The sequence below is a fragment of the Mustela nivalis genome, assembly GCF_964662115.1.
Source record: "Mustela nivalis genome assembly, chromosome: X".
NCBI lineage: Eukaryota > Metazoa > Chordata > Mammalia > Carnivora > Mustelidae > Mustela > Mustela nivalis.
The window spans coordinates 45,965,869-46,254,226 of NC_139040.1; the positions used below are offsets into that span (position 1 = coordinate 45,965,869).

A 288,358-nucleotide genomic window follows, 5' to 3' on the forward strand; every position below is an offset into this window, starting at 1 on the left:
TGGGATTGAGCTGTGCTTCCCAGGGCTCCTGGGGCTCCCTGCTCCATGAGGAGAGCCTGTTTCTCCCTCTCCCTGCCGCCCACCACCCCCCTCCCTGCAGCCCTGGCTTGTTGTCCTCTCTCTCACTATTTCTCTCTCAAATAAATCAAACCTTAAAAAATGCCAAAACAACCATTAACAACTCTGGGAATTATTAAGATATTGTAGCAATGTTTTGTTTTTGCTTAGTGAGTTGTATAAATTATTTATCAGTGTGAATAAACATTGCTGGTTCCTTCTGTTTAAAATATGTCCTGACTCTACCCTTTCTTCCTGCCTCCACTGTCTTGACCCTAAACCAATCCACTCTGGTCACACCACCCTCTCTCAAAATTTGTCCTTTGCATCAGTACCAGAGTGTACTTATTAAATAATGGAAAACAGATCCTAACACTTCCCTGCTCAAAATCGCTTTCTATCACATTTAAAATAAAATTCAGGGGCGCCTGGGTGGCTCAGTGGGTTAAGCCGCTGCCTTCGGCTCAGGTCATGATCTCAGGGTCCTGGGATCGAGTCCCGCATCGGGCTCTCTGCTCAGCAGGGGGCCTGCTTCCCTTCCTCTCTCTCTGCCTGCCTCTCTGCCTACTGTGATCTCTCTCTGTCAAATAAATAAATAAAAAATCTTAAAAAAAATAAAAAATAAAATAAAATAAAATTCAGGGGCGCCTGGGTGGCTGAGTGGGTTAAGCCGCTGCCTTGGCTCAGGTCCTGAATCCCAAGGTCTTGGAATCGTCCCACATCAGGCTCAGCGGGGAGCCTGCTTCTCCCTCTGCCTGCCGCTTTCCCTGCTTGTGCTCTCTCTGACAAATAAAATCTTTAAAAAAGATAAAAGACCCTACTCAGGTATCCTTAACCCAATGGCAGCTACACCCAGATGTTCATCTTTTCCTATCTGAATTTTTGGTAAAGCAGGAGTATTTAAACTTCCTTTGTGCCATGGGCCTTTGGCCAACTGGTGAACCCTTTCCAGAGACATCTTTTTATTTTATTTTTACTTTTTAAATTTAAATTCAACTAATTAACATGTAATGTATTATTGGTTTCAGAGGTACAGGCCTGTGATTCATCAGTCTTATACAATACCCAGTGCTCATTACATCACATGCCTTCCTTAATGTCCATCAGTCAGTTACCCCATTCCCCCGACTCCCTCCCCTCCAGCAACCCTCACTTTGTTTCCTATGATTAAGAGTCTCTCTAATGGTTTGTCTCCTTCTCTGGTTTCATCTTTCTCAGGCCTCTCTTCCCCTGCGATCCTGTTATCTCAAATTCCACATATGAATGAAATCATATGATAATTATCTTTTTCTGATTGACTTATTTCACTTAGCATAATACCCTCTACTTCCATCCATGTCATTGCAAATGGCAAGATTTCATTCTTTATTTATTTATTTATTATTTAAAAAAAAATTTTTTTTTTAAGATTTTATTTATTTATTTGACAGAGAGAAATCCCAGGTAGATGGAGAGGCAGGCAGAGAGAGAGAGAGGGAAGCAGACTCCCCACTGAGCAGAGATCCTGACGTGGGACTCGATCCCAGGACCCCGAGATCATGACCTGAGCCGAAGGCAGCGGCTTAACCCACTGAGCCACCCAGGCGCCCCAAGATTCCATTCTTTTTGATGGCTGCATAATATTCCATCGTGTGTGTCTGTGTGTGTGTGTGTGTGTGTGTGTGTACATACATATATATATATATATATACTACATCTTCTTTATCCATTCATCTGTTGATGGAAACCTGGGATCTTCCCATAGTTTAACTATTGTGGACATTGCTGCTATAAACACTGGGGTGCAGGTGCCCCTTGAGATCACTACATTTGTATCTTTGGGGTAAATACCTAGTAGTGCAGTTGCGGGGTTGAAGGGTAGCTCTATTTTTAATGTCCTGAGGAACCTCTATACTGTTTTCCAGAGAGGCTGTACCAGCTTGCATTCCCACCAACAGTGTAGGAGGGTTCCCTTTCTCTACATCCTTGCCAACATCTGTCATTTCCGGACTTGTTAATTGTAGCCATTTGGACTGGTACAAGGTGGTATCTCATTGTGGTTTTGATTTGTATTTCCCTGATGCCAAGTGATGTTGAGCATTTTTTCATGCGTCTGTTGGCCATTTGTATGTCTTCTTTGGAGAAATGAGAGACATGTTTGTAATGCACAAGATAAAACGCATAAGATTATAAATAAGACCAATTGTGTTGTAAAGCAATTGTCAAAATATTAAAGATATAATTTTGACATATTAATACATATGCTTGTTTGCTAAACCAGCAAATAACAAGAGCTAGCTGTAGCTCTAATAATTACCATAGTTTTGAAATAGTGATGAACATAAATGAACTTCTGAGATATGTGCAACAACTGTAATGCGATGTGAAAACATTTTTGATATGTATTGATGACAAAGTCTCAGATATTGCTAATAAGACTGTGGTTTGTTGACTATATTCAGTTAGAAATCGATAAAAATAAAGGCATAGGGGTGCCTGGGTGGCTCAGTGGGTTAAGCCTCTGCCTTTGGCCCAGGTCATGATCTCAGGGTCCTGGGGTAGAGTCCCACATTGGACTCTTTGCTCAGCAGGGAGCCTGCTTCCCCCTCCCTCTCTGCCTACTTGTGATCTCTCTCTGTCAAATAAATTTTTTAAAAAAGGCATAATTTTTCCCATCAAAGTCCACAGTCCCCCTGAATTCTATCCACAGGACCCGAGGAAATCTTGCACCATAGACTCCATTAATAAGTGTAAGAGATATAAAAATTGGTGAAATGAATTGTGTTCAAAATATATGGAGTGTCTAGATATAATGTCTAGGTCCTACCACCCTTGTATGAAGAGAGTCTAACAATCTGGCAAGTCTGCCCAACAGCTCCACACTCTTCAGAGTGGAGGTCTTTGCCTTAGACTCTGTGGAGTTCTCTATCCTGCTATGTAGTAGCTGGCTGGCCAGATGGTCCACAGTGCTTCCTTCCTTGAGTAGTTCCTTCACACACAGAGTAGAGACAACTGTGTAACCACTAAAATATTATGGAAATGCCAGAGTGTGACTTCTAAGGCTAGGTTAGAAAAGATATTGCAGCTTCTGTCTTACCCTATCTTGGATCATTGCCCTGAACTTTCATGTTCTTATAACATGTGGTAAGGAACTGAGATCTGCCAATGCTAACACTAACTTTTTAGGCATATGAGTGAACCACCTTAGAAGGATATACCCTAGCCCATTAAAGCCTTCAGATGACTACCATCTTGACTCCAAACCTTATGAGAGACTGTCAGTCAGAATCACCCAACTAAGATGCTTCCAGATTCATGATACCTAGAAACTATGTGGAATAATAAATGTTTGTTGATTTAAGGCACTAAATTTTGGGGGGTAAGTTTGTAGCACAGCAATAGATAACTAATATATACCACTCAAGAGAAGATTTTCCTGCTTCACCCAGAAGATAGGCAGATCCTGTTACCTACCATTTGATGAAGCTATTTGTTTCAGTAACTCCTTCATGGAAGGAACTTGCTGGAGTTCCTAAAGGTCAGAAACAAAGTACTGACTGTTTCAGTCCCTAATTGCTAGTAACGGTATATGTCATAGAATTCCACCTGACAGTTACCTTCCTTATAATATACAGGAGTAAGGAGGTTGTATGGGAGGTTATCTACAGCCCTCACCTACCTCAAATCTTCAGAGGTTACCTCAATATATTCAAAACACTAGGTTTAGGTCCATTCGCAACACATTTGCAAAGGCCTGCAAGGCTCTAGATAATCGGACTTTTATTTACCTCTTGGACCTCCACTCTTAATACCTATTCCCGATTTTTCTCAGCAGCTCTGGCTGTATCAGTTTGCTAGGGCTGCCAAAACCAAGTGTGATGAGTGGCTTAACCAGCAGAAATGTGTTGTCATACATTTCAGTAGGCTACAAGTTTGAGATCAAGATATTGGCAGGGTTTGCTCCTTCTGAGAGCTATGAAAAAGAATCTGTTCCATTCCTGTGCCCCTAGCTCCTGGGATCTTGGGAGGGAGGGGGCGATCTTGGGTATTCCTTGGCTTCTAGAAGCATTGCCCTGATCTCTGCCTTCATCTTTATATGGTGTTCTCTGTGTGTGCATGTCTGGGTTTGAATTTCTCCTTTTTTATTAGGACAGCAGTCACATGGTATTTAAAGCCCACTGTACTCCAGGACCACTTCATCTTAACTACATTAAATAAGGTCACATGTGGGTTAACTGGGGGTTATGCCTTCAACATATGAATTTTTTGAGACACAACTCAACTCATAATATTGGCCTTCTTTCTGTTCATCTGCATACCAAGTTCGTTTCCATCTCGGGTACTTTATACATATTAGTCCTTCTGTCTAGAACCCCAAAGAAACACGACTGTTCCCTTTTCAGCATACAAGTGTTATCTCATATGTTGTCCCTTCAAAAAAGCTTTCCCTGATCACTTATCTAAAATATCCTCTCCATCACACACACACACACACACACACACACACACACACACATACACACACACACCATTCTCTATTCCCTTACCTCTTTCAGTTTTTGTTGTAGCACCCATCTCTACCTGAAACAGATTTATTAGATTTATTTTTTCTTTTTAAAAAAAATCTCTCCCTCCCACCAGAATATAAGTTCCATGAGGACAAAGAGCTTGTTCATCTTATTTACTGCTATATCATCAACACATAACACTGTTAGAAAGTAAATATATAAGAAATTTTTGTTGCATGAACATTGAATCGGCAAATGCTCACTTTGAGATTGTCTGATGTAGTCTCTGGAAAGCCCAGTAGAATCAAGTTTTCCCTAAGAAAATGGAACTTATCCCAAGATAATCCTCAAGATATTCACATACAACCCCCACTTTGGAATGAACTAATCTTCTGTAAGAAATCAATTATAAAACAATAAAATAATATTACTCACCTGTCCCAGAGTTACCTGTTTTCCCTCTGCTTGGACTACCAGGAAATAACCTGAGGGTAGCAAAAATACAGACTAAAGAAAGGTCAGCTCCAAGGCAGAGGCACCTTTTCAATCTTTCCTCAAAGATTGTCCACTTCCTGCTCTCTCTCCAGCCTAGCTAGTTATTTTCAGGTCCAGCAGGCACACATTTATGGGTGCGGCTGGGCTGCTTATTAGGAAAAAAAGGGGATCCCTTTCATTAGATCAACTTGCTCAGAAAAGACCAAGGAACCAAGCTGACTTCTAATCGAGATACCTAAATGCTAGAGCCTTAAGTCAGAGCAATGGCCGTATTTTGTTCTCCAAAGCTTTTTATAAAAATTGTACATTTTGAGTTCTGACTTGCAAAGGTTGAAACTAATGACCTCCCACCTGCCACCCCACTCTGGGCTGTATGAGCTATGACAGGTGCTAAGATAAAGTGATAGTTAAACGAAGTCTCTTGGGGGCTTTTGTCTATTGTTTGTTTTCATATTTCCTTAACGGTCATAAGAGGACTCTAACCGGAATCTTTGATGTTTATTCACCTAAACTTATACTTCTCCTGTAATAAAAAAGGGGATCGTTTGTGGTTTGTGATCTGGGAAGATTCAAGCAGAGGCAAAGGAGATTTAGTTTCTGAACTATTTCTTAAAAGACAAATTTCTCAAATAAAGGGAGAAGGAATTTAATTAGACAATTTTGTGAGAGCAATTTCCAGCTTTTTCCCATTTCATTTTTTCCCCAAAAACTGCTTAAGTCAATGGTTGTTTGAGCCCTCGTGGGCTGCAGACCCCTTAAAGCAATACTTCTCAAATTTAATGTGCACATGAATCACCTGGTGATCCTATTAAAATGAAAATTCTGGGGGCGCCTGGGTGGCTCAGTGGGTTAAGCCTCTGCCTTCGGCCCAGGTCATGATCCCAGGGTCCTGGGATCGAGCCCCACATCGGGCTCTCTCCTTGGCGGGGAGCCTGCTTCTCCCTCTCTCTATCTGCCTACTTGTGACCTCTCTGTCTCTCTCTGTCAAATAAACAAATAAAATCTTAAAAAAAAAAGAAAATTCTGATTCAGCAGATCTGGAGAGGGCATTATAAAGTAGATCAAGTGAGTCTTCAAGCTTCCCCTGTTAGGCACTTACTTATGGCTCAGCCCACCTCCAAACACCAAAGGTACCCATTTTCTAAAACTCTCTGCTACCATACACTATTTTAACTACCAGCCCCCCTCTTTTTTTTGCCAGAAGCCCCAGTTACAGATCTTTCTGTTCAGACCTTGCCTTCAAATTTACCTGTCTTAGGTGCTTTTCTCTCTGGAACCTGCCCTCTGTGAAAATATAGTGAATAGCTGGTGATAGTGGCTTGATTAGTTACTTTTTTCTCTCTCTCTTGAGCAGAAGACCAACCCCACCCACTCCCCCACCAGCACCAGGTAACAATGCAATTTAAGCAATGGTAAGAATTTCCTGCCCTGTAACAGACTAATTAAAATGCTATTTTTTTTAGTGGGGTGGCGAGGAGCACTATAATTTTGAATTTCTCAAAATATTATACACCATAGGAGACTGCCTACCTGACCTATACTTATATTTTCTATTCTACGTCTCATCTGTGCTGGTCTCATTAAAAACAACATTGTCTTATTTTAGAAGTGGAACCATGAAACTGTCAAATGACGAGCTATTTCCTGTTTATATACAAAGGAGTTGCAATTCCAAAGCAAGAGAAGCAAAAGAGCTAGGTGAAGGTTTCCCTACACATGATAGTATGTTGCTTGATATTTACTGAAACTTAAAGAATCCTGATATTGGCGGCCTGGGGACTGTGGTGGGGATGCAGGCTGACATGTCGGCATCTTTTTTTTTTTTTTTTAAAGATTTTTATTTATTCTTCAGAGAGAGAGGGAGAGAGAGCGAGCACAGGCAGACAGAATGGCATGCAGAGGCTGAGGGAGAAGCAGGCTCCCTGCTGAGCAAGGAGCCTGATGAGGGACTCGATTCCAGGACGCTGGGATCATGACCCGAGCCGAAGGCAGCTGCTTAACCAACTGAGCCACCCAGGCATCCCAACATGTCGGCATCTTTCATTCACTTTGGAGGCCTTTTCTTGAGAGATTGGCTCCATGGCAGCAGAAGGCGGTGGAGTCAGTCTTGCTGACAGTGGTGGGCATATCGAGCCGTGATAGACACAGTTTCCCCTGCTGACCAGACCCCAGGTGACCCCGGTAGAGTTCTTCAGTACAATCATGTGGTTTTGGACTCCCTTGCATTTTGCGGATGACTCGGATCCTGTGCTGGGTCACTTTCCATATTCAGATCCTTCCCAGTGGGCCAATGAATAACTAAGTATCCTTTCTGATGATGAAGACTCAAAGTGTAGCCTGCACTCGTTACAAGAAGCAGGTGAGAATTTCAAGCAATTACAGACTTCATATCATACATGAAAGTTGTAAAGTAATTAAAGCGTTTTGGTTAACAGTGAGGGGGAAAAAAAAAGAATCCTGATACTGTTTATCCAGTATTGCACCCAATAGTTTTTCTTAAATTTCTTCATTTTGGTAGAATTAAAACTATTTAAAAATGATTGATTTAGCCTTCAACTTACAGCACAGAGTATTTTACATGGCTTATTCTCTCTTTTAAAAAAAAATGTAAAAGATTTTATTTATTTATTTATTTGACAGAGAGAGAGAGAGTGCAGAGGGAGAAGCAGACTTCCCACTGAGTAGAAAGTCTAAACTAGGGCTCGATCTCAGGAGTCTGAGATCATGACGTGGGTGGAAGGTAGACACTTAACATATTAAGCTACCCAGGAGCCTCTATTTGGCTTATTCTCATGTCCATTTATAGGAATAAAAATGGGCTCCTCAAGAGATAAATTTGCATATTAAAGAGGTAAGTGATTGTCTGTTCTACTTATGCCATATCTGTAGTGTTTTCATATGCTCCTCCTGCTTTAGTGGCCATGTCCTGCACTAATAGTTACATTTACTGATTGGATGATAACATAACCCAAGGGTAGGCAATCCATCCAACAGAATGCCCAGCAACCACACACATCTGGCATATAGTGTAAGAAAGTCTCAATCAAATTCTATTCTCAAGAACATTGGTGAGAGAACAGAGACAGCATAGAGATGAGAAGGAAAGTAATCCATAAAAATAACAGAGAAAATACACCTGAAAATAGGGGTTCCTGGGTAGCTCCCCTTGGCTCAGATCATGATCCCAATGTCTTGGGAACAAACCCTGCATCGGGCTCCCTGCTCAGTGGGGAGCCTACTTCTCCCCTGTTCCTGCTCATGCTTTCTCTCTATCTCTCTAATAAATAAAATCTTTAAAAAAAAATAAGTAAAAAGTTTTTATTTATTTTAGAGAGAGCGCACAAGAGAGCACATTGAGTGCATGCAGGCGGCGGTAGGGGCAGAGGGTGAGTGAGAACAAGAGACAGAGGAAAAGAAAATCTCAAGCAGACTCTGTGCTCAGGGTGGAGCCCAACACAGAGCTTGATCTCGTGACCCTAAGATCATGACCTGAGCTGAAATCAAGAGTCAGAGGCTTGACCAACTGAGCTACCCAGGCACCTCAATAATAATTTTTTTATAAGGTGGCCACAAACTTCATTAACTTTCACATTGTAACATCCAAAGAATGTTCAGATTAGATATTAAAATTTTGAAAAATTGAGCTAGGTTCTTGTATACAAAATAAATATATCATTTGAATCCTATATAGATGACAAACAGATAAAAGTGAAATCTAAAAGATCAATTTGTCAGGCAATAATAAATAATTTTTTAAGAAGACACAGAAAAATATGCAAGACTTCAATGGTTAAATAGTATTTCATAGAGAGACATTTTAAAATACCAAATGTTGTGTTCCAGCCCTGGGGTTTAAGTTTGCTCTGTTCACATTCCATCCCAGAAGAGATGTGTATGCTCATCCTTACTACTCTAATAGATATCTAAGGCTTATAGGTGTCAAGAATGGAATGGTCGACGGGATGCCTCAGTGGCGTCAGTTAAGCGTCTGCCTTCAGCTCAGGTCATGATCTCTGGGTCCTGGGATCGAGCCCCACATTGGGCTCCCTGCTCAGTTGGGAGTCTGCCTCTCCCTCTGCCTCTGACCCCCACTCATGCTCTATCTCTCTCTCTCAAATAAATAAATCTTTAAAAAAAAGAACTGAAGAGTCCAGGATTTTTCTTTTTTATAGGCTAATAAGTGAGATGGCAGGTATCATGGATGCTGGCAAAGACCCAAGACTCCTGGGTCAGAGACATTAGACTTTATTACCCACAGCACAGCAAGTAGCACAAGCTTCTTGTGGGTTTGTGTGGGTTCCTCATGCCTCTCAAGTCATACAGGGGAGGTGTAAACAGGTTAGGGTAGGGCAGGCAGATGCTATGCATGGAATGGGTTTGCTTTGTGGCCAAGGAACACTCAGCTTGGGGGATTCGCTGCTTTATAGCAAGCAGAAGAAAGCTGACTTTTTAATCTGTGGGGAGATATTACCTCATCTCTCAAGGCTGCTTACTGCAAATAAAATTCTGAGAAATGGCTTGGGCAAAGAGCAGATTGGGACTTTGCATTCTTGCCATAACCAGCAAGATTTGTAGGAACATAAGAGATTCTTGGATGAGGAGCTCCAACAAGTGGTGTTTGTGGGTACTGTGGGGAGATATTCGCCTGGAAAAGTGGTTGGTTGATAGAGAAATCTTTTTTTTTTTTTTCAACTGAGGTATAATTGACATAGATCCCTTTTAGGTGTACACATGATGATGATTTGATACTTGTATACATTGTGAAATGATGGCAGAGACTGGTAATGGTTGTACAATGTTGTGAATGTAATACATGCCACTAAGCTGTACATTTTTAAATGGTTAAAATGGCGAATTTTAGGTTATGTGTATTTCGCCACAATTTAAAAAAATCTTACCGAGTTCCAGGCATTGCTTCCTCCCACAGAATGTTTGGCTGGTAAATCCCTGGGCAGAACGGAATCATGTTCCTACTCACATTCAGACTGGAATACCAGTGGGCACGGGTTCTGGGTACAGGTTTTGCCTTTTGCTATGGCTCTTAGTGCACTTGATTGGCTATAGGTGGGGGGACATCTTTCTAGGACTGAGCCCCAGATCATTTGGGCTACTTTCCCTAACATACCCAGCAGTTCTCCTCCTTATCTGTTTTTTTTTTTTAAAGGTTTTATTTATTTATTTGAGAGAGAGAGAGAGAGCACACGAGAAGGGGGAGGGTCACAGGGAAAATCAGATTCCCTACTGAGCAGGGAGCTTCATGTGGGGCTCAATCCCAGGACTCCGGGATCATGACCTGAGCCGAAGGCAGACACTTAACCAACTGAGTCACCCAGGTGCCCTCTCCCTGGGTTTCAAGATGCCTCCTTTCTATCTCATACTCAGTTCTATTTTTTTTCCTTTTTTAAGATTTTATTTATTTATTTGAGAAATAGCTACAGAGATAGTAAGAGTGGGGAGGAGAGGGAGAAGCAGGCTCATGACCTGAGCTGAAGGCAGACACCCAACCGACTGAGCCACAGGTGCCCCCAGTTCTCTTTTCTTTACCAAGAAAACCAAGGTTTGTTTTCTGATAACCCATGGTGAAGATCCTGTAACCAGAGTCCAACTTTTAACAATCAAAAATCCTTTTCCTGACAGCAAGAAAAGCTCAGTTTTCAAAACTTAGGTAATCTCATCTCGTGCTTTCTGGGAGGGCAAATTTTTGCATCCTGTTTTGGGAGAGTTCCCTTACCCCCAGAATGAGCTAAATGTTTCTAATACAACCAAGGAAAACTTTTTTTGGGGGGGGGGAAACTTTGTTTTAAGCAGTTACCTTTCCTTATTAAAAAGATCTATTATTTGTATCTTGCTTTGCTTCAAAATAGTTCTCATTTCCCCCCATAGCACAGGTTATGTTAATAATAGGAACTATAGACTCTCAACCTTGAGCCCTGAAAACTTGAGGCTTAGGCTGACTAGGAAGTTCAGGGCCACTGAATACAGTCACAGAAAAGTCATTTCTTGCCATCTGCCTTATTTTCCCTCTGCTGCTGAAACAAAGTACTACAAACTTGGTGGCTTACCATGTTGGATATTAGAAATCTGCAGTGGGTCTCACTAAGCAAAAAGCAAGGTATTGTCAGGGTTGCATTCCTTTCTGTAGGCTCTGGGGGAGAACCCATGTCCTTCCTTTTCCAGCTTCTAGAGGCTGCCCACGATCCTTGGCTCTTGGCCCCTTCCATCCATCTTCCAAGCCATCAACAGAGGCTCATGTTCTTATATTATGTAACTCTGACCCATTCTTCCTCCTTGCACTTCTAAGGGTCCTTGAGATCACATCAGGCTCATCTGCATAATCTAGAATAATCTCCCTGTTTTAAGGTGACCTGATTAGCATCCTTAATTCTACCTGCAACCTTCATTCCCCTTTGCTATATAGGGTGACATATTCACAGGTTCCAGGGATCAGGATGTGGACGTCTTTGGGGGGCCATTTATACTGCCTACCATATACCATCCCTTGACAACTATTTTTTGAGCACCTATGAATAGAAAGCTTTCTGCTCTGCCTTAGGGGGCCATCTGGATGAGACAGGACTCATTCAGAGCAAGGTAAAAATCACAATAGAAGGTTTCAGCAGCTGCAGGAAGTTAAGAGGAACTCCTATGAAAATTAGAAGAAGGTGTGGTGTGATTGTTGATGTGGTCAGAGAAGGCTTCCTGCACTAGGCAGAACTTGTTCAGTCAGTCTTAAAGGAAGTTTGACTGTGGTCCCAACAATACTGAAACACTGAACTGAGTTTAAGGAGTTGAACAGGTTTTAAAAAAAATTTTTAAGATTTTATTTGTTTATTCGACAGAGAGAGAGATGGCAAGAGAGGGAACACAAGCAGGGGGAGCGCGAGAAGGAGAAGCAGGCTTCCCTCTGAGCAGGGAGCTGGACACCGCACTGGATTCCAGGACCCTGGGATCATGACCTGAGCCGAAGGCAGACACTTAACGACTGAGCCACCCAGGCGCCCCAGTTGAACAGGTCTTACGTACTATTTAATTAAATGAAGAGGCCATTAGACTGAGAAGGCTGTAACGCTTTGGTGGCCTATATGAACAAACTCAAACCTCTGCCTGTAAATGCCTCAAGGTTAAGAAATAGAAACGCGAGGACAACCAATCACAAATAGACAACTAGGCTTTAAACTATAGTCCATCCAATAATTTCCTTTCTTTGCTTCTGTACCTTCTCTACGGGAGTTATTCCCCTAGCTCCTGCCAGAGGAGGGCTCCTAACCACTTCTGGTTTGGTACTGCCTGATGAGAATTGATCTTTGCTCACATAAATTGTCAATATTTTTAACATGCCTCAGTTTATCTTTTAACAACACAGTTTTGAGGTCAGCTTTCCAATGCAATAGTTGTAAAATGAACGTAGTCACTGCAATTTAACATGATGTCTCTGTAACACTTATCCGCTTAAAAGGCACTGTCAGAAGCTCATTTGATGCTTACCACAGTCCCAATGAGGGATGAAGGGAGGGCAGGGAAGCACATGAACCTTGCCATCACTGAGTCCCCAAGCCCCTTTCCAGGTCTAGGTCTGTTCCCTGTGTTCCTTCTTCCTTGGAGCCACAGGGACACCCCTGTTTTCTCTCCTTTTGGTAGCAGTCTCTCTAAGCCTAAATGCAGAATGAGACACAGTCTCTCTACCTCCCCCACTTCCTTGCTGCATGTGAAGCCAAGCATACAGGCTCATTTAATTTTTTTAAAGATTCTATTTATTTATTAGAGAGAGAGACCTCGGAAGAGGGATCATGAGCAGGGGGAGGGGGAGAGGGAGAAGCAGACTCCGACTGAGTAGGGAGTCCAATGTGGAGCTCCATCCCAGGACCCGACCTGAGCCGCAGGCAGATGCTTAACCAATTGAGCCAACCAGGTGCCCCCAGGCTCATTTTATTTTAAGATTTATCTGCTAACCACTCTGGAGAAACAAGAGATAAAGCTAATAGACACACGGGAGTGGCAAATGTTCCATATTCTTACAAAGTTTATATAATGTTGGCTTCTAATGATTTCTGCTTTCTTTTCCAGTGGGAAAAGAAAATACCATTGGGTTCAGGCCCTCTGCTTCTATTTTCTTAGGGATCATCATCATCACAGCAGCAAGCAACTATAGAGTCCCTTGTTCTAATTGCTTTACATATTTTAATTCATTTAACTCTTACACCAACCCATTTTATGGATAAATCAAATGAGGCAGACTTTAAATCCCGGTAGACTGGCTCTGAAATCTGTTTCTAACAACTATACCACGCTGGTGCATCACTGCCTCTTCCCTAACATCACCTCACCTTCTGCCTATTAATATAAGACTACTACTTGGACACTTTTGCTATGAAGAACCAACACACTAAGTTACAGAGGAAGGAACTGAAGCTGAGAAAAGTAAGGCTTTTCCAAGGCAACATTGTTGGTGAGTAGGAGCTGGTAGTTAAATCCAGCTTCATCACACCATATTGTCTTTAATAGAGGCCACTTTGTGAGGTCTGGTTCTGATCCATCATAGGGAAAAGAATTTAGGAGAATAATAAATAAAAACAATTTATTTCAAACAATAACATGTTATCAGTATGGGGTGTTTTATTTTTAGACACTGTGATCAAGGCCAGATTAATACCTTTAGAGGCTCTAAGTTCTAAAAAAGAGAAGGCTGTTTTCCCCAAACCATCCTCTGTGGATTTAAATGAGAAACAGTTAATAACAGTTATAGTTATAAATGGTAAAATAAATATAAATATCTTTTTTTTTCATCGTAACCATTTAAATTTTTCTTTTTGGAAACCAACAATCAAATTCTTTTTTTTAAAGATATTTATATTTTTAAGTCCTCTCTACAACCAACGTAATGATAATTATTAATGGTAATATGGCACCATATTATGGTAATATTACCACCTGAGCCAGCCAGGTATCCCTCCCCCCAACAATCAAAGTCTTAAAAGAATTCTCAAAAGCATTTTTCTGGATGTCCAAGGTACATGTTTCAACTGTTAAGCAATTTAATACTGACTGTTACTGTTAGGTATTAATTCCTGGAAAGACTGTATAAAAGTTACAATTGTAAAAGTAAGTTTGGAACATACAGTGACAGAGGCAAGGGATCAGGGAAGAAGATGGAGCAATCAAGTCAGGGAGGGGCTCTGTTTGCAATTTACAAACATCTACCTACCATGGGTGGGATCAACTGTCTACAGGAAGTCTTTCCAAAAGACTGCAGCCTATAGTGTAACCGCGGATAAGTTACTGAAGACACTTAAGTACTCCTTAGAGGTTTCCAGGAAGCAGCCAACATCAAACTTGAAAATCTATAAACCTGGGAAATGCAAACATTAAGACAGTCTGGTAAAAGAGAAGGGAGGTGAGGTATTATAAGGTCTACAGCCAGAAAAAGGAAAGCAATTCTTAGGTAATTCACCAAAAAAAGGAGGTTGACAGTAAGAATCTTTTTAGTGTGTCCAGGATTGCCCAAGAAAGAGGAGCCTCAGATTCAGGGCATGAATATTTTATTTGGATTAATATAGTCTGATTCTGAAAGAGCCCAACTGATCCTGCTGTTGTGGTTTAATAATATTCCATTAAGATCATCAGACTCTCTTTGCCCAGATTTTATGCCTGCCAATATATTAAATGACTTCTTAATACTCTTATATTGGGAATAGGGGCCCCTCACCACAGACACAAGGCTCCATTCAGTGTTGTATGTATAATCGTTTAGATAATACATCAATTGTCACCTAGATTATAAATCATTCTCTTATGAATCACAGGATCTCAACATTGGAGGATACTTCAAAGACATTTAATTAACCACCCATCTGGTGCTGAAATTCCCCCTATAAAATAGTTGGCAAGGAGTCATTCATTTTTCCTTAAGCATCTCAAATAACAGGAAACTCATTACCTCTTCACTTCTCTGAACACCTTTGTTAGAAAATTCTGCTTTATATTGAACAAAAATGTGTTACTACCTTAGAGCCCTCAGTCTTAGGTTGACCTCTTGGGACCACATATAAGACAAACTAAATCTCAGTAAAAATAAAAATAAAAATAACCCCCCCCCAAAAAAAAACACCCCAACACCCAAACGTTGATAAGCTCATGCTCTGGACAAACCTCTTTTCCAAGCCAAATTCCCTAAATCCTTTAACGCCTCTTAATATAAAATGGTTTCAAATCATTACATCATTCTGGTTACCTTCCCAAGGACAGGTTTTCATTTCTCTTTTAAGGTGTGGACTTGGGCATGGTCAAGTGCTTTTGTAAAATTTGCAAAATCAAGATATTTTTATCACACATGGTTAAGATGATGGTCACTTTCTGTTCCTTCTTCCCCTCTGTCATAGTTCCCCTCATATCGAGCCATACTGGAGAGGCCATGAGCATTTCTGGGTAAAGCTAAGGGGAAGTTGTGTTGGTGGTATATTTAGTTTGGTTTGGAGAATATATATCATGTGGTATATATATATAGACTGATTGCTAGCTATCTTAGTGTAGGAATGGCTTCCAGGAATACCCTTAAGACCTACTGTGCTAATTTCATGGAGCATTAGGACACTAAGTTGCAGGTGTGTTAGAAAGCTAATGAAAGTGTTATTTTTAAAATCTTTTTATTTTTTAAAGATTTTATTTATTTATTCGACAGAGAGAAAGAGAAAAGGCAGTTGGAGGGACAGAAGGAGAGGGAGAAGCAGACCCCCAGCTGATAGCAGTTACATCTGATGTGGGAGGGAATTGTAATCAAGGAGGGTCACACAGAGGGTTTTAAGAAATAAATATTTTATTTTTTTAAACCTGGGTAGTGAGTACATACATAGTCATTCCTTAAAATTATTCTTTAAAGTATATATAAATGTTTTATGCTGCTTTTATATATGATATATTTCACCATTTTAGAAAAGGAAAAAAAAAAACTGCCCAGAACTGAACACACAATTCTAGTTAATCCATACTAGAAAACTATCACCTCTCTCATTTTGAGTATTCCGTCTGTTTTTAAAAAAAATGTATGTATTTATTTTGAGAGAGAGAGGGGGAGAGAGAGCACGCCCATGGGCATGCAGGCACAGGGGGAGGGGCAGAGGGAGAGAGAATCCTCAAGCAGATGCCCTGCTGAGTGTGGAGCCTGAAGCAGGCTGGATCCCAGAACCCTGAGATCACCACCTGAGCCGAAATAAAGAGTTGGACGCTTGCCTGATTGAGCCACCCAGGTGCTCCTCTGTCTCTGTTTCTTTTGAACCGAGGTGTGCCTTTATATCTTTGAAATTTTCTCTTATTTATTTAGCCATTTTCCCCCTTGTCCTCCCAGTCAGTCAAGCTCTCCCCAGAGCCAGATCATCCTTCAGGAGAACGTATATAGCAGCATTTCTGAGCTAGCCCGGCTGAGATCCAAATTGCAGTGGGCAGCTGTGGCAGCTGTTCTGAAAGCCCACCTTAAAGCTTAACGAGCTTGCTTCCTGCCCTGTTTCTCCTGAGGCCATCTGCTTATAGCCCCAGCCTTTAGTGAGAAACCTTTGCAAATAGCTTATCAAGGCAAGCAATGCCTCACATTAGGTCATATTGATAAGACAGAGAATATTCTCACTCAAGAAGATTGCTATTTCCTGAAGGGATAAAACCCCACCAGGGAAAACCCCTGCAGTTGTCATAGGTAGGGCTGGTCTCCTCAAGCTGATAACAGAGTTCCGTCCAGAGGAGGAAGGCAAAATGCACTTATTTCACTCCTTCAAGCTTTCTGGGTAATTTTTTATCTTTCATTTCTTAAAGACTCACATACTCTGAGCTAGACAGAGGTCCCAACCCTGAAGAACTTCACCAGAATCCAGGTTGCTGAATTTTCCCTGCTGCTTAGAGAGACTCCAAACCAGCTCTTGACAATGGGCAACTGGGTGGTTAACCATTGGTTCTCAGTTTTGTTTCTGGTAAGTAATGTTTCCTATCTATGAATTATTCTTAAGAGAGTAATTTGAGTAATTTGTAAACAGTAATTTGTTGATATTTCTTTTTTTAAAGACTTCATTTAGTTATTTGAGAGAGAGAGCACGAGTCGGGTGAAGGGCAGAGGGAGAAGCAGACTTCCTGGTGAGTGGGAAGCCAACACGGGGCTCAATGCTGGGTCTCCAGGATCCTGACCTGAGCTGAAGGCAGATGCTTAACCAACTGAGCCAGCCAAACGCGCCTGTTTGTTAATATTTCTAAAGTTATTTGAAATGGAAATATTCTATGACAATATGGGGCCCATTGAGGCCAGTTATCCATTAAAAGCCCAACTCTGAGAGTACACATGTTTTATAAAATCTTGTGTATATGATGTATTTCACCATTTTAGAAAAGGGAAAAAAAATCCAACTCCAGAAATTGGTTGGTAAAGAGACAAATGATATAAACCTCAAGTATTTGGAATCTCAGTGTTTTCATTTTCCATCTTTTTTCTCCTCCATGTCACTTCTAACTACTGCCATGTAGCCTTTGTTTCTCTTCATCCTTTCTGTACTACCAACAGCAAGATTTCATAAAATCATTGAATGTTTGAGATAGAAATATTCTTGGTCATAATGGCCCAGTGCTCTCCATTTTAGAAATGGACTGTAAGCTACATATGTAGTTAAAAATTTTTCTAGTACTTAGGTTGAAAAAGGTAAGAAGAAGTAGGTGATATTAATGTCCAGTAGTTTATTTAGTCTAACCCAATATATCAAAAATGTTATCCATTTAGGGTGCCTGGGTGGCTCAGTTGGTTAAGCATCTGCCTTCAGCTCAGGTCAGGATCCCAGGGTCCTGGGATCGCGTCCAGTGTCGGGATCCCTGTTCAGAGGGGATCTTTCTTCTCCTTCTGCCTCCTTCTCCCTCTGCTTGTGCTCTTTCTCTCTTGACAAATGAATAGATTAGAAATCTTTTAAAAATGTTATCCTTTCAACATGTAATCAATATTGAAAATATTAACAAGATGGGGGTGGGCAGTGCTCTTTTTCTAAAACTAATATGTCTTACATGTTTGGGTTACGAATTTTGCAGTAATTCACAGCAATATTTGGGTGTGCTGTGGTTTACTTTTCTACCACATTTGTAATTTTATTCATTCCATCTCCTTTGTGTGAATTCATGTATGATACCAAAATACAAGGGAAATGGGACTATTTGAAATGTCATATGGGAAATCTTTTAACAAATATATATAAATGAAATACAAAATATTTGTCCTCATCTTCTCCCCCAGAGCAATGGGAAGACATTTTGTTAGATATTTGTTTTCAATAATTAAAAAATGTATAGCTTCTCATAAATATTATTTTCTTAACCATGATACTATAACTTTCCTAGTTTTATCTTTAAATACCGAAATGTCCTGAACTTTTATAGATGTTTTTAATTTGTTTTAAGTAATTTTCATCTTTTTTTAATGTTCAGTTAGCTTGACACATAATTTCCAATAAACTTTCTACTCAAAAAAATATTTAAAAAAAGACAAAAGAAAATAATAATGAGATCATTTAATGTCTTTTATTTTTCCTAAGTTTTTGAAACCTGATATGTATTTTGCACTTACAGTGTATCTGCATTAGGACTAGCCACATTTCCAGTGATCACATGTGGGTAGTGGCTATGGCATTGCCTAGTGCAGCTATAAAGCAGCTCCTTTATTTTTCACAAGGAAAGTAAGACCCATATGTCACACTGTGAATGGGTTGCAGAACGATCACTCAAACCCACCTTCCCAGTGTTCAGGCCAGAAATTCTTTACCCTGCATGCCACATATGCACAACCTCCTTCTCCTTACACACTCACACACACACACACACACACACACACACACACACCTCTCCCCACTCTTTCTTCCATTTCTGAGCCACCCCCGAGCTTGAAACTCCCTTTGTCCTTTCTCATTTTCCTAGATCTTCGTGTCATCCCCTTCTGGGGTAATCTCTTTTCTTCCATCTTTTTCCTTTGGGTCCCCTATGATGGCCCAGGTGCTTGAGGGAAAAAAGGTGTGAAGAGCAATCATATTCCCTTGGAAGATTGGTTGTTTTGCATTCAACAAAAGGCCCAGTGCTTATTTTGGCAGGTTACCCTATGCTTTATATTTTCAACACTCGATCCTGTATATTTAATTCCGTTTGCACTAGTTGAAGAGACAGGGAACCTGGTAATGAGTTTCATTTCTGGTGTTGAGGGATTTTGATCAAATTATTTATTCTCTCTAGGCTTTGGGTCATCTGTGTGTGTGCGTGCGATAAATTAAATAACTAGATTAGATACAAATATAAGTTTGCTTCTAGTTCTAAAATCCTCTGCATTTTGTATCTCTCAGTTTTTGCTCGGAGAGTTCATCACCCATTATTAGTGACTCACATTTAACTATGTAGCTTTGAATTTCCACCCCCTACTGATCTTGCTGGCAGGCTCAGACTTCCTGCTATCTCTGACATATACACTTATGCATTATTTTTTAGAGATTTTATTTATTTATTTGAGAGAGAGAGAGAGAGAGAGCAAGAGTGAGAGCGAGAAAGCATGATCAGGGGAGGTGAAGGGGCAGAGGGAGAGGGAGAAGCAGACTTTCCACTAAGTGGAGAGCCCAACTTGGGACTCAATCCCAGGAACCTGGAATCATGACCTGAGCCAAAGGCAGATGCTCAACCAGCTGAGCCACCCAGATGCCCCACACTATTAAAAAAAATTATTCATTTAATTTGAGAGAGAGGGAGCATTCAGGGGGGCAGGGCAGAGAGAGAGAGGGAGAGAAAGAGAGAGAGAGAGATTGATTGATTGATTCTAGCAGACTCCAAGCTGAGCAGGAAGCTGGTCTCGGGTTTGATCTCAAGACTCCAAGATCATGACCTGAGCTAAAACCAAGAGTCAAGCACTTAACAGACTGCATCACCTAGGCACCCCTGGCACTATTTTTAAAAATAAAAAAAATAAATTATTAAAAAACCATTCTTACCTCTCTCTACCCTTTTGGCCAAGTCTTCTACCTCACTTTCCACCCATAATGGAGGAAATGATAGTGAAGGTGGGAAATAGAATGCCTTACTCCCAGATGTCACTGTATTCACCTTGCCTACAGTTGGTGATGGTCTGACACAGAGGCAAAGAACTCTCAGATCCTGAAATTGTTCTGCTCTCTCTGTCTTTGGAACTCTTGAGGTGTCTGTGGCTGTCACTGCTCTTTTTCTATTAGGATCAAGAATCTCTGAAAGACACTCAGTACTGGAAATGTAGTCTGAGCAAAGGATGAAGGAAGAAATGGATTAGTGAAGACTGGTAATAACCTAGATCTGGAGTTAGCATTTATTGAGCTCCTACTATGCACCGACTGTTGTATTAATCACTCTGCATAATTATTTCATGTAAGACTCACAGCATTGCTCTGAGGGTAGATATCATTATTCTCTCTAAGATTTAGAGGAGTTAAATAACGTATCTGTCTAAAATTACAGAGCTAGAAAGTGGTGAAGCTAGAATTTGAGCCCAAGGAGTTTGACTCCACTATCACTTTATTTAAGATTTTATTTATTTATTTATTTATTTGAGGGAGAGAGAGAAAAAGCAGAGGATAAGGGCAAGCATCATGAGTTGGGGGGGTGGTAGGGAAGTGGGAGAAGCAGTTTTCCTGCTGAGCAAGGAGCTCAATGTGGGACTGCATCCCAGGACTCCAGGATCTCGACCTGAGCCAAAGGCAGATGCCTAATGACTGAAACACCCGGCGCCCTCCAATATCACTTTAAATCACTATGCTTATGCTGATGGAGGTGTGTGAGTGAGAGGTCCAGATCTAGGGAATCTGAAAAAGTTATGCCCTAAGCTAAAGGCTCTCTACTTGTCAGACTGAGATCGTTCTGATCCATCCTGGGGCCAACAATATATATTAAGGGCCTCCCAGTGCCCTAGAGTTCTGCTTAGTTACAAAGTAGCACTTCAAATCTTGGTCCAGAGCTGCCTTGGTTGGTCTCCAAGGTAATGGGGCAGTGGGTTCCAAATTCCCCTTTGCCAGTGCAGCGACAGAGCCTGGAATAGACAAAAGCAGTCTTAGGAGCTCAGATGAGTCCAGAGCAATGATAGGTTAATTTGAAGAGACTCACAATCTAAAAACAGGAAAATGTGTGTCAGGGAGTAATTAAAGAGGCAGGCCCATCAGGAATCATTTTTTCCTTCCATATTGGTATTGTTATAGATGTTAAATTTATTCTTTGTTTCTTTAAAAATCCATTTATTCACTTATTGCCATCTTTTAGTTACAATGGTTGGAATGCTTCCAGTCCAGAAGTTGGCAAATGTTTTCTGCAAAGGGCCAGGTAGAATGTATTTTAGGCTTTGCTAGGCCCTATGGTCTCTTTCACAGCTACTCACTGCTTCCACTGAATGATGAAAGCAGCTATAAACAATATAAGAGTAAGTAGGTGTTGCTAGGTTCCAGTACCACTTTATTTATGGACACTGAAATTAGAATTTCATGTAATTGTCACATCATGAAATGTTATTCTTCTTTTGATTTTTCCAACCATTTAAATGTGGGGAAACAGGGACACCTGGGTGGCTTAGTTGGTTAGCCGTCTGCCTTCAGCTTGGGTCATGATCCTGGGGTCCTGAGATCAAGCCCCGCATTGGGCTCCCTGCTTGGTGGGGAGCCTGCTTCTCCCTCTCCCTCTTCCTGCTGCTCCCCCTGCTTGTGCACTCTCTCTCTCTCTCTAATAAATAAATAAAATATTTAAAAAATAAATATGTGAAAACAAACAAAAAAAGTAAAAACCATTCTTAATTTGCAGGCTGTACAAGATAAATGGTGAGCTAGATTTGGCCCATGGGACTTGGTTTGCTGATCCTGGTCATTAGCATCTGACAAATGCATATCTTGAAGTGCTAACTCTCTCTGAAAGTAAGCTGGATACTAGAGGGATTGTATTCATTTACAATGAAAAGAGATATGGGCACCTGGGTGGCTCAGTGGGTTAAGCCGCTGCCTTCGGCTCGGGTAATGATCTCGGGTCCTGGGATCGAGTCCCACGTTGGGCTCTCTGCTCGGCAGGGAGCCTGCTTCCTCCTTTCTCTCTCTCTGCCTGCCTCTCTGCCTACTTGTGATCTCTCTGTCAAATAAATAAATAAAAAATCTTTAAAAAAAAAGAGATAAACATAAAAGAGCCAAAATGGTGACACTATTTTCTATCCCTTATCTATTCCTTCCCATATCCAAATTTTACTTGGTTCTTTGCTTGTTTTTTTCTTCCTCCAGGCTACTTGGTTGGGGCTGAATATTTTCCTCTTTGTGCATGCCTTCCAGTCATACGAAAAAGCCGATAAGTACTACTATACAAGAGAAATCTTGGGGGTGAGTATCACACTTTTGATATGGAGAATCTCTAGGGATGTTTTTGTTTGTTTGTTTTTATTTTTGTTTTTCTTTTTCTTTTCTTTTCTTTTTTTTTGTTATTTGTCACCTTGGCTCCTTTGAGACCCAAATGCCCCAATTTCTGCTAGGGTTAGGGCACCCAGAAAAAAAAATACAGGATACCCAGAGAGAGAGCATGATCTGGGTGAAGAGCAGAGGAAGAGGGAGCCCGAGGGGGTGTGGGGAGGTTGGATCCCGGGACTTCAGGATCATGACCTGACCTGAAGGCAGGTGCTTAAACGACTGAGCCACCTAGGTGCCCCCGTCTCCCAGTTAAATTTGAATTCCAGAAAAATAAATCATTTTTTGGTATAACTATATTTTGAGTATTGCTTGGGACATAGGTATGCTAAAAAAAATTACTCACTTTTTAAAATCTAAAGTTCAGATTTAGCTGGGCATCTGGTACTTTTGTTCACTAAATCTGACAGCTCTATGTAAGGCACACTCCCCAGACCTCATGATAAAAACACACAGTAAAGAAAACTATTAAGCAGTCATTTAAAAATGACTCAAGTACTACCATGGGGTATGAGGGGAAAGCTGAGTAGACCTCCTGCCCCTGCCCCTACTTCATTCAAAGCAGCCTTTACCTGCCTTTTTTTTTTAAGATTTGTTTATTCATTTTTATGTGTGTGTGTGAGAGAGAGAGAGCACACACCACATGAGTGGGAGGAAAGGGATGGGAGAAGTAGGCTCCCCACTGAGCAGGGAGCCCCACTTGGGACTCGATCCCAGGACCCCAGGATCACAACCTGAGCCAAAGGCAGAGGCTTCACCAACTGAACCACCCAGGCGCCCCTCAGCCTTTATTTGTCTTATGGACTCCTGCTTATGATTTCCAGAAAGAGTTTGGTTTAAAACAAGTAAATAAACAGCTTGAAAGCCACTGCTGTGGACTGATCTCATGGAAAAACACCTCTCCATTTAAAAAGAGGGATACATAGGGCATCTGTGGGGTGAGTAGCATGGCAGAACTCAAGACCTGAAGAAAGGCAGGGGTCGGGTGAGAATAACAGGATGGAGAAGGCTGTGGAAGTGGTAGGTGAGGACTAGAAGAGGGAGGGTGTGGAGTGGATAGGGCACGTGGATGTGGAGGTGACCAGAGAGAAGCATGGAGGTGAGACTAATTGTCTCATAGGCTTATCAGTCTTAGAAAAGCAAATTTGACTGCTAACTCTAGTGAGTTTTTCAGTAGCAGGTAAGGGATTTGGTTAAATCACTTTCATCTTGATTAGATCATTGGCTTTCCACAAAGACCTGTCCAAGGTACATGTTTAAAGAGTTTGTCCTAAAAAATACTTCTTTTCTCTCTATGATCAAAGGATCCATGTTGCGATCACAACCAATTTGAATGTTCTGTTCATGGCTTATTTCACCCTGCTGTTTTCTATTTTAAATGTTGTTCCTTGATCCTTCCTTGGAAACCATAACTCTAAAGGAAGTGTTAATTTATTTTAAAAATAGCTTTTTAGTAAGAGAGTGATGCAATAGATGTGACTAGTTATTAAGAGCTTAATTAGCTTATGACCAAAAAGTCTGCAGCAGAAAAATGAATCATGCTGATATCCTGTGGACATTTCATTCACTTCATTTATTAAAATCTTCTCTATTAAAAACATTTAATTATAAATAATGCTACTTTCTGTGACAGCAAATGATACAGAAATGTGTAAGTAAAAATGTGAAAATTGCCCTCCCATTCCATTCCCCAGAGATAACCACTGTTAATAGTTTCTGTGTGTGTCTATACAGATACACTGATGTAAGTTCACAGATGCATCAGACACACAAGTTTTATTTTTGAGGTGGGTACTATCCTTATTCACTTTTTAATTTCCTGCCTAGAGTGAAATTTGCCTTTTTTTTGGGTGTATGTACCATTCTATGAATTTAGAAAAACACACACTATAGCAAAGAGGTCTTTTTGTTTGTTTGTTTTTTTGGTGTGTTTGAGGGTTTTTTGTTTTGTTTTCACCAAGAAAGGGATTGTATTGTTGATATTGGCTGGAAATTGCTTCTTTTTTTTTTAATTTTTAATTTTTAATTTTTTATAAACATATATTTTTATCCCCAGGGGTACAGGTCTGTGTATCACCAGGTTTACACACTTCACAGCACTCACCAAAGCACACACCCTCCCCAATGTCCATAATCCCACCCCCTTCTCCCAAACCCCCTCCCCCCTGGAAATTGCTTCTTATACTTAATGTAGTTCAGATAGCTTTCCATGTGGGTATGTATCTAGTGGTATGCTGGAACTAGCTCCTACCAGCTTGCAATAGCCTCTGCGTACATCTCTTCCCAGCCCTGTATTCATGGTGTTCAGTTACAGCAAATTGGTATCTTGAAATCTGCCATGACAGGGGTATTGACATCACGTAAATTGGCAAATCAAGATCTCCGCTCTTCCCTGGAAAACTGGTTCTTAAACATTTACCACTCCAACTCCCCTGCATATAGCTCTCATCCTTTGAAGGCCCTAACCATCCATGGCATTGATGTGCCATAATTTATTTAATCATTCTGTAGTTATTTCTTGAATTTGTGCTTTCTCTAGGAAAATCCAGAGAGTTATTTGATTCATTATGAAGCAGAGCAAATAGGTAACAGGAGAAGCAGTTTAAATTCATAGTCAGTAAGACATTAATGACAGCAGTAGCTGAACTGGAACATCAGGTGGTGTTGATATTGAGAAGTGCACATAAATCAGGATATTTTGGTGCACTGCAATGGGGAAAGAAGATTTCCTCTAAAAAGAATTCATCCCATACAGATCGCCCCTCCAGAATATGGAACTGTGAAAGTGTAGTCCTGTATTTTCCACTCACTTGCTGATTTTAGCTTTAAGAAACCTCTGTGTCTCAAATAAGCAAGCTGCGCAAACCAATGTGGAAAGGCAGGATCTTTAAGATGAGCAGAGAAAATTTACTCAGAAACGGAACAGAATGTCTTGCTGAAAAACAGTCGGAGTGTGACTCAGCAGAGGGAGAAAACACAGGTCATATGGAAGAGCCAGAAATGGAAAATAGTAGGGCAGCTCCTGTTCACTGCGCTGCCGAATGTGGTAAGCCATTATGGACGTCAGGCAGATCTTGGCTTGGCTTGATGTCACCTTGCTCTGGGTTTAGGTGTCTCATGGAAAACGAGCTTTTGTGCTAAAAATATTAGAAAAATTTAGGGGGGAAAAGAGAGGAAAAAAAGAAGAAATTGTTCACTCTGACCCATATTCTTCCTTTTGGTGAGTCGCTGATTGGCACACGTGTAAGGCTGGCCGTTATGACATTGGTACAGTCTATAGCTTGCAGCCCCAAGTACAGGGAGCTGACTCAGAGACCAGTTGCACAGAGTCAAGGAGGGAAGTTGGACTTGACCATCATGGAGTTGAGCATGTTCTGTCTAACTGATACCTAATCAAGCCTGTTTGGGGCCTAAGTACTTGGCTTGAAGCATGGCTTCCTCGTCTCTTTTTCTGGCAACTTGTATTGCTGCAGCAGACTGATCTTGATGTATGCTGCGTGGCCACCCAAGGAAATCAGTTTGAAATTCTGTTTTCAGAAGCTCTCCTTTCTCAAATCTTGGCCTGAGTTTAAAATGTTTGCTCTGAGGGGTTCACTAGTTTTGCCTAAGCTGTATTCAATCATTAAAGGTGACTTAAATATAAATGGTTAATTTTTTTGTTGTTTACATGATGAGTACATGCTTATAATGGCAACATTAGAAAGTACAGAAAAGAGAAAAACTAGTCACCGTCTGTAATTATACTTCTAAATATATAAGCTTTATTTAAAATGCAAATAAAAATATATACAATCTTCAAGATTGTTTTGCAAATGACAGTAAAATAATAATTGAGTGTATTTTTTCAAAGATTTTATTTATTTGACAGAGAGAGAGAGAGCACAAGTAGGCAGAGCAACAGGCAGATGGTGAGGGAGAAGCAGGCTCTCCGCTGAGCAGGGAGCCTGATGCAGGGCTCAATCCCAGGACCCTGGGATCATGATCCAAGCTGAAGGCAGCCGCTTAACTGACTGAGCCACCCGGGCACCCTAGTGTGTGTTTTTTTTTTCAATATTTTATTTATTTATTTGAGAGAGAGATAATGAGAGAGAGCCTGAGCAGGGGTGAGGGGCAGAGGCAGAGGGAGAAGCAGACTCCCTGATGAGCAGGAAGCCCGATGACACAGGGGCTCCATCCCAGGACCCTGAGATCATGACCCAAACCAAAGGCAGAAGGCAGACGCTTAACCAACTGAGCCACCCAGGCACACCAATAATTGAGTGTATTAAGCAAAGATACTCATTACAAAGTATTACATCAATGGGATGTATATGTTAATGTGGAATTATTGAATCTTATTCTCTTTTGTATTGTTAGATGTATAGTCAAATATCTCCAAGCAACTTGTCATGAGAATTTCTCAATTTACTGTTAAGTTAAGCAAATGTTCTGTCATTTTGCAAACAGAGAGCCTAGACCTAGTGTGCTGGCTACTGAGAAAGGGGTGAAGAAGATGTTGCCCTTTTCCAGGTCTCAGACAGGTGGACTGGGCTGTTCTCACTTCCTAGATGACGGGATGAAGCAGCTGATGATCTCTTCTCTCCTCTGCTCTAGTCGGCATTGGCCTGGGCCCGAGCCTCTGCTCGCTGCCTGAATTTTAACAGCATGTTGATCCTGCTTCCTGTGTGTCGAAATCTGCTGTCCTTCCTGAGGGGCACCTGCTCAGTGAGTCCCAACCATTCCTAGGTCAACTTTCACATTAAAGACAAGAGACCCTGAACTCCTCAGTGGGGCAACCCAATACCTTCAATCTCCTAGGAAGGGAAACCAGGGGTCTCCTTTGGTAGCCAAGTGGGTAGGCAAGGGTGGGTGGGTATTGGTATGCTTTAAGACATGTTGGTTATGGGTTACTGAATTTTATAAACTGCTTGGAGACACCTGACCTTGATCACTTTCCATTTGTAGTTTTGCGGGCGTACCCTGAGAAAGCAATTGGGTCATAGCCTCACCTTCCACAAGCTGGTAGCATATATGATCTGCCTACTCACAGGTAACTGATGCAAACCACAAATCTGCAAGCTCGTGAGCATTCAGAGTATAGTTTCATTCATCTCCACATTTAGACATTCGGAAAGTATTTCTCAAACACCTGGCACTATTTACCAGGCACTGCTGTAGGCAGTCCGTCTTTCCTTCCTTCCTTCCCTCCTTCCTCCACCCCTCCCTTCCTCTTTCTTTCTTTCCTTCCTTCTCTCTCTCTTCCTTCCTTTCTTCCTTTCTCTCTTTCTTTCGGGATTTTATTTATTTATTGGACAGAGAAAACAAGAGAACAAGCAGAGGGAGTAGTGGAGGGAGAAGCAGGCTTCCCACTGAGCAGTTTGATCAAGGAGCCTGATGCAGAGCTGGATCCTAGGACCCTGGGATCATGACCTGAGTGGAGGCAGACACTTAACAGAGTCACCCAGGTGCCCCTGTATGCCTATTTTCATGGAACTTATATTTGATTCTTTGGGGGAACAGAATGAGAATACAAAGATCTTCGTTCTCGCTGCAGTCAAGATTTATCTGGCACTTCCCATGGACTCAGCATTCTGCTAGACACTATCTATAGGATTCTCCTTTGCTAGTGGGGCATGCCTGCAGTGATGTTTCTGAGACAATTTTCAATTCACCGTCATCTTTCCATTTAGCCATTCACATCATTGCACACCTGTTCAACTTTGAACACTACAGCAGAAGCCGACAGGCCAGAGATGGGTCCCTTGCCTTTGTTCTCTCCACCCTATCTCATAAAGAGAAAGGGGAAGATTCTTGGCTAAATCCTCTCCAGTCTCCAAACATGGTGAGTTGACTCGATGGCAAAGCATCTGCGATCTGGTCACGCGTATGGAAGGGCATGGTATGATTGGCACCTGTTGTGTCAGGCTGAAATTTCTCCTTTTGTAGACAGTGGAGTATGTGACATTTACCAGCATTGCTGGTCTCACTGGCCTGATCATCACAGTAGCTCTGGTTCTCATGGTGACATCAGCTATGGAGTTTATCCGGAGGAGTTATTTTGAGGTCTTCTGGTACACACACCATATTTTTATCATCTATATAATTGGTTTAGGGATTCACGGCATTGGGTAAGGTCCTCAAATCCTCATTCTCATGCCCCAGCCCCTGGCCTTGCATAATTCTTTGCCCCAAACTGTCCTTCTTTTTCTGTCTCAGTGGACTTGTCCGGAGTCAAACAGAAGAGAGCCTGAATGAGAGTCATCCTCACAGGTGTGCAGAATCTTTCAAGCACTGGGATGATCAGGAGTCCCACTGCAAGCATCCCCAATTTGAAGGGCTCCCTGCTGAGGTAAGAGCCCCATAGGCAAGGGTAGACTCTTGCTGGAAGTTGTTTTTGTTGTGGTTATTATTACTCTTACTATTGTTACTGTTATTAGTTCAGCACTGTGCTGAGTCCTATGGAGGATATATTCACAAGGTTCCTACCATCAAGGAACTCCAGTATCACTGACAACAGCCTGGGGAATTACCATCAACAGGGGATCCTGAAGAGGAAGGACTAATGGTTATTGCATGTTGTGAGACCCTCTCCAAAATGATACATCACATTATTTTTTAAAAGATTTTATTTATTTGTTTGTCAGAGAGAGTGAGCACAGGCAGACAGAGTGGCAGGCAGAGGCAGAGGGAGAAGCAGGCTCCCTGCTGAGCAAGGAGCCGGATGTGGGACTCAGTGATCCCAGGATGCTGGGATCATGACTTGAGCTGAAGGCAGCTGCTTAACCAACTGAGCCACCCAGGCATGCTGATACCTCACATTATTAGTAGTGTTTACCACGGGACAGGTTTACTGTGTAATATGGATTATCTCATTTATGCAAAACAATAATCAATGAGGTAGGTATTTTTTTGGTCTCCATTGTGAGACAATAGGACGAGGATTCAAGAAGATTCAACTGTCAAGTTCTCACAGTAAGTAACTAGTGGAATTGGAATTCAAGCCCAGGCTTTCCAGATTCCAAAGATTGTGCTCTTGACCACTGAAATCCAATCAGTTTTCTTGGGGGAAGTGATACATGCATACGGTGAAATGATCACTGTAATGAGATTAATAAACACATCCATCACCTCACATAGTTTCTATTTTGTGCGTGTGTGGTGAGAACGCTTAAGATCTACTCTTTCAACAAATTTCAAGTATGCTATAGAGTATTATCAACTGTAGTCACCATGCTTTACATTAGATTCCCAGAGCTTATTCATCTTATGACTGAAGTCACATTCCTTTTGACCAGCATTTTCCATCACTCTCCCACCTCCTGTCTCAGGCCTTGGTTACCTACCTTCCTAGTCTCTGTTTCTAGGAGTTCAACTTTTTTAAAAAAGCACTCTCAAAGTCAGCTTTCTTTGGTGATATAAGAACATGCTTGGAAATTATTAAATAGTGGACAATCAAGAAATTGGTTTCCAGGGAACTCAAGGTATGCCTTGGGAAAATTATTGTGGATATCATGGTTTACCTTTGCATGCTCATAAAATATGTGAGATGGAGGAATAAATGGAAGGAAAAGGTTGATTTGTGGTGTCTCAAAGTGCTCTGAGGGTGATTAAAGTCTTTAAATCAGTTGTAGAATTAAGAGCAATATCTTGGTCTTCATCAAAAATGAGAATAATATCTTTTAAAAATCCCCTAAAGTTGGCATTTAAAATCAGTTGGGAAAAATATATATCATTCAACAATTTTTTAGGACAATAGGTTATCCATCCAGGAAGAAAAGCTGAATCTTGATTTTACACTTTATACTAAAATATGAATCAAGAATGCATGGATCAAGGATTTAAATGTTAAAGAAAGGAAAGAAATTATAAAAGAATCCTAAGACCACCTGGGAATTTTTTTTTCTAATACTGGAGGATTGCAAAAAGTGTTCCCTTAATAAGCTTTAAAAAGACCTTGAAGGGGTGCCTGAGTGGCTCAGTGGGTTAAGCCTCTGCCTTCGGCTTGGGTCATGATCTCAGGGTCCTGGGATTGATCCCCGCATCAGGCTCTCTGCTAGGCAGGGAGCCTGCTTTCCCCTCTCTCTCTGCCTGCTTCTCTGTCTACTTGTGATCTCTTGTCTGTCAAATAATTAAAATTATTAAAAAAATTAAAAAAGAAAGATCTTGAAGTCAGAAAATAAAATAGAATAAATTTAAATAAATATATATTAAAATGTATTATACATAAATTTTAAGTTTTAATTTAAATTCCAGTTAGTTAACATACAGTGTGATATTAGTTTCAGGTGTACAATTTAGTAATATAGCACTTCCATACAACACTCAGTGCTCATCACAAGTGCACTCCTTAATCCCCATCACCTATTTCACCTATCCCCCCACACACTTTCCCTCTGGTAACCATCAGTCTGTTGCTATGTTTAAGAGTCTGCTTCTTGGTTTGCCTCTCTCTCTTCCTTTCCCTATACTCATTTGCTTTGTTTCTTATATTCTACGTATGAGTGAAATAATATGGCATTTGTCTTTCTCTGACTGACTTATTTCTCTTAGCATAATGCTCTCTAGGTCCATCCATGTCATTGCAAATGGCAAGATTTCATTCTTTTTTTATATTTCATTCTTTTTATGGTTGAGTAATATTCCATTACACACACACACACACACACACACACACACACACTTACCACCTGTTCTTTATCCATTCATCAGTCGATGAACATTTGGGCTCTTCCCATAACTTGACTATTGTGGATGATGCTGTTATTAACATCTCAGTGCACATATCCCTTTGAATTATTATTTCTATATCCTTTGGGTAAATAGCTAATAGTGTAACTACTGGGTCATAGGGTAGTTTTATTTTTAACTTTTTGAGGAACCTCTGTACTGTTTTCCAGAGTGACCTCACCAGTTTGCATTCCCACCAACAGTGCAAGAAGGTTCTCTGTTCTTTGCATCTTTGCCAACATCTATTGTTTCCTGTGTTGTTCATTTCAGCCATTCTAACTTGTCTAAGGTGATATCTTATTATAGTTTTGATTTACATTTCCCTGTTGATGAGTGATGTTGAGCAACTTTTCATGTGTCTGTTGGCACTCTGTATGTCTTCTTTGGAAAAATGTCAACTCGTGTCTTCTGCTCATTTTTTTAACTGCATTATTTAAAAAATGGTTTATGGGTGCTGAGTTTGATCAGTTCTTAATATACTTTGGATACTAATCCTTCATCAGGTATGTCATTGGAAAATATCTTCTCCCATTCTGGAAGTTGCCTTTCAGTTTTGATGATTGCTTCCTTTGCTGTGCAGAAACTTTTTATTTTGATGTGGTCCCAATAGTTTATTTTTGCCTTTATTTTCCTTACCTCAGAAGACATAACTAGAGAAATGTTGCTATAGCTGATGTCAGAGAAATTACTGCCTGTGCTCTATTTTAGGATTTGTGTGGTTTCATTTTGGTCTTTAATCCATTTTTGAGTTTATTTCTGTGGATGATATAAGAAAGTGGTCCAGTTTCATTCTTTGGCATGTTGTTGACCAATTTTCCCAACACCATTTGTTGAAGAGACTTTTTCCCATTAGATATTCTTTCCTCCTTTGTTGAAGATTAATTGATGATACAGTTGTGGGCTCATTTCTGAGTTTTCTATTCTGTTCCCTTGTCATATGTGTCTTTTTTGTTCCAGTACCATACTGTTTTGATTACTACAGCTTTGTAATTTAACTTGAAGTCTGGGATTGTGATGCCTCCAGTTTTGTTTTTCTTTATCAAAATTGCTTTGGCTATTTGGGGTCTTCTGTAGTTCCACATAAATTGTAGGATTGTTTGTTCTAGTTCTGTGAAAAATGCTGTTGATATTTTGATAAGGATCACATTAAATCTGCAGATTTCTATGGGTAGTACACACATTTATTTTAAATATTTTATTTATTTATTTGACAGAGACACTGTGAGAGAGGGAACACAAGCAGGGGCAGAGGCAGAGGGAGAAGCAGCCTACCCATTGAGCAGGGAGCCTGATGCAGGCTTGATCCCAGGACCCTGGGACCACGACCCTAGCTGAAGGCAGATGCTTAATGACTGAGCCATCCAGGTGCCCCAGGACACACTTTTTAAAACAGTATTTATCTTCCAATCCATGACCATGGAATATCTTTCCATTTCTTTGTATCATCTTCAATTTCTTTCATCAGTGTTTTATGGTTTTCAGAGTATAGGTCTTTCACCTCTTTGGTTAAATTTATTCTTAGGTATTTTATTATTTTTGGTGTAATGGTAAATGGTGTTGCTTTCTTAATTTCTCTTTCTGCTGTTTCACTGAAATATTTGTTTTTAAAAAGCTCTATGTGTATACCATTTTGTCATTTTTATGTGATTTTTTAAAAAAAGATTTTATTTATTTATTTGACAGAGAGAGAGATCACAAGTAGCCAGAGAGGCAGGCAGAGAGAGAGGGGGAAGCAGGATTCCCGCTGAGCAGAGAGCCTGATGTGGGGCTCAATCCCAGGACCCTGGAACCATGACCTGGGCCGTAGGCAGAGGCTCAACCCACTAAGTCACCCAGGAATCCTTATGTGACCATTTTTAATGACCTTGAGGGCATTATGCAAAGTGAAATAAGTCAGATGGAAAAATGCCAAATACTGTATGATCTCACTGTATGTGGAATCTTACTTTAATGAACCTAACTCACAGGTACAGGGAACGGATTGGTGGTTTCCAGACATAGGGGGTGTGGGAGTGAGCAAAATGAGTGAAGGTGGCCAAAGATACAGAATTACAGTTATAAAATAATAAGTCATGGGTATGTCATGTACAGCATGGCGACTCTATTGTTAATAATACTGTATTGCATATTTGAAATTCGCTAAGAGAGTAGATATTAAAAGTTCTCAGCACAAGAAAAAAATTTTTGCAATGATGTATAGTGATGGATATTAACTATACTTATTGTGATCATTTTGTAATATATACAAATATTGTATCATTATGGTGTACACCTGAAACTAATGTAATGGTATATGTTGGTTATATCTCAATACAAAAAAATGAAATAAAAATAAAAATGGAAAAAGACAGTTGGGTATTAGCAAAAAAAAAAAATCTGTGTGGTATACCATTTTTGTCATTTTTTTTTCTTAGTAAATAATAGAGCCATTCCTATACTCGTATACTTTGTGCACACCTTAATTATATCTTTATGCTCCATTTCCTAGAAGTGATATTTCTGGGTCAAATAGAAGGAATGCTTTTAAGACTTTTGGGATGTATCGCCAAATTGTTCTCTGGGAAGATGTTACTAATTTGTCCCTGCACTGATTGCACATGTGAATGTGTCCATGTCCCTGCATCCCAGTTAATAGTGGGCATTATTGTTTGATGTTGTTTTCCAACCTGAGAGACTAAAGTGCTATTTTGGTTTAAAATTCACTTCTATGAATATTTCTGAGGTCAAATTTTTTTTTTTTTTGCCATGTTGTTATTAGCCACTTCCTAAGTGTATTTTTTGTGTGTTTTCTCTGAAGACATGGAGAATGGTTTTTTTTTCCAAATAAGGAGTAGCATCAAAATTATATAATACCCACTCTCAAGTTCACCTGCCACATCTCTGCCTCTTTCCTCCCTGGAGATACCCAAGGAAATTGTTTGCCTGAAACAGCATAAGAAACCTCATTCCAGGTGCACCTGGGTGGCTCAGTGGGTTAAGCCCCTGCCTTTGGCTCAGGTCACAATCTCAGGGCCCTGGGATCAAGCCCTGCATCAGGCTCTGTGCTCAGCAGGGAGCCTGCTTCCCCCTCTCTCTCTGCCTGTCTGCCTACTTGTGCTGTTTCTCTTTCAAATAAATAAATAAAATCTTAAAAAAAAAACCTCATTCCACACAGTTCTGATGTTTCATGCTGAAGCAGTTGTGTGAGAAAGAACATGACTTAGCATTGCTAGGAAATACATTTTTAGTAGTTCCTGTGCATAGGAAGCAACCTACTACCATTGGGAGAATCTCAGGGGGGTAGAAAGGTTGCTTTTAAAAAATATGTAGAGAAGATTAAAAGTATGTTACTATGTTAGGTGTTTTGAGCACCTGAGAAAAGAGGTGACAGGTAAATACCAAGTTTTATGTAGTGGTACAAATGGTGTCAGCCACATGCTTTCCCTTGTTAGTTTGTTTTGTTTTTAATCATCTGCTTCTCTGTTGGTTTTTCAGGTTGGACAAATTGTATTGGAAGACTGTCTTGGAGTCTTAAAATTAACATTTATATGTAATTTAAGAATATATATAGGAGCGCCTGAGTGGCTCAGTGGGTTAAAGCCTCTGCCTTCGGCTCAGGTCATAATCCCAGGGTCCTGGGATAGAGCCCTGCATCAGGCTCTGCTCAGCAGGGAGCCTGCTTCCTCCTCTCTCTCTGCCTGCCTCTCTGCCTACTTGTGATCTCTGAATGTCAAATAAATAAAATCTTAAAAAAAACAATATATATAATATATATTATATGTATAATTACCACATATTTTATTTCTGTGCTTTTCTTTTGCTTCCTAGTGAGACTTGTAAAACTTCAGGAAATGATCCTGCATTATGAGTCACATATTAGCAAACAAAACTGTTATAATTTTTTCATTTCCATTTCCATCTGTAAGATTTGATGAAATTAGTGGCTTGATAATGATACACATCAGAGAACTTGATAAATATTATTGAATGAAGAAATGAACTGCTACCCATATAAATCCTCAACAGAAGATTAATATGTAACCCATTCTTTATTCTCTCTCTCTTTCTGCAGTCTTGGAAGTGGATCCTTGCACCAGGAGTTCTTTATATCTTTGAAAGGATTCTTCGATTTTACCGCTCACAGCAGAAGGTTGTGATTACCAAGGTAAAGAATATGTAGGCGCCTGGGTGGCTCAGTGGATTAAGCCTCTGCCTTCGTCTCAGGTCATGGTCCTAGGGATAGAGCCCCGCATCAGGCTCTCTGCTCGGTGGGGAGCCTGCTTCCGACCACCCCCCGCCACCCCCACCTGCCTCTCCGCCTACTTGTGATCTCTCTCTGTCAAATAAATAAAAATCTTTAAAAAAATTATGTCTTTTCCGGGGCACCTGGCTGACTCAGTGGGAGGAGAGTGTGACTCTTGCTGTCAGGGTCATGAGTTCAAATCCCACATGGGGTGTAGAGAGTATTTAAAAAAAAACTTTAAAAAAAGAATATGTACTTGGGGCACATGAATGACATAGTCAGTTAAGCGTCCCACTCCTGGTTTCAGCACAGGTCCTGATCTGAGTCAGAGCTGTGGGATGGAGCCCTATGCCGGGCTTCAAATTCAGTGCAGAGTCTGCTTGGGAGTCTCTCTCCCTCTCCTTTTACCCCTCCTCTCCTAAAATAAATGAATATATCTTTAAAAAAGTTTTTTAAAAAAGAATATGCACTTTCCCCTAGCTGTGATAAGAGTTCTTTTCTTCCTGATTATAGGAATAGATTGCCATGTTTTCACCCTGGAGGGAATAAGAAGGAACTGGGGCAACACACTTTAGTTCCCCCAGTGCTGGACAGAACTTTGGGGAAAAGGGTTTGGCCAAGATCATCAGCATGGGTCTTCGTCAGAGGCCACAAACAGGTAGCCTGGACCAGCCCACAGACATCCTCCAGTTGGCCTGCACACTGAATGGAAAGTTGAATTGGTTGCTGACATTTAAACATCCAGAGGGAGGCTTTCACAATAAAAGAAAAATGGCCCTTCTGTCTTCTACTGAAGAATCAGACGACCGAATAATGCTGAGTTCCATGTGGAACAGTGGGTTCTACAGTGCCCCCACTGTCTGGACAGTCACCACTGCCCTCTTTCGAAAGGACTGCTCGCAGTTCACCACCATTACTAGCCCTCTTGCTTTACTGACTTATTTCATCTGCCTGCTCCCGTCACCATTTGAGTTTGCCTCCTTTGGCCTCTATGCTTCATTCATAGGTTGTCATGCATCCATCCAAAGTCCTGGAATTGCAGATGAACAAGCGTGGCTTCAGTATGGAAGTGGGACAGTATATTTTTGTTAATTGTCCCTCCATCTCTTACTTGGAGTGGCATCCCTTTACTCTGACCTCTGCTCCAGAGGAAGACTTCTTCTCCATTCATATCAGAGCAGCAGGTGACTGGACAGAAAATCTCATCAGGGCTTTTGAGCAGCAGCCGTCACCAATTCCCAGGTAGGTCCTGGAGAGCAGCCGAGACCCACAGCAGATGCAGACAGGCAGAAAAGAGAAAGCAATTCCTTGTTGTACTTTAAGGCTGGTGCAATCGAAATATGATTAAAATAAATATGCACTGCATGAACCATGGGAGCAGCTATGTCCTGGGAGGGATGTTTGAGGTGGGGAGTGGAGGCAAGACTTCACTTGCCCATTGTCTTCTGTCTGCCACCAGGATTGAAGTGGATGGTCCCTTTGGCACTGTCAGTGAAGATGTCTTCCAGTATGAAGTGGCTGTGTTGGTCGGTGCAGGAATTGGGGTCACCCCCTTTGCTTCCATCTTAAAATCTATCTGGTACAAATTTCGGCATGCAGATCACAACCTTAAAACACAAATGGTAACTCCCTCATACTTCTTTTCATCTGGTCTAGGCCTGACTGGCCCATTGCTTTCATGGCTTAACTTCTTTACAACTGGTCCCTGGAGCTATGAGAATGAGTGATCTCTTCTCTCTGCCAAGGCATCCATTTCCATAGATTTATCATAGGACCGGGGTCCTCCTTTTTAATTTGGAGTTTAAAATCACCTAGAACCAAAGATGATGTTGGAAGTCTTTTTCCTTAAGGGATGTCATAAGAACTCTGGACCTTTATGCTGCTTTTGTACAACTGATTTTTCAGATCACTCACAGATGTGACCAACAAATAGAGAGTATATATAATAGTCATGTCACCAAATGGACATCTTAAAGACACTTGAATAAGGTTATGTTCTCTCTTGCTGATTCCAGATCTATTTCTACTGGATCTGCAGGGAGACAGGTGCCTTTGCCTGGTTCAATAACCTGTTGGCATCTCTGGAGCGTGAGATGGAGGAATTAGGCAAAGCGGATTTTCTAAACTACCGTCTCTTCCTTACCGGATGGGACAGCAACATTGTGAGTTCAGAGAACACACTAATTCTCATGTTAGATGCAAGATCAATGTCAGACAAGGTCGTGCATGCTCATTGGAAATAATTATTTCTTAGGATTTCTTACCTTCCCTCACCCCCACCCCCAAGTTTAAAAGTGGCTGAAGGAAGAGACATCTGTCAGGACCTGCTTTTTCTAACTTTTATTTCTTTGCCTTCAGGCCGGTCATGCCGCATTAAACTTTGACAAGGCCACTGACATCCTGACAGGTCTGAAACAGAAAACCTCTTTTGGGAGACCCATGTGGGACAATGAGTTTTCTACAATAGCTAATGCCCACCCCAGGTAAGTATATTCTTCTCTAGTTAGCTGAGTCTGCAGAGTTAAGGTTTAGGAAAAATATAGCATGTTGAACACTCTTTGGGAAAAGGTCTCTAGGGCAGAAACTGTTTGCACCACTCTCAGATTCTCACTTCAAGCTGAACAAAATTTCATCTGGGGTTTTAGCCAAATAAGGGTATGACCTTGTAATGAATGAGAAGATGTTTTCTGCCCCTACAAGTCCTCCATTCAAACAGTGAGGCAAGGGGATTCAGTTCCGATCAGTATTACCAAATAAAATGGAAAACTGGAAAAATTCAAATGCATTGTTTTGGGCCTTAATAATCCCTGGTTAAAGTAAGAAAGGTTTGGAGTATATTATCTAATTAAATGATGACCTGACCTCTGTATTTCTGGAAGAGTCTTGAGATATATTAGAGCATATAGGAAAATCTTGTGCCATGAAATCAGTCATTTCAAGGGGAAGGAGATTGAGCTGATCATTAGATAAGTTCCTAGAACAATCTGGCAGCCGAAGATCAATTCAATTCCACAGACATTATTGGTTACCTTCTATAAGCTCAACACTCACTACTCTAGAGGTTGAAAGAGAAATGGAATATAGTTCTCACCTTTAAGAAGCACACATTTTAATAAGAGGTGCATACAATCCACTCAAAACAGAATGATGCACTCCATGAAACAAGTACATGGACATGGAGGGAAGGAAAGTCTATGCCCACATGGGGTGACCAGGACAGGCTTCACGAGGCAATGGTCAGAACACTTAGTCACTCGGATTCAGATGATCTTTGGTCCTAACACTAGTTCTGACACTTTCCATTTCTGGGAACTCGAGCTAGAAAGTCCTCTGATCTTCTGATTTCTTATCTATGAAACGGGGGTTATGTTAGTAAACACCCTCTCGACTCACTTGCAGACTTGTAAACATTAAACAACATGCTATGTAAACAGTAAAGCAGCATTTAAACGTAAGTGATTATGAAAATTATTGAGCTGACCATAGCTGAAGCTGTGAGAATGGATGAGATTGCCAGGAGAGTGGGTGGCTGAGGACAGAGTAAGGAATGCTCACATCATGTGGGAAGGGTGAAAGATGAGCCAGGGAAGAAGTAGGAGAATGTGGAGAAATGGTGTCTCAGAAGCCAAGGAAGGAAATATTAGAGAAGTGTGGTCAACAGTGTTGGAGGTGTGGCAGGGTTCAGGAAATGCTTATTTAACTTAATGATGATCTAAGCATACTTACAGACAGAACAGGAGCCACTAGAGAAGAATAAAGTAAATATGCCAAAATGGAGAGAGGGCTAGGGTGGCCATAATAAAAGGTGAGGAATAAGGGGCCCATCCTTGGTGGCTCTGTCAGTTCAGCATCCGACTTCGGCTCAGGTCATGGTCTCAGGGTCCTGGGATTGAGCCCTGCATTGGGCTCCCTGTTCAGCGGGGAGTCTGCTTCTCCCTCTACCCCTCACCCCGCTTGTGCTCTCTCACTCGCTCTCTCTCTCTCAAATAAACAAACCTAAAAAAAAAAAAAGATGGGCAATAAGAGTAGGTGAAGAGGTGGAGAAAGTATAGGAGAGTTCCTCCCACATTGATTGTGGGAATGTGAAATGGAGAGGCACTTTGGGAAAACTCTGGCATTTCCACAAAATGATAAACATAGTAGCAACATGACCCAGCAATCAATTTTGCTCCTAAGTATATACCCAGGAGAATTGAAAACAGCCTTTGTTAGCCACACAACAACTTATACATGAATGCATGTAGAATAGCCAAAAAGTGAAAATAAGTCAAGTTATCTATCAACAGAATAAGGGATAAACAACATATGGTATGTCCACACGGTGGGATCTTATTAAGCTGTAAAAAAAGGAACAAAGTACTGACATATGGTATAACATGGACGAACCTTGAAAATAGCATGTTAAGCGTAAGAACCAGACCTCAAAGGCCACATAGTGTATGGTTCCACTTATTTTATTTCATTTTTTAAAGATTTAATTTATTTGACAGAGAGCACAAGAGTGCACAAGCAGGGGGAGCAGCAGAGGAAGAGGGAAAAGCAGACTCCTCACTGAGCAGGGACACCCCCCCAACCATGCAGCACTTGATCCCAGGACCCTGGGATCATGACTCAAGCCCAAGGCAGATGCTTAACTGATCGAACCACCCAGGTGCCCCGCCAGCACTTTAAATATGTCATTTCACTTCTTGCCTGCAATGTTTCCAATGAGAAATTAGCTAAAAATCTTACCGAAGATTCTTTTTATGTGTTGTATCACTTCTTTCTTGCGGCTTTTAAGAGTCTCTCTTTGTCTTTGGTTTTTAACAGTTTGACACATGGGACTCATTATACCTCAGGGTAGATCTCTTTGAGTATCATATTTGGAGCTCATTGGGATTCTTGAATATGTAGATTCATGTATTTTCATCAAATCTGGGAAATTTTCATCCATTATTTCCTAAAATATTCTTTCTGCACCTTTCTCTTCTTCTCTTTCTGAGACTTTCATATGTGTATGTTGTCCACTTGATGTTGTCCCACAGATCTCTTAGGCTCTGTTCATCATTCTTCATTCTTTTTTCTTTCTACTCCTCAGCCTTCACTTCCTGCTAGCACTGAATCTAGAGATCAGCCAGGGGAGGGAGACTAGTTTCTTCTCAGGTCTTTCCTGAGCACACATCTTGCCCTGGATATGTATGTAGCTTTCCATTTTCAAAAAAGATTGATTGATTGATTAATTGATTTATCTGACAGAGAGAAGCACAGCAAGAGAGGGAACACAAGCAGGGGGAGTGGGAGAGGGAGAAGCAGCCTTCCCGCCTAGCAAGGAGCCTGCTGCCGGAGCACGGTACCAGGACCCTGGAATCATGACCTGAGCCGAAGGCAGATGTTTAACCAACTGAGCCACCCAGGCACCTTTGTATGATTACATTTATGTGAAATGTTCAGACCAGGCAAATCTAGAGATATAAAGTAGATTTGATTGTCTGGGGCTGGGTGAAGGTGGTTGGGAGGAAATGGGGGCTGACTGACTCCTAATGTGAATGAGGTTTCTTTTGGGGATGATGAAAATGTTCTTGGATTAGATAGTGGTGATGGGTACACAACTTTGTGGCTATATGAAAAAGCACTAACTGTAGGGGTGCCCAGGTCACTCTGTAGGTTTACGGTCTGACTTGATTTTGGCTCAGGTCATGATCTCAGGGTTCTGAGATCGAGCCCCGTGCTGGGCTCCATGCTAAATGTGGAGCCTACTTAGGTTTCTTTCTCTCCTTCTCCCCCTCCCTGTTCTCTCTAAAAAGGCACTAACTGTACACTTTAAAAAGTTGAATGTTATGACATGTGAATTATATCTGAATTAAGTGAAAAAGAAGGGAGAGGAAGGCATGAGAGAGGGAAGGTGAGGGTGAGACCCAGAGCACAGTTAGGAAGATTATCCTTGGCAGGAAGGCACATCACCTCTGCAGTGTGAGAAGTTGTGGTGTGGGGACAGATGCACAGTGGATGGCTCTACTGGTAGCAAACACATATCCACTTGCTGTGTGCCAGGCATTTTTTAAATTGCTTTACATAGATTTTTCATTTAAACCTCAAAACAACCCTGTGAGGTGGGACTATTTCGATCCCCATCTTATAGGGGGGATACCTGCAACAGAGAGGTTAAAGAGACTTGCCTGAAGTCAACCAGCGGGGCTAAGTGTTGGAGCTGCAATTCCAACCCAGATAGCCGGCTCCAAGGGCTCCAGGGTCTAGCACTTTGCCTCTACCCTGCACTATCTCCTGAGTTTCTGTTCTCTCGACAGTCTAGGCAAGGCTGTATGCTGAGAGTGTGACAAGGGCTGAGAGCACATTTGGGGCTTGCAGGCAGAAAAGGTGAGAAAACTACCATGAATAATGTGAGGGAGTCAACAGCTGAATAGGCAGGATGTTGGCAGTAGTAGAGGCTTGGCAGAGGCAGTTTCTCCATCTGCACTGACGTTAGCCCCTTCTGCTGGATTCAAGTCCTTTCGATTGTTTGATTCCTGCAGGTCTGTGGTGGGAGTCTTCCTATGTGGTCCTCAGACTCTGGCAAAGAGTCTGAGCAAACGCTGTCACCAATACTCCAGCCTGGATCCCAGGAAGGTTCAATTCTACTTCAACAAAGAAAACTTCTGAACTATAGGAACAAGGGTGCTAATCTGCATTTAGTCTCTCCCCTGAATCTCCAACAAGTTACTTGGTCTGATCAGGTTGGTAACATGCCTCTCAGGCTGACTCCCTGGCATCTCTTTTTTGATTGGATTCAACTTGGATGTCACTGATTTTTATGAGGTCATACTAATGGAAAAGGCCATGGATCCTTTCTTGGGGAAAGAACTATATAAATCTTTCTGGAACGCCATGAGTAGAACAAGGCCTGAGAGCAGTGGTTGTTGACAGCTACACAACTTGATCCCAGGTGATACCGTTGATTCCAGGTGTTGCCTTTGGTCATATTTTCCCCTCCCTCTCACCTCCAAAGAAGATTTGTAATTAGGGTGATTTTTTTTAAAATAAAAAATTTATTGAATAATTAATGACAAAACATAATAATAAGCATAAATAATAAAACAACATAAAATCACCAAGAACCCCATCCCTATATAACACTATGTATATTCTTACTGTTATTTTAAACATGGTCTTATCCAGTGTGAATAGCAATTTCTGCTTTACTTATTTTTACTTGTCAAGAAATGAAGGATTTTTTTCTTTGCTTAATGAGTGAAAATTTTATTACTTAATCTAGGCTCTCCATTTGGGAAAGAAAATCCTGGAACTCTGCTAATTTTAGGTAAAATTATATTATAATTAAAAGTCAGATAATTGTCATTAGCTTACATTGTTCTGTTGGAAATAATTGCAAAAACTTGAACTCCGTCTTAAGATGACTTAGTCAACAGAGGCTCTTTATCATCGTTTTTACTAAGGGGGTTTATGAATGTTTCATTTCTCAAAAAGATAAATTTAAAACTTTGATGCCATTTTTCGGGCTCTTCCCTATTTATTAAGGAATCATTCACTTAATGACATAAGCAAGATGTCTTTTTCTCCTATCAAAATGCTTTTTTTCCTCCATCCACCTGGCTCTGGGATGTTAGCAGTCACAGTGATCAGTAGAAGTAAAGACTGGGGGGCCCTGAAGAGAGAGGAAAAAACCCATACTTCACTGTGCCCCAAAACAAGTCAACTCATTAGATTTGTAAGAATGTTTTTACTAAGTAAGCATTATAGCACCTATTTCTCTACCATTAAGTGACCAAAAATGAATAGACAGTTGTTTCTAATGACCCAAAAACCTATATGACTTGAAGGATTAGTAAGATCCATTTTCAGTAACTGGTCTGAACCAAACAAAGGTGTCAGGAACTCATGGTAGCTAGTCGTTTCATTTATTAATTGGACATTAGGAAAAAATAGTAATGGATTATTTCTGTAGGAACAGATTGGAATATCCCAGCTGTTGTCGATTTCCTGGATTTCAATGATCTAAACAAAATTTAATAAGGCTTTAGGAAAATGCACAATGGAACCTGGATGACGTGGTTCCTCTTAGATAATTGCTGACCATAGAATTTGATCTTCACTGTTTTGATTTGGAATCTTAGTGTTCCCTGAAACTTACATAATGAGTTCCTAATGAGAAAGGCTTCACTCTGTTTCATTGTCTACCTATATTGATACTTCAAGAGAAGACTGCTGCTAAAAATCAACTATTAAGGCCTAGAATATTCATGGAAGTAGGTAGAAAAGGTATTGATAATAAATCCTAGGTATAATGAACATCCAAGCCTCAACTGGGGATGATTAGAATACCCAGAAAGCTCCTCAGCGATTTTGAGCACGTTTGTCTTCCTAGGTTATAACATAAAGTAGCTTCTTTAGTAAATTTTTGTCATAGTAAATGTTTATATATCAGAATAGAAAATCCCTCAATTTCAATGTCTCTCATAAAGTCGATTATCATTGCATTCTTTTGCTTGACATGTAAGCAATATGCTATTACATTCTCTAAGCCTATGGAAGGCTTTTAATTCACTTGACCGTAATCCTCACCCAGAGGGTAGGATTCTGAGAATATAAATAGGCTCAAATAATAGTTCCAGTGGAACTTTACTAATTATTAAGGCATCTCTTAACCTCTTGAGGTTGGCCTGATGGGAGAGAAATCATGTTCCTCCTAAATGCCACTATGAGAGAGAGAATACTAGGCAGGAGGAGCCACAGGTTAGAGTGAGTGGCACTAATTACTGTCACATGTATCTGCAAGGAAGCAGGCAGGGGCAGGCCTAATGGGCAATCTGACTGCTTGTGATCTACATTTGGTCCTCTTAAAATAAATGAGAAGACTGTAGAAGTTTTAGGGTTTTCTATGTTTTAATTTCCCAGAATAAGTTTGGTTATGGGGGAAGGCTGTAAGTTCATGATTATCTAGAAGGCAGAGTGAAATGTATATTGTTGTTTGATTTTTATTTAGTTTTCACTTCATCTTGAACATGTGAAAAATTAGTGGCTTCTTTAACTTTTAAGGTTGACTACTGAGACCGAAAAATTTTAGGATAGACAGGTAAATGTTAACAGTCTCCTGTGTTGCTGACACCCTCCAACCAGTGCCAATTCAACATTCTTGTCTTAGCTCTTAACAGTGCATGTGAATAAACCTGTTATTGATAAAAAAAAATGCATTTTGATCATTGCATTTTTCTAAACTAAATACACTGCTCTGCTAGGCTCTTTACTTTGTTGGCCTTTTGACCATTTTATAGCTCTAAGCAGGGCCCATTTTTCTCCCAGTAAACTCAGAAGTTCTAGCAAGTTCTCAAAGGGCAAATCTTATTATTCCTGCTGGAAGCAAACAAAGCAAAAACTAAGTTCCAGAAAACACTGCTTCTGAGAAATTCTCAAATATCACCAAGAAGAATAAGTGGTTAACTCAAAGGAAAAACAGAACTATGGCAATATAACATTAAAGTACAATACTGCGGTAAGGGTTGAAAACACATCTAAGGTTTCAACCTTGGTGTTCAGCTTTTTAAAAGCAAAAAGGTTGTGTATATCAATTTGCAGTATACTAAAATTGTGTTCAAAGTTTATTTCAAGTCACAGAAAATATACAAACTAAGACAACAGAATAAACTGATTTTGTTCTGAGAGAAGGTGATGGGAATCCTCCACCTGGCACCAATTTGGGTCATTCACGGGTTAGGATGCAGAAGTCATCTTTTTGCAACATTTCAACAAAGTTATGGAATTGATTTCCCGATTTGTTGCCAGGTATTTTTGAAAACCTGTAAGGAAAAGTTGGGAGAAAGCCATTAGAAATGGAGACAAAGTTCTCTTTCCCAAACATCAGGGAAAAAACAATTTAAAATTGGGAGGGAGGCTATGCAAACGAACCAATCACCAGGGAGAGATTCCTAAGGTGTCTGCCTCCAGGATCCCCAAAGGGATCACCTGTTACAGCAGAGTTTCTCAACCTCAGCACTACTGACATTTGGAGACAAGTAACTTTATTATGCGCACAGGGGTGGGGGGAGATATCCTATGATTATAGGATGTTTAAAAGCATCTCTGGTCTCTCTACCTGCTGAATGCCAATAGTATACCATACCACCTAAAGTTGTGACAATGAAAAATATCTCCAGACATTTCCAAATGTCCTACAGGGAGCAAAACTGCCTCTGGTTGAGAACCATTGATCTGACAGAATAGAAGCCTGTCAGAAGTGACAGCAGAAATGAATCACAACTAGCAAGGTATAGCATGGACAGAGAACCAACATTTTGGCCATATTATGCACAAGTAACAACAAATACACATTAAAACCTTGGCCACATAAAACGGTATAGACCTACAAGCACACAGCTCATCTTTCTCTCTCTCTCTAACACATGCACACACATGAATGTAGGTTTAAAGAATGGTGAAAACAGAAAAAGGTCTGTAATCTAGTTAACAGTAATGTATCAATGTCAGTTTCTTGGTTTTGTACTACAGATCAAAAAGGTATTACGTAACAGCTTCTCAAGATGTTATCTCTGGGGGAAGTTGGGGGAAGGGTACCTGAGGCTCTTTGTACTATTTTCCCAACCTTCTGTGAATTTAGAATTATTTCAAAATAAAATATAAAACAAACAAAAACCTTTGCCCTGTGGTTTATGTGAAAGGCTTTGAATTATCTTACAAGCTAGAATATACAAAAAAAGAACTTTCAGAAACATCTCTCTCTTCACTATCTAGAAATAGTAATTTCCTCATATTGTAGGGAATGTCTTCTCTGACATAAACAAATTAGAAAAAGTAAAAGAGGGGAGTAGTTTTTCATCTATTGCTCTGACTATAACAGTCTATACTTCTACTAAAAAAAACGTCTTTGGGTAACTGGACTAAAAAGATAAAGTATTGGTCATACCAAAAGTCTGGCTAGCTATCCATCTATGACAGCTTCTCATTATAGTCCAATCATTTAAAGTCTAAATACAGGGATGTCTTGGTGGCTCAGTTGGTTAATCTATCTTTGGCTCAGATCATGATCTCAGGGTCCTAGGATTGAGCCCTGTGTCGGGCTCTGTGCTCGGCAGGAGCCTGCTTCTCCCCCTCCCTCTGCCTGCAGCTCCACCTGCTTGTGCGCGCTCGCTCTCTCTCTAATAAATAAAATTAAACAATTATTAAAAAAACAAAGTCTATGAGGAATTTGAGAGGCAGTGTGGGGGACTTGGGGGTAGGGAAGGAAAAAATGAAATGAGATGGGATTGGGAGGGAGACAAACCATGAGATTCTTAATCTCACAAAACAAACTGAGGGTTGCCGGGGGGAGGGAGGTATGGAGAGGGTGGTTGCATTATGGACACTGGGGAGGGTATGTGCTATGGTGAGTGCTGTGAAGTGTGTAAACCTGGCGATTCACAGACCTGTACCCCTCGGGCTAATAATACATTATATGTTAATAAAATAAATAAATAAACCCGAGCAACTACCAAAAAAAAAAGTCTAAATACAGAAATGAAGCATGTTTCCAGTTTGGATGTTTTAATGACTTTGCAAATATGGATTAAAACACAATATATTTTGTAAAGACTTCTAATTAGTACAAATGAGCTCACTATTATCTGATATTAGATGGATGGGAATTATAACACAGATGGGGTAACAAGTAAAAATTCAAAAGGTAATATTCCAGCTGATATTGGGACAATGTAAATTTTAAGTTGTTTTTAGAAAACAGTATTATTGGGGTGCCTGGCTGGCTCAGTTGGTAGTGTATATGACTCTTGATCTCACCATTGTAAATTTGAGCCCCAAGCTGGGTGATTACTTGAAACTAAAGAAATCTTTAAGGAAAAATGAAAACACTTATTTATTTATTTATTTATTTGAAAAAAGATTTTATTTATTTATTTGACAGACGGAGATCACAAGTAGGTAGAGAAACAGGCAGAGAGAGAGAGAGGAGGAAGCAGGCTTCCTGCTGAGCAGAGAGCCCGATGCGGGGCTTGATCCCGGGACCCTGGGATCATGACCTGAGCTGAAGGCAGAGGCTTTAACCCAATGAGCCACCCAGGCGCCCCAATTATTTATTTTTTAAAGATTATTTGAGAGAGAGAGAGAGAAAGAGAGAGCGAGCACGCACGCGCATGCCAGAGAGTGCACACAAGCAGCAGGAGTGGCAGAGGCCGAGGGAGAAGCAGACTCCCTGTGGAGCAGGGAGCCCAATGCAGGGCTTGATCCCAGGACCCTGAGATCATGACCTGAGCTGAAGGTGGACACTTAACCCACTGAGCCACCCAGATGCCCCAAGAAACAATTATTTATGAAATACAAGATGTTGGGGAAAATGGTTTTTATTTATTTAATTTTAAAGATTTTATTTATTTATTTAACAGACAGAGATCACAAGTAGGCAGAGAAGCAGACAGAGAGAGAGGGGGAAGCAGGCTCCCTGCTGAGCAGAAAGCTGGACGCGGGGCTCGATCCCAGGACCCCGGGATCAGGACCTGAGCCGAAGGCAAAGGCTTTAACCCACTGAGCCACCCAGGTGCCCCAGGAAAATGGTTTTTAAAAGAAAGGCCAATATACGGAATCAGATGGTTCCATGATTACGATCCATTTTATCTGACAGGTAAGAAAGAAAAAGAAAGGGCAGCAGTGTATAGCAACCTCTAAAATGTAAAGGGACTGGTGGTGATAATGGATGGTCACAACCCTGAAATATGTGCTCTAACAATTTAACATCAAAAGAGTCAATATTAAATAAATACTGGAAACCAAAATATTTATATATTTTATTGAAATGCTTTGTATTTTCACCATTTTGATGGGACAGTTGGAATAAAATAACACCACTGATCCTAACACACCAAACCACATTTAGAGGTTGTCCTGGGAAGAAGATTAAGGAAGCAGAGCTTTCTACTCCGACCTTTCTCCATTTCTGTATTTGATTAAATTTGTAAAAATGATGTTACTTTTGCCATTAGGAAAGAAAGGTTAAAAAAGTTTACAACCAACTCAACAACTGAACAGATACCCTGTTGTCTTTCCCATCCTGACAGAAGCTGACCTAATGAAGGGTGAAGAGTTTAGCCAAGAGGAGTGTGGGCCTCGGACAGTCTTCACAGATCAGCTGAGAGGGTCATGGGTTAAGGCTGAAAGTCTCTAATACCCCAAATGCACAAGGAAATCATCCAACTTAGGCGGGTTAAGTCTGCTCACCTTTCAAGGTGCTCCAGTGGATTTCTGTATTTGTTCCTTTAAGATCAGGATACTCTGCCTCTGCTCCGGAGGCAGCATGGCAATCTGGTCCGCAGTCAGCTGAAGGACCTGCATGATCAAAGCAGCCTGTGAAGAGAAGAAAAAAAAGGGGAATGAGTTTTAATGATGGCACCTAAGAAACCACCACCAGCTTCCGTCCAAAAAGAAAGGATACTTCAAAGAGAGTATACTATAGGCAAAAAAAACCCCACCCCAAATCAAATCAAACTCAAACCAGCTGGCAAGAAAAGGCACAATGAAAAGCTCAAGTACAATAATACTGAAGATTAGGAGACTCAAATCAGTCAGACGCCTGCACAAACCCAAAGTTCTTACAGACTAACATGCTATCTGTGAACCTTGGAAGTCTTCAGTTTTTAATCCTGTTTTAAAGATTTTTAAAATTTTATTTATTTGAGAGAGACAGAGCATGCGCAAGAGCGTGAGTGGGTGGAGGAGGGCAGAGGCAGAGGGTGAAGCAGACTCTACGCTGAGCAGGGAGCCCGAAGCTGATGCGGGGCTAGATCCCAGCAGGACCTTGCAATCATGATCTGAGCTGAAGAAAGATACTTAACCACTTAACGGATGGAGCCACCCAGGCACCCCTTTTAAAAATCTCTTTTTCAAAAGTTTTAGTCCTCCCATCAGATATGAGCTCCCCACGATGGTCAAATATAGAAACAGATGTACTCATGGGGAATCTGCTATGTTTTTAGGTATAAAGCAGAAAGGGGAGAGGGAAAAAGGGAAATCAGATTTTCAGGTCAATCTGGTCTGCAAAAAACAACCGTTATCACCTGATGAGTCTGAAATGTAACATAAGCTGCCATTTATATACATCCATTCAAGAATTTTAAGACCAGGCCCACAGATTTTCAGATAACAAGATCATAAAAAGTTGTAAGAGTAAACATCAGTTCCAAAGGAACTCCAAAGACACAGGACCTCCACATCGTAACTGAAAAGAGGAATCCAGAAGATGTGTGTCTATGGAGACAGACAGCTTACCTTCTCATGGTCCTGTGGGGTAACTTGGTTCTGGCCAGGACTAAAGCCCCCAGGCTGACCTCCACCCTGAATGCTTGCTCCTTGCATGCCTGCTCCCTGCATGACTGGGACCTATGTGCACAAAAAGAGAGGAGAGAGTTTTCAGAACTTCTCATATAGTATTCAGAATCTAATAGCAGCAATGTGAAAGATATGGTTTGATTATGGATAGGAGTTTTTTTAAAAAAAGCAAATTAATGACTCTGAAGATCACTTTCTACCATCAGCAATGGCAGAAGACAGGGTTTAGCAAGAGATCAACTAGGGAGTTAGACACATTTGCTTATAGTAGCTCTAGCATCATCAACAAATATCATATAGCTCAATCAGGTACCATCAAATCAAAGAAAATCCAGCTGCATGAGCAGAGAGAAAACTGAGAGCATCCTAGAAACTAGTGCTCAGTGGAAATAGCAATGAAAGCCAGCAGATTCTAGAGATAATGTATGCTGGTCTACTGGGGAAGCGACATTCACAGAGATACTGCCTACCTCTAGTTCAATCAGACATAGGCAGTTCATCCCAAAGAGCCCTATCCCCCAAGTAAGGCAGAGATGATCATAATGGCAGTGGCAGAAGAAGAGGGGAAGGCCTCTGGGGAAAAGAATGCTATTAGCCCAACATTTGCTTTTTATACCTTCCCAGAGAAAATATGCAGCAGATGCTTTCTGCTAAATACAGAGCAAGAAATAGGACTGACCCAAGTTAAAAGAACAAAATGCAGTTATATCATATTTATATGATATAAATATAACTCTTTGGTGAGTTTGATCTTTGGGAAGACTATCATAACCCAAAGAAAAGGCCTCAGAGCACCGAGAATAACTGTTAAAGGTCCTTGTATTGTTATGTTCACACTCAGGCATTCACCCAGAGTTTAGGTACTATTATGAAACACAAATTGTGAACAAGCTTAGTTACCTGCTTCCCCAGCTGATCAGAAGCAGCTAAGCACAAAAAGAAATGTGGATACATTGTTAAGAGCAGATGCCATGACAGCAATGTGAATAGCTAGGCGACAGCCTGATAGTGAAGGAGATTGGAAACCACACAGGAGATAACTACACTTTCTATTATACCACATATAATAGGCACATTCAATGATGACCCTGAGTAATCAAAAATGGTAAAAATCATTTTTCATTATCTTGTTTAAAAAGGGAAGAAAGCACAGTACACTTTATTATCACTTTCTGTTCTTTATCAGTACTGAAACCAGAGACCAGTCTGAACCTTAATGTTGTGTTACAGATCTGGAACATTAGGAAAATAGTAAGTTTGAAGCTTCACAGTTAATACTAATTTAAAGTATTATATTATGAGCTAAACATTCAATAATGGCCATTTAAAATTTCCAGGAATGCCTGCTCTGGGCAGACAAGTCACAATATAGGTGACCACACAGCCACGGTTTGCCCAAGATAGTCCCAGTTTATGCTTTTGCCCCAGAGTAACTATTTAATAGCACTCTCACTTGCAAACATGTCCCTGTTTGGATAAGTCACATAATCACCCTAGTAATGATAAGCCTTTTATTTATTTATTTTTATTTTAAAGACTTTATTTATTTATTTGACAGGGAGAGACACAGCAAAAGAGGGAACATGAACAGGGGGTATGGGAGAGGGAAAGCAGGCTTCCTGCTGAGCAGGGAGCCTAATGCAGGGCTCGATCCTAGGATCCTGGGATCATGATGTGAGCCAAAGGCGGACGCTTAACGACTAAGCCACCCAGGTGCCCCATAATAAGCCTTTTAACTAACAAGTTTCCAACTAGGTATACTGGGATTAATTTTTAAAAATCTGATTTAAAATTATAAATTAGGGATATACTATAAAGTTAAAAACAAACACGGCACAGAACAGTGAAAGAAAGGAAATATAGATGCATTTTTTTCTTATATTCTTCTTTGTTAGAAAGATCCATCAAAAATTGAATAAAAGCTATGATCTATAGGGGATGGGATCAGAAGGGAGACAGATACAGGGGAAGAAGCAGGGTTCCCACTGTCTATCTCCTACATATGAGTGAACATATTAATCTAAACAATATAAAAAAGATTTGAAGATAAAATTTTATTTTTTTCACTCAAATCTAATACGCTTTATACAATCTATGAAGGAAAACTATATAAACCTAATATTACAGAGTAACGAGTTCAAGCACTAGCAGAGACAAAAAAGCAAGACATTATCCAGAAATGGTCTTCCAACCTTTATTTTCAAAGTCTTTCTCCACAAAACTATTGATAGAATTATATAACGATATCATGTAGTTATTTGTTGTCAGTCTCTCCAGTTAGAATGCAAGCTCCATGGGGGCAGGGACATTGTTTTTTTCACACTGCTATATCTTTAGTACCTAGAGCTCTCTTTGGTACACAGTAGGTGCTCAATAAATATTTGCTGACTGACTAAATAAATGAATAAAAACTGTTTCTATTTTAAGGCTACTGATCCTAGAGGGCAGAATAAACATCAAGGCCCCCAGACACATTTTTAAAAAAGCATAATTTGAAAAAAAAGAGAATAGTTTTCCTTTACACAGCAGAAAACAACATATTTGTATTTCCTATTAAAGAAGGGGAAGCAGATACACATATACACATACATGATGTGCAGATAACAGGACTGAGTGGTAAACTGAAAAAAACAGTGGGTTCTATTCCTTGCTCTGCCACTTTTCAGTTGTATGAATTTGGACAAGTCACCTGAATTCTTGGATCTCAGTTTCCGAACCTATAAAATGAGAGAACTGGATGACTAATGTGTTCCATTCCAGTGACACTCTCCCTCTCACGCATACACACACACACACAAATGAGAGCAAGACACATAAACATATGGAAGAGGGAAGAGAGATAGAAGTAGTACATAGAGGAAGGAGGAGCAAGAGGGAGATGAAGGTGCCAGCACATACAAATTCAGGGAAGAGACACACATACCATCTCCCCACAAACATTTGTGTGTGAAGAGGGAGGAGATGACAACACAGAGATGATTACAGATTGACATATACACGTAGCTGGAGAGAGCCAAATAAGGAGAAAGAAAAGATAAGAATTCAGTTGCACAGGTTTTAAGGTGAACGTTAGTAAAAACTGCCTTTCATGTTCCTTTCATGTTCCACCGTTAACTTAGGCTACATGATGAAAGTAAATTAAAATAGGTTTCTGCAAATCTAAGATTATTGAAATGACTGCTAATAGTTCTTCATATGCTGTAAAGCAGTTCCTACGGTTGTACATTAGAATCACTTGGGGGAGGTTTTCAAATTATCCATGCCTAGATTCTAGTGATACACATTGCCTCCTAAATCTGCAGGGGCTCTGCTCTGAATGGAACAACTCCTTAAATTGTGGGATAAGATTGCTACAATCCTGGCGGCCAGAAAATAACCATCTTAAGGGACAAACAAGAAAAAGGGAGATCTTCCTGTTCTAACAAGCTGAGATATAGCCCAAATCAGAAAGCACTCACAGTCAGGCTCAATGGCCAATTCCTGAATAGATCAAGATTTCAAGTAGAAGCAAGAAGTGAGTATTGCACATACCTGTCTGGATCCCTGGGGGCCAACTGCCCCCATGTTAATTGGACTGGGACCCTGGATTCCAGTAGGCATAGGGCCTCTAGGGCCAGGGACCGGGCCCCTTGCATCCATACTTCTGGCCTCTATCCCTCTGACTTCCATCGCGCGGGCCTCCATCGCGCGGGCCTCCATCGCACGGGCCTCCATTGCGCGGGCCTCCATTGCACGGGCTTCCATTGCTCGGGCCTCCAATCCTCTGGCATCTAATCCTCTAGCCTCCATGGCTCGTGCCTCCATTCCTCGTGTGTCTATGCCTCGGGGATCTCTTCCGCCTATAAAGAAAGTTGTAAGAAAACCATTGTGTAGCTGCTCATCTTCACAGCGAAAAGAACCAAAGATCGAAGAAAGAAATCTATTCCCTCAGTCACATCTCCCCCCAACTACAGGTGACCCTTGAACAAGATGAGGATTGGAGTACTCCCCCAAAACCTAACTACTCACAGCCTACTGCTGATTGGAAGCCTCACCAATAATAAAACAGTTGATGGACACCTGTTTTGTATGTTGTATGTATTATGTTCTGCATTCTAATAACAAAGTAAGCTAGAAAAAAGAGAATGTTAAGGAAGAGAAAATACATTTAGTACTGCACTATGTTTATAACAAATAATCAATGTCTAAGTGAACCTATGCAGTTCAAACGTATTGTTCAAGGATCAACTGTAAACAAGACTGCTTTTGCTTTCTCCTTCCCAGTCTTACAGGTTTGCAGATAAACCTTAAAAATGTTTGCCAACCCCACTGCCCCAGCCTTCTTTATCCCAGATTAGAACCTAAGACAGCTGGGTTTATTATCAGCCCACAACTACCAGGCGGCCTTGTGACATGGTCTCCCCTTACCTCTGCCATCCAAGGGTGGACCCCTCTGATCTAGCATGGGTCCTCTTGGCTCTGCCATTAGAGGTCTGGGCTCAGCTAATGGCCCTCCCCTCATCTCATGTGGGGGTGGGCCACGGCTGTCATGGCCAGGGACATGGTGCATGGGTGGACCCTGGTGAGGTGGTCCCAGGTAACCTCTAGAGATGGAGAAAAATGTAATATTTTAAAACAGACCAAAACAATAAAAGAAATGCCAAGCAGAAGATCAGTAAGTTAAAAAAAAAAAAAAAAAAAAAAAAGAACCGATGCAAACATCAGTCTATAAATGCTAAGAGAATGAACTGAGTAGGCAAAAAAAAAAGCTATGGAGATACAAATCCATGTATTCAAGAATTTCATATTTGCTCAGGGCACTCATAATTAAGGAGAAGATAACAAATATTCCATTGTATAGAACGAGTATGTAGTACAGCGCTTAAGAATGTGGGTTACTGCATGGGTTCAAATCTAGGCTTTATCATTTATTAGCTGTGTGATCTTGGGCACATTTACTTCTCTATGCCTCGGTTTCTTCATCTGTAAAACAGGACCGATATTAGTGTCACTCTCACAGGGCTGTTGTGTGGATTTAATGAGATGAGCTAAGTAAAGTACTCACAGCAGAGTCAGAGGCATAATCCCCATTCCTATCAGTCATCATCATCTTATTACTGCTACTGTTGATACTGCCACTACCGGTAAGCAATATAAGTTTTTCCTGTTTAGATATGTGCTAGAATTTCCAGTTTCTAAAGATGACTTGGGTAACCATGGTTCGTTCATTCAAAATGACAAACTCAACAGATACAGTTCTGTCCAAGGAGAAGTGCTTCCTTAGTCTTAGATAGTGGCCATGAATATTTATTTATCTGCTGAAGTAGGCAAAGAGGTACAGAAAGATGGTGTTCTCAGACCAAGGGAAAATTTGGATTCCCCCAGTCTTTTCCTTCTTTGTTAATGCTCACCTAGGCTCTACCTCTCCAGTTACAGAAAGTAAAGTGCCTCCACGTGGGTCATTTGGGGCGTCTCCTAATAGACCTCGAGGAGTTGGGACGTTGGCAGGCAAGGGCCCACGCTGCATAGCGGCTCTGGGGTCCTGCATCGGCACTGACAGGGAAACAAACAGGAAGTTACTGTTGTGAAGGACACATCAGGAAACAAGAAATGACTCTATATACCACTGACAACATAATTCAGACACCTGAGAGTGGGTGAAACCTCACCACAGCAGACTCCTCTTGCAGCTCAAGAACAGAAGCAGGGTGTAGGCAGCATCTGTGCCATGTCAGAGGTATGGATGGAATTATATAACGAACAAAGTGGGGAGCAACCTGCCGAGGACTAGCACTGCAACCTGAAGAACCTTATGTTCCTGATTTTCCTTAAAATCAATCTTAGTTCAAGGACCAGAGTCACAAAAGAGAGGTAGGGTCTTGGCATATGGGAACACTGCCATGGCTCTGCAAGAACCTGCTGTCTCCTTACAGACTGCTATTCCATCCAAGCCTCCTGACACCAGTAGGGAGGGAGTACAGCCTCGGACAGATGCCCATATCATCCATGTTCTCTGCCCTGTGTGAAGAGGTCAATCTTAGGCTTGTGGCCCCAACAGGAAAAAAATTTAAAAACAAAAGCCCAAAACACTACCCTTCTGGGTTCCGAACGTGAGGATGACTGCCAAGCAGCCCTTGTCCTCTCAACGTCCCACCCTGAACACCACAAGCAAAAGGAAACCCGTAGATACAATGGGTACCTTGAACTCGCTCAATTGATGTAGGCCCGGCGGGTCCCACGGGCGAGTGCTGTAGGGTTCCTAGGTGAGCAGTAAGTTCAAAAGGAGAAAGAGCAGACACTTAAATAGCTTGCACGCATACAAGCATGCACACACCCACACCCACACACAGAATCATACACATATAGACGTTCGAGATTTACACACGTAAGTTAAAAAGCCAAGAGCGCTACAAAGTCTTCCTAAACCATAGTAGCTTCTTTGGATCTGAAACTGTTCTGCTATAATGAGACTGCCTCCTAAAGTGAAACAGGTGGGCCACTGATTTTATTCAGCCACTTTGAATTTCCACCTCTGCTACTACGAGTCCATCTAAATCTCCTTATACTGTTATAAGAAAGAAGGCAGTTCTGAATCTCTAGTTAGGCAAAGAACACAGACATATTTTCATAAGCAAAACATGAAAGACACTGTACTGAATCTGGAAGGCAAGATTTATTCTGAAAAGGTCCCTCACAGAAGCAGACTGTTTTTGCTGTAGTTTATTGCACAAAAATCTCTGCGGGAAATGCAGTGAATGATCTTTAGACAAAGAAAGAGAACATCACTCCTCAAAAAATATTCTGCCACTGTGAGTCTCTGATGATAAGCAAACACCATGACAACAGCAGACAAAGACTAATGAGATGAAAAGACAGCTAACACTACAGAGAGGTGGCAGAAGGAAAGAAGTCTTCTTAAACTAATCTCCCCGTCTCCTTTTACCATTACAAATGTGCATAAGAAGCATGGATTCCAGGAAAAGAAAGAAAACTGGGTACAAGTGGGAAGATTTTTGCTTCCTCTGCTGAGTACTGAACAAAAACTATAAAAGAACACTCATCTCCTTTATCTCTTTGAGAAGACACAGCTGATATACCTTCAAAACTCTAGTTATTTCCCTTTGCTAACTTTGGACCCAGAGAGGTGATAAGAACTACAGCAGGAGAGAAGAGGTCTTTTGGAAATATATATTAAACAGCTCAAGTTTGATTGACCGATGGCTTGGGAAGAAGAAAAATATGACTGGAACCCCAATGCCTTCTCCCTAATGCAGCAATACTCTGGGTACACGTACAATCTACTGAGAGTGGTCAAGGGCATTGGGGCACAATAGCATAAAACCACAGGCTACTTAGATGAGGCATTTGGTCAAGAGTTTGTTCCACTGTCAAACATCTGATCAGATGATCCATTCTGTCACTTTAGCACTCAACCTTAGTGAACAAACTGTAGACAAGAAAATATAGTACAGAGGCCTTTATCTTAATATTTTGTTTTTAAAAAATGGGTTTCATTTATAGGCCATGTGCTAAGAAGTAACTTAAGCTTCTCTATGCTGCCCAAAGCTGTTCTTTCTCATCATGATGACAACATGACTGAGAACAGAAGACACTGAAGAGTGTTTGTGGAAGTTAATAGAGGTGGTGAGGATTTTCAGAAAGAGTAAGATTTTAGTCAGAGACTTCAGCACCTTGCTCTGCCACTTACTAGCTGGGAGAGATGAGTGCTCCAAGTCCTGTCCACATTACTCAGCAGTATTTACTTACCATGTGCCCAGGAAGAAATAACTTAAAACTCTGAGCTTCCATCTCTTTACCTGAATACTGAGGTGCTGCCCCCTAACTCACACTGTTGTTGATGAAAATTAAAGTGCCTGGCCTATAGCATGTGCTCAATTTTACTGTTAATTCCTTCTGTTTTCTCATTCTCTCCTCCTAATGTTTTCAACCAGACCACTGCATTTTTCTGTTTCTTCAAACTCTAGCAAAAGAGGAAATAATTTGGAGATTCTGGAGTGGCCATTGTTGTGGCAGCCAGTGTTACAGCCACAGTGTAACATACCCTTACCAAGTAGGCTTCACAGACCTCTGATCCCCTCCCAGTCTTCTCTGTGGTTTAGATTAGGCTTCTACATGTTATATGCTCATTATTAAAATTCCTTAATTAGTCAACAGATATCCACAGAGTGAGAGAGGACATGTCAGCAGTGTCATTAGATTATTATGAAAAGGTGACATAAATAGAAACAAAAGATCCATCTGCTTTATTGATTCTTGTAGAGCTGGGCTCTGAGCCACTACATGGAAAGTCTAGACTAACACTGTGCAACAAAATACTCTGCAATGAGGGAAATATTATCTATCTGCCATATCCAGTATGTGGTGCCATAACCACATGTGCCACTGAGCACTTGCAATGTGGCTAGTGGGAACGAGGAACTGAATTTTAAGTTCTACCTAATTTCAATGAATTTAATATTCAAACAGCCACATATGGTTAGTGGCTGCCATATTAAAACGGTGCAGATATACAACATTTCCAGGTCTAGTCCACATTAACCAGATACTAGTACTTATTTACCTTGGCCTCGATCAATGGACACTGGTCCACTTCCTGGCATTCCAACCTGGGCTTGCATTCCTCCTAGAAGATAAAGAGAAGGAAAGAAAAACACAAATTAGGACACTGGAGAAAAAATTAGGACAGTGGCTGAGTTAACAAATTCCCTTCTGCCTCACAGGCAGAAAACTACAAAAAAAGATCATAACTCGCACTAAACAATGCAGTTATACAGAAGGTAAAGTTTGTTAGTAAACTCTAGGGTTCAGTGATAGAAAAGTGAGTTAAATGAGAATATTTAATCACCCTGGTTACTAAAACCTTGGCAGAAATTCTGTGATATAGAACAATGGCACTTGCCAACGTAACTCCTCTCAGAAGAGGCAATATTGTTCCCAAGGTATTTTGTAAATTTGTGGGTTTTTGTTGTGAAAAGATTTATGGGGCATGGCTGGCATTTCATGAGAAGCCAACAGGGATACTAGATGCAATCCAATGTCTGAGATAGTCCTCCATAATCCAGAATTATCTTATCTTGCAAAATTTTCAGATGTCTTGGTGAACATTAGCACAAATGAAAATCTGTTTACATTCATCTGAACTTAGAACCTAAGTCTGCTGTACTTGTAAACAAAAAAGCTCTTTTTCCCTATTTACATCTGTACACATATAAACTGAATTTTCCAGAAATACAATTACTGAGTCAATTACAGGTATTGCATTTTGTTTCATTAAGAACTTTACCAAAAGTTTCCACCACTTGAGAAAATCATAACACTAATGTCAACAGTCCCTCTGGTATATGAGTTGCGAAAACACCATACCTGTATCTGTCTGCATCTGTAGCTTTTACACTGATGGCATAGGAGCAAACATCTGACTGCTACCTTTTGGTTTCTTGTCTAGTTGTGCCTGAACACATGCATATTAAAAATATTCTTTATTATAGGTTAATTTCCTTTTATTTCTCCTTTATATTATAGTAAGGGCATTATATTTTTGGGGGGACTCATGTTAAGTAGGTTATATCTGTGTATTTCATTCCAGGATAGTAAAAAGTCATTATGAAATATGTTATGAAAATGTTATGAAAAGAGCCTGCAGGGTCTAACAGGGTTGAGAACCACTGCTCTACCCTAACCAGTTGGGATAGTATTCTTTGCTATACAAAGAATAATTACGTACCACAAGTCCTTGTCTCATCCTTTCTATATAGCAATAATTCTCTTTTCCTCAAAGGAACTATATATGTTGTATGTAACAAGAAAAGACGAGCTGCTGTTTGCAGTTCATTAATACTTAACTAAAAGCTCAAGTACACATCATATTCTCTCTCTTTAAGATTTTATTTATTTATTTGGGAGACAGTGAGCATGTGTGAATGGTGGGGAGGGGCAGAGGGAGAGAGAGAGAAGCAGACTCCCTGCTGAGCAGGGAACCCCATGCAGGGCTCATGGGGCTCAATCCCAGGACCCTGAAATCATGACCTGAGCTGAAGGCTGATGCTTAACTGACTGAGCCACCTAGGCGCCCCCACATTATATTCTCTTAGTCCATTTAATATGCCAGGTACCGAAGAGCCATGGATTAAGAACCTGAACCTGTGCTAGCCCCATCCCTACTAAGTAACTGTGATTTTGAACAAGTGATTTGATAAAGTTAACATTTGCCCATGCTTACTCATCTGTAAAGTGAATGAGCTGGTTTAAACCAGTGGTTCTCAGAATGTGCTGCTCAGACCAGAAGTGTCAGTGTCACCAAAAATTGTTAGAACTGCAAATTCCAGGGCCTGACCTCAGACCTGCTGCATTACAAAGTCTGGCGGTGGGGACCAGCATCTGCACTTTAATAAGCTCCTCAGGTGGTCATTCAAGTTTGAGACCTGCTGGTCTACAGAATTTCAAAGGTCTCTTCTAATCACAAAGGATTCTATGATTTATTCAGACAATTCGCCAAAACAATGTAAAGATTTAGGATCTGAGGAAAGTGGTGGGAGGACATATGGGCATAATTTCTCATATTATACACTATCACACAATGGCACTTTCACTTTCAGCTTCCCAGAAGTGGAACTGGTGGGTAAAAGTGTACATGGATTTTTTTTTTTTTTGTACATGGATTTTAAATGTGAGACTACTTTCTTAAAAGGCTAAAACATTTCACATTTCCAGTAACAAGTTATGATACCACATCCCCAACTAATAGCTCTCTTTGAAACTTTTGCCAGATTGATGGGTTTAAGTAAAGTGAAATCCTGTAATTTAATTTGTAATTCCATGACTACAAATGCATTTGTCTTTGTTGCCATTTGGATTTGCTCTTCTACGAAGCGCCTACTCATTTTCTTTGCCTTCTTTGCTACTAGGCTGTTTCTCTTTCTCACCAATTGTCAATGAGTTTTGTACAGGGTATTTCAAACATCTGACTGATGTTCTAATAACTTCAGAAATAGAAATGCTACAGACTTATAAAAATATCACTTTAAGTTCCTTTCACACCTACTTTCAACTTCTATATTTATTAATTTCCTGTTTTTGGTATCTTGTTTCTTTATAAAAAGTATTTTCCTAGTTCTTTTAAAACTAGTACTTAGAATTCCTTTATTCTTTAATAACGCAGGCATCTGAAGGTATTCATTTTAAGTACTGTTTCCCATACTTTTTGTATACTTTTTGTTGCCTTCTGGATAATTTATAAATCTCTCCTTTATTTCCACTTTAATTCAAGGATTACCTAGTGTTATGTCCCTTATTTTTCCAAGTAAATGTTATTTTCAGTTACATTGTAATTACTTCTAATTTTACTGATTTATAATAAGAAAACATGGCCTGTAAAATCCCTACATTTTAAACTTGTTTTTATTTTATGCCCAAGTATGTGTTTTTTAACTGTTCCAAGGTTTTTGGGGGCAAAAGTGTATTCTTTAGTCAAAAGACCTAAATCTCCCATAATAAGTCATGCTTACTGGTTCCACTACTTTATTCACTATCTTTTACTTATTTTTTATCTATTAGTACAAAGGTATTCAAAGTGTGGTCCACAGAAATGTTGATCCACACACTGTATGTTAACAATTCATGACACTGTAAGTACAGAAATGGAGAGCACTTAGAAACTTTTACAGCAGTTTGATGTTTCTGTGACATCTAATTGCATGATCAGGGCACCTGTGTCATTGACCAGAATACATAGGACTTGGGTGTTTTTCAACTCACATTATGAGCTGCCTATGTCATGGGTTGCATATTTGTCATGTGTAGTAGGGCCACATTTCGACTTGTGGTATTTTAAGGTTTTTTTTTTTTTAAAGATTTAATTTATTGGGGCACCTGGGTGGCTCAGTGGGTTAAGCCTCTGCCTTCAGCTCAGGTCATGATTTAAGGGTCCTGGGATCAAGCCCCACATCAGGCTCTGCTCAGCAGGGAGCCTGCTTCCCCCCCCCCCCGCCCCCCACCTGCCTCTCTGCCTACTTGTGACCTCTGTCATATACATAAATAAAATCCTTAAAAAAAGAATTTATTTATTTGAGAGAGAGAGCGAGTAAGAGAGAGCATGAGAGGGTAGAAGGTCAGAGGGAGAAGCAGACTCCCCACGGAGCTGGGAGACCGATGCAGGACTCGATCCTGGAACTTGATCCTGGAACTTCAGGATCATGATCTGAGCCAAAGGCAGTCGCTTAACCAACTGAGCCACCAAGGCACCCTTATCTTAAGGTTTTTAAGTTAGGCACCCTTAACTCAAAAATGTATAAAATACAGAATCCATTTCTTTCATTGAAAGATATTTACTCTATAGGTAAATAAAAATCATGAATTTGCTGAAATTTCTTTTAAAATCCCTTCCTCTATTCCTTGTCAACTTAGCTCTGTAGACCAGTTTCTCTACAAAACATAACAATTGAGATTCAACACTGTGTAGTGTTGTAGTCAATCTAACCAAGATTAGATAAATTAACAAGAGGCAAGTATGTTGCATAAAAACTTAAAATATTGATATCTATCATGTGTTCATATAGGAGTTTCATATAGGGAACCACTATTTCACTCAGTAACTCTTAGTTATGATTGCTGAATGACAAAGACCAAAAGCATAATAGCAATACTCATTATTAATTTCTACATACTTAATTGTAATAAAAATGTACAGTTTCAAAAATTCTTTTTTCCTTTTGTGTTGTTTGGTCTGATTATATTTAATGAAATGCAATTTCATATACATTAAATATAATAAAACAAATGTCACTATGTAATTTGTGTCTTTTTTTTTAAATGTGCCTTTCAACCTAATCTAAGTCTCTGGCTTTTGGTGGGAAAATTCACTCCATTCACATTTAGCAGAATAACGACTACATGAAACTTTATTCCTTTCTCCTTACTCTACGTTTATTATCACTTACTTCACAATGTTGTTTTCTTTTCCCTCTATTTTCTGGCTTTGTTGGCTAGTTTCCATTCATTCCATTTCCCCCTTGCTAATTTGGAAGTTTTACCTCACTTTTCCATTTTGTGGTCCTTTTCCCTTCTCTCTGTGTATAAGAGACCAACTATTCCATCCATCTAGGATATGTGCTTTCTAGCTATGTAATTTTATATCAAGATCTCATTACCACATAATAATAATTTGGTGACATTATACCATTTGCTACAACAAAACTTTAGCAAAATACCACAGTGGTGGAGACTGTAAAGGAAACATACCTCCAGGAGCTAAGGAACCAGGACCAGGCCCTGTTACAGCCGCTGGTATCTGTCCTGGTGCTGGAACTCCAGCCTGCATAGAAGCTTGCATCAGAGGAGGTGCACCATTGACATGCATTCCACCCTGAACAAAAATAAAAACAAAAATAAGAAAAATTAAAAAATAAAAAAAATAAAAACGGTATGTATATGCCTTTGGACAATACACATGAGCCTGGTTATATAGAACACAATTAAGATGGACCATGTTCTCTAAAAGCAGACACTGACACGTCTGACCTGTGTTGTGAGGCCATATGTGGCACCTATGGTTGACTTCAAGTTGTTTACCTCTACCAATCTGAATGGTAAAAATGGTAGATTATTGTTCTTTCTGTTTACGTTTACCCTGAGGTTGAACACTTTTATTATGAAAAGCTCCAGATATATAAATTGTATAGAAAGGAAAATAATCATACAGTTTAGGAAATAAATATACTATATGTACTTGAAATCTGCCCTCTGGTCTTCCCTAACTGCATCCTGTTTTCCCTTCTTAAGACAACCACTTAAGAATTTTTACAGACATTTAAAAGTTGTATGTAAATCATTACGTATTAAATATATTTGCAACTCATTCAACATTTTTGGGGGATATGTGCAAATACAAATATGCCATATTTTGGAAAGTCTTCTACATTCACTCATTTTCACTTCTGTAACTTTTGAGTTATATGTGTTACACCATGTATCCTAGTTCCTCTTTACTACTATATGGAATTAGGTTTTTGAAAGTCATTCATGGCGACAGGTGTAATTTATTTAACTGCTATAGAGTCTTTCACTGGATAAATATACAACATTTTCCCTATTATTCCACTGATGTACATTTAGGATGTTTTAACCTTTCACAATTACAATGTGGCAATAAACATTCTTGAACGTGACCAAGGACTCGTAATCGGCCAGTTGTCTGTCATGTGTGTGGCATATACTTTTTCCCAATTTGAATTTGTCTTTGGGGTTTATTTCTATTTCTCTATACAGAAATTTTTCAGTTTTCAAATGTACTGATTTTCTATGGCTTCAGTTTTGTGTCATGCTTGGCAAGCAAGCTTTACTTTTTTCCATTGGTAAGGAGACGTAAGAATGCCAACCTCATACAATTACTCTAAGTCCTAGATGAGATAATGGATGTAGAATAACAAAGTGCCAACCATAGTACCACACATGCACATAAATACCAAAATTAGCCTATATATAAAAGGACAGGGGCGCCTGGGTGGTTCAGTGGGTTAAAGCTTCTGTTTTCGGCTCAGGTCATGATTCCAGGGTCCTGGGATCGAGCCCTGCATTGGGCTCTCTGCTCAGCAGGGAGCCTGCTCCCCCTGCCACCGGCCCCCGCCTGCCTCTCTGCCTACTTGTGATCTCTGTCTATCAAATAAGTAAGTAAAATCTTAAAAAAAAATAAAAGGACACACATGAAGGATCGCTTTGTTTCACAAACTTGGCACCAAATCTACATTCATTCAGATGCCATGTAGTCTGCAAAAATGAAAACTGCTTTTATGCCTGGGAACTGAAATTATCATTTTCAGCTCCTGACTGTTCTTTCAATATATCTTCCTAACATGAAAATGGCATTCAAAACATGTAAAAGAAACGTTATAGGAGATAAAGCCCTACCAAAGCCTGGGCTTGAGGGGCCTGAGGATTCTGCTGGTTCATTGACACAGTGGATCCTGAGCCAGGCCCAGCACTGTGGACTGGCTGAGGGTTGCCTGCAATCAGTGTTGGGATATTTGTCTGGCGATGCAGAATTTTCTAAAAAATGAAAAGACAAATCTATGAGTTGTCTGTTTAACAAGGCAATCAGGCAGTTCCTACCCCACTCAAGGTGTGCTGTGGTGTTTCCATAAACAAATAAGCACTCACCAGAGCAATCTCTGGATCCACAATTCTCATCACTACCTGTGCTTGTAGCAAAGCATAAGCCAGCTGAGGGTTCTGAAGCAACATGTTCCGTGCTTCCTGGGGACTATTCTGGACACAAAGCTGGGAAGATAAAGAGATTCATCATCAGGTTCAATACTTAGTACTTAGAAATTAATAGTGATTTAGAGCCATTCTCATCTGAGAAATATAATACTCAAGAAGCTTTTTAAGCTATCATCAGTTTTTGTATAGCACACAAAATTTCGGTCATGATAGGCAAGAGAAGGAAGAGGCATTTCAAATACCATAATACCACCATTTAGGAGAAAAGCCACGTTTGAAGATCTACATCTGATATCTATGGGCCACAAAAAGCCAGATTGTATAGTTGTGTTTGTGTATAAAAAATGGAAAGCTCTTTGCACAAAATGTAAAATATGCTGTGCACATATGGCATATCGAAGGTGCAAGAGATGGTGGTAAACAGGCACACCTTATATTTGAGTTCAGGGAATCATTTCCATTCACTTGAATAACTCCTCAAAAATTTGATGTGATTTGATTTGTTCTTAACCTAATGCCTCCTCCCACCTTCATTTGTTTCATCAGCTCAAACATCTGCTCTGGTGGAAGACTGGCAACTGCTTTGCTAATGGACTCAGGGGCATCCTCAGGACTGATGGTCTCTCCATAAGGTGACTCAATGACAGGGGCACCAGTGCCAAGGCCTGATTGGGAAGAAAGTACAAAAAGTTAAGGAGGCAAAATTATGAGCTAAATCATTTCAAATATCTAATTTCCAGGGCTGCTTCCTTTCCAGGACCTGTTATAACTTTAAATTATCTGGAACTGAGAAGTAAGTGAACTGCAAGTCTCTTATTTCTGTAGAGGAAAGTGACAGAAAGTATTTTCTGTTCTCAGAAGAAAGCTGGGACTAGGATCACATAGGTAGACAATGTTAACCTAAATTAGGGATGAGGCATAATGATTTCCTTTTGACAAGTCATTAGAATCGAAACAAGAGATAAAGATGCTAATCTTAAAAACAAAATAACAGAAAAAGATGCTAATTAAGAATGGAATTCCTGATCTGGTACCTCATGAAAAAAGCCAGGATGCCTTAGTAATCCCACCAATTACAGATCTGACAAACAGTTATAGCAGCGGTTACATAATGACATAGTTCGTGCAAGTAATGGCTTGGTGAGCCTGAATTCATCTTCAACTGTAAATCAACTCCTTTGTAACTAAAGGACTTCTAAAGTCAACTTTACCTTGTTTCTCAAAGATATATACTTCCCTAATGCAGGAGCCTCAAGGGGGTCAAGAAGCTAAGTGGCTAACCATTTTAACAGGTGCTAAAACATATCACAAATGGAAAAATCTTCATTGTTACATCTTTACTAATTCATGTTGCATACAAATCAGGTTTATACTCACTCTTCAGCTCTTCTTTGTTCTTTTCACTGGCAGCATTGTCCACTCGAAGTGCTCTCCCACTGAATTCACGCCCATTCAGGTTTCGCATGGCACTAAGTGCTGTCTCCTGGTCTTGGTATTCACAGAAGCCATAACCCTTTGGCTTTCCCGTCTCCCTATCATATACCAACCTGGAGGAGCAGAACCAAGTATTGGGCACAAATGTTACATATACATAGGGCTCTTGCTAACATGGGCAAGTTCTAATTTGGTCCACTCTAAGACAAATAACTTTATCACTTTGACTATTTCACTGAAATATGATTTAAACATTTTTAAATGAAAAAAATGTATCTTTTAGTAAGGGCGCCTGGGTGGCTCAGTTGGTTAAGCGACTGCCTTTGGCTCAGGTCATGATTCTGGAGTCCCGGGATCAAGTCCCACTTCAGGCGACCTGCTCAGCAGAGAGTCTGGTCTCCTTCTCCCTCTGACCCACCGACTCTTATGTTCTCTCTCTTTCATTCTCTCTCTCAAATAAATAAATAAAGTTTAAAAAAATGTACCTTTTAGTAAAAATAAATGTGAATTGTATGGTATGTGAATTTTACTGGAATAAAGCTGTTACAAACAGAAGGATGCATGTGAAAAGTCACCAGTAAAAACCTTGCTATTATTGCTAAAGGCCAAATTTGTGATTTTAAAGAAAACCCCAAGTAATCAAAGGAGAATCTCACCTGAAACTAACAACGGGTCCAACCTCAGAAAAGATGTCCTTTAATTGCTCTTCAGTAGCCTCATATGGAATGTTCCCCACTATGGAAGAAAATAGACAACAGATTAAAACTCTGAGTTTGTAACCTATTTCCCCTGTGAGAAAGTAAAATGAATCAGTACTTATATCACTGAAAATGTAACAACTACCTCAAAATAGTGTTCCCACACTGCTAGTTCCATGGTATTTCAGACAACATTTCAATGTTGTCTGCTGACTTTAATTACAAAACAAACTACTAAGATTGAAACATAAAAGGCACAGGCACTTCGAAATATCAGTTCTCAGACTTATCTTACAAGTATTATGATTTTCCTTACCTTCGGTGAAAATAAATACTTTGGCATTGGTATTTACTTGAAGATCTGCAAGTCTTATCGACAACTGCTAAAAATACCAATGTATTTGATATTTTAAAAACTGGCATATTATTTCTGTATTTCCACACATACATACAAACTCAAAGAATAACCATGAATGTAGTGGAGGATGTTTCAAAATTATTCTGAACTGTTTTGTTATGGCCATTCCAAAAGGTGCTTTAAAATCACCACACTGATTTAAAACAAACAAACAACTTATTTCCAGGCACCTGGGTGGCTAAGTGGGTTAAGCCTCTGCCTTCGGATCAGGTCATCTCAGGGTTCCGGGATCAGGTCCCCCATCGGGTTCTCTGCTCAGCAGGGAGCCTGCTTTTCCCCCCTCCACCCTCCCTCTCTGCCTACTTGTGATTTGTCAAATAAATAAATAAAATCTTAAAAAAAAATAAAAAAACCTTATTTCATCTGAAAAGATTACTCAGAATGGACCTGATCCTCTTTAAAATTTCTTCGACGAGATCTATTCGTTCATTCATTCATTTACAATCCACTTTAAGACTCCAGGTGGCCACTACCAGTATCGAACCAAAATGTTACAAATAAAAAACAGAGGCTGAAAGTCCTTACGAGAGGGCGGGAAGTGGACACAGGGTTCTATACACTCATCATATAATCTGTATTCTGGGACAGGGAGTGAGCAGTACGGGACAGTTGCCAGGTGCCCTCGATTCTAGATAATAATAGAAGCTCATGAAAGGAGAAACGCGTAGAAACTGAACGCTAGTTTAACTTCCTCAGCCACATCATGAAAAGGCTGTGAGACCTCAGGGGAAGGGAGCATCACTTTGCTCGCGAGTCCAGTAGAGCGGCCGTTCCACAAGACGGGCAGGTAGAGCTGCAAGTCCGACCCATCACCAGCTCCTGCAGGAATTCATTAGGTGCAGGGGGTATTCCTTGCTGCTCCTTGTCTCTTTCTATCCCTCCCTCACGCTTGGCTCCACGAATTCCTCTTACCGAACACCGAACGCAGAGAACGATCCACCGCAGGGTCTCTCACAGTCAAACCCGCCATCGCTCTCTTCCGGCAGCTTCCGGTGCGCCAGAGCACACTTCCTTACGGTGCCTGAGCTCTGCGCTAAACACGCTTCAGTACGGGCGCGTTACCCGGAAGCACCTGGGCAGGGCGCGCACATGGCCCCTCCCCTGGCGTCATTGCGTCAGCAGCTGGCGCGCCCTCCATCCCCAAGAGCTAACGACTCCGGGCTGGGTTGCGACCGGAATATAACTCGGTTCCGATTTAGGCTTGTGCGGTCCTAGACTAACCTGCAGGATTTTAGTCTGTAGAGTTCCTTATTATTCATTTTTTCTTAGACCAACACGAAGAATCATCGGCCACACTAAAGATGGCGGTAGCCGCTTTACCGTGGTAACGGGGAAGTCATTTGCTAAAAACCTTGACTCTTATATTTTAGTTCCTCCCTATGAGGGAAGGGAAGTGCTTGGTCCCGCCCCAGCAGCGTGCCGGTGAGTTTGTAAAAGCTGGAGTGTACCGGGTCCCTGGGTGGCTCAGTGGGTTAAGCCTCTGCCTTCACTCAGGTCATGATCTCAGGGTCCTGGGATCAAGCCCCACGTCAGGCTCTCTGCTCAGCAGGGAGCCTGTTTCCCCGTTCTCTCTATGCCTGTCTCTCTGCCTATCTATGATCTCTGTCTGTCAAATAAATAAATAAAATTATTAAAAAAAAAAAAAAGCTGGAGTGTACCAAGCAATATGAGGAAAGAGTCGCGGCAGTCTAGTGAATGAGAGAATGAGGAGCGCTCAAATTCAAGGCGTGACCATAGCCAAGGAGATGGTGTGGTAAAGGGAGAACAGACTTCTGTCTGCTCTTGTGTAGCCCCCCCCCCTCGGCTCCATATGTTTGGTGGTGGTGAAGGAGCGAGCTGGCGGAGGGCATAGGCTAGCGGGGTATCAGAAAAGATCATTGATTGGGGTACGCAGCAAGCGGCTAAAGTAGGATTTGAACTCAGATTGCTTTGTTTCGGGGACTGAATGTTTAACCCCTGTAGCTGTTGTCTCCCAGTATAACTGCGGGAATATGAGCGACTCAGCATATTTTATTACCATTTTTGGAAGAGAACTTAGAACATTTGACTTGGTAATACTGGGTCGGTGGCTCATAACAACGAACCATTCAAGAATAGGTTGAGGCACCTATAACCAGGGACTTGAGCTGTCATCAGTCATTTGTAGAGAATGGATTGTTGGTCTCTCTTCATCAACCTTAATCCACTGGTTATAAAGGAGGAGGTGTGTGCAGGGGATGGTTCCTAAGCTTTTGCTTTTGTATATTTGGGTTTAATTTATAGGCCCTGTGCTAGTGATTCTTGCCTCAGTGCCTGTTGTCCCTCAGAGTTGTTTTCCTTGACTGCAACACTCTCAGAGCGCTACATATCTTTAGCCTATAGGTTATAACAAAATGAAGGCAGAAGGTAGGGGGTCTCATGGTGCTTTTGTAGGTGTCATGACTGAACCTCAGTTAACAATATCGATGCAGTATGAAGAGGTGTGTGAGGGGGAACTAGGAAAAATGCATTTCTACAAAAGTGGGACTATACTTAGAATAAGTGTTATTTGGGGGATTTGAATTTGGAAAACCAAATTCAAGATTTGTGGGGCATTGGCAGAAAGTTTCATGGAAAAGTCCCAAGTTCATATTTAGTCTTGTTGACGATACCAAGAATCTTGGCCAACGTAAAAGTGAAGCAAGTGAAGACATTCAAGATTGTGAGGGCACACTTGGCCATAGAAGTAAAACTTAAAAGGCTGTGATAAGTACTACTTCGTGTTTGACTGACATTTAAGTTCCTCGGAGCCATGGAATAAAATCCCTCTTTGGTCTCCAGGGAATATCTGCAAAGGCAGGAACTCCTGGATAAACATCATTACATGAAAAAGATTCCAGATGGCACTGTAGCATTACTTATGTTAGGAGAAATTCTCAAGGACCAGCACCTATAATAGCTAAGGAAACTTGGGGCGCTCAGAGAGCACCTGAAGGGTCACACAGATTCTGGTCAGTATCTGGGTGTAGGTTCCAATTGGCTTGCTTTCTAGAAAGAAACATTATTCCTACGTTTTGCACTACTGTATTATCACACCTGTTCTGCAGTAATATTTATACTTTCTGTGAGTTTTTGAGGGTTCAGCTCTGAGGCTACAGTATAGAGAATTGTGCAGCCCATCAAAGGTGGTTGTTCCGGTCTTTTGATTTTAGCATTTTCATTTTTAATTTCTTTTAAAAAAAGATTTTATTTATTTGAGAGAAAGTGAGCGAGAGAGAGAGCAGGGGCAGATGAAGAGGGACAAGCAGAATCCCCTCTGAGCAAGGAGACTGACAAGGGGCTCCATCCCAGGATCCTGGAATCATGACCTGAGCCAAAGGCAGACACTAACCAACTAAGCCACCCAGGCAAACTTATTTTTTTATTTCTTATCTAACTACTTTCATTCTTAGTTCAAACTCAATGAATACATTTCCTATATTCGTTTCCTAGAACCCTGAAGTGTCCTGATTGTTCACCTGCTCAAGGGCTGCCTTATGAGATACATTGTTTGGTAGTAGGCCAGGGAGTTAGCTGGTTAGCTGAATTGGAGGAAGATTTTCCTTGTTCTTAGCAATGGCATGGTGACCTCTTGCTGCTAAATGAGGACTGCTTCCAAACCAAGTATTGGGGAGAACTGGGTAAGAGGAGGAAGTCTCTGAGTTTTTTTCCCCCCTAGAATCTGATCAGGCTTGTCTAAAACTTATATCTTTTGGGGGGCCTTGTTCTGTTTCAGAACCAGAACTCTGGGAGACTATTGCAGTGATGTGTGGAATGCAGGGTTTAGCAAAACAAGGGTGGATATCACTTGTACCACACTAAAACTCCAACAGTGTGCTGCTGGGTGAACAGGGCTGGACAGATCATGCGGGTAATGGTATCAGGTTGGAGTAAACAGGGTGATAATGATCAAAAAGAGCTGGTATTTGTGAAGGGCTATATAGATTACAAAACTTTTCTACATAGATCTTCAGTCTCACAAAACCTGGGGGATTGTTTTAGTGTGCTGTATGTATTCTTTTATTATAGCAAAGTATGCATGACAAAATTTACCATTTATTTAAAAGATTTTATTTATTTATTTATTTGACAGAGATCTCAAATAGGCAGAGAGGCAGGCAGAGAGAGAGAGGAGGAAGCAGGCTCCCCCTGAGCAGAGAGCCCAATGTGTAGCTCCATCCCAGGACCCTGGGATCATGACCTGAGCTGAAGGTAGAGGCTTTAACCCACTGAGCCACCCAGATGCCCCCAAATTTACCATTTTAACCATTTTCAAGTGTATAGTTCAGTGGCATTAAGTGTATTCACATTGTGCAACCATCATCACTATCCATCTGCAGAACTTCTTTATTTCCCCAAACGGAAACTCCATATCCATTAAATATTAATCCCCCATTATCCCCTCCCACCAGCCCCTGGCAACCACCATGCTACTCTCTCTGTCTATGAATTTGACTACTTTAGGTATCTCATATAAGTGGAATCTTAACATGTTTTTACTTTGTAACTGGTGTATTTCGCTTAGTGTAGTGCCTTCAAGGCTCATCTGTGTTGTAGCATGTGTTAGAATTTCCTGCTTTTCTAAGGTTGAATAATATTCCATTGTAGGTACACATGAAAATTTGTTTAGCCACTCATCCATTAAAGGACAATTACGTTACTTCTACCTTTTGGCTATTGTGAATAATGCAATGAACATAGGAGTACAAATACCTGTTTGAGTTCCTGCTTTGAATTCTTTTGTGTATGTATCCAAAAGTGTAATTGCTAGATCATGTGGTAATTCTGTGTATAATTTTTTGAGAAACTGCCATACCATTTTCCACAGTGGCTGCATCATTTTACATTCCCATCAGTAGTGCTTGGGAATTCCCATTTCATCCTTACCAGCATTTGTTATTTACATTTTTATTTTTGGAGTAATAGCCACGTTAATGGGTGTGAAGTGGTATTCCATTGCGTTTTTTTAAAAAAAGATGTTATTTACTTATTTGAGAGGGCCAGAGAACACTGAGCAGGGAGCCTGACATGGGGCTCTATCACAGGACCCTGGGATCATGACCTGAGCCAAACGCAGATGCTTAACTGACCGAGCCACCCAAGTGCCCCTGAAAAGGATAGTGATTAATTCTCCTGTAAATGTTTGGTAGAATTCACCTGTGAAGCATGTGGTTGTAGACTTTTTTTGCTGGGATTTGATTATTGATTGAATATTGTTATTAGTAATTGGTTTGTTCACATTTTCTACCATTTCTTGATTCAGTTTTGGAAGATTGTATATTTCTAAGAACTTTTCTATTTCTTGTGGGTTGTCCAGTTATTGGCATATAATTTTTTGTAGTAGCCTCTTAAAATCATTTGTATTTCTTTGGTGTTGTAACTTTAATTTCTGATTTTATTTGAGTTTTCTTTATCTTTTTCTTGATGAGTCTGGCTAAAGGTTTATCACTTTTATCTCTTCAGAAAACCAGAGCTGAGATTATGCTGAGTGAAGTAAGTCAAGCAGAGAAAGTCAAGTATCATATGGTTTCACTTATTTGTGGAGCAAAAGGAGTAACACGGAGGACATTGAGAGATGGAGAGGAGAAGTGAGTTGGGGGAAATCAGAGGAGGGAGACAAACCATGAAAGATTGTGGACTCTGAGAAACAAACTTGGAGGGGATGGGGGTAGGGGTCTGGGTGAACCTGGTGGTGGGTATTAAGGAGGGCACATATTGCATGGAGCACTGGGTGTGGTGCATAAACAATGAATTTTGGAACACTGAAAAAAAATAAAATTAAATTGGGGCACCTGGGCTCTCTGCTCAGTGGGGAGCCTGCTTCCCCCTCTCTCTCTGCCTGCCTCTCTGCCTACTTGTGACTTCTCTCTCTCTCTCTCTCTGTCAAATAAATAAAAAATATCTTAAAAATAAAAATAAAAATATTAAAAAAAAATTAAATTAAAAAAATGCAAAAACCAGCATTGGGTTTCATTATATTTTTTATTGTTTTGGGGGCTCTATTTCATTTACAGTTGATTATTTTTAAAAAAATTTTCAAATTTTATTTATTTTTTCAAAGATTTTATTTATTTAATGCAGAGAGAGAGATCACAAGTAGGCAGAGCAGCAGGCAGAGAGGGGGAAGCAGGCTCCCTGCTGAGCGGGGGTGGGGGGGACCCGGGGCTCCATCCCAGGAGCCTGGGATCACGACCTGAGCCAAAGGCAAAGGCATTAACCCACTGGGCCACCCAGGCACCCTATCATTTACAGTTGAGTCTTGACCATTGTGGGGGCTAGGAGCCCCAACTCCTGCAGAGTCGAAAATCTGCATACAACTTTTACTCCTGCATAGCTTTACTGATAGCCTATTCTTGACTGGAAGCCTTACTGAGAATATAAACAATTGATTGACGCATATTTAATATGTATGTATTCTAGTCTTATAATTAGGTGTGCTAAAGAGAAAATGTTATTAAGAAAATTGTAAGGAAGGGGCGCCTGGGTGGCTCAGATGGTTAGTCATCTGACTTCGGCTGAGGTCATGATCTCCATGTCCTGGGTTTGAGCCCCACAGCAGGCTGCCCGCTCAGCGGGGAGCCTGCTTCTCCCTCTGCCTCTGCCTTTCCCTCTGCTTGTGCTCTCTCTGTCTCTGTCCCTTTCAAATGAATAAATAAAATCTTAAAAAAAAAGATGATTGTGAGGAAGAGAAAAGACATTTACAGTACTATACTTTATAAAACAAAATCTGGGGGCACCTGGGTGACTTAGTCTGTCAATTGTCTGCCTTCAGCTCAGGTCATGATCTCAGGGTCCTGGTGTCAAACCCCACATTGAGCTCCCTGCTCAGTGTGGAGCCTGCTTCTCTCTCTCCCTCTGCCTGCTGCTCCCCCAGCTTGTTCTCTCTCTCTCTTTCCCTGTTAAATAAATAAAAAATCTTAAAAAACACACACACACATACAAAACACAGTGTGTAGGTGGCCCTGCATAGTTCAAATCCATGCTGTTGAAGGATCAACTCTATTTTTTGCTCTGATCTTTTTTCCCCCTCCTTTCTACTAACTTTGGACTTTTTTTGTTCTTTTTATAGTTCTGTTAGGTGTAAAGTTAGATTGTTGGAGATTTTTCATACTGAGGTAATCCTGAATTGCTGTAAACGTCTCTCCCTCTCTCTTTTTTAAAAAAGATTTTATTTATTTATTTGACAGAGAGACAGTGACAGAGGGAACACAAGCAGGGGCACAGGGAGAGGGAGAAGCAGGCTCCCTGCTGAGCAGGGAGCTGGATGCAGGGCTCAATCCTAGGACCCTGGGATCAGGACCTGAGCCAAAGCCAGACACTTAATGACTGAGCCACCAAGGTACCCTGTAAACGTCCCTTTTAAAGCTGCTTAGGCTGTGTACCAAAGATTTTGAACAGCTGTGTTTCCATTTTCATTTGTCTCCATGTATGTTTGATTTCCTCTTTGATTTTGTAGTTGACCTGTTGGTTGGTTAGTAGCATGTGTAGCCTCCACGTGTTTGTGTTTTTCCCATTCTTTTTTTTTTTTTTTTTTTTGGTAATTGTTTTCTAGTTTCATACCACTGTGGTCTGAAAAGATACTTGATATGATTTCAGCCTTCATAAATTTATTGAGACTTTTTTTTGTTGCCTAACATGTTATTTATGCTGGGGAATTTTCCGTGGGCAAATGAATGTGTATTTTGCTATTTTTGGGTGGAATGTTATGTATATATCTGTTAAGTACAGCTGGTCTGGTGGGTTGTTCAAAACCATGGTTTCCTTATTGATTTTCTCTCTGGGTGATCCACTGATGTATGTGGGTGACCCCTGCTCTTACTGAATTACTGTTAATCCTTCCCTTTAGGTCTGTTAATACTTGCTTTATATGTTTAGGTGCCCCTCTATTGGGTACATATATCCTGTACCCAATTGTTATATCCTGCTGTCGGATTGATCCTTTATTGTGTAATGCTCTTTTTTGTCTCTCGTCATGGTCTTTGAAGTCTGTTTTGTCTGATCTCAGTATTGCTACCCTAGCTTTTTTATTTTTTATTTTTTTCGTCTCCGTTTACGTGGAGGATCTTTTTCTATTCTTCACTTTCAGTCTTTATGTATCTTTAGGTTTGAAGTGAGTCTCTTATAGGCAGCATATAGATGGGCTTTTTAAAATCTATTAATTCACCCTGTTTCTTTGGTTGGAGCATTTAGACCATTAACACTCAAAGTAATTATTGACAGGTGTGTACTTATTGCCATTTTTGTTTTCTGGTTGTGTTTATTGTTCTTTTCCTTTCATCTTGTTCTGTTCACTTGTGATTTGATGATTTTAGTATTATGCTTGGATTCCTCTCTCTACTTTTTGTGTATCTATTACAGGTTTTTTTTTTGTGGTTATCATGGGGTTCACATGTAACAGCATATATATATAGATATATATGTATATGTGGCATATATATAGCAATCTGTCTTGTTGATGGTCACTTAAGTTCAAATACATTCTAAAGACACTACATTTTTACTTCCTGCACTCCACATTGTATGTATTATATGTCATATTTTATGTCTATTTTGTGCATCTCTTAGCCAACTTTTGTAGATATAATTGTTTTACTGCTTTTGTCTTTTAACCCTCATATTAGCTTTATAAGTGGCTGATTTACTACCTTTATTTGGTTTGCTTTTACCAGTGAAATTTTTTCCTTTCATAATTTTCTTCTAGTTGTGGCTTTCTCTCTTCCACTTCAGAATTCCCTTTGACACTTCTTGTAAGGCAGTTTTAGTGGTGATGTACTAGTATCTTTTGTTTCTGGGAAACTATCTCTCCCTTAATTCTGAATGATAACCTTGTGGGTTGAATATTCTTGGTGGCAGGTATTTTCCTTTCAGTACTTTGAATATAACATGCCACTCTTTTCTGGCCTACAGATTTTCTACTAATATATCAGCTTATAGGTTATGGTATTTCCTTTGTACTATTTGCTTTTTTCTTGTTTTTAAAAGATTCTCTTTATTTACTTATTTGAGGGAAAGGGAGAGGGAGAATCCTGAGCAGACTCCACCTGAGCACAGAGCCTGACACAGGGCTTGATCTTACAACCTTGAGATCATGACCTGAGCTGAGATAGAGAGGTGGATACCCAACTGACTCAGCCACCCAAGTGCCTCTAAGGATTCTCCTTTTATTTTTAATTTTTTTGGACATTTTAATTAATGTATGTCTTGATGTGGACCTCCTTGGGTTCATCTTGTTCGGGGCTCTCTGAGCTTGCTGGACCTGGATGTCTTTTTCTTTCCCCATGTTAGGGAAATTTTAGCTATTATTTTTTCAAATAAGTTTTCTGCCCCCTTCCCTCTGTCTTCTCTTTCTGGGACCTCTCTAATGTGAATGTTAGTATGCTTGATATTGTCTCAGAGGTCCCTTAACCTATCCCCATTTTTAAAAAGTGTTTTTCCGGGGCGCCTGGGTGGCTCAGTGGGTTAAAGCCTCTGCTTTCGGTTCAGGTCGTGATCCCAGGGTCCTGGGATCGAGCCCCACATCGGGCTCTCTGCTCAGCAGGGAGCCTGCTTCCCCCTCTCTCTCTGTCTGCCTCTCTGCCTACTTGTGTTCTCTGTCAAATAAATAAATAAATCTTTAAAAAAAATAAAATAAAAAGTGTTTTTCCTTTTTGTTCTTCAGCTTGGATGCTTTCCGCTACCCTGTCTTCCAGATTGCTTCATTGTTTTTCTACATTTTTAAAAATCTGCTCCTGATTCTCTCTAGCATATTTTTCACTTCAGTTATTTTATCCTTCAGTTCTATTTGGTTCTTTTTCATATTTTTCTGTCTCTTTGTTGCTGTTTTCACTTAGTTCATCCACTCTTTTGTCAAGTCTGATGAATATCTTTATGACCATTACTCTGAAGTCCTTATCAGATAGATTGCTCATCTCCATTTCATTTAGTTCTTTTTCTTAAGCTTTTTATTGTTCTTTTGTTTAGAATATATTTGTCTCATTTTGTCCGAGTCTCTGTGTTTGTTTCTTTGAATTAGGTAGATCATCTATGTTTTCTTGTCCTGAAAGTAGTGGCCTTATGAAAAGGCACCTTGTGGTGTTCAGTAGTACAGTCTTCATGGTCAACAGAACAAGCCACTGTGGGAGTGTCCACTCTGTGGGACATATGTCTTCTTGTGACTTGGCCATGACTGCTGCTGGTACACTTGTGGGCCTGGCTGGCCTTCAGCCCTGTTGTCAGCAGTGACCCAGGTGTGATTGCTGTGAGCATGTTGGTAGGCTGAGCTGGACCCTGGTGCACCTTGGTGAGTGGTGCAGATATAACTGTTGCTGGCTTTCTGGTGGGTGGGGTAGCTCCTAACACAGCTGGTTGAGAGTCCCATCTATAGCTGCTGTTTGGTGTGCTGGTAGGTGGAATTAGTTCCCATTGTAGCTGGCTGAGAAGCAGGGCTATAGATGCTGGTGGCTTGCTAGTGGGTGCAACCATCTCTTGGTACAGCTGGTTGAGTTGGCTGGCCACAATGGCTGTGGGTATGCTGTAAAAGGGGCAGGAATCTTACCTCCCTCCCCAGGGCAGGAGTCATTTTATAGGGGTGCCTGTCCTGGGCTGGGCTGCCTGCCAGGCATGATGAGGCAGTAGTTGCTTTGGAGGGGCTCCCACGGGGGTGGGTTTGCAGGGGAACACTGAGGCAGGGCAGAGAGTGCTAGCAAGGTAGATGGAGAGTATCAGAACTGGTGTCCGCCAGTGCTGGGCCAGCTAGACTAAAGGAGGGCAAGAAAAATGGTGCTGCCCACTAGCATTCCCTTTCCTGGAAAAAGTTCCAGTAAATCCCTCCATGCCTGTGATACACCTTCTGCTTGTGGGTCACTGTGTCAGGCATTTGATTGCTGGCTATGTCTCTGCCCCTTCTACTCTTCTCAATATAGCCTCTCCCCCCTTTTTAAAATGTCATTGGCTTTGAGAGGGTCTTTTCTGCCTGTGTTCAGGTAGTTTTCAGAGTGCACTGCACTACATGAAGTTATTGCCTTAGTGTGTCTGTGGGAGGAGGTGAGCCCAGGATCCTCCAACTCTGTCATCTTCCTTGTCTCCTCTAGTTGTTTATTTTTTAAATGTCAGTGTGGGTGGGGGCTGGAAGGCCTGGACAGACCTTCCTAGTCTGCTAACTTGCAGATGTCCCCTAAAAAGAGTATCTATTTTATAAACAGGGATACCAAAGCTCAGATAATGACTTGAACAGGGTTATGCAGTTAATAAGGATAAAGGCTGGGATTTGACTATATTTCTTTTTCCAGGCTTTTTGATTTTTTTGAAAAATAAACTTTGTATTTTAGAATAATTTTAGATTTTCCAGAAAGTTGCAAAGATAGTACAGAGTTCCCATATCCACCCACCCTCTGACCTCCACAGTTGTTCCTTTTATCAACATGTTTGTTTAGTATGCTCTGTTTGTTACAATTAATCAACCAATACTGGTATGTTATTGTTAAAGTCCATACTTTATTCAGATTTTCTTACTTTTAATCTATTTTTTTTTCCATTATAGGACCCAGTCTAGAATACCATGTTACGTTCTTGTCATGGATCCTTTGGCTTCTGTTGACTGTGGCAGTTTCACAGAATTTCTTTGTTTTGATGACCTTGACAGTATTGAGGAATACTGCTCAGGTATTTTGTAGATTATGCTTCATTTGAATTTGTCTGATGGCTTTTCTCATGATTAGACTGCATTATGGGTGTTTGGGAGGAAGACCATTCTTATTGTGTCATGTCAAGGCCTTGATCAGCAGGCCAAGGTAGTGTTGGACAGGTTTCTGCTCCGTAAAATTACTTTTTCTACTTCATATACCATAATTAAGAAGGATTGGGGAAAATTAAGCTCGACTTCTTGGAGGGGGAGAGACTACATAAATTATTTAGCATTCTTCTGTAGGTTATTTATTTTGTTTCTCCAATTGTTTCAGCTTTGTCCATTGGAAGCTCTTTCATGTTGGTCCCTATGTTCCTTTGGCATGCCCTCACTGTTGTGTTTTTTGTGCACTTTCCTTACTTTCTTATACTACAGGATGCCTATTTTGTATATTCCTTGCCTCAGCCACTGGAGAATCAGTCATTTCTCCAAAGAGCTGTAGTTCCTTTTAGTAAATCAAGATGTCTTCCAGAATATGTGAAAGGTCTAATAGATTGTAGTAGCCAATGAAAACTCATTTGGAAGGGTATATATGTATAGGAGGTAGTTAACAAGACCAAAGAAGAAGAGAAAGCCAGAAGGGTCATAATCTAATTTTCTCCTGAATGATAGTTTACAATTGGAGGTAATTTAACAGCATAAACTAAGAGTCAGAAGCCTTAGGTTTAAATGCCAACTCTGACATTTTTAATTGTGTGTCTGTGAACCTCAATTTCCTCATCTGTAATTTGATTAAATAATATAAAGCACATGCTTTGCTGTGCCTGGCATGCAGTAAGCATTCATATGTTAGTTATTGTTACTAGTCTCATTTCTTTACTACTCTGAACTAGCTATTTTAATGTCATGAACAACTATGAACCGTCACCATTTTTGTTTGATGCCTCTGTTACTCAGCTCCCTCTTCTTGTATTTCTTTCCCTAGGAATACTTTTGATGTGACCCAGTGTGTGTTTTCCTTTGAGATCACCGCAGAGAAGTTGCAAGTGGCATCACTGCCTCGTACTGGAGAAGCACGTGTGGGTCTGTATGTAGATAACAGTTCTAGGGACCTTTTACTTTAACTAGTTATCTCTTCCTCAGATCCATATTCAGGTTCAGTTCACTCTTGAGTTTTTATCAATGTTTTTCTTCAAGACCGTACAAAATTGTGTTGTTCGGATATAAAATATTCATATTAATGTGAACTGAACATCAGATCTCTTTTTATTATTAAAATTTTTTTTATTGAATGAAGCTGATCAATTCTCTTACAAGGGACAGAAATACACACAGTATATTCTTTAAAAAATTAAATTATAAGTTAAAATGGAAGTGTTTTAGTCTCTAATGATAAAAAAAAATGCATATAAAACCTGATCTTCCAACAAGCTTTTGTTTGTGTAAGTAGATGGGACCACTACAGACCCAGATGAGATGGGGCTCTGTTCAGCTTTGACAGAAGGACCTCAATTGTCAGTAACTGAGGAGATACTTTCCAGTTAAAAATATTTTGTATCATATTATCATTTTATGTCTATTCTACACAGCAAAATCCAGGGGTAAAGCCACCAGTGAAGAGAATACTACTTCTCATAGATTTGCAGCTGACTCTGATAAGCTGTTGGTTATAATTTAAATGTATGCACAGGTTTTTTTTTAAATTAAATTTAATTTTTTTTATTTTTTATAAACATATATTTTTATCCCCAGGGGTACAGGTCTGTGAATCACCAGGTTTACACACTTCACAGCACTCACCAAAGCACATACACTCCCAAATGTCCATATTCCCACTGCACAGGTTTTTTTAAAAAGTAGATAGTTAAAACAGCATTTTACATGCAGGGGTTCTCTATTTGATGTCCACAATTTTAAAGAGCTTCTCTGGTATTTAACTGTAGTCTGCATCTTTACAGAGAAGTCCTTTTCTCTCTGAGCAGAATTCCAAGTTTGTATATAGAGAATACACAGTAAGGTCTAATTTCTTACACATTAAAAAAAAAGTCCTCAACATGAAAACAGTCAACTTGAAAACAAACTATAGATGTTAAAAAATTAACTTTCAGTTTCTGCTTCCCTTTGGTATTAAATGTTGCTTACAAAGGACTACAATCCCCTTTTTGTTTTCAAGGTTAAGTGTTAGGTATTGATGTCTGCTTTCTGCCTTCCAAAGATGAGAAATTGGCTTCTACGACCACAATGAACAGTGAAGTTGACTTTTGTGTTCTTCAGTTACTAAGAAAGGTATTTTTCTGAGCTGACTCTTGTGCGACTTCTAAGTTGTTTCTGGCACTGCTGCTGAGATTCTCAGAGCTGATGGGGAGCAGAGTACTCAGCTCCAGGTCCGTAACCATCTGGCGAGACTCTGCCAGCAAACGCTGAAGCTTGCTTGTGGGCAAAAAGTCATCCTTGTCACTGGACGATGGTGCCTCTTTGTTGAATAAGAAAATCTTAGGTGAGTTCTTTGCATATGAAGAGGGCTCTGTCTCTATCAATTTCTCATCCTCTCTAGGGGCAGATTTTGAAGAACCCGAACAGTGGGAATGCTGGATGGCAATTAGCTCCCTCATGGCGGAGTTGTGGTTCCTCCCACTGGCACTTTCCGAACAAGTACACACAGATTTGTGGCGAACAGTACTTTGCACTTTAGAAGGCTTGAAAATGCTCATCCACTCCATGTCAGACATGGGGCCTGGGGCTTCAATGATGAAATTACTCGTGTGGCAGCACTTGGATTCATACATATCACTCTCCCCTAGACAGGTCTCATTTTTATGGCAACAGCACATACCTTTCTATGTCATCTTGACTTTCAACATCTGGCTTTTCTGGTTGTCTGGAACCAGAACAGCTGGCCAGGCCCAGGTACACGTTGACATCATGCCACTGTCTCTCATCAGATGATGTGGATGTTTCAGAGAGTTGTTTCTCTTCATTCTGAATCCCGATCCCATTACCTTTTGGTGACTTTGCATGGATCTTGCACAATCTACTTTGGTTTTCCGGTTCGATCTGCATTTTCCCTCCCAGAGACCAAGACTTTTGCTTCTCTAGTAAGTCTTTTGTAAACAGAGATGAGATAGCAAATACACCTTTTTCCCCAAATGAAGGATTACCTGTCGCTTCTTCTCTTTGCACACATCACAGGGGCTCCTGTCTAATTTTGTGGGAACATGGTCTCAAATTTTGCATTTTTAACCAATGACCTCTGATTTTTCTCCTTCTTGAGGTCGACTTTCAGGCAGTGATTCTCAAGGTCTGACAAACACATGTCTCTGCTGGACTCCAGAACCTTTGATTCCTCCATCTTTGAGTCATAAATCTGTATTAATTCCTGATAATTTTCCACATTAAAATTAAGAAACTGCAGATCACTCTGTTGTTTTACATAAATCTGTCTCAGATTATGGAGTTCTGCATTTGTGTGCTCTTGCTTTGACTTTGCAATATCGAGTAACTCATCTTTCCTTTTTTCTCTCTCTGCTTTCAGTTTATTGACTTCAACTTCAAGTGTCTTCAGTTTCTTTTTTTTAAATTTTTTAAAATTTTTTATGATTTTTTATTTTTTTATAAACATATAATATATTTTTATCCCCCGGGGTACAGGTATGTGAATCACCAGGTTTACACATTTCACAGCACTCACCATAGCACATACCTTTTCTGCTTGTAATCTTGCTTTTCTTTCACGATACATGTCTCCACCATCTTCGCATCACGCAAGGTATGTTCTAACAGTTTAAATTTTCCCGAGCAGTCTGCAATGTGGTTGACGGCCTCGATAATATCTTTGTCCTTTAGCTTTATCATTGTAGTGAGAGCCTGTTTTCGAGCTTGTAATTGTCCTACCTGGGCAGAAAGTGCCACTAATGTGTTGCTGAGATTTTCATTTTTAGCCTTGAGGTCCTCAGAGAGGAGAGAGGAATGGGTTGCCTTTTGAGCCATTTCCTGAAGCTGTAGCTGAGTCTTCTGAAGAACTGCCTGGCATTCAGTTTGATTAGATTCAAGGGTTTTTACCTTCTTTGTGAGTGACCTGATTATTTCAGTTCTTTTATGTAGTTCACCTGTCGCCCGGTGAGGAAGGTCGCTGAAGGGTTCATGGGTGCCTCCTCCGCCCCCCGGAGAAAGTCGGTGAGCGCAGGTCACCTTACAAATGCCATAGGTGCTCCTGCCTGGAGCGGGGGGCAAGTCCCGAACCCCGGAGCCCCACGCCCTCGGCCAGTCCGAGTAAGCACCCAAACCGCCCGCCCAGAGGAACCTCAGATCTCCTTTTAAAAAAGATTTTATTTATTTATTAGAGAGAGAGAGTGCAAACTTAAGTGGGGAGAGGAGGAAAAGGAGAGGGAGAAGCAGACTCCCTTGCTGAACAGGGAGCCCAATGCAGAACTTGATTCCAGGACCCCGGAAGTGTGACCTGAGCTGAAGGCAGATGCTTAACTGACTGAGCTATGCAGGCACCCCCCCCCAATCTCTTTTTGTTAATAGAATTAATTTTTTTTTATTATCTTCCTAGCAAATTTAGTGTACTCTTGTTAGGGGAGCTCTTTAAGTGAGTCCTTAAAGAAGAAATTATCTTCCTTTTGATCATGTGATTCTTCTCCTAAAGAGCCTTCCTCTTTCACTATCGGCAGTGTTCAAAATCTTCCTCCTGAGTGTTGGCATCCCCATAAGATTGCCATATTTTTTATACCTGTGAACCTTCTCCCATGATTTTCATGCATGACATGTTCTTTTCTCATCATTTTCTTCATTAGACTATGATTCAAATAACTTCAAACACCACCTATAGTAATAAAAGGAGTACTAATACCTCCCTGTTTACTGCCTTTTGAACACTGCTGTTTATCCTCTAGAATGTACTGGCCCTTGATATGTATATGGTATAAATACTCAAAGTGTTGAACATTTGATTATGTTCCTGCATATCTTCTAAATATTTGTATTAACGCTGTCATCTTCCTAAAGAACATGTGCGTAAATACCCCAGTCAAGATAGTACTAAGTATCTGCTTATTGATAATCAGGAGGAAGATAAACATTTTCTAGTAGCTCTCGAATATAGTCATCTACAAATATGAATAAAGGAACTTCTTAAATCTGAGGTAGTCGGTTTCATTATGCCTTCTTTAATCCCTTGGCTGTGATTATAGGAAATTAACTTCCAACTCAGTCCAGAGCTAGGTGTTCCCTCAAGGAGATTGCTATTTGTGTCTTAGAACTTGGAACCTTTTTAATGGTTGGCCACTTGGGGTCCATAATACCAAGCAGTGTCTAATATTTCTGTGGAGATTGACTATTTTACATTGCCATTCCCAGTTCATGCTGTGCTGCCTTTTATGGCTGTGATTGGAATCCTCATAGCTATGCTGAGAAGAAAAATCTAGAGGTAGATGGAGTAGCAGACTGGTGCTAAATATACTTTGAGAATAACAGGTGAGTGCTGGGGAAATACATCTTTTGATAATTAGGAGTGACTTTTTACAGTAAAGTCAGAAAATATCCTTCTCTCCAAAAATAAAACCAGACCACCTCTATTGTTTGCCTTTATCATCTCACTGTACAAAGTACTGCTCTTATATTGAGTGATTTTACTCAGAATTTCAGTGATAACAATGTAGGAAGTTATTTGCATGTAATTGGATGGGGGAAGGGGATGTGGTAGGAAGCCAAGGTCTGGAAGCAATACAGGAAGATAATAAAGTGGTAGAAATAAAAGTATGGGACTTTAGGAATTTAAAACTGTTTAAAGATGTGTATTCCTTACCTTAAATGAGAGAGGAAAATTATGTGGGAAATGTAATAAGTCGAAGTGAAAACTCATGAAAGATGAGTCACCATTGGGGCACCTGGGTGGCTCAGTGGGTTAAGCCTCTGCCTTTGGCTCAGGTCATGATCTTGGGGTCCTGGGATCGAACCCTGCATTGGGCTCTCTGCTCAGCAGGGAGCCTGCTTTCTCCTCTCTCTCTCTCTGCCTACTTGTGATCTCTCTCTCTTGTCAAATAAATAAATAAAATCTTTTAAAAAGGATGAGTCATCATTTCCTACAGAATAAAATGTGGAGGAATTTATTTTTCTTCTTTTCAGTATACACAACTGATAAAGAGAATTGGGAAAATCTAGGTAGTCGTTGTTTTTTTTTGCTTTGCTATGGCTGTTGTCCTACTTGATAGTACAGCTGTTGTTCCTCATTTCATTTCTTTATGCCTCTTGTAGCTGAAACTGTTGCACATCACTGATAGGGTAATTCTGGGGCTGGTCCTTCACTTTGAAGAAGGTTGGTTCATTGCCTGTTAAAGGTTGTATCAGAAGTGGGGGCATTTTGCGTGTCCACCAAATTGTGGGATCTTTCCTGAGGAAGGATCTCCATCTTCATGGAAGCAAGGAAATAGAGATGGAGAAACACTGTCATTATCCTTAGCAAATTGTTAATGACCACTGGAAATACAAGTCTACCAGCGTTTCTGTGAGGAAATCTGGCAGTAGCCAAGCTAGAGTGGCAAAGGTGGGTTTGATCTGAAGAAACTCACTTTGCCATTCTTCATCCGAGTGCACACTAAACTATGGAAGATGCAGATCCTGCATATTCAGGTGGTAAAATCCTGTGCTGTCCATGTAAGATCACATAGTCCTGGATCTGAACTGTATGAGCAGATTATCCCTGTCCATTAGTTGACTAGAGGAGGTAAATCCTGTTCACAAGGGTTCCATGTGTGAATGAGCTTCCGTAGTTGATGCCTTTAACTTGTTATCTCAGTGTAAGTTCTGAGCCCCTTATCTCTTAGTAATCTGCTTCAGTTCTTTTTTTCTCTTTTACAGAAAAACCCGTTTATTATCATATAATTCCCATTTGAAGTATATAATTCAGTTGTTTTTAGTATATTCACAGAACTCTGGAACTATCACCACCATCAGTTTTAAAGTATTTTTATCACATCACAAGGAAACTCTGTAATTTTTAGCTCTAATCACCCCAATTCCCCATTCTGTCATGCCCTGTGTAACCAATAATGTATATTTCATTTTTGTATATTTGACTATTAAGGAATTTTTATATAAATTGAATCATGTAATGTGGTCTTTTGTGACTGGCTTCTTTAACTGAATGAACATAATGATTTCAAGGTTCATTGATGTAGCATATGTCAGTATTTCATTCTGTATTTATGTGTGAGAGTGTGTGTGTGAGTATAGCAGCTATCTTCAGATATTATCCCTGTATAATTCACACAAAATAATTCAGGGGTGCCTAAGTGGCTCTGTCTCTCCAAAAGAAAGAAGTAAATCTTTAAAAAAAAAGTAAACTACTCAATAATATTTACTATAATCACAGACACATGCAATTTTTAGTCATTTTAGATCATTTTAGAACTCCTGTTTTCAGTTCTTTTATGTATATACCTGGAATTGCTGGGTGATATGGTAATTCTGTGTTTCAATTTTTAACAAAGTCTCAAACTTTCAAAAGTGGCTGCACCATTTTACATTCCCACAAACAGTATACAAAGGTTCCATTTTCTCTACATCTTCACCAATACTCATTTCTGGGTTTGTTTTTTTTTTTAATTTTTGGCAGCTTTTAGTGGCTGTAAAGTGGTATCTTGTGATTTTATTTTGCATTTCTCTAATAATGCTGTTGAGCACCTTTTCATGTGCTTACTGGAGATAATGTAATTCTTCACTGAAAAATATGTAAGTCCTTTGTCCATTTGTTAATTGGGTTGTCATTTTTTTTTTTCTGGGAGAGTGTGATCTGGGTGGGAGGGATAGAAGAAGAGGGAGAGAATCTTAAGCAGGCTTGGTGTGGAGCCCGATATGGGGCTTGATCTCACAACCCTGAGGTCATGATCTGAGCTGAAATCAGGAGTCAGACATTTAACTGATAGAGCCACTCAGGTGCCCCTGGGTTGTCATTTTGTTGTTTAATTATAAGAATTCTTTATATATTCTAGATATTAGACTCTTATTTGCTATTATTGTCTTCTATCCTGTGGGTTTTTTGACCCTTATTTGCTATTATTTTCTTCTATCCTGTGGGTTTTTAAAAATATTTTATTTTATTTTATTTATTTATTTGACAGAGGTCACAAGTAGTTAGAAAAGCAGGCTGAGAGAGAGAGAGAAGCAGGCTCCCCGCTGAGTAGAGAGCCTGATGCAGGGCTCGATCCCAGGACCCTAGGATCATGATCTTAGCTGAAGGCAGAGGCTTTAACCCACTGAGCCATCCAGGCACCCCAAGACTTAGATTTTTTAGAGTAGTTGTAGCTTCACAGCAAAATTGAGAGAAAGGTGCAGAGATTTCTTATATATACCTTGCCTCCACACTTAAAAAGCCTCCTGCATTTTCAACATCTCCTGCCGTAGTGGTACTTTGGTTGCAACTGATGTATCTACATTGACACACTATAATCACCCAAACCTCATAGTCTACCTTAGAGGTCATTCTTTTTTTTTAAGGTTTTATGTATTTATTTGATGGGGAGAGAAATCACAAGTAGGCAGAGAGGCAGGCAGAGAGAGGGGGAAGCAGGCTTCCTGCTGAGCAGCGAGCCCCATGCGGGGCTAGATCCCAGGACCCTGAGGTCATGAAGGCAGAGGCTTAACCCACTGAGCCTCCCAGGTGTCCTTAGAGTTCATTCTTGTGTAAATTCTTTGGGTTTGGAAACATATGGAATTATACATGTCCATCATTATAGTATCATACAGAGTATTTCTGCTGCCTTAAAAATAATGTCTGCTCAGTACCCCTGCTTGCAACCCCTAACTGATCTCTTTTTTAATTGTTTTCATAGTTTTGCCTTCTCTAGAATGTCATCTAGTTGGAGTCACACAACATGTAGCCTTTTCAGATTAACTTCTTTTGCTCAGTAATAAGCATTTAAAGTTCCTCCATGTCTCTTCATGGCTTGATAGCCCATTTCTTTTTAGCAATGAATAATACTATGTTATTTAGATGTACCACAGTTTGTTTATCCATTCACTTACTGAAGGACATTTTATTGCTTCCAAAGTTTCGGCAGTTATGAATAAAGCTCCTAGAATATCTGTGTGCGGGTTTTTGCATGAACGTAAGTTTTCATCTTTAGGTAAATACCAAGGAATGTGATTACTAGATTGTATGGTTAAAAACATATATGGTTTTGTAAGAAACCACTAAACTGTTTCTAAGAGGCTAAATACCATTTTACATTCTCATTGGCAGTAAATGAGAGAGTTCTTGCTGCTCCACATTCTCACCACCATTTGGTGTTGTCACTCACTGCTCTAGAATTTGGCCATTCTAATAGTTATGAAGTGGTATATATTTGTTGGTTTAATTTGCAATTCCCTGGCGACATATGATGTGGACCTTCTTTCATATGCTCATGTGCTGTATGTGTGTCTTTGGTGAGGTGTCTGTCTCTTAGGTCTCTGGCCTATCGTTTGATCAGGGTTAAAATCCTTATCAAATGTTTCTTTTGTAAGTATTTTTGGTGGCCTTTGGCTACTTCTACCCATTTCTTTTTTCTTTATTGAGGTGTAACTGACATATTACTAGTTTCAAATGTACAATATAAGCACTTAAATTGTATAAGTTGCAGAATGACCACCGCACTAAATCTAATTAATGTCTATCACCACATATAATTATATTTTTTTCTTGTGAGAATTTTTAAGATCTACTCTCTTAGCAATTCTCAAATATACGGTACAGTATTATTAGCTGTAGTCACCATGCTATACATTATATCCAATGACTTATTTATTTTAAAACTGAAAGTTTGTACCTTTTGACCCCCTTCACCCATTTAGCCCGCTGCCCACCTCCACCTCTGACAACCACCAATCTGTTCTCTGTGAGTTTGTTTCCACCCCTCCCCCCCGGTTTCAACATGTAAGTGAGATCATATGGTATTTTTCATCTTCTGTCTGACTCACTTCATTTAGCATAATGCCCTCAAAGTCTATCCACGGTATCCCAAATGACAAGATTTCCACTTTTTTATGGCTGAATTACATTCCATTGTAATATTTTACCATATTTTCTTTCCCTTGTTTTGAACTGTATTTGATGGGCAATGTTGTATTAGTTTCAGGTCTACAGTGGTGATTCAATAATTCTGTCCATGATAAAGTATAGTTACCATCTCCATCTGTCACCATACAATGTTATTACGATATTATTGACTATATTCCCTATGCTATACTTTTTAGTCCTGTGACATACCAGTTTTCTGACTAGAAGTTTGTAACTCTTAATCCTTTTTGTGTTTTTCACACATCTCTCCAAACCCCTCCCCTCTGGCAAACATGATTTTGTTCTTTGTACTTAACAATTCTGTCTCTGTTTTCTTTGTTCATTTGTTTTTTACATTCCACATATAAGTGAAATTATACAGTTTTTGTCTTCTCTGATATCTCTCACTTAGCATTATACCCTCTAGGTCCATCCATGTTGTTGCATATGACAAGATCTCATTCTTTCTTAGGGCTGTGTTATGTACTGGGGTGTGTGTGTGTGTGTGTGTGTGTGTGTGTGTGTGTATGTGTATGACATCTCCTTTATCCATTTATTTATTGATGGACACATAGGTTGCTTCCATACCTTGAATATTATAAATAATGCTACAAGAAACATAGAGGCATATATGTCTTTTGGAATTAGTGTTCTCATTTTCTTTGGGTAAATACCTAGTAGTGGATTACTGAATCATAAGATATTTCTATTTTTAACATTTTGAGGAACTGCCATACTGTTTTCGACAGTAGTTGCACCAGTTTACTTCCCACCAGTAATGCAAGTGTTCTCTTTTCTCCACATCCTTGCAAACAATTATTATTTCTTGTCTTCATACTAAGAGGTATAAGTGATCTCATTGTGGTTTTGATTGCATTTCCCTGATGATTAGTGATATGGAGCATCATTTTATGTGTCTATTTGGCAAACTATATGTCTTCCTTGGGAAAATGTCCATTCAGGTCCTCTGTCCATTTTTAAATTGGATTGTTTGAGTTTTTTTGGTGATAACTTTTTTTTTGATTTTTTAGATTTACTTTTTCAGTGTTCCAAGATTCATTGTTTATGCACCACACCTAGTTAGTGCTCCATGCAATACGTGCCCTCCATAATACCCACCACTCATGGCTCACCCATTCCCCCACCACTCATACCCACCTCAATGGCTCACCCATTCCCCCACCCCTCCAAAACCCTCAATTTGTTTCTCAGAGTCCAGAGTCTCTCATGGTTCATCTCTCCCTCTGAGTTCCCCCAATTCATTTTCCTTTCTTTCTCCTAAGGTCCTCCATGTTATTCCTTATGGTCCACAAGTAAGTGAAACCATATGATAATTGACTTTCTCTGCTTGACTTATTTCACTCAGCATAATCTCTTCCAGTCCCATCCATGTTGATACAAAAGTTGGGTATTCATCCTTTCTGATGGCTGCATAATACTCCATTGTATATCTGGACCACATCTTCTTTATCCATTCATCTATTGAAGGGCATTTTGGTGATAACTTAAGTTCTCTTTGTATTTTGGATATTAACCCCTTATCAGATCTGTCATTTACAAATATCTTCAGTAGGTATCCTTTTTGTTTATTGATGGGTTTTTTGTTGTTCTTTTTGGTATAGTCCTAATAGTTTATTTTTGCTTTTGTTTTCCTTACTTGAGGAGAACAGTCCAGAAATATGTTGCTACAGCTGATGTCCAGGAGATTACTGCCTGTGTTTTCATTTTGGAGTTTTATGGTGTCAGGTCTTATATTTAGGTCTTTAATCTATTTTGGCTTTATTTTTGTGTATGGTGTAAGAAAGTGGTCTAGTTTTATTCTTACACGTAGCTGTTCACTCTTCCCAGCACCATTTATTGAATAGACTGTCTTTTCTGCCATTATATATTCTTGCCTCATTTGTATAGAGTAATTGACCATATAAGTGTGGGTGTATTTCTGTGGGCTCTCTGTCCTGCCCTACTGATCTATATGTTGGTCTGTTTTGTACCAGTGCCATACTGTTTTGATCATTTTAGCTTTGTAGTATATCTTGAAGTCTGGCATTGTATACTTCCAATCTTCTTGTTCTTTCTCAGGGTTGCTTTGGCTGTTTGGCATCTTTTGTGGTCCATACAAATTTCACCATTATTTTTTCTAGTTCTGTGAAAAGTACTATTTTTTTAATTAGGTTATGTTAGTCACCACATAGTATACCATTGGTTTTTGATGTGGTGTTCTGTGGTTCATTGTTTCTGTTTTGATAGGGATTGTATTGAGTCTGAGGATTACCTTGGGTAGTATGGACATTTTAACAATATTAATTCTTCTGATCCACGAGCATGTATATCTTTCCTTTTTTGTGTTCTTTTCAATTTCTTACATCAGTGTTATATGGTTCTTAGAGTAGTGGTCTTTCACCTCTGGTTAAATTTATTCCTAGGTATTTTATTCTTTTTGGTACAATTATAAACAGGGTTGTTTTCTTAATTCTTTTTCTGCTTCTTCATTATTAGTGTTTAGAAATTAGAAATCTATACATTATTAGTGTGTAGATTTCTGTATATTAATTTTGTGTCAACTTTACTGAATTCATGTATTATTTTTAATAGTTTTTTGGTGGAGTCTTTAGGGTTTTCTCTGTATAGTATTATGTCATCTGTGAAGAGTGACTGTTTAACTGATGCTTTTTATTAATTTATTTTTCTGATTGCTACTGCTAGGATTTCCACTATTATGTTTAAGAAAACTGGTGAGAGTGGGCATTATTGTCTTATTTCTGATTTTATTTTATTTTTTGAAAGATTTTACTTATTCATTTGAGAGAGAGAAAGAGAGCATGAGCAGGCTAGAAGGAGAAACAGGCTCCCCACTGAGCAAGGAAAGCTATGCGGGACTTGATCCCAGGGTTAGGTTTAGGGTTAGCAGGGAGCCCGGCATGGGGCTTGATTCCAGAACCCTGGAATCATGACCTGAGCTGAAGGCAGATGCTTAACTGGCTGAGACACCCAGGCGTCCCTCATCAAGTTTATTTTTAATTTCATTTATTATGTTCTTCATCTTGGACTGGCTGTTTTTTGTGTGTTTGTTAAGGGTCTTACTGATGTCCTCCACTCTTTTCTGAAGTCCAGTAAGTATATGATCATTACTTTAAACTCCCTATCAGGCATATTACTTGTATCTGTTTTGCTTAGGTTCCTTACTGTGTTCTTTTCCTCCTGTTCTTTTATTTGGGACATACTCCTGTGTCTCTTCGTTTTGTGTAACTCTGCATCTGTTTCTTTGTGTTAGACAAGTCACCTATGTCTCCTCCTCTTGAAGGTAATGGCCTTATGAAGTAGAGGTCCTATAGTGCCCACAGTGCAATGTCCCTATTCCCCAGGACCTGGCACTTCAGAGGTGTCTCCTATGTATGTTCTGAGTTCCCTGTTTTGTCCTGGACACGTTTACATTCAGTCCAGTTGTGTGCAGTAGCTGTCTTTTGTGTGAGCTGTGTTTGGTCCCTGGCTTGTGTTGGGTTAATTTTAACAAGTTACCTGCCAGTCTGCTTTTGAAATGAGACCCACTGCTGGGACTGGGATGGCTAAGGGGATCAGCAAAGTCCATGTGGGTCATGTGTGCAACCTTAACAAGGCATACCTCAGGCTTCAGTAGGGCCTGCTACTGCAGTGGCAGTTGCTGTCGTAGCCGTCATCAGAATTGAGGCCCCACAAAATATATGGGATGGGAGACTGACAAGGTTTGTCTTTGACAAGGTTTTCCTGGGGGAGGGGCCCTTTAGCAAGAGATTGAGGCCAGCAGGACCGAAAGGGGCAGACTGTCAATTGAGGGCACAGGGTTTGTGTAAGCAAGTTAGGGAAGAGTGTTGGCACCACACTGACTTCTGTAGGTGGCTGTGTGTTTATGCTGAGGGGTGGGGAATGGACATGGTACCTTCCAGCTCCTTTGTTCTGGAGGGGACTCCTTGTGATTCCTACTTCTCTAGCACAAGCTCTGAGGTGAGTAAATCACTCTCCTTTAAATGTGCCTCATAGGCTATATCTCTGCAGGGTGTTTGTCATGCTGTCTCTTTAAGGGTGGGGCTCAGCTTCTTTTTTTTAAAAAGATTTTATTTATTTATTTGACAGACAGAGATCACAAGTAGGCAGAGAGAGAGAGGAGAAAGCAGGCTCCCTGCTGAGCAGAGAGCCCAATGCGGGGCTTGATCCCAGAACCCTGGGATCATGACCTGAGCCGAAGGCAGAGGCTTTAACCCACTGAGCCACTCAGGCACCCCATGGAGGGGTTCAACTTCTTAACATCTTCTGTGTGCTCCTAGAGCAGAGATCACTTACTTTTAGAATTCCAGTTCTTCAGTCTTGCTCATTGTAACAACTTAGGAGATTTGGCCCCTCTTCCTTTCAAAACCACGTATATACAGTATATTCTTCTCATGTGTATTCTGCAGTGTTATTGTCTGTTTCCTGCCCTTCTCTGGGCCCTCAGCTCCCTTCCAACTGTAGACTTCCATAGTCTTTTTCACTCCCAAACTCTATCTCCTCCCTTTTTCTATGTGGCTTCTTCTCTGTCTTGAGTTGTAGAGTCTGTTTTGTTAATCTTTGTGTTGTTTTCTGGGTTATTTACACTGATATGAGTGTTATCTAGTTGTATCTTGGGAGGAGACAAGCTTAGGGGTCCTCCTACTCTCCCATCTTCCCAGCCTCTTAGTCTTTGTTTTAATCTATTTTGTCTGATCTAAGTATTTCTACCTGCACATTTTTTCCCACTACCATTTGCATGGAATTCTGTTTTTCCATCCTTTCACTTTCAGTCTATATGTGTTGTTCAGTTTGAAGTCTTTCCTAGGCATATTATGGATGGATCTTGCTTTTTTTTTTTTTATTCATTCACCATATATTTTTTTGGTGGAGTATTTAGACCATTTACATTTAAAGTAATTATTAATAGGTATGTAGTTAATGCCATTTAATTCCCTCTTTTCTGGATGTTTTGTTCTCTGTTCCTTCTTTTACTCTTTTCCCTTGTGATTGATGAGTTTTTTTAGTTATATACTTGGGTTTATCTCTATTTTTTTGCATATCTATTACACGTTTTGGTTTGTGGTTATAATGATTTTTATATGTAGTATCCAAAATATATAGTATTCTGTGTTCAGTTGATGGTTCTTTAAATTTGAACACATATTAAAAGAACTTCATTTAAAAAAAATTTATTTCCAGGAGAGTTAACCTACATATTAGTTTCAGGTTACAATATAGTGATTCATAAATTCCATACATCACCTGGTGCTCATCATAACAAGTGCACTCCTTAATCCCCATCACCTATTTCATCCATCCCCCACCCTTGTCTGGAAACCATAACTTTGTTTTCCATAGTTAAGAGTCTGTTTCATTTTTTACTTCGTTTCCATATTTTACGTATATGATGTTATATTTTATGTCCTTTTATTTTGTGAGTCCCTTAACTGATATTTTAGTTATAATTGATTTTACTACTTTTGTCTTTTACCCTTCATACTAGTTTTTTTTAAAGATTTTATTTATTTGACACAGAAAGATCACAGGTAGGCAGAAAGGCAGGAAGAGGCTGGGGGAAGCAGAGAGCCTGATGTGGGGCTCAATCCCAGGACCCTGAGATCATGACCTGAGCCGAAGGCAGAGGCTTAAACCACTGAGCCACCCAGGTACCCTCTCTCTTTTTCAATTCTTAAGGATAACCTTGCTGGGTAGAGTATTCTTTGTTGTAGATTCTTTCTTTTCAGCACTTTGAATATTTTGTGTTACTTTCTTCTCACCAGCAAACTTTCTGTTGAAAAATCAGTTGATAATCTTGTGAGATTTCTCTTGTATGTAAGTATTCTTCTCTTAAGTTTTTCAAGATTTTCTCTTTATGTTTTAGTTTAAATATTTTTCATAGTTACATGTCTTGGTGTGGATCTCTTTGGATTCATCTTACTTGAGCATCTCTGCTTCTGGGATATGGATGTCTGTTTTCTTCCCTGGAATTGGGAAATTTAAGCTATTATTTCTTCAAGTAAGTTTTTTGCCCCTTTCTATCTTCTTCTGGGACCCCTATGATGTGAATGTTAGTATGCTTGATGTTTCCCCAGAACTCCCATAATCTGTCCTTATTTTTTAAAATTCTCTTTTTTTTTTTTGTGGTGTTGCTTGCATGGTTTCCACTACCTAGCCTCCAATCACTAATCTGTTCCTCTTTATCTTTTATTTTTTAAAGATTTTATTTATTGATTTGAGAGAGAGCTAAAGTGAGAGAGATCACAGGGGGAGAGGGAGAAGCAGACTCACTGCTCAGTGGAGAGCCCCATGTGGGGCTTGATCTCAGGGCCGAGCTGAAAACAGATGCTCAACTGACTGAGCCACCCAGGCACCCCTTATTCCTCCTTAAATTAATCTGCTGTTGATTTCCTCTGGTGTATTTTTCATTTCGGTTATATTCTTCAGGTGTGATTGGTTCTTTTTATATTTTCTCTCTCTGTTGAAATTCTCACCGAGTTCATCTACTTTTCTTTCACATCCGGTGAATTTCTTTATGGCTGTTACTGTGAACTTTTTATCGGGTAGATTGCTTGTCTCCACTTTGTTTAGTTCTTTCTCTGAGGTTTTATTTTGTTCTGTCAGAGCATATTCCTCTTTCTCCTCATTTTGTTTGACTTTTTGTGTTTCTTTCTGTGATTTATGCAGACTAGCTACTTCTAGAGTTGAAGAAATGGTCTTGTGTAGGGACAGCCCCTGTATAGACTGTGTGTACCTGGTTGCTTTGGCTGGTTGGCTGGAGTTGTAGTGGGTGCAGCCTGGGGATCCTGGGGTATTCCACTCAGTGGGTGTCCTAACAGGGCATCTGGAGCTGAAGCATGTATGGGCCACAGGGTTCTGGGGTGCTCCACACAGTGGACACTGGCAAGATTGCAAGATCCAAAGTGGGTACAGGCTGACGCTGGCAGAATGGCTGGAGCTGAAGTGGCTTTAGGCTGGGAGGCTTGTGAAGGTCCATGAATAGCGGCCCTGGTGGGTAACTGGAGCTGAGGTGGGTGTGGGCTGGGAGGTTTCATGGTGCTTCATGCAGTGATTGACCTGGCAAGTGGTCTGGAGCTGAATTAAGTGTGGGCCTGGGATGTTCTAGGGTTCTTTGTACTTGTTTCACCTTAGTCAGTTGGCTGGAGCTGTAGTGGTCACTGTCTAGTAGGAGTGTCCCAGGGTGTGTCCCGCTGGGGTTGTCTTGGTGGGATGGCTGGAGCTCAGGATGGTTTGAGGCAGTGGAGCCACCTTGGGGGTAAGCTGGGGCTGGTGTGGGCTAAGGGCCACTACTTGTTGAGGCAGCAGGTGGCTCAGGTGCCTGGACCTTGTTCCCCTCTTTACTGTTAAGGTGGAGGGGGAATATAAACAGTGGTGCCACCAGTCCCTTTGATTTTAGAGAGTTCCTGCAGCTCCCCTGCTCTTTGAGTTTTAGGACTTGTTCCTTGATATTTCAATTGCTCTTTTACTATTTTTAAAGGATTTTATTTACTTAATTGAAAGAGAAAGAAAGAGGGAGAGAGCACAAGCAGGGGAGAGGAGCAGAGGGAGAGGGAAAAGCCAACTTCCTTGATGCGGGGCTTGATTCCAGGACCATGAGACCACGACCTGAGCTGAAGGCAGACACTTAACAGACTGAGCCTCCCAGGTGCCCATCAGTTGCTCTTTTAAACCACAGCTTTTTTCCCCTGTACTCCAAGGTGTCTGGAGCTGGTGTATTCTAGGGGCTTGGGGATTATTGTGGCAGTGAGCCCACTGGGGCACCTGGACCCTGCTCCTGTCTGCACTTAAAATGTGGAGGGGGAATGTAAAAGGTGGTGCTGGCTAGCCCCCGCTGAAGAGAGTTCCAATAGGCTCCCACCATTTAGAGGAGGGTTAGTTCCTTTTCATTGCTGTTGTACTTTTAAATTGCATCTTTTTTCTCTGTTTCAGGGCAACTGAATCTGCTCCTGTTTCTGCAGTACTGACTCTCCCTACCATAGTTTGCAGCATTGGGGGTGGGATTTTATTGTTAACATGTCTGTGCCTCCTTCTCTCCTGCCATTCTCAGTATGGTGCCTTTATCCTTTGTTTTACTGTTCAGTCAGCCCTCAGTTCTTCAGGAGGAATTGCTCTATATTTACTACATTTTCTTTCTTTTACCCATTGGTGGACACTTGGTTGACTTCCATGTCTTGGCTATTGTAAGTAATGCTGCAATAAAGATGGGTAGTGCAGATATCCAAAAGTAGGTTTTTTTCAGTCTCCATAACTATGTGATCCAATTCCTGTAATAAATCTCTCTTCTCTCTCTTCCTTTCTCCCTTCCTCCCTTTCTCACTCTCCCCATGTCATTATCTATATCCGTTTTATTCTGTTTCTGGGAGAACCTTGACCAATGCAGAATTTGGAACCAAGAGTGGTTCCAGAGGAATAGAAATTTAAGGATGTTTTCAGATTTCGTTCTGATGTTTCTGGAATTTGCTCTCTTATCTGACTAGATTTTAAGACACTAAAGGGGGCGCCTGGGTGGCTCAGTGGGTTAAGCCTCTGCCTTTGTCTTAGGTCATGGTCATGATCTCAGGGTCCTGGGATTGAGCTCCACATCAGGCTCTCTGCTCAGCAGGGAGCCTGCTTCCCCCTCTCTCTCTGCCTGCCTCTCTGTCTACTTGTGATCTCTCTCTGTCAGGTAAATAAATAAAATCTTTTTAAAAAAAGATGCTAATGACTCTATTTCTATTAGGACAGAGAACATTGATAGTCCATGGTGGGAACTATTCGTAGAGATAAGCAAAATCTCTGCATCAGATACTCCTAACCAACCACTCTTGAGAAGCAAAGAGCTGAGTGACTCAGAATATAATACTTTTAAACATTTTTTGAAAACCAATTGCTCCTAATGTTGCAGGACAGAGTGGAGAAAGAAAGGAATGAGGTCAGGGATTTGAATTCCCAGCTCAAATGCCCTGTAAATGACTTAGGAGCCTTATGTGTGCCTTGAAGGAGAGTCTTATCTCATAGCTTCAGCGTTGAAATTGCTGACACTCAAATATAGAACCTCACCTTGTAATTGGCTGAGTTACAACACAAGTTTAACTCTCAATCTTGCAGGATATCTTCTGTTAAAGTAGGGGCATTGATTGGGAAAGAATGGGATCCTGTAAATTGTGGTAAGGATGTGTAGGAAGATCTTGATGAAGCTAGGAGCATCGAGCTTCTAAATACTGAAGGATAGTCTTTGTTAGTGGAAGAGGTCTTCCCACTCCCAGTGGAACCAACCTGTCCAGCCCCAGGAAAAGTATTTCCCTCAACTACAGCAGAAGTGTCCTCCCTACCCTCTGTAGCGGCCACCTCCCTACGCACAGTGGTGTGGACCTCTCCACCTCTCTATGGGGATTAACACTGCATTGCTTGAGGAAATGGAAATGGCTTCCCCAGAGGCAGTTTCCATGCAAGACAATACTGAGACTTAGGATCCACTCTCATCACCCCCTCACTGCTTCTATAAATAGACTCAAGTCCCAGCAAGCCTCTGAAGATGTCGTATAAAACGTGATCCATGGGGTGGTGCACTCTACTTCAGATGAATTACTTGAGTTTTTTCAAGTAATTTATACATGCCTAAATCCAAGGAAATTGTGGGAATGTGTACTCAGAGTATGGAATAATGGTGGAAAGAATATAAAGTTGGATCAGTCCAAATTTATTGATACAGGCTTATGTTGGTTCAAACCTTGGGAGTTTCCTGGATGAAATTTGGAACTGGCTCCCATATACAGAGGGCCTGGAGAGACTGAAGTAGCAGACTGCTCTCTCTAGTTTTGGCAGGGGGTTGTTTTAATAAGCAAGGAAACTTACTTATGAGGCTTGTCTTGGATGGCTGCAAGAGGAGTAGGTCTCTGTACCCATCCACTAGAATCTTAAAAGTTTATATAGAGTTCTTAATGGAATTCAGTCACGTACACAGTCCAGATGGTCTTATCTCAAGGCTGCATCCTTAAAGTGGCATCTAGTGTGGGAATGGTGGGCAGAACATATATCCAAAGTACAGGGTAAGAAGCCTCTGATTGTCCAGGTACAGCTCGTGTTAACATCTTTTTTTTTTTTTTTCCTACCAAGAGCAACATAATTCCTTAGGCTAGGGGTTGGATCACTCAGACATTCCCTTGTGTCCTCATGTCATTTAATAAAGATGATACATGAGCAGAGTCATCAGATATGAACATACAACATTCTGTTTTGATAATGGCATAGAGGCCTCCTTGTTAAGCAGTAATAATGTCCCAAGACCATCCTATTTTGGAGGACAGTTTTTCTTATTACAAATATTTCAGGTTCAACAAAGATAGGTTTGCTGTCTATCATTTAAGTCTTATTGGGTGAATTTAATGAGGGCTTCTATGTGTGCTATAAGGTCCTCCAGGCCAATGGAGGGTATATAGACAAATGATTGTATTGGTAGAAAACAGAATGTGCTCATCCACTGACTGGATCCTACAGAAGCAGAAGAAATCTAAGGTTGAAAAGACAGATATTTAGTAGGAACTTGTATGGGAAGGTCTTCCCCTTCTATAAGAATTAACACTTGTGGCATGGACCTCAGATTTTAATGTGAGTGCAGCTTTAGGAATTTGACCTGGTTGTACATACCATACATGTTCGCAGGGGGAGGTAGGACTGGCAGGTGTGAAGAGGTGGACTGGGGGTGGGATCTGCCACAGCAGAATTCCCACCTTTACCACTATTTTAATGGTGCGTGTTCTGTTACAGGTATATTGTGTTTCAGTAGGTCCGGCTTGTACCAGGGCAATGAGATTACAGTGGAGATTGAATAATTCTCTGTGAACCAGGGGTGCAAAGTAATTTACCCATCTTGGTGGGATGTCCTATTGCAAACTCCAGTAGTTAACACCTTTCCCAGGCATGGTGGGGCATGGTATTCTCAGCAGCATAGCACACTGATCCATGGTAAGAATCTGGGCAATGGGTATCTCCTGTGATCCATACCTTTATACACTTTCATGGTGTTGGGTGTCTCAGAGGTCGGTTGATGGGCTATATTCTCAATCCATCCTTTAGTAGGAAGGAAAGTTCTTACCCTGATAATGTGTTCCTTAATGCTGTCTAGTCATATCTGATTCTGTGTACATTTTGGAATATGGCATTCTAGTCAAAGCCCTGGTAACATAACCAGTGTTTCCATTTGTGTCCCATTATAAGGAGAACAGGTTCTCATGGAACTTAGACAAATAACTATTATCATCATGGATGTAAGAATAATCACTAAGAGTTTCTGAATTCTAAAGAGATCAGGTAGGGAGAAAAAGACAAGTGTTTTATCATTATTGAAAAAGTTATATCTTGGTAAATTGCCAATAGTGTAAGAGAAAAGAGGAAAAGTTTATCTTAAATGTGTAAAACACACACAAAGAATGTTTTAAACAGAAAGTCATAAAAATCATAATCATTCTCTAGTCCCATATAATTTTTGATCTTTTGTTAGCAGTTTAGTGAGTTATCTAATTTTTTTTCCATTAGAGTTCTGTAAATTCTTAGTTCAGTGGAATGATCTTAGTTATCAAAAACCTTTACTTGTCAGATCCTTTTCCATGAATTTCCTTAAAGATAAAGTAGGTTTGCAGGAACACTTTTGCAAAGCATCAGAGTGAAACAACAACTGTCTGCAAATGACATAAGACTTACAAGTGGCTGTGCATAAAGATCTGATGAGAGTTCATTATAATGCATTTGACAAGAGAATTTGATTATTTCTGTGACATCATTTTTTTAAATATTTCATTTCTTTAAGTAATCTCTACACTCAACGTGCGGCTTGAACTCATGACCCGGAGATCAAGAGTTACATGCTCTTCTGGCTGAGCCAGCCAGGCACCCCACTGTAACATCACTTCTAAAATAACTAAAATTGTTATAGGAGGAGGTAGTTGAGAGGACGTGACTGCCAGTTGACCCACAAACTGGACCTGGACAATTAGCGGCTCCTAACCTGCTCCCCTATCGTTGGAATGTACATTCTGTTCACCATTCTCACAGTAGGAGCTGTTTTCAAGGATGCAACCTTGAGAGAGAAGTGTGGTAGGAGCTGTTTTCAAGGATGCAGCCTTGAGAGAGCAGTGTGGTAGGAGCTGTTTTCAAGGATGCAGCCTTGAGAGAGCAGTGTGTTGCTGAGTCCATCTGGAAGGAATATGTGAGTGATGCAGTTAACTAAATAAACTTGTAAGGCTCTGATGGTTGGTTGCAGAGATTTACTCATCCTTTGACTGCCCAGGACAAGTCTTACATGTAAGTTCCCTCGCTTATTAAAACTGCTACATACTAGTCTGGAATGGTCTTTTTCTTTGTTCTCTCCTAGTCCTCTGTGTATGGAGCCCATTTGTGAATAAACAGTTGGTCAGCCAGCCAGGAGACTGCAGAAATGGGTCTTGGGAAAGAGGCATCTGTGCGGGTGGGGAGTCCTGAATTGGCCATCAACCTGTGTGCTTGTGTGTGGGAGCAGTTGTATGTTAGATGCTTGATCACTGCTTAAGTACAGAGACTTCTAAAAATGCTTATTATTTTGATGTGCTTGTTTGAGAAACTTTTCACAGTGCATTGCAGCAAAGAAAGGAAACAGATTTCTTTCATGTTGAGCTGGTCTCTATTATAAGCATTTCAGCCCAATTAGAAGCTGAAGCTCCAGTTAGAAAGTTGGCAGAAGGGCCAAGGTAGAGAAGGATGTTATTCAGAGTTATCCACTACTCACCTAACTTTGGGGCTAGCAGACAAGGTAGGAGAGCAGAATACGAAGTTGGAGACCTTTGCATAGCCAGGAGGACACAAACTGCCATGGCTTAAAGTTTGAGTGCTTGTGACAAAGCCTGATTGAGACATTAAGAGGTGGAATCACTGGGAAATTGAGGAGAACAAAGTGGAGAATGTTGTGGTTGAGAATGAAACAGATGAATTTCTAAAATACCAACTGCTATTGAAGCTTCCTTCCCCAAAATGTAGTGTATAGTTTCCGTAAGATTATTCATCAAGGGCAAATACAAATCTTAAAAGTCTTCTCCAATTAATTACAATTTTGTGCATCTGATTTCTTGGGTTTAGTTCATGTGTCAACCAGTGGTCACATCCTCTCAATGACCTCTAACAGCTCACTGAGCAGAGATTCTACACGTAATGTAATTCTGCAGTGTGATGTAGCTTGGGAAATTAGGGCTTTAATTGGTTGGTTGGACCAAAAGATGTGAATTGGAAATGTCCCATCTCCCTTGGTTTAATGTAGAGGAAGGAGTTGAAAGGCTTAGAGATATCGGACTATTAGAGTGGATTTGTCATTTATGTTGTACTCATCCATACTGGGAGGGTCCAGAAGACCTACCTTTTACTAATACTATGGGAAATAATTTTGTGAGTGGAGCCCTAGCATCCTCAAAGAGCTCTGTGATTGCTCTTCTCTGTGGGCCAGACCTTATAGTGGGAACCACAGCCACTCAGTTGGAAAAACGAAATGTAATGGGAATAACTGGATCCTGGCGGCCAAGTTTTGGCACTCAAACACCAAAGGGAAGGTGGGTGTGGTTATTGTAATGGGCAGTATAATTGAAACAGCAGATTTTTCTGATTCATGCAGACTTATGGCACTAGCTAGCTATTGTGTTCTGAAAAGTGAGATAAATAGAAAACCTACTAGATTTTTATTTGATCTGTATAAACAGAAAAGTTTTAGGTCACATGAACGAAAGTCTAACTCAAATCCTAAAGCCAAGAATCACAGTTTTTCAATAAATTCCCACACTCAAGATAGTTTGTAGCCCCAGAACTCTTTTTTTTTTTAAAAGATTTTATTATTTGAAAGAGAGAAGAGAATGGGGGCGGGGTAAGCATGAGAGGAGGAAGGTGAGAGGGAGAAGCAAACCTTCTGCTGAGCAGGGAACCTGATGTGGAACTCAATCCCAGGACTCCAGGATCATGACCTGAGCTGAAGGCAGTCACTCAACCAAATGAGCCACCCAGGTGCCCAGGCCCACAACTCTTGAAGGAAGGAGAGGCCAGTTCCCTTGAGGAAGGACACCCGTACACTATTGAGAATTTATACTGTTAATCTGTTGTACAAAAGAAACTACAACCTTTTACTGAGGTAACTGCACATTGAATACAAGGAAATAATCAGACCTTTCAGGGACTGCTGGACACGGATTTGAACAGACACTAATTCTAGGAGGCCTGAAAGATTTCTGTGGCCCTGCAGTCAGAGTATAGGCTTATGGATATCAGGTGATCAATGGAGTTGTAGCTCAGGTCTATCTCACAGGGAGTCCCATGGGTCCTCAAACCCATTCTGTGATTATTTCCTCAGTTCCTGAATATATAACTGGAATAGAAACACATAACAGCTAGCAGAATCCCAGCTGTTTCCTGATCTATGGAGTGAGGGCTACTATGGTGGGAAAGACCAAGAAGAAGCCATTAGAACTGCTTCTACTTAGGAAAATAATAAATCAAAAATACTTCAGTAATAAATTTTTAAAAACTCCACATTCCTGGAGGGATTGCAGAGATTAGTGCCACCATGGAAGATTGAAAGATGCAGGAGTGGTGATTTCTACCACATCCCCCTTCAGCTCTTCTGTATCTTTGATCTATGCAGAAGACAGGTAGAGAATGACAATGGATTATTTTAAGCCTAACTAGGTAGTGGCTCCATTTGCAGGTGCTGTACCAGATGTGGTATCATTGCTTGAGCAAATTAAGATTATGTGGTACATGGCATGCAGCTATTGATTTGGCAGATGCACTTTTCCCCCCCATACCTGTCCATAAGATCCACCAGAAGCAGTCTGCTTTCAGCTGGCAAGACCAGCAATGTACCTTCACTGTCTTACTTCAGGGGTAAATCAGCTGTCTAGCTCTATGTTGTGATGTAGTTTGCAGGGAATGTGATTGCCTTTCCCTTTCACAAGATGTCACACTGTTTCATTGTACTGATGACATTATGGTAATTGGACCTAGTGAGTGAGAATTCGCAACTGATCTAAACTTATTGGTGATACAGTTGTGCTCAGAGGGTGGGAAATAGATAGAACTAAAATTCAGGGGTCTTCTGTCTGAAATTTCTAGGGCTCCAGTGGTGTGGGGCACCAATGCTGAGACATCCAAGATGAAGTATAAATTGTATTTGGTCCCTTTTACAACCAAGAAGGAGGCACAGTGCCTAGTGGGCCTCTTTGAATTTTGGAAGGAACATATTCATTTGGGTGTGTTACTCTAGCCTATTTACTGAGTGACCTGGAAAGTTGCTAGTTTTGACTGAAATCTAGAACAAGAGAAGGCTTAGCAGCAGTCCAGTCTACTTAGCAAGGTGTACTGCACTTGGGCCATATGATCCAGAAGATCCAATAGGTGCTTGAAGTGTTAGTGACAGAGATGGTGTTTGAAGACTTTGGTAGACTTCTCTAGGTGAATCGCAGTGTAGTCCTTTAGGATTTTGGAGCAAGACCCTGTCATCATCTGGAAATAGCTCCCCTTTTGAGAAACTGCTCCGACCTGCTACTGGGCCTGAGACTGAACACTTGACCATGGGCCACCAAGTTACCACATGACCTTAGTTGCCTTTCATGAACTTGAGTGTTGTCTGACCCAGCAAGCCTTAAAGCTGGGTATGCAAAACAATGCTCCATCATCAAATGGAAGTGGTATATATGTGATCAGGCCCAGATGGGCCCTAAAGACACAAGTTACATGAAAAAGTGGCCCAAATTCCCATGGTCCTCACTCCTGCTATACTGCTTTCTTCCTCCCAGCCTGTATCTGTTGCTTCATGCGGTAGTTCCCTACAATCAATTGGCAGGAAGAAAAGACTTGGACCTGGTTTATAGATAGTTCTGCATGGTATGCAGGTACTGCTCAAAAATGGACAGCTGCAGCACTGTGGCTCCTCTCTGGGACATCCCTGAATGACACTGGTGAAGGGGCAGAACTTCAGGTAGTACCTCTAAAGGTACTTATGTTGGAAAGACAAATGACCAGACATGTGATTATATACCAGTTCCTGGGCTGTGGCCAAGGGCTAGGGATTTGGAAAGAACATGATTAAAGAATTGGTGATAAAGAAATTTAGGAACAAGGCATGTGGATAGACCTGTCTGAATGGGCAAAAGATGTGAAGATATTTATAGCCTGTGTGAATGCTCACCAATGGTTTGGTTACCTCACCAGAGGAATATTTTAATGATCAAGCGGGTAGGATGGCCCATTCTGTAGATACCATTCACCGCTTTTTCCAGCTGCTTCTGTCATTTCCAGTGGACTCATGAGCAAAGTGGCTGTGGTGGCGGGATGGTAGTTATACATAGGCGCAGTGACATGGACTTCCACTAATCAAGTCCAGCGTGGCTATGGCTAACAATGGGTGTGCAGTCTATCAACAGTAGAGACCAGATCTGAGCCCCTGATATGGTATCATTCCCTGGTATAATTAGCCAGTTACTTGGTGGCAGGTTGATTACCTTGGACTGCTCCCATCATGGAAGGGGCAGCATTTGTCCTTACTGGAAAAGACATACTAGATACAGATTGCCTACCCTGCATGCAGTGCTTCCTCCAAAACTACCATCTGTGGACTTAAGGAATGCCTTATCCACCATTGTGGTATTTCACAGAGCATTGCCTGCAGATCAAGGAACTCACTTCGCAGGAAAAGAAGTATGACACTGGGCTCATACTTACGGAATTCACTGGTCTTACTATATTCCCTATCTTTTTTTAAAGATCTTTTTAAAAAATATTTTATTTATTTATTTTTGGGGGGAGGGGCAGAGGGAAGAGGGGGAAGCAGGCTTCCCACCAGCAAGGGGCTTGACATGGGGCTCCATCCCAGGGCCCCGGGATCATGACCTGAGCTGAAGGCAGGTGCTTAATGGACTCAGCCACCCAGGCACCCATATTCCCTATAATCTTGAAGCAGCTTGCTTAATATAACAATGGAATGACCTTTTTAATATTTAGTTATAGTACCAGCTAGGTGGCAATACCTTGCATGCCCAGGGCAGGGTTCTCCAGAAAACTGTAGATGCTCTGAATAAGTGTCTAGTATATGGTGCTGTTTTTCCAATAGCCAGGATTCACAGGTCCAGGAATCAAGGGGTAGAAATGAAAGTTCACCACTCATTATTATCATGATGACTGACTACCAAAATTTTTGCTTCCCGTTCTCATGATACTGTGTTCTGCTGGCCTAGAGATTTTGGTGTTAAGAGGGAGGAAAGCTTTTATTGGGAGACAACAATGATTCCAACGAGCTGAAGGTTAAGACTGCCACCTGGCTACTTTGGGCTCCTCATGCCTCTGAATCAATAGACGAAGAAAGGAGTTATGGCATTGCCTGGGGTGATTGTTTTTGATTATCAAGGGGAAATTGGATTACTACTACACAAGGGAACTTAGGATAAGTATGTCTGGAATACAGTCAGTCTCTTAGGATGTCTCTTAGTATAACCATGCCTTATGATTAAAGTCAGTGGAAGGCAGAGGATCATAGGGGAAGAGAGAAAAAAATGAAACAAGATGAAACCAGAGAGGGAGACAAACCAGAAGAGACTCTTAATCTCAGGAAACAGGGTTGCTGGAAGGGAGTAGGGTGGGAGAGATGGGGGTTCTGGGAAATGGACATTGGGGAGGGTATGTGCTATGGTGAGCATTGTGAATTGTGTAAGACTGATGAATCACAGACCTGTACCCCTGAAACAAATAATACATTTTATGTTAATTTTAAAAACCCCACAAGCTAAAGAAGGTTACCCAAAGCCCAATATTTAGATACACTTTGAAATATGTGAGAAACAACCAGTAAGTCTGGTAAATTTTAATATTTGTTCATAGATATAGTCATTCTATAGTACAAGTATTAAAACATGTATGAAGCTGATAAAAGAATTCAGGATAGAATAGTGGTTACTTCTGGGAAGGAAGGAGAGAGGAAGGGAATGATATCAGAATAAACAGGGCTTCATATATGCAGGGTTTTTTTTGGTTAAAGAATGGATTTGAGACAAACAAGGAAATGTTAAAATTTAATAAGGCTATTTGGTGGATGTGTGAGATTTTTTGTTGTATTCTGAGTTTTCTTTTTTTTTTTTTTAATTTGACAGAGATCACAAGTAGGCAGAGTCAGGCAGAGAGAGCAGGAGGAAGCAGGCACCCGCTGAGCAGAGAGCCCAATGCATGCAGGGCTCTATCCTAGGACCCTGGGATCATGACCTGAGCCAATGGCAGAGGCTTTAACCCACTGAGCCCACCCAGGCACCCCTGTATTCTGAATTTCTGATTGTATTATATTCTGTATGCATATTGTTGTAAACGTTTGTAATAAATATTGTTTCATAAAAACAGGTTAAAAAAAAAAGTGAAGCCAATGGAAAACTACAACAAACCAATCCAGGCAGGACTACTAATGGCCCACACCCTTCAGGAATGAAAGAGTTACCCTGCCTGCTAAAGAACAATGACCAGCTGAGGTAAGTGTTCATTGAAGGCAAAGGGAATACTGAATGGGTATTAGAAGACCTTCTTCTAATATTTATTTATACCACCTATTTATAGGTGGTATAAATACCACCTACAACCACATGACAAGTTACAGAAATGACTCTAATAGTGATGAATATTTCCTCATTTTATCATAAACATATTTGTGTGCATATATACACGTAAAGAAGCAAATATCTTTGTTTCTTATTCCATTATCATGAATTGACTTTATATTAGTTTTTAAGTATTGCTAATTTTACATCATAGTATTTAAGCTACAGGATATCAGAAGGGTAAACACCACTCAAGGACTCTACCTCATCTTCTGGAGAAGGGATTAATACATGTTCAGTTAAATGCAGGAGAGCTGTGTCCTGTTTGGTAGAATTCTGACCTTGTTTATTGTCTTTATTTGGAGATTAAGTATAGTTTAAAGAGATATGTGTTGGTGCCAAATTGACAGGTGGTGAACTTATGTTAGTTTTATGTATCATCATAACAGGGCTACAGGATACTCTGTTGGTAAAACATTATTTCTGGGTGTGTCTATGTGGATGTTTCCAGAGTAATTAACATATGAATTGGTAGACTGAGTAAAGACCACCCTCTCTAATGTGGGTGGGCATCATCCAATCCATTGAAGGCCTAAATAGAACAGTCAGAGGAAGGGCAAATTTAATCTTTGCTTCAGTTTTGCTTGAGTTGGAATATCCTTCTTCCCTTGCCCTTCTAGATTGCCACTCCTGGCTCTTGCGCCTTTAGACTCAGACTGGAATTTACACAGGTGGCCCCTCATTTCTCAGCCCCTTAGATTCAGACTGAATTACAGCTTTCCTAGTTCTCCAGCTTGTAAATGGCAGATCTTGGGATTTTTTGGCCTCAATAATCACATGAGCTAATTTGTATAGTAAGTCCCCTCATCTATATAGCTGTATATATATCTATAGCTCTCTATCAATCCATCCATCCTATTGGTTCTGTTTCTATGGAGAACCCTGAATAATACAATATGGAATCTAAAACAATCAAATTCATAGCAGAGAATAGAATGGTTGTTGCCAGGGGCTGGGGTGAGGGGGAATGGAGATATGGGAAAAGAGTACAAAGTTTCAGTTATGTATGATAAATAAGTCCTAGAGACCTAATGTCTAGCATAATGACTAGTTAGAAATACTATATTACAAACTTGAGATTTGCTAAGAGGTTTTCTTGCCACACACAAAAAAGGTAATTACATTAGGTGATGGATATGGTAATTACCTTGATGGTAGTGATCATTTTACAATGTATACATTTATCAAAACATAAAATTGTAGGGATACCTGGGTGGCTTAGTCGTTGGATGGCTGCCTTTGGCTCAGGTCACCATCCCAGAGTCCTGGGATTGGGCTGCCTGCTCAACAGGAGGCCTGCTTCTCTCACTCTCCCTCCCGCTCCCCCTACTTGTGTTCCCTCTCTAGCTCTGTCTCTCTCTGTCAAATAAATAAAATCTTAAACAACAACAACAACATCAAATTGTATACCTTAAATATATACAATTTCTATTTGTCAGCTATACCTTATTAAACCCGAAACAAACAAGGATAAAAACATCCAGGTCAGAAGGAAAGAAGTAAAACATTATTTACTTTCAGAAGACATAGTTTTCTATATAAGAAGTCCTAAGGAATCTACACAGAAAAAACTATTAGAACTAATAAATGAGTTTAGAAACATTGCGGATACAAGATCAATATGAAAATCAGTTGTATTTCTAAATACTAGTAATTAACAATCCAGAAATGAATTAAAGAAAGTAATTTTATTTATAATAGCATCAAAAAGAAGTATTAGGAACAACCAAGGAAAGGCATGACTTTTACACTGAAAATTACAAAACATTATTGGGTGAAATTAAATTAATGGAAATATATTCTATGTTTATAGATTGGAGGGCTTAATATTGTTAAGATGGTAATACTACCCAAAATGATCTTCTGAAAAAAAAATGATCTGATTCAATGTAATTGCTATCAAAATTTCAGATGCCTGTTTTCCCCTAACATTGGTCTGATTTAAAATTCATATGGAAATTCAAGGAACCTGTTAAGAGCTAAAAGAATCTTGAAAAAGAGCAACAAAGTTGGAGGACTCATTTCCCTGTTTCATAATTTACTACAATGGTACAGTAATCAGAGCAGTGTAATTTTGTCACAAAGATAGTTATATAGATCAGTGGGATATAGTTGAGAGTCCAGAAATAAACCAGTATGTCTTGATTTTCAGTAAAGATGCTAAGACAATCAATGGAAAAAGAACAGTCTTGTTAACAAATCTTTCTGGGAAAACTATACCCGTCCCACACTACATATGTGAATTAACTCAGTGTATCAAAGAACCTGTATGTAAGAACTGGAACTGCAAAATTATTACAAGAAGGCATAGGCGTTTTTGTATTTTTTGGTAAATACCCAGTAGTGCAATAACTAGATTGTAGGATAGTTTTATTTTTGAGGACCCTCTACTTTCTTCCACAGTTGATGCACCAGTTTGCCTTTCTACCAACAGTGCAGGAGGATTCCTTTTTCTCCACATCTCGCTGATACTTCTTTCTTGTGGTTTTGAGTTTAGCCATTCTCACAGGTGTGAGCCGATATTTCACTGTAGTTTTAATTTATATTTCTTTGATGGTGAAATAGGTGGTAGAGTTTAAGGAGTGCACTTGTGAGATGAGCAGTGCGTGTTGTATGGAATTGCTGAATCACTATATTGTACACCTGAAACTAATATAATGCTGTGTGTTAATTATGCTGGAAGTAAAATAAAAACAATTTTAAAAAGTGAGTGTGCATCTTCTTATACTTAGATGAGGTCATGGCTCTTTAGGTATGATATCTAAAGGAAAAACAACAGAAGAAAATATAAACTATGCCTTATCAAAATTAAAAGAAATTCTTTGCTTCAAATGACACTTAATAAAATAAAATTTTATTCATTAAAAATTCATTTTTAATAAAATGAAAAGCAAATCCACAAAAAGAATATATTTGCATCATATATCTGATTAGGATCTAGTATCTAGAATGTGTGAACTCTTTAACATTCATTTAAGAGTTCTTTAAGCTCAAAAAGACATACAACTCAGGGCACCTGGGTAGCTTAGTCAGTTAAGTGTCCGACACTGGATTTTGGCTCAGGTCTTGATCTCAGGGTCATGAGTTCAGGCTCTACATAGGGCTCCATGCCGGGTGTGGAGCCCACAAAAAAAAATGGGGGCCTACAATCCAACTTAAAAATGGACAAAGGGTTTGAGTGGACATTTCTCCAAAGATATATGAATGACCAATAAGCAAAAAGATGGTCACCATCATCAGTTGTTAGAGAATACAAGTCAAAACAACGAGATTCCATTTCACACACAGCAGTATGTCTATATTAAAAAAAGATAGGGAGGGCGCCTGGGTGGCTCAGTGGGTTAAGCCGCTGCCTTCGGCTCAGGTCATGATCTCAGGGTCCTGGGATCGAGTCCCACATGGGGCTCTCTGCTCAGCAGGGAGCCTGCTTCCTCCTCTCTCTCTCTCTGCCTGCCTCTCCAACTACTTGTGATTTCTCTCTGTCAAATAAATAAATAAAATCTTAAAAAAAAAATAAAAAAAGATAGGGACTCATGGGTGATTTAGTCAGTTAAGCATCTGACTCTTGATCTCAGTGCTCAGGTCTTAATCTCAGGGTTGTGAGTTCAAGCCCTGTGTTGGGCTCCATGGGCGGGGGCAGCGTGGAGCCTACTTAAAAAAAAAAAAAAGACAGACAATAACAAATGATGACACAGTTAAATTGGAATCCTCCCACATTGCTAGTAGGAATGGAAAATGGTGCAGCTGCTATGTGAAACAAAACATTAAAAGGTTAAGCACTGAGTTAACATAGAGGAATTCCACTCCTAGGTTATATATCCAAGAGAACTGAAACAATGTTCACACAAAAAATCATGCACAAATATTCATAGCAGCATTCCTGATAATAGCAAAAAATGTCAATTAATGGGTAAATGTGACATATCCATACAGTGGAATATTGTTCAGACATTTAAAGCAGTGAAGTACTGATGTATGATATAACATGAATGAACATTAACATTATGCTACATGAAAGAAGCCAGTCACAAAGGACCATATATCTTATAATTTTATTTCTATGAAGTGCCTATCATAGAGAAAAACATGGAAAGTAGATTATTGGCTGCATAGGAATATAGTGGGGAGCATGGTGGGCAGGAGAATACCCGTTGGTGTAGATTTTCTTTTAAAGGAGATGAATGTATTTTAAAATTAATTGTAATAATAGTTACACAACTCCAAAAACATACTAATTCACAAATGCACACTTTATGAGTTTGGATTTTATAGTATCTAAATTATATCAATAAAATGTTCCTGTAACAGGAACCCCAGGACCATATCACTTGATTGGTGAATTCTACTAATCATTTAAAGAAATTGATTATATCAATTTTATATAAACTCCTCAAAAAATAAAGGAACAGTTTCAGCTTTATTCTATGAGACCAGTATTACCTTGATACCTTGATGCCAAAAATTCCCAAACACTTAACAAAAATATAAAACTACAGAACAATATTCCTTATAAATATATATGTAAAAATACACATCAAAACAGTTCCCTTGTATTCCTAGTTTACTACGACTCTAAAAAATAGCTTTACTGAAATTCACATATAGGTGTTAAGTTTTCACAAGAATTGATACTATTTTTTCCTTTAGCCTGTTAATATAATGAATCACATTGATATTTAAATATTGAACAAACCTTACATAGTTGGAAGAAACTGGTCCTGGTATATAATTATTTTTATACATTTTTGGGTTCAGTTTGTTATTTTTTGGGGTAAATTTTTTGTGAATGTAGTATAACCACACAATGGAATAATATGAATATTAATAATATGAATAATATTCAGCCACAAAAAGTAGTGCTGTATTGATACATGCTACATGGCTGAAGCTTAAAAAAGAGTGTTAAGCAAAACAAGCCAGTCTTAAAAGATCATGCTTTCATACGATTCAATTCATATAAAATATCCAGGATAGAGAAATCTATAGTCACAGAAGATTAGTGGTGGCTTAAGGTTTGGAAAGATGAGGGTAATTAAATTGTACAGGGTTCCTTTTAGAGGTGATGAAAATGTTCTAAAATTGACTGTGGTGCTACTTGCCCATATCTGTAAATACAGTAAAAATACAAAACAAAACCTACTGAGTTGTACACTTTAAATGTGTAAATTGTGGTGGCATGTGAATTATAATTCATAAATCTGTTTTAAAAAAGAAGGAACAACAACAACAACAATAAAGAATGAACAGATTACTGGATAGTGTCATCAGCAAGAGAGCAGAATAGGAAGCCCCAGTACCTCCTTCCTCCACACAAACACCAACTTAACTACAAGACGCGGACCAGTTGCCTTTGTAAGAAATCAAGACACCAGTTAAGAGGTTCCAGCACTCCAGGTGCGCAAGAAGCCCACTGCTTCAAAGCCGGGTAGAAAAATTTGTAGTACTCGCTCACTAGAGACCCTCCCCCCAGCACAGTACGCATGACTGAGAGAAAACTCCCAACCCCCTACTTTTCCCTTTGGAGGGAAAGAGGAGAGTAGAAAACATATGCAGTATTCTGACTTTTGGGGGTGTTCCCTGAGAGACTGCTTTTACCTTGCCTTAACTCTAAAATGGTTTCAGTTTGGAAGTATTTGAGAACAAGGAAAATTAACATGGACCAAAGTCTGCAGACACTAGATGGTGCTCCAGTACTGTGGCTTAGTATAATATTAAAGAGCTCGCCCTATCGCAAACAGACACCAGAGGGAGCTTGCGAATAGACATTGTCAAATCTCTTAAATTAGGAATTTACATACAAGCCCGGAGAGAGTGTATTCCCAGAAAAAGCTTTAGGGGTTTACTGAATCTGTAGCTGAGTGATTGGAGAAAGTCTTCACTATACAAAACCAGACCGCTAGAACTGGGAGAGTTGGCTGATTTTTCAAATACCAAAGACCCAGTAGAACATGACAAGGTATACAAAGAAACAGGGAAACATGGCTCAAAGGAACAAATTAAATATCCTGAAGCCATTCCTAGAATAATAAATATATATGAATTACCGGGCAACGGATTCAAAATACTGCCATAATATGAATTCTCAATGAATTAAAAGACAGTGCAGACAAAATCAGGGAGGAAATTCATGAGTAAATTAGAATATCAAGAAAAAGTTAGAAATTATGAAGAAGAAACATAAAATTCTGGAACTGAAGAATGCAATTACTGAACTGAAAAAGTCACTAGAGAGGTTCAACAGTAGACTTGACCAGTTAGAAGAATCAATGAATTCAAAGACTTCAAAATTACCAAGATAGAGGAGGAAAAAAAGAATGAAAAAACTGAACAGAGTTTAAGAAACACTATCAAGGAGAACAACATATGCATTTGGAAGTTTCAGAAGGAGAAGAAAGAGAAAAAGGGACAGAGAATCTATTTGAAGAACTAATGACTGAAAATTCTCCAAATCTGAGGAGAAATGAACACATGAATTCAAGAACCTCATAAAACTCCAACTAGGATAAGTATAAGGAGATATACACCAAGACACATTTAAGCAAACTGTCAAAGTTCACAGACAAAAAGAATAATTGAAAGCAGCAATGACAACTTGTAATATACAAGTGAACTTCTATTAAAATTATTAGGGGATTTCTCAGCAGAAGCTTTGCAGGCTAGAAGGAAGTGTAGTGGCATATTCAATTCAAAGAAAAAAACCCTGCTATCTTAGAACACTATTTCCAGCAAAACTGACCTTCAGAAAAAATAAAGAAGAAATTGGGATTTTGTTAGATAAAAGCTGAGGGAATTTATTACCACTACATCTGCCCTACAAGAAATACTGAAGGGATTCCTTCAAGTTGAGGTTAAAGAATGATAAACAACAACACAAAACCATAAGAAAATATAAAACTCCCTGGTAAATATAAGGGCGCCTGGGTGGCTCAGTTGTTAAGTGTCTGCTCAGGTCATGATCCTCAGGTCAGGTACTGAGATGGAGCCCCGCATTGCGCTCCCTGCTCAGCGGGAAGCCTGCTTCTCCCTCGCCCACTCCTCCTCCTTGTGTTCCCTCTCTCTCTGTCAAATAAATAAATAACATCTTAAAAAAATAAAGGTAAATATATACAGAAATAATGTTATAATATTCTAAGTACACACATCATTTTAAAAACTAGTAAGCAATTTTTTAAAAAGCATAAAAAGTAGTTATACATCTATGTTAATGGATACATGGTATAAAAGGGTAATTTGTGTAATAAATAACATGAATTTGAGGGGACAGAGATTTAAAGAATTAGTGTTCCTTTGTGTGATTGGATTTAATTTGTTTTTGGTTTAAAATAGATTGTTATTACTTTAAGATGTTTCATGTAATTGTAATAATAATAACAAAATATCTATAGACTATACACAAGATAAATGAGAAGGGACTCAAAACATGTTATGACAAAAATTCAACAAACACATAGACAACAAGAAAAGAGGGACAAAATACTACAAGACATACAGAAAAATGAACAAAGTGGAAATCATTTTTCACTATCAGTAATTACTTTAAATGTAAATTAATTGAACACCTCAGTTAAAGGACATGGATTGGCTGAATGGATGACAACAAAGTCTAACCAGATGCCGTCTACAAGACATTCATGTTAGACTAAAAATGAAAGGATGGGAAAGATATTCCATGGAAACAGGAATATAAAGAGAATAGGGATGGCCATACTTATATTAGATAAAATAAACTTTGAGACAATAATTGTTAAGAGACAAAAAAGGATATTAAATATAAAAGGGTCAGTTATCCAGGAGGATATAATGATTATAAATATGTGCGTCTAATATCAGAGCTTCCAAATATATGAAGGAAACACTGACAAAATCAAAAGGAGAAGCAATAACAATAGGAGATTTATATACCTCAATATCAGTTATTGGTAGAAAAACCAGACAGAAAATCAGTAAAGAAGCAGAGGACGGGACCAACACTGTAGACCACATATACCTAGCAGATGTATATAGAACATTTCATTTAACAGCAGCAGAATATGTATTATTCTCAACATAAACATAAACATAAACATAAACATTCAGATTACATCACAAAACAGTTCTTAACAAATTTAAGAAGATTGGATTCATACAAAGAATCTTTGACCCTAATAGAATGAAATCAGAGATCAAAAGCAAGAAACAAGAAAATCTACAAAAGTGGGAGGGAGGAGTCAAGATGGCGGAGAAGTAGCAGGCTGAAACTACTTCAGCTAACAGGAGATCAGCTAGATAGCTTATCTAAAGATTGCAAACACCTACAAATCCAACGGCAGATTGATGAGAAGAAGAACAGCAATTCTAGAACAGAAAATCAACCACTTTCTGAAAGGTAGGACTGGCGGAGTAGTGAATCCAAAGCGACGGGAAGATAGACCCCGGGGGGAGGGGCCGGCTCCCGGCAAGCGGCGGAGCAGTGGAGCACAAAATCAGGACTTTTAAAAGTCTGTTCCGCTGAGGGACATCGCTCGAGAGGCTAAACCGGAGTGAAGCCCACATAGGGTCAGCGTGGCCTCAGGTCCCGCAGGGTCACAGAAGGATCGGGGGTGTCTGAGTGTCACAGAGCTTACAGGTATTAGAACGGGGAAGTCGGCTACAGGGACAGAGCTGAGTGAGCTCCCAGCTCGGGGTTACCTTGAACAGGGCCGCAGGCTCGGTGAGCTTGGAGTGCGGCCAGAGACCACGGAAACGGGAGTAACTGGGCGCTGTTCTCTGAGGGGGCACTGAAGAGTGGGGCCCCGGGATCTTGGCTCCTCCAGGCCAGAGACCAGGAGGCCACCATTTTTATTCCCGTCCTCCGGAACTCTATGGAAAGCGCTCAGGGAACAAAAGTTCCGGAAAGCAAACCTGAGCTCTATGGAAAGCGCTCAGGGAACAAAAGTTCCGGAAAGCAAACCTGAGCGGCTTACTCAGCCCAGCCCCTGGTAAGGGCGGTGCAATTCGGCCTGGGGCAAACATGCTTGAGAATCACTACACCAGGCCCCTCCCCCAGAAGATCAACAAGAAATCAAGCCAGGACCAAGTTCACCTACCAAGGAGTGCAGTTTCAATACCAAGGAGAGCAGCGGAATTCCAGAGGAGAAAGCAAAGCATGGAACTCACGGCTTTCTCCCCGTGATTCTTTAGTCTTGCAGTTAATTTATTTTTTTTTCTTTTTCAATTTTTATTTCTTCTTCTGCTAATTTGTTTTAGCTTCTACGCTTTTCTTTTTTAAAGTTTTTTTAACTAGTTTATCTACTATATATATATATTTTTCTTTTTTATACTTTTTCTTTATTCATTTTCTTTTTTTAATTGTTTCTTTTCTTTGCTTTTTTTTTCTTTCCTTCTGAACCCCTTTTAATCCCCTTTCTCCCCCCTCGTGATTTGGGATCTCTTCTGATTTGGTTAAAGCATATGTTCCTGGGGTTGTTGCCACCCTTTGAGTATTTTACTTGCTCCTTCATATACTCTTATCTGGACAAAATGACAAGGCGGAAAAATTCACCACAAAAAAAGAACAAGAGGCAGTACCATAGGCTAGGGACCTAATCAATACGGACATTGGTAATATGTCAGATCTAGAGTTCAGAATGACGATTCTCAAGGTTCTAGCCGGGCTCAAAAAAGGCATGGAAGTTATTGGAGAAACCCTCTCAGGAGATATAAAAGACCTTTCTGGAGAAATAAAAGAACTAAAATCTAACCAAGTTGAAATAAAAAAAGCTATTAATGAGGTACAATCAAAAATGGAAGCTCTCGCTGCTAGGATAAATGAGGCAGAAGAAAGAATTAGCGATATAGAAGACCAAGTGACAGAGAATAAAGAAGCTGAGAAAAAGAGGGACAAACAGCTACTGGACCACGAGGGGAGAATTCGAGAGATAAGTGACACCATAAGATGAACCAACATTAGAATAATTGGGATTCCAGAAGAAGAAGAAAGAGAGAGGGGAGCAGAAGGTATACTGGAGAGAATTATTGGGGAGAATTTCCCCAATATGGCAAAGGGAACGAGCATCAAAATTCAGGAGGTTCAGAGAACGCCCCTCAAAATCAATAAGAATAGGCCCACACCCCATCACCTAATAGTAAATTTACAAGTCTCAGTGACAAAGAGAAAATCCTGAAAGCAGCCTGGGAAACGAAGTCTGTAACATACAATGGTAAAAATATTAGATTGGCAGCAGACTTATCCACAGAGACCTGGCAGGCCAGAAAGAGCTGGCATGATATATTCAGAGCACTAAACGAGAAGAACATGCACCAAGAATACTATATCCAGCTAGGCTATCATTGAAAATAGAAGGAGAGATAAAAAGCTTCCAGGACAAACAAAAACTGAAAGAATTTGCAAACACCAAACCAGCTCTACAGAAAATATTGAAAGGGGTCCTCTAAGCAAAGAGAGAGCCTAAAAGTAGTAGATCAGAAAGGAACAGAGACAATATACAGTAACAGTCACCTTAGAGGAAATGTGATGGCACTAAATTCATATCTCTCAATAGTTACCCTGAATGTGAATGGGCTAAATGCCCCAATCAAATGACACCGGGTATCAGAATGGATAAAAAAACAAAACCCATCTATGTGTTGCCTACAAGAAACTCATTTTAAGCCCGAAGACACCTCCAGATTTAAAGTGAGGGGGTGGAAAAGAATTTACCATGCTAATGGACATCAGAAGAAAGCAGGAGTGGCAATCCTTATATCAGATCAATTAGATTTTAAGCCAAAGACTATAATAAGAGACGAGGAAGGACACTATATCATACTCAAAGGATCTGTCCAACAAGAAGATCTAATAATTTTAAATATCTATGCCCCCAAAGTGGGAGCAGCCAACTATATAAACCAATTAATAACAAAATCAAAGAAACACATCAACAATAATACAAAAATAGTAGGGGACTTTAACACTCCCCTCACTGAAATGGACAGATCGTCCAAGCAAAAGATCAACAAGGAAATAAAGGCCTTAAATGACACACTGGATCAGATGGACATCACAGATATATTCAGAACATTTCATCCCAAAGCAACAGAATACACATTCTTCTCTAGTGCACATGGAACATGCTCCAGAATAGGTCACATCTTGGGTCCTAAATCAGGTCTCAACCAGTATCAAAAGATTGGGATCATTCCCTGCATATTTTCAGACCACAGTGCTCTGAAGCTAGAACTCAATCACAAGAGGAAATTTGGAAAGAACCCAAATACATGGAGACTAAACAGCATCCTTCTAAAGAATGAATGGGTCAACCAGGAAATTAAAGAAGAATTGAAAAAATTCATGGAAACAAATGACAATGAAAACACAACGGTTCAAAATCTGTGGGACACAACAAAGGAAGTCCTGAGAGGAAAATACATAGTGGTACAAGCCTTTCTCAAGAAACAAGAAAGGTCTCAGATAAACAACCTAACCCTACACTTAAAGGAGCTGGAGAAAGAACAAGAAAGAAACCCTACACCCAGCAGAAGAAGAGAAATCATAAAGATCAGAGCAGAAATCAATGAAATAGAAACCAAAAAAACAATAGAACAAATCAACGAAACTAGGAGCTGGTTCTTTGAAAGAATTAATAAGATTGATAAACCCCTTGCCAGACTTATCAAAAAGAAAAGAGAAAGGACCCAAATAAATAAAATCATGAATGAAAGAGGAGAGATCACAGCTAACACCAAAGAAATACAAACCATTATAAGAACATACTATGAGCAACTCTATGCCAACAAATTTGACAATCTGGAAGAAATGGATGCATTCCTAGAGACATATAAACTTCCTCAACGGAACCAGGAAGAAATAGAAAGCCTGAACAGGCCCATAACCAGTAAGGAGATTGAAAAAGTCATCAAAAATCTCCAAACAAATAAAAGCCCAGGGCCAGATGGCTTCCCGGGGGAATTCTACCAAACGTTTAAAGAAGAACTAATTCTTATTCTCCTGAAACTGTTCGAAAAAATAGAAATGGAAGGAAAACTTCCAAACTCATTTTATGAGGCCAGCATCACCTCGATCCCAAAACCAGACAAGGGTCCCAACAAAAAAGAACTACAGACCAATATCCTTGATGAACACAGATGCGAAAATACTCACCAAAATACTAGCCAATAGGATTCAACAGTACATTAAAAGGATTATTCACCACGACCAAGTGGGATTTATTCCAGGGCACAAGGTTGGTTCAATATCCACAAATCAATCGATGTGATACAACATATCAATAAAAGAAAGAACAAGAACCATATGATACTCTCAATAGATGCTGAAAAAGCATTTGACAAAGTACAGCATCCCTTCCTGATCAAAACTCTTCAAAGTGTAGGGATAGAGGGCACATACCTCAATATTATCAAAGCCATCTATGAAAAACTCACCGCAAATATCATTCTCAATGGAGAAAAACTGAAAACTTTTCCGCTAAGCTCAGAAACATAGCAGCTATCACCACTGCTATTCAACATAGTACTAGAAGTCCTAGCCTCAGCAATCAGACAACAAAAGGAAATTAAAGGCATCCAAATCAGCAAAGAAGAAGTCAAACTATCACTCTTGGCAGATGATATGATACTATATGTGGAAAACCCAAAAGACTCCACTCCAAATCTGCTAGAACTTATACAGGAATTCAGTAAAGTGTCAGGACATAAAATCAATGCACAGAAATCACCTGCATTTTTCTACACCAACAACAAGACAGAAGAAAGAGAAATTAAGGAGTCAATCCCATTTACAATTGCACCCAAAACCATAAGATACCTAGGAATAAACCTAACCAAAGAGGCAAAGAATCTATACTCAGAAAACTATAAAGAACTCATGAAAGAAATTGAGGAAGACACAAAAAAAATGGAAAAATGTTCCATGGTCCTGGATTGGAAGAATAAATATTGTGAAAATGTCTATGCTACCTAAAGCAATATACCCATTTAATGCAATTCCTATCAAAGTACCATCCATCTTTTTCAAAGAAATGGAACAAATAATTCTAAAATTTATATGGAACCAGAAAAGACCTCGAATAGCCAAAGGGATATTGAAAAAGAAAGCCAACGTTGGTGGCATCACAATTCAGGACTTCAAGCTCTATTACAAAGCTGTCATCATCAAGACAGCATGGTACTGGCACAAAAACAGACACATAGATCAATGGAACAGAATAGAGAGCCCAGAAATAGACCCTCAACTCTATGGTCAACTAAACTTCGACAAAGCAGGAAAGAATGTCCAATGGAAAAAAGACAGTTTCTTCAACAAATGGTGTTGGGAAAATTGGACAGCCACATGCAGAAAAATGAAATTGGACCATTTACTTATACCCCACAAGAAAGTAGACTCAAAATGGATGAAGGACCTCAATGTGAGAAAGGAATCCATCAAAATCCTTGAGGAGAACACAAGCAGCAAGCTCTTCGACCTCAGCTGCAGCAACCTCTTCCTAGGAACATCGCCAAAGGCAAGGGAAGCAAGGGAAAAAATGAACTATTGGGATTTTATGAAGATCAAAAGCTTTTGCACAGCAAAGGAAATAGTCAACAAAACCAAAAGACAACTGACAGAATGGGAGAAGATATTTGCAAACGACATATCAGATAAAGGGCTAGTGTCCAAAATCTATAAAGAGCTTAGCAAACTCAACACCCAAAGAACAAATAATCCAATCAAGAAATGGGCAGAGGACATGAACAGACATTTCTGCAAAGAAGACATCCAGATGGCCAACAGACACATGAAAAAGTACTCCATATCATTCGGTATCAGGGAAATACAAATTAAAACCACAATGAGATATCACCTCACACCAGTCAGAATGGCTAAAATCAACAAGTCAGGAAATGACAGATGCTGGCGAGGATGCAGAGAAAGGGGAACCCTCCTACACTGTTGGTGGGAATGCAAGCTGGTGCAACCACTCTGGAAAACAGCATGGAGGTTCCTCAAAATGTTGAAAATAGAACTGCCCTATGACCCAGCAATTGCACTACTGGGTATTTACCCTAAAGATACAAACGTAGTGATCTGAAGGGGCATGTGCACCCGAATGTTTATAGCAGCAATGTCCACAATAGCCAAACTATGGAAAGAACCTAGATGTCCATCAACAGATGAATGGATAAAGAAGAGGTGGTATATATACACAATGGAATACTATGCAGCAATGAAAAGAAATGAAATCTTGCCATTTGCAACGATGTGGATGAAACTAGAGGGCATCATGCTTAGCGAAATAAGTCAAGCGGAGAAAGACAACTATCACATGATCTCCCTGATATGAGGAAGTGGAGATGCAACAGGGGGTGTTAAGGGGGTAGGAGAAGAATAAATGAAACAAGATGGGATTGGGAGGGAGACAAACCATAAGAGACTCTTAATCTCATAAAACAAACTGAGGGTTGCTGGGGGGAGGGGGTTGGGAGAAGGGGGTGCGGTTATGGACATTGGGGAGGGTATGTGCTTTGGTGAGTGCTGTGAAGTGTGTAAACCTGGTGATTCACATACCTGTACCCCAGGGGATAAAAATATATTACGTGTTTATAAAAAATAAGAGATTATTAGAAAAAAGAAAGTCTACAAAAGTGTAGAAGTTAAGCTATTCACTCTTAAATAACCAAAGAAGAAATTACAATAAAATTTAAAAAGTTATCTGAGACAAATGAAAACAAAATCATGAAATAACAGCACTTACTGGATTCAGAGTGACATCAGCAAAATGGCAGATTAGAAGTTTTATACTATCTTCCCCTTCTTCAGAACATCAATTTTCACAATCTTCTACAGATGAGAGTTCCTACACAGAAGCCCAGGATTCCAGTGGAGTTCTAGCATATCGCTGGAGCAAAAATAATGAGATTGGACATGTTGTAAATGGTAAGAGGAAAAGGTTTTCTACACTTAAGTCACCCTTCCTTTAAGGCTGTATAAGCTCAGTGCTAAGAGAGACCCTCTCCACCTATGGTTTCTTCCATGGGGAAAGTAAGAGTTTCAGTGAGTGACAAGAATTCTCAGCTATGTGATCTAAGTGAAACAGAGAAGAAACATGCCTGATGGAGTATTTAAAGCAATGATCATAAGGATACTCACTGGACTTGAGAAAAAAGAGAGTCAGAACACTCTCCCATGAGTGAGAGCCTTAACATAGAGGTAAGGAATAACATTGCAGAGACAAAGGGCTCAATAAATGAAATGAGAAATATGCTCAATGGAATGAACAGCAAGCTGGCAAAAGCAGAGGGATAAATTAATGACCTAGAGGACAGAGTAATGGAAAGTAATCAAGCTGAACAAAAGAGAGAAAAAGGAATTAGGCAAAATGAGAGCACAGTTAGGAAACTCAGTAACTCCTTCAAACATAGTATTATTCGTATTATAGGAGAGAAAAGGGGGCAGAAAATTTATTTGAAGTACTAATAGCTGAAAACTTCCTAATCTGGGGAAGGAAAAAGACAATCCAGATCCAGGAGGCACAGAGAACCCCTATCAAAATCAACAAAAGCAGAGCTATACCAAGACACATTATACTTAAATTGGCAACATATATTGATAAAGAAAACATTGTAAAAACACCAAGACAAAAGAGGTCCTTAACTGACAAAGGAAAATCTATAAGGCTATCAGGGGATTTATCCACACAATCTTTCTAAGCCGGAAGAGAGTGGCATGATATATTCAAAGTGCTAAATGGAAAAATCTGCCGCCAAGTGTACTCTATCCAGCAAGTCTATCATTCAGAATAGAAGGAGAGATAAAGAGTTTCCCAAACAAAAACTAAAGGAGTTTGTGACCACTATAACCAGCCCTGCAAGAAATATTCAAGGAAATTCTCAAGAGTGACAAAGACAAGAAAGGACCAGAGAAAACCTCCAGAAACAAGGACAAAGTAAATAAAAAAATGGTAATAAATACATATCTATCAATAATTACTTTGAACATAAATGGACTAAATGCTCCAATGAAAGGCCATAGGGTGTCAGAATGGATGAAAAACAAGACCCATCTATATGCTGCCTATAAGAGACTCATTTAAGACCTAGACACCTACAGATTGAGTGAGGGGGTGGAGAACCATTTATAACACAAATGACTGCCAAAATACTCCTGGAGTAGCAATACTTATATTGGACAAACTAGACTTTTAAAACAAAGACTAACAAAAGACAAAGATGGTGCTATATAATCATAAAAGGACAATCGAACAAGAAGATATAAGACTTGTAAATATTTATGGACCCAGGGCACCTGGGTGGCTCAGTGGGTTAAGCTGCTGCCTTTGGCTCAGGTTGTGATCTCAGGGTTCTGGGATTGAGCCCCGCATCAGGCTCTCTGCTCAGCGGGGAGCCTGCTTCCCTCTCTCTCTCTGCCTGCCTCTCTGCCTACTTGTGATCTCTTGTCTGTCAAATAAATACATAAAATCTTTAAACAAAAATATTTATGAACCCAACATGGGAGCACCCAAATATATAAAGCAATTAGTAACAAACATAAAGGAACTCATTGATAATAATGCAATAATAGTAGAAGACTTTAACACCCCATTACATCAATGAACAGATCATCTAAACAAAAAATCAACAAAGAAACAATGGTTTTGAATGACAAACTGGACTAGAGGGACCTAACAGAGATATTCAAAACATCCCATCCTCAAACAGCAGAATACACGTTCTTTTCAAGTACACATGGAGCATTCTGCAAAATAGATCACATATTAGGTCACAAAAGAGGTTTCAAAAAAATAAAAAAGATTGAAGTCATACCATGCACCTTTTCAGACCACAACACTATGAAACAAAGTCAATCACAAGAAAAAAAATCTTCATACATATATGGAGGTTAAACAATGTTCTACTAAACAATGAATGGGTCAACCAGGAAATAAAAGAAGAAATAAAGAAGTACATGGACAAATAAAAATGACAACACGAAACAGTCCAAAACGTTTTGGATGCAGCAAATGTGGTCTTAAGAGGGAAGTATATAGCAATACAGGCCTAACTCAAGAAACAAGAAAAATCTCAAATAAGCAACCTAACTATACACCTAAAGAAGCTTGAAAAAGAAAAACAAATGAAAGCCAGCAGAAGGAAGGAAATAATAAAGATTAGAGCAGAAACAAATGATATAGAAACAAAGAAAACAATGGAACAGATCAAGGAAACCAGAAGCTGGTTCCTTGAAAAAAATGATAAAATTGATAAACCTCTAGCCAGATGTATGAAAAAGAAATGAGAAAGAAATAAAATCACCGATGAGAGAGGAGATAAAACAACCCAAACCAGAGAAACACAACAATTATAAGAGAATATTACAAAAAACTAGAGGCGAAAAATTGGACAACCTAGAAGAAATGGACAAATTCCTAGAAATGTATAAGCTACCAAAACTGAAACAGGAAGAAATAGAAAACTCTAACGGACTGATAACCTACAAAGAAATTGAATCAGTAATTTTAAAAACCCCAACAAACAGAAGTCCAGGACCAGATGGCTTAACAGGTAAATACTACCAAACATTTAAAGAAGAGTTAATACCAAAACTGAATCAGGAAAAAATAGAAAACCTGAACAGACCCATAATCAGCAAGGAAAATGAAGCAATAATAAAAAATCTCCCAATAAGATTCCAGGGCAAGATGGCTTCCCAGGGGGAATTCTACCAAACATTTAAAGAACTAATACCTATTCTTCTGAAGCTGTTTCAAAAAATATAAAGGGAATGAAAACTTCCAAACTTGTGCTATGAGGCTGGTATTACCTTGATCCCAAAACCAGACAAAAGACCCCATCAAAAAGGAGAATTATAGACTAATAACCTTGATGAACATGCATACCAAAATTCTCACCAAGATACTAGCCAATATGGTTGAACAGTACATTAGAAGGATTATTCACCAAGACCAAGTGGTATTTATTTCTGGGCTGCAGTGTTGGTTCAACATTCACAGATCAACCAATGTGATACATCACATTAACAAAAGAAAGGACAAGAATCATATGATTCTTTCACTTGATGCAGAAAAAGCATTTGATAAAATACAGCGTCCTTTCTTGATTAAAACTCTCCATAGTATAGGGATAGAGGGAACATAGCTTAATATCATAAAAGCCATATATGAAAAGGCCACTGTGAATGTCATTTTCAATGGGGGAAAAAAAACAGAGCTTTTCCCCTAAGGTCAGGAACACAACAAGGATGTCCACTCTCACCACTGTTGTTCAATGTAGTATGAGAAGTACCAGCCTCAGCAGTCAGACAACAAAAAGGAATAAAAGACATTCAAATTGGCAAAGAAGAAATCAAACCCTTACTCTTCACAGATTACATGTTACTTTATGTGGAAGACCCAAGAGACTCCACTCCAAACTTGCTAGGACTCATACAGGAGTTCAGCAAAATAGAGGATATAAAATCATTGCACAGAAATCACTTGCATTTCTATACATTAACAATGAGACAGAAGAAAGAGAAAGTAAAGAACTGATTGCATTTACAAGTGGACCAAAAACCATAAGATACCTAGGAATAAACCTAACCAAAGAGATAAAGGATCTGTACTCTAAAAGCTACAGAACACTTATGAAAGAAATTGAAGAAGATACAAAGAAATGGAAAAACATTCCATGCTCATGGATTGGAAGAACAAATATTGTTAAAATGTCTATGCTACCTAGAGCAACCTACATATATAATGCAATTCCTATCAAAATACCATCAACATTTTTCACAGAGCTGGAACAAATAATCCTAAAATTTCTTGGAACCAGAAAAAAAAAACCTGAATAGCCAGAGAAATATTGAAAAAGAAAACCAAAGCCAGTAGAATCACAACGCCAGACTTTAAGCTCTATTCAAAGCTGTAGTCACCAAGACAGTATGGTACTGGCACAAAAACAGACATATAGATCAATGGAACAGAATAGAGAGCCCAGACATGGACCCTCAACTCCATGGTCAATTACTCTTCAACAAAATAGGAAAGACTATCCAATGGAAAAGGACAGTCTCTTCAATAAATGGTGCTGGGAAAACTGAACAACCACATGTAGAAGAGTGAAACTGGACCATTTTTTTTTAATTTTTAAATTTTCCAGTATCATACCTTTTAATTAACTATTTATTTTTTATTATTTTAGTCACCATACAGTACCTCATTAGTTTTTGATGTAGTATTCCATGATTGTTTGCATATAGCACCCAGTGATCCATGCAATATGGGCCCTCCTTAATACCCATGCCCGGGCTCACCCATCCCACTACCCCCTCCCCTCTAAAACCCTCAGTTTGATTCTCAGAGTCTGTAGTCTCATGTGGTTTGTCTCCCCCTCAATTCCCCCCCACCTTCATTATCCCCTTCCTTCTCCTAATGTCCTCCATGCTATTCCTTATGTTCCACAAATAAGTAAAACCATATGATGATTGACTTTCTCTGCTTGACTTATTTCACTTAGCATAATTTTCTCCAGTCCCATCCATATTTATGCAAAAGTTGAGTATTTATCCTTTTTGATGGCTAAGTAATACTCCATTGTATATATGGACCACATCTTCTTTATCCATTCTTCTGTTGAAGGGCATCTTGGTTCTTTCCACAGTTTGGCTATTGTGGACATTGTTGTTATGAATTTTGGGGTGCAAATGGCCCTTCTTTTCACTACATCTGTATCTTTGGAATAAATACTCTGTAGTGCAATTGCTGGGTCATAGGGTAGCTAGCTCAATTTTTAACTTTGAGGAAACTCCACACTGTTTTCTAAAGTGACTGTACCAACTTTCATTCCTACCAACAGTGTAAGAGGGTTCCCCCTTCTCCACATCCTCTCCAACATTTGTTATTTCTTGCCTTGTCAATTTTTGCCATTCTAACCAGTGTAGGGTGGTATCTCAATGTGGTTTTAGTATATGTGCTGCCAAAGAGCACTTTCAATGTGGTTTTGATTTGAATTTCCCTGATGGCTGCTGCTGATGAACATTTTTTTCATGTGTCTGTTAGCCATTTGTATGTCTTCTTTGGAGAAGTGTCTATTCATGTCTTCTGCCCATTTTTAAAATTTGATTATTTATATTTTGGGGGTTGAATTTGAGAAGTTCTTTATAGATCTTGAATATCAGCCTTTGTCTGTAGTGTCATTTGCAAATATGTTCTCCCATCCTGCAGGTTGCTTCTTTGTTTCGTTTATTCTTTCCTTTGCTGTGTAGAAGCTTTTTATCTGGATGAAGTCCCAAAAGTTCATTTTTTTTTTGTTTCCCTTGCTTTTGGAGACATGTCTTGAAAGAAGTTGCTGTGGCCAGTGTTGAAGAGGCTACTGCCTATGTTCTCCGCCAGGATTTTGATCAATTCCTATCTCACCTTGAGGTCTTTCATCCGTGTTTAGTTTATCTTTGTGTATGGTGAAGAGAATAGTTGAGTTTTATTCTTCTGTACATAGCTGTCAAAATTTCCCAGCACCATTTATTGAAGAGACTGTCCTTTTTCCATTGGATATTTTTTCCTGCTTTGTTGAAGATTATTTGACCGTAGAGTTGAGGGTCCATATCTGGGCTCTCTGTTCTTTTCCATTGGTCTATGTGAAACTGGACCAAAATGGCTAGTATCAAAAAGAGAAGAAATAGGGGCACCTGGGTGGCTCAGTTGATTAAGCATTTGCCTTTGGCTCAGGTCATGATCCCAGGGTCCTGACAGTGAGTCCCACATTGGGCTTCTTGCTCAGCAGGGAACCTGCTTCTCCCTCTGGCTGCTGCTTCCCCTGTTGTGCACTCTTTCTTTCTAACAAATAAATAAAATCTTTTAAAAAAGAAGAAAAATGAAGAAATAACAAATATTGGCAAGGATGTTGAAAAATGGAACTCTCATGCACTATAATTGGGAATGTGAATTGGTTCAGTGACTATGGAAAACAGAATGGCGACTCCTCAAAAAATTAAAAATAGGAATACCCTACTACCCATTAATTTCATTTCTGGATATTTACCCAAAGAAAACAAAAACACTAATTCTAAAGGATATATGCACCTCTATATTTATTGCAGTGTTATTTGCAAGAGCCAAGATATTGAAACAACCTGTGTCCATTGGTAAATGAATGGATAAAGAAGATATGGTATACATACACAATAGACTAATAGCCATTTAAAAAAATTAAATCTTACCATTAGTGACAACATGGATGGATCTAGAGGGTATTATGCTAGGTGAAATAAGTAGAGAAAGAAAGACAGGTACCATATGATTTCATGTATATATGGAATTTAAAACAAAACAAATTAGTAAACAAAAGAGAAAGACTCATAAATACAGAGAGTAGACTGGTGGTTTCTGGAGTTAAAGGGGGATGGGTAAAATGAGTGAAGAGAATTAAGCAGTACAATCTTCCAGTTATAAAATTGATAAGTCACAGAGATAAAACTACAGCATAGGGAATAGAGTCAATAATATTAAAATAACTATGTATGGTGACAGATGATAACTAAATTTATCATTGTGAGCATTTTATAATTTACATAATTATTGAATCACTATGTTGTACACCTGAAACTAATATGCTATTATATGTCAACTATACTGAAAAAGAGAAGGCTATTATGGTGCTCAATGAGGTCTTCTGACTTGCAGCAATAGTCTAGATTGATTTTCCAAAGAATATTATATTGGATAGACCACTGTTTCTCTTGAGAGGTAAAATGAGTACCATGGTCAGGGTCAATAATGTTTGATGATCCAAAGGGAACAAGAACAAATTTAGTAAGGAAAATATTACCTGTTTTGAAGAGAAATTCTGGGTTGGGGTCACCAAGAGGAGTCCCATGTAAGTATTGATGATTTTTTATTATTACTTTCAATTAGTCAATATATAATAGTACATCAGTAGTTTTTGATGTAGTGTTCAACAATTCATCAATTGTGTATATGATTTTAATGGCATATCTGGAAATCCCAACAGAAGGGAGCAGTGGGCTGATGAAATCAATACACCAAAACAGAAGTATGGTTGGTTTCCCCTGGAGTATACCCCCCTCTGGATGGTCTACATTGTTTGGTATATGAGCAAACCAACAAACTTGACTGCCACTGAAGACTGAGGGAGTCGCTTCACTTGAGCCCAAGTTATTAAGGCTGAATTCTCCAATCACCTGAGGTTGTGTAGATCCATTTTGTGAGCTAGTGGGAAAAGTTAATACCCTGAGGAGTCTGTACCAGGCAGATTGTGGAGGTCTTAGTGAGAGATTCTAAAATATTGTTGAAAATGTCTTCTAGTGTGCAGTGGTTAGTATAAGCAGAAATGTGAGTAACAATAATAGAAACTGGGGACTCTGTTAATCACTTCCATATCTGAGTGCCCCAGAAGGACTTGCCTTTTATGAGAACATTGTCCCCTTAGCCACTGGCCAGACCAAACCACAAGGCCACTAACAACAACCCAGTAGTCTATGAAAATGTGGAGTTGTGAAAAGCCCTTTTTTGCTTCCTTAAGGGCGAAATGAACAGCTACAAGTTGCATCAACTGGGCTGAACCTGGAGTGTCCTCCTCAACTAGTCAGGTGCTTAAGGCTAGGTAGAATGCTATGGTCTTCCAACAAGCTGCATTGTGTACAGTGTTGTACAAAGGTGTATGTTCTACCATCAGGAAACAATATTGACCCCCATCTGTCTCTGAGAATTGGTCCTAAGGGGTTCCTCAAGCAGCCAGAAGAAGAGGAAGCAGGGTGCTACTATCACTTCCTCAATGCTTTCAGGCAAGGGAAGCCACATCCCCTTGTTATTTGGCAAGGCCTCTGACATCAGGTTTAGCCCTCTCCTAAAGGTACCATTTCCATTTTATCAAGGAGGCATCAGTGGTCATGCAGAGTTTCTACTGGGAGGCATTTCTCAGGACAATAAAGGAGCTCAGGTCTGAGTTATTACCCAGTGGGGGCCAGTTTAGGCCTCAGTTTCTAAAAGAGCCCAATAGGATGACAAAAGCTGGCATTCAAGGGGAGTATAGCAGGTTGCCACTGGAAGTAGGCAGTTAGTTGAAAACCCCATAGGAAGCCAGGTAGATTCTTGTTTGGTCCAGAAACTCCAGGAGGCATAGTCAGTTGTGGTCTCATTTGGAATGCGGAGCTAGGTAGGACCAAAAGTAAGACTTACTGAACTGCCTGCTGGGCAGGTTCCAAAGCACAATGCGGGGCTTAATCCCAATGGAAGGTGGTAGAATTTTATGTGCTTGCATATATAGGGTAAAGCATTAGTGAGGTATGAGGGATGTGTTGCCTTCAGAATGTGAGAATTCCTAGTATGTGTTGTGACTGTTTTTAGGGTAGTGAGTGGTTTAATGGTGAATAAGTGATGTTTGACTGTTGGAGAAATTTCTCAGCCCTCAGAAGACTACATGATGCCCAGAAACTTGACAGATGAGGCTGGACCTTGGGACTTGTTAGGCGCAATTGTTGATGTAGCTAGTCTGTGAGGGTGTGTAAATTTTCCTGTACTTTCTCAGAACTCCTCAGCATAATACAATGCCAAAAAACAGTACCTTTCCAATTGTGAGGGATGTAAATACTGGCATCAGAGGTTATGAACAATTGCAGAGCTATTTAAATTTCCTTTGAGGAGACCCATAAATATATATTGAGCCCCTTCAAAAATGAAAGAAAATTGGTTTTGGAGTTCATTTGCAATGGGAACAGAAAATAACATATTAGCAAGGTCGATGACCCATGGATGCTTCTTGGGCCATTGCATGTTCCCAATCAATTCTACAATAATATGAATTGGAGCCTTAATTGGAGGAGGTTTCAATAGCCAATTATGAGATTTTGTTCATTAGTGCCTGGCTTAAATGCCATCCAAATGGGGCTATCAAAAGGGGAGATTATGGGCTTAATGACTCCAGTCTCAAGCAAAATTTTAATGACAGGATATAGACATTCAATGTCATCTTTAAATCAGTTATTGGGAAGTGTTTGCCATCTTGACCTGAGGAGGGAGAGTCGCTGGCATCCATTTGGCAAGTCCTACCAGGAAAGCCAAGAATTTGGGCTTGTTCCATATAGCATGGAATTATGTCAAATGCCTCCATGCCTATAATAGGGAGAAAAGAACCAGGGTGGGGAGGCACCACCAGAGGAAGCTGGTTAATTAAGGTGAATGGTCTTAATAGTTATACCTGAATGGGTTTGTACACTAACAATGCTCTTTAGGTGCATTTGTGGAATTTGTGGAATTTGGTGGGATTGCCTGGAATGACAGTGACTGGGGCCCCAGGGTCTACCAAGAAGGGCTGCATTTTCTTAGAGAGGTGGGGAGGGTTACAAGGAAAGGGAGAGAGAATCCCAAGCAGGTTCCATGTCTGACTTGGGGCCCGATTGCACAAACCTGAGATCATGACCTGAGCCAAAATCAAGAGTGGGACACTCAACTGACTGAGCCACCCACGTGCCTCAGGACTGTGCATTTTTATCATCTCAATGGATTACTAGAGTGGTATAGAGATGATTGTCCCCAAGAGGTGGGACAAGCCCCAAGGAACCATCAATTTCCTAGGGTAGGGGGTTAGATGTCTTCCAGTCTTGGAGGTCAGGGAAGGGGGAAATAAGAGTAGTGGCACTAGGTTGAGGCCACAGTGATTAGAGGGTGGCTGTGTGGCAAGAGGATGGATGGCAGAATAGGACTGTAGCTGCAAGAATACTAGTTTTAGGGCCCAGGGTTTAGGGACTGGCTGTCCAGAGGTAAAGTGGCCAGGAACATCAAGTTTTTGTCACTCCCAGTAGAGGTTTGCCTGTGTTTTCTCATAAGGGGCAAAATTAGGTAAGGGTTTATTGGAGATGGGTGGGGAGTCCTTTTTGTTGAGGGAAATTTGTCCAAGGGAAATTTCTGGGGCAGCATATATGGAAGGGTATAACTCTGGTGTATCTGGGTATCTCCCCATGTCTAGCAACCATATCAATGTCCTCCAGTACCTTTAATTTTAATTTTATTTTTATAATTTTTAGTTTCAAGTTTTTATTTAAATTCCAGTTAATTAACATATAGTGTAATATTAGTTTCAGGAGTAGAATTTAGTGATTCATTATTTATATACAATACCCAGTGTTCAGCACAAGTGCTTTCCTTAATACCCATTTAACCCATCTCCCCACCCACTTCCCTTACAGCAACCCTCAGTTTGTTCTCTATAGTTGAGTCTGTTTTATGGTTTGACTCACTACCCACCCCCTGCCCGTGTTCATCCGTTTTGTTTCTTAAATTCCATGTATAAAGTGTGCCTTGGTGTTAAGCATCTGACTTTTGATTTTGCTTAGGTCATGATCTCAGAGTTGTGGGACTGAGCCCCACCTCAGGGTCCATATTCAGCAGGGAATCTGCTTGAGATTCTCTCTCTCCATCTCTCTCTGTCACCTCTCCCTGAGCTCTCTCCCTCTCTCTCTCTCAATTAAATAAATCTTTAAAAAATTCCACATATGAGTGAAATCATATAGCATGTCTTTCACTGACTGACTTATTTCACCCAGCATAATATACTCTGGCTCCACCCATGTTGTTGTAAATGGCAAGATTTCAACCCTTTTTTGGCTGAGTAATATTCCATTGTATATATATATATGAACTACATCTTCTTTGTCCGTTCATCAGTGCACATTTGGGCTCTTTCCATTATTTGGCTATTATTGATATTGCAGCTATGAACATTGGGGTATATTATCCCTTTGAATCGGTATTTTTATATCCTTTCTGTAATACCTAGTAGTGCAATTGTTGGATCAGGGGTAGTTCTATTTTTAACTTTTTGAGGAACCTCCATACTGTTTTCCCGAATGGCTGCACCAGTTTGTATTCTCACTAATGGTGTAAGAGGGTTCCCCTTTCTCCAGCCTTGACAACATCTGTTTTTTCCAGTGTTATTAATTTCAGTTGTTCTAGTGTGTGGTGGTATCTCCTCATGGCTTTAATTTGTATTTTCCTGATGATGAGTGATTTTGAGCATCTTTTCATGTCTGTTAGCCCTCTGTCTTCTTTGGGAAAATGTCTATTCTTGTTGTCTGTCCATTTTTTAACTGGATTTGTTTTTTGGATGTTGAGCTTGATAAGTTCTTTATAAATTTTGGATATTAATCCTTCATTAGATATGTCATTTGGAAATATCTTCCCCCAATCTGAAGGTTGCCTTTTAGTTTTGTTGATAGTTTCCTTTGCTGTGCGGAAGCTTTTTATCTTGAGGAGTCCCTACAGTTTATTTTTCCAGTGACTTTTAGATAGTTTTGGGTGACCCAATAAAATCTCATAGTGCCACCCTGTAATTACAGGGAGCACCCTGCAAAAAGAATTCTCTGGACTCAGAATCAAATGGGGGCCTTTTCAGAGTTAGAAATAAAGACGGGGTGATTTTGGTCACTTTGGTCATGGAAATGACAATCAGTTGGACCATGCCAATTTTGTGCAGCAAGAGACCAACCTCATCTAATGTGTTCCATTCATTGTGAATTTTAGCAGTGATTATCATGATGGAAAAACAGGCATGGTGTCAGGCAATATTATCCATGTAAGGAGAGGAAGGGTCATGGTATGAATATCCATAGCTTTAGAGGCCTTTGCATTCCATCCTCCCTCTTCATCCTCAGTAGAGGACTTGATAACCCTGTCAGCTTTTCCCTTGGTAACAGGAAAGCTTCATGAGGCATGTTTCTTGTTTCCGCTCCATTCAGAGGAAAGGCAAGGGGATTCAGGATGTGTGGTCCCAGAGGAAGAGGACATAGAGCCTAGATGTATCTTTGAGAAGGTGTAGATTTTACAGTCTTTTGAGATACTAGTCAGTTCAAGTATTTTGGTAGCTGTGAGTAACAATTCAGCAGCTGTTCAAAAAACCTGTAATTAGTTAATCGGTTCCCTTCTTTCCTTCCTACTGCATGAAATCTTTTTAAAAAGGTTTTTAAATTTAAGTTAAGCTATAGTTTCTGATCCTCAGTTTCTACTTTCTGATTCTTCTTATTACCTTAAACTTATGTGTTACCAGAAAAATCTGTGGATGATGCCCTTGTGAGCCTTCTTCATAGGCAGCCACTTCCCTTTCCAGGGTGTTCCAATCCACCTCTTCAGGACTGGAATCAACCTTTGCTACAACAATATGGAGAGTCTTTGGAAAAAGTCCCTACACCTCTGGAGCACAATACCCAAGCCTTGATATGTTGGTGTGCCAAGGCACTAGGCAATGTTCAGGAATCTTCATAGGGCTTTTGCACTTATCAAGGAGCTAGTATACCTCCTTGGGGTCCTTAGGAGATGCTGGCACCATATTTTCAGGACTTTTATATTTGTCCATTAATTTTTTAGCAACATCACACCAGGGATTGGACCCATAATATCACATCAGGTCAGGAGATGAAGAGCAACAGCATGAATTTGAAGTGCCAAAGCAGAGACATTAGGTCTCTGCTGCATTTCTCTTTTCATGGTGCCACTGGTCTCCTGTTGCAAAGCTTTTTTACTCATCTGGGTTGACACACAGTCCTTGCTGAACCCACCAATTCAGCAGTCACAGGCAGAGATCTCCCTTCCCTTTATGTAGGGTAGTATCTATTCCTCATGCCTTTAGTGGTGAGATTTTCCTTGTGTGGTGACAATAACTTTGTGATCCACTCCCCCACCTCTTAGCTCTTCTTGGCCTTGAGGCATGAAGGAACTTCACACATATTAATAGTCAATTAAGTGGTCTAATTGTCTCATTGGTCCACATGGCTTTGATCACGCTGCTGCTCTCGGAGATTGTTGAGTTATTATGGCAATGGTGACATTTTAGGATGGATACTGCAGGCAACACACAGCTGAGGCAATATGCAAAAGCACATAGCAGTGTGAGAGACCACCAGTAAGCAGTGTTACCCACCTGGGTTAACCAGTTATTAAGTCAGTTGCAGCTAAAGGGCATTTCCTTCAGTTAATAACAAGAGCAATCATTGCAATCCTGCTGCTAGGCAGCTTTCTGTCAGTCTCAGCCTATTAATAGTGATGCTGTCAATTAGGAATCCCTGGGGGCACTCACCTGGGCCCATACAACTTGTGTTGAGCTCTACAAGCACTTCCCCTAACCAGAGTCAGTATTGTGGCTGGACCAGCCCTTGTGGTTCTTATGATTACAGGATGCACTTCAGAACAACCATCAGGGAACTTTGAAAAAAACATTCTTTACTCATTAAGACCTGGAGAGTACATGGCACACCAGAGGCCGCATAGCAATGCTGCAGGTAAGAAAGAGAGAACACGGACCTGGGGCTCCCCAGTTATTGGGGCTGAAGGTGGGGTGCCTAGCATTTCAGGTGTTCACTCTGTATTGGTGATTTAAAACATAAGATTGGGAATTAAAACACGGGAAGGGAAATGGAGGGTCACTCAAGTGGTCAATTACCTAAGTCAATCAGGGCTTTCTAAAATGGGAATTTCATGGGTAGAGCAGCTGGGCTCTTTATCTAGTTGTATAGTTGTCAATATGTTTCCTTGAGACAGATGTCTTTAAAATGGATGCCTTGGCAATCAAAAGCTTAATGTCAGGCACTAACATTACAAATTTACACACTAAAGTGTACACTTACAAGTGGTTAAGATGGTAACATTTATGTTATGTGCTTTTATAATAAATAAATCACATAATTCCTTCAGCTTCATTTTTCTTTTTAAAAATTGTCTTGGCTATGTTATTTCCTTTGCATTTCTTGTATAAATTTTAGAATCAGCTTACCTATAGCTACAAAAAACCCTGCTGGAGTATTTTTTTAATTTAAATTTTGTTAGTTAAGATGCAGTGCAATATTGGTTTCTGGAGTAAAATTCAGTGATTTATCACTTATATACAACACCCAGTGCTCATCATAACAAGTGCCCTCTGTATTGTAACTGCATTAAAACTTACAGATCAATTTTGGAAGACTGACATGGCTGTAATGCTGGGTCTTCAAATTCATGAATATGACATGTCTCTCCATATATGTAGCTTTTCTTTATTTCTTTCATGAGTATTTTATACTGCATATAGTTTGTTAGAATTACACCTACACACTTTATATGCATTTGAAGCTTTTATAAATGGTATTTTTAAAAATTTTAAAAATTTTTAAATTTATTTTTTATTTTCAGCCTAACAGTATTCATTATTTTTGCACCACACCCAGTGCTCCATGCAATCCGTGCCCTCTATAATACCCACCACCTGGTACCCCGACCTCCTACCCCCCCACCCTTTCAATTAGCAATAATCGCGCCTCGGATAAACCTCATTGGCTATGATACTGGCACTGAGCAAAGCTCCCCCACCCCTTCAAAACCCTCAGACTGTTTTTCAGAGTCCATAGTCTCTCATGGTTCACCTCCCCTTCCAATTTACCCCAATGGTAAATGGTATTGTTTTTAATTTCAGTTTCCAAATTGTTCATTAGTAATTTATGAAAATATGATTGATTTTTATGTGTTGAGTTTATATCTTGTCACCTTGCTAAATGAAATTATTTCCTGGAGGGTTTTTTTTGTAGATTCCTTAGGACTAACTATATAGACAACCATGTCAATGAATAGAGTTGGTGTTATCACTTCCTTTATAATCTGTATGCCTGTTTTTTATTGATTTAAAATATCTTAATATAACATCTTGTCTTTTTGTTATAATTTGAGACATTGTAGTAACAATTTGCTAATTTTGTTTCATGAACATTTATCTTTAAATACTGAGGCATTTGTTAACAGACCCAATAAAATTATTCATTTTTTAAAAAAATTTATTTATTTTATTTGACAGAGAGAGATCACAAGTAGGCAGAGAGGCAGGCAGAGACAGAGGGGGAAGCAGGCTCCCTGCTGAGCAGAGAGCCCGATGTGGGGCTCGATCCCAGGACCCTGAGATCATGACCTGAGCCGAAGGCAGCAGCTTAATCCACTGAGCCACCCAGGCGCCCCTAAAATTATTCATTTTTGATAGAGGACTATATTAGATATTTATTGAAAAATGTGTTCACTTTTTCAATGTGTGTTAATAATTTAGTTTCCTTATCAGTTTCAACATATTGTGAATAGTAGTTAGAAACATTTCATCCCTTTTAAAGAAGCTGACATAGACTGCTCATTAATATTACCTGCCTTTCTGGTTACTTTTATATTTAGGTAAAATAGAACTATATTCTGGGATATTAAAAATTAATTAATATATTAATAAACAGTTTCACAATCCTAGAAACAATGTAGAATTAAATAAAGTCAATGTTTTGTTTAATGAACAATTAGAAATAAGATATTTTCTGCCTCCTAGATAACTGGATGTCTGTAATCATATCTATAGAACGTGACTACTAAAAATGTTTTTAGTTACTAAATCCATGGATATGATATATAACTTTACATGGATACAGTTTATAACTTTAAATATTTTTCACTGTAAGTAATTTTAAAATGTCGTTTTTAAAAAGGCCTTTTAAAATAGCCTTTGAGTTCAAGGCTTGCAATATTTGCTAACAAATGATTACTTGGCCTTCAAAGTATCTGAAAAATTTTAACTGAATTTTCTATACATTTTATACCTCTAGTTTATTAAGCATTGTTTACTAGTCAATATAGACATTCCACATTGGTAAATTCATGCATGTTTTTCTTTGGATTTTGAAATCTTGCTGTCTTAGAAGAAAAATTGAAGATGGATTTTAGTTTTTATGATCTTCATTTGTTTCTTTAAATAAGAATTTAGTGGTCCCAAAGGGCTCAGAATTTAGCATTATTGTTAACTTAATATTTTAAAAATAAGCATGATTATAAATTGACAATATTTCAGGTGTATTGGGTTAAATAAAATATATTTTCAGAAATGTTTGTTCATGTCCTCTGCCCATTTCTTGATTGGATTATTTGTTCTTTGGGTGTTGAATTTGGATCACTACGTTTGTATCTTTAGGGTAAATACCCAGTAGTGCAATTGCAGGGTCATAGGGCAGTTCTATTTTCAACATTTTGAGGAACCTCCATGCTGTTTTCCAGAGTGGCTGCACCAGCTTGCATTCCCATCAACGGTGTAGGAGGGTTCCCCTTTCTCCGCATCCTCGCCAGCATCTGTCATTTCCTGACTTGTTGATTTTAGCCATTCTGACTGGTGTGAGGTGATATCTCATTGTGGTTTTGATTTGTATTTCCCTGATGCCGAGTGATATGGAGCATTTTTTCATGTGTCTGTTGGCCATCTGGATATCTTCTTTGCAGAAACGTCTGTTCATGTCCTCTGTCCATTTCTTGATTGGATTATTTGTTCTTTGGGTGTTGAGTTTGCTAAGTTCTTTATAGATTCTGGACACTAGTCCTTTATATGATATGTCATTTGCAAATATCTTCTCCCATTCTGTCAGTTGTCTTTTGATTTTATTAACTGTTTCCTTTGCTGTGCAAAAGCTTTTGATCTTGATGAAATCCCAATAGTTCATTTTTTCCCTTGCTTCCCTTGCCTTTGGCGATGTTCCTAGGAAGATGTTGCTGTGGCTGAGGTCGAAGAGGTTGCTGCCTGTGTTCTCCTCAAGGATTTTGATGGATTCCTTTCTCACATTGAGGTCCTTCATCCATTTTGAGTCTATTTTTGTGTGGGGTGTAAGGAAATGGTCCAATTTCATTCTTCTGCATGTAGCTGTCCAATTTTCCCAATACCATTTGTTGAAAAGGCTGTCTTTTTTTCCATTGGACATTCTTTCCTGCTTTGTCAAAGATTAGTTGACCATAGAATTGAGGGTCTTTTTCTGGGCTCTCTATTCTGTTCCATTGATCTATGTGTCTGTTTTTGTCCAGTGCCATACTGCCTTGATGATGACAGCTTTGTAATAGAGCTTGAAGTCTGGAATTGTGATGCCACCAACTTTGGTTTTCTTTTTCAACATTCCTCTGGCTATTCGAGGTCTCTCCAATATACATTCTGCCCCAACCCTTATTCTTCTGGAATCCCAATTATTATAATATTGTTTCATCTTATGGTATCACTTATCTCTCGAATTCTCCCCTTGTGGTCCAGTAGTTGTTTATCTCTCTTTTGCTCTGCTTCTTTATTCTCCATCATTTGGTCTTCTATATCACTAATTCTCTCTTCTGCCTGTTTTATCCTGCCTCCTTTTTTGATATCACCTCATTAATAGTTTTTTTGATTTCAGCTTTTTTAGATTTTAGTTCTTTTATTTCTCCAGAAAAGGCTTTTATTTCTCAAGACAGTGTTTCTCTAATATCTTCCATACCTTTTTTGAGCCCAGCAGCACCTTGAGAGTCGTCATTCTTAACTCTAGATTTGTCATATTACCAATGTCTGTATTGATTAGGTCCCTAGCCTTCGGTACTGCCTCTTGTTCTTTTTTTTGTGGTGAATTTTTCTGTCTTGTCATTTTGTCCAGATAAGAGTATATGAAGGAGCAAGTAAAATACTAAAAGGGTGGCAAAGACCCCAGAAAAGTGTATGCTAACCAAATCAGAAGAGACTCCAAATTGGGGGGAAATGTGTGGGGGTAAAAAGAAGTTTAAAAAATTTTTTTTTAAATAATTAAAAAGAATATATATATTAGACTGATGAATAGAACAGAGCCATTCTTTTGATTTTGGGTATATTTTGGTCTCTTAGAAGAAATTACCTCCCCAAATTTTAAAGTAAGAAAAACTTATGTATATACAAAAACAGGGGTAAACACAATGAAGGGATGGAATATGACTGTAAAGGTGAAAATTTAAAAAAAATTCTAAAAAAAGAATTGATAAGTTGGTTGGAAAAAGAAAGAAAAAGAAAGTGGAGAAAATTTGCTTAGGCTGGAGACTAGAACAAAACCCTGTGCTAGATTGAGGGTATATTTTGATCTATTAGAAGAAATTGTATCCCAAACATTTTTAGGTGAAAAAACACTATATGTATACAATAAATAAAGTTAGATACAATGAAGGATAAAATATGACTATAATAATGAAGGTTTATAAATTTTTTTTGAAAGTTATTTATAAAATAAACTTTGAGAAAGTGGTTGGTTTTCTGTTTCTGGAATTGCTGCTCTTCTTCTCTTTGATCTCCTGTTGGATTTGTAGGTGTTTGGAATGGTTTGATAACTATCTAGCTGAACTCCTGTGACCTGATGTCATCTCAGTCTGCTACTCCTTTGCCATCTTTCCATAGTTACCTTTTTTATGTATCACTTAAGGTCTACTCTCTTAGCAAATTTCATATACAAATATGGTTTTATAAACTGTAGTCATCATGTACATTATAACATGTACATATTCCTGGGATATTGTCATTTAAAACTGAAGTGTTGTACTCCTTGATAAGCATGACTGCATCTATTCCATCCATAAGGCCCTAGTAACCATACATCTACTATCTGTTTCTATAAGTTTTTTTCCCATTAGATTCCATAAGTAAATGAGACCAAACAGCATTTAATTTCATTTAGCATAGTGTCCTCTAGGTTCATCAGTGTAGTAGCAAATTGCAGTATTTCTTTCCTTTTTAGGGCTAAATAATATTCCATATTGTGTGTGTTTGTGTATGTGTACACACACTTCATCTTCATCCATTCATTCATTGATGGACACTTAAATCATTTCCATCTCTTAACTATTGAGAATACACTGTAGTGAATAGGGAAGAGCAGATATCTCTTCAAGATACTAATTTAGGGGCACCTGGGTGGCTCAGTGGGTTAAGCCTCTGCCTTCGGCTCAGGTCATGATCCCAGGGTCCTGGGATTGAGCCCCACATTGGGCTCTCTGCTCGGCAGGGAGCCTGCTTCTGCCTCTCTCTCTGTCTGTCTGTCAGCCTACTTGTGATCTCTGTCAAATAAATAAATAAAATATTTTTTTTAAAGATTATTTATTTATTTATTTGACAGACAGACCTGAGCCGAAGGAAGAGGCTTAACCCACTGAGCCACCCAGGTGCCCCTAAATAAATAAAATCTTAAAAAAAAAAGGACGAATACCCAACTTTTGTAGCAACATGGACGGGACTGGAAGAGATTATGCTGAGTGAAATAAGTCAAGCAGAGAGAGTCAATTATCATATGGTTTCACTTATTTGTGGAGCATAACAAAAAGCATGGAGGACATAGGGAGTTAGAAGGGGGTTGGGGGAAATTGGAAGGGGAGGTGAATCATGAGAGACTATGGACTCTGAAAAACAATCTGAAGGGTTTGAAGTGGTGGGGGGTTGGGAGGTCGGGGTACCAGGTGGTGGATATTATAGAGGGCACGGATTGCATGGAGCACTGGGTGTGGTGAAAAAAAAAATGATACTGTTATGCTGAAAATAAATAAATTTTAAAAAAAGGTACTAATTTAATTTCTTTTGGATATATACCCAGAAGTGGGATTGCTAGACCATACGGTAGTTCTATTTTTACTTTTCTGAGGAATCTCCATACTGTTTTCCATAATGGCTATACGAATTTACATTTCCACCAACAGCATACAAGGGATCTGATTTCTCCGTATTTCCACCAACAACTGTTATCTCTTATCTTTTTGGTAAAAGCCATCCTAACAGGCATGAGGTCATATTTCATTATGGTTTGATTTGCATTTCCCTGGTGATTAGTAATGTTGAGCATCTTTTCACGTCTTTGTTTACCATTTGTGTGTCTTCTATAGAAAAATGCTTATTTAGATCTATTGGCCTTTAAAAAAGGATTTTATTTATTTATTTGAGAGAGAGAGAGAGCATGAGTGAGAGAGAGCAGGGGTGGGGCAGAAGGAGAAGGAGAGAGACTCTCAAGCAGACTCCCTGCTGAGTGGGTAACACCACACACGTCTTGAACTCAGGACTCTGAGATCATGAACTGAGCCAAAATCAAGAGTCTAACACTTAAATAACTGAGCCACCCAGGTGCCCCTCCATTGCCCTTTTTAAATCAGAGTATTTGTTATTTTGCTATGGGGTTGTATAAGATCCTTATGTTTTGGATATTAACCTCTTGTCAGATATATGGTTTATAAATACTGTCTTCATATGATGTCTTCATATGATGTCTTTTTGTTTTGTTACTTCCTTTGATCTACAAAAGCTTTTTAGACTGATGAAGCCCTACTTATTTATTTTTGCTTTTATTGCCTGTGCTTATTGTGTGATATTAAAAAAAATCATTACCAAGACACTGGTATCAAAAAACATTTTATCTATGTTTTATCTAGGAATTTTATAATTTCAGGTCTTACATGTAAATCTTTAATCCATGTCAGTATAATTAAGTGGTATAAGGTAGGAGTCTAGTTTCATTCTTTTGCCTGTGGATAGCCAGTTTTCCCAGCAAAGTTTCTTTTTTTTTTAAAAGATTTTATTTATTTATTTGACAAAGAAAGACACAGCGAGAGAGGGAACACAAGCAAGGGGAGTGTGAGAGGGAGAAGCATGCTTCCTGCTGAGCAGGAAGCCCAATGTGGGGCTCAATCCCAGGACCCTGGGATCATGACCTGAGCTGAAGGCAGACGCTTAATGGCTGAGCCACCCAGGGCCACCCCCAGCAAAATTTCTTGAGGAAACTATCCTTTTCCCACTGTGTGTCTTGGAGCCCTTGTCAAAGTTTAGTCGACCATATATACATGGGTTTATATTGGAATCTCTATTCTAGTCCATTGATCTATGTATCTATTTTTATGCAAGTATCATACTGTTTTGATTACTATGGCTTTGTTATATACAGGAAGTAAAATGCCTTGAAGTAAAATGCCTCCACCTCTGATTTTTACTTTGGCTGTTAAGGATATTTTGCTCTTCTAAACAAATTTCATGATTATTTTTACTATTTCTGTGAAAAAATGCCGTTGAGATTTTGATAGTGATTGAACTGAAACTGAAGATCACTTTGGGTAGTTATGCATATTTAAATAATACTAGTTTTTCTAATCCATGAACATGGATTTTCTTTACATTTATTTGTGTCTTTCCCAATTATGTCCTATTTTTTAAGTTTTTATTTTCATTCCAGTTAGTTAACATTAAGTGCTAGTTTCAGGTATATGATATAGTGATTCAACAATTCCATACACCACCCAGTACTCATCATGACAAGTGCACTCCTTAATTGCCATAACCTACTTAACCCATGCCATCCCCCCAACTCCCCTTTAGTAGTGATCCCCTTATTCTCTATAATTAAGAGTCCATTTCTTGGTTTGTCTCTCTCTCTCTGTTTTCCCCTTTGCTCATTTGTTTTGTTTCTTAAATTCTACATATGAGTAGAATCATACGGTATTTATCTTTGATCTGTTTCACTTAGCATAATACTCTCTAGCTCCATCCATGTTATTGCAAATGGCAAGATTTCTTTAGTTTTTATGGCTGAATAATATTCCATTGTATATATACACCACATCTTCTTTATCCATTCATCAATTAATGGACACTTGGGAGGCTTCCATAATTTGGTTACTATAAATAATGCTGCTATAAACATTAGGGTACATTAATCACTTTAGTGTTTTTGTATTCTTCAGATAAATACCCAGTGGTATAATTGCTGAATGGTAGGGTACTTCTATTTTTAACTATGAGGAACCTCCATATTGTTTTCCACAGTGGCCACGCCAGTTTGCCTTCCCACCAACAGTGCATGAGTGTTCCTTTTTCTACACATCTTCGCCAATATCTGTTGTTTCTAGTGCTGTTGATGTTAGCCATCAGATGTGAGGTGATACTTCATTGTAGTTTTGGCATATTTCCCTGACTGATGAGTGAGATTGAGCATCTTTTCCTGTGTCTCCTGCCATCTGGGTGTCTTCTCTGGAGAAATGTCTATTTATGTCTTCTGCCCATTTTTTAAACTGGATTATTTTATTTTTCGTATGTTGAGTTTTATAAGTTTTTTATATATTTTGGATACTAACCCTTTAGCAGATATTTCATTTGCAAGTATGTTCTCCCATTCTACAGGTTGTCTTTTAGTTTTATTGATTGTTTCCTTTCCTGTGCAAAAGCTTTTTATTTTAATCCCAATAGATTATTGTTGTTTTTTTAATTTCCCTTGCTTCAGGAGACCTATCTGGAAAGAAGTTGCTGAGGTGAAGTCAAAGAAGTTACTGCCTGGGTTCTCTTCAGGATTTTTATGGTTTATGGTATTACATTTAATCCATTTTGAATTTATTTCTGTGCATGATATAAGAAAGTGGTCCAGGCTCATTCTTTTACATGTTGCTGTCCTGTTTTCCCAACACTATTTGTTAAGAGACTGCCTTTTTCCCATTGGATATTCTTTCCTGCTTTGTTGAAAATTAATGGACCACATAGTTGTGGGGTTATATCTGGGTTTTCTATTTTGTTCTGTTGATCTTTGTGTCTATTTTTGTGCCAGTAACCATACTGTTTTGATTCCTATAGCTTTATAATATACATTGAAGTCCAGAATTATGATGCCTCCAAGCTTTGCTTTTCTTTTTCAAGGTTGCTTTGGGTATTTGAGGGTTTTTTTTTTTTTTGTGCTTCCATACACATTTTAGCATTGTATGTACCAGTTCTGTGAAAAATGCTGTTGGTGTTTTAATAGGGATTGCATTGAATGCATAGATTTCTTGGAAGTAGTACAGACATTTTAACAATATTTGTTCCTCTAGCCCATGAGCTTGGAATGTTTTTCCATTTCTTTTTGTCATTCCCAATTCCTTTCAGCCTTTTAAAAAATAGTTTTCAGAGTATAGGTCTTTCACCTCTTTGGTTAAGTTGAGTCCTAAGTATCTTATCACTTTGGGTGCAGTTAAATGGGATTGATTCCTTAAGTTCTCTTTCTGCTGCTTCATTGTCGGTGTACAGAAATGCAACTGATTTTTATATGTTAATTTTATATTCTGCAACTTTACTGAATTTGTGCATCAATTCTAGCAGTTTTTTGGTGGAGTCTTAGGGCTTTTTTTTTTTATTTTAAATTTATTTTTTTTATATAGAGTATCAGTCGTCTGTAATAGTTTGCAAAAAGTTTGGGTTCCTTACTGATTTGGATGCCTTTTATTTTTGTGTGCTCTCTGATTGCCATGGCTAGGACTTGTAGTACTATGTTAAATAACACTGGTTAGCGTAGACATCCCTGTCTTTTTCCTAACTGTAAAGGAAAAGCCTTTAGTTTTTCCACACGGAGGATGATAGTAGCTGTGGGCTTTACATGTATGGCCTTTATTATGTTGAGGTATGTTCCCTCTAAAACTACTTTGTTGAGGTTTTTTTTTTAAAAATCATGAATGGATGTTGTACTTTATCAAGTGCTTTTTCTGCATCCTTTCTCATCCATTCTGAACCAATCATATGGTTCTTTTCTTTTATTAATGTAGTATATCATGTTGATTGATTTGCAAATATTAAACCACCACTGCAACCCAGGAATAAACCCCACTTGATTGTGGTGAATGATTTTTAAAAATGTATTTTTTGAATCAGTTTGCTAGTATTTTGTTGAGGATTTTTGCATTTGTGTTCCTCAGGGATATTGGCCTGTAGTACTCTTTTTTAGTAGAGTCTTTATCTCTTTTATATCAGGATAATGCTGGCAGCATAGAATGAATTTGGAAATTTTCCTTCCTTTTCTGTTTTTTTTTTTTAATAGTTTGAGAGGAATAGGTATTAACTCTTTTATAAATGTTTAGCAGAATTTGCCTGTGAAGCCATCTGGTCCTGGACTTTTGTTTGTGTTCTTTGATTACTGGTTCAGTTTCTTTGATCTATTGGAGGATTGATTGGAGGATTTAATCCACTTGCATTCTGAGCTTATCTGTCTGTTCAAGTTTTCTATTTCTTCCTGTTTCAGCTTTGGTAGTTTATGTGTTTCTAGGAATTTGTCCATTTCTTCTAGGTTGTCCAATTTGTTGACAACTAGTTTTTCATAATATTCTCTTATAATTGTGTTTCTCTGGTGTTATTTCTCCTCTGTCATGTGTGATTTTACTTATTTGGGTCCCTTCTCATTTCTCTTGGTAAGTCTGGCTAGAGGTTTTTCAATTTTATTAATTTCTTCAGGGAACAAGCTTCTGGTTTCATTGATCTGTTCTATTATTTTCTTTGTTTCTATATCATTTGTTTCTGTTCTCATCTTTGTTATTTCTTTCCTTCTTCTGGCTTTAGGCTTTGTTTGTTGTTCTTTTTCAAGCTTCCTTAGGTGTAAGGTTAGGTTGTTTATTTGAGATTTTTCTTGCTTCTTGAGGTAGGACTGTATTGCTATAAACTACCCTCTTAGGACCACTTTTGCTGTGTCCCAGAAGTTTTGGATTGTGGTATGTTGTCATTTTCATTTGTTTCCATATACTTTTTAACTCCTTCTTTTAAAAAAAATTAATTTTTTAAAAAATTCTAGTATAATTACCATATAGTGTTACATTAATTTCAGGTATACAATATAATGATTCAACAATTACATATATTACACAGTGCTCATCATGACAAATGTACTCTGAATCCTCTTCACCTATTTCTCCCTTTGTCCCATCCACCTCTCCTCTGGTAACCACCAATTTGCTCTCTATATTTAAGGGTCTGATTTTTTTTTCATTTCTCTCTTTTTTCTTTGTTTGGTTTCTTAAATTACACATATGAGTGAAATCACACGCTATTTATCTTTTTCTCCCTGACTTATTTTACTTAGTATTATACTCTCAAGATCAATCCATGTTGTTTCAAGGGCAAGATTTCATTCTTTTTTATGGCTGAGTAATATTCCATTTTATACATAGTACCACAACTTCTTTATCCATTCATGCATGAATGGACACATGTGTTGCTTCCATGTCTTGCTATTGTATAAATGCTGCAATAAACAGGGGTGGACATATCTTTTCAAATTAGTATTTTTGTATTCTTTGGATAAGTATCAGTAGTGGAATTACTGGATGATATGATACTTCTATTTTTAATTTTTTGAGGAATCTCCATACTGTTTTCCACAGTGATTGCACAAGTTTCCATACCCACCAATGGGGCACAAGGGTTCCTTTTTCTCCACATCCTTGCCAGTACTTGTTGTTTCTTGTGTTTTTGGTTTTAGCCATTCTGATAAGGATAAAGGGATATCTGATAAGGATGAAGGGATATCTCATTGTGGTTTTCATTTGCATGTTAAGAGACTCCCAACATTTAACACCTAAGTAATTAATACAAGTCCCTAAACAAAAATAATTATACTATTAATTCCTTCTTTTATTTCCTGGTTGACCTATTTGTTATTTAGTAGCATGTTGATTACCTCCATGTATTTGTGGTCTTCCCAGATTTTTTCTTGTGATTGACTTCTAGTTTCATAGTGTTGTGGTCAGAAAAGATTCATGGTATGACTTCCCTCTTTTTGAATTTGTTGAGTTTTTTTTTTTTTTTAATTTGTGGGCTAGTATTTGATCTTATCTGGGGAATGTTCCATGTGCACTTGAAAGGAACATGTATTCTGCTATTTTAGGGTGGAATCTTCTGAATATATCTGTTAAATCCATTTGGTCCAGTGTATCATTCAAAGCCACTCTCTTTTTTGATTTTCTGTTAGAATGATCTGTCGTTAATGGAAGGAGGGTGTTAAAGTCTCTTTCTATTATTATATTATTATCAATGAGTTCCTTTATGTTTGTTACTAATTGTATTATATATTGGGACCACCCAAGTTGGGTGCATAAATATTTATAGTTATATCTTCTTGTTTGATTGTCCCCTTAATGATTATATAGTGTCATTCCTTGTTTCTTGTTACACTCTTTATTTTAAAGTGTAGTTTTCCAATATAAGTACTGCTACTCTGGCTTTCTTTTAGCATTCATTTATGTCATAAATATTTCTCAATCCCTTCACTTTTAATCTGCAGGTGTCTTTAGGTCTACCATGAGTCCATTGTAGGCAGCATATAGATGGGTCTTGTTTTTTTTTTTTTAATCCATTCTGATACCCTATTTCTTTTGATTGGAGGATTTAATACACTTGCATTCTGAGTAATTATTGATATATATGAATTTAGTGCTATTTTATTACTTGTTTTGTCATTGTTTCTGGAGATTTTCTCTGATCCTTTTTTATCTTTGTTACTTTTTGGGGGGTCTCTCCTTTCTACTCAAAGTGTACCCTTTAATATTTCTTTAAGCACTGATTTAGTGATCAAAAACTCCTTTAGTTTTTGTTTGTCTGGGAAACTATCTTTCTTTCTATTGTGAATGATAGCCTGCCTGGGCAGAGTATTCTTGGCTGCAGATTTTTCCCATTTAGCACATTGAATATATCATGCCACTCTCTTCATGCTTCCCAGATCTGTTGGGTAATCTGCAGCTAGCCTTATGAGTTTTCCATTGTAACCAAGGACTCCTTTTCTTTTGCTGTTTTTAAGATTTTGTCTGTATCACTATAATTTGCAAATTTAATTGCAGTATGTTTTGGTGTTGGTCTGCTTTTGTTGATCTAAAAAAAAGATTTTATTTATTTTAGAGAGAGAGAGTGTGTAAGATAGAGAGTACAGGGGTGGTGGTAGGGACAGGAGTAGGGGGAGAGGCAAACTCCCTTCTGAGCAGGGAACCTGATGTGAGGCTTGATCCCAGGACCCTGAGAATATGACCTGAGCTGTAGGGAGACACTGAACTAAGTCTCCCAGGCATCCCCACTTTTATTTATTTTGATGGGTGTTCTTTTTGCCTCCTAGATCTGGATGTCTGTTTCATTCCCCAGAGCAGCAGTTTTTAGCTATTATTTCTTCAAATACATATTCTTCCCCTTTTTCTCTCTTTTCTTCATGTGGAACTCCTGTAATATGGATGTTACTACATTTGATAGAGTCCATGAGTTCCTGAGTCTACTCTCATGTTGTATAATACTTCTAATTAATTATTCTTTCTCTCTTTTATTCAGCTTCACTAATTTTCATTACCTTATCCTTTAGGTCACTAATTTGTTCTGCTGTTCATTACATCAATCCTGATTCCAATCTTGATTATTGCGTTCTTCATCTCTCATTGATTCTTTTTTAGCTCTTTATTTTTGTGGTAAAGAGCTCACTGATGTCTTCTGTTCTTTTCTAAAGTCCAGTGAGTATACTTAAGATTATTGTTTTAAATTCTTCATCAAGCATATTACTTTTATCTGTTTTGCTTAGATCTCTGGCTGTGGCTGTCTTTGTTACTTCATTTGGGATAAATCCCTCCATCTTGGCATTTTGACTATGTCTATGCTTCTTCTCTGTGTTAATAATGCCAGTTATGTCTCCTGGACCTGAAAATAATGACCTTCTGAAGAAACAGTCATGTACTGTCCAGAGCCGGATGCTTCAGGAAGTGTCTCTGATGTGTGCTGCACATGCTGTGCTGTTGTGTTTTGGCTGGTCTGTCCTTCATGCTAGCCATCTGTGAGGCTCTCCTTGCCTGCTGTGGGCAGTGTTTGGTTCCTGGGCTGAAAGCCACGAGTTTTAAGTCGGTTTTTTCTAATCTGCTTGTGAAATGATTCCTGACACCACCTCTACCAGAACTGAGGCCCTGCAGAACTCTCTGGTTGGGTTATGTGGTGTGGGCCAGGGTTTATGCTGGTTTTCCAGACCAGAGATCTGTCATGCTGGGGCTGAGGCAAACTTGACTGAGAAGGGCAGTCCAGTTAGAGCCAGAGCCCTGGGATTTGGGTTCATTGTATGCAAGATAGTCTATCAGTGTTGGTGCTGTGCTGCTTCCTGCAGATGCATCTGTGTTTATGCTGAGGGGTTAGAGAGGGAGATGGTACCAGCCAGACCTTTTGTTTCTGGAGAGGTATCTCCATGAATGCTGACTCTCAGTGATACACTCCAAGAAGAGGGAATCGTCTCTGCATTGTGTGCCTCAGGTGGTCTTTGGATTGCTGTTTTCGTGCTGTCTGCCCCCAACTATTTGCCTTTCCTGTGTCTAAGAGCAGTGCAGTGCTCTCTAGGCTGTATCCCAGCCAAAAACTCTGATCTTTAAAACTCTAGGCTTTAAGTCCCACTGGTTGCAAGAACTCACAAAATTCAGATTCTCTTGTTTTCTAAGCCAATGGCTTTGGGAAAATGTTCTCCTTGAGTATTCCCTTGTGTGCTCCTCCCTCTTGCCCTTATTTGCAACAAGCCTCCCTCCCTCTATAGCACCTGCAATTGGTTTCTCCCCTAAATCATGTCCCTACACTTCCTACCTTGTTCAATTTGGCTTCTTCTCTCCATTTAGTTGAGAGGTTTGTTCTGTTAGTCTTCAGGCCAATTTCTGGGATATATATATATATGATAGTTATCTAGTTGTGTTCCTGGAGCAAGATGAGCCTAGGGTCCTCCTACTCTACCACCATTTTCCTTCTCCCTCATTTTGAGTTAATTTTTTCTACCTTCATTGTTTTGCACATGTTCTGCACAAAAGATTCACAACAGCTGTGTTTCAGTTTCAAAAGGAAAGTACACTGTGTTATTATTACAAAAACCCAATAGAAACAGGAGAAGAAAGGAATAAATGAAGGTAATAGTAGTCAATAAATGAGAACAAGGCCAAGTTACATCAAATCAGGTACTTACAACATCCAACCTCATCAGCTGGGGAAGCCCTGTGGAAGCAGCCAGGCTGGAGTCCCTGTTGAGAGGCCTGGGAGGAGCATCCTCCCCTTGGGTGAGACTTCCAACTGATCATCCCCATGAAGGCCATATTGATAGGACAAATATCAGGGTTTGAAATTAAACATTTGTTTGCCTATATGCAGTTTGGTGTGAGCTGCATTTCCATGTTATCATATTTCTATATTTTGTTTTCTTTTTTTTTTTAAGATTTTATTTATTTATTTGACAGAGAAAGATCACAGTAGACAGAGAGGCAGGTAGAGAGAGAGGAGGAAGCAGGCTCCCTGCTGAGCAGAGAGCCCAATGTGGGACTCGATCCCAGGACCCTGAGATCATGACCTGAGCCAAAGGCAGCGGCTTACCCCACTGAGCCACCCAGGCACCCCTCATATTTCTGTATTTTCAAGGAGCCTGGGCTATGTATGTCTGCCTCCCCTCCCAGATTCTTTTCTGGAGGCCAGCCCAGCCTGGAGCAGGAGGGGATGTGAGACAAGATTTGTGAGCTCTTGGCATCCAGAACAGAAGGGACAGTTCTGACCTGGAGACCAGATAATATATTTTAAACAGTTAGGCTTCCAAGGCTTTGTTAGCATGAGTCTCACAAACAACATTCTTATCGTGTCTGTGAATATGCAGGTCCAGATGGTCAGTTATGTGGGACAAATCACAAAAAACATTTATCTGTACAAAACAGCATGTGGATATCCAGTTGTACCAGTATTATTGGTTAAAATGTCTATTCTTTTCCCATTACATTTCCTTGACATCCACTGGTCTCTGTATCTCTTTGTGCCAGTACAATAAGTGTCTTGATTCTACAGGTTTGTAATGAGTTTTAAAATCAGAAAATATGAGTCCTTCAATTTTGTTCTTCTTTTCAAAATTAATTTGGCTATTCTGAGTACCTTTGAATTTTTTTTAAGATTTTATTTATTTATTTGATGGAGAGAGAGAGAGATCACAAGTAGGCAGAGAGGCAGGCAGAGAGAGAGGGGAGAAGCAGGCTCCCTGCTGAGCAGAGAGCCTGATGCGGGGCTGGATCCCAGGACCCTGAGATCATGACCTGAGCTGAAGGCAGAGCTTAACCCACTGAGCCACCCAGGTGCCCCCCTTTGAATTTTTATATAAATTTAAAATCAGCTTGTTAATTCTTCCAAAGAAAGCAGCTAGGATTTTGATAGGAATTTTATTGGATTTGGGAATAAATTTGGGATGTGTTGCCATACTAACAATATTGTTTTCTGATCTCATGAACATGGGTTGTTACGTTGGTTTCCTATTGTTGGTGTAACAAATTTCCACAAATCTGTGGCATAAAACAACACAAACATATCTTACAGTTCTGCAATTCATAAGTTTGAAATGGGTTTGTTTCACTGTGTGAAAATCAAAATGTCAGCAAGGGGAAATATATTTCCTTGTCTTTTCCAGCTTCTAGAAGCCACCTCCATTCCTCATGGCTCATGGCCCTTACTCAATCTTCAAACACAGTCGTGTAACATGTTTTAATCCCTCTCTCAAACTCATATTTTTGCCTCCCTCTTATTAAAAAGCCTCTGTTACATTAGGCCCACCCAGAAATGCAAGATAATCTTCCCATTTCAAGATCCTTAATCACATCTGTAAAGTACCTTTCTCTATGTAAGGTTATATATTCACAGGCTTTGGAGATTAAGATGTGGTCATCCTTGTAGGCCATTACTCTACCTAATATAGATATCTTTTCATTTATTTAGATCTTCTTTAATTTCCTTTAATAATGTTTTATAGTTTTCAGAGAGGAGGTTTTATACTAGTTTTGTTAATTTATCCCTTGATATCATATTCTTTTCATTTTTTATACATAGAATTGTTTTCTTATTTTTTTTATTTTTTTTTTAAAGATTTTTATTTATCTATTTGACAGACAGAGAGAGATCACAAGGAGGCAGAGAGGCAGGGGGAAGCAGGCTCCCTGCTGAGCAGAGAGCCCGATGCGGGGCTCGATCCCAGGACCCTGAGATCATGACCTGAGCTGAAGGCAGAGGCTTAAACCACTGAGCCACCCAGGCGCCCCCTTATTTTTATTTTCATATTGTTCATTGTAGAAATACAATTGATTTTGGGATTTATAAAAATCCAATTGTGTTTACATAAATAAAACTAGATTTTTGTGTATTATTTTTGTATCCTTAAGTCTTATTGAACTCATTTATTAGCTCTAATAATTTGTGTGTGAGAGTGTATTATTTAGAGTTTTTTATATATAAGATTATGCCATCTGCAAATAGAATGTTTCTTCATTTCAAACATATGAATTTTATTTCTTTGTCTAGCTTAATAGCCCTGGCTAGACCTCCAGTACAGTGTTGAGTAGAAGTGGCAAGAGCAACATTCTTGGTTTTTTTCTTATCCTAGATGAGAGCATGGGATTTTCATAGATGCTCTTTATCAGGCTGAGGAAATTACCTTCTACTCTTAGTTTGTTGGGTATTTTTATCATGAAAAGCTGATTAAATTTTGTTACATGCTTTTTCTGTATCACTTGTGCTGGTCATGTATGTTTTGTCCTTCATTCTATTGAAATTTTGTGTTATGTGGTTTTCAGGTGTGAAACTAATTTCATTCCTGGGATAAAATTCCACTTGGTCATAGTGTATAATCCTTTTTTATCTAACTGGATTCAGTTTGCTATTATTGTGTTAAGGAGTTTTGCATGTATATTCATTAGGAATATTGGTCTGTAATTTTTTTAATGTGATGTCATTGCCTGGCCTTGTTATCAGAGTAAAACTGGTATCAGTGTGAGTTGGAAAGTGTTCTCTCTTCTTTCATTTTTTGGAACAATTTGTGAATAAGTCATACCAATTCTTCTTAAGTATTTGGTGATTCACCAGGAAAGCTATTTGGACTTAGGCTTTTGTGTGTGTGTCTTGGGGGGATAGTTTTGATTACTGATTCAATGTATTTTTTTGTTATGGGTCTATTAGATTTTCTAGATCTTGAGTCAGTTCTATTTTGCTAGAAAGTTATTCATTTCATCTAGGTTATATAATTGTTTGGACATACAGTTGTTCATAATATTCTCTTATGATTCTTTTTACTTCTGTAAGATGAACATTGATTTCACATCCATAATTCCTGATTTTAGTAATCTGAATCTTTTAGAGGACTTTTTTTTTAAAGATTTTATTTATTTATTTGACAGACAGAGATCACAAGTAGGCAGAGAGGCAGGCAGAGAGAGAGGAGGAAGCAGGCTCCCCGCTGAGCAGAGAGCCTGATGTGGGGCTCAATCCCAGGACCCTGGGATCACGACCCGAGCCGAAGGCAGAATCTTTTCAATTTTTACCTTGGTACTCTAGTTCAATGTGTGTCAGTTTTGTTGATCTTTTAAAAAAATGAACTTGGTTTCATTGATTTTCTATATTGTTTTTCTTTTCTATTTCATTTTTTCCCACTCTAATCTTTATTATTTTGCCTTCTATTTGTTTTTGATTTAGGGTTTTCTTTTTCCAGTATTTTAAGATGGATATTTACATTACTGATTTGAGATTTTTCTTCTTTTTTTAGGGTAGACATTTACACTACAAATTTGTCTCAAAGCCCTGTTCTAAGCTATACCCCCAAATTTTGGTATACTGTGTCTTCATTCATTCAACTCAAAGTATTTTCTAATTTCTCTTATAATTTCTTCTTTCATCCATCATTTATTTAGGGATCTATTATTTAATTTCCACCTATTTTTGGATTTCCCATATTTGTTCTTTTATTGATTCATTATTTCACTTCATTTTTTTAAAAGATTTTATTTATTTATTTGACAGAGATCACAAGGAGGCAGAGAGGCAGGTAGAGAGAGAGGAGGAAGCAGGCTCCCTGCTGAGCAGAGAGCCCAATGCAGGGCTCGATCCCAGGACCCTGGGATCATGAACTGAGCTGAAGGCAGAGCCTTTAACCCACTGAGCCACCCAGGCACCCCTTCACTTCATGTTTATAAGAGAACATGCTTTGTGTAATTTAAGTCCTTTTAAATATATTAAGGTTTGTTTCATGGCCTAGTATATGGTCTGTCCTATAAATGTCCTGTGTGCACATGAGCATAATATGTATTCTACTGTAGTTGGGTGGGATGTTATATAGATATCTGGTAGATCTATTTGATTACATAGTGTTGTTCACAAGTTTCCTTGGATATCTTCTGTCTACTTTCTAGCCATTGTTGAAAGCGGGGTGTTGTAGTCTCCAACTATTATACACTATGTTTAGAAAGTCTAAAGTCCATTATTTGTGGTGGGGTATTGAAGCCTGCAATTCTGTTCTTGAATTGTGTATCTCTTCCTTCATTTCTGTTAGCTTTTGCTTCATTTATTTTAGGACCTATTTTATTAGGCTTATAAGTTTATAATTGTTATAGCTTCTGACAGATTAATCACTTTACCATAATAAAATTGTTACATCTAGTGACTTTTTTATTTTAAACTCATATTTTCTGATATTAGTATTGCCACTCCATCTTCCTTGTTCTTGCTGTTTGCATGATACAGCTTTTCCTTTCCTTTCACTTTCAGGCTATTTGTATCTTTGAATTTAAAGTATGACTCCAGTGCACAACATTTAGTTGGACCTATTTTTTAATCCAGTCTGACAATCTCTGCCTTTTAATTAGATTGTTTAATTCATTCACATTTAATGTTATTGATATAATTGGATTTGTACTGGCATTTGAAATTTTATCTTCTCTAAGTCTTGTGTGTTTTTCGTTACTTTTCATTTTTACTGCTTTCTTTTGCATTATATGTGAATACTTTTAATGTAAAATTGTAATTATTTTAATGATTTTTTTCTTTGTATTTTTTATGTTTATATAACATTTACTTTATATTTATATTATCTTTCTATATTTATTTTTCACAGTGGTTGCTCTAGGAATTACCATATACATCTTAATCTATTAGAATCTATTTCAAGGGGTGCCTGGGTGGCTCAGTGGGTTAAATCCTCTGCCTTTGGCTCAGATCATGATCCCAGGCTTCTGGGATCAAGCCCCACATCAGGCTCTCTGCTCAGCCCAGAGCCTGCTTCCCTTCCTCTCTCTTTCTGCCTGGCTCTCTGCCTCCTTGTGATCTCTATTAAATAAATAAATAAAAATTAAAAAAAAAGAATCTATTTCAAATTTATACTAACAATTCAAATAAGTATGGAAACATTAGCTTATATAGCTCTATTTCCACTTCTCCCCTTTTTATGCCATTATTGCTATAATATTTATATGTTACAAACCAACAACACATTATTATAATTAGTATTTTTTATCATTTTGTATCTATTAAAGAAGCCAAGAAAAGAAAGGAGAGGAAGTATACATTCACAAAATTTGTATTAATCATCTTATGTACCATTTCTCATTGTTTTAACTTGATTCTATGGATTTGAGTTATAGTTGAGTGGCACTTCATAACTCCAATACATACAGCTTTTCTCCCACCCATTCCTGTGTGCTATTGTTATCATATATATTACTGTATGTAATAGACTTAACAAAACAATGATATACAAATTGTTTTTATGTAATTGCTTTTTAAAATAAGTTACAAAAGAAAGGAGAAGAAATAAGCAATTATACAATACTTTATAATTGTATAATTGCCTTTATTAGTAATTTTTTTTGAGTAGTTTTAAATTATTGTCTGAGGTCACTGGCTTTCTGGTTGATGATCTTCCTTAAATATTCTTATAAGGTACATCTACTAGGAATGAATTTTCTGTTTTTTATTATCGTGGACTATTTTACCACCATTTGAAAGAAATTTTTTAAGATACATGAATCTTAGTTGATAGTTTTTTTTTTCATTCAACACTTTGAATATGTCATTCCACAGCCTTCTGACCTTCATTGTTTCACATGGGATTTCCTTGTATGTGATGAATTGGTTTTCTCTTGTTACTTTCAAGATTTTCATGTTGTTTTTGCTTTTGGCATTTTTACCATAATTCACCTTGGTGTGAATTTTCTTTTGCATTTATCCTGTTGGAGTTCAGATTCCCAGGTATGTACAATTACATTTTTGGCAAATTTGGGACATTTTCAGCCTATTTCTTTGAGTTTTCTCTGCTTCTCTCTCTCTCCTCTCCTCCCAGTACTCCGATCATGTGTATGATGGTGTTCTTCATGGAGTCCCACATTTCTCTGAGACTTATTTTGCTCTGTTCCTTCTGTTATTCAGATTATATAGTTGCTATTAACTTGTCTTCAAGTCTGCTGATTCTTTCTTCTTCCAATACGAATCTACTGTTGAATCCTTCTAGCAAATTTTTTGTTTACATTGTTGTACTTTCAACTTCAGAATTTCTATTTGGTTCTTTTTTATAATTTTATCTCTTTAGTGATATTCTCTATTTGATGTGATATTGTCACTAAACCTTCCTTTATTTCTTTAAGCATGATTTCCCTTTACTTATTTGAACATATTTATAATGGTTACTTTGAAGTTGTTTTCTGTTAAATCCAACATCTTCATCACTCTTTCAGGCACTTTCTATTGCTTGTTTTTTCTTATATATGGGTCACTCTTTGCTGGTTTTTTTTGCATGTCTCATAATATTTTGTTGAAAATAAAACATTTTAGGTAATATATGGTAGCAAGTCTGGATATTGATTCCCTTTCCCATCCCTCTAGTTTGTCTTGGTTGTTGTTTGCTTATTTATAGGTTTAATATCTTGACTAGACTATTTTAATAAAGTATATTTTCCATGCAGTGTGAAGCCTTTGATGTTGCTTGTCAGATAGTGCAGACTTGAACATGTGTTGTCTTTAAATGTATCTCTCCCTCTTCCTTCTGTTGAGAGGACTATCTCTGTTGGTATCACACTCAGTTGTTGGACTCCACTATTTTTTTTAAAGATTTTTATTTATTTATTTGACAGACGGAGATCACAAGTAGGCAGAGAGGCAGGCAAAGAGAGGAAGGGAAGCAGGCTCCCTGCTAAGCAGAGAGCCCGACGCAGGGCGTGATCCCAGGACCCTGGGATCATGACCTGAGCTGAAGGCAGAGACTTTAACCCAGTGAGCCACCAAGGCACCCCGGACTCCCCTATTGCCTGCCTGACTGCTCTATTGTTTTAGACAATGCTCTGGGGGCATAAATTGCTCTACAGTTTGATCCAATTAAAATTGAGCTCCTCTGTAGGGATAGTTTTTGAGGCACGTTTGAAGTTTGTTCTGACCTTGGAGGGTTAGTCTTAGCCTTCTATTTCCCTCATTGTTTCTGGTAAATTTGTTGGCCTAGAGTTTACCTTGTTGCTTTCATGGATTTATTAGTCTTCTCTTAATTGCTTACTACCAAAATGTCCATTGTTTCCAAGACCACCCTTAGTCATGAACTGCCCCACATTCTGTTTTAAATTAAGTCAGTTCCTAGGAGGAGAACTTTGGAGCCCTCTGTTATTATAGGCTGCCTTGCCCCATAGGGTGGGAAAACAAAAAACAAAAAAACAAAAAACAAAACCTCTGAGCTATTCTCTGGGGACTGTTTGGATACAGAAGCCTCTGGTCCTATCAGTTTTCTTCTTCTGACATGGAGACTTTACTTTTAGAGTGAGGTGGAGCAAGGGCAATTAGGCCCAGTATTCTGGCCTGCTCTGTGTGGTGCAGAACCTCTGCTCTGAGAAGGAGCTGGATAAAGGCAGGGTGCCCCAACTTCTTCACCATACTCACCAGAAATTAGCTTTTTCAGCTTGGAGTGGAATGGGATGAAAAGTGCTGGCTTGTTTCTCCCAATGAAATATGGTAACCCTTGTTTTGGAGCAAGAGGTTAGAGAGATTTTTCCTTTTGGCCACATCTTCCTGGAGTGGAGCTCCCATTTAATTCAGCTGGGGCTGGGGAGGAGGGGAATGGGTCTTGGCTGAACTGCCACAGATTCTTGGATTTCTTACTGAGTTTTAGTAGGTTTTCTTAAAGAAGTGTTTCTATATTTACTGTTTACCCTATAACAATTTCCAGGGACTTTAAATGGTTGGCTCTTAAAATTATTTTCATCAGTTATACTTGCTTCTGGAGTGATCTACAGTGCTCCCCATATGTCATTCTGGATGTGAAATTCCATCACTTCTATCTTTTAAAAAATGCTACTTTGTGTGAGAAATGTTATAGTTTGGTGGATCAGATAGCACTCAGTTCATGAAGACAAGTGTGATTTATATAGTCACTTTTTGTCTTGTGGTCAGGTGTTCAGTCTCTATCAGGACCCAATAGTAAACCAGTAGCTATTTTTCAAATGAAGAACAGTTATCAATAGAGGAGGGCATGGCCTTACTCATAAGCCATAGTGATTTTTACAGTGATTCCTGCTGTGGCTTGTCATAGTTTTCATATTACTTCTCTGCCTGATATAGACATGAAATTTAGAATAGTATTGGGTCTGCTGGGGGTCCAATAAGACCCAAGGGCCGGATCAACTTCCACTGCAATCAGGACCTGCTTCAAAGCTGTTTCTTGCTCTGAGCTTCATTCAAAAGTGCAGCCTTACAAGGTTCCTGGTAGATGGGTCAGAGCAGCATAATCGAATATGGTAAATATTGCCTTCAAAATTCAAAGAGACTCACCAAGCATTGTCCCTCTTCTTTATGGTAGATGGTACAAGTGCAGGGGGTTATATCCTATTTTATAAGGAATATACAGACATACCCCATACCCACTGGACACTTAGAACTTCAGCAACTAGAAGGTGCTTGAACTTCTCCAAGGTTTATCCCTTATCCTCTAAAATACATGTGTCCCACCAAGACATTTGTTTCTTTGTTATTTCCTACTCACTGGGTTCATATAGCATAATATCATCAATAGAATGGACCATTATATTGGGATATCAAGAAAATCAAGTAATTTCTAGACTGGTCATCATTGGTAGTAATTGATTTGTACTTTTTCTATTACTAACTAATGTTGTTCGCTTTGATCACTTGATTAAGATAGTATCTGCCAGCTTCTTCATTGTGCAGTTCATCCTTTTACCTTTTGTAATTGGTAAGTATTTTTTGAGGAGATACTTAGGAATTATGTAAAAAAAAAGTTTATTTACTTATTTATATCAGTATGAACTCATGGTTTCCTATCTTATCCAATAATTTTTTACTCTCATTAATCTGATGCTCAGATTTTCACTGATTTGGCCAGCAGGAGTCCCTTTAGTCTGGCTTGTTTGTCCTTCTGACATGCCCTGTCATTCTCTGAGCACTTTCTTGCTTCCTTACTGTCTGGAACAAAAAGTTGTTCCAGGCTTATTTTATCATTTTCCTGTCCACCCCTGCAATAAACCACTTGTTCAAGGTGCTCTGATTTCTTTTAGCAGAAACTGGTATTTAGAATATCTGGGTACTATGTGTGATCATTGCTTATATGTCCTCTCAGCAGACAGCTAGGAAGTGTATGTAGAGGGCTGTGTGTATTTATTTCTTTAGCTGTCTACATATCTAAATGTGTGTATACATATGCACATTTATATCTACACTTATTTATTTTTGGTGAAAAGATTTATTTATTTTATAGAGAAAGAGAATGTGTGAGTATGGGAAAAGTCAGAGGAAGAGGAATGAGAATCTTAAGCAGACTCCATGCTGAGTGCAGAGCCTGATGTAGGCCTTAATCTCACGACCCTGAGATCATGTCCTGAGCTGAAACCAAGAATCAGATGCTCAACAGACTGAGCTACCCAGGTACCTCTGTATTTGTATGTATATATATTTGTTGTTTCTACTGATTGATTGATTTTTAAGTTCAATTATCCAACCTGTAGTACATCATTAGTTTTTGATGTAGTGTTTAATGATTCATTAGTTGTGTATAATACCCAGTGCTCATCAGATCATACACCCTCCTTAAGATTTTATTTTTAAGTAATTTCTACACCTAACATGGAGCTCAAACTCACAACTGTCTGAGAACAAGAGCTGCATGCTGTCCTATCTAATCTAGCCAGGTGCCTTTACACTTACTTTTAAACTGAAAACCATGAGTTCTCATCAATACCCCCAATTCCAACCCAATACCACAAGGCTCATTCTAGTCTTTTTCTCTTTCATATTGGTAACTCTCTTCTCTGACAGTGAGAAACCTGGCTTCATTTATCCTTAATAATTTCATTAGGCCATGTGTATGTAATCTGCATTTCTTCCATTACCTCTTCTTCTATGGAGATACCCTCCTAACCACACTCTGTCTTCAGCACCTGATACCAGGCCACCTCTCTGCATGGATACCCTCCTTATCCTTCTTGGCCACTGACACCCTGTACCAGGCTATGTTTTGTGGGCATACCCATTCTATCCCATTAAGTTTCTGATGTTGCATCCTGCCTACCCCACCCCTCTTCCACTGTGTGAATGTGCTCTTAACTCCACATAGGTTTTGACATTACATGCCATACCACCCCTCTGCAGAAATGCTTTTCACACCCTTCCCTACTCAGGTTCTAAACCCTCAATGCCAGGCTGTCTCTTTTCCCACATGAATTTTTTTTTTTTTTTTTACACTGCTTTGGCTCTGATACCCCACATCAGGCAACCTCTTCTGGAGGCATCATCCTAACTCTCTTTGAGCTCAAACACCCCTCTCTAGGCTGCTTCCTTACCTGTATGGAAATTGTCCTCATCTTCTATGGACTATCACATCACACTCCAGGAAGTCTCTCCCTTTCATGGGCATTCTACTCATGCTTCTTGGATATGACACCTCACGCCAGACCTTACCACAGCATGTATGCCTTCCTGGCCCGGCTTGGGCTCTGACACCTTGCTTTAGGTTGCCACCTTACCCTCATGGATGCACTCTTCACCTTGTTCAGGATCTGACATCCTGTATGAGCCTGCCTGCCATCATGGACATCTTTCTTACTCTACTTGGGCTCTTATACTGCATGCCAAGTTGCAACTCTGTAGGCCTTCCTCATCCTGCCCAGTTCTAACTTCGCATGCTGAGTTGTGCTCCAGCGTGGATACCCTCCTAATCCCACCTAGGCTGGGATGGCCCAGCCAGACCACTTCTCCCATTAATACCTTTTTCATTCTACTTGGGCTTTGACACTGTCATCAGGCCACTCCCTCTGCAAGGGGCTTTCATTTCTCATACCACACAGCCCCCTTCACTCCATGTGGACACTTTCCTCACTGTCCTTGGACTCTGATAGCCCATGCCAAGCCACCCCTCCTTGGGGATGCCCTTCTCGCCCTGCCCTGGCTGTGAGTCCCTATACTAGACTGACCTCTAGTATGGATACTCTCCTAACTCTACTTATGTGCCAGCACCCTATGTCTGGTCACCCCTCTACATGAACTCTCTCTTCTCCCTATTTTGGCTTTGACACTACATGCTAGACTGTCTCCATATCTGCACAGGTGCCCTCCGTACCCTACTTGGGCTCCATAAACTTATGCCATACCTCCCTTACCTCACTCAGGATGTAACTGCCTGCCCTCCAGATGCCTCCATTGCTCTCTCCCCAGCAAATGGCTTTCAAAGGGAATTTCTCAGGAATGGGAAGGAAGAGGAAGGACATCAGTGCATGTTTTAAATGCCTTGGTGAGGGGAGTATTGTATGTGTCTTCCCAGGAGGTATTGTTAGGGGTAGATCCATTCCATTGCATCCATTTCTCTGAACTTTTGGATTCTTTCTAAAGGATGTCAGAGAAGTTCAGGCGTTTTGACATCAATGACTGCAGGCCATCTCTGAGTCTAGGCTTTTTTTTTTTTTTTTAGTTTTTAACATTTATTGAGGATTCTTAACCAAATCTGTCCATATCATGATGGTTACAAACTTCCTAACTCTTCTCGACTGAGGCAGCCATCTTGCTCTTGCTGCGTGCTGTTGTTGGAGGATCCTCCCTGCTTCAGATTTACCAACAGCATGAATCAAGAAAAGTTAGCCAAACTTCAGGCTCAGGTCCGGATAGGGGGCAAGGGTACAGCTCGCAGAAAGAAGAAGGTGGACATAGAACAGCTACAGCTGATGACAAAAAACTCCAGAGTTCTCTAAAAAAAAACTGGCTGTGAATAATATAGCTGGTATTGAAGAGGTGAACATGATTAAAGACGATGGGACAGTTATTCATTTCAACAATCCCAAAGTCCAAGCTTCCCTTTCTGCTAATACCTTTGCAATTACTGGTCATGCAGAAGCCAAACCAATCATAGAAATGCTTCCTGGAATATTAAGTCAGCTTGGTGCTGACAGCTTAACAAGTCTTAGGAAGTTAGCTGAACAGTTCCCACGGCAAGTGTTGGATAGCAAAGCACCAAAACCAGAAGACATTGATGAAGAGGATGATGATGCTCCAGATCTCGTAGAAAATTTTGATGAGGCATCAAAGGGTGAAGCTAACTAAAATTTTTTTCTGGAGTTTGGAAACTGGCATGGACTAGATTTAACAAATCAGCTATGTGGTTCCAAAGTTTTACAGACATGGAGAACATCAACTGTTACTAGTTCAGTAATATAAATATTTTGTATATTGATAATGCTGTTTGTTCAGCATTTTTCAGTCATTTGATTTTGCATTTTGCACTTCCTCCCAGGATCTATTCTTTTGGTCAAAATACGAAGTATTGGTGCAGTTTGAGGGTGTTTTGGTGTTTGATTCTCAGTTTTCTATTTTTTTTTTTGTTGGGGTATTTTTGGTGTGTGTGTATATGTATGTATGCGTGTGGGTATGTGTGTATACAGTGGAGAGCAAATTGGAAAACAGTTCTATTTATCCTCCTTCTTCCCCCAGTAGAAAATAAAGCAAATCTTTACATTTGTTACTTTTTATTTTTTTCTAATAATGCACCGAATTAGAAAAGTGAGTACCTTGGATTTCAGATCTGAGGAGATTTTACCCTTGGAAGTTTGGTTTTAATTTGCTTTGTTAACATATTTTTTATACATTTTTCTGGGTTTAAAATGTCTTCAGATATTTTGTCACCAGCTCCATGTTGTGGATATATATATATCCATATAGTGGATAGCATATCTTTGGTACATTGCCTTAGATTCATTTACCTAGTCGGACCCAGAAGATTTTCTTCTGGCTTTCTTCCTAAATCCTTTTTTGCTCTCCTTTTGGTCTCCCAGTGACCTGGTCAGCCTTTGATAATGCTCTTCCCCATCTTCTACCTAGCCTGAGAAGGATGTTCTCCATATAGAGTTAAGTGAGAGCCTAATCCCTCTTTTGGTAAGACATTTTTCTCTCATCCTGAGGAACAACAGCTCCATCTTCAACTTTTTATTTCCTCCCTGATTTTATAGTTTGGTAGACTTCAAACTGGAATAGCTAGCATGTGCTTGCTAAATAATTTTATGCCTGTCTTATCCTCTATACTAGCTATTCTTAATAGCTGGTACAAAAATGCCCGTTACATTCAGCAAGGTCAAAATTAGGAATGTCCTTTTGATTCAGAAAAAGATAGGTCATAGACTCATTCCCCAGCACAAATGGTCATTCTATGAAATGGTACTGGCCCCAGGAGGATTTCGTCAACCACTCTCCTAACTCATGGTCTTGAACCTACCTCTGGATTGAATCTCACTGTTGTAGCTGCTCAAAGCATCCTCCTGCATGCTTAGAGTAATGCTTTTGGGGAACACTGGTAAAATACAGTATTTATTTTTTTCACCTCCTTTCAGAGGACTTGGAGGTAAGTTGCATTTATTAATTCAAGTTTCCCTCTTGCTGTCTGATGATAAAAGCTTACATTTTGCTATATCAGCATTTGTTATAGCCAGCATTTAAGGATAAGATTTAGAAAATCTATCATTTCCTGGCCTACCAGCAAACTACCTATGGCTTAACCTTGCAGCATATCACTTTTGTTTCAAGCTAGATATCTTTATTTGATATCTAAAGTGCAAGACCAACAACATATCAAGAGATCGATAGACAAGAAAGCAAAGCTCTTGTATTTTTTTCATCCAGACACTTCAGTTTATTTTATAAATTTGTTCATTTTTCCTGTTCTGTTTTATATAATATATGGACCTAACTACAAAATAAAGTAACAGTAATAAAATAACAAAAGAAGATTAAAAAAAAAACTTCCTAACTCTACTCATCCTTCCAGTACATTTTGGAATGGGGAAAAATCTTATAATCCAAAAATCCACAATAATTAAAACAATGTTGGAAACTGCCATGAAACACAAGTGAAAAACTCCATCTTTTTAAAGAACCACAAGACGATGAATTCAGGAAGAACACACAAAAAAATTATAACTGAATCAATGAGTCTAGACTTTGATTAGCCAATTTAACAGACCATTACCACTCACTTTAGTGCTTTAGTCAACACTTTAAAGTTTGAATTCTGGGTGAGTACATCAATGAATTTTACCCTATTAAGTCTTATATTTCTTCCCTCTTGGTCAACACCCTTAAAACTCACTTCCATATATGCTTTCTATGCTCTTGCCAATACAGGCTGGGGAGGTCTGATGAGTCTTTTGGGGTATAGGCTTTCTCAATTTGTGCTATGTTGGGATCTAACTGTGCTCATGGACTTGGGGAACATGAGAATTTAGAGGAGGCGAAATACTATCTTGTCTGACAATTGCCCCAGGGTATTTATTGAAAAGACTGTAAAGACTATGCATATTTTATATTAATCAATTATCTCTTTCTCACTTCCTTTTCCTTGCTTCCTTGATGAAGAGTACTGGTGGTGGCTAATGTTATAATTTAGTTTCCAGATAGGAATATAATTGAATCAACATCACCTCATGATGATATATTGTCATAGATTTTGTGTTTCCTCTGTTGGAGATGAGAGAATTCTTCCTTTGCACAAAAGACAGGAATCACTTCTGATGCACAAAAGATAGGAATCATTTCTGAGGAATAAGAAGGGTAGACTTTGCTGATTATTCTTTGCTCTTGTTCCCATCCAATTTCTACTCTTGTGAGCCTCGTTCTGTGACCTAGGAGGTTTATCCCTGCAGACTGTATGTTCTTGACTCTCTTGCATGTTGGCTTGTAGTTGAGTTTGGTAAAGGGGTTGAAATGGTAAAAGATTGGATAGTAGGAAGAGAGGGGAATCAGGGTATTTCTCCCTCACTCCCTCCTTGCTCTGGCTATGTCTCTGGCAATAGTTGCATCCCTGTACAACTGGAGTACCTACTAGGCTTCGCTTCCATGGTTCTGGAACTCCCTGGGCTCTGGTAACTCTGTTACTTCCCTGACCCCTTGGCTCTAGGGATGGTAATGGTTTCCCATTCATACTTTACAATTCACTGTTTCTTCCTAAGACTCTGACCACTCATTGTAAATAGCCTTTTCACAAACTCTATTAATCTGGGCCATCTAAGTGAATTATTTTGTTGTCGGAGCCCTGCTGATAAAGTCTGTTTGTATCTTCATCCTTTGCTTTATCTCCATGATTAAATAACAATAATGCTGGAAGTGGAGAACTCCCCACTTGGGTGTTTTTCTGTACACTTTCTGGGTGTTCTACAGTGCTTAGAGATAGAGCATCAGGGAAATAAAAATGACTCATCTAGGAAAGTTACTTTTCAAAAAAGAAGTTTAGTGAAATCTATACAAGTAATACATGGTCCTGATGGAATATTTAGGAAATCACAAAGAGAAAATAAAATTCCCAGTGATTCTCCTCTACAGAAATAACCACTGATAACATTTTTTTTTACCACTGATAACATTTTAATAAACACCTTTTTAAACTAAGTTTATATTTCCTAAAACATCCACAATTCCTGAAGCAGTGCTAACTTGAATTCTTGGGCTTTTAGAATTTTCACAACTTCCCACATCAGTGGTAGCATGTACAAGGCAGGAGCAATTAAAGAAAAGAGAAACACAGTGGAGGAGGAAGCAGACCTGGAATGATTTCATAATTCAGCCCCTTTCTGGACTGTCATATTTGATGCACTGGATGGACCCCACCCACTCCAAGTGCTGCTGTGCTGGGTTGGGCTTGTGTGCTCTCTGGGAGGGGCTGCCTTTTCCAGTTCTCACACTCAGAGGAATATAAGCCAGAAACATGGGTAAATAAGCTACAGTTGCACAGCTGGCTGCCCTGTACAAAGCTCCTTTGCAATACATGGAAACCTCTAGAGCTTAAGGCAGCTAGCCCAGAGAGAGAGAGAGATGTTAAGAACCAATTAATTCTTCAGCAGCCCTGAAAAGGTTAATCCCAAATTAACTGCAGAACACAAATGTGTTCCCACAGGGTAGAATCTAATCTTATTGTGGGTAATAACTTCAATCTTCAGAACTGGAGCTTATTTTCGAGATGCCAAGGTCATTTTGTTTTCCCTCAGAATCCAAAGAGCCCCAAATCCCTGCTATTTGATTCCTGTGTCTCCTCAAAAAAAATTACACTATTATGTATGTGTAGAACATCTTGTACCTGTCCCCTATATTTGCTTTTCCACTGCTCAGTGTTATGCTGACCCCAGATAATCAACCCTTTTGTCATCAAGTTTATAAATTAGACTGGGTCTATAAAATAGATCACAAATAAGGGGAATCTGCACAGGCAGAGATGTACACACAGTAGAGTTACTCTGAGCTAGCTGATTGGTGTCAAAGTACAACTTTTCTTCCTGGGGAATGTCTTCTCTCTTTGTCTCACTACTTCAGAGCAACTGAAGCATCAGCTTTCTACTAGTTTCCTCCTCTGGAGAGTCAGCAGTAGCAAGAGAAGGATGGAATTTATATATCATCCTTCTTTTTTTTTTAAGATTTTATTTATTTATTTGAGAGAGAGAGATCACAAGTAGGCAGAGAGGCAGGCAGAGAGAGGGGAAGGGAAGCAGGCCCGCTGCTGAGCAGAGAGCCCGATCCGGGACTCGATCCCAGGATCTTGAGATCATGACCTGAGCCGAAGGCAGCGGCTTAATACACTGAGCCACCCAGGCGCCCTATATATCATCCTTCTTGCTTGTCCTTTCTTTCTTATTCTATTATTCTTCAAGCCTCTAGTTTCACTCTAAACAGATCCTGTTGTGAATCTACTTTTTAAAAAAAATGATTTATTTATTTATTTATATGAGAGAGAGAGAGAACACAAGAAGAGGGAGGGGCCGAGAAGGAGGGAGGGAGAACCAGGTTTCCTGCTGAGCAGGGAGCCCAATGCGGGGCGGATTCCAGTTCCCTGGGATCATGATGTGAGCTGAAGGTGGAGGCTGGTGTCATGACCTGAGCCAAAGGTAGAGACTTAGCCAACTGAGCCACTCAGACACCCCATGAATCTGCTTTTTTAAAGGCCTAAAGAAAGAGATATCATGTGAAAAATCTGTCATAGGCCAATTGTAGGACTTAAAGTACAGAGAGAACCAATCTTCCTATTTAAAAACAGAAGACTACCTTCACGTTAACTCTGCTAGTCGAATACGTGCCTTTTAGAAATCTTGTAGCACCTTTTCAGTTAATGTTGAGGTGAGCTAGTCAAACGTTTACTGAGCTTCAAATAGAAAGGTATCTGGGAAGGGTGGACTCTCAGTAAACTTGTTTGCTCAAAATGAGTGCCAGGATTCAACAAATTTGCTGAAGCATCCTAGTAACTGCCTGCACATCTTATTTTTGTCAAGCTTCATTCTCACAGACCTTTGGCTACATATTAAGAAGAATCTCAAGATTGTCAAGCAGGAATGCAAGAAGAACAACAAAGAGAATTTTAGGAGAAGGAAGAGGGGACTAAACCACTATTCCTGTGAAGCATTAGATATGGTCTTAGAATAGTCTTCAGTGGTGCTCTTAGTAATAAATAATAAAATTAATAATTAATTAATAATTAATAATAAAAACAAAGTTGTACAATCCTTGCTTTCTTCTGATTCCCTGTAAGGGAAGGATTAGCTTAGCAATGACATAAAAGACTACATAAAAAGAATTCTTCTGATTGTTTTCTGGAGTACTGAGATTGTTTTCCACTCTACAGAACTGGGGAAAGAGAATATTTATAAAGCTTTTTTTTAAAAGATTATATTTATTTATTTGACAGAGATCACAAGTAAGCAGAGAGGCGGGCGGTGGGGGAGGGGCAGGGAGCGGGTCCCCTGCTGAGCAGGGAGCCCAATGCGGGCTGGATCCCAGGACCTCGAGATCATGACCTGAGCTGAAGGCAGAGGCTTAACCCACTGAGCCACCCAGGCGCCCTGGGGAGAAGGAGAATATTGATGAGAACTATGAGGGGATAGAAAGGATAACAACACTTTCGGAAAGAGGGAAAGACAGACTGAATCCCAGAGGCCTTTGGCTAGGAAGTAGGTCTGGGCCTGAGAAGGGACCCTGAAGTTGCCATTAGAAAGGCCAAATGTGGGATATATCACCTATCATAGTCTATTGTTTATCATAATCAAAATTTGTGGATGAGAAACCAAAGAATAGTGAGATAAATGCCATATTCATTTTTTTCAAGTACATATGATTAATTTTACCAGTTCGTAACTTTTGATTCCCAGCTCAGACATGATCTCATTGGACGACAGTGCCTCCAAATGGAAATACACAAAAGGAAAATGTGTCTTATTCAAGTAGGGAGAATCAAACAAAGAGATAACTGGTTTTAGAGTGGATGCCAAAATATTGTTTTCCTTTTAAAGTTTAACAGAAGCAGTTTAAAGTTTTAAACAGTTTAAAGTTTAACAGAAGCGAACAAAATGTTGTAAGTATTAGAAGATATCATCTGCCTTGAGAACTTGATTTTTATGTGCCGTAAGCACAGGATCATCTTAGCATAGTATAATAGAAGGACATTGGATTTAAGGACTTATTTCTTCACTTAGAATTAATTTTATCTAACTTCTCTGAGCCACAGCTTCCCCATCTGTAGAATGGAGATAATAAAATTGCCCAATTTATAGTGCTATTGTGAGGATTAAAAGAGATGATGCATATAAAGCACTTTATAAAAATAGCTCAACAAATGCTTTCTCTTTCCTTTTCCACTTGTACAGAAGTTTGTCTAGTGTATTTAGCTTGAGTCAAAAATAGTGGCTCTAAACAGTTCTCTGAATTTAGTTAAAGCCCTTTGGGCCATTTGTAGAATGGGCCATCTCACTATATTGTGCATTTTTTCCAAATATGGGTTTTAGCATACATTCAGATGTACTTTTTTGCTCATCCAACAAGATTAAGTGAAACCCCAGCCCACAAGAACTTTATCTTTATTACTTCTTTTTCCTCCTCTTCATTATCTTAGACCCCAGAAGACAGGACTGAATATCACAGGCAGCTCCATAATTCAGTAGAAGAGTAACAAAGCTAGAGAGTACATCTTTGTCGAGAGGCTTTGCTTGTCCTCGGGCAGGGTTTTCTTAGCTTTAGCACTATGAATGTTTTCACCTAGATATTTCTTTGCTGTGAGACACTGTCCTCTGTACTATAAGATGTTTAGCTGCATCTCTGGCCTCTACCCACTAGATGCGAGTAGCATCCCTTCCCTGTGTTGTGACAACCAAGAGTGTCTCCAGACATTACCAAATGTCCCCTGTGGGGGAAGGGGGGGGGGGTTAACATTGTTACCAGTCTTAGGAGAATCAAATCAGCTACCTGTTTGGCATACAAACATCCTATAAGGAAGACAAATGAAATCTTTAGGAGTGATTGAAAATTCAAAGGACAAGGAAGAATGAGGGAAAAAAGAGTTCAGGCAGAGGAACAGTCTAGATTTAGAAAGAGAACCTAGTTTATATGCGAGGCTCATTGATACAAAGAGTCATAAAACATAGTTCCTGCTTTTGAGGAGCTCACATTTTAGTGGGAGAAACAGCCACTTGAACAATGAGAACACCGGAGTGAGCGCTAGAGGAGGGGCACCCATCCTAGAGAGTGCAAGGAAGGCTTTCCAGAAGATTACATTTGAGCTGAAGCATGAGTAAGTATTAGTATGGAAAAGATAAAGGGAGGATGGAAGAGATGTAAAAGAATTTGAGGTTTGGAGGGAATTGCAAATCATTTAGATTGACTGGGAGAAGAGCACCCAAGAACAAGGAGTGGTGGGAAAAGTAGGCCTATTAAGCTAGATAAGAAGCAGATCTTCAAAGTCCTTCTAAGCAGTGTTAAAGAATTAATTCTGAGAACTACCAGGAGTCATTGAGTTTTTCCATGATCCAATTTGGATTTAGGGAAGATTACTTTGGCAGTAGTGTGAAAAATAGATTGGAAGTAGGGGGACTTATTAGGAGGTTATTGTTTTAATCCAGATGATTATGGCCTGAGTAGTGGCAATGACATGGAAATCATGACTTATTTAGGTGGTGAGAGCAACAGGATCTGGGGTCTAAGTAGATAGGAGGACAGTTTTTGGCTAGTGCTACTAGGTAGATTATGTAGCGTTATTCACTGGGATGGAAAACATTGGTGACAGAAGCTTGGAAAGAAGATGAAGTTTCAATTTGGGAAAGTTTAATTTGAGGTGGTTGTGATCATTGAAGTGGGGATATTTGGTAGGCAAATATATGAATATGAAGATCAAGAGAAAATTTAAGGTAGAGTTATAAGATTGAGAGTCATCAGGGGAAATTGGAGCCATGGGAATGAATGACATCATCTAAGGAGAACATCTGAAAAGAGATGAGGGCAAGGATACTCCCATGGCTTGTTTCTTCATTCACCTCCTCTAAGAGTCTTTCTTTGAGTATATAAAATATCACCCTTCTCACTCTCTATTTCTTTACCTTTGTTTTTGTTTTTGTTAATAACACATCACAGTCCTTTGTTATATATGTAACCCATTTGCTTCATGGCTATTCCCAGATATTTACAATGGTTTAATTCACTGGCATTAAAAACAAGTTAAACTGTTCAGAATAAAAATTTCCATCTCACATTCAATTTAAAGCTTCTCCTCCAGCCCCCAACCTCTGGTACAGCTTGATTAGAGAGCCCATGGATCTCTAGGGAAAAAGGGGGGCTGTTCTTTCATTCTCCTTTCTGCACCTCATCCCCTACTTGCTCTGCTGCTTCTTTGGGGTTGAGGATTGGGTAGGGAGAGAGAGTCTTAGAGGGAAAACAAGAGTCTTAATTCACTGAAGCTGGTGTATTCTGGCTATCAATACCCTTTGTGAGGTTGATGTTCAAATAATGGCTTATTTTTTTTAATTTAAAAAAAATTAATTTATTTGACAGAGAGAGAGAAAGAGAGAGCACAAGTAGGGGAAGCATCAGGCAGAGGGAGAGGCAGGCTCCCCACTGAGCAGTGAACCAGACAGGAGGCTTGATTCCAGGACCCTGGGATCATGACGTAACCTGAATGCAGCCACTTAATGACTGAGCTACCCAGGCACCCCCCAATACTGGTTTTTATTGTGCTGTGCTTTTGTGGTTTCTTTAGAGACCCCTTCACTCCACATCCTCCTAGTGGGGACCTCTACCTAAACCATTCCATGATGAGAACAATGTATCTTCTGACTGTTTTCCCACACAACTTCCTTCTCACGTGATGCTCATTCTTCTGCAAGAGTTGCCAGCTACACTTCGAGGAAACTATCTGGCCAATAGAAAATATGGTTCCTTGGAAGTCTAGATACTTTTCTTTGCCTTGCCACTGTCAACAACTTCAACCTGGCTTCTGTCTTTAGATTTCTTCAGGTTAAAGTCAAGCATAAGTTTCTATCTTCTCCAGACACCACAGGACATAGGTGGGGTTCCCTCATGGACTCTTTCTACGCCAGTGGCCACACAGGCAGGCTTAAATGTTTCTGTAGTACAGTAAGCCTTCGGGCTGGAAGTAAGATGCCAGTAAACCTTCTTGAAAGGTTTAATCAGGATGTGTTTACTTGGCTTGAGGAGAGGAACCATAGTGCTTTTTAGTTCCATGAATTCCCTTTAAAAAAATCCTCTTTTCCTTCCTCCAATTAATCTCTAGAATTCTACTATATAAATTGGAGTTGAATGGTGAAGAATGATAATGATAATTGAAATACCAGTTTGGTCACCTCTTAGCAAGTCCTATTTGATATATTTGCTTATCACTGAGAGGCGGTATAGAGAACTAGTTAAGAACATAGACTCTGGAGCTATACTGTATGACTTCAATCTTGACTTAACCATTTGATCTCCCTGTACCTCAGTTTTTTTATTTGTGAAATGGGAGTAATAATAGTATCTACACCGTAGGATTTTTGTGAGGACTTAATGTGCATGTGTATCTTAGATTCATACCTTAAAACGGTATTTAGATTTATGATAAGTGCTGTGTGTGTTTGCTATTAGTGCTATTGTTTATTTTTCTTTGGCTTAAACTGTAAGCTCTAAGTGCGCAACAACTTTTTTGTTTACTGCTGCATTTCCAGCTACTAAAACTGCATATAAGAGGCACTAATAAATGTTGTTGCTCTCAGATTCCTTCTGAATAAATTAATGTGACATTTAAACCTTAAATATTAAGATGTGGACAGAGAAAGTGGGGTTTGAGATGATTAAGAAAAATAGGTAGAGAGATAGGAGAACCAGGAGAGTGTGATGTTCCAGAAACCACAGGAGAGGAAAATTTAACAAGGAAGGAGTGGGCAATAGCATCAAACATTGCTAGAATGTCAAAGGTAAATAAAGCTAAAATACAGTCAGTACATTTTGTTTGTTACAAACAATGCTTTTATTAAAATGAATAACCACTCAGAATAAATCTGTGAATAGGTATTAAAGTTTTTAGCCCTGAATTATTGAACTCCAATGAACAAACCAGTCCTGCACTTACTTAATTTTGTCCATAAACACAAAGGACCCAGACTCAGTACAATTTAGTACATTTTCCCTTCACCTGGACTCACCTCTTGAATCAAACAACAAAACCTGTTGTGAACATCTGCTTCTAGCTCCATGCCACTCCCCCTCCTAAGTATGTTCTTCTCCTTTCCTCCTACCCCTTCTCTCTTTATAAAACTATAAGTGAATGTATAAAAAAATCTTACAACTTAGTAAGTAATAAAAAGATAAATAACCCAATTAAAAATGGCAAAGGATCTGAGTAGACATTTCTTCAGAGAAGATATACTAATGGCTATAAGCACATGGAAAAGATGGTTAACATCATTACCTATTATGGAAATGCAAATCAAAACTATAATCAGATACTACTTCACACCCACTGGGATGTCTATAATAAAATAAACCAGTACTAACAGGTGTCTTTGAGGATGTGGAGAAATTGGAACCCTTATGCTTTGCTCGTAGGAATGTAAAATGGTACAGCCATATTGGAAAACAGTTTGGTGATTCCTTAAAGGTTAAACATAGAGTTACCATATGATATAGCTATTCCACGCCTAGGTATATAGACAAGAGATTTGAAAACATGTGTTCAAAAAATCTCATACATAAATGTTTGTATCAGCATTATTCATAATTTCCCAAATGGGGAAATAACCCAAATGTCCACCAACTGATGACTGGATAAGCAAAGTATGAAGAATTCAATGGATTATTATTCAGCCATAAAAAAGAATGAAGAATGATTTGAGTGATGTCACCAATAACAATGGAGAAGAGAACAATGGAGAAGAGAAGAAGAGAATTGAATGGTTACAATTAACCACTGAATAAAGTCCACATTTCTTTAAAATACAAGATTTTATTTATTTATTTGACAGAAAGACACAGCAAGAGAGGGAATACAAGCAGCAGAGTGGGAGAGGGAGAAACAGGCTTCTCGTGGAGCAGGGAGCCATTGCGGGGCTTGATCCCGGGACCCTGAGATCATGACCTAAGCTGAAGGTATATGCTTAATGACTGAGCCACCCAGGCACCCCTAAAGCCCAAATTCCTTAACATGACTCATAAGGCTAACAGAGTCTAGTCTTTACCCAACTGTCATGGGTTAAATTGTATCCCCTGCCTCCTGCTCTTATGTTGAAGTCCTAAACCCCCCAGTACCTCAGAATATATTATAACCTGGAAATAAGACCATTGTAGATGTAATTGAGTAAGATGAAATCATTTGGGTGGGCCCTAATGTCATATGACTGGTATCTTTATAAAAGGGGGAAATATGAGCACAGGGACACACACACACAGGGAGAATGCCATGTGAAGATGAGGGCAGAGATCAGGGTAATGCTTCTACAAGCCAAGAAATGCCAAAGATTGTCAATAGACCACCAGAAGCTAAGAGAGAGGAGCATGGGACAGATTCTTACAGCCCTCAGAAAGAATTAATTCTTTCTGAATTTAATTAATTAATTAAATTAATTTCTGAAGACTCCTAAACTGTGAGATAAGAAGTTTCTGTTGTTTAAGCCACTCACTTTGTGCTACTTGGTTACAGCAGGCCTAGCAAATTAATATACCATCTTTCTAGCCTCATCTGTTATCATTTTTTCTTTACACTTTCTGCTCCAACAACACCAACTTCCTTGTGCTTACTTTCTTTGCATAGAGCTGGTGTTTCTAGCCTTTTAGTTTTTGCTTATGCTGTTCTTCTGCCTGCAACTCCTTTTTGGTCTAGCTTAGTCCTACTCATCCTTTAAGATTCAGAGAAGCTATTACTTTTTCCAAGAACCCTTCTTCACTGACCACTCACCACAAGGATTGTATTAGTAGCCTTCCTCATTGCTCCCACATATTCTGTGTCTTTCCCCAGCTTTGTACTTTCCATACTGTATTATAATTTTATGGGTTTTCTGCCTCTTTCCACCCCACACGATATACTCTGAACTCCTTGAGGAAAGGGTCACTAAAATCCTACAGCTTACTAGCACAGTATACTTTGCACATAGTAGATGCTCAATGCATTTCTTTGAATGAAGGGACTTCTTTTTTCAGTGTTTATTCATTTTCTTTTTTTCCCATAGCACCTACTAAAGTGCTTCACACATAATGGGTGCTCAGTACCTCTGGCCAGTGGGTGTCAAATAAGGACATTTGGCAGTATCTGGAGACATTTTTGGTTGTCACTACTGGCATCTAGTGGGTAGAGGCCAGAGATGCTATTAAACATCTAGAATGCACAGGATAGCTCCCCAAAACAAAACACTATCTGGTTCAAAATATCAATAGTGGAGGTGGAGAGACCCTAATCTTGACTAATTAAGAGACTGAATCTGCTTTTTATATCATATACTTACTGCAGACCACTAGTATACTAAATTTGCTTTGTCAGGAAGCCTGATTTTTTTTTAACAAAAATAAACTATTTCCTGACAAGAAACGAAGGGGGGAGTGTTCTGGGATCCAGAATTAAGATTTTGGCAATTGAAAAGTACCTGATTAATAAAAAAACAGACATATAAGTTATAATATCTTTAAATCTGAAATGCTCTACAACAGTGAAAACGAATGAATCAGATATATATATATATATATATATATATATATCGAATTTTCACTATATATATGTGTATATATATACACACAGTGTATATATACTATATTTCACTGTGTGTGTGTGTGTGTGTGTGTGTGTGTGTGTTTATCTCAACAGGGATAAATCTCCTAAGCATAATGTTGAGTGAGGAAAGCAAATCGCAGAAGGTACATACAAGAGTGATACTGTTTAGGTAAAGTACTACATGTAGTTTAGGGGTAGACACATATATAGTAATGTATAAAGAGATGCGTGGAAAAGATCAAGATCAAATCTGGTGAATAGTGAAAACCTCAGGGCAGAGGTATATACAGAGGGCTTCAATTGCAATGGTAATGCCTTATTTCTTAAGCTGGGTAATAGGCATATCTTTGTTATATTATTCTCTATGTATTTATGTACTTTTGAAATATTTAACACTTTTATAAAAGAGCAATTGCTCAATACTGAGGCATCCTATCACATAGGGTTGAGGAAAATCTCCATCTTGTTAGTTTGCACTAGCCAGAATTCCCTCAATGTGTCAAAATTGAATGACTCATTGAATCCAATCATTCTCTATGGGACAGGATCTTACATATTATACATAGGGTAATATTCCATAAGTTGCTGTTTGCATTGTCCTGCAATGTCTAAACTTTGTGATAATTACATATCTATTGAAATTTCATGTTATGCAGTCTAAAAATAGAGTTAATTTTAGTATTATTATTTTTCAAAACTATGAAAATATCCTTTGATGTTCATCATTTAAAATAACAAAGTAGGGCGCCTGGGTGGCTCAGTGGGTTAAAGCTTCTGCCTTCGGCTCAGGTCATGATCTCAGGGTCCTGGGATCGAGCCCCACATCAGGCTCTCTGCTCAGCAGGGAGCCTGCTTCCTCCTCTCTCTCTCTGCCTGCCTCTCTGCCTACTTGTCATCTCTGTCTGTCAAATAAATAAATAAAATCTTTAAAAAAAAATAAAATAAAATAACAAAGTAATGGGAAGGGGCACCTGGCTGGCTCAGCTGGTTAAGTGGACGACTCTTGATTTCTGCTTAGGTTATGATCTCAGTGTCCTGGGATCGAGCCCCATGTTGGGGTCTATACTCAATGGGGAGCCTGCTTGAGGAATCTCTCTCTCCCTCTTATTCTGCCCCTCCCCCTGCTCACACATGCTCTCTCTCTCTCTCAAATAAATAAATCTCTAAAAAAATAACAAGATAATGGTAAAAGGATGGTCTTTTCAACAAATGATGGCAGGAAACAGGATATCTACATACAAAAGAGTATGAAATCGAACCCTTACTTTACAACATATACAAAAATGAATTAAAAATAGAACAAAGACCTAAACATAGAGCTAAAACTTTAAAACTATTAGAGGAAAACAAATGGACATTGGATTTGGCAATGATTTTTTTTTTGGATATGAAATCAAAACACAGACAACAACAACATAATAAATAAATTGAACTTCATTAAAATTAAAAAGTTTCGAACATCAAAAGATACTATCAAGAGAATGAAAAGACAACTCACAGAATAGAATAAAATATTAGCAAAGCATATATCTGAAAATGGATTAATACCTAGAATATGTAAAGAACTCCCACAACTCAACAAAAACAAATCCAATTCAAAAATGAACAAAGGACTTGAATAGATATGTCTCTGAAGAAAATATTAAAATATTAAAAAATACTAAAATATTTTTTAAAAGATTTTTATTTATTTGACACAGTGACGAATAAACACAAGAAATGATGATCAACATCAGAAGCCACTAGGGAAAATGTAAATGAAAGCCAAAATGAGATACTACATCACACTTACTAGGGATGGCTATTATATAAAAGACAAAAACAAACAAAACCCCCCAGAAAGTTTCTGTGAGGATATGGAGAAATTGGAATCTTTGTGCATTGCTGCTGGAAACCAGTTTGGCAATTCCTTAGAAAGATAAATATAGAATTACCACATAATAAAGTGATTCCACTTCTAGGTATATACCAAGAGAATTGAAAGCAGAGACTCAGGCACTTGTACATCAATGCTCGTGGCAGCATTTTTCACAATAGCTGAAAGACAGAAGCAGCTCAAACGCCCATCAACTGATTAATAGACAAAATGTAGTGTATTCATAAATGGAGTATTATTCAGCCTTAAAAAGAAATTCTGATGTGTGCTACAACATGGATTTGCTTGCACTGGATCTCTTACAATATATAGTTAATAAGATTTTGAGCACAGAATCCTTGTGGCAAGCCAGGAGGGTCAAACAGAAGTGGACAGCACAAAGTCTGTGCAAACAGGCCATTGCCTGTTTTTGTTCATTGTTTATGTTTCTCTTTGTGTATTTGCAGTTGGTTCAGTGAGACTGTTTTAAGTAAAAGAGTCAGATCCTCACATCCTCTTTAATGAGGTGGACCTTAGAGAGTGAGAAACTGCAGAGGTAGAAATAAAAGCATAAAATAATATCTGGAAGTTTTGCTGAGAAATAAAGGGATTGAACTAAATGTTTTCTGGAGTCCCTTCTGGCTGAGGGTGTTTCCAGTTTCTGCTAAGCACCACCAGCAAAAAAGAGCAGAAAAGTGCTTGGTCTGAATTCCCACAGGCCACATTAGGGAGATGGAACACTTGCAAAGCCTAGGGCTGAGCACAGGGTCCCTGAGTGCTGAGTTGTCAAAGATAGAACAAAAGGATTTCCTTTTTGAAGTGGCTTCTTCACACTTCAGGCTGTGCATGGGGTACTAAAGGGCTAAAATACGGAAGAAAACTTTAGGTAGAACCTGGGAGCTAAATTTTACTGTTTTATCTGCTAGAATTAAAATGATTTTTTTCAGGGCACCTGGATGGCTCAGTCAGTTGTGTCCAACTCTTGGTTTCAGCTAAGGTTGTGATCTCATGGGTCCTGATATGGAGCGCCCAGTCAGGCTCCAGGCTTAGTGGGGAGTCTGCTCCTCCCCAAACTCTCTCAGGTGTGCTTTCTCTCTCAAATAAATAAATCTTTAAAAATGATTTTTTCTAAGATTTTTTATTTTTTATTTTCTAAGATTATTTATTTTAAAAATAAAAAATATTTTATTTCTATAAATATCAATAAAAATATTTATATTTATATAAATATTTTATAAAAATGAGATTTTCTATTTTTTATTTTTATTATAAATAATTAAAAATAAAAATTATATTAAATATTAAATATTTTTATTAAATATATTAAATATTCATTAAATTTTATTAAATATTATTAAATATTCATTAAATATTTTATTATAAATCATGTTAAATTATATTAAATATTTTTATTATAAATAAAAATATTTTATTTATGTAAAATTTTAAAAAGTTTTTAAATTTATTTAATTATATAAAATTATATAAAAATTTTATATATATAAAATATAATATATAAATATATAATATATAAATTATAATTTGTATATGTTACATATAAATTATATATAATTATATATTATGAATTATATATAATATATATAAGTTATAATTTATATATGTTATATATGTATGTATATACATATGTATGTATATATGTTATATATAAATTATATATAATTATATATTATAAATTATATATTATATATAAATTATAATTTATATATAAAATATAATATAAAATTTTATAGAAAATAAAAATTATATTTTAAAAAAGACTTTATTTATTTATTTGACACAGAGAGAGAGCAGAAGCAGGGGTAGCAGCAGGCAGAGAGAGAGGGAGAAGCAGGCTGTCCACTGAGCCAGGATCCCTATGCAAGGCTTGATCCCAGGACCCCAGGATCATGATCTGAGCTGAAGGCAGGTGCTTAACCAACTGAGCCATCCAGGTGCCCCTCTTTCCAATATATATATTTTTATTTTTAAAGTTTTTATTTATTTGAGGCAGAGAGAAAGAGAGAGAGCACAAGTGGGGAAGAGGGTCAGAGGAAGAGGCAGAAGCAGACTCCCTGCTTAGCAAGGAGCCCAACAGGGGGCTCAATCCCAGGACTCTGAGATCATGACTTGAGTGGAAGGCAGATGTTTAACCCACTGAGCTGCCCAGGTTCCTCTCTAAGATTTTTCAAAAACAATTATTTATATTATCAAAGCCATACAGTTCTCATTATATTGAAGTTGATAATAGAGAAAAGTAGGAGGAAAAGAAAAAATTCATTTAGTTCTACCACATACAGACAACCAATACTAGTATTTTGCATATTTTGTTCGTCTTTTTTTTTTTAAAGATTTATTTATTTATTTATTTGACAGAGAGATCACAAGTAGACAGAGAGGCAGGCAGAGAGAGAGAGAAGCAGGCTCCCTGCTGAGCAGAGAGCCCGACATGGGACTGGATCCCAGGACCCCGAGATCATGACCTGATCCGAAGGCAGCGGCTTAACCCACTGAGTCATCCAGGCGCCCTTTTGTTCGTCTTTTTGTCATGCATATCGACCCATTTTCATTAATTGTGATCATATTTTATATTAAATGTTGTATCCTACTTTCTTTTTTTTTTTAAAAGATTTTATTTATTTGACAGAGATCAGGAGTAGGCAGAGAGGTAGGCAGAGAGGCAGGCAGAGAGAGAGGAGGAAGCAGGCTCCCTGCAGAGCAGAGAGCCCAATGCGGGGCTCTATCCCAGGACCCTGGGATCATGACCTGAGCCGAAGGCAGAGGCTTTAACACACTTGAGACACCCAGGTGCCCCTGTATCCTACTTTCAATTAATATTAGAGCATAAGCATTTCCTGTCATAAACTATGTGTAAATGTTAGTTTTATTGGTTATATGACATTCCATTGTATGACTCTATTATAATTTACTTAACCATTAAGTTTTTGGTTAGTATTTTATTATCCTAAGTAATACTAGGATTAACATAGTTGTACAAAAAGTTCGTGTACTTCTGTTTTCCTTAGGATGCATTCATTCACATGTTATGTAAATACGAGTGAGGGTCTTCTATGTGTCATATACTATGCTAGGTGTCAAGTTTCTGCCTTGGGTGGCATGCTATTATTTATTGAGATAGGAAACACTGGAGGAGGAGCAAATTTAAGAGAAAACATGGTATGTTCAGCTTTGGATGTGTTGAATTTGAGGTGCCTGCAAGACATCTGAATGGAGATGTCAAGAACATAGAACTCAGTGAAGAGGTCTGGATAAAGTTATAAAATTACAGTTGTGGCCATACATATTTAAAGCCAGGTGACTGAAAGAGATCATTTAGGGAGAAAATATGCAGTCTAGCTCTGAGAATGTCTGATGTTCAGAGGTTATATAGCAGAAGTGGAGTCTACAAAGTGATTCTGAGGAGAGGGCAAAAGGATAGGAGGAAAAGCAAGAGTATAGCACTATAAATGCGACGGGAAGACTTTCAAGTAGGAGGAAATAGTTAACAGTATTAAATATAGGGAAGATGTCAAGCAAGATAGTGATTAAAAATGTTCCCTTTATTTATTTTATTTATTTACATAGATTTATTGACATGGAGGTCATTCATTGGTTGGGTATTTAATTGAGCACAGTTTCTGTGGAGTGTTGGAGAAGAAAGCCAAATTGGTGAGTGAGAGAAGAGAACAGAGATTGCAAATGTACCTGCAAAGTACATTTTCAATAAATTTGTCCATAAAAAGAGGAGCTGGAGAAGTACCTAGTTTGTAGGGAGGATTTTTTTTTTTAAGATGGTAGACTTGGGTATGTTTAATTGAGCATGGTTAATAGCTGATGAGAAGGGAAAGAGAGAGAGGGAGGAGGGAGAGAGGGGGACAGGAATCCACAATTACTGGATAGATAGAAACATTTTAAAGCCTAATGATATATATTGCTCACATGCCTTCTAAAAGGGTTTTTTAAGCAGCACGCACTCCTAGGGCAATTATGAAAGAGCTCTGTTTTTGGTACCTACTGTTTTCGTCAAATATGATAAAAACAAACAAAAACTTTGCCAAAGAATCTCATTATTGCTCTAATTTGCTCTTACTTCATTACTACTGAGTTGAATGTTTTAAACGTGTGTGTGTGTGTGTGTGAATTAAATCTATGTCCTTTGCCCCAAAACGTTTCTATTTTAGACACTTTTACTTGCCTCAAAGTTAAAGGATCAGAATGGTATCATATTTTATCTTCCCAAATCATATGGTCTAGAGTCTTCATCTTATAAGTACACGACAGTTTGACAACTTTTGGCTCAGCTAAACGGAAGAGGCAGGAGATTATCATCTGAGTGACCACAGATGGAAGTGAAAAGGGGGCCATGTCCAGTCTTGGACCCCTATCCTCAGCCCTTAGGCTCCCTTTCCTAATCCGGAGGGCATCCCTCCAGTGACTTAAGTCTTTGGCTTTCAGACCACCCTTTCGGTGGCGCGGCCCCCTACTAAGGGGCCCAGAGAGCTGTGCGGCCCCTTTAAGAGTCCAGCTCCTCCCCGCTCCAGGGAAAGTTGCAGCTTTTTCCGCCTCCCGGGAGGGTGAGTAGGGCCGGCCGCCTGGGCAGGATTACTGCCTTCTTGGAGCCGGAGACCCTCCCTTGAATCCGGCACTGGGACGTCTCACCCTCTCGCGGCACCTGTTGCAGGTGACAGGTATGTCCGCGGCCAGCGGCCGCCCCTTCGCCCTCGGTCCCGGGCTCCCTCGGGCCCCTAGCCCCTTTTCTCTGCCTAAGCGCCCCCCACCCCTATCTCAGGGACCCGCGCCCTTCTCTACCCCTCTATCCACTCTCCCAGTCTTTCCTTCTTTGTAGCTGAACCGCCCGTCCCTTCTCCCTTGTCTGCTCTCCGGACCGCACCCCCGACGCTTTGACTCCAGTCTGCTTGGGACGGTCCCTCCCGGCCAGTTTGCGTTCTTTCGGGCCTCTTCTGGCCCCTTCCCTGGCCCACCAGTCGCTAACGGGGGCTGTACCCCTTTGGGCTGTGCCTCCTCTGGGTCTCGCTTCACACGGAGTGGGTGGGCTTTTCCCGCCAGCCCCAGCTGGAGCCCCTCCGGAGCTGGCCCTGGGGCGGGTGGGGTCGAGCTCCTAGCGGGAACTGCACCCTCAAAGACGTCGAGTCACCTTTGCGGTGGTTCCTTTCTCAGCGCTTGGCCGTCGCGCCCGGTCTCAGCCTTGCACTGCTTCCGGACCTCGGACCTCGCGGGGTCAGCTTCTCTGGCCTTGTAGGTCCGCCTGAGGTAAAGGCTGGAGGCCGGTTGGCTGTGAATCCTGCCTCAGTGGACTCCCACTGCGCCTGGGCTGAGGACCCACGGGTGTGCTCTGGAGTTGAACTACTTACTCTTAACACCCTTCAAGCAGGCGTCAGAGGTTTGCTCGTGGAAGAGGGTCTCCAGAGCCCTCAGAGGGGGCACAGAATGCTCTAATCCCCAGTGATGGTTTGTAAGGGGCCAGAAAACATGTTCCTCCAGACCCCCAAAGTTGTATGTGATTTTTTTCTGGAGGTGAAAACATTTGGTTATAATTCTGGTGAATGAACAGGTGATCTGTTTTTCATTAACTGAGATTTTCTTCCCCCAGTAAGTATCCTGCTTCTTCAGGACCAGAGGAGCTACCATTCCGGAATATTGTTTTTGGCAGGGTTGACCCTAGACCTTGTGCATTTGAGTCTGCACAGCATCCTGGACCTCCTATTTCTAACTAGCTTCTTCTCTGTTCTTTAAGCTCCCCACCCTGACTCCTCATAAACCTTTTGATATTAAAGTGTTAATAACCTAATGTGTTTACTTCACTGAGCTGTGGAGAGAAAGATGTTTAATGCAACAGATTTGAGGCCCCACCAATGAAGTTTGTTTTTTTCTTTTTTTTTTTGTAGTTGTAGGTTTTGGATTTTTTGTTGTTGTTTTGTTGTTGTTGTTGTTTTTTTAGCACCTGCTGGAAATCCAAGTAGAAAAAGATCACCAATTTGGCTTGTGAGACTTCTCCTAGCAGGGACTGAACATTTCTGGTGCCACAATTTTAGGTCAGAGAGGTGAAATGGAGCTTGGAGGCCTATTCTGGGATAATTGGTCAGTGAGTGTATGTGGCATTCTGGTTGATGCTCTCTGAGCTCTCCCTCTTAAGGCTACTAATAATGGTGGTTAGGATCTGTTGAGCCATGCACAATGCTAAGTCCTTCACGTAGTCAATGCATATAATCCTCATGATAACTCTGTGGTACACACTACAGTTATAACCATATTGTGATGGAAAGGAAACTCAGAGGTTAAGTGCCTTGCCCCAAATCACCCAACTGATGAGGGGCCTAACTGGGCAGAGCTTGTGTTCCCATCCCTTGTCCCACCACTTCTGCTGTCTTAGATTTTAGGAACACTAAATAAATAGCTCACAGGGGAGGATTAAGTGGTTAAAAATTTGCCTTCCAAGCTGAAACGTGAGTTTTGGTCCTTGACTTGATTTCAGATGTGCTGTAGACTTGGGACCACTGACCTCACTGATGTCTTACCCTTTTCACCACTTCACTTCTTAACAGGGGGCCAGTTGGCACATTACTACCATAAGCACACAGCCCTGAGTGTACCTGGCTGAATGAAGCCTCCGGGGCTTTTAGCTTGGTAGTAACTGTCCTGAAGTTAGAGGGTAACCCTGGATTCTAGGGATGTGTGTCTGACTCAACTTACTCCTTTCCTGCAGGCTAGGGAAGAGATGAGGGTGTGGTAAGTGATAAGGATTTCCCAACAGCCCACCCAGAGAGCCTGAGGGTGAGTGTGTGCTTGTTTTATCCTGGGGTGGATGGAGTACCTTCTGCACCCACAGCACCAGAGAGAAAATGTTTTTACTCTATCCCATCTGTAGGCCTTTGATCCAAATGTTTCTTTTTCCTGAAAAGCTAGCTTGCCTCCCAAACCCATTCTCCTGCTGTTCATTCCTATTCACCTCTCAAGAATTAGCTTTCAGGTCCTCTCCTTTGGTACAACCTTACTGAACACACAGTTCCTTCCCTGGAGCCAAATTACTAGTTATCCTGTCCTAAAGCACTTTGTTTACACCTCAGGAACACCCTGAACATCTCTCTTAGTTGTTTTTCTACCTGGAAGGTTGTAACCTCTTTTAAGGGCAAGGTCAGGATCTTGGAGCTCGATTTCTCTTAAGTACAAGAGATTAATAAATATTCATGCTAGGCCGGAGATACCAGGCCTTTAAAGGCCCGAGGGCTGGTGGTGGTAGAATTGAAGTCCACCAAACAGCTTCCTGAGGCACTTGAGATCGGACAGCTAGGAGTTTGTACTTAAATGTCACTTCAGAGAGGCCTCTCCCTAACCACAGTATTTAAACTTGCAACCTCATCCCTGAACATTCTATATGCCACTTCCCTACCTTATTACTGTAATGTAACATATTGTGTGTGTGTGTGTGTGTTTTTTTTTTTTAATTTTTCTTTCTTCTTGCCTGTCCCTTCCATCTCCTTCCATAATATATGTTCCATGTGGGCAGGGATTTATGTTCTATTTACTGGTAACAGAGCCCAGCACCCATAACAGAGCCTGGCACATCATGGGTGCTTAACTAATATTTGTGAAATGAATCAATGAGTGCCATTACTGTTCTAGGAATTGGAACTCTTTTGTGCTCTCCTGGACCTAAAAGGAAGTATCCTAGTCTGTCACCTTACCACAGGCTCAGTTCCCATACAGCTTTCCTTCTGCTGAGTTTTGCTTTGAGACTACGTTCCTGATGACAACTTTGACCTAGTTGGAAGTATTTCCTCTCTCTCTCTCTCTCTTTTTAAGGCATGAGTCTCTGAATGGAAACTTCTAAAGTGAAAATGGAGAGAGGCGGGGCTTCTTGTTGGTAGGAAGGGGGATTTTCACTGAGAGGAGAGGATGTGGATTGTCAGACGTCTTCAGGCTTATCAGGCATTTGGCAGGCTCAGTAAGCTAGAGAAAGTTCCTGTGTCCTGGGGAAATGAACAGCCAAAAAGAATTTAAGGTGGCACAAATTTGTCTTTTGGCCTCATGTTTCCCTTAGGTTTTTAGGCATGAGGTGGTTACTGGATTATAAGCTTTGTGGAAAAGCCACTGTTGAGTGCTGTGTGTCTAGTACTTGACTAGTTTAGTTTTATACTAGGAGAATTCTGCAGTGTGAGGAAACCACTATGGAACAAAAAAGAAAAAAGGTATAATTGTGTTTAAATGTGGTTTGAAATTGTCAGAAAGAAAAAAAAGGGGAGGGGCGTGGCATCTGGGTGGCCTATTTGGTTAACTGTCTGCCTTTTGCTCAGGTCATGATCCCGGAGACCCAGGATCCAGCTGCATTGGGCTCCCTGCCCAGTGGGGAGTTTGCTTCTCCTCTGCCCCTCACCCCACTTGTGCTGTCTCTCAACTAAATAAATAAAATCTTAAAAAGAAAGGGGGAAAAAAGAAAGGAAAAAGGGGCGCCTGGGTAGTTCAGTGGGTTAAAGCCTCTGCCTTCAGCTCAGGTCATGATCCCAGGGTTCTGGGATCAAGCCTGGCACGGGGCTCTCTGCTCAGAAGGGAACCTGCTCCCCCAACGCCCACCCACCTCTTTCTGCCTGTCTCTGCCTACTTGTGATCTCTGTCTGTCAAATAAATAAATAAAATCTTAAAAAAAAAAAGGAAAAAACCCTAGAATTCCTTAAAAGACAAGCTTGGAAGAAGTTGGGCCCTTAAAATGGTGGTATATGTGGGATTTTCTGTCATTTGATGTATGTTAACTTCTTTAAAACTCAAGTTTGTATTAAAAAAACTTCTGCTCAGCCTCCTCTTCTACTAAATTTATCTCCTCAACCTCTGAACATTGGAGTGACCTAGGGGTCAGTCCATGTACTTTTTTCCATCCAGAATCCTAGAAGTACTCTTCCAGTCCCATGGCTTTAAATTTAAATAAATAAATACCATCTATCTATACAGTCATCACTCCCACATTTATGTGTCTGACCCAAGCCTTTCTTCTAAGCTGCAGCCTCATACATCCAATGGCCTATTTGATAGCTCTCCTTGGATGTATGTCCAATAGATAATCAAATGTGACATGGCCAAAACAGGACTCCCAATTCTTCTCAGATTCCCAGCGCTTTCCCTCAGCCTTCTCTATCTCAGGAAAATGGCACCGTCGTCCATTCAGTTGCTCAAGCTGAGAACCTAGGGTCACCCTTGATTCCTCCCCTTCTCTCACCTCCGCATATCCAATTCATCAGCAAGTCCTATTGACCTGATCTTCCAACTGTGTCATATATTATGTTGCACATCTCCATCTCCTCTGCCTGTTACCCTAGTCCAAGCAACACAAGGCTGCAATAAAGATCTTTGCAGAGGGCCCACAATGGATGTAGATATAGATGCACCCACACAAATATTTCTGTAGGATAGCTTTGTAGCAGAATTATTGGGTCAAAGGATATTTACATTAAAAAATGTGGACAGGCTTCACCAGAGTGACCTTCAGGAAGGTTTACAAGGTTTACACTCTCACCACAGAGTGCTTTTCTGCATGCCCTTGCTGAGGGTGGACAGTCTTTCTAATTTTTGCCCATCGGATAGGTGAAAAATAGTGTCTAACTAGTTTAACTTGCGGTCCTTTTATTACCAGTAAGGCTGAATATTTTTTCATGTGTGTTGGCTCTTTGCATTTTTCCTGAGACTTGTTCCATAAGACCCTTTGCACATTTTTCTTTTGGGTTATATATTTAATTTGTTTGTAAGACTACTGTGTTTATTAGGGATATTTATTCATTGCCTGTTACATAGTGCAAGTTTTTTGCTCTTGTCATATGTCATAACTTTGTTCATGCTTCTAATCAGATAAAACACACTATAAAACATTTTGAAAAACATGTTCATTAGATTTGGCAATTAGGAGGTCAATGACGACATCAGTGCAGCAGGAGAGAAGGCAGATTGTAGAGGACTGGGGAGTAAGCATGGAGAAGGCCTGATAAGGAACATGATATATACACTTCGAGGAGGCTGGGCTACAGTGGGAAGGAAAGGGCATTTCCTGTAGACAGTTGGGTACAAGGAACAAGGCCATCTTGTTAATTTTGTTTAGTTTTAAATATAGGACATGAGCCCATTTATATGGAGATGGCATAGAACTTGATGGTACATAGTTGCTGAGGAAGTAGAAGGGTGCAGGCTCCAGAGTGAAAGAGGTAAAAAGACTGGTCTTAGAGTAAGGGAGGTAACTCTTCCACTGAGACGGGAGAGAAAGGGGCAGGACTGATGATGCTGTGGAGAAGGAAGGAACTGTGGAAGGACAAGATTGCGAGGAAGGTCCCACCTGATGTAAGGGCTGAGGAACTGGGATAGCATTTGAGAGGGATAAAAAGAGGAGCTTTTTAGAGACCTGTCATCCAGATTGCCACATCACAGCGAGCCCAGAAAGGCTTGGATAACTTGAATTTGTCTCCACCGCAAGTCACAGAATCCTGTTGCCATTCTCTCCAGCAGCACTCATCAGTCCAGATGTAGAAACAGAGTGTAGATGATCTAGTTCGGGGATTTTTCTGGGTAGCCATGACAGAAATATAAGAGGGCAGGAGATTGGACAGTGCTGGTGGAATAGTTGAAATGGTGGAACCCTGTGGAACCTGTATCTGTGACTAATTCTACTTTGAACTTGAGTAATTCTTAAGAGATGGAAAGTTCTTGTGGCATCTTGTACTGTTTGTTTGTAGCTCTGTTAATTTTCTTGTGGCATCTTGTACTGTTTGTTGTTTGTAGCTCTGTTAATTCAGGCATCAGAATAGCTTTAATATCAGTGTCCTTAAACTATGGTTTACAACTTACCAGAAAACGTGGGATGATTTACTGAGGGGCTATAATGTACCAGTTTCTAGGGGAAGTACTTGAGATATAGTGGAGAGGAAGACCATGGCCTTTTCTTCATGGAGCTTACTTCAGCAGAAGAGGTATGTGTTAATGTATCACATAAGTAGTGATTCCATCACAATTGTGATAAGTTCAATAACTAATTTTTTGGAAACCACATTGTCACACTGCTGTCTCTAACAGGTTTTACCAATTTACATTTACCAACAAAGTAAAATCTTCCCTTTTTAAAATTGAATACTGTCTTTTAAAAATTTTGCTGAATTGATAGGCATGGATGAAAACACTTTCATTACCAGTAAGAGTGAAACTTTTTTCTTTTTTACAGCTATTGGCCATTTGATCTTCTTTCTTCAAGAATTATCTATTCATGCTCATTTTCTGTTAGCTACTTAAGTCTCTGGGTTTTTGGTAGATTTCTTTTCTGTATTTGAACCCATTAACTACCCTTCTCTCTCTCTCCTCCCTTAACTCTGGAAACTCTAAAATGTATTTTACCCAGTCTCTGTCTATTCCGTTTTGATCTTATTTGAATTTATTTCTTATCTACTTTAGAAACTTTGGTGTGAATAGGGATTTGACTACATTTTTATTACTTGACCCAGCAAAAATAATACATATGTCTTCTGTTCTCCTTCCAAATTCCATTCCCCAGAGGTAACAATATTAAATTTTTATATCTTTCTGGACATTTCCATGCCTATATAAAATATTTACTTCCTCTCATCTATCCATCTACCATCCATTAATTCTATCTGTACTTGTATGTTAAAAAATACAAATGGAATCATAATGTTTATGTATTGCAATGGATTTTTACTTAATATTTTTGTCAAGCCTTCAATGTCAGTAAAAGTAGAACTATCTCTTTTTAACAGTGACATAGGTGTTTTCAAATGTGTCTGTGGAAGGAGAAGGTAAGATGGCAGACCCTAAACCTGTCTCATCCCTCAAACATAGCTAGATAATTATCAGATCATTCTGCACACCCAAGAAATCAATCAGAGGTCTGAGAGAACAAAAACTGCAGGTCTACATGTAGAAAAGTGACAGCCTTATGGAAGGTAGGAGATGCAGAGAATTGAACTGGGGGAGAGACAGCTGTGAATACAGTGATGGATTTGGAGCCTGCTTATGGAAGCTACTGCAAAGTATTATAAGCAGAAGAACACAAAATCTGAGCTTTTAGAAGTATGCTACAATGGGGGATGGGCTTGACTTAAAGGTGCTCAGGTGACAAAGTGGGGAGGAATCCCAGGTGTGACACTGTGATCTGAGCATCCCCTGGGGTGCAAGAAGAATGGATAGTGCTTAACTGCTTCATTGTTCCCAGGCGGGGGAGCAGGGACCCCGGCTGAGCGCTGAACCATGGTGCTGGCTTTCTCCTCTGTTGTGCGTAAACTGTGAATTGCTACGCAGTCCTGTAACTGCTTTCCTGTAATAGGCTGGCAAATGGCAAAAACATGGTGAAACCCTCCCCCAGAGGAACAGTGTGCGTCCATGCCATAAGAGTCCCTAATATTTGGAATTTTCAAACTGAGTCGCAGGCCTGAGATGAAAAAAAGTTAAGACACAGGGAGGGTGAACGCAGGGTTCTGATGGAAATCGGGGACACAAGAGTGATTGCTCTTCTGTGAGGGCTCACTAAAGATAGGGGGCATGAACTTTCAGCTCTAGGCCTAGAGAGCTGGGCGCCAAGATATTCATCCCACCAATCAGCGCTGAAAGCCCTCAGGGAGCAAAACAGTGCCACCTAGTGGAGGCTGGAGTTGCTTACACCAAGTCCCACCACCGCTGCACCCTGAAGGTACATTTCCCCTAGTACAGTTCCACCTGAGAATCAGTACAACAAGCCCTTCCCCAGAAGACCAGCAGGAACAACTTGCTTGCACCAAGTTTACCGATGATAGACTGCTGCAAAGCTTAAGCTCTAAGGGAAAACAGAATCTAGTTTCCTTTTTTCCTTTTATTCTTTATTTTATTATTATTTCCATTTATTTTATTATTATTTTCCTTTAAAAATTTTTAAATTAATTTTATTTTTTGTTTGCTTACTTACTTAATTTATTTTGGGATCCAGATTCTTTTTAACAAGCAGGCCAAAACACACCCAGGATATAGTTATTTTCCTATTCCTTATTTTTCTTCTTCTTCTTCTTCTTTTCTTTTCTGGAAAATTGAGGAAACAGAGAAATTCACCCCAAAAGAAAGACTGGGAAGCAGAACTCAGCCAGGGATTTAATTAATACCAATATAAGTAAGATGTCTGAATTAGAATTTTAAACACTGATTATAAGGATACTAGCTGGCCTTGAAAAAAGCATAGAAGACACTAGAGAATCCCTTGCTGCAGAAATAAAAGAACTAAAATCTAGTCAGGCCAAGATTAAAAATACTATACCTAAGATGCAATCCAAAGTGGAGGCCATAAAAATGAGGACGGACTAAGTAGAGGAGCGAATCAGTGATAGAGAAGATAAAATTATGAAAAATAATGAATCTGAAAAGAAGGGGGAAAGGGGGTGCCTGGGTGGCTCAGTCGGTTAAGAATCTGCCTTAATTTCAGGTCATGATCTTGGGATCATGAGATGGAGCCCTATTTTGGGCTCCCTTCTCAGTGGGGAGTTTGCTTCTCCCTCTCCCCCCTGCTCATGCTCTCTCTCACTATCTCTCTCTTTCTCAAATAAATAAATAAAATATTTATTTAAAAAAGAGGGAAAGAAAGGTAATGGATCATGAAAGTAGACTTAGAGAACTCAGCAACTTATTAAAATGTAATAACATTTGTATCATAGGAGTTCCAGAAGATGAAGAGAAAGAAAAGGGACCAGAATGTTCATTCAAAAAGAAATTATAGCTGAAAACTTCCCTAATCTGGGGAAGGACATCATAGACCTCGAAATCCAAGAAGCAGAGAGAATTCCCCTTAAATCCAACAAAAACCAGCCATTGCCAAGGCACATCAAAGTCAAATTCACAAAATACATAGACAAGGAAGGAATCCTAAAAGCTGCAAGGGAAAAAAAAGTCCTTAACCTACAAGGAAAGACAGATCAAGCTCACAGAAGATCTGTCCACAGAAACTTAGCAAACCAGACAGAAGTGCAGAAAATATTCAGTGTGCTAAATGGGAAAAATAGGTAGCCAAGAATTCTTACCCACCAAGGCTGTCATTCAGAATAGAAGGAGAGATAGAGTTTCCCAGACAAACAAAAACTAAAGAAGTTTGTGACCACTAAACCATCCCTGCAAGAAATTTTAAGGGAGACTCTTTGAATGGAGGGAAAAAAAACACCAAAAGCAGCAAAGACTAGAAAGGACCAGAGAACATCATCAGAGAGACCAACTTTACAGGTAACACAATGACACTAAATTTATATGTTTCAGTAATCACTCTGAATGTAAGTGGACAAGATTCTCCAATCAAATGACATAGGGTATCAAAATGGACAAAAAGCAAAATCCATCTGTATGCTGCTTCCAAGAGATTCATTTTAGACCTAAAAACACCTGCAGATTGGAAGTGAGGGGATGGAGAACCATCTGTCATTCTAATGGATGTCAAAAGAAAGCCAGAGTAGCTATACTTATATCAGACAAACTAGATTTCAGAACAAAGACTGTAAAAAGAGATGAAGAAGGGCATTATAATTAAGGGGGTTATCTATCAAGAATATCTAACAATTGCAAATAATTATGCCCCCAACTTGGGAGCACCCAAATATATAAATCAACTAATAAGAAAGAAACTCATTGATCATAATACAGTAATAGTAGGGGGCTTTAACACCTCACTTACAACAATGGGTAGATCATCTAAGCAGAAAATCAACAATGAAACAATGGCTTTGAATGACACAGTGGGCCAAGTGGACTTAACAGTTGTATTTAGGACATTTCATCCTAAAGCAGCAGAATACACATTTTTTTTTGAGTGTTTGTGGAACATTCTCCAGAACAGATAACATACTGGGTCACAAATCAGCCCTCAACAAGTACAAAAAGATCGAGATCATAGCATGCATATTTTCAGACCATAGTGCTATGAAACGTGAAGTCAGCAACAAGAAAAACCTTGGAAAGACTTCAAATACGTGGAAGTTAAAGAACATCCTACTAAAGAATGAATCCATTAACCAGGAAATTAAAGAATAAATTTTAAAAAATGGAAGTGAATGAAAATGAAAACATGATAGTCCAGAACTTTGGGATACAGCAAAGGCAGTCTTAAGAGGGAAGTACATACCACTGGGTATTTACTCTAAAGATACAAACATAGTGATCCAAAGGGGCACGTGCACCCGAATGTTTATAGCAGCAATGTCCACAAGATCCAAGCTATGGAAAGAACCTAGAAGCCCATCAACAGATGAATGGATGAAGAAGATGTGGTATATATATTCAATGGAATACTATGCAGCCATCAAAAGAAATGAAATCTTGCCATTTGCGGCGACCTGGGTGGAACTAGAGGGTATTATGCTTAGTGAAATAAGTCAGTCAGAGAAAGACAAGTATCATAAGATCTCCCTGATATGAGAAAGTGGAGATGCAACATGGGGGGTTTGGGGGGTAGGAAGGGAGGGAGACAAACCATGAGAGACTCTTAATCTCACAAAGCAAACTGAGGGTTGCCAGGCGTAGAGGGGTAGGGAGAGGGTGGTGGGGTTATGGACATTGGGGAGGGTACCTGTACCCCTGGGGCTAATAATACATTATATGTTGATAAAAAAATATAAATAAATAAATAAATAAAGAGGGAAGAACATACCAATACAGGCCTACTTCAAGAAACAAGAAAAGTTTCAAAGACACAACCCAACCTTAAACCTAGAGGAGCTAAAAAATGAAGAGCGAATAAAGCCTAAAGCCAGCAGAAGGGACATAATAAAGATTAGAACAGAATTGAACTATATAGAAACAAACAAACAAACAAAAAACCCTAGTAGGATGGATTAACAAACTAAGAGCTGGTTCTTTGAAATAATTAATAAAATTGATAAACCACTATGAGACTTATCAAAAACAAAAGAGAAAAGATCCAAATAAATAAAACCATGAATGAAAGGGGAGATCACAACCAACATCAGAGAAATGCAATTATAAGAGAAAACTATGAAAAATTATATGCCAACAAATGGTCCACCTGGAAGAAATGGACAAATTCCTAGAAACCAATAGACTACCAAAGCTGAAAAAGGAAGAAATAAAAAAAATTGAAGAGACCTGTAACCAGCAAAGAAATTGAATCAGTAATAAAAATCTCCCAGGGGGTGCCTGGATGGCTCAGTGGGTTAAAGCCTCTGCCTTTGGTTCAGGTCATGATCCCAGGGTCCTGGGGTCGAGCCCCGCGTTGGGCTCTCTGCTCAGCGGGGAGCCTGCTTCCTCTTCTCTCTCTCTCTCTTTCTCTGCCTGCCTCTCTGCCTGTTTGTGATCTCTGTCTGTCAAATAAATAAATCTTTTAAAAAAAGTCTCCCAACACACAAAAGTCCTGGGCCAGATGGATTCCAAGGGGAATTATACCAGCCATTTAAAGAAGAGTTAATACCTCTTCTTCTCAAACTGTTCCAAAAAAGATAGAAATGGAAGGAAAACTTCCAACCTCATTCTGTGAAGCCAGCATTATCTTGATTCCAATACTAGACAAAGACCCCACTAAAAAGGAGAATTATAGGCCAATATCTCTGATGAACATGGATGCAAAAATTTTCATTAATATACTAGCAAATTGAATTCATCTGTACATTAAAATAATTATTTACCATGATCAGATGGGATTTATTCCTGGGCTGCAGGGGTAGCTTAATATTTGCAAATCAATCAGTATGATACACCACATTAATAAAAGAAGAGATAAGAACCTTATGATCCTGTCAATAGATGCAGATGAAGCATTTGACAAAATGTAGCATCCTTTCTTGATAAAAACCCTCAACAAAGTAGGGCTAAGTGGAACATACCTCAGCATCATAAAGGCCATATATGAAAGACCCACAGCTAATATTCTCCATGGGGAAAAACTGAGAGCCTTTACCCTACTGTCAGGAAGAAGACAAGTATGTCCACTCTCACCATTACTATTTAATGTAGTACTGGAAGTCTTAGCCTCAGAACAAAAAGAAATAAAGGGCATCCAGATTGGCAGGGAGAAATCAAACTTTCACTATTTGGAGACAACATGATACTCTATGTAGAGACCCTGAAAGACTACACAAAAATTTGCTAGAAGTAATACATAAATTCAGCAAAGTTGCAGTATATAAAATTAATGAGCAGAAATTGTTGTATTTCCATATACCAATAATGAAGCAGCAGAAAAAGAAATCAAGGAATTGGTCCCATTTGCAATTGCACCAAAACCCATGATATCTAAGAATAAACCTAACTAAAAAGGTGAAATATCTGGGCTCTGAAAATTGTAGAACACTTATGAAAGAAATTGAAGAGGACACAAAGAAATGGAAGAGCATTCCATGCTCATGGGTTGGAAGAGCAAACATTGTTAAAATGTCTGTGATTCCCAAAGCAATCATACATTTACTGCAATCCCTATCAAAATACCAACAGAATTTTTCATAGAGCTAGAACAAATAATCCTAAAATTTGCATAGGACCACAAAAGACCCTGAATAGCCAAAGCAGTTCTGAATAAGAAAAACAAAACTGGAGGCATCACAATTCCAGATTTCTACCTATAATACAAAGCTGTAGTCTTCAAGACGGTACGATACTGGCACAAAAACAGACACATAGATCAATGGAACAGAATATCCATACAGTTGTGTTCTGGACCCACAACTGTATGGATAACTAATCTTTGACAAAGCAGGAAAAAATATCCAATGGAACAAGGACAGTCTCTTCAAAGAATGGTGTTGGGAAAGCTGGACAGAAATGAGCAGAAGAATGAAACTGGACCACTTTCTTATACCATACACAAAAATAAATTCAAAGTGAATGAAAGACCTAAATGTGAGATAGGAAACCATCAAAACCCTAGAGAACATGTGAAGCAACCTCTTTGACCTTAGCCATAGCAACTTATAACTAGACACAGTCTCTGGAGGCAAGGTAAATGAAAACAAAAATGAATTATTAGGACTTTTAAAAAATATTTTAAGAGACTCTTAAGATAGAAAACAAACTGAGGGGTGATGGAGGGACATGGGATGGGGATGGGCTAGGTGGGTGATGAGTGTTAAAGAGGGCACTTGTGATGAGCACTGGGTGTTGTGTGTAGTGATGAATCACTGCATTCTACCCCAGAAACCAATATTTCACTGTATGTTAATTAACTAAAATGAAAAAAAAAAGGCATAAAACCAGTGGCATAGTATTCCATTATATATGTACCATAGTTAACATAATCAGTTTCTTATCGATATATGTTTATATTGTTGTAAAACTTTTTTGTTTATTCAAACACCAAGCACCCTTATATATTTGTATGTGTACTTGAATATCAGTAGGATAAGTTTTTCAAAATGGAATGGCTCCACTGAAAAGTGGTAAGTGGTGTTAAAGATCCAGAGAGGTCTAGGAAGATAAAGACTGGCTACTTACTGTCCACTGGATTTAGGAGGTTCCTGGTGACCTTAGAGCAATTTCAAGGGGTGAGTGGCCTGGATGCTAGACTTTGGTAGGTTGAGAATTGATTGGGGATATGAGGAGGTGGAGGCACTAAATATGGAGAATTCCTTAGAGAAACTTGGCTCTAAATAGCAGTGAGAGTGGTAGTAGGGAAAAGGTTGATATCTAGGGATGTTTTTTTTTTAAGATTTTATTTATTTATTTGTCAGAGAGAGAGAGAGAGAGAGAGAGTGAGCCAGAGCGAACACACAAGCAGGGGGAACAGCAGGGAGAGGGAGAAGCAGGCTCTGTGCTGAGAAGAGAGAGCCCCATGTGGGGCTCAATCCCAGGACTCTGGGATCATGACCTGAGCTGAAGGCAGAGGCTTAACCAACTGAGCCATCCAGGTGTCCCAAGGGATTTTTTTTTTAATTTAGGAGAGACTTAGACATTTAACAGCTGATGGGAAGGAAGGGATAATTGATGGAGCACAGTCCTTACAGGGTGAAGTTTTTATGTTGGATAGAAGAGGATCCAGAATGAAATGGAGGGATTAACCTTAAACAAGAGGAAGTACATTACTAGGTGGGAAGAACAAAAAGTGAATATAGATGAAAATAGATTTATAGATTTGGTGGCAGGAACTTGTCTGAGGGGATTTATATTTTTCTGTGATGTAGGAAGAAATGTCATCTTTAGATGAGGGGTTGAAGTGGGGCAAGGGTTGGGTTGGGGATTTGCAGTTCGTAAGGAAGGTTTAAAATAGTTATTGTGGTGAACAGGAAAGCATAGTCAGGGTGTCAGGCAGTTTTGAGGTCAGCTTGATGACCAAGAATCATACTGATAATAACCTACCAGACTGTGATTTTCTTCCAGTAGACTTCAGTAGGTCCAGTGCAGGCATAAAGCACAACAGTTGGGCTCTTGTAGGGTTATGTTTTTATCAGATATTTGCAATGAAAATGGGTCATTGAGGATATTGGCAGAATGAAGTTGAAACAATAGAATTCAAACTGCCTAGGAGAGGAAGTGAAAACAATTAGGAGCTGACAGAGCAGAAGCAGAAGGGTATTTGAATTAATGATATAAAAAGTGAAGTCCTGGATGATAAGCTCTTAGGTGTGTTTGAATATATTTGGTATTTTTGTTGCCAGCTCATTTAATCAACAAATATTTATTGTATGCATATTATGTGCCAGACAATGCCTTGGGCACTGAAGGTATAGAGATGAACAAAACAAAGTCCCTTCTTTCATACAGCTTGCTGTCTAGTGCGGAAGATTGTTCATTTTTATAAAGGGGCGTCCTCATTGATATGCTGATTACTGTTTGTGTACTTATATTTAGAACTAATAATGAATGATAAAGTGAAATATTTACATATATAGGGTGAGGAAAGTTCAGATAGACATTTTGAGTGCCTCCCTTATTGTACGTTATAGTAACTGAATTATGAAAATTTATAACCCCCTTAAAACTTTTTAAGGTAATTTCATATGCTATGCCAGAAATGAAGATAAAACAAAGATACACACACATAATTTGAACATTTTAGCAGTTTTAATTTTTTTATGCTTTAGGATTTTTTAAAATATCTACATTGCTTCTAGCTATAGACCAGATGTCGATATTGCATGTACCAATCTGGTTCTAGGGATTTAATGTAATGTGTTAAGTAATTATGGTTAAGCAGTTTAGGAGGGAAAGAAAGTATGTTCATATTTTTACCTTTATTTTATATTTTCCAATTTATGCCTCCTCTTTTGTGTATATATACTTACGGATATGTTAATATTTTATTTGAAAGAAATTAGTATTTATGTCTTAGGCCTTATTTATGTCTTTAGGCCTTAAATAAACCTTAAAATTATTCACTACATATACAGTTAAATTTAAGTTCAACCACAGGTTATTTGATTGTGTTTTAAGGTTTCTGTGGCCGTAGCTAGATCACAGTATCCCTAAAATTAAAAAAGAAACCAAATGCATGAAATCACAGTTATGTGTGAACATGGGCTGGATTAGTCATGAACCATCATGATTTCTCATCTAAGGGGACTGTGTGGGTGATTTTTAAGTGACATGGCTTGCAAGAAAGAATTAGATGATTAGCTAGAGTTCAGTTTAGAAATCCCCACCATCTGTGACCCTGGTAGAAGAGGGTCTTCCCTACAAGGGTGATGGTTTATAAAAGCTCATTGACTAAGGAAAGATAATGGTATTGTACACAGTCATGGGACTTACTGAAAAATGACAACGTGTCAGCTCTTACCAGACTTAAAAAAAATTTTGTGCATATAAATGATCTGGATTTTAAAACATTATATTTTTTTAGTGGGGAATTTTTAATCTGCTTAAGCCTCTGGGCTGTTAAGGAAAAACAGTTGGGCAGAGAAGAGGATAAACTGGGCATTCGTCCCCCCTCCGTCAACCTCATGGGGCTCTTGCGAGCCTTCCTGGCTTATGTGACAGGTAGCTTTAAGTGTAGGTCTTGCAAGCTGGAAAGCCAAATGGGATTTGACATATATATGCATTTCTCTTGTTGCCAAGGGTGGTATTTGGACACATGGTCTCATTTTTATGATCTTTTATATACACTTACTTCTATGTACCATGTTTATGGAGATCTGCCTTCCAGGATTGGTAGTAGGTTTAAGACGTCTGGAGTTGCTGAGGAGAAGGACATAGTGTAAAATCATGGAAATTAAGACCACATTTCCATGTATCCAAAAAAAAAAAAAAAAAAAAACCAAAAACCAAAACCCACCCTGCAGGAGAAATATATATATTAAGACACCCAACATCCCTCTGGGGCTTACTTTATTTAGAGAAGTGTGTATTATTTTAAGTGGGAATTTCTTCAGACCATTTATGAGCAGAATTTGGTGGCATTAAAAGGTAACCATGTGGTTTCAATCTGGAGGAAATTGTCCCCAACTGTGATTCTAAGAACTAACAAAAGGGATTATATTTTAGTTACTTCCCCCATATGCTCCTACTGTCCTTTAGAAGGGATATCCTGGATGAGGCAAGATCAGGGGACTGAGAAAGTAAGCCAGACTGAGGGCTTCTCAAACGTTCATTTGTTACTAGCTGAGGATTTAAAAAAAACAAACTCCAGTTACTAAGTGTAAGGTGTCCCTTTTCCAAATTATAAGCAATATTATCAGAAAAAGAAGAGACTGTATAGTATAGTGGTTAAGAGGTCAGACCCTGGAACCACACTGCCTGGGTTCAAAGACCAGATTGTCTCTTATAGGATGTATGACCTTGGGCAAGTTACTTGCCGGACTCGTGCCTCCCTTTCCTTGTTTATAAAACATGATAATATAGTATCTGCCTCACAACGTGATCATGAGGACTAAATGACTGCATCTGTAGGAAGTGCTTAGAAAAGTGCTAGGTACATAGTAAACATTATAAAGTATAAGCTGCTTCTCCTCCTTTTTTTTCATCTTCATCAGTTGGTGGGTATCTTTAAGCTATCTGAAACTGCTAATGCCTCTGTATACAAACTCCACTTTGATAGAACCTGTTTTGAGAAGGATCGTAAGGAGCAAAAGAACCTTAGTGTAAATGCTGAATCAGAATCTTGTAAACTTGAGAGCTAGTTACAAATTTCTCGTTGTTAGGGGAAAAAAACTAACAACTTGGCTAACATAACACTTGAGAATGGACCCCACTGCAGGCATGCCTGGGCACATTGTCTGAGATTGCAGGGGTCTAGATGCCACTTGACTGTTAGGAAACCTCAATTGCCCTTTGGGTTTGGGGCCTTGATTCTGACTCCTCTACTTTATTACCGCTCTTGTTTTTCTTCTTTTGATCCTATTTTTTATTTTATTTTTTTAAAGATTTTATTTATTTATTTGACAGACAGAGATCACAAGTAGGCAGAGAGAGAGGGGGAAGCGGGCTCCCTGCTGAGCAGAGAGCTCGATGCGGGGCTCCATCCCAGGACCCTGAGATCATGACCTGACCTGAAGGCAGAAGCTTTAACCCACTGAGCCACCCAGGCACCCTGATCCTATTTTTTAAATTGTACTATTTTGTTATGTTTTATGTATCTTTTTAAGTCATATTAAATCCCATCTGGAACAATGTATTAGTAAATAGTTTTTCAGCTGGTCATATCAAATTACTAACATTTACTTAATATTGATGCTTGTCAGTCTATCTCTATGCAGAGAGGTATGGTGACTTTCCATCTGGAAAAGACTACTGATTAGACTTCTCAAATATCGCAGTGAGATGTCAAAACAGCTATATGCTCATATCTTTTTCAAAGCATATGGTTAATAATAATTAAAATTAAACAGCTGCCAAATTGGCTGCTTATTCCAGACTGGGCACTTTTATGTGCCTTTTACTATGCCTTTTACTCATGATGTACACTGGAACCATCACAGCCTTAGGCAGGAGCTATTATTAATCACTGCTTTTACAAATGGGGAAACTGAGACTCAGAGAGGTCAAATAACTTACTAAAGGTCACACAGCTAAAAAAGTAGTGAAGCTCTGTTTGAAAGCCAGGCAGCTTGGTCCCAGATCCGTGTTTATAGGCACTATTCTAAGCAATACTTCTCTTAATTAGAAATCTAGCACATTAGAACCTCCAGTTCTAGTAGAAGAGAATGTTCTGTTTTACAGAACATTCACAGGTTCTGCAGGTTTTACCTGAGTGTAATGTCTTCTGTATGCCCCTTTCCATCTCTACTACCACTGCCTTCTACTTTGGGCTGTCATCATCTGCCCCCTGGATTTTTATCACAGCCTTCTCAAATCTATATTCTGCATAACTATCAGAATGTTCTAGCAAGTCTTTGCCTTACCTAAAACTCTTCAATGGTTCCCTTTGTTAGAGGCTAATTATCCATGTTTCTGAGCATAGTATATCAAACTCTTCCCTTTGCATGATATGATTCTCACCCCTTGTCTCTTCCACACCCCCCTTACAATGTACTTTCCAGTACTGCTGTATTGCTTGGTCATACCATGTTGCTTTATGCTTCCATGCTTTTGTAAATGCCATGTGCTCTACTTGGCTTCACCAGCTGGTCCACATTATTTACAACCAGTTCACCTGCTACGGCTGGTATCTCTTTCTAGTTCCCTTCCCCGAAGTTGATGTAGGTGTTCCAAGTTGGTGTTCTCATTATACCTTGTGAATATATTTCTTGGATCACCATGTTATTTTATGATTATCTATTTAAGTATCTCTTTCATTAGGCTGTGAACTGCTTTGGGGCAGGGGCTGTACATGATTTTATCCTTAGCCAGTTAACATTGCCCTTAGCATGTAGTTGGCCCTTCTAACTAGGGAGTATTCTGTAAATAGTGCAGAATACAGAGCTTCAGGTCAGGGAATGAAGTGGGTTTTTGAAGAACTAAAACCACATGAACATTCAAAGTTAACTACCAGGACAGTAGAGGGAGGTCTCACAGAAGAATCTTTGGGCCACATACATTTATGTTATTTAATCCAGGAACCATAAGGGGCTTGGGGGGATGGGAATAGGGGGTCTAAAGAAAAGTTGGAAAAATTACCATATTAAGTGTCTAAAATAGGTATATTTTATTTTATTTATTTTTTAAAAAATATTTATTTATTTATTTGATAGACAGAGAGAGATCACAAGTAGGCAGAGAGGCAGGCAGAGGGGGAGGAGGGAAGCAGGCTCCCTGCTGAACAGAGAGCCCGACTCGGGGCTCAATCCCAGGACCCTGAGATCATGATCCGAGCTGAAGGCAGAGGCCCTAACCCACTGAGCCACCCAGGCACCCCTAAAGCAGGTATATTTTAATAAAATATTTAGAGTTATTTTCTTAGAGGGATATCTACCCTAAAATTTATAGGGACAGTTGATAAAATGTCTAACACTACCCAAAGTAAACATTTTATTAACTGTAAGCAGTGTTGTATGTTCACTCAGCTGTTACCAACCAAAAAAATGTTATCTGTTGGTGCCTTTGTGCATGGGTGGCTGGATCCAAATAAGGAGATTTGGGGAAACCCTGCATCTCTGGAAGCTTTCTTTTCATGTAAACTTTTTTTTTTTTTTAAATAAAGTGTGCAGATTTACCACATAATCTATTTTGGTCTCACTTCTGTGCTCTAAAATTCATTCTTTTACCTTTAGATTTTCAAATAGTATATTTTTCTCCAAAGGGAGTTGGATTTTGTCAGCTTTTAAGGGCTCTAACTCATTCGTGTTTTGGAAACCCACACATATGATAAGTATTCATTCTGAGAATGCTTAAGATTGGTCTACTTCAGATACTGTAATTGCCTTGGTTACAATTAGTTAATAGAGTTCACTTTGGAATATACTTCATTCATGGCAGCACAAATCCTTATTTGCTGCCCTATTTGCCTCAGGGCAACTGCATTACAATCATCAGAGTGATTTATTCTTTCCTAATTAACGTACATCATAAATATATGCAAGCAGAATCACAATAACATATGGCAATTTGTAAAAATGGTTTCACAGTAACATATGGAAGTTTGTAAAAATGGTTTCCCTTCATCCTCCTTTAAGCAAAACTTGCCAAACTTTTTTGATCATTCTCCCTTACCACTAAAAATTTTGATCACCCTACTATATGTATATTTACTTATAAATGGCATATTAACTGTACTAATATTATATAAGACATTCATTTCTATAAAAATAGAAATAAAGGTACAAGATGAAATGAATACTTTAAAATTAATTTTAGTATTTATCAGGGCACCTGGGTGGCTCAGTTGGTTAAGCAACTGCCTTTGGCTCAGGTCATGATCCTGGAGTCCTGGGATCAAGTTCTGCATCAGGCTCACTGCTCAGCGGGGAATCTGCTTCTCCTTCTGACCCTCCCCCACCTCGTGCTCTCTCTCATTCTCTTTCTCTGAAACAAATAAATTAAAAAATTAATTTTGGTATTTATTAATGGTGTAATAACATTTGCTCTCGTTTTTTCCTTTGCTCTCATTTTGATGAGAACACTGACATTAAATGTGCTTTGTTTAAACAAAACATTGGTTTATGATACAGCTATTCGAAAGCCTGATTCTAAGTCCTATTTATTCTTATACTTGATTAAAGTGACAGAGCTGAAAAAAGAAACAGAACATATAAATCTAACAATAAATAAAAGAAGCCTATTGTTGAATGCACTTACTAAATAATGATACTCATAGTTCTGGGAAACAATTATGCAAATATTTTGTTGCTGTTTCATCTTCTCAGCTCTGAGCATGCATGCTGTCTTTTCACATTTTTTAATTCAAGTATAATTAACATACATTATTATATTAGTTTCAGGTGTGCAATATAATGATTCAACAGTTTTATACGTTTTTCAGTGCAGCCACTGTGGGAAACACTATGGAATTTCCTAAGAAAATTAAAAATAGGGGTGCCTGTGTGGCTCAATCAGTTAAATGTCTGCCTTCAGCTCGTTCATGATCTCAGGGTCCTGGGGTCAAGCTTGCATTGGGCTCCCTGCTCAGCAGGGAGTCTGCTTCCCCCTCTGCCTCCAACCCTCCCCTTCTTTGTGTGCGTACTCTCTCTCTGTGTCTCTCAAATGAATAAGTAAAATCTTTTTAAAAATTAAATATAGAATTCCTGTACCATCCAGTAATTCTACTACTGTATTTCCACATTTTCAACAAGGGTTCAAAACTCAGTGAAATTCTTCATGGAAGTGTCAGAAGATAAAACACATGTTTTAGGCAACAAAATTAAATAATAATGAAAATAATTTCAAATTTACTGTGTATTGTTTATTCTTTATAAAGGCAATCTTTTTGCACAATGAAGGAAACCATCAAAAAGGCAGCCTACTGAATGGGAGAAGATATTGCAACTGATATATCTGATAAGGGGTAATATCCAAAATATATGAAGAACTTATGTAATGTAACACACAAAAAAATCCCCAAATAATCTGATGGGCAAGGGAACTGAATATTTTTCTAAAGAAGACATACAAGTGGTGAACAGACACATGAAAAGATGCTCAGTATCACTAATCATCATGGAAGTGCAAATCAAAACCACAATGAGATACCACCTTACACCTGTCAGGCTGTCAGGCTGGCTAAAATAAAAAAGACAGGGATGCCTGGGTGGCTCAGTTGGTTAAGCATCTGCCTTTGGCTCAGGTCATGACCTCGGGGTCCTGGGATTGAGCCACGTATTGGACTCCCTGTTCAAGAGGGAGCCTGCTTTCCCCTTTCTCCTGCCTGCCCCCACTTGTGCTCTCCCTCACTCTTTCTTTCTTTCTTTTTTTTCTCTCACTCTTTCAAATAAATAAAATCTTTGGAAAAAAAACACACACACACAAACCAAAAGTAAAAAATAAAAAAAATAGCAAGTATTGGTGGGGATGTGGAAAAAAAGGAACCCTTGTGTGCTCTTGAGAATGCAAATTGGTGCAGCCTCCGTGGAAAACAGTATAGTATTTCTTCAAGAAGTTAAAAATAGAATTACTCTATGATCCAGTAATTGCACTACTTTTGAACTATGAATTTTGGGTTATTTACCCAAAGAAGATGAAAACACTAATAGAAAAAGATATATGCACTCCTATGTTTATTACAGCATTATTTGAAATAGCTAAGTTTACAAAAGCAACTCAAGTGCCCCTCAATAGATAAATGGAGGTGTGTGTGTGTGTTTGTGTGTGTGTGTGTGTGTGTGTATGTGTGTAGATAGGTAATCGAATATTGCTCAGCCATGCATAAAAAAGAATGAGATCCTGCCATTTGCAGTGATATGGGTAGACCTAGAGGGTATAATGCTAAGGGCAATAAGTTAGTCAGAAAAAGACAAATACCATACAATCTCACTCATGTGTAAAATTTAAGAAACAAAACAAATGAATAAAGAAGAAAGAAAAAAAAAAACCACCCAGACTCTTTTAAAAATTTCTTTTCAGCTTAACAGTATTCATTGTTTTTGCACCACACCCAGTGCTCCATGCAATACGTTCCCTCCCTAATACCCACCACCTTGTTCCCCCAACCTCCCGCCCCCTGCCCCTTCAAGACCCTCAGGTTGTTTTTCAGAGTCCATAGTCTCTCATGGTTCATCTCCCCTTCCAATTTCCCTCAACTCCCTTCTCTCCATCTCCCCATGTCCTCCATGTTATTTGTTATGCTCCACAAATAAGTGAAACCATATGATAATTGATTTTCTCTGCTTGACTTATTTCACTCAGCATAATCTCTTCCAGTCTTGTCCATGTTGCTACAAAAGTTGGGTGTTCATCCTTTCTGATGGAGGCATAATACTCCATAGTGTATATGAACCACATCTTCCTTATCCATCCGTCCGTTGAAGGGCATCTTGGTTCTTTCCACAGTTTGGCGACTGTGGCCATTGCTGCTATAAACATTGGGGTACAGATGGCCCTTGTTTTCACTACATCTGTATCTTTGGGGTAAATACACAGTAGTGCAATTGTTGGGTCTTAGGGTAGCTCTATTTTTAATTTCTTGAGGAATCTCCACACTGTTCTCTAAAGTGACTGCACCAACTTGCATTCCCACCAATAGTGTAAGAGGGCTCCCCTTTCTCCACATCCTCTCCAACACATGTTGTTTCCTGTCTTGCTAATTTTGGCCATTCTAACTGGTGTAAGGTGGTATCTCAATGTGGTTTTAATTTGAATCTCCCTGATGGCTAGTGATGATGAACATTTATTCATGTGTCTGATAGCCATTTGTATGTCTTCATGGGAGAAGTGTCTGTTCATATCTTCTGCCCATTTTTTTAAATATGATTATCTGTTTTGTGTGTGTTATGTTTGAGGAGTTCTTTATAGATCCTGGATATCAACCTTTTGTCTGTACTGTCATTTGCAAATATCTTCTCCCATTCCGTGGGTTGCCTCTTTGTTTTCTTGACTGTTTCCTTTGCTGTGCAGAAGCTTTTGATCTTGATGAAGTCCCAAAAGTTCATCTTCGCTTTTGTTTCCTGAGACATATCTTGAAAGAATTTGCTGTGGCTGATATTGAAGAGGTTACTGCCTTTGTTCTCCTCTAGCATTCTGATGGATTCCCGCCTCACGTTGAGGTCTTTTATCCATTTTGAGTTTATCTTTGTGTATGGTGTAAGAGAATGGTCGAGTTTCATTCTTCTACATATAGCTGCCCAGTTTTCCCAGCACCATTTATTGAAGAGACTGTTCTTTTTTCTACTGTATATTTTTTCCTGTTTTGTCGAAGATTATTTGCCCATAGAGTTGAGGGTCCATATCTGGGCTCTCTACTCTGTTCCACTGGTCTATGTGTCTGTTTTTATGCCAGTACCATGCTGTCTTGGTGATCACTGCTTTGTAGTAAAGCTTGAAATCAGGTAACGTGATGCCCCCAGTTTTATTTTTGTTTTTCAGCATTTCCTTAGCGATTCAGGGTCTCTTCTGATTCCATACAAATTTTAGGATTATTTGCTCCAGCTCTTTGAAAAATACTGGTGGAATTTTGATCGGAATGGCATTAAAAGTATAGATTGCTCTAGGCAGTATAGACATTTTAACAATGTTTATTCTTCCGATCCAAGAGCATGGAATGGTCTTCCATCTTTTCATGTCTGCTTCAATTTCTTTCATGAGTGTTCTGTAGCTCTTCGAGTACAGATCCTTTATGTCTTTGGTTAGGTTTATTCCCAGGTATCTTATGGTCCTTGGTGCTATAGTAAATGGAATCGATTCTCTAATTTGCCTTTCTGAATTTTCATTGTTAGTGTATAAGTAAGCCACTGATTTCTGTACATTGACTTTATCCTGCCACGTTACTGAATTGCTGTATGAGTTCTAGTAGTTTGGGGGTGGAGTCTTTTGGGTTTTCCATATAAAGAATCATGTCATCTGTGAAGAGAGAGAGTTTGACTTCTTCATTGCCAATTTGGATACCTTTTATTTCTCTTTGTTGTCTGATTGCTGTTGCTAGGACTTCTAATACTATGTTGAACAAGAGTTACACCCAGACTCTTACATACAAAGAACAAATCTGTGGTTCCCAGAGAGGAAGTGGAGGGGGTTGGGTGGGGTTGGGGGGGTGGGGAGAGTGAAATAGACAGGTATTAAGGGTAGACTTATCTTGGTGAGCAATGAGTAATATACAGAGTTGTTGAGTCATATTGTACACCTGAAACTAATATACCACAGTATGTTAATTATACTTCAATAAAAAAGAAGATTCACATAAAAATAATAAAACACCTCTTAGAAGGAAAAAAACCCCTCTGACATAAAACAACATTTTACTGTTTGAATACATTTAGAGTCTCCTATTATTATTTATAGGTATTCTGAGGTGGTAAAATTCTGATTACAAGATATGGTTATATTTAATTTTAAAACTTTAAAAAAGAACTTTACTGACATATAATTTAATATAATTTATATATGATAAACTACATTTTAAAAAGTATGGAATTTGGTAAATTTTGACATATGATATACCCATTAAACCATCACCAAATTCGAGATAGTAAACATTCATTACCTTCAAGTTTCCTTATGCCATTTTGTAATCTTTCCTTCTTGTCCTTCTCTGTACTTTAACACCCCTCTCCAGCAACTACTAATCTGTTTTCTGCCACTATAAATTAATTTTCATTTTCTAGAGTTTTATATAAATCATGTATTTTGTGTTCTTTTTGTCTGAATTTTTTCAGTCAGCATAATTGTTTTGAGATTGATCCATATTGCATATTGCAGTAGCTTATTTCTTTCTATTGTTGAGTAGTATTCCATTGTGTGGATAAACAACTTTGAAAAAATCCATTCACCTCTTAGTGGGTTGTTTCTAGTTTTAGGCTATTATGAGTAAAGCTTTTATTAGCATGCACATGCAAGTCTTTGGATGGAAATATGTACTAGGTTTTCTTGGGTAAATATCTAAAAGTAGAAAGCCTGGGTCATATGGGAGATATATGTTTAACTTTTTGAGAAATTACTAAAATCTTTTCCAATGTAGCTGTACCATTTTATATTCCCACTACAGTGTATGAGAGCTCTAATTGTTTTAAATTCTGGTCAACATTTGATACATTTTTAAATTTTAGCCATTCTAATAACTGTGTAGTGATATCTCATTGTAATTTTAGTTTGCATTTTCCTTAACTATTAATGATGTTGAGCATATTTTCATGAGTGTATTTGCTACTCATATATTTTATTTGGTGATGTATTTGTTCAAATTTTGTCCATTTAAAAAATTTGGGTTGTGTGGGTTTTTAAAATTATAGTTTTGAGAGTTCTTTATATGTTCTGGGATATAAGTCCTTATCAGATACAATATTTGCAAATATTTTCTTTGAGTAAATGGCTTGTCCTTTTATTTTTTCATCAGCATCTTTCAAAGAGCAGAAGTTTTTAATTTTAATGAAGTCTAAGTTATCAGGTTCTGGATGATGTTTTTTAGTGTCATATCTAAGAAATCTTCACATTTTTGAAACTTTTCTTGTGGATATCCTGTTTTTCCAGCATTATTTGCTGAAATGACTATCATTTTTCCACTGAACTCTCTTGTACTTTTGTCAAAAATCAAGTGACTGTAAACATAAAGTTTTATTTCCCGAGTCTTCTGTTCTATTGCTCTGTTTGTCTATCTGTATGCCACTGCCACTCTCAATTATTGTAGAATTATAAGTCTTAAAATCAGTTTGTGTAATTTTTCTGACTTTGTTCTACATATATTTTATACCTCACAATATATTGTAATATACATTTTTTACTTTTAACAATCAATTATTTTATTATTGAAGTATAGTTGACACATGATACATTAGTTTCAGGTGTACAACATAGTGATTTGACAAGTTTATATGTTTTGCCATGCTCATAATCATAGCTACCATCTGTCACCATAAGATACTATTATAATACCATCATCTATATTCCCTGTACTTTACCTTTTATTCTTGTGACTTATTCATTACATAACTGGAAGCCTCTATCTCCCATTACTCTTCACCTATTTTGCTCATACCCCTACATCTCTCCCCTCCAGGAACCATCAGTCTATTCTATGCATTGATGGGTCTGTTTTTGCTTTTTTTTTTTTTGCTCATTTGTTTTGTTTATAGATTTCATATGTAAATGAAATCATACATTGTTTGTCTTTCTCTGTCTGACTTATTTCACTTGGCAAAATATCTTCTGCGTCCATCCATGTTGTTGAAAATAGCAAGATCTCATTTTTTTTTAAAGATTTTATCCATTCATTTGACAGAGAGAGAGATCACAAGTACACAGAGAGGCAGGCAGAGGGGGGGAGGAGCAGGCTCCCCGCTGAGCAGAGAGCCTGATGTGGGGCTCAATCCCAGGACCCGGGGATCATGACCTGAGCCGAAGGCAGAGGCTTAACCCACTGAGCCACCCAGGCACCCCGGCAAGATCTCATTTTTATGGCTGAGTAATATTCCACTCTGTCTGTGTGTATGTGTGTATATACACATCATATCTTCTTTGCCCATTCATTGTATAAGAAAAAAATATTTTTACCCACATTGTTTGCCATTGCATGTGCCCTTCATTTCCCTTTGTAGACCTATAGTTCTTTTTTTTTAAGGGGGGGGTGAGGGAGAGGGAGATTGAGAATCTCAAGCAGCCTTCACACCCAGTGCATGAGCCTGACACCAAGCCCAATCTCACCACCCTGAGATCACAATCTGAGCCGAAATCAAGAGTCAGATGCTTAACTGACTGAGCCACCCAGAAACCCCTAGACCCATATTTTTATCTAGATTATTTTTCTTCTGGGGGCACCTGGGTGGCTCAGTGGGTTAAGGCCTCTGCCTTCAGCTCAGGTCATGATCCCAGAGTCCTGGGATCGAGCCCCGCATCGGGCTCTCTACTCAGTGCAAGCCTGCTTCCTTCTCTCTCTCTTCCTGCCTCTCTGCCTGCTTGTGATCTCTGTCTGTCAAATAAATAAATTAAACAAATCTTTAAAAAATAGATTATTTTTCTTCTTCCCAAAAGACTTTAACAATTTTTATAGCACAGGTTTACTGGCAATTAATTCTTTCAACTCTTGAATGTTTGAAAAAGGCTTATTTCACCTCTGTTTTTTGGATGCATTTCACTGGCTTTGGAATTCTAGGTTAACAGGTTTTTATCCTTTTAGTATTTTAGAGATGTTCCACTGTCTTCTCATTTCATGGTATCCAATAATAAATTTCCTTTCATCATTGTCTTTGTTTCTCTGTGTGTAACATGTACCCCCTGCCTCCAGCCTTGAAGATATTCTCATTATCTCTTGTTTTTAAAAAGTTTGACTGTGGTGTGCCATATGGTATAGTTTTCTTTATATTTCTTTTGCATGAAGCTTATTGGGTTTCTTCTATCTGATTTTCTAGTGTTCATGAAATTTAGGAACATTTTGGCCACTGTTTCCTCAAAAAAATTTTCAGTGTCCTCATTTCCTTTGGTGACTCCAATTACATGTACATTGACCAGCTTAAAGTTGTTCTACAGTTCATTAATGCTCTGTTTTTTAAAGCCTTTTTTCTTACTATATAATTTGGATAGTTTCTATTGCAATGTCCTCACATTCAGTAATCTTTTCTATTACAATTTATAATCTGCTGTTAATCCCATATTGTATACTTTCCATCTCAGACATTGTCATTTTTACCTCTAGGTTTGAATTGGGTATTTTTTTTTAATATCATCCATGTCTTTAACTTTTAAAAAATAGAATACAGTTAAAATGACTCTTTAAATGATTTTTTTGCTAATTCTGACCTTTCTGTCCGTTCTTAAGTCCGTTTTTGATTTGTCTCCTCATCATGAACTGTATTTTCCTGCTTTTTTGCATGCCTGTCAATGTTTTTAACTGAAGTATAGTTGACACGTAATGTTATATTAATTTTAGGTTTGCACTGTGATGATTTGGTAACTCTGTATGTTATGCTGTGTTGAGCTCACCTCAAATGTACCTGTACCTCCCACTCCCCTTCACCTATTTACCCATTCTCCCACCCTCCTCCTCTCTGCCAACCACCAGTTTGTTCTCAGTACTTATGATTTTGTTTCTGTTTTTGTTTGGTTGTTCATTTGTTTCATGTTTTTAGATTCCACGTTAGAATGAAATCATATAGTATTTGCCTTTCCCTGTCTGACTTATTTCATTTAGCATAATACCCTCTAGTTTCATCCATCTTGTTACAAATCATTACTGTTAATTTGAATTTTACTTTGCTGGGTGCTGCATATCTTTTATATTACTACAAATACACTTGAGCTCTGTTCTGGGATTCACTTGAGTTACTTGGAAACAGATTGATCCTTTCAGGCTGTTTTGTTTAGTTATGTTAGGCAGGACTGGACCAGTACACAGTCTAGGGCTAATTCATCCTCATTATGGAAGCAAGACCCTTCTGAGTACTTTTCCCCATGCCCTGTGAATCATGAGGTTTTCCAATTTGGCTGATGGAACAGTCACTGCTCCTGGCCCAGTTGGTTCTGTCCTTGACCTTGGGTAATTTCATCACAGGCATGCCATGCGCTGATCAGTGCTATGCTGAATACTCAAGGGAGACCCTTGGCAGCTCCTCCAAAGATCTGTGTGCAGCTCTCACAGGTATTCTCTCCTATGTAGTTTAACCACCTGCGTTTTCCCAGAGTGTCAGCTTTGTCACCTCAGCTCAAGTTCGGCAGGTTCTGCCTACATTTCTGTTCCCTGCACCATAGTCTGAAAAGTGTCTCAAGACAGTGAGTCTGGAAAATCCGAGGTCTCACCCTGTTTGTTTATTATCTCTCAGGGATCACAGTTCTTCATTGCCTGATGTTCAGTGTCTTGCAAACACTGCTGCTTCATGTATTTTATCCATTTGAGTCAGTGGCTTCTTTCAGGCAAGATGGAAATCCATTTTTTGTTACCCCATCTTAGCTAGAATTAGAAGTCCACTGACATTCTAAAATCCCAAATTTTCATTACCAATGTTAATTTGTAGCCCAGTTTCAATTCTCACCTTTCAAAAATGTAGACACCATCACATCTCTTATATTAGCCATATCAGTTTTGCTTATCTACGTTCAACAGTATACAGAATCTGACATGTAACAGTATAAATCTTCTCACAGGCAGTCTGGCTCGAGTCTGTGCCCTTAACCACAACACCATACAGCTTCAGGAAAGCAAAACTACATTTCTTTGAGCTTTATTGCTGCTCTTCAGTTTCCATGAGTTAAATTTAAACATATAAATAGAAATAGAATTCAGGGTGAAAACACTCAGTAAACATTTATTGAATTTATACTGTGTATCAGACACTGTGCTAAATAAGTTCCTGGGGGTATGAAGTTCAGATGCAGTGCTTTCCCCCAAGGAGTTTACGTATGGTAGAAGTTTCTAGTTTGAATATGCACCATATGTTGGGGAGAGGGAGAGGGACCAAGGTGCCCAACAAATTAAACACAGAGAAACCTGTTTATTTGCTGCCTGGTGCAGGGACATTATTTGGTATTTTTCTGATTCATATCAGTTTCCATTTGGAGAACACCAACAATGATTTTTAATGTAAATACTATTCTTCTAAGGCTTTCTATATTTTTCATAATTTTTAAAAAATACTTTGGGTCCTTGTCCAAGGTCATATAGCTAATAAATAGCAAAGCTAAGATTTGAACCCAAGTTTGTCTTACACCACTATATTCATCATTCCATGCTACCTATGAGTTTGACCGAGGCTTTGTTTTTATAACTGGTCTTCAGAATTTAAAATAACTTGGGAAAGCTCTCCCTGCCCCTTCATGAAAACTAGGTGCTAGTGTTAATGTTCACTTATTAATTATTATTATCTTCTAATCATAGATTTAGGGTATAATTTAAATATATTCACTTGGATATATAATTGAGAGAGGTATGTTAACCTTCCATTTTGATAGATTTTTCAGCTTTGCCTGGTTTTTATATTTCCATTACAATATTATTCTGAATTTAGCAGTAAATGTGTGTAATTTTCTAAATAAACAAACCATCTTTTCTAAAATAACTTCCTGTGGGTATGAGGTCCCACAAGCATGCAGTATTAAGATATTTAATCTGAGAGGCCCCTGGGTAGCCAGTCATTTAAAAGTCTGCCTTCAGCTCATGTCATGATCCTGGGGTCCTGGGATCTGGCACCCTGCCAGGATCCCTGCTCAGCAGGGAGTCTGCTTCTCCCTGTGCCATTCCCTCTGCTTGTGTTCTCTCTCTCTCTGTGTCAAATAAATAAATAAAATCTCAAAAAATATACTTGATCTGAGTCCTGACATCCCACAACTAACATGGAACAAATTGTCCATCAGAGCGTGGGTTTGGACACTCATGTTATCTGAGCAGTGGTCTTCTCCGTAGATAATCCTTGTTCTTTTGACTAAACATCTGTGACTGAATTTCAGTGAAAAGCCTTAACAAGTATTTCTGAGCTTTGGTTTCTCCACTAAATCCTGGGATTCATCAGTTGGGAAAATATATAAAGGTCACAGGTTTCCTAACTTCAAATCTGTCTGGTTTTATTTGTGCCTCCATTATTTTTCCGAGTTAAGTTTTTCAAGACATGTTATATCATTTACCATTACCATCATTTACCATTAAGCCCTTTGAATACAAAAACATTATTTTTATTCCATATTTTCTCTTTTGAATTTCTAGAATACATTCTGTGGTATGGGGTTGGTAGTGGTGGTAAAACAGGCAGCAGGTTTCTTTTAGATATTAATGATAGATTTAGTACAGTTATAATTTTCATTTGACCTGTGAGTTATTCAGAAATGTCTTTAAATTTCCAAAATGCTTTGGGATTAAAAGTGATCTCTTGTTATTAGCCTCATATTTAATTTCCATGAGGTCAGAAACCATGATCTGCATGAGAATATATATGTATATATTCTCATATATATATAAATATATGTGAGGTACATATATATCTCACTTATATTTCTGAAATTTACTGAGACTTGTATTACAACCTAGTACATGATAATTTGGGGGATAGATGTTCCATATGTGCTTGAAAGGAATGTGATTTTGCAATTGTATATAGATTTCTACATATGTCCACTAAATCAACCTTATTTTGTTGTTCAGCTTGTCTATATATTTACTAATTTTTTATCTGCTGATACTGTCAATAACTGAAAGAGGCATATTAATCTTTCATTTTTTGATGTCTGATTTTTCAGTTTCTCTCTAGTATACTTGATCTTCCTTTATATATTTAGAAGTGTTTACTTAGTGCATACAGGTTTATTTACTCTATGTACTGATATTCTTTGTGTGTTATAATGCTTTTATTGTCCTGAAGTTTTATTTTTAGATGTTAGTATAGCTACATCAACTTTCTTTGGGTTGGCATTTACCTGGTATATCTTTTTCTATCTTTTGTGTTTTCAGTCTTTCCTCATCTTTTATGTTTTAGATGTGTCCCTTGTAAAATGGCACATAGCTGGATTCTAAAAAAATTTTATCCGGTCTGTTAACCTCTGCATTTTAATGGGTGAGTCTTACTCATATATTTTTTTGTTTGTTTATTGATATATTAGAGTTTATTTTTACCATCTTCTTTTTGTTATTTCTCTCATTTTTTCCTATGCTTTCCTTTTTCTCCTTGCCTCCGAAGTTTTTTTCTTATCCTGTTTTCTTTCCTAAAAGTTTAAAACTAAAAGTTTTAGTTTCTTAGCTAAACAGGGTTAGTGTTTAAAATAGCAACCCATGGTCAAAGGTGGGGTGAGGGTAGGGTGAGGGTGGGATATAGCTTTTCTGAAAGGAGTCAGATTGGCAAGTTATAGGAGAGAGGAGGCAGGGAGCTAAGGAAGTTATGGGTGATAGATTTTAAAATCTTTTTTTTTCTTTACAAGTGTGAAACAAGGATGTCTGATAGGACCTGGAGGAAGGGGAAGTGGGAATGTGGGATGAGATGAATGAAAGCTTAAAAATAGAACCTGAAGAAACTAGGTAAAGGAACTGAACTCAGGGCAAGTAAAAAGACATTTGGGTGATAGTGAAGGTCCACCTGAGGTTGGAGACCAAACATTGTGTAGGACTTGGGTATAGGAACATACAAGGCAAGACTATAGCATTGGTACAGGTTTGAGATTTTGATGGGCAGTTATAGCAGAGGGATGAAGATACATGGATATGGGACATACTTGTGAGAATTGTTAAAATGTTGAGTCATTTGGAATCCAGGATGGGTTGGGAAGGAAAATAGATCAGTAGGAGGCAAGTAGACCAAGATAAAATGAAAGGTGGCCTCAAGAGACTGTGGTCTTCCTGAGGTTGAAGAACAGGTTTAGTGGGAGTGAGCTGTGGTAAGAAAATGGGGATTCTTGAATTTAAAATTTTAGGAGGCAGTTCTGGTGGATCAAGTCCATGAGTGAGAAACAAAAGGGAAAATATACAGTATTAGCAGTTCCATTTTCTTAGGATGTTGTCTTTATTTTCTCAACAATGTTCTTACCTCCCTGGCTCCTGATACATTACTGTGCCAGTGGGCCTGTGTCATCACAGAACTCTGCTGCCACTCCATGAATCTGGTTTTGTGCTCATTTCCAGTGTGCCTGTGCTATCCTTGGTCTTTAGCTGCCAGGCAGGTGGTGACACCTGTTTTATCCATGAGAGGCTGATATTTTGGCCAGTGCTTCCCTCCCAACCACGAATAGGAGAATCCATTTGCACAATGCTTTTGATTGCCCTGTTCAATATTTTATTTATTTATTTTTAAAGATTTTATTTACTTGTTTGACAGAATGAGAGAACACAAGCAGGGGAGTCTACAGAGGGAGAGGGAGAAGCAGACTTTCCACTGAGCAGGGAGCCCAATGTGGGGCTGTATCCCAGGACCCGGGGATCATGACCTGAGCCGAAGGCAGATGCTTAACTGACTGAGCCACCCAAGCACCCCACTGCTCAATATTTTATAATTGCTTCAGCTATGATCCTGCCTGGACAGAGCCAGTAGAGCACTAGCTCTAGAATCAGATTGCCTGAATTTGAATCTCAGCAACTTCATTTACTTTTTTATTGGGCAGGTTAACCTAACCTCTCCTGACTCCTCGTCTATAAAATGGGGATAACAGGATAACAGTAGTACCTCATTCTATTCTTAGGGTTGTTATGAAGATTAAACTAGTTAATATATATAAAGTATTGTGTTGCCCAGCATTATAGTCACTTCTCAATAGATGGAACCAGTGGGGTGATGACAGCGATGATGATCAACAATAGTGGCAACATGTAGATCACTATGTAGTAAATATTCCATTAGGCACTGGGCCAGATACATAGAAGAATACTGAAAAAGTCCTTGTTCTCATAGGCTATATATATTCTCTTTGGGTATAAAAACTAAGAATTTTTCCTCAAGATTATCTCTGAAAGGGTCTATTAAAAAAGCTTATTATCTTTTTTTAAGATTTTATTTATTTGAGAGAAAGGGAGTATGCACAAGCAGGGGGAGGGGTGGGGGGAGATGGAGAAGCAGACTCCATGGTGAGCAGGGAGCCTGACAGGGGGCCCAATCCCAGGACCCCACGATCATGACCAGAGTTGAAGGCAGACGCTTAACTGACTGAGCCACCTAGGCATCCCAGAAGCTTAGTATCTAACAGTTCAATAAAGACCAAGAAATAACCAAGAAACTGTTGAGGTTTCAGAAACCTTATAACTATACTTTTTATTGTCCTATAGGTAGTCAGTTAAAAAAAAAAAGAGTAAAAAAGAGCTTATGGTCTAGTTTCAAGGGAGAGCAGAAAAAGCAAATAGGATCCTCATTTCCTTTCTCACTGTGTCTACCCTGAGCTCTTTGACAGCTGTGACTACCAAATTTGTCCTTTCAGATACAGGTCCTCTTCTTTTTTTTTTTTTTTAAGATTTTATTTATTCACTTGACAGAGAGATCACAAGTAGGCAGAGAGGCAGGCAGAGAGAGAGAGAGGAGGAAGCAGGCTCCCCGCTGAGCAGAGAGCCCAACGCGGGACTCGATCCCAGGACCCTGAGATCACGACCCGAGCCGAAGGCAGTGGCCTAACCCACTGAGCCACCCAGACGCCCCTACAGGTCCTCTTCTGAGGACCAGCCCTGTGCCTCCAACTACTTTCTGGGCCTAATTACAGTGATATCCTGTATGTAGTGCAAACTCAGTATGACTAAAATGAAACTTCTTGCTTTACTTCCACACCTGGTTCTTTTCTTATAACTCTTACCACTGTTAGGATTGTCACTAATCCATCCCTTGATAAACCCAAACATGCAGTGTAGGCATCTTTGACTTTGCCTTCTTAGATCCTCTTAGTCACTCCATTCTGTCAGTTCTGCTTCTCAAACTTTACTACTCTGTTCTTTGTCTTGCTGCCCTGGTTTCCACTTGCTCCGTAGCAGATTCAGCAAGTACATGTATTCCAAAAATGGGTTTCAAGATGTTGAGTCCAAACATCTTTCCTATCATTCCCCCCCCCACCAAATTTAAAAAAAAAAGAAAGAAAAAGAAAATACCGTTTTCTAAGGAAAAATCCACCTATTCTGTAAAATCTTCCATGTGTACAGCTCTTTCTCTTCTCTGTCTATGCAGGGTAGAATTAATTACTTCCTTCTTTAGGTTCCCATGGCATTAAATTTATTATCCCTTTGACAGCACTTTGTGCATTATACTGTATTATATGTATCTGTCTCCCCTACTAGTTTGTGAACTTCTTAAGGACAAGAGCTGTGTCTTACTCTTCTCTGTAACCCTGGCACTTTGCTCAGTGCCTGTCGGAGTGGGTGCTTAACAAATGTGTGTGTAATGGGTGAAGATATTCTTTAGGTAGTGGTAGCAATAAGAACTTTGGGAGATAGAGTAGGTGATGGAAGTTTAGGAGTGCAGTGTAAAGCTGAGTCTGAAGAACATGGAAGCTGGTCTGGCAAGGAGAAATGGGCTTCAGCTGGCAGATGTCCCCATGTGGTTTTCTTCTCTACTACAGAGACCAGCTGTCTGATTATTTGGATTAGACTTGAGACTTGAGAACATGTGAAGTATTGAAAATTGGATGATTGGGAATTCACTTGGTGTCAGGAAAGTTTGACTTAGCTGTTCTGTGCTTATTCCAGACTAAGATGCTTATGCTGAAAAGACTCAGCTCTTTTCCAGAGTCATGAATATGTTTTTCATCTTGAAAAATCAAAGCCTCCTCATTTTCAGGGCAGAATTCAGGTGGGAGTAGGAATGGTAAATAGGTCAGATACTTCTACATTGTCTTTTTAAGCCTGACTTCAGGGGACAGTAGCCTACTAAGAGGCTCTAGGGCTGTGGATCTACTCTGGAGTAAATACCTGTGTGAAAAATAGTTCTCTTATTTCCCAGTAGCTGTGGTGGCTCTCCTGGTCTGGTTGCTTTGAAGAAGGAAGAGTGGAAGAAAAAACAGAATAACATGTCAGAGATACTTGACCTCTCTTTTCTGTCTGAGGTGGAGAGGGATTTGATCCTCAGTGTACTACAACGAGATGAGGAGCTCCGGAAAGCAGATGAGAAAAGGATCAGGTAAGAGTTCAGAAAAAGCCAGTTTTATCTGGACCTTTCCTAATACCGCCCATGTGACTTTCAGAGGAGCTTGTGTACAGTTTACAATTCCTCACTGGGTCAGGTTGGGCTCTGAAGTTGTTGCTTCCACAGAACCAATAGTCTTACTGTCTCTACCCCTCAACAACTTTCCATTCCAACCTATGCAGATTGTGAATGCACTTGTGCTTCTCTCTGGGATCTTGGCAGGCGACTGAAGAATGAGCTACTGGAGATAAAAAGGAAAGGGGCCAAGAGGGGCAGTCAACACTATAGTGATCGGACCTGTGCCCGGTGCCAGGAGAGCCTGGGCCGTTTGACTCCCAAGACCAACACTTGTCGGGGTTGTAATCACCTGGTGTGTCGGGACTGCCGCATCCAGGAAAGTAATGGTACCTGGAGGTGCAAGGTGTGCACCAAGGAAATGTGAGTATCACCTATGGAGAGAGAAAAAAGGAAGCCCCAGCTGTGGGGGAGAATTTCCCTCCTTAGCCTTTGTTAGTTGAATGACAGGAGCCATTAAAAAATAAATCATCTGTCACTTTCTTTTATTCTTTCCCAGAGAGCTGAAGAAGGCAACTGGAGACTGGTTTTATGACCAGAAAGTGAATCGCTTTGCTTACCACACAGGCAGTGAGATAATTAGGATGTCCCTACGCCGCAAGCCTACAGGTAGTGGCCCTGTTTGGAAATGTTTTTGTTGTTGTTGTTGTTTTGAGGTGCTTGACTTCAGTGATAGACCACCCGATGTTGAATCCTATTATAGTCTTACTGGTAGTATCTACACTTCATGGGCTCTGTGGGGGAATATAAAGATTATATTGTTATCTCCTCTGCAAGTGTAATATGTTTCCCTTTCCCCCTTGTCACCACCACTCTGCCATGCTTTTGTTTGTCTTGAAGTGAATAAAAGAGAGACACTGGGACAGTCCCTTCTTCCTCAGTCACAGATGGATGATATCTGGCCAGGAAGAAGGATCATTCAGGAGCAACAGAAGGAACCCAGGTAAGAACTAGTAATCATTTACAGAAATGCTACACATCCTTTTAACTTATTTTAATATTATTTTAAACTTGTTTCTATTTATAAAATAATAGCTGTTTATTGACAGGAAAATTTGGAAAGCACAGAAAAGAATAAAGAAAGAGGGGAGAAAAATCCTAATCCTACCACCCACATGTAAACATTAACGTTTTGGCATATTTACTCCGTTCTTTTTTTTTTTTAAAGAAACATTTATTTATTTGAGAAAGAGAGAGAGAGAGAGAGAGAGGGTGTGCATGAGCAGGGAGGAGAGGCAAAGGGAGAAGAAAAAGCAGATGCCACACTGAGCAGGGAGCCCAATATGGGACTCGATCCCAGGACCCTGGGATCATGTCCTGAGTCAAAGGCAGATGCTAAACAAACTGAGCCAACCAGACACCCTTACTCTGTTCTGTTAAGAACAATTTAAAGATGAAAAAAATTACGCGTACTCATTATTAAAAATTTAACCAGTATAGCAAACAAGGAAACAATAAATAAAGCAACAAATCACCCAAATTCCTACTAGCCCAGTATTCACATGTGAAAATTATTTCAGATATCTTTTGTGCATATAGATAGATAAAAGGATGGGTGGGTGGATAGACTGAAAAATTTGTATAATATTGGATCATAATATATACATTGAAAGCACGCTATGTAATTTTACTTGAATTTAATAGACTAAAACAGAAGAAATAAAATTGAAGAATTGCCCATCTTCAACAAATGTTTCTTTACCATAAAAGATACTAGTCATTAATACCCTTCTAAGTTTAAGAAAAAAAAAATAAAAACCATTGAGTAGTTAGTCATTTTTTTTTCCTAGTGTCTTTTTGGTAACACCCTTATTGGGATATAATTCACATACTATACAATTCACCCATTATAGTGTATAATGCAGTGGTTTTTAGTGTGTTCACAGAACCATGCAACCATCAGCTCAACTGATTTTAGAAGTTTTCATCAGGTTAATAAGAAACCCTGTACTCTTTAGCTATCACTCTATCCAACTTGCTTACCCTTCCCCACCCCTAAGCAATCGCTGATCTACTTTCTATCTCTATATATTTGCTTATTCTGGATATTTCACTTAAATGGAATCAAAGAGTATGTGGTCCTTTGTGACTGTGTTCTCTCACTTAACATAATGTATTCAAGGTTCATCCATGTTATAGCATATGTCAGGACTTAATTTCTTTTTATTGCCAAACTATTCTATTATATATTCTAATAATATTCTATTATATGTATATACCACATTTAATTTATCCATTCATCTGTTGATAGACATTTGGGTTGTTTTCACTTTTTGGTTATGATAAGTAATGCAGTTATGAACTTCCATTATGAGTTTTTGTATGGACATAACATTTTCATTTCTTTTAGGTGATACCTAGGAATAGAGTGCTAGGTCAATCATTTAGTCATTTAAAAAAATCTACCTGTTTCAATATTATTAGTGGACTCTCTGCTATGAAAGAGGAGATTAGCTTTCTTCTACCTTCTCCCAATGTTTTCCCCTACTCCCATTTTTTATTACTCAAATACTTTTGCCTTGTCAGCACTTGTAACATTAACATTCTATTATGCTAACATAAATCATCTGTTTTATCTGTCCATTTAGTGTTAGTTCATATTTAAAGGGATTGTATGCTTATAACCAGGCCTTGGACCATGGGTTCTCTATGTTTCTGATTTCTTTCCTCTCATTTATTTCTTGGTTGTTTGCATTTTTTCACTGAGAAGTTCCTTCAAGAAAGGCTTGCAAAAGCTGTATTTATTTTACTTGTTCATGTTAAGAATGTCTGCCTAGTGACTTTATACTTGAGTGATAACTTGGTTGGAGAGTGTATTCTTGGGTCACACTTTCTTTCCCTCAGAATGTTGTAGACATTACTCCATTGTCTTCTGCCACTGAATGTGACTGTGATGAAGTGTAAGGCTGGCTGGCCTTTTGTTTTTCTCCCTTGCAGGTAACTCTGTGTGTGTGTGTTTGCGTGCGTGCACATGCACACAACTCAGTGGTGATCATCCCGCATCATTTCCCCCTAATATGTATCCTAGAAGAGTCCTTTCTTCATTGCTGGAAAACTCTTCTGTATCATATCCTCTGAACTTTTTTTCTATTTCATTAGTTAAGTTTCCCACCTTAGGAACATTGGATTTCTTGTTTCTTTGTCCTCCTTTTCTGTCCTTTCCTTTTACTATCAAATACAAGAGAAAGGAAAGGTAAAAGCAATGAACTGTGATTAATCCAACCCTTTACTCTGTGCTGTTACTTTGATTTTCAAACATTTTCTTTCTTCCCCCTTTCCCCTTTCTTTTTGCTGTATCTGCTATACTTTTAGAATGAATTATCTTGGGGTATCTGGGGTCTCAGTTGGTTAAGTGTCAGACTCTTGGTTTCATCTCAGATCTTGATCTCAGGGTCACGATTTCAGGCTCATAACCTCAGTGTCGAGAGGTCAAGCCCTGCCTTGGGCTTCATGCTCAGTGCAGAGTCTGTTCAAGATTCTTTTCCTCCCTCCCTGCTGCTCCCCACCCCATGCACCTTGCTCTCTCTCTTGCAAATAAGTAAGTAAATAAATAAATATATTTTAAAAAGAGAATGACTTATGTTGATTAGGTTTTAATTTGTTCTTTGCTCTCGATCTTCCTTTCCCCCCTAATTCTATTGTTTTACCATTTTTTCTGTTTGAGCTCTTAGGCTTTATCAAATCTATATTCTTATTAAGTTCCTATATAGTATAAAGCACTCAGAAAAAAGCTATTTATTTTCATAGGATTATATTGTTCTCCAGAATAGTTCTTTGCCTTTATTATGAGTTATTTCTACTTCTCTTTACCCCATGGCATATCTATATATCTGCCAGACTATTTCTTCTCATTTTACTCATGTCTAACCTGGAAAGTTCTGCCTGTATCTTTTATTTGCTCTGATACAGTATGTGAATCCTCCTTGACAGGTTTCTCACTTGAGAAACTTGAGACAGTTTATCTCTTCCTTACCCCAACTGTACTTTTAGAATAGAATATTCCTTTCGATATGCTTCTTTTTTGGAACCAAGGGAAGGGCAAAAGACAGCTTGAGGGTCTTGGGTTTGGGTCTGCTGAAGTTCCCTTAAATGTCCAGGCTCACACAGTCCAGCTCTGGATGATTCATCTAACTCATACCCATGCTCCCCCTGAGATGACATACCTCAGGTGTCATGTCTGCCTCTGTTGGGATCCTCCAGTGGTACCTGGGGCTACAAATCTTGAGAACTTTTATTTTCCTAGACTCATTCCAGGACTGTCTACTCACTCATTTTGTGTGCACATCTCTACATCAGATGGAATTTTGCTGAGCTAAATCTTTCTTCTGTTTTCTTAGCCATGACTTTCTGAACTTCATAACTTGAGGGTTTACTAATTTGGTTGCTACTGGTGAAGTTTTTGGCTTTTCATTTGGATTTTTTCCCCTAACTCTCCCTCAGCCAAAGGGAAATGAGTTAATCACATCTTATATGATTGTTGAAAAGCAATATAGAAATATATAAAACAAGTCTCCAGTAACCTCACTGCTTCTGCCCCAGACTATTATTGTTAGTAGGCAGTACTGGTTTTGGTGTATGGGCTACCAGTGTGTCTAAATGTACAAATGCGGATTGTATTCTTAAATTTTTATTTTTAATTTTTAATTTTTATTTATTTATTTATTTTTAATTTTTTAAAAAAGATTTATTTATTTACTTGAGAGAGAGTGAGAGAGAAAGAGTGAGGGCACAGAGAGAGGCAGAGGGAGAAGCAGACTCCCTGCTGAGTAGGGAGCCCTATATGGGACTTGATCCCAGGACCTTGAGATCATGACCTGAGCTGAAGGCAGACACCCAACTGACTGGGCCACCCAGGCACCTGGATTCTTAAATTTTTAAATTCCTTTTAAAAAAGGATCATACTACATACATATTTAGTGGTAAAAAATGAAAGAGAAAGAATTTTAAAGAATCAATAATACAGATAATCCTCTAGAAAATTGACAAAATATCTGAACAGACATTTTGCTAAAGGCAATATACAGATGTCAAATAAGCACATAAAAAGATGTTCAACATATTTAGTTATTAGGGAAATACAAATTAAAATCATAATAAGATACTACTGTATACCCATTAGACTGGCTAAAATTTAAAAACAGACCATACCAGTTGTTGGTGAGGATGCGTAGAGCAACTGGAATTTTTTCTTTTTTTTTTAAAGATTTTATTTATTTATTTGACAGAGATCACAAGTAGGTAGAGAGACAGGCAGAGAGAGAGAGGGGGAAGCAGGCTCCCCGCTGAGCAGAGAACCCGATGTGGGGCTCGATTCCAGGACCCTGGGATCATGACCCGAGCCTAAGGCAGAGGCTTTAACCCACTGAGCCACCCAGAAATTCTTATATGCTGCTGGTGGGAATGTGCAATAGCACAGCCCCTTTGAAAGCCAGGTTAGCAGTAGTTTAGTTAAATCTGCATTACTTTGCCTCTTCAATTAAGTGGTGTTGGGAAAATTGGAGAGGCACATGCAGAAAAATGAAACTGGACCATTTCCTTATACTACACACAAAAATAGACTTGAAATGGATGAAGGACCTCAATGTGAGAAAGGAATCCATCAAAATCCTTGAGGAAAACACAGGCAGCAACATCTTCGACCTCATCCGCAGCAACTTCTTCCTAGGAACATCGCCAAAGGCAAGGGAAGTAAGGGCAAAAACGAACTATTGGGACTTCGTCAAGATCAAAAGCTTTTACACAGCAAAGGAAACAGTTAAAAAAAAAAACCAAAAGACAACTGACAGAATGGGAGAAGATATTAGCAAATGACATAGCAGATAAAGGGCTAGTATCCAAAATCTATAGTTTATCAAACTCAACACCCAGAGAACAAATAATCCAATCAAGAAATGGGCAGAGGACATGAACAGACATTTCTGCAAAGAAGACATCCAGATGGCCAACAGATACATGAAAAGGTGCTTCATATCACTTGGCATCAGGGAAATACAAATCAAAACCACAATGAGATACCACCTCATGCTGGTCAGAATGGCTAAAATTAACAAGTCAGGAAATGACAGATGCTGGCGAGGATGCGGAGAAAGGGGAACCCTCCTACACTGTTGGTGGGAATGCAAGCTAGTGCAACCACTCTGGAAAACAGCATGAGGATTCCTTAAAAAGTTGAAAATAGAGCTACCCTACGACCCAGCAATCGCACTACTGGGTATTTACCCTAAAGGTAACAAACGTAGTGATCTGAAGGGGCACGTGCACCCGAATGTTTATAGCAGCAATGTCCACAATAGCCAAAGTATGGAAAGAACCTAGATGTCCATCAACAGATGAATGGATAAAGAAGAAGTGGTATATATATACAATGGAATACTATGCAGCGATTAAAAGAAATGAAATCTTGCCATTTGCAATGACCTGGATGGAACTGGAGGGTATTATGCTTAGTGAAATAAGTCAATCGGAGAAAGACAACTATCATATGATCTCCCTGATACGAGGAAGTGGAGATTCAATGTGGGGGGTTTGGGGGATAGGAAAAGAATAAATGAAACAAGATGGGATCGGGAGGGAGACAAAACATAAGAGACTCTTAATCTCACAAAGCAAACTGAGGGTTGCCTGGGGGAGGGGGGTAGGGAGAGGGTGGTGGGGTTATGGACATGGGGGAGGGTATGTGCTATGGTGAGTGCTATGAAGTGTGTAAACCTAGCGATTCACAGACCTGTACCCCTAGGGCTAATAATACATTATATGTTTATAAAATTTTTTTTTAATTTAAAAAATTATATGTGTTATTTTGCGATTCAGCCGTTCCATTCCTCGGTATGTATGTCCATGTGAAGACCTGTATGTGAATGTTCCTGGAAGCTTTGTTTGCAATAGCCAAAATCTGGAAACAACTTAAATGTCTGTTAACAGGTGAAGGGATAAGTTGTGGTTGGTTTATACAGTGGAATACTACTCAGCAATGGAAAGAATAAACTGTTGGTTCAAACAGTGACATGGGTGAACCTCAAAATAATCATGCTGAATGAAAGAAGCCAAACAAAAGAGAGGACATACTATATGATTCTATTTATATAAAATTCCAGAAAACTCAACCCACATTTTAGTGACAGAATGCAGATCAGCACTTTCTGTCTGGGGACAGAGGCAGGGAGAGGGGAAAGGATATGAAGGAGCAAGAGGAAACCTTTGAGAGTGATAGATGAATTCACTCAATTGCTGTGATGGTTTCACAAGTGTATGTATATGTTAAAACTCACCAAATTACACACTTAAGTGCTTGCAGTTTACTTATGTCAGTTATAACTCAAGGTGTAAAAGGAACAATTGTAGAAAAATCTAACATCCACATCTTTCCATGTCCACACCAAGGGTCTCTCTCATTCTTTTTGCTATCTTTATGGTGTTTCATTGTGTGTATGTACTGCGAGTTTATCCACACAGCTTTGGGTGGGTGACTCATCTGTTCTAGGTGACAAGACCCCCTTTTTCCTTTTAGATAAGGCTAAAAAACAGCTTTTATTTCCCAAATCTGGTTAACACATCTGACATCATCGGTCAGAATGTAATTTCTGAAATCCGCTGCTTCTGGCTATCTATGACCTCTTGTCTCATTGGGCCCAGAAGACTTATTTATCCTAAACATGGAAGCAGATTAAATGGCCATAAATGACCTTTGCCATAAAATTATGGAGACTCAGAGGTAATCAAATTCAGCCCTCTTCCTTTTACAGAAAAGAAAGCCAGATAAGTGATTTACCTGTGATCATACAGATAGTTAGAGCCCAGAACTCTCATCTCTTAGTCTATTTTTTACTGCACAGATGTCAATAATTGCATTTTTGCCCTAGGGTTATTTGTATTAGCTCTGGATTAGTACATATTCATCTTTAGGAAAAAATACAAGCAGAAAACACACTCCATGAGCTATTGTTAAACTGCTTCTCTGGAGGAAGAGTTCTGCATTGGGTTCTTTATTCATTGAAGCAAAGGGGGAAAAAAGAACAGTTCCAAAGTAAAAATGAAATCAACTTCCCTGCTGTACCTTGGACTATAAAGCTAAAATATTTCTCAAGAAATGACCACCGTTTTACCTCTTACAGGCCCTAGGATTTCAACCGGGCTGTCTGTTTTCATAAAGCTATTGCAAACATCATGTGATAACTTGGAAAGTTTATTCTTTGCTGCCTAAAACATTATAGATTCTGGTTATTTTGTTCTTTTTTTTTTCTGGGTACTTTGTTCTTTGTTCGTGTATTAGTTCATGCATTTTTAATTTTTATTTTTTAAAAAGATTTTATTTATTTATTTGACAGAGAGAAATCACAAGTAGGCAGAGAGGCAAGCAGGGGTGGGGGAAGCAGTCTCCCTGCTGAGCAGAGAGCCCGATGCGGGGCTCTATCCCAGGACCCTGAGATCATGACCTGAGCTGAAGGCAGTGGCTTAACCCACAGAGCCACCCAGGCGCCCCATAGTTCACTCGTTTTTTAAACAAATGTCTATGAATGCCTGCTATTTGCCAGGCACTGTTTTAGGCCATGGGATACACTGGTAAATACAAGAAAGTCCCTTGCTTGAGAAGCTTAGATTTGGGGATGGGGAGACAAAGACAATATTCAAATGAATGTATCAAATCAGATATTGACAAGTGCTATGGAGAAAATGAAGTGGGCTAAAGGGATAGGGAGTGCCAGGAAAACATGTTGTATACGTGTGCTGTTTTACTTAGGGAAAAGTCTTAATAATATGGTGATATCTGAGCAAAGACATGCAGCAAATAGGGGAGCAAACCCACCTGGGGGAAAAGCATTGTGGGCAGAGAAAGCAGAAAATATAAAAAGAGCCTAAGGTGAGTTTGTATTTGGCGTGTTTGTGTAATCTGGAACCAAGTGAGCAAGGTGGTGAGTGGCAGGACATGAGGACAGCAAGGATGAGAAGCAGATGGGAAGCATCTGGGGGAATGAAAAAGGCTGAGAGGCAGATCATGAAGGACTTTTTTGGCACTCGTAAGGACTCTGTCTTTCACTCTGAGTGACAAGATATATATATATATTTTTTTTTCTATTGTTAAATTGAGGTAAAAATCACATAATGTACCATTCGTCATTTTTGCAATTTTAAGGCACACCATCCAGTGGCTTTTAGTACTTTCAGAATGTGGTGCAACCATCACCATGGTTTAACTTCAGAACATTTTCATCACTATAGAAAGAAACCCTGTACCCATTAAGAAGTTGCTCCCCATTCCTCCAGTCCCCAGTCTGCTTTCTGTCTCTCTGCAGGTTTGCCTACTCTAGGTATTTCATATAAATGGAGTCATATAAAATATGTCTTGCTTTTTTCACCTCGTGTAATGTTTTCAAGTTTCATCCATGTTGTAGTGTGGAACATAACTTTATTTCTTTTTATTGACAGGAATATCTCATTATATGGATATACCACATTTTGTTTATCCATTCCTCCATTGGTAGACATTTAGACTGTTTCTGCCTGTTGGCTATTGTGAATAATGCTAGTCTAAACATTCATGTACAAGTTTTTATGTGGACACATGTTTTCAGTTCTCTTGGGTATATACCTAGAAGTGGAATTGCTGGTTCATATGGTAATTCTATTCTGGAATTGTATTTTATTTTAAAAATTTATTTATTTTAAAGATTTTATTTATTGGGGCGCCTGGGTGGCTCAGTGGTTTAAGCCTCTGCCTTAGGCTCAGGTCATGATCTTAGGGTCCTGGGATCGAGCCCTGCATCGGGCTTTCTGCTCAGCAGGGAGCCTGCTTCCCTTCCTCTCTCTCTGCCTGCCTCTCTGCCTACTTGTGATCTCTGTCAAATAAATAAATAAAATCTTAAAAAAAAAGATTTTATTTATTATTATTATTTTTTGTCAGAGAGCACAAGCGGGGGGGGGGGTGGCAGGCAGAGGGAGAAGCAGGCTCCTTGAAGAGCCCCCAGATTTATATTTTAAAAGCCCCTGGATTTATATTTTGACTATCCTATTGAGGATAGATTGTGTAGGGACAGGGTAAAAGTAGGGAGTTCAGTCAGGAGGCTGTAGTGACCATATCATGACCAGTAGCTAGATGATTGTGGTTTGGACCAAAGTAATGGCAGTGGAGGGGCTAAGAACTGGTCAGATTCTAGACATAATTGAAGGCAGAGCCAACAGTATTTGCCAATAGGTTGGATTTGTACTGTGAGAGAATGAGGGGAGTTAAGGGAAACTGTTAAGATTTTTGAACAAGAAAAATGAAAGGAAGAAGTTGTAATTCGATGAAATTGATGGAAGAACAGGTTTGGGGAGGATTATGACCTTAGTCTTATATTTGCTGTGTCTGAAACATCCAAGTAGGGATGTTAAGTAGGCTGCTGGAAATCCAAGCCTGGTGTTTGAATGAGAGATAAATTTAGGAGTTATTGGTTTATAGAAGATATTTAAAGCCATGAAACTATATGAGATCATTTAGGGATAATTCTAGATAGTGACGAGAAGCAGCCTAAGGAATAGGCCTGAACACAATCAGAAAATTGGAGGTTTAGGAGCTGAACGACTAGCAAATGAACCTGAGAAGGGGACAGCAGCAAGGTCAGAGGACCTGGAGAGTGTTGTGTCCCGGAAGCCAAGTGAAATTAGTTGAGATTCTTGAGGAAGAATGATTTTTTCCTTTTTCTTACTGCTCTCACAAATTCCTTGGGGTCCAGGGATGGTCTCCTTTTTAGCAATGAAGACTGCTGTTTTGAATGTCCAGGGTCATCTGTAAAGCTGAGAAAGAATTCTAGTCTTCTGAATATGGTCTTTGAAACATACTTCTTATTTATGTGTCTACTTTAAGCCCCACTGAGGGGATTCAGTCAACAAATACAGGACTGCCCACTGTAAGGTGGTTTTTCTTGTAGGCATTGGGAACACAGCAGTGAACAAGATATGTGGTTACTGATTTCAGAGAACTTAGTCTAATGGAGGAGAAAAACAGTAAATAAGTCATTTGTTTCAATTATTGGGTAAATTAAATAATTTGTTTAAAAGACATAGATAATTACATATGTGATGACTGCTACTACGAAATCGGGGCCCTTTGGGAGCATATAGGAAGGTTACTAACCCAGACATGCAATGGGGACATAGAGACATCTAGAGGAATTAACATAGAAGGAAAGACCTGAAGAAGGAGTTGATTTAGCCAGGTTAGGAAAATGGTCATCGTGAAAAGAACACCCCAGGCAGAGAAAAGAGTAAAAGGAAGAACTTTGGCATATTCAAGGAACCAAAAGAGCTTAATCATTCTAAAAATAAAGTACAAGGAGGGTGGAGATGGGTCTGGAGAAATGAGCAGGGGGCAAATCCCAAGGGTTGTCTTGCCATGGTGAGGAGTTTGAACTCAATCCCAACAGCAAGGAGGAACTGCTGAACAGTTTTCTAAGTGTACTCAGATATTTATCTTAGATCACTCAGGCTACCAGTATGAATGGGCTGGAAGGAAGCCTGACTCCCAGCAGGAGAGTCCATTTCCTCTACATATTGGTTCTTGGTTTTTATTCTAGTGTGCTGTTTGAAGTGCCCAAGCCAAAAAGCGGAAGGAGTGCGCTGGAGGCCGAGAGTGAGAGTCTGGATAGCTACACAGCTGACTCAGATAGCCTGACAAGGTGAAACCCCTTTGAGTCCCTGTACCTCCACTTATCCCAAGTCTCCATTTTGTTGTCTGGTTCAGGATGCAGGGCTCCTGTAATGTAGCTTCACTGTGGCTGACTTCTGTCCTCAGCAGGTCAAATGAAGTATTTTCTCTGACCTCACCACAAGTCTTGTCAGTAGTACATCCACTGTTGGCTCTGAGCACAGCATTCTAGGGCACACTAATTTCCACAGGCTGCTACATCTTGAAGGAGTCTTCTTGGACCAGTAGCAACTACTCCTGATGTCCCTTAGGAATAGTAGAGTGAGTGTGTTTGTGCAAAGTTGCTTATCTGATTGTCTGCATTCCTTCAAGACAAATCAGATGTGGGTTATTACCTTCTGGATTTGGTTACTACAGTGACCCCAAGTCAGTGGATCTCCTTCCATAGAGCTTCCATAGACAGGGAAGGTAAGGAAGTGATTTTGTTATAACTTCTATATCTACCTCCAGGAGAGACTCTCTGGATAAATCTGGCCTCTTTCCGGAATGGAAGAAGATGTCTGCCCCTGCATCTCAAGTGGAAAAGGTAAGCTTTAGTTACTGGTCAGTTGGGATCAGTTTCTCTCTCTCATCCTCTCTCTCTCTCTCTTCTCGCTTTCTTTCTCCCTTCTCAGGAGCAGTTTACATCAAGAATTCAACGAAACAAATTTCAGTTCAGATTCACTTGGGAGCGCTTAAGGTTTTGGTTAAAACATGAAAAATATGTTTCGTATTACTTTCTAGGATTAAATTAAATTCCTAAGGTTAAGTTAATAGTTCCTTTAACTTTGTATGGTTTAACAAAGATCTGAGCCTTGTTCTTCTTAAGGCTTTTTTCCCTTTCTCTATTCTTCCACCTACCCTACAGTCCTTTTCCATTTCCTTGCCCTTAATCCTTCCTAGGAAACTCAGCCTGGGGGTCAAAACGTGGTATCTATTGATGAGGGTGAAATGATATTTAAGAAGAACACCAGAAAAATTCTCAGGCCTTCAGGTAGGTTTCCCTTTATGGCCTTTGAGATTGAAGTCCTATGTACCTGAATGTGTTCTTGGTATGAAAAAGAGTAGGTCTCTTATTTGGGTTTTTGGTCTTCCATTCAGAATATACTAAATCTGTGATTGATCTTCGCCCGGAAGATGTGGGACATGAAAATGGCTCCTTGGGAGACAGAAGCAAATCTGTCCCAGGCCTCAGTGTAGATATGGTAAGTGCCCTTGTATTGGTCTCTATATGAAACTGTATAAATCTAGAGCTGACCTTAGTACTCAATGCTCTTAGTCAACCTGTTTAATTCTTTAGGAAAAGGCAACATGAATCTTGATTCCTCCAAATGCCTAAAGTAAATCTGGTTGCTGAATTCCTTAAAGAAAAAGATTGTCCTCACTCTCTATCTTCTAATACATTGCTTGATATGTAGTTGGGAGCTCAAATACTTACTTTGATAAAAATGTAAAGGGATGTTTGGATTGGGGCAGTCGAATGGGAAAGAGATATTCTTATCTTGTTCTTTTGAGATTGGAGAAAGATGGTGGGAATATAGTTTTGAAGCCTGAAATGGGAGACCTAAAATAAGGATAATGTGCATGCATGTGCACATGACACCTCAGAGATGAGCAATAATTATGGCTCCCACTCAAGGAAGTTTATTAGTCTTTGAAGTTGTTCTGACTTTATTAACTCTGAATCTATATTTACTGTTCCAGGAAGAGGAAGAGGAAGAAGAAGACATTGACCATCTGGTGAAGCTGCATCGCCAGAAGCTAGCTAGAAGCAGCATGCGAAGCGGTTCCTCCATGGTAAGTTCTATTAGTTCTGTGGCTACAGACATGTTGGGGTACCAAGAATGAAAGAAGTATCTCTCTAGAGCAGAGTCAGGACCTGGGGAAATCATCCTAGTCTCTCTTTCCAGGTGAGTGAGATGCATTTGTCTGTTCATATCCTCAGTTTAGACCATAGTTGCGTAGAGCACAGCTAGGTAACTTTCCTCGGCCTCTGCCCTGGAAATAGTCAGGTAATTAGGCAATTTGGGCTAGAGATGTTCTTGATCATAGGTTTGTGAACAGTAAACCATGACTTCCCTAAAAAGATAAGAGGACTAAAGTGAGCAAGGTAATATTTCTTCATCAGAGTCTACTCCAAATCTCACATTTATGAGCATTGTCATGAGGGAGCCCTGGCAGGGTTAATTGGCATCACGGTATGACTAAAGAGAAGCAATATCAATCAGAATCATGAAGTTAAAGGCACATTTAAGAATTAGGGCCTGGTTCTGTCATAACTATGAAAATTGGTGTTTAGGGGACAGACAGAGAGTCAGAAACTAAGGTGATTGGGGTTTGTTCCTACTCCCACACAGGAATAGAATGGCAGGCTTACAGAGCTGATACCTACCTGAGAGGAAGAAGTCTTTTCACCTCTGGTGGGATTTCCCCCCCAAATCTGACATAATCACTTTTTTATGTAGGTCTTAATAGGGCTAAGGCAGGTAAAAGAAACCTATAGACACAGACACACAGAGAAACACACACACAATGGAATATTACTCAGCCATCAAAAATGAAATTTTGCCATTTGCGACAACATGGATGGAGCTAGAGTGTATTAGGCTGAGTGAAATTAAGTAGCTCACAGAAAGACAAATACCATAGATCTCACTCAGATGTGGAATTTAAGAACAAAACAGATGAACATATGGCAAGAAGGAAAAGGGAAAAAAGGAGAGAGGGAAACAAGCCATAAGGGGCTCTAAAGGATAGAGAACAAACTGAGGGTCAGTGGAGGGAGGTGGGTGGTGGATGGGCTAGATGGTTGATGGGTATTACAGAGGGCACTTGTTGTGATGAGCACTGGGTATTATATGTATGTGATGAATCACTGAATTCTACTCCAGAAACCAATATTGCATTGTATGTTCACTAAAATTTAAATAAAAAAGAAACCCACAGATAATTAAGGTACTTTGTTTTAATTAGTAACTGGCCCCTGCTAGTCAGCATGTTAGCATATATAACATGACCAGAAACATAGTTTCATCTTACCCATACTCCTTGTCTACCTTCTGGGACAGGTGAAAACTAAAAATAAAATTTGTAAAAAGAGGGGAAGAAGAGAAGCTAAGAGCTCAGGTGAGCCATGAACTGATTATTAAGCTTAGCAGTTGCAAACGTGCTATGCACTGTCTCATCCTCTGGGGCTTCTGAAGATTTTGTTTTGTTCAGTGACTATGGCTTTGTTGTAAGGGAAGATGTGAGCAATGTGGGAAGGGCGATTATTTGCCAGACGTCTGTGGGCACTTTATCTGCAGAGTACAATTGGCAGCATGACAAGCATCTATAGTGAAGCTGGCGACTTCGGCAACATCTTTGTGACGGGCAAGATTGCCTTTTCCCTGAAGTATGAGCAGCAAACACAGACTCTGGTCATCCATGTGAAGGAGTGCCACCAGCTGGCCTATGCAGATGAAGCTAAGAAGCACTCTAACCCGTGAGTGCTTCTGGAACCTGACTGATTCTCTGAGAAGAGAGCTTGGACCCTGGCATCTGTGTGGGCACTCTTGAACTGAGGTTATCACTTTCTGGGCAGACGAGGTGTATTTGAGAGTGGCATGGGGAGATGTGGGAAAGGGGCAAGGACTAGGAACATGCTAGAAGTCTAAGAGGGCTTGCTATGGCATTTTAATTTCATGATGGCACCTGTATATGGAGAGCAGAGAAGAATGGGCTTGAGAAAAAACAACAAGTGACTCCATACTCTCCTTAATTTCTAGATATGTGAAGACTTATCTTCTGCCTGACAAGTCCCGCCAAGGAAAAAGAAAAACCAGCATCAAGAGGAACACCATCAATCCACTGTATGATGAGACCCTCAGAGTATGTATCTAGATCCCGAGAGTAGAACATGTTCTGTCTCGTGTACTGAGCCATAGCGATTCCTCTGCTGCAGGGCAAGGCTGGGTGATATGGTTTTCTGTGGCCAAGTGTGTGTCTGAAGATAGACCATGGGCATCTGTTCACATACTAACCCCTCAGAGAAGAGAACAAAAGTGTTCTGACTTTTTTGCATTGTTGTGAAATTGGAGAGTCATGTGACCACAAATCTCATTTTATTTTATTTTTTTAAAGATTTTATTTATTTGAGAAAGAAAGAGAGAGAGAGAGCTCATGAGTGGGAGGAGGGGGCAGAGAGAGAAGCTGGCTCTCCGCTGAGCAGGGAGGCCTGGATGCAGGGGTTTGATCCCAGGACCCTGGGATCATGACCTGAGCTGAAGGCAGATGTTTAACTGACTGAGCCACCCAGCTGCTGCCACAAATCTCCTTTTAAAAAGTCATTTGGGATCAGAAGTTTCTGTGGCAGTCTGTTTTGAAGATTCTGTTGTTCTTGCACCCAGTCAAGGAAAAATTAAGTTTCCAGGTCCTACCATAGGATGTGGAAGATTTTCATGAAATGGAGGGTAAGTGAAGGCTTTGACTGAGGAAACTCAAAGCACTTAGGGACCATAGTAATTTGGCATTCAGGATGTGGTTGCTCAGATTTCGGAATAATCTTTTCTGAGGAATTACCATGAACTAATCATCTTGGGCTTCTTTCTTTTCACAGTATGAGATCCCAGAATCTCTTCTGGCCCAGAGGACTTTGCAGTTCTCAGTTTGGCATCATGGTCGTTTTGGCAGAAACACTTTCCTTGGAGAGGCAGAGGTCCAGATGGATTCCTGGAAGCTTGACAAGAAACTGGATCATTGCCTCCCTTTACACGGAAAGGTAGTCTTCTTTAACAGCTCCTTACACAGGTTGAATCCGAGGTAGCACTGCAGGGACCTCTGCTGCTACCTGTTGGTAGTGTCTTCGAATGAGTTTGACCGTAACTTCAGAGGCACTTGCATGTTCGAAGGTGTTATCTTCTTGTAGGCCAGGCAAAGGATGAAGCCATGGTTTTCCATAGAAAAGTCTTTCATGTGTGTGTCAAGCTTTGCCTCAGAACATTCCAGAGGCTGGGCATATCCTAGCATCCTAACTTGCACCTCTTGTCCAAGCTAACCTTCTGGGTATCTCCTAATCACTTCTTTTCCAATCTCCTCTTTTCACTAAAGAAGTGGAAAGTAAAACAATTCAGGGAGTCCTAATTGTGCTCTTTGTCACTCAAGCCGGGGAAAATTTTATTTTGGTGATGGCACCTCAGGCAGGATTGTAACAATGTCCAAAATTGCGCCTGGGATTTGAGTGCAGGCCAGGATTTGCCAACTAGGTAAGTCACCCCTGTTATAAAATAACTTAGGTAAATCACTTAACTTCTGTGACTCTCAGTTTATTCATCTACAAAATGGAGATCATAATAATATTCCTCTTTTGCAGGCTTGCCCACAAAGGGCCAGGCAATGCCTGGTACCTAATGGGAATTCAGTAGGTTATTATCATTCCGGTTAAGATGAAATTGCTAAAACAGAGTTAGGATTTCTTGATGATCTGGACTGTTTGATGGCAAGGGTTTTCCTTTTTTATTGTTATTTTCAATTAACCAACATATAGCACATCATTAGTTTTTGATGCGTACACTAGCATTTTCAATGCTAAAAATAGGACATGGTGCATAGACTATTTTTGAAAAGAAATATAGGAAACTAGTAGCAGTGTCTGCCTCTGGGAAGAGAGACTGAGGTGAGAGAGCAATTTAGTTTTCTCTGTATGCTTTTTTAGAACGTTTGAACTTTTTACCATGTCTATATATACTGCTTATCTTAAAAATTAAGAATAAGAGGATTTGTGTGCATGTGGTTGGAAATTGCAATGGCATAGAAGTATATAAAAAGAAAAGTACATTCCATTCCCTAGAAAAAAGCACTATTATCAACTACTTGGATATCTTTTTTTTTTTAAGATTTTTATTTATTTATTTGATAGACAGAGAGATCACAAGTAGGCAGAGAGGCAGGCAGAGAGAGAGGGGGAAGCAGGCTCCTCGCTGAGCAGAGAGCCTGATGTGGGGCTCGATCCCAGGACCCTGAGATCATGACCTGAGCTGAAGGCAGAGGCTTAAACCACTGAGCCACCCAGGCACCCCTACTTGGATATCTTTATAGAGATTTTATATTGAGCATCATGAATATGCATGTAGGGGTTTATATTTTTTCTTTTTTATACAACTAGGCTTATATGAACCTCATCATGTACGTATATCTTGATTTTTTCATTTGACAATTCATTATTTATCATGGACATCTTTCTCTGTCATCACTTACATGTCTGTCTCATTTTCATTGCTATATAGTGTTCTTTCATGTGCCTATATTATAAATTGTTGGCTTTTTTTGCTGTTAAAACTATGCTGTACTATATCTTCACCTTCTTATGTGAATGTGATGTAGGAGAAGTTTCTGGTGGTAGAATTGCTGAGTCAGTCATGCAATATTTTGATAGCTACTTCCATAAAAAATATTAACAATGTTAAATCTGCCCCTTTAAATACTAATAAAGACAGGAAAGCAATTACCACCAGTCAATAGCATATTACTGGAAATATAGAATCTCTCTCCTTTTTAAAAACATTTTATTTATTTGAGGAGGAGAGAGAGAGAAAAAAAGAGAGCGAGTATGCATGTGAACACAAGCTGGGGGAGGGGCAAAGGGAGAGGGAGAAGTAGACTCCTTAATGGGCATGGGGCCTGATGAGGCTTGATCCCAGGACCCCAGGATCATGACCTGAGCCGAGGGCAGATGTTTAACTTACTGAACCACCCAGGCACCCCAGAGATGTAGAATTTCTTAAGCATCTCCACGTGACTCATTCTTTCAGGGGCTTATGGTTGATATAATGATACTGGAAATGTCACCCTAAACCATTATGAACTACTGCCAATAAAAGTGTCTTACATCAAAAGAAAAAAAACTGCATTAATATGGAGATATTTGCTCTTTGCAATTATTTTGAGCTAGAATAGAAATATGCTACTGAAAAAACACACCAGTTTCTAGCAAAGGCTAAACCCCAGTTTTAAGAGTCTACTGAAGTTCACAATCTGGAAATGAATAAGTTGTGTAGATATTTATAAACAATAAAAAGTCCACTCTGGCATTACATATCTATTTTAACTTAAAACACTACATTTATTGCCTCTGATCTATCCCCCCCACCCCGCCTAGCAATCCATTTGCTCCCATTCAGCTCCCGTTCTCTTCCTGGCCTCCACCTTCCTATTCTTTTGTATCTCGCCCATACACTAAACTGTGCATCTGGGTGTGTGGTACATTCTTCTAAGCCAGTGGGAATTATGCCTTCCCGGCATTGGTATACTCCATGGTGAGGACCTAGGTGAGAGGAGCCCCAGTGAACACAGGCAGGTGAAGGGCAAGTCTGGTCTGCACCAGCTTATGATCTGGATACCAAAAAGTAAAGAACAGAATCACGCCCAGAGAGCCAATAGAGTGAAGCAGTTCTGGTACCAACAGCCAAAGACAATAGGGCCACTTGCTGCTCATTCCAGATATTCATTCCTTCATTCTTACACTCATTCAGTAAATATTTGTGGAGCACCTACTGTGTGCCAGGTACTTGGCTAAGTGTCAGGCCTACTAGGCCAAGCAAAACTAGGGTGATTCCTGTCCTCCTGCCATTTAGGTTCTAGTGGTAGAGACAGCCGTTCATCAAAAGTAATGTACAGATAAAATTGGAAATTGTGGCATGCTCAAATCTTAGCAGCAGAGTTTCACCTAGCTTTCAAATCTCTGCAAGCTCTCTTTAAAAAAAAACTTTTTATCTTGGAAAGTCATACAAGCAATACATACCATTCTCTTGAAAAAGACTGTGTATATATATGTATACACACACACACACACACACACACACACACACACACACACACACAGGCAAAAGTGAAAGCCCTCTTTCCTTTCCCCAGTCCACTCCTCTCTGGAGAATAAACAAGTGTTAGGTTTGTATGTATCCTTCAGGGGTTTTCTTTTTCTTTCTTTCTTTCTTTCTTTCTTTCTTTCTTTCTTTCTTCCTTTCTTCCTTTCTTCCTTTCTTCCTTTCTTCCTTTCTTCCTTTCTTCTTTCTTTCTTTCTTTCTTTCTTTCTTTCTTTCTTTCTTTCTTTCTTTCTTTCTTTCTTTCTTTTGGTCAGGAGAAAAAGATAAAAATTTATCCTCTGCAGTGTAGTATAGTGGTTAAAAGCATAGACTCTGGAGCTCGTCTATCTGAATCTGAATCCTGCCTCTGCCATTTGCTAATTGTGTGACCTTGGGCAAGTTACTTAACCTCTCTGTTCCATAATCTATAACATGGGGCTAATAGTACCTATAGTGTCATACCTATGTGTAATCTTGAGGATGACACAAAATGATATACTTAAAGTACTTATAACATAGTAAGTACTATATAAGTGATAATTATCATTATTTACATACATACATATTCACATATACAAACATGAACACATGTCAATATAAGAAGGATACTTTTTCTGAATTTTGCTTTGTTGACTTACTAGTATGGCTTGGGTATCTTTCTCAGTCAGCACGTATGGATTCCCTGGGTTCTTTTCGATGATTGCATGCTGTAATCCAGGCGCCATCTGCGGGCATTAAAATCGCTCACTTAACCTTTTCTGTATTGATCAACATTTAGGTTGTTCCACTTTTTGGCTTTTACTAACAATGTTGGTAGCAAGATTCCTCATCATGGTATCTGTCGCCTGTGAGTCTGTGTGGCAACTTCACTGGAAGACCTTTGAGGGCATTTGGAATCTAGTCAGTGTATCCCCCAAGTAGCAAAACAGTGGGCATTGCAGAAGAACTTCACTGTTTTTTCTCCAGCTCCTTCTGAAGGAACTGCCTTAGAATCCTGTGGCTGCCATGGCCTAGGTACCCTGGATTATATCCATAAGGAGGATTCTCTCATGTCATGAAGCTGTTCTAGGGGTCAATTTTCGAGTCTCCTCAGCAAGAGGTCCCCACAACTCCTGAGAAGCCCCGCTTGACCTGTCAGGTTTCCCTGTGTTTCAGATCAGTGCTGAGTCCCTGACTGGCTTGCCGTCACACAAAGGCGAGTTGGTGGTTTCATTGAAATACATCCCAGCCTCCAAACTCCCTGTTGGAGGTGACCGGAAAAAGAGTGAGTTTTTTTGGGGGGGGTGGGGGTGGGGAGGTTTGCTGGATTTAGTCCTTGGTGTTCCGTACAGGGCATGTATGAGATAGTGCAGCTGGTGGCCAGCTCTGTTGGTGAGACAAGATTGAGATGTTCCTTGGATCATCTTCTAGGGAAGATTCCTTTACTAAGAAAGCCTTTTCTGCATCATTTTCAACCAGAAGGGAATATCTTAGCATTGGCACTCATTTTTTTTTTTAGGCCATTAAACTGACTTGGTATCAGTCCAGGTATAGCAAGCTATTAAGAGGGCAGATTAGAACAGAAAGTTTGGGGGTGAGAAAGGGTGGTTGCACAGGGTGGTGAAATGTGAGGGACAGGAAGTTAAAGGTCAAGGCAGAGTAAATGAGCACACCAGGCGCTGTGCCAGTGATTAGGGACATGTGGATGAATAAGACATGTTTGCCCTCCCTAGAGAAGCTTAGTGTAGTGAGGACGACAGTCATATGTTGAAAGAGCACATATACAGGAGTGATGAATTCTCTCTGGTTACATTTGGGGAGAACTCGAAAGAGGAAGTAAGGATGAAACTGGACTTCAGAAGAGGATGGGGTGAGAAGAGAAGTTCCAGAAGAGATAGCAAGAGGAAAGGTTTTAAAAAGGCATGGTAAATGTGGGGTTGGATGTAAGGTGTGAGGTAGTGAACTCCTTCTTTTGGTGGTGCTGGGGTTATGGTTTGTATATGGGGGAGTGGAGCTGCAGTTGCCTGACTGAAAAAGGCTTTGAACATAACAGTAAGGAGTTGAGTTTGACCTATTGGTGCAATGGGAAGCCAAAGTCTTGGAAAAACTGTTGCAGGGTCTAATCCATAGGATACGGGGTTCAACAAGACCCCCAGGAAGGGTGTGTGGGATGACTAGAGAAGAGAAGCAAGGATTGGACCGTAGGAAAGAGCAACACTTTAAAGGATGAAGAGAGGACAGAAAGCTAATGAGGTAGAGGGTTATTTTAGGAAAGAGCTTGCAGAAAAAAAGAGCAGAGGTTGTTAATAGTGTTGAAATACAACTGGGATGTCAGGCCGGTGAGGACCAGGAAGACATGGCTCATCAGCGTTAGGCTGTCTTTTCAGTGGTTTAGTGGAAGCAGAAGCCAGCTTTCTCCAGAAACTAGGCTGAGTGAATAAAGCAAAGAATTAGAAGTAGTGAGTGGGGACTCTTTTTTTTTAAAATTTTTTTATTTTTAGGATAATTGATGGTGAAAGAAAGAGGTAGGGGTGAAGGGAGATTTTCTTTTTAAAGGATCTTTTCTTCTTTTAAGAGATTTATTTATTTGAGATGGAGGTGGGGCATAAGCGAAGGGGAGGGGCAGAGGGAGACAGAGAAGCAGACTCCCTGATAAGCAGAGAGTCCAATATGGGGCTCAATCCCAGGACCCCAGGATCATGACCTAAGCCAAAGGCAGACACTTAATCAACTGAGCCACCCAGGTGACACTTTTTAAAGGATTTTCAAAAGAAGAGGAGATTAATGTATATTTAGACTGAGGCGACAGGACTAGTAGAAGAAGAGATATTAAAAATGGGAGGTGGGTTCATCCTCTGCCTCTCCTGCCTCCCTGGCTTTTTCTCTCTCTCATTCACACATACTCTCTCTCTCTCAAATAAGTAAGTGAAACCTTTTAAAAAGCCAGGGGATGGTGGTGGTGGTGGAGTGCGCTCCTGGGTGGCTCATTGGGTTAAGCATCTGCCTTGGGCTCAGGTCATGGTCCCAGAGGCCTAGAAGGAAATCCTTTATCCAGCTCCCTGCTCAGCAGGGAGTCTGCTTCTCCCTCTGCCTCTCCCCCCTGACTTGTGCTATCTCTCTCTGTCTCTCTCAAATAAATAAATAAAATCTTTAAAAAAATGGAAGGTGGGGGTTGAAATTGCTGATGCCTGATGCGTCCTGCAAAGTGGGCATGGGATCAAGAACACACGTAGGGGATTTCCCTTTTTAAAAATCATTAAACAAATATCAGGCAACTTTACTTCTCTAAGCCTCCACTTTCCCATCTATAAATTAGGAATAAGAGTAGATACCTTCTACTGTTGCTTTGACAATTAAAGGCTTAATGTAGATTCAGGCACATAGCCAGTTTTCTAAAAAGCATTTATTGCTACTTCTGTCCTTACTAGTTGAGTCAGGCACTGTGTTAGGTCCTGAGAGTGGAAGTCAGATGTGGTCCAGTTGTCATGGAGCCTGCTGCCTTCAGGAGCCAGGGATGGAAGGTGCTCTGTAGGCAAAGGTCAAGAGAAATCTGAAGCGGGGAGGGGATCAACTTGTTATGGCTGACCTCCCTTGCAGGTAAAGGTGGGGAAGGGGGAGAGCTCCAGGTGTGGATCAAAGAAGCCAAGAACCTGACGGCTGCCAAATCAGGAGGGACTTCAGACAGCTTTGTCAAGGGGTGAGTCCCTGGCCAGCACCAAACTAACCAGTTCTGGGACAAGGAAACTAAGAGAGGAGCCCAAATTAACCTTTCTCTGTGGATATTATCCTTGTATATCCCACTGCCTCCAGCAGCCAACTCTGTTCCTGAAAATAGGTACTGGGAAAGCCTCTACAACCAACTTTGTCCTGGTCTGAGCTCAGTTTGGACTGTGCTATAGTGTGGTTTTCCAGAGAGGAGGGTGGTAGACAGACAGGCTGGACTTTTCCTTTGATACAGACTTTGGCTTTATTATAATGAATCCTGAATCAAAAGCTATATCCCCTGACCGTTAGGATTTAGGAACTTAGGACTGACTGTGCTCCCCACAATACTGAAGCAACACCAGCCCCCCCCCCCCCCCGCCCCAATGATAGATCATCCTGCCGAATTAAGTTTTCTAGCAAATCATGGTTGGCTAGGCCTATAGTTAACGACTGTTGGTTTTCTTGAAAGAGGACCTTGTCCAGGAGAAATGGAATCAAATATTTAAAGCCCATGTTTGGTTGAGTATAGATAAGAGTTTATTAATGACACTGTATTAATTTTTTCTCCAGGTTAAAGGAATTGAATCAGGTGAATGATCCAGTGGGGGTAGTGGGAAGTCTGCTTCAGGATATCTGGAGGAGGGAGTGTGTGCTAGCATCGGCCTGACGACCTACCTCCCTGGGCTAGGCCTGCACCAGGGGAAAGGGGAATTTAGACAGGTATTTGCCAGCTTTGAGTAGGTTGTTGATTATTCCCTGCCCTCTGCCAGATACCTCCTTCCCATGAGGAACAAGGCCAGTAAGCGTAAAACTCCCGTGATGAAGAAGACCCTGAATCCCCACTACAACCACACATTTGTCTACAATGGTGTGAGGCTGGAAGATCTGCAACACATGTGCCTGGAACTGACTGTGTGGGACCGGGAGCCTCTGGCCAGCAATGACTTCCTGGGTGGGGTCAGGCTGGGTGTTGGCACTGGTGAGAGCCTGTCCCCAGTCCTGACTATTTTAAAGGCCTCTTGCATATTTTTCAGTCCTCATATACCTGTAGCCCTTCCTTCGGAGCCTCTCTATAGCAAAAGCAGTCTTCTTTTCTTTCAGTTAACGTCTGGTCACAATTGACTGAGTGCAGGCCTCAGGGGAAGGCTGAGCTCATGCACTGTTAATGGGTACACATGAATGGGACCCTGTTTGCCAGGAATGCCGCCATCTTACTGCCAAAAAATCTAAAAACCTACCTGCACCAACGGATAATTTCCATCTTCTATCCTGTTGTAACAAAAGAGGGGCTTTTCTAGCAAAGTCCATGCTCTTTCCAAGTATTCTGGATCATACCCTAACCTTCTTAACCTCAAGCTTTTGGAATCTTCTCTCTCTCCTGTCTGATCACTTTCATTCCCTCTACCTCTCTACTGGAGGAGAAAACCGATACGCTCTGATATTGCCAATCTTTAAGAAACAGAAATTAACCTTTTCTTGACCCTACATTCCCCCTTTTAATTTCTTAAAAGGAATTGTCTCTACTTCCTCACATCTCTTTTAGTCCTCAGTCTACTGTGATCTGGCTTCTGTCTCACCACTCCACTGAGCAGTTGCTCATGATGGACTTTTGCTTTCATATTACTAGAATTTTCATGTGATTTAGCCTAGCTGATCCCTCCCTTTTTCTTGAAATACTTAGTTCCTACTGATTCTGCATTTGTCTTTGGAGCTTTCTCATTCTCTACCCACACTCTAAATACTGGTGTTTTTTTAGGGCTTAGTCTTGAATCCTTTCTCCTCTCTGCAGTCTCTTCATGCCTGCAGCCTTAAATACTACTTGTATATTAAGAAGTCATATAAAGCACTTAACCCGAAGTGTCTAGAATGAGGTTTTCACAAATGCAAGTAAGTTCGTATCAGTCCCCCACTTAAAACCCTTCAGTGGCCCACTCCTGTGCTTAGAAGACAATCCAAAGTTCTTGCCATTCTTACAGGCCCCTCCAGATTCTGGACCCTTTGTTCCTTTAAAATCTATCTTTATATCACTTTTCTGCTGGCTCCCTGTGCTCCAAACACAATGACTCTTTCTGCTTTCCAAATATACCAAGCTCATTCCAACTTCAGAACCTTTGCAATTATTGTTAACCTTTCTCTGGCTCCTTCCCATCCTTCAGTGTTCTACTCAGATGTCTCCTTGGAGAGGCACCCAGACCATTCCAGCTAAAGGAGGCCCTAATCTAGGCACCACCGACCACCCTCTTTAGTTACTTGGTGACACTTATCTCACTATCTGGAATATTCTTGACTTCCTTGTAAATGTTGTGTTTCCTCTATTCAAATGTAAGCTGCCTATAAGGCAGGACTTTTTTTTTTCTTTGTTCACCACTGTATCTCCGAAGCCTCAAAGAGTACCTGGTACATGGTAAGTACTCAATAATTGTTTGTTGAAAAAATGAATGTACAAGAAGTAGGAATGAGGCCACATCCAATCCGAACCTTAGGCCTGGAGTCTATAGCTAGAGGAAAAAAAGGTGTTTAGCTGCTGCTTCTCCCACCCCTCACACCCCCACCTTCTTCTTCTTCTTCTTTTTTTTTTTTTTTTTAATTTCCAGTCGAGTTGACGGTGATAGAAAGGCAGTAGCTCTGGCATGAGGTGTCAGACATAAGAACTCTGTCATGGGCTCAGAAGGAGAGGTCTGAAGCCACCGTGTGCTCGTTGGAGTCTCATTTCTTCAATCTGAAGTCTCTTGATTGAGTCTCGGGAGCACAGAGACAGCCTTGCCAAGTCACTAGGGAGCAGTTCCCAGACGGCCATCCCCATCCACCCATCTCCCTAATATGCTATCTTTTGTGGGATGGCTACCCTTGCCATGTAACCCCTCTTTCCTGGGGGGAGGGTGGCTGAGGCATGGGTTCCCTGTTCAGCCACTCCTCTGGTGTTTCTCCTCAGGGATCAGTAATGGGGAAGTGGTGGACTGGATGGACTCGACTGGGGAAGAAGTGAGCCTGTGGCAGAAGATGCGACAGTACCCAGGGTCGTGGGCAGAAGGGACTCTGCATTTGCGTTCCTCGATGGCCAAACAGAAGCTGGGCCTATGAGTCCCCGTCCTTCTCTGAAGGTCCAGTCCTGTCCAGGGCAAGTCAGAGGACATGAAGAAACCAAGAGCAAAGATTTATAATGTGTGTATGTGTGCATGTTTGTGTGTTATGTATGTGTGTGTGTATAAACACATATTTCTACAATTCTCATTATGCTAGAGTCATGCAGACTCTTTCCCTTTTCTGAAGTAGGCTCAAGAGTAAAGATCTGTTCCAAATGTTTTTATTTGTGCTTCATCTAGTATATTTCCAGAGTCCATGTGTATATCCTTATGATCTTTAATTAACTTAAAATCTTTTAAAACAAGCTTTTTTTAAAAATCCCCTGTCTTGCTTTTCCTCCTTCCCCAGGAAGCTCTGGCTACCTTTGGCATTCATACAGGTCTGTGTTGGAAGGTGTGCCTGGGCTGAGGCCAAGGCTCTGGGAAGCAGGGTTGGGTTACTAAAGGTAAGAGAAGATGGGAGAGAGGTGAGCAGGTCTGTCCCCTTCCTTTCAAATATCTGTTTTTAACTACATTTTTACCTTGATAAATTTCTGGAACTTGGCTTTTAACTCTTCTTGTTCTTAAGCAGTTTTTGTAGCACTTGGGTCTCATGGTTTCCTTTGAAATGCTAAGAAAATTCCCAAGTTCCTTCCAGCTCCAGACATCTTCACTAGACCTTTAACACACCCTTAAAATGGAGCTGCTTTAGAAAAAAAAAAAAAAGAACACTTTAGTTAGTTAGTGACTGAGTCATGGACATGCCCCAAATGGTTTCTCGGTGGTCTCATAGGACCCGACTGGCTGAGAGTGAAATGTCTCCCAGCCTGTGCTGCATTTTTGCATTTTATACAGATACAGCTGTTGTTGGAGAGCTCCTCATTTCTTTAATAAAAGACATCTTCACCTTCATGTGCCACATCTTTCTGAGTGCTTGTGTCCACGGTGTGGTACCACACAGAATATGGTCTATGTACTATCATGCCAGTCAGAATAGCCAAGTACTGACTAAACTGGCCCAGTGTTGGGGCGCCTGGGTGGCTCAGTTAGTTAAGCATCTGCCTTCGGCTCAGGTCATGATCTGGGGGTTCTGGGATCAAGCCCCACATTGGCCTCCCTGCTCAGCGAGGAGCCTGCTTCTCCCTTTCCCTCTACCCCTACCCTCTGCTTGTGCTCTCTTTCTCACATTTCATCTCAAATAAATAAGTAAAATCTAAAAAAAAAAAAAAAAAAAAAAGGTAAACTGGCTCAGTGTTTCTCCAGACTGGGCACTGTTAGTACTCTAAGACAATGTGTTCAGAGAACCTCCTAGTTATTCTGACTTCCTTCTTGAAGTGACTTCAGTTTCTATTTTTCCTGTTGTTTCCTAAATGTGACCTAGATGTAATGTGGGTGTGATGCGTTGAGACCTTTCTAAGAAGGGTCTAGTGACCTGAGTTTCTTTTTTGAAACTCACTGTACCAAATGGACCTTTTTATCCTTGCAAGTGTATCTACACAAAATTGTTTGTGAAAGGAGTCTATACCAGAGAAAAGATCCCCTTTGGTAGAGTCTGCTGATTTCTCCTAGAAGGGCCATTAGATCAAGGGCAGCTGCTGTGGTTTCTACTGTATAGGTGAGCCGAATGGAGGAATGTTTTTTAAAAGGTTTGTTTGGTATGGCTTGATGCTATAATGGAAAGCATAATTTGGAATCCTCGTCTGTAACTCGCTCCTTTGTTCTCCATGCCCTGAAATGTAACTGTGCTTCAATAAAGCTTTCTCACTTGCCAAGTGTTTGCATTTGTTAGTTCAACTGAGGCTTTTCTCTCTCATGTCCTCACTTACTGCAGTTTCTGTTCAGTGGCTTGATGGGAAAGAACCAAAGAGACAAATACCTTCCCTAAGCATACACTGCACTGATTGGAAGAAAATTTCCCTTTCCCTATGTTGCTGCCTGATACCTCTGCTGAGCTCTGACCTGTTGACCTTTGTGTTTGGTATCTAGGGAGAGACCTGAGAAACCATCTTAAAATTGGCACCACTTTTCTTTCTCTCTCAAGTTCCAGAGGAACTCCTTCTTGAGCTTTCTAGCCCCCTATCACTAGAAGGAGAAAGCTGTGCACAGGGGAAGGAAGATGTTCTCTGCTGTGTTTCTTTCTGGATCCTTCGATATCTCTAGGAGGTAGGGCTTTTTCCCTTCACCCCTTCTACCATTATTTAGTTTTGGGAAATAAATAACACAGATGCTAAGCAACCCATCTCAGAAATAAGGTCCTGGGTTTCGAGGGAGAGCCCAAGTGATTCTTGACCTCTTTTGCAAAAAGACATCAATATATATTGAATGTTTTTTATGTACAAAGCTTTATGCTAGACACATTATATGTCATTTCCTTAATTTCTCCAAGCACCTTATGAAGTAGAGAAATTTCCGTTTTTATAGAAGAGGAAAGTCAAGTCCACCATCGTACGACAGAGTTGGCCTTTGAATCAAGGTCTGATTCCACTGTATCATACTACTTCCTGCAAGGGCGTTATATGTGTTATGGGTGAAGATTCAAAGGAAGGGATGACTCTTTTTCTAAAATATCTCAAAGAAATAAGTTTAGTCTACAAGGTAGGATAATCAGGATGCTTTGAATGTTATCTAACCAGCTGATGGACTCAATGGCTTGTGCACATTAGTGTGTGTGTGTGTATGTGTGTGTTTGAGATATATGGGGAGATGGAGAGATGGGGGTAGTTGGGAGGCAGAGAGAGAAAAACAGATATGAACAAGGTTGGGGTGAGGCGAGCCCCCTTGTCTGACTGTGAGCTTGATTCTGCTGCCGCCCCCTCCCCCTACTTTAGAGGCTGGAATTTTCTGAATCATAAGGCAAAAGAGGTTACAGTGAGGCTTAACCTAAAGAAAGCAATATTGACTTGCCTATCTGACTACTCAATAAAAAGAAAAGCTGCTCAGTTTTTCGAAGCTAGAGGAACATTTCTATCAGGCCCAGGTGGAAACTCAGTTCAGGTTGTCATTCATGTTGTCATTTGGGCCTTTGACTGGCTAGCATGCCCTGGCTTGCCACTTGAAGTATAAGTGATAAAGACAAGGCAGGGCATTTATTCTGACTAATGTGCAATCTTTGCCTTTGGAACCATAGACCTAGTCTGACCGGAGATTTCCCACATTAGCTCATTGTATTTTGTCTTCTGCCCATAACTTGTCTTTTGACTTTCCAAGCTCCTGTACTTCCCTGGAGGGAAGAGGGAGAAGGGACTTTTTTTGCTCCAAGTTTGATCATTCACTTCATGTCCTGGTCCACTCAGCCACTGCCTCACTTTTTATTTTGCATTTTACAAAGGAGATTTCCACTAAGCCTACAGTGGGAAGAACTTCTTTCTGACTCACTACTACCCTCTCTGTTCTGGGCTCATGATTTTTATCCCATTCCTCTTCTTTGGAGAGTGGATTTTCTTGGGTTGAGAGCTCCCAGTTTCCTCTTTCCTCCTGGGTCCACTCCCAAGTCTTGTGCTGAGTAGGATTACTTAGAGAAGTTGAAACCCTTATCTTTGCTTGGAGCAGTCAGCTGTCTTGAAATGACAAGTCAAAAAGGCAAGGACAGTACAGCATAATATTTAAGAACATGGACTCCGGAGCCAGCCTGCTGGTGTTTAAATCCCAGCTTGCACTTACTAGCTGTCTGATCTCAGGCAAGTTGCCTAACTGCTCTCAGCCTCAATTTCATCATCTGTGAAATGGGACTAATCACAGGACCTGCTTGAGAAGGTTCTTGTAAAGATTCCAAGTCGGTGGATAGAGTGTTTAGAATGGCACTCAGTACATAGTGAGGATTCAAGCATTAGCTCTGCCTCTCCACTCAACTTGCTTTCTTCTCCCCTGTAATTTTCTACTGGGGACCCCTAGGCAAAGCCGAAGGAGAAATGAACCTGGGTTCCATGAGAGTTAAAAAGAAAGTTCTCATACATTATATGTTAATAAAAAATAAATAAAATAAAATTTACAAAGAAGGGGGGAAAAAAGAAGAAGGTTCTCAGCAGCACGGGAAGGATATCTTTTCTCAAATAAGGACACACTGTAAAGTGTTGCTGCATTTCAAAATGGCCCAGCCTCAAATTTACTTTCAGGCCTGGATCTTAAAGCTTGATTTGGGGTTGTGGCAACTCTTACCTGCTGTCTGCTCACCTCTTAAAAGGGATCTGTTGGGCATCTGCCTTTGGCTTAGGTCATGATTCTGGGGTCTTGGGATCGAGCCCCTCATCTCCCTCTCCCTCTGCTGCTCCCTGCTGCTTATGTTCTCTCTCTCTCTCTCTCTTTCATATTTCTTTTTTAAGGATCTGAGTAGGGCGACTGGGTGGCTCAGTCATTAAGCATCTGCCTTCGGCTCAGGTCATGATCCCAGGGTTGCTGGGATCGGAGCCCCACATTGGGCTCCCTGCTCAGCAGGAAGCTTGCTTCTCCCTCTCCCACTCACCCTGCTTGCGTTCCCTCTCTCCTTGTTTCTTTCTCTGTCAAATAAATAAATAAAAATCTTTTTTTTAAAAAAGGATCTGAATAATACATGAAGCTGAATCTTTTTTTTTTTTTTCCTTCTCCACTAGTTCTACAGAGGGTTGGAGTGATGGTTTACAGGTTGCCTAGATCATGAGCTGAGGGCTTCCCTGAGGAAGGGACAGCCCTGGCTGCCTTTTGCTGGGGAACTGGAGGCTCAGTAAGAAGAGATTTTTGCCTATGAGCGAGCTAGAGGGGCCAGGACCAAACATTCTGCTCTGGCCTGATCCATCTTCCTCAGCGGCCCCCCATGGCCACATTTTCCTTATTTTTACATGAAGCAATGGTTAACATCACATTTGTAAGCCAATCCCCTAAAAGAGCAAAGGACAAGCTCAAGATCTTGAAGCTCCCACCCAGTGCCTCCAATGATACAGCTCACCTGTAGGGGAAAATCCCCCTACACTTGCTTACTTACATGTCCTGCTTATCTGTTGTGATTTGCTGCCCTCTGCTGTCATCTCCGGGTAGAGGAACCATTTCAAACACAGCCAGTTGGTGTAAGAATTGAGAGTTTACTTATCTTGGAAGACTTTGGAGAGTAGCGCAGGAGACCAGATTGCGAAAAGAAGACTTTCACCCCCAGCCCATTGCCCAGGACCTGTCCTCAGTCCCTGCCTAGCTTCGTATGTTCCTCCAGTGCTACTTAAAGCAGAGACTTGCTTAGGGAAACTATTACACAGCTCCACAAAGGGCCCTGGGAATGTCCCAGAATTGGTGAATCTCACCCACCTCAGAGTCCTATACCTAGAACCGCGGGGAACCATCTCTGCCTTTTATCAGACCCCAGTTTCGGCCAACTAGGAGAGTTTTCTCTTGACCTCCATCCGTGCCCTGGCTCAAGTTCACTCGCACATGTCCCTTTGCTCCTGGCGCTGGATCAGCTCCTCGTTGCTCAATAGGTAGTCATCAATAAATGTGAAGATTTCCTCGGGGGTGACAGGTTCCATGTAGCGTTCCCGGTCAATTCCCTGCTTGTCAATCAATACCATGTTGAAGTAGGAGGGAGTGAGGCGCTGAAATTGCCTAGAGAGAGGAGTCCACAAGGTGTAAGTAAGACCTTGTCTGGGCTTCATCCCACCATCATCTACCCATGGAATAATCCATTCTCTACCTGATCTCTTGTCCCCACCCTGTCTCCTACCTCAAGCTCCTTTGTTTTTTCTCTGTTCCGACCCTAGTCTTGCTGTTCCTTTGCATCTAACTCTGCTACACCACCCTTCCTTACCCCAGATGGAGCAACTGTCAGGCTATGCTTCCCTCATAGGCCCCTTTAAGCAGGACTATCACATATACTCTGTGAGCTGCACAGAATAACTCCGGGGAGCACCAGTCATATGTACTATGATGCGCCTAGAGTTTTCTAGAGTTGGGGTGGGCATAACTGGCACAACCATACATGGCAGCCCTGAGATTGGTTAATATTACCTGGTCAGCTCTTCTATTTGGAGATGCAAGTTTGCAGTCTCCTTCCTCTGTGTGTTTCCCAGGCTCTCCCCTACCTGGGACTGAATCTTTCTGTCCACACTGCAATAGCCTGAGAGGCATGTATCATTTATAGAGAACAGCAAGCAATGATAGCTTTATTGGCACTGAGTGTACATGCAGGCATCGGAGGGGTGATAATGGATAGATGATGAGAAAAGTCCATTTCTACCACCTGTCCCCAATAGTCTTCTCTTCACCCAGGGTCCAGAGGTGTGTGATTCAGATTTTAGTGCCTAAAAAGATGCCTTTTGCTCCTTTCAAGACTGAAGACAAAGAGATGAGGCCATGAGACAACAGAATCAGAGGCTTCTCTGAGTCATGTTTGGGTCTGTATCTCAGCCCTGGCTATGATTCAGAGTCACCTGGGGTGCCTTATGAAAGCACCCTTCTGGGTCACCTGGGTGGCTCAGTCATTAATGTCTGCCTTCGGCTCGGGTCATGATCCCAGGGTGCTGGGATTGAGCCCTGCGTCAGGCTCCCTGCTTGGCGGGAAGCCTACTTCTCCCTCTCTCTCTGCCTGCTGCTCCCCCTGCTTGTGTTCCCTCTTTCGCAGTCTCTCTGTGTCAAATAAATAGCGTCTTTTTAAAAAAAAAATAATAAATAAAAGCACAGTCCTGAGGTAGTTTCAGTGGAGCCTGGTCATCAGTGTTTTACACTCTCTCCTCTCCCCATTTGATTTTGATATTCTACCAGATATTCTCTGGTTTTATCTATCGCATCCAAAGAGTTCAAACACAAGACATGCCTCAAGAGGGTAGTGTCTGTTGCTTCTCCCCCAACCCTCCCATTGCCAGTGTCCTGCCCAAGGTTTCTGTCCCTTCCCCTTCCCTGTGGCCTCCAGCCTGGACCTGAGCTCCTCGATGATGTTGGCTGACAGCTGTTGCTCCCGGATGCGCCCCACCTCCTGAGGTGGCCGCCCCACCAGTTCAATGATGGTCACATGGCGCTGGTCCAGTCCACAGGTGGATTGCTGGGAGAGAAGCGAAGGTTTGATGGAATAGGTCCTTAGACTCAAACCCAAGGCTACTTAGCTGATTTTTCCTGGGACCACCCTGAAGCAGTATAGGAAAGGAGGGGCTTCTCCCCCAACCATCATCCCATGGGGTTCAACTGTCTCTTTCCTCTATCATTCCCAATGCATTTGCCCTAACAGTATTTCTTTTGTCCCAGTGAAATGTACCAAACCTGTCACACCATGCGGTGTAGAAAAGCTAAATGTAATTGATACATTGCAGGAACATAATCTCTCCTTGTTGAGTACTGTACTGGCTTTCCCCAACCAACATGGGCTCTTAACAGATGGCTGTGGTGATGTGATTATAATGGCTATTGTTTATTGAACACAAATACCTAATGCTTTGCAGAAATCAGTGAATCCTTACAACACCCCTAACGAGGTGGTATCATTCCTGTTCTGTAGGGGACACAGTAACTTGCCCAAATTTGCATGACAGTAAGATGCTGAGCCAAGACTCAGACTGAGGGCTGATAGTGCCTGCCCAAGTGTATGCTCCTTACCACTAGGCTACATAGCCATGGCCTTCTCTCAGTCTCCAACAGTTCTCCGAAGTAGGGCTGGTGCCCTTTTCATTACCTTTTGTTGCCTTCCTCACACTGGGCAGGACACCCTATAACCCTATCCTGGCTCTTTGTCTTGCAGGGTCACCTTTGAGTCAGTTACCCAGAGCAAGGTTTAAAACAACAGTGAACACTCTGGGGCACCCAACCCCTTATTTAATCTTTGGGCTACTCCTCTAGTCCTGAACCTCAGAATCACTGTCCTTACTGGCTGCTTCCTGTTCCTGCTCTTGCTTTCTGTTCAAGCTGAGGTGTTGTCTTTGTCTGCCCTTTTGTGGGGGTGGGGAGAGATTGCTGGAGGCATTAGGTTGGTTTTGGTATGGACACCCAGGATCATCCCTTTGATAGAGCTGCTGCCATCATGAGCCTCTGAATATTGACTTAACAACTTCTAAGATTTAACCTTTAGAAATCCCTGCCTAAACAGCATCTTCTCTTACCTGGGTGTCTAGACTCTTGTAGCTCCTCAGAGCTGTTTCTCTTGGTCCCAGCCCCTGAGAGCTGTTTCTCTTGGGTCTCTTGGTCCCATTAGTACTCCATGAATTCTCTTCAAGAACCTTTTTATAAGACCCAATGAGCATATCTATTGTGTCTTATCTACTTCTCACTACTGCACAAATGGCTTTGGCTAGGTAACGCTTAGTAATGGAGTGGGCTTAGGGGGTAAGTAAAGGAGCTAAGCCCTAATTAGGAGGTGGGTCTCACCTGCAGCATTGAGATCTGCATTTTATAATATCGGTTGGAGGGATCAGGAGCTGAGATGATGAGGAGTCGCTGTTTCTCATAGAACTGATCCAGAAGGCCAGCAGCAGAGTTGACATTGACATTAATCTTCATAGCTAGGACAAGAGCATATGGTCAGTTCAGAGTACAGCCTTTCCTTCATTCCAGCATAGGTAACAACACCTTGAGGAGTTGCAGTCTTTCAAGTTAACTCTTTTTGGTTGTTTCTGCCTTTCCTCCTCCAAAGTAGCCCTGATCAGTATGTCCACCCTGCTCACCCCTCTGCTTTCACTCACGGGCACAGATGGGTGGTGATCCTGACCACTGGCGGCTGGACTGGCAGACCCGGGAGGGGGTTCCTTGGCGTTCATAACCTCCATCACAGTGATATTCACAGGTGGCACCATAGTTGTCCCCTGCCGAGGTGCAGGTGAGGTAGCCATGCTGTGGTGGTTTTAGAGTTGGGCAGCGTCTCACTGTCAGGAAGGGGTTCACGTTAGGGTCTATGGTATCTCTTTTAGGAACAAAAGGTTAAGAGGGTGCCCATGCTGTGTTTTCTAGATCAGGAGACTGAGGAGGATCAGAATGAATAGCTTCTCTGTGTTTTCAGTGGCCAAGGGTGGGGCCAGAATTTCCCTCCTAAGGAATTAAAGCTGAAATGCACACAAAGGTGTTCATAAAATCTGGAGGTGCAGGGGAGTATACACATTATCATAAAAAAGAATATCCATCTGTAAAAACAAAAGTTTGTTTTCAGACCCTATAGACACCCTGCACAAAGATGACCATCTTATGTAATTAATTTTTAATATCAATAATAAATTGGAAAAGACTTGAATATCCATCAGTGGTAGAAGTGTTAAGCAAGTCAAAATATATTCTTAGAAGTAGGTTAATAGGGGCACCTGAGTGGCTCAGTTGGTTAAGCACCTGCCTTCAGCTCAGGTCATGATCCCGGAGTCCTGGGATCGAGCCCCGCATCTGGCTGCCTGCTTGGCAGGGAGTTTGCTTCTCCCTTGGCCTGCTGCTCCCTGTGCTTGTGCTTTCTGTCTCTCTCACTCTCATTATATCTCAAATAAATAAATAAAATCTTTTTTAAAAAAGAAGTAGGTTAATATGTTCTCATTAAAAATATTTCTGAAGAATTTTTAAAAAGCATGAGAAAACTACCTGTGTTGTAATGAAAGTGAAAAAGGGGATCTAAGATTGGGTGTACAGTATGAGCTCAACTATCTATTTTTTTAAGTTTATGTAGATAAAAGACTGGGAAGAAAATCCCAAAAGATTAATAATAATTGCCTCTGGATGATGGGGCAATAGATTCTTTCCCCCTTGTATATTTATTTCCAAAATATTCAATGATGAGCACTCAGCAGAGGTCAAAGACTGAGAATGAAGGCTCATTAGATTTGATGATTAGAAGACTAAGAAAAGAAATAAATACAGAGTATCCTCATGAATTTTATCGAGATTTAGAATGAGACAGTCTTACGGGGCAATCAGGGTTTCTGAAGTGTGTATACACATGTAATGCAGCTTCCTGAATGAACCTGTATAAATGAACTTGTTTTTTTCCCTCTCCCAATATCAAAGAGTCATCTGTTTCAGGCACAGAGGGGAAAGAGTTGTGGTGGGCATGGAGAGGGTCAGGGTGGAGCAGGAATAATGAACAATGTAGAGATGGAAGACTTCTTTCTGACCTTGTACTTTCACAATGAACTTGCAGCTGGCTCGGTTATAGGCTCGATCGTAGGCAGTATATCGAATCACATGTTCTCCTTCGGGAAAGTGAGAGCCAGGCTCAGGGCCCCGAAGTGTCACCCTGCATGGGACCAGGTAAGAGAGCCATTGAGAAAACAGACTCTTAGAACTGGGGTCTGGGGCACATCATCACGGTGGCATCAGCCTGTGAAGTGCAGTGTGGGCAGCCCAAGAAACCACTGGGAGGTGTAAGGGGAATCCGTTCCTCACCTGGTGATGGTACCATCAGCAGAATCTTTCACCAAGGGTGGATCCCAATATACCCGAGCTGTCAGTTTCTCTGGCTCTGCCATCTTCTCCCGTGAGTGGGGACAACGGATCTTGGGCGGATCTAGGTCTATCAGCATCAGAAATCAAGTGCTAACTCGTGGGCCCCCTACCTTCCCTGGAGGGAACCCATAGAAGCAATACCTCCCCACTGGGTAGGTAAGAGACACACCGCGGTTCAAGACGCTCAGTGCAACTGGGAGAGGAAGCCCAGCACCAGGGGAAGTGACCGCTTTGTTGAGCTTGTGCCCAGCGTGCCACCCTCACAGCAAGCAGCAATGCCTCTGTGGTGAGAATTCCCCATCACCTGTGGCTATAATGCCAGGGTGGCTCTTTGCCGCAGGACACATGGAAGCGACCACCATTTACCTACACATACGGGATCGCCTCCACTCCATCGCCCATCTTCCATGCAGATTCGGCTGCGATCACCTTCCAAGTGGTAGCCACTGGCACAGCTGTAGTCACAGCGGGAGTCAAGAAGCACCCCATTCGTGCAGGTATAAGTGCCACTAGTGATGAATGGCAGCACGTGGCATCTCATCTCTAAGGGAGAACCAAGTGGCAAGCTCAGTGGCCTGTGGGACTACCTGGAGGTGATGCCTGGGCATCTAGCACAGGCATAAACATATCAGAGGCAGCAGAAAGTATAAAAAACCCTACCCCAAACTGTCCTTACATTCTTGTGCACAGCTGCCTTTTAATTTTCATATAAAACACAGCAATACTCTTGGAGGTCGGGGGTATCTTGAAGAAGTGAATTACTTGTTAAAGTGCATGAACTTTGGAATCCACCCAGGTTTGGATCCCAGCTCCACCTCTTACTAGCTCTGTGACTCAAGCAAATTACCTTATCTCTCTCTGTGCCTCAGTTCTTTCACCAGTAAAATACAGATATTCCACAGGATTATTGTGCAGGTTAAAAGAGACAATGCATATAAACCTCTGGATTCATTTAAGGCCTCAGTAGCTGTTTTCCGAACTAGTTCCTCAAATCCTAGATGCTCTTTAGCAAATGCCAAGCTCCCCTTTGAGTATAATTTTGCGGTTACAAGAGCACCCCTCAGCTGAGGCTCACTTTTTTTTTTTAAAGATTTTATTTATTTGACAGAGATCACAAGTAGGCAGAGAGGCAGGTAGAGAAGGGAGGAGGAGCAGGCTCACCGCTGAGAAGAGATGAGGCTCACTTTCATGTGGAAGCAGGTTCATCTTACATCTGGGTGAGAATACAGGTCACACCAGTGCCTGGAGGGCCAGACTTGGTGGTATTTGATTAAAGAGGAATCCTTGGGCTTTAGACACCACCTGTGCTAAAAGTGTAGACTGACTCTGAATTGCTTGTGAGCCTGACTATGAGTTTGCCTTAGTTTAGTTTGAGATACCTAATACTTGAGAGAAGTAGGCAAGTTACACTTTAGGTTATCTAAGTTCTAACTCTGCATATGTTCGGTTATTGGAGCTTTGAATAAAAATTCTATGTAATCTATGTTCGTTTGGCTTCTTGGCCAAACAAGAATTGAAGATGAGTGCCTTTTATGTTTTCTAATAACCTCTATTTAAAGACCTATGGAAGAATGACTTTCTTGAAATCAGGGCAAAGGACAAAGGTTTGTTTTTTCGGATAAATTTGTATTCCTAGTATTATATGACAGTGAAAATGACACAAGGTGTTTGCCCTTTTCTCTCTAATGGGGAAGGACAAAGCCAGATTCAGGGTTCAAACATAGTAATTAACTCATTCCAAGCACCTGGAAACATGGGTGTCTCCATTCTTTTAACTAATTTTATGTTCACTTATAGGCATATCGTTTTAATTTTGTAAGCCCAACTCAAGTTCATTTTGGAAATGAATGGGTATATGTCCAAAGCCAAATTACTTACAATCACCTAAAGGTGTGTGATGGCTTCTTTCTTTCTGGCTATCAAGCCTCCCCATTTTTCCACAGCATCTTCTCTGACCAATGCCATCTCTCTCTAAATGCTCACTGCCATACATCCACTTACACTGCATTCATGCGCACACATTTGTGTTTCTACCCCATTTGTCGATAAGCAGTCTGGGAGTAACCAAGGAACTGAGCAAGCTCTTGAAGAGACCAATGCAGGGTCCTCCACCCGTGGTGGTTCTACAAATGGTATTCAGCGATGGACATACGGATAGACAAAGTTCAGTGGCTAAACGTGGGTACATTGTGGAGCTTGAATAAGAGGTAGGGATTTGGGAGCTGAGGGGGACATGATTTAGACTGTGTGTATTAGTATTTCCACATTCTAGCCTTAGGGATTCTTCTTGACTTTCAGAAGAAAATGAAGGATAGCTGATGTCTCATACCTTCACTGCCAAGGCCTTCTAAGGCCTTAGGGAAGAAAGTGTAACAGTTCACCTCGAGTAAGAAAGAGTCCGAGACCACACACATCCTTGAGAGCTCCAGAGAAAGGCCCAGGTTTACTCTAGGCCCTAGTCCTAAACTTTATATGTACTCCTGGACCCTCTGCGTCAGAAGGGCTGGTTTTTACTTAACTGTCCATATTGCTTGGGCAATAACCACAGGGAGAGAAAATGAACTAGAATGTTAAGATGGGGAAAGGGCCTGCAGGGCACCTGTGGAAAATTCTCAGTTTGCATTCTACAGAGGGCATAGTGACATTTCCAAGAACATATACCCTCAAGTGGCTGACTGGCTGGCTGACCTCCCCCGCATACACATGTCCGTACGTGCACACACAGCACTTACGCCTGCAGTAGGCAGTTCCAGACCAACGGCGGCTTGGCAGGCATTGCACCGACCTTCGTCCGATCAGTCGAAAGCCCCGGTCGCAGGAGAGCTCACAACGAGTTCCCAGGCTGCTGTGATAATTTCCTCCCCTTGGAGAGTAGCATGTGGCTTCTCCATCCTGGATATTCAATGTATAACACCACCGGGGGACTGTAGCAATAGAAAAAAAGTAAGACTGAGGTCCAGTCATCAAGGCAGTATGGTATTGGTGAAAAGATAGACACATCGATCAGTGGAACAGGATAGAAAGCCAGGAAATAGATCCAATAGGTCTGTTTGTCAAAATGATTTTTGACAAAGGCGCAAAAGCAACTCAATGGAGGAAAGCCAGCCTTTTGGACAAATGGCGCTGGAGTAATTGAACTTCTATAGGCAAACAAAATGAAACAAAACTTCGGCCTAAGTCTTATAACTTATACAAAAGTTAACTCAAAGTGGATCATGGACTTAATTGTAAAAAATAAAATTATAAAACTTTGAGAAAAAAAACATAGGAGAAAATGTCTGGAATCTAGAACTAGGCAAAGACATCTTAGACATGACACCAAGAACTCAATTCATAGAAGAAAAATCCACAAAATTTAACCTTGTCAAAACTAAAAACTTGTGTTCTGTCAAAAGCACTGTAATAGACAGGAAAAAACACAAACTGGGAGAAAATATTTGCATTATTTGAGATAACTGACATAGGACTAGTAGCTAGATTATAAAAAGAACTCTCAAAACTCAACAGTAAAAAATCCAGTTAGAACAAGGGTAGAAAACATGAACAGACATGTCACTGAAGAGGATATACTGATAAGCAAATAAGTACATGAAAAGATATACAGCATCATTAGTCCGTAGAGAAATGCAAATTAAAACCACCACAAGACACCATTATACACCCATTAGGATGTCTAAATTAAAAAAAAAATACATCAAGTGTTGGTGGAGATGGAGAGAAACTGGAACTCCCACACGCTGCAAGGGCAAATACAAAATGATACTGCGACTTTGGAAAATATTTTGGTATTTTCTTATAAAGATGAATACACACTTGCTGTGTACCTCTACAAGTCCACGTTATGTATTTAGTCAGGTGAAATGAAAACCTGAGGGGGCACCTGGGTGGCTCAGTCAGTTACACGTCTGCCTTTGGCTCAGGTCATGATCCCGGGGTCCTGGAATCAAGCCCCACATCGGGCTCTCTGCTCAGTGGAGAGCCTGCTTCTCCCTCTCCTTCTGCTGCTCCCCCTGCTCGTGCTCTCTCTCTCTCACTCTCACTCAAATAAAGAAATAAGATCTTAAAAAAAAACCTGTGTTCATACAAAATGCTGTTTTCAAATGTTTAAAATATCTCAGTTCATCCTTAACAAAAGCTGGAAACAACTCAGATGTCTTGTTGCCGAATGGTTAAACGGACTGGTTTATCTGTAAAAGAAGGAAGGTCTGACGCACAGGACTACAAAGATGACTTGCCAAGGCAGGTTGCGAAGCAAAAGAAGCTGGGTTCAAAAGTCTGCATACAAAAAAAAAAAAAAAAAAAAAAAAAAAAAAGTCTGCGTACCGTAAGATTCCATTTATATGACATTCTGGCTTAGGCAAAAATACAGGGACAGATCAGTGGTTGCCAGAGATCAGGAGAGAAGGTTGCGGATAACTTCGAAGGGGTAGCCCTGGGCAAGTTTTTGAGCTGATGGAACCATGGTGGTGGTTACCTGACTATATGCATTCTTTGAAATTCATAGAACTGTACCCCAAAAAGAATGAATTTTACGGTATGTAAATTTAAAATGACTAAAAAAACAAAACAAAACAAAACACAAATATATAAATTAGAGAGAGGAAGGGAATGTGATACCAAAGAAGGCTGCTTAGGAATGAAAGTGAGATCCCAGTTCGGTACTGAGCACGAAAGATAAAAGAAGCCCTTAAATTATAAAGACATTAGAAAGATGCCTCATTGGTTACACAAAATAAATGACTCTTCAGTGGGTTCACATTTTTAAAAAGGTTTTATTTATTTATTTTGCCAGAGAGAAATAGAGAGAGTGGAGAGAGAGAGCGAGCCCAAGCAGGAGAAGCAGCAGGCAGAGGGTGAAGCAGGCTCCATGCTGAGCAGGGATGGAACCTGATGCAGGACTCCATTCCAACATCCTGGGATCATGACCGGAGCCTAAGGCAGCTGCTTAAGCAACTGAGCCACCCTAGTGCCCCCAGTGGGTTCAGATTTTAAAGGAGCACATCTAAACAGGCAGACGGCCACATGCCTAGGGAGGCATACATTAGGATTACACAGATCTTTTAGCCTGGGGTTGGGAAGGCTAAAGCCCTGGAAGAGCTCATTTGGTTCCCGAATCCTGGGACAAAAAAAGAGGGGAAGGGCATTAAACAAAAGCACATCGGGAGTTAAAGGAACAGAGACAGGCCAGGAACATCTGCCTGAGAGCAGCTGGTGAATGAAGACAGATGACAGTGTGGAAAAACTATCCTCAACAACAACACGCTTGTGGCTTCCAGTGCTAGTTTTGAGCCCAGGCCTGTGATACACGACTGCCATCTGGGGACCCCGTCTCCAAATTACAGCAAGTATCTTCAGCACTATAATTCCAGAGCTGTTGATTATGTCACCACACAACTACTCCACATGGGAGGCCGGGACCCCAACAATCACTCCCGTTCTCTTGCTCGCCTGTATTCTGCCAAGGAAAATACACACCAGATTGCAATGAATGGAACCAGCAAGCTCAATAAAGGGAACTACAAAGTTCAGGATAAACGCTGAGATGGTAAAAGAGGGCCTCCTTATTGCAAGTAAGTTCACATTTGCTGGCCCAGAGGATTCTTAGCATAAAGAAAACACATGGGAGGGCTGGAAAAGAGCAAAAACATGACCCCAATTTTGTTTTCACCCAGTTTTATTAAGGGTGCAATCGACAAATAAAATGATATATATATATTAAGGTATATGACATGCTGTTTTAATATACATATACATTGTGAAATGATCCCTGCAATCAAGTTGATGAACACATCCATAATTTCAGTTACCATTTTTTTTCATAGTGACCACCCTGAAGATGCAGTCTCCTAGCAAATTTCAAGTACACAACACAGTATTATTATTCACTATGGTCACAGTGTTGTACATTAGACCCTGAAGGAGGAAGGCAACCTCTGGGAACCATAGCCTGGTGAGGCCGATGGGGCTGACAGCAGCGGGTTCTAGTATATATTTTTTTAAAGATTTTATTTATTTATTTGACAGACAGAGATCACAAGTAGACAGAGAAGCAGGCAGAGAGAGAGGAAGGGAAGCAGGCTTCCTGCTGAGCAGAGAGCCCGATGCGGGGCTTGATCCCAGGACCCTGGGATCATGACCTGGGCCGAAGGCAGAGGCTTAACCCACTGAGCCACCCAGGCGCCCCGGGTTCTAGAATATTTAAACATAGGCTTCTGAGCAGTTAGAAAGAAAAGTGGTTATCTCCAGGTGCCCTGAAGAGCAAGTAATTCCAGACGGACCTCATTTCCTTTTTGGATAGAGTCACCAGACTGGTAGAGCAAGGTAAATGGTGGGCACACGACATGGAAGTGAGGCACGTGACAGTGCCTTTCAGGCTGCTGATGTGGATTAAATGTAAGACATACATATAGGAGACATGACAGTATGGTTGTGGAAATTTACAATCAGTTCAACAACTGTACCCAAAGAATGCTGATGGGAAACTAAAACTAAGGATGAGGCTAAAAATTGCATGGCAAAAATGTCCGGTAGGAAACGTGTTAGCCATTACTGAGTAGCTACCATGTGCTGGGCACAATGCACACATATTTTTTTTTATTTTCACATCCATCATTTCATACAATTTGCAACAGCCCTGTGAGTTAGATAGGTGTTCATCCCTGTTTTGCAGATGGGGAAGTAACTTGTTGGAGTCCCTCGGCAAGTATCAGGCAGAGCTGGGATTCGAACCCAAGCTTTGTCTGGCTCTAAAGCCTATCTTTTTTTTCTAATCACAATATCTGCCGCTACAGTGCATTAGGCTGCTATTTGGAAGTATATATTTATGTTTTTGAATAGATAATATAGTCACATGATTTGAAACACAAAAAGTATAAAAACTTACATAGTGAAAAGTCTCCCTCCCAACCCTGCTCCCAAGTCTACTCCCACTTAGTCCCCCCATAAAAAACCACTGTTGTTTCTTTATGCATATAAAGCATATATTGTTCTAGATTCTTTTTACCCCCCCTTAAATTTTGGGGAAAAAAAGTTATTTATTTGAGAGAGTGAGTGAGCGAGGGCATGAGCAGGAGTAGGGGCAGAAGGAGAGGGAGAAACAGACTCTCCGCTGAGCAGGGAGCCCAAGGGAGAGCTCAGTCCCAGGACTCTGGGATCATGAACTGAGCTGAAGGCAGACGCTTAACCGACTGAGCCGCCTAGGAGTCCCTACCCCCTTCCTTTTAACACATAGAGTAGTGCGTTACGCTACTGTTCCCACCAATGCTTTTAAAAATAAACTTAACAATGTGTTTCAGAGACCATTCCATATCACGACATAGCATGCATACAATTTATTTAAATGGAATAACATTAATAAAATACACAGCACAACAGCTGGCACACAATATGTGTTGGTCCAGGGTGAAATTGCTGGCAGGTAGAGGAGCTGGGACTTGAAACTCAGACCCATGTCCTCTTCTCTGTGCAGCTGTCTGCCTATCTCTTTTTGGGGATTAGAAGAAAACAAAGTGCTGACAACAGAGGTGAAAAAGCCTCATCTGTGATTATCTTGAGATTACCCAGGCAGAGTTACCACTTTGTCTAGGGCTGAAGCAATATACTGGAAAAGCGGTGCCCCTGGAGAATGGGCAGTAACCTTCAGACAAGGGTTTCTGACTCCACACTAAGAGGCGGGATAAGGGAATGAAAGAAAGTTCAGGATTAGCCAAAGTGGCACCAAACTACATGGTCAGCTGGCTCTAAAATCATGATCTGGTTTTTACTAGTTAACTCTGCTCCTTTTTGTAATCTTCATTTTTTTAAAATGATGGGTTATGTTATGATGAAAGAGATGGGATGAGCGCAGTTTTGGAGTCCGACAGACCCACCTGGGTCTCGATTCCCACTCTGCCACCTCTGAGCTCTGCTGCACTCTAAATTTACCTTCTCTGAGCTAAGTTTCCTGTTCTGTAAAATAGGGATACTAAACCGGTTTCCTAAGGCTGTTCTAAGAACCATATGAAATTGCCTGTGTAAAATATATCTAGCCCTGGGAATATTTCCTAAATCAGTGTCTGGGTGTGAGCTGCCTGCTCATTTTGCTTCAAGCAACAAGACGTTGCTGCCAGATTTTTTTTTTTTTTAACAGAAAGTCCCACTCACTACAATTGCAGAGCCAGTGTGAAAACGCAAAGACCTTACAAGTGAGGCTGGGATCTTGGGTTGTATTTTCCCAGCCATGCCCAAGCTGCTCAATAGTGATAACCTCACTCAGTTTTATGTCCTGAGATTAAGTTCCAGAAAAAGCCATGAGACACTTGACCCCAAGGCCAAAGGCCACCATGTCACTTACATTTTTCTAAGGAGCTTTATGACATTTAAAAATAACCAATGATGCAGGTTAATATTAATCTTAGGGCTGCCAGACCCCTGTTTGTTGCTTTTCCCCTTCAACTACAATCTGGGTTCTGTTCCCAGGATGCCAATCAGTTAGCAAACATTTCTCGAGCACTATTTTTTACATAGCTCTACAGGGGTATCACACATGGCTTCTTTTGTTAACAGGTAATTATTTTGTTGAGGGTAACAAAAGAGCAAACCCAAGGGGCAGCACGTAATGAATGCCAAATGAGTGGTCCGCACAATAAATATTTATTTCAGAGGAAGTACATAGTAGGTACTCAGAAGATATTTATTGAATAAATGAGTGCAAGGAAATGAGGGAATGGATGAGGGAAAGCTCAGTGTGGGCTAAAGCCATCAGGGACCAGAGTAGAGTTCTACTAATCTGGCTGAAGCATAGGTTTCATGTGGGGAAAAAGGGTAATGAATTCCCAGTCTGGGCAGCTAGACTGAGGCCAAATTCTGTTAGAAATAGTACCAGTGGGTACCACAAGCTAAGTGGATTAAGGGGGAAAAAAAAGTGGTCATAGCAGGCCACTAGGTTTGGGGAAGGGAAAAACATGAATCTGAGAATCCAGTTAGGAGGCAATTGTCATTATCCCTGTGTGAGGTAATAAAAGTTTTAATCCCATGGAGTAATAAAGAAATGATAGTTCTTGGTGAATGGTGAGAAGTGATGAGGAAAAGAGACTATTAAAAATGCCATTGATGGAGAAAGGGGAAACCTCTTACAGTGTTTGTGGGAATGCAAACTGGCAGAGCCACTCTGGAAAACAGTATGGAGGTTCCTCAAAAAATTAAAAATAGAACTATCCTGTGATCCAGCAGGTGCATACTAGGTATTTGCCCAAAGGATATAAAAATACTAATTTAAAGGGACACATGTACCTTGATGTTTATAGCTGCATTATTTACAATAGCCAAATTATGGAAAGAGCCCAAATGTCCATCAGCTGACAAGTGGATAAAGAAGTTGTGGTGTGTATTTACAATGGAATAGTATTCAGCCATCAAAAAAGAATGAAATCTTGCCGTTTGCAACAATGTGGGTGGAGCTAGAGTGTATTATGCTACGGGAAATAACTCATTCAGAGAAAGACAAATACCACACGATTGCACTCATATGTGGAATTTAAGAAATGAAACAAATAATTTTGGGGGGGAAAGAAAGAGGCACAACAAAAAAAACCTCTTAACTATAGAGAACAAAATGAGAGTTGCCAGAGAGGAGGTGGGCGGGGGGGGGGGTTCAGTTAAATGGGTGATGGGTGGTATGAGGGGCACTTGCTGTGGGACACCTGGATGGTATAGTCAGTTAAGTGTGACTCTTGGTTTCAGCTCAGGTCATCATCTCACGGTTGAGGGATCTAGCCCTTCATCCGGTTCCGTGCTCACTATGGATCTGCTTGAGATTCTCTGTCCCTCTCCCTCTGTCCTTTCCACTTGCATGCATGCTCTCTTTAAAATAATAAATAAATTTTTAAAAAGAAAAAAAAAGAAGGGCACTTGTGATGAGCACTGAGTGTTGTATATTAGTGAGGAGTCACTGAATTCTACTCTTGGATCTGATATTACACAATATGTTAAATAACTGGAATTTATTTTATTTTATTTTTTGAGAGAGAGAGAGAGAGCACGAGTCGGGGGCAGGTAGGGGCAGAGTGACAGGGAGAGAGAGAATCTTAAGCAGGCTCCATGCCCAGTGTGGAGCCCAATGTGGGGCTTAAACTCATGACCCTGAGATCATGACCTGAGCTGAAATCAAGAGTTGGATGCTTAGAGGCACTAGATGGCTCAGTCAGTCAAACATCTGCCTTCGGCTCAGGTTATGATCCCAGGTCCTGGGATGGAGTTCTGCATTGGGCTTCCTGCTCAGTGGAGAGGCTGCTTCTCCCTCTTCCTCTGCCTGCTGCTCTGCCTACTTGTGCTATCTCTCCATCAAATAAATAAATAAAATCTTTAAATAAATTAAAAAAATAAAAAGAGGGGCGCCTGGGTGGCTCAGTGGGTTAAGCCGCTGCCTTCGGCTCAGGTCATGATCTCAGGGTCCTGGGATCGAGTCCCGCATCAGGCTCTCTGCTCGGCAGGGAGCCTGCTTCCCTCTCTCTCTCTCTCTCTGCCTGCCTCTCCGTCTACTTGTGATCTCTCTCTGTCAAATAAATAAATAAAATCTTAAACAAAAAATAAAAAGAGAGGCTTAACTGACTGAGCTACCCAGACACCCCAACTAACTGGAATTTAAATAAAAACTTGAAACAAACAAAAATGCCATTGAGTCTTTTTTTTTTTTTTAAGAACAATGGAATTATTATTCAAAGCAGGAAGGTCAGTGGTTGAGCCTTTTTCAGGGAAGATGAAAGAATTTAGTTTTAGATAACTTTAGATGGAAGTTTCCAGTAGCCGTTGAAGATCTTATCTGGGTACTCAGGAGACATGTCAGGGTTGTATAAAGTTCAGATCCATGCCTCATTGTCTCTTGTCACCTCTAGAGAGCCTATCTCCTTTCTTGGCTTGAGCTATGACCAGAAGAGTGAAATGGCATGGAGCCCAAGTATGTGGGGGTGGGGGATGGTAAGAAGAGAGGGTTTTGCTCATTGCTGCCAAGAGACTAGAGAGATTGAAGTTTCAGAAAGGGCCATATGATCTAGGCATTGGAAAGAATTGTGATCTTCAAGGAATGTTGTTTCTGCATGGTATTTGTGGGTGAGTGGGAAACAGACCTCACAGAGTTTAGGAGTTAGTGGAAGCAAAGGCAACAAAGCAGTGGGTGTGGACCATTTGGCAGCAAGAAGATAGGCAGAAGGTAGCTAGAAAGAAGCATAGAGAAACCCAAAGCTCTGATCATTTCTTGAGAAACTAGCTCCAAGTAGTTTTCCTACCATTTACTTTCTTCTTGCCAAGTATAATGTTTGAAATACACTCAGTTTTTCTCTGCAATATTTGACACAGTAGATACCTCATTCTTTTCCCTTTCCTTAAAACTCTCTTCTCATGTGGCTTCTGTAATATGATAACTTCTACCTGGATCTCCTTCTACAGGGCTGACTTCTAACTATCTCTTTTTCCCTTGTTGGTTTCTCTTCTCCTACTCACATCTGTAAATGTCCTCTGAGGCTCTGACTTTTGGCCCTCTGGTCTCGCAGACAGCTCATCCATCTAAGTTCCATCTTCCTACTTCCCACTGCTTATAGGGTACCTTCCCCAAACTAATTTTCCTTTCTAACTTTGTCTTTCTGAGAGGGGTCTTACAGTTCTCCCAGGTATTCAGAATAGATGCTTTCAGGTATCTGTTTGTTTCTTAGCCTCTTGGTACATCACATCTGAATCAAATCTTGTTATCTCTTTCTTTGAAACATCTCTGGGGTTCATCCTTACTCTCCATTTCTTAGCCACTACCCTCAATCATCTCTGACCAATGTTACAATTACTGATTCATGTAATGAAGAGTCTCCCTGACCCAGGATCTCCCCTTCTTGAACCCCTACTTCTGTACACAATAACAAGGTTGATATTCTGAAATTATCATTACCATGCCACCCCCTGTGCAAAGACATATGACAGCTCCTTATAACTCCAAGTACAACAGCTAAACTCTTCTGCCTGGCTTGCATAGCATAGAAACAAAGAATCTTAGAAATGGAAGAGATACTAGATATCACCTGGTCTAACTTGCTTTCTAATGTAGGAGTCTCTCCCTATTCAGCATTCTTCACAGATAGTTCTCCTGCCTGACCTAAGAGAGGTCCTTAGATCATGGAGCCTTTCCTAATTTTGTCTTACTTTTTATACTCAACTTTATTTTCCCCTACTTCCTCCACATCCCATCTCCTTCAGTCAGACTGGTTTCTTCTTAGCTCCTTCCTCTGTTTTGTTCTTACCTCTCTATCTGTGGCCAACTGCTTCACTGAATGCCTTCCCCTCCTTTCTCTAGTTCTCAAAATTCACACACCATTCAAGGCCTAACTTAAACATCATCTTTCATGATTCTTCCCCTGACTTCTTTTTCTTAATTCTTATTGCATTTACTGCTGCCACATAGTTTCACACTTACTTGCCCTACATGTGCTAATTTTATTGCCCTCTCACCCATCCCCCACTCCCACCCAGCCCCCAGAAAAAGGTAAGCTCCTTGAGGAGGACAAAACCTTACCTTAGATGTTGAATCATCCACAGGCTTACCCTGCACAGGATTAGGCATACAGTAGGTATTCAGTCAATACTTAATGATTAATAATAGATGGGTAACCTTAGTGCTAAAAAGTTAAGGTCATACAGCAAGTCAGTAACCAAGTTCATGATTGGAAATCACAGCCACTGATTCCCTGAGCAGCAGTTTTGTTTGGTACATGTGAGCAAAGCTGGGTGAGGGTGCTTCAGGGAGGGTCTAGGCCTGAGAAATAGGGAGGTTTACCTCGGTAGTCTAGGGCAGGGGCCCGTGGGACCTCTTCAGCATATACTTCATTGTAGCTTTCATCTGGGTAGTAGCCTGAACCTAGAAGGAGGAAGAAAATACCAAGATGACACACTAAAATCTTGCTCAAGTCCTTCCCAACCTTTCCCCCTATCCAACTTGGTTCCTTCCTGAGGACATGGCACTCCATGAGGGAGTCAGCAGCTGGATATTTAGTGGGGAAAATTTTGCCTTGTAAGGCAGCAGAACTATTGTACATAAATCTCAACATCCCAGGTGCATAGAAGGAGAGCTCATGTTCGGGGGGTGGGGAGTGACTTACAGGTAGCACAAGAAACTTCCATTCAAAAGAAAAAAAATGAACTTCTTGACTATCCATCAGTCTTACCAGTGGAGACTATAACAGACCAATTTCTTTGATGCAACACACAGGGTCTTGGTGAGATACTGATGACCAAACTCTGAAGATGGCCTGTTGTTCCAGGTACGAGGAGAAAAATAATCTGAGTAAGAGTCTTCCCACTAGTGACAGGCCTGCTCATATTCCTCAGAGAGAAACAATTCCTCAATCTCCCACTAGCCCATAGAGCACCACCTTTTTGCCATTTGGTTGTCATTGCCAGGGGTAGCATGACAAACAGAAGGAGGGTTCAAAAGGCAAGAGGGAATGAGTGTAGTTTCTTGTCTCCAGCAGTTTGTCCTAGTTTGGAGCAAAAAGAAAGCAGAGTCCTTTGGAGAAATGTCCTGTTCCTCTAATCAGCAGAAGCTTTAGCAGGGAGCTGCTGAGCTAGGAGAACATTCCCAATCCAGCCCCATTCTGTTAAGTGGCCCAGTCCCTGGTGGAGGCAGGTCTGCGGCTGTCTGGGAGACTAAACAGTGTGTTCCACCAGACGGCAGGAAATCAGTCATGAATACAAACTAATTGGAATACAACTTAGTCCTTCCCAGAATGAAGTTTCCGGAAGCTTTCTTTCCAGCCTCTCTGAGCCCTTTCGCATGCCCAGGAATACAGCAGCCAGCCATGCCGGAGTCAGAAAGCAATTCCTCATTTCCAGGAGAGGGTATGCTTTCAGGATAGGGCTGGGTTTTAGTGCTGGAGTCCTTTGGCCCCTGTAAACACTCAGACCACAAGCTTGTCTGCCTCTAGAGGAGGAGGCACGGGTGCGGGGCGGGCAGGGGGGGGGTGCTGCGCGAAAGGGTGGAGCAGAGGGCTAGATGATGACGCTCCTCCATTTGCACAAGCCCAGACTGGGGGATAGAGGGTGCAGGGAAACCATTCCAACCTGATGAACAAGGGAATGAATCAAACTGAAAGTTTGCCTTATGAAATCATGTCTTCATTGGTTTGCCCTCATTCCAGAGGAAAGAGTTCATTTTTTTTCTTTCCCTTTATTATTATTATTTTTTTCTGTTTTCCCAGTTCGTTTTTTTTCTTGGCTTTCCTTTGTTTCTCCTTAGGCCTCCTTTCCCTTGCTCTCTCTCTTCCCACATGGGAGGGTTCTTTGTGAGGCAATGAATCCTTGTCAGCTGTTTCAGTTTAGTATTCGCCTCAGAGCCTTACAGCTTCTGTAAACAGGAGACCAGATGTGTGGGATTCCCTAAAGGATTAGGCCCAGCACTCTTGTTCCCCAGTTTGCTTGTGAAGGAATGCCCAGCAGGGAGGAAGCATCTGTTTACAGAAGAGCAAACAAGAGTGTTAGAAGCCTATGGCTTGAGAGCAGTAGCAGCAACAACAGCAGGAGCAACACCACTGCTCACATCACTGGGCACTTCCTTACTCAGCACATCCTTGTACTCTGTGTTCAGTCCATTACATATGTTATTGTATTATGTCACCCTAACATTTCAGTTACGTAGACATTCCTATTGTTCTCTGATATACAGATGAAGAAACAGGCTTGGAGAAGTTAAGGGAGCAGCCCAAGTTCTCCCAGCTAGAAAGAGTAGAGTGGGCCTTCTGGCCAAGGCCAGGGTGGTTTGATCCCCTGATACCGAACTCAGATACTCCACTAAAGATGGCAGTAAGAGAACACGTTACACAATATCCAGCAGAGGAAAAAAAAAAAAGCCCCAAAATCTTTCTTGCAATCCATCCTTTTTGCTCTATGTGTGGGATCAAAGGCCACAAAGCCATTTGGATCATTCCAGAATTACAGGGGATGTGGGCAAGCTGAGGGGAAGATTCAGTCAGATAATTACAGTCTCCAGCAGGGTGCAGAGGTAGCTAGACCAGGGCCAACTTTGCATTGTGATGGGAATGGGCTTAGGCCCCCTTACCACTTGAAGCCTTTCCATTTCCCTCTCTTTGCCTTGTCTTGGGGTATTTTATTTTGCCAGTGTTAAGATACTGAGATGAGAGATAAGAAAATAGAGGGACACACTCCCGACATTGTTCTATCTGCTTAACCCTTTTCAGCACTGGGGAAGAAAGGTTTGGGCAGCATTCCTCAGTTCCTTTCCATCAATCAGAGATTACTGTGTGGTCTTTTACTGGGTCTTTCCAAATTCCATAGTACTGTCAGAACCTCTAAGTACTGCCCTTCACAAAGATATGGTGGGAAACGTAACCAATAGTTGGAAACTATTTTAAGATTCACACTGATGCTTGGCTTACAGCCACGAATATAGTCTTACTTCCTGAACTGCACAGATATGCCAATCCACACTTTATAACCCACTATTCACTTCATTAATATTCTTAACCTTTCCCAACCCCTGCTGATTATGCCTGGATCCTTTTTCTGAATAACCCTGAATCCATACTTGGCTGCTTTCCTTGTGTCATTCCTATTGGAGGACAAAACTCTAGGTTTTAAATAAACAACATTGAATGAACATAGAGTGGTCAATAGATAGCTGTTGAATGAATGAATGAACAAATGAGTACAGCAAGCTTCGACAGCCGAGCTAGCAATGTAGGGGAGGATTATCAAAAAGTTTCTGAATTTCTCTCATCATGAAGCCTCCTAAGAACAGAAGAAGGCCAAGTGAGTAGGTTTGTAGGGCTGTCAGAGACCTCACCAACCTGGGCTCCTCAGAAGGAGCCTCACGATTGTTGTGGAAGAGGAGAGTGCCCGCTTTGCAAACAGCCCTTTGAAAGTCTCAAATAAGTCTAAGTTTTTTGTTTGTTTGTTTGTTTTAAACTGCTCTGTCCCCAAGACTCCAATAGCTCAGGCCTCCACTCTGGAAAAGGTAAAGGTCCTTGTACTCCATGAGTTTTCTTACAGGTGTCCCAAATTGGGCTTCTAGCCATCTAATCTCCACTCCCTAGTCCTCTGGTCTTTGGCTGATTTCCATCTTACATACTTGAACTGAAGCTAGGGGGAGATTGGCGAGGACAGCTGCACGTATTATCTCCTGGAGACTTGGGGGGTCCTTTAACCCCAAACAGTGTGTACTCTGCCAAGGGCTTGACTTGAATTTCTTCATCTCAATGTCAGCCCTTGTGCTTCACCCCCTACAAAGCCCAGTTAAGCCAAAGAGGGGAAGAAGTTCGCATATTTGTTTGAAAGTTTGATGCAGCTGTTCCAGACAAACAGAGCTGCTGCCAAAAGCCTCCACCAGGAGCTAAGGGCATGTGGAAAATTTCAGCTGCAGAGACTGTGGATGTGATTGAAGAAGTTTGTTATTTACTCATCTCTGGATATTTTCCTTACTCTGTTGGTTGAGTCTGATTCCTTCCCCTACTCCTCCCAGCCCCCATGAGGGCAGACACTGTAGGCCACAGAATATTCTTAGCACTTGGAATGCCATTTGGGCCCCAACAAAAACCTCTGTCTGCCACCTCATTATCCTTCCTTCACTTCTCCCCCTCCCCCTTTCCCTCTCCTCACTGAGTCTGTTCTCTTCAGCTCCCTATGTTTTTAGGGGCAAAGGATGACACATTCAGGAATCTAGAAAACTCTATACCTTCTGAAGTAAGGAATAAGCCAGAACAATAAATGATACAAGATGGGATTGGGAGGGAGACAAACCATAAGTGACTCTTAATCTCACAAAACAAACTGAGGGTTGCTGGGGGGAGGGGGGTTGGGAGAAGGGGGGTGGGATTATGGACATTGGGGAGGGTATGTGCTTTGGTGAGTGCTGTGAAGTGTGTAAACCTGGCGATTCACATACCTGTACCCTGGGGGCTAAAAATATATTATATGTTTATAAAAAATAAAAAATTAAAAAAAAATCTTGTTCTATAAGTGAGGTCTGGGGGAGAGAGAGGGAGGGAGAGACTGAGGTGGGGAGGGAAGGAGGGAGGGAGAAAGGAAGCTGAGTGCAGAAGCAGGTGAGATAATGGCCTCAAAAACCATGTTGTCCAACCCTCTCATGTTTGTGCCAATGCAGCCTGTTTTCAAGTATCTCTTGTTTGCCTCAAAATCCTCCCTTGTTAGCCAGTTGCAGTGATTAACCTTCTTTGTTGTTGCAAACAATAATTCTTCATTTAATTTAAGTGTCTCTTATTGCAGTCTAACTCTCCCTTTTCTAAGACTTAGTCTAGTTCCTGCCTTCCTTGGAAGTAATGGGCAACAGGTCCTAAAACTTACCTGCGTACCATGTTGATGTCACTGCTGGAGTGAGGAAGAGCAGGAGAGATAGAGCTCCTCTTTGGGTTAGTTGACCAGCCATCTTTGAAAGGAGTTGGGATGAGGGGAGGTTAGGGAGATAAGAAATGGGTATATGTGGCCAGAAACACCAAGGAAAAGGAAAATATCTTTCAGAAATCAGCCATCAGTGAACTTCCAAAAGTGAGAAGTAGCAGAAATGCAGGATCTGTGAGGAAGAAGAGAAAATTTTAAATTATTGAATGCTTGTTACATTGTCCCCCTTGTAAGGATCTTCCGTCTTGAACAATAACAAGACTCTATTTGTCATTTCTGACCCCTTTTCCTCCCAAGAAGGGGATGACATAAAACAATCAATTCTCAATTAATCCTAGTGAGATCAGATGCAAATGTTCCATTGTCCAAGTTATAAAGAGGGACATGGAGGAATCAAGATCAGGAAAGGGCCAACATAAAGTCATATAGAACCAAGAGGGAAATCCTGTGATCGAAAAGCTACCAGTTGGTTTCATCCATTTAACTAGTATTTCCTACCCACTAATCTGGGAAAGCATTAGTTTGTATGGACTAAGAGCTTGAAATCTGGAGTGACACAGATCTGTATATGTATCCAATTCTGGCCATATTAGTTATGGGGTCTTGAAAACTTAACTTCTCTGAGCCTCAATTTCCTCATCTATAAAATGGGAATAATAATAGTATCTATCTTACAGAAGAGATTATTGCCTGGCACATAGGGAAGCAATAAATATATATTAGATATTATTATACCCAACTTTGTATTAGGACTAGAGGTTTCCTTTCTCTATCTCTCAAGTATTAACTATGGCCTGGCTTTTTTTTTTTTTTTTGACTTTGGGTTTTGAGACTTAGTGGCTTTTGGCTTTCCAGTCCAGCCTAACCTTCTAGTTTTACTCTGCCGAGCCAGCAGGAAGTCAGTGAGGTTGGGAAGAACCTACTGAGGTACGTGAGGAGAGGGTGAGTAAGCTCCAGTTGCCCTCTCACTTCCTGTCCTGTCCTCACTCTAATTGGATGAGTTTTGTGGTTCCCAGTAAGCAAATACTTCATATAAGACAGTATTAAGCTTTCTGCCTATTAGTATAAACTGGCCACTGAACTTCTCAGCAAGCACTCATTCGCCCACACGCTCTCAATGAAATGTCATGCTTAGGGGAGGAGTCAGTTCCAGAAAAGGAGAAACAAAAAGATGGCAGATTCTGGCCAGAGTCCTAAAGGGACAAGAGAAGTCCAAGAAAGGCAGAAATTCATTTTCCAATTCATTGCTGCTTGGCTTCAGATTTTGTCCAGAGACTGGCAAGGAAGCAGGATAGAAAAAAAAAAAAATTGAGAACAAGCTAGGGAGGCAAGGAAAATGGAAAGGTGTGGGAAGGAAGCTAGAAAGAAAAGAAAATTTTCCAGGGTTGAAGGCAAGAGATAAACGCAGAGAGAGGGAACAAAAGCATAAGAAAAGTGAGATAAAGGAGCGATTCAGGAAAATGAACAACTAGGTAAACTAATTACCAGCCCCTCTCACAGATGCATCCTCAATCCAATTCCTTGGTTCTGGAGCAGGGGCTATCCTTTTGAGACCCACTGCTCTGCATCTGTGAAGGTTTCCCTGTCTTCCTCCTCCCTGGATCTGAGACTGAGACTGAAAACCAGACTCTAGGAGTCACCACCCCCACCCCCACTGCTGCGGGGCTGGGAAGGTAGTGGGGACTTGTATCTGCAGCCAGGTCATAGCTCAGATGGCAAGCAGCATATGATCCAATTTCATAAAAGAACCCTCCCCCCACCAGCCATGTTGCTCATGTCCTGGGTCTCATTACCCCCCATAGTTGTGAAATGAGGTAGTATATAGTATGAAGGATTAAGCAGCAGATCTTACCTGTTTTATATGTTTTGTGCTCTCTTTCTTTCTCCTTTTTCTCCTTCCTCTCTGCTCCTCACATCAGTCGGAAAAACTTCTATTTTAACATTCCTAGAACGAGTGGCTCTTGGTCTGTCCGGGCCTCCGGGATTCTGTTAACACTGCCCAGATGTGAGGACATCCGCATCTGCCAAAAATTTCCTTAAAGCTATATTATCCCCAAAGCTATAAGCTATTCCTCCCTCGGAGAAGGGTTGTAGAGAGGTAGGGGAGCAAGAACACAAAGCTTAGAGGCACACAGTCCTTCTGCCACAAAACAGGGGGAAAGTGTGAATGGTGCTGGCCCAGGGCCCGCGAGTATAGTGATGACTAACAGAGGCTGGCTGAAGGGCCTCCAGAGATGGGGTGGTACTGAAGAAACCTTCTTCTTATGACTCAGCATGACATCAGGATTGAATGAAAAGGAATTTCGAAAAATCCAAGGAGCGGGGCAGATTGTAGCTGACTTTGACATTCCCCAGAGATTTCCCCAGTAACTCCTCAGCACTTCTCAACTCGGAGTTGCCTCGCCATCCATATACACAGGGTCAAACACACTTGGAGACCCTCTCATGGATGATCTAACGTCTATGGACTTCAGTTTTTGATAAGATTATGTTGTTTACCAAAATTTCCATGCACTTTTTGACTGAAGGCTCAAGACTGATTTCCTGTAATAAGAGCACAGGAAAAGCATGCTTAGAAAGACCTTAGTGGGAGGCTGTTTAAGCAAACCTCGATGATCTGTGCATGTCAAGGTTGTAGCTGTTGCTGAGCTGTTTACCAGGGACCTTTGATTGAGAGATATGCTTCACTAAGCAAGCTTTCTTTTTCAGTATCTGGTAATGAGAGTACTCTAACGTAGTGCAGACCAGCTTCCTACATTCTCCCTCCTCTGAGTGGACATTGTCTTTGAAAAATCAGTGATTGTGGAAGAATTTTGTTTAGCTGTTGTAGAAAGGGTTTCTTCCCTGTGTGTACAAGCAAACTGGTAACCTTCTCAGATGTAAAGGGAAGACCCGTGTTTCTGATAATATAAAGTTCAGGACCAAGCCCATTTCATGTCCAGTCCACCAATCAGAAATATGTATTGAGTGTCTAACAGTGTGATAGTGGTAAAAAAAAAAAAAAAACACTGAAGACATGATCTTGGCCTCATTTACTCAATAAATTTATCATGCTTCTACTGTGTTAAGGAGGGTGGACAAAGACAAAATCCCTGATATAACACATAATTAATTCAGCAATATTTACTGAACATCTGTTATGTGCTACACACTGTTCTAGGTACTTGAGAAACATCAGTGAGCAAAAGAGACAAAGATTCTTGACCCATGGAATGGAGGAGGAAGACATTTACTAAAAATGTTCCTTTAAAAAAGATTTTATTTATTTATTTGACAGAAAGGGAGAGAGAGCACACAAGCTGGGAGAGCAGCTGAGGGAGAGAGAGAGAAACAGGCTCTCTCCTGAGCAGGAAACCCAGTGCAGGGCTCGATCCCAGCATCCTGAGATCATGACCTGAGCCGAAGACTGAACCAACTGAACCACCCAGGTGTCCCTCAACAAAAATATTCTTGATTACAACTATGTGTGTTTAGGGAATTAGCCTTCACTGGGCATTTACTATAAGCTAAGAAGGGGGGACAGAGGTGAATATAAACTGTGTCATCCCTCATCTAATGAAGCTTACTCTCCAGCTCCCAGAGGATTTATGTTGAAGAGGGGAGATAAGAGGGACTCAAACAATTAGAAAACAGTATAAGACCATGTAAAATTCTAAAAGCAATGGTATAAACTGTGAGGACCCTGTGAATACTCTGTGGGAAGAGGTAGGCCATGGTCTGTTCTTAGGCAAGGCAAATGACATAAACAAGAGCTCATTGTTAGGTCAGAGGGGGATGGGCTAACTGGTTAGAGGGATCAAGAGAATGATAGGGAACAAAATTGAATAAATCAACTAAGGTCAGATTGTGAGGTCTTTGAAATCAGATAGAGTTCACTCTAAACTCATGAGTATCTATTCAGTGTGTGTGAGAGAGAGAGGGAGAGAAAGAAACAGATGGGGAGAGAATGAGAGAGCACAGAGGAACATATTCTACTAGGGTTGTTTTCTTAAAAAAAAAACAAAAACAAAAACAACCTTTACTGGCCCCCCTCTTGGCAAAGAGTACAGTCCAAGCTCTCAGCAGGTCATACTATACCCATTCACAAGCAAGCCCCATCTATGTCCTCAGCCTAGTTTTAAACATTCACCTCATGACTCGTTCTGGACATACTGAACTTCTCCCTCTTCCTTTCATACTTGGATGGCTTTACATAGATAGAGTTACTCTACCCTGTATTCCTTTCCTGAACTGTTGAAACTGTATCCATCTTTGCTGCTGAGAAATTCCCCCTCAGCCCACTCCAGGCAGATCTGCTTTGCCTGCCTTTGCTATCACACCACTTTGTACGTGTCTCAAGTATAGTTTTATTGCACTTCGTGTCATTGTTCACCCATGACAATCTCTGTCCCCTACTTTACTAGTTTGTTCATCTCAGACTCATGTCTGTCTCCTCCTAGACTCTGAAAGCCTAGGGGGCAACAATCCTCCTTTAGTCTTCTTCATTCAACACAGGCCCCTTCAACACAGGGCCCTAGCACATGCTAGGCCAGAGATGCAGCATAAGGCCTCGTGTCCCACTCAGAGCTGGAAGGAGCAGGACAGAGGGGTGGCAGAGAGAAATTAAAGAAGAAAGGGAAAGAGGAGAATATGGAAATCATAGGGAGATTAAAGTAAGGGGATAAATAGGAGGGACAACGTCACTGTGAAGCATTGAGATGGGCAATAGGAAGAGCTTATGCAAAACAAAGAGAACTAATTTAAAAAAAAACCCAGCATTTCTTCAGCCCCTACTATCTGTAAATAACACTCTATCAGACACTGTGGGGTTATAAAGTGCAATAAACCACCTCTCTGTATGATTTAGTTGGAAAGTTAAGACAAAGACACACAAAGAGACCAACAACAGCTATACATACAAATGTAAAGTTCTTAAAGTTCAGTACCATTTTCAACGTGAAGACATTTAGTATGAAGTTCCTTAGCAGTCAATGTGGTACTGTTTTAAGAAATATTAGATATGGAAACTGACTTGCCCAGATAAGATCTCAGCAAAGCTTAACAAAACTAAATGAGAAACAACTTTTTAGAATACCAACTAAGGCAAATTGATATGAAATTGTGAATTTTAATATCATTTAGGAGTTCCTCATTAAGAGTTTCTCATTTCTATGTGTTCCAAATTGTGTATTATGAACTTTTTTGAAGAAGGAAAGATCAGGGCTGGAAAGGGAGGAGAGGATTCATGGAGAATCTGAAAGGAGTAGATGGGAAAAAAGTGAATGAGAGCTAGACACAGAAGAGAATTTCAGAAAAGGAACAATGAGAATACATAAGAGACAACAAAAATAAAGAAAATTGTACATATGAATTATCTATTTAAATGGTGATGTTCAAATTATCTGTTTAAATGATATTTATCTGATGGCTGTAATGTGAAAATAGGAGATTTTAAGAAAGTAAGCAGGACATACTTTTAAATTTTATGATGGGCACTTAGAGGTAATTGAAGTTATTCTAGAAAAGGCACTAGAAAACGAAAATGAGAAGAACATTATGTGAATAAGAGATAAGATGTATTCTGAGTGAAATAGTTGATGTTTTTTCACTGACTCCTAAGACTGGGAACAGTAATGTTCCAAGACATTACCAAGCAGCTCAACTTAATTATTTTGTTTATGACAGTGTGATACTGGGGTGGTTTAAACATTCAGTTTAATTAATTTAATCAAACCTCAAGTCACTACTAAATGGTTAGTCTCACAGACCAGCTCTGACCAAGGGGCTCAGCAGGGATTGGCTGAGCACCAAATGAGCTCATCAATTGAGCATTGTGTCCTAGGGCATTGGGGAGAGTATAAAAGGGGGTGCAGGACCCTGCCACACTGGCTCTTCAGTAGTTTCTGAACATGTAGATAGCAGGAGTAAGACAGGTAAGTGGAGAAGAAAACAGGTACTCTTGTAGTTAACTAAGGGTCTGAGTTAGTGTGAGTGGTCAGACTATGAGGTTTGATACTAGAACTAGAAGTGTGTGGGCGGGGGTCGGGGGTACGGATAAAGGGGGCAGAGGAACTCTCATTGAGTTGGGGTTGGGATGCGCCTTAAGTAGGGAGTAGGAATTCAGAGTGGGGTTGGAGACGGGAAAGGGAGCAGGGAACAGATACTGTTTATTGGTATATAATCATACTGGTTTATTGCAGAACAGAAAAGTCACGCTGGGAAAGCAGTAGGAAATAAGCTGATATATTTGCTGGGGGATGCATTGTTTAAATGCCAAGGAACATTTAAACTTAATCTTGAAGGTCACAGGAAATTTATAAGGGATACAAATCCCTACTAAATATTGAATGTAAAACAAACAGCAGCAATACTTAAGGAAGCTATATTCCTTTTTCCTCTTTTCAGCATCAAACATGTGTTTTTGTGGTCAGAAAGAGGGAGGAAAATAGAGTGAACCAGAAAAAGTATTGACTTCTCTGTCTTGCCACTCTGGGATGGGCAGGGTTCCTTCTTAGGTGATTGGGCTACTGGAATGAAGGCAAAAGTAAAACTCAACAAAAACCCCAAGTACAAGGCTGAATTGGGGATATCAAGGCTCTTGTGCTTCAGGGGCTTTTAAAAGCCCTTGTTAGTGGCGAAATGTCTGAACACAGCAGTCTTTGCTTGGGTTGTTCCCAGCCAAGACAGCTGTTTATACAGCAGCAGCCATGTCTCATCACAGAGTGGGCCCTGTTTCTGGTGAGAGAAACAGAAGTTGGCAAAGCCTCATCCTCGGCACATTAGCCTCTGAACTTGTTTCCTCATCTGTAACATAAGGGCAGTGGCAGTCTTGACCTCACAATAGGGGCTTTTGTGATGTAGACATGAGTTACCACCTGTCAAGCGCTTAGCAACCATGGTTGCTACATAGTCAATGGTCAGTATTACAGTTACTATATAATATATAATACAATGTAATATCAATAACACAATTACATATTATAGTATTAATACTTTAAAGAGTAAATGCATCTTATGATTTATTACTTAGGAATTACTATTTACATTGCCTTAGATGGGATTAGATGCCCCTTTGTTCTGAGTTTGGGCCCAGACCCAGACCTAAATTTGAAGTAAACTGAACTTCTGGGTCTAGTGGAATGGCAGGGTGGGAGGTGGTGGTACAAGGTGCTGTGGCCCTAGGAATATTTAATTCCATGTCAGCCTTTGGTTTAATTTGGCACTGAGTGTTACGCAAACAGAGCAGGGTTGTAGTGGCAGAGGAAGGGAGAGGCGGAAAATCAACACATTCTTGGAAGTAAAATGTGGCTTTTGCTTTGACTATTTTGTTTTCTCTTCAGCTGAAAAAATATTTCTTCACTCTCAGGCTCACAATGAAAATCCCTTCCAGAACATGGTACAAACCTAAGCTTCAGAGGAAGCTTCCATTTATGATGACAGAGTTAGCAAGACTTCCCTTGATACTTATTTTAATACGAGAACCCCTCAGTGTTATTTATCCTAGGAAGAAAGCTTTGCATTTACTTGGAGCCTCTCTCAACTTCATTTCCTGTAGTGACAGCATGCGTGTCCCTTTCAAAATTGACATCTGCTATATTCCCTGATAACCTTCCTTCGGTGTTTATAGGTGTATAGTTGTATCATTTGCCCATTCTCTCCCTGTGTTTATATGTTAGGCTTTTAAAGTTTCGGGATAAAATTTTAGTGTAAATGCTGTTGGTGCAATATTCATTCTCCAGTAGTTGCTCTCTTGGACCTCAGACATCTGGCATGATGCTAGAGGAGCTGGTCCCAGGTCAATATTTGAGGTACAGGGAAGCTGTGTGTAACCAAGTTAATGGAAATTTTTTGTCTGGTACTGTGGTCTATGCTTAAAGCAAGGTTTCAGGCAAAAACAGTTTGGGTGTCACTTCTCCTAGACAATACAATAGCAGTACAGGAAACACCCACTGTGATGTTAGGCTTGTGTCCATTATGATGCGATGGGTTGCCTAGGTAACTGATACTGTCTTCTACTGCCATTGTTCCAAGAAACAGCTCACACTCAGTGGACACACAGTCTCTGCCCTCAAAGAGCTTACACTCTAGTTGAGAAGCCAGACCTTAAAACATACTCTGTGTTGTCATATTGACCAACCGGTTCATGATACATAATACAGAAACGTGGAGCTATCTACATATATGATTTAATAGGAAAAAACCCCCACACTTACATGCTTCAAATGCCACCCATAATTCACTAGGACTGTCCAGTGATAAACTTTTCTTAAGAGTTGACTTGTTTTTGGTTGACATTACAATGCTCTGTCTCACCACGTGGGTAAAGGAACATACAAATCTATAGTACTGTTGGTGTTAGGTATCAGTTCAGATTTCCTAGAAGTAATGCTTTTTCTCATAAGGATATATTTTTATGGAGGGAGCAAGAAGGTTCAGAGAAAGTTTCACAAAGTGCATATTTTCCACTAAAAAGAAAATTAAGTCTTGACACCCAGTGGTGATATTTTCTTCTTGATTACCCCTGTCCTGAATTTTTAGAAAGATGAATGCTAGGGATCAAACTAATGTCCTTGAGTAAAATGGTAGACCAGGATGCCTATAGAACTTCATTAATTCATTTGTATTTAATTCATTTTGTAAATGTGTTTTGAACCTGACTAGATAAAAAAGACCTCCCTATTCTGAGGTTTCCATGAAAAGTAAATGACCTATTTAAATTGAGGGCCATTTGAATGGTTCATTTGGTCACTCTTGAAGCTTAAAAGGTGCCAGAAAGCAGGAAACAGTGAGTATCTATAATGTCTAGGCTCATTTCTTTTCTCCCCTGTAACAATAGGCATAGAATTAACTCGTTTTTGTAGCTACTAACTCAAGTATCTGCACTTATTCTTGTGGGCTGAGCAAAGCACATGCAGATGCATCCTTTATGAAATAGAGACATCCCATTTCACAGATGTATGGAACTTCAAATGCCTTTTAAGGCTAGAAAGATCTAAGCAATTGGGAGAATTTTAGGGGAATGGACAGACACTTCACAACCCAATACCATATGTAGCTTGTGTTCAACAGGGGAGGGGATTGAAAAGCACAGTGATCTCTAGTTTTGGCTTTGCTCTTAGCTGTGTGGCTTTAGGTTTCAGCCTCCTGGAAAAAGAAATCGCCTAATTCCCCCACTCAGGTAGATTTCACTTTTGCTCGGTTTGTGTCTAAAAACCTATGACGGTACGTGTCGCTTTGCAATCTGTTTCTCTTTGGAAATATGCTTCTTGGTATTTGACCATGTAATAAAATACTCCTGGGTCACTTTTAACCTCTTTTCATTCCTTTCTTTCAGGGCACCAGGGGCCGGCGAGGCCGAATCGTCTCAAAGCGCTGCTGGCGCTGCTGGTGATAGAACAATATGATCAAGTTATAAGGGCGGGGGAGAGGTGGGGGGCGGGAAAGATTCAGAGAAAAAATGAAGCAAGCTCCACTTGAAGATCTAAGAAATTCCCGGCACTAGAAACTTTGTATACAGTTTTCGGTAACCTGCAGCAGGGGGCGCTCGGAAATTGTCGTCACTTTCCGGGTAGCCTCCCAAGACTTTACCCTCTAGAAAACTGTACAGTGTTTCCGGCTTTTCTCAGTTGTAGACGCTCGTAAGTTTCCGGCAGTTTCCGGGGAGACTCGGGGACTCTGCGTCTCTCTCGCTCCGCTCCGAGTGCCCGGTGCGGCGGGGCAGGGTCTTGGGCTAGTCATGGCGTCCCCGTCTCGGAGACTGCAGACCAAACCAGTCATCACTTGCTTCAAGAGCGTTCTCTTGATCTACACTTTCATCTTCTGGGTGAGAGATGGAGCCCGGGGACGGGAGGGGGTCCTGGGCTTGGGTGAGGGTTGTGACCCTGAGCAGAGGGCGCGAAGGTCTGGGGGATGAGGAGGGAGGCCGGGGAGGGGAGGGAGACGCGGGTGGGGTTCGGGAGGCTGTACCTGCCGGGAACCCGGCGCCGGCGAAGAGTTGCTGGGGCTCCAGCTGGGGCATCTTGACCGCGCCGGGGTTAGGGTCCCGGAGAATGGCAGCCAATAGGCTGTGCTGGGACGCGGACGTGAATTGAATTCGACCCAGGGTTCGAATTCGATGCGGGGGGACCAGGAAGGGAGTGGACACCCCAGAGCTCGCAGAGGGTGACCCTGGACCGTTGAGAGAGGCGAGGCTTGCCCCGCCCCTCTGTGGGCTCACCCGCATAATAGTCTCTTTCTTTTCACTGCTTCATAAGAGGGGAGTATTTCGCAGGTAAGTATGGTAATGGCTGTACTCCCGCCAACCTATGCTTGGGCTTGCTTTTGTGTACTGTACCTTTGTACGCTTTGCTCCTCTCTGAACTGGGGTGGGAAGAAGGGAGAAGTTTCTGGAATTCATAGAGACACTTTTTTCCCTCCTCCAGGAAGGTTTTCTTCCAATGGCGAGAGTAAAGCAGTTGAATAAATTGTTCTCCCTAGGACAGATAGGCTATGGACTCCGGTTTGTACCAAAAACAAAACAAAACAAAACAAACCCAACAAAAACAAACATGAGGTTTAAGAATTTTAAGATGCCTTCTCTAGCTGTCTCCTGGTTTTGCCCTGGCTACCTGGGCGACCTGGTGATCTAGCGTGGATTTATCAAGGCCTATCCTTATTTGCTGATCTCCTTCCTAGCCCTTGTCTCCCACATCCCAGCCACGGCTCTGTGGCCACAGACTGCTAAATCATTTCTCATACCTGTTGTTTCTTAAATACCTGGTGGTTTGTGGTTTGAAGGTGCTGCGGTATACAGTGTATAACTTTCTGTTTTCTGATTTCCTACGTAGATCACTGGTGTCATCCTTCTTGCCGTGGGTATTTGGGGCAAGGTGAGCCTGGAGAATTATTTTTCCCTTTTGAATGAGAAGGCCACCAATGTGCCCTTTGTGCTCATTGGTACTGGTTCTGTCATTATTCTATTGGGCACCTTCGGCTGTTTTGCTACCTGCCGAGCTTCTGCATGGATGTTAAAATTGGTGAGTCCTTCTTTTCCTTAGAATTAATTCTTGATTTTAGAAAAGTCTTATATGTTGTTGACTTTGTTTCTTGAAACTGGCCACGGCCCTTTCAGTTTCTTCTCTTTCTTCCTAAGTAACATCTCTGCTGCCAGTTCCTACTTTTGTTGTGTTTTCCCTGTCCTTTTTAATAAAAACATGCTGAACTGATTGGGTAGACTATTTTTTTTTCTTTGACTACTCTTGCAGCTGTGATGTGTCTTATTTATGCTGACTTGGACTTTCTTTTTATCCCACAGTATGCAATGTTTCTGACTCTCATTTTTTTGGTTGAACTGGTCGCTGCCATCGTAGGATTTGTTTTCAGACATGAGGTAAGCCTGAATTTGAGAACCTTAATATGTTAAAATATATCTTCCCAGAGATAAAAACAGTTAATAGTTCAGAACACTTTTAAAGCTTACTGTTCAAACTGTAGCTGACAAAAATGGCTTTCTTGTAAAAATTCTAGCTCACTTGTAATATTAAAAAAATTTAGAAAATTTTAGACTGACAGTTACTAGATGAAAATTACAGGTACCCATAATTACATGGATTTCCAGTTCTTTTTCTGCATACAAGTACCTATTAAAGTAGAGATAGTACAATTTATAACCTTACTGATAGGAAAATATTTTTTTTAAAGTTTTTTTATTTATTTAACGGGTAGAGATCACAAGTAGGCAGAGAGGCAGGGAGAGAGAGAGGGAATCAGGCTCCCCGCTGAGCAGAGAACCTCATGCTGGACTTGATCCCAGGACCCCGAGATCATGACCTAAGCCGAAGGCAGTGGCTTAACCCACTGAGCCACCCAGGCACCCCTGATAGGAAAATATTTAAAGTGCAAAACACAACTGTATTCTCCCTTATGCCATGCTTTAAAAAAAATTGGATATACTTAATGCAGATCGAATCTTTAATATTGAAGTAGAAATTGGGCTTCCACTGTTAAAACTGGGGTTGGGAAATCACTCAGGGAGTATTGTAGGCTCCCCAAAGAGAGTGTTTTACAAAGTGGCAGTGCAGTCTCCCAAAGTAAGGTTTTGTAGCTTAAAAATCCTGTAGGCATCAGATTTTTACTTAATTTAAAATAGAGAAAAATTGGGGGAGGGATACAGCAGTAGAGAGCTGCCACTTTTGAATAAAAGCTCCCATAGCACTTTGAACATGAGCAGTTATCTTTTATTGTAAAATTTTGCTTAGTAATCCCCTCAACTAGATTATAGCTCATAGAGGACAGGATTGGACCATAGACATTCTACCATGCATGTTGCTGCTGTCAAAAATATGACCCTTGGTCAGATGTGGGGGATTTTTTTATTTGGCATAGAAACCAAAAGAATTTTCTAGAATCTTTATTTACTGACATTGCATTTCTTTGCTTTAGATTAAGAACAGTTTTAAGAATAATTATGAGAAAATTTTAAAGCAGTATAACTCTACGGGAGATTATAGAAGCGATGCAGTAGACAAGATTCAAAATAAGGTAAGTGGTCATAGGTGGTGGCTTCTCAAAAGGGAAACACCTCCTTATCCCTTTAGAGAAGAGGATAGGCCCCTGACTACTAGATGTTGCCCACTTGTATGACATTCTCACTACAATTAAATCAGGAGAAAATAAGTCCCTGGAAAAGATGTGTGGGATGGTACTAAGTGACATATCTCCATTTTCTCCTTATCATTCTCCTCACATGTACACCTCTTCTCTTCTCACATCACAGACCAAGTACTGTTAGGACCACTATAGCAGGAAAAGGTGGCCAGTCTAAAAGGGTTACACTTGGTATTTAGAAAAAGGAGCTTATCTCTTGAATTATGCCAGTTGAGAACACACACATTAAAATATTAGGATAGACATCATTAAGTATAATGTTTTGAGCACAAATTGCCATCTAAGATGATAGGTTAAGTGTTTGACTACAATACTGTCATGTGAACTATGAATGAATGGTTTTGTTGGATTTTTTTTCAGTTGCATTGTTGTGGTGTCACCGACTTTAGAGATTGGAAGGATACTAATTATTACTCAGAAAAAGGATTTCCCAAGAGTTGCTGCAAACTTGAAAATTGTTCTCCACAGAGAGATGCAGATAAAGTAAACAATGAAGTAAGGAGCCTTTAATTTTTTTTATTTGAAAATATTAACTGAATACAGAGTTAACTCAGTTTTTAATTTTTCCTCACAATAGATATGATCTGAAATAGGTGGGGCAGGTATTATTCTCATTGAACAAATGAGGAAACTGAAGCTCAGACAATTTGTGACTTGAGTTCACACAGCTAGCAAAGAACACTTGTTTTTTTTTTTTAAAGTTTTTATTCATTTGACAGACAAAGATCCAAGTAGGCAGAGAGGCAGGCAGAGAGAGAGAGGAGGAAGCAGGCTCCCCGCTGAGCAGACTCGGATGCGGGATGCGGGACTCGATTCCAGGACCCTGGGATCATGACCTGAGCCGAAGGCAGAGGCTTTAACCCACTGAGCCACCCAGGCGCCCCGCAAATAACACTTTCAAATGCATAACCCAAAAAGTGGAACTTCTGTTCTTCAGACTCCTGTCAGAGCATTGTGCTTGAAAGGAGAGAGGATATGTTATAAGAGTAAATTTTTTTTAAATATTTTATTTATTTGACAGAGATCACAGATAGGCAGAGAGACAGGCATAGAGAGAAGGGGGAAGCAGGCTCCCCACTGAGCAGAGCGCCCGACGTGGGGCTTGATCCCAGGACCCTGAGATCATGACCTGAGTGAAGGCAGAGGCTTAACCCACTGAGCCACCCAGGGACCCTAAGAGTAAATTTTAATGAAATGACGAAGGCTGAGATAGCTACAGCTCATCTTTTGGCAGAGATGGATGATCCAAGCATTCATTATTGCTTGTGCTGTACTTAATATTCTTTTTTTCCTTTCCCATTAGGGTTGTTTTATAAAGGTGATGACCATTGTAGAGTCAGAAATGGGAGTGGTTGCTGGAATTTCTTTTGGAGTTGCTTGCTTCCAGGTAAGTCCTTATTGTTAGGAATGTCTCATCACTCATGTTCGGTGTTAGCCGGATTTCCACTCTGAAGGCTTCAGAGCATTTCCTAGAAGTAACATTTTCACAGACTCCCTGCTGCTTTTATTTTGTATGTGAAACATACGTAGTCAGTCCTTTGTGTCTGGGTCTGTTTAGCTTTGTTTTATTTGGGAGGGGGTGTCTTCCTATTTTCATTCCAATTTTTTGATGTCTTGGATCTTATGTTTTCCCATGCTATTTTCACAAAGAGACTTCTCCAGATTTTTATTCCCTGTTCATCTGCTTTTTTTTTTTTTTTAAACCTTGCATGCCTTGAAACTACAAAAAGCAAGGCTTCGAATTAACTCCTAGTAGTATATGCTTGGTGCCCTCGGGTATGGCATTTCTCCAGCATCCTAGTACATTAATTAAAACATGAGCTAGATGGGAACCTTGTTTTGCTGTGCAGTCAAGATTCTAAAACATGGTTCAGATTTTTTTCTTTTCCTGGGCTGCAGCTGCCTGGTAAGTTCCTTATAAGTTCTGACCTATAAGAACTTAGATCAGGCAACCCCACATTCAATAAGTGCCTGTCATATTGGGGACGTGCTACACGGCTGCGAGTGAAATTCTATTTCCTGAGTTGTGCTGCTTCTCACCATCCCGTGAAAAGTTTGTATTGTGGCTCTAAGTAATTTTTCTTAGGGGATGGGGATTTGTCCTATATTCAACATCGTGGAGACAAAACTAAAAGAATGGATATACTTCATTTTGACCTATGTAATTGGTTTTGGAAGACTAATCTTAACATATATCTCTCAAGCAGTAGGCATAGCTACATCTGAGTCTGCAATGCCCAATAAAATAGCCACTAGCACCTTCGAAAGGTTTTAATTATTAAATAAAATTAAAAATTCAGTTCCTCAGTTA

General features: G+C 40.0%; 6 protein-coding genes, 1 long non-coding RNA gene and 1 pseudogene across 18 annotated transcripts in view; 5 read left to right on the forward strand and 3 right to left on the reverse strand.

Moving 5' to 3' along the window:
• Positions 1–16,861: 16,861 nt before the first annotated feature.
• Positions 16,862–42,738, forward strand: NOX1 (NADPH oxidase 1). Its single transcript, XM_082716886.1, has 13 exons — positions 16,862–16,990; positions 22,301–22,396; positions 27,071–27,181; positions 27,422–27,506; positions 28,147–28,298; positions 28,403–28,584; positions 28,673–28,805; positions 35,235–35,327; positions 36,412–36,647; positions 36,865–37,027; positions 37,421–37,567; positions 37,764–37,888; positions 41,915–42,738. The coding sequence occupies exons 1-13, from the start codon at positions 16,946–16,948 to the stop codon at positions 42,039–42,041; spliced, it is 1,695 nt and encodes a 564-aa protein (XP_082573012.1). The 5' UTR covers positions 16,862–16,945; the 3' UTR covers positions 42,042–42,738.
• A 2,244-nt stretch (positions 42,739–44,982) lies between these two features.
• CSTF2 (cleavage stimulation factor subunit 2) lies at positions 44,983–68,615 on the reverse strand. Of its 3 annotated transcripts, XM_082716882.1 has the most exons (16): positions 68,400–68,615; positions 67,028–67,106; positions 66,315–66,484; positions 65,466–65,602; positions 64,875–64,994; positions 64,626–64,763; positions 62,961–63,084; positions 58,285–58,347; positions 55,903–55,962; positions 55,620–55,721; positions 55,115–55,256; positions 54,132–54,307; positions 53,256–53,563; positions 49,665–49,775; positions 48,618–48,743; positions 44,983–45,193 (listed from the first exon to the last, which is right to left on the reverse strand). In XM_082716882.1, exons 1-15 carry the CDS (start codon positions 68,455–68,457, stop codon positions 48,621–48,623), a joined length of 1,911 nt encoding a protein of 636 aa, XP_082573008.1. In that variant the 5' UTR covers positions 68,458–68,615; the 3' UTR covers positions 44,983–45,193; positions 48,618–48,620. The 3 variants fall into 3 exon arrangements, with proteins under 3 accessions (XP_082573008.1, XP_082573006.1, XP_082573007.1); XM_082716880.1 differs by lacking the exon at positions 55,620–55,721; XM_082716881.1 differs by lacking the exons at positions 55,620–55,721; positions 55,903–55,962.
• A 24-nt stretch (positions 68,616–68,639) lies between these two features.
• On the forward strand, positions 68,640–144,839 carry LOC309856129. 2 transcript variants are annotated; one of them, XR_014307075.1, is made up of 6 exons: positions 68,800–68,909; positions 72,948–73,072; positions 79,003–79,124; positions 80,072–80,169; positions 107,510–107,634; positions 144,758–144,839. It is a non-coding gene; the product is annotated as an uncharacterized lncRNA (long non-coding RNA). The 2 variants fall into 2 exon arrangements; XR_014307074.1 differs by lacking the exons at positions 107,510–107,634; positions 144,758–144,839 and having other exon boundaries at positions 68,640–68,909; positions 80,072–80,382.
• CCDC62 (coiled-coil domain containing 62) lies at positions 81,219–96,174 on the reverse strand (the record flags this gene model as incomplete). Its single annotated transcript, XM_082717940.1, is given in 6 exon segments — positions 81,219–81,918; positions 81,920–82,244; positions 82,247–82,288; positions 82,291–82,642; positions 82,783–83,414; positions 95,874–96,174. Coding segments are annotated over 6 exon segments (2,214 nt in total). The 3' UTR covers positions 81,219–81,356.
• Positions 144,840–163,070: 18,231 nt separating the features above from the next.
• On the forward strand, positions 163,071–163,753 carry LOC309856128 (transcription factor BTF3 homolog 4 pseudogene; annotated as a pseudogene). Its single transcript has one exon. The product of its transcript is annotated as a transcription factor BTF3 homolog 4 pseudogene (transcript).
• A 19,196-nt stretch (positions 163,754–182,949) lies between these two features.
• Positions 182,950–247,454, forward strand: SYTL4 (synaptotagmin like 4). 8 transcript variants are annotated; one of them, XR_014307071.1, is made up of 18 exons: positions 182,968–183,097; positions 215,261–215,338; positions 219,185–219,358; positions 219,587–219,802; positions 219,939–220,048; positions 220,280–220,382; positions 230,989–231,090; positions 231,570–231,645; positions 232,002–232,092; positions 232,200–232,303; positions 232,803–232,895; positions 234,404–234,582; positions 234,866–234,968; positions 235,696–235,857; positions 240,092–240,200; positions 242,513–242,612; positions 243,191–243,340; positions 245,553–247,454. XR_014307071.1 is itself a non-coding variant. In XM_082716877.1 (18 exons), exons 3-18 carry the CDS (start codon positions 219,322–219,324, stop codon positions 245,699–245,701), a joined length of 1,983 nt encoding a protein of 660 aa, XP_082573003.1. In that variant the 5' UTR covers positions 182,968–183,097; positions 215,261–215,338; positions 219,185–219,321; the 3' UTR covers positions 245,702–247,454. The 8 variants fall into 8 exon arrangements, 6 of the variants coding, with proteins under 6 accessions (XP_082573000.1, XP_082573005.1, XP_082573003.1 ...); XM_082716877.1 differs by lacking the exon at positions 243,191–243,340 and adding an exon at positions 243,391–243,599 and having other exon boundaries at positions 219,547–219,802; XM_082716875.1 differs by lacking the exon at positions 243,191–243,340 and adding an exon at positions 243,391–243,599.
• Positions 247,455–250,713: 3,259 nt separating this feature from the next.
• SRPX2 (sushi repeat containing protein X-linked 2) lies at positions 250,714–275,621 on the reverse strand. Its single transcript, XM_082716883.1, has 11 exons — positions 275,276–275,621; positions 273,370–273,595; positions 268,832–268,912; positions 258,771–258,962; positions 256,405–256,581; positions 255,979–256,105; positions 255,708–255,829; positions 254,304–254,483; positions 253,990–254,123; positions 252,555–252,676; positions 250,714–251,244 (listed from the first exon to the last, which is right to left on the reverse strand). Exons 2-11 carry the CDS (start codon positions 273,449–273,451, stop codon positions 251,064–251,066), a joined length of 1,398 nt encoding a protein of 465 aa, XP_082573009.1. The 5' UTR covers positions 273,452–273,595; positions 275,276–275,621; the 3' UTR covers positions 250,714–251,063.
• Positions 275,622–282,915: 7,294 nt separating this feature from the next.
• The window catches only part of TSPAN6 (tetraspanin 6), a 6,899-nt gene continuing 1,456 nt past the window's right edge, over positions 282,916–288,358 (forward strand). The window contains exons 1-6 of the mRNA XM_082716889.1: positions 282,916–283,225; positions 284,229–284,417; positions 284,696–284,770; positions 285,823–285,921; positions 286,408–286,542; positions 287,351–287,434. Of these exons, the coding sequence (XP_082573015.1) occupies positions 283,139–283,225; positions 284,229–284,417; positions 284,696–284,770; positions 285,823–285,921; positions 286,408–286,542; positions 287,351–287,434 (669 nt within the window). The 5' untranslated portion in view covers positions 282,916–283,138. The remainder of the gene's footprint in view (positions 283,226–284,228; positions 284,418–284,695; positions 284,771–285,822; positions 285,922–286,407; positions 286,543–287,350; positions 287,435–288,358) is intronic.

Bases quoted from the DNA above. Each gene is read 5' to 3' on its own strand.
- NOX1 (XM_082716886.1), top strand. From the start codon at position 16,946: ATGGGCAACTGGGTGGTTAACCATTGGTTCTCAGTTTTGTTTCTG. The intron at 28,299-28,402 runs GTGAGTTGACTC...CTCCTTTTGTAG, and splicing joins CTCTCCAGTCTCCAAACATG to ACAGTGGAGTATGTGACATT. The intron at 28,585-28,672 runs GTAAGGTCCTCA...TTTCTGTCTCAG, and splicing joins TTAGGGATTCACGGCATTGG to TGGACTTGTCCGGAGTCAAA.
- CSTF2 (XM_082716882.1), bottom strand. From the start codon at position 68,457: ATGGCGGGTTTGACTGTGAGAGACCCTGCGGTGGATCGTTCTCTGCGT. The intron at 63,085-64,625 runs GTAGGGCTTTAT...ATTTTTGTTCAG, and splicing joins CCCCTCAAGCCCAGGCTTTG to GGTGGAATGCATGTCAATGG. The intron at 55,963-58,284 runs GTAAATAAGTAC...CTGCTCACCTAG, and splicing joins GTCCATTGATCGAGGCCAAG to GAACCCTACAGCACTCGCCC.
- SYTL4 (XM_082716874.1), top strand. From the start codon at position 219,249: ATGTCAGAGATACTTGACCTCTCTTTTCTGTCTGAGGTGGAGAGGGAT. The intron at 219,803-219,938 runs GTGAGTATCACC...ATTCTTTCCCAG, and splicing joins AAGGTGTGCACCAAGGAAAT to AGAGCTGAAGAAGGCAACTG. The intron at 220,383-230,988 runs GTAAGAACTAGT...TTTTTATTCTAG, and splicing joins GAGCAACAGAAGGAACCCAG to TGTGCTGTTTGAAGTGCCCA.
- SRPX2 (XM_082716883.1), bottom strand. From the start codon at position 273,451: ATGGCTGGTCAACTAACCCAAAGAGGAGCTCTATCTCTCCTGCTCTTC. The intron at 258,963-268,831 runs GTAAACCTCCCT...CTATTGCTACAG, and splicing joins CCCTGCCCTAGACTACCGAG to TCCCCCGGTGGTGTTATACA. The intron at 252,677-253,989 runs GTGAGACCCACC...CTTCTCTCCCAG, and splicing joins TGCAGATCTCAATGCTGCAG to CAATCCACCTGTGGACTGGA.